The sequence below is a fragment of the Apteryx rowi genome, unplaced genomic scaffold (genome assembly GCF_003343035.1).
Source record: "Apteryx rowi isolate R43461 unplaced genomic scaffold, aptRow1 scaffold_271, whole genome shotgun sequence".
Classification (NCBI taxonomy): domain Eukaryota; kingdom Metazoa; phylum Chordata; class Aves; order Apterygiformes; family Apterygidae; genus Apteryx; species Apteryx rowi.
In genome coordinates, this window is record NW_020449097.1 from 469,998 (window position 1) to 758,355 (window position 288,358).

General features: G+C 39.7%; 1 protein-coding gene across 1 annotated transcript; it reads left to right on the forward strand.

Annotated features, from left to right (window-relative positions):
• The first annotated feature begins 9,397 nt into the window (after nt 1–9,397).
• Nucleotides 9,398–230,028, forward strand: CNTNAP5 (contactin associated protein like 5). Its single transcript, XM_026068493.1, has 24 exons — nt 9,398–9,458; nt 12,196–12,306; nt 18,892–19,085; nt 72,085–72,232; nt 79,776–79,979; nt 82,341–82,525; nt 85,848–85,991; nt 97,399–97,663; nt 100,352–100,501; nt 101,601–101,772; nt 120,030–120,136; nt 135,221–135,340; nt 148,603–148,803; nt 178,029–178,185; nt 187,185–187,312; nt 187,496–187,666; nt 189,761–189,979; nt 196,736–196,975; nt 198,615–198,839; nt 213,756–213,886; nt 215,140–215,224; nt 223,429–223,647; nt 228,734–228,805; nt 229,756–230,028. The coding sequence occupies exons 1-24, from the start codon at nt 9,398–9,400 to the stop codon at nt 229,950–229,952; spliced, it is 3,906 nt and encodes a 1,301-aa protein (XP_025924278.1). The 3' UTR covers nt 229,953–230,028.
• The last annotated feature ends 58,330 nt before the right edge of the window (nt 230,029–288,358 follow it).

Here is a 288,358-nt window from a genome sequence, read left to right on the forward strand (position 1 = left end):
AAGGAGAACAGTGTTGATAGAGGGCAAACTTCTGTTCCTTATTGAGGGGAAAAATGGCTTCTTTAGACAAAATAAATGGTGTGGCCTTTAAGAGAGAGAGAGAGTTGACTTTACCAGAGTCTTGCTAGCTTTTAAACTGATGCTTTAATCAGCATTTTAAATGGAAATTGCCATCTAGCTGAGTTGGCCCTTTTTATTTTTTGACTAGCTTAAATTTTCATTGTGGGGTTGTTTGGGTTTTTTTGTTTTTTTGTTGTTTTTTTTTAAATGAAGAATACCAGGTTTATTTAATTCCATGTGAAAGAAATACTGAATTGTAAAGCTTAGCATATTTTACTTTTTAACTGTCATCCATGTTTGTGAGGTTGTTRCAGAACAAAAATCTCAAAACCCTAAAGCGAATAGTCCTGCTATTCTCTGGTTATGTCCTTTATCCTTCCTTGTCTTATGTGCTGTGCCTGTGTAGGTTGAGAGTTTTGTCTCCCACTCTCCGTTGTTCCTGTATTCTGCATTAAATCCAGGAGAGCTCCTGGTAGTCGGTCATATCTGTCCTCTAAAGCATCTTCAGGATTGATTGATGAGGATACTGTTTGTACATGCAAGTAAAATTCAGTTTGTGGCACTCGCTGTGGGTCATGAGTGGTGCTGGGCTTTCACCCTCAGTCCTTGGTGTTGCCTCTGAACCCTGGAGCAGCTGCGTGGCCCTTGCCCCRGCTTGCTACAAGAGCGAGAAAAACCCCTTCCTCGGTGTTACTGTCCTAACCCCTGAGGGCAGGAAATACTATTTACAAAAAGCTGATCTCAACAGGGCCCAAATCATGAGTGTGTGTGACTGAACTGGTGATTAAACACAACTTTGCCATTTGAGCGTCTGGACTGCAAAATCATCCTTCCTAACAGCTCTAGGATTGTATTTGAGGGTGATTGATAGGGCATGACTGGGAAGGCTGATGCTGCCGTTGCCCTCGTGATGGGCCCTCCTCCTTTGCTCAGTAGGGACTCCTTCATCCGCGTGTTTCTTAAGAGGCTATGGCATACTTGCTTAATGTCAGTGGGTGATGGAGGARGTTTCTCGGGGGTCAGGTAATAACTTCCATTTAAAAGAAAATTCAGTGACGGTTGCTGAAGCGTGCCTAAGTCATGGGCCAGATCTCTAGTGATGTGAAGGCTGAGGAACGTGTTCGTTACAAGTCTTGGATCTGGTTTAGAGCATGGGATTTGAGCCCAGCATAGCATAAGATTGTAGCRAAGTTGTGTATCTTGAGGGTCTTCCAGTACTGATCTGCTAAATAATCATAGTTGTTTAGAGACTAAAATGAAAATCTGTGTGTAAACTCTTTTGCTTATTTGACAACATGTTCAATTTAATGGACCTATGGTTTTTTTCCTCCTGCGGCACTAAAACTGCCACTGTGACTGATGAAAAGAGAACATGCAGCCCTAAGAAATGCCTGGCAGACAATTTTCATCTTTTAACTGACATCAAAGCTGCATTCACCTTGCTTAAGAACGGGAATTCTTAACTTTTTTCAATCCAGTTCCTTATCTAAACTGTTAACTTGCATTGAAGAGTCTTAAAAATGGATATTTGGGGGCTAAATAAGATGCTTTTGTTGGTGGTTATTGAGACGTGAAATGATTACTTATCACCCCTTGAAATGACATTACGTTTAAATGCAATGGTACATGGGCACTTACCACTACCTTCATCTCCATTAATCCTTGCTCACAGCCTGCAAATGGAATATTCTCTCAGCCTTATGGGATGTACTGAAATTCTCAGAGTTATAATTGCTTTTCAATATGCCATCTTGCATGCTACTCAATTTGAAGAGGTTCCCTTCCAAACAGAAAATACTTAGTGAATTCCATAGTGTGTATTTTTTTCTCTCTTTCTAATCAGGTTTCTCCCTGAGTTCATTGCAGATTCAAAGGAAAAATAAAAATTGAACTCATTTGACCATGACTGATTTGAAAATTCAGGGGACAACTTCTAGGTTATTGATGGCTTTTAAATTGTTGTGCAGTGTACGTGGCTGTGCCTGTGAAACTCATCAGTGTTCCATGTCTTTGTAGTTGCTTCTGTTGTTTGCTCAGAGATAAGGGTTGTAAATTTAGATGTGCATGCAATAACCTTATCAGACAAAGGTGTAGCATTGTCTGAAAGTCTTTGCAATGTCTGCCTGAATAAATGAGTCCTTTTCCGTAGCGATCCATAGGAAAAACAGAGCAGCAGAATCCCACCTGAGAATGAAAAAGCTGAGCCCTGGTCCAGTTTCTTATACGATGGAGGTTGCCTGATGTTGTTGCCCCTCTGGGTATTTGGGTTTGAGAGAGGGAAAATGGGGATAGGCATCTCGCTGAGGCAGATCCTTTTGGGCCCTGCTCCGAGGTAGGGGGAAACYGCGGCACTGCACAGAAGTGTGGGAACCATAGCACTGTGTCAGGGAAGCCTAAGGAGACAAGAACTAATGAGTAATAGTTCTTCCTTAACTTTCCTTCTTAAATTCATCCCTGAACAAAAGGAAATCAAAATGAAACCTACCCTGGGAACTGGATCCCCCATTAGAATTTAAGCTGTTTTTTGCATAAGGTACCCTTACTGAGATTATGTGAGTCAGCAAAAGCAGTAGAAGGTAGCGGGAGTCACTTTAGGAGGTGAGCTATGTGGTCACAGGTTTGACGGTGATAAGCAGTTGGTRTTGAGATGCTCCACTGAAGTTTGCAGCAGTGCTGCTGTGAACATGCTGAATTTGAAGGTCAGTGAAGGTGTGGGGAATAGCATAGATGTTAGTCCATGTGAAAAATTCATACGTTTTGGAGAAATAGAACTGTATTTTTGTCTCATTGGGCTAGATATCAGGAGGTAAAAAGCTGATATAGCTCTCTCTCAGATTTCTGAAGCGATTCTATTTTCAAGTCTGGTTGAGAAACAGATTTTTTTTCCTGATAGTGTTAGTTTCCTGAGATGGTCAAAATAAAACACCAAACAAAGTGTTTGTGTTTCCCAAATTGTTTTCTCACATTTCTTTCAGCATACAAACCTACTTGCTGCTATTTTTCTGCAGAAAGCTTTTCCCTTTCTTTTTTTTTGCCAAGAAATTTTATTCTCATTGGAAAAGGTATTTGCATTCCCATTTTAAAAACTTGTATTTRTACAACTTGGAAAAACTGCTCCAGCAGTGAATTGCTGAACAGTCTTTACATTGAAATATATCAGCAGAAAATCTGCCTTTTCTCTTCTGCGTTTTAATTTTAGGTTGGTGAATGCCTATACTAACTCAGTGCAATTGTCTTTGAATGCTTGTGTGTTTTTCCTCTAATAATGAGGCTGACAGCCTTGCTGATGAGTCAAGGTACATCAACATTTTTGTTACTTTATTTTATATTTTATTGTATTTTAGGACAAATATTCTTTTTTTGGTATTATTGATTTAATGCGTGAAGTCCCTGGCTCTTTTTTCACTGATGAGGTTGAAGCACAGCTCTGGGGGACAGGGTATACTTGTAGTGAAGTCTGCTTTTGGAAGAAATGTGGTGCTTTATAACTCCAACTTTATGTTTTCGTGTGTGGGTGCTGCCAAAACTTCTAAAACTCTAGAAGATAGTCTTGATCTTTTGAATGTATCAACTATTTTCTTTGAAATGCACCACTAATCTGCCTTACGTGAGCCAGGGTGTAAAGGATGCTTGTGGTGATGTGTGGCCATGGCAAAGCATCTCTGTTTTCTTCGACTGTATTTTTCTATAACATCAGAAAAACTGCCATGTGCTGACCAAGTCACTTGCCTGTGTTTTCCTGTAGAGAAAAGCAATTTCTGGATATATCGCCCTGCCACAGATTGAAGGGATTTATTCTGTCTGTCCACTAGACCATGTCACATGTCAAAAGGGCAAACTTGTGATATAAAAGCTGTTCCATCTGCTGGGTCAGCTTTGTAGTTTCTGATCTCAGATCAGAGATCAGAGCATTCTTAAATTAGCAGGATTGCCCAAATGCTGATAGAAAAGATAAATAGGCCCAAGACACATTCTGTGAGTAGAAAGTAGTAAAAACCCCTGGCAACCGCTGTTACACCTGCCAAGACTAAATCACAGCTTTGGACAATGATATTCATTTGCAGGTTTGTTCACTGGAATATAAATGTTGACAGGCTGAGTTTGCGCTTTTCTGATRTGGTCCTTTTTTCTTTTCCATATAGAAATAACTATGATTTCAGTAATTGCTGAGATCTCAGTCTATCCACTTATTCAGTGGGTTTTCATGATGGATTTGCCATTTGTTCTTCTTGCCATTGCAGATGATGCCTGTCCTGAAAAGTCTATGATCTAATGAAAAGGATAGTGGATGGAATAAAGTGCATAGTACCTTCATTTTGCAGATGCAGATGTTGTGATTCATCCTAAACTGCATGGATTATGACAGAGCTGGAATCAGAGAACACTTGTTCCTTAAGCATCAGACCATTTTCCTTTAATTTTTAGTTAATTAGCTTTTTCGGATGTTCTGACCTTCTTTAAACCAAGTATGTTAGTTGGAGATGCATTGACACTTGTTTGAAATCCACTTTTTGGCTTYATAAACCCAAGTATTGTGTGATCGCTCTGTTCCTCAACTTGCCTCCTACTTCATTATGTGAGCAGAAGTTAGACAGCAGACATGCTTGTTTTAGTAAAAAACAATTATTTAATTGAAGGTTTTTGAGAGCCCCTTGCATCATTCAGAAACAGACTTTGACCACTTTTTGCAAGACAAGGTTGCTAGTACAAAATGTATCATAAAAGGATGCTCTGTAAATGCACTGATTGAGTAATACTTTTATGTCAAGGTTTACAGGCATATGAAAGAACACTTATGTAATTTACAGTCATTTGGAAAGAGTTCGTGATTAGCTAAACTATTGATGTTTCCTTGCAGTATAGCAAGGAAAGAAAAAGAAATATTGTTGTGTTGTTAAGTACTTTCTCTTAGTGTCTTCATGCCATGCTTATCAGCTAACAGATGGAGTGCACAGCTGTGCATGCCAGTATAGCCAGTCTCTGGGAAAGGAAAAAAAGAAGGAATTTTCCTTTACAGAAAAGATTGTTCTTTTTCTATTCACCTCCCCAGAATCACTTACTAAGATGATCGTGATAGGAGAACATAGCAGAATGTGCTAGGTCTGGTGAGATGCTTTGTGTAGGACTCTTGATTTACGGGTATCATCTCTGTCTCTTCTAAATCTGTATCCCTAATCTGTGTTTCTGCAGTGCCTGTTTCTTTGGGGGTAGGGGAGTATTTCTTAAGTACACATACACCTGGTTGGGCTGTAAAGGTGGAAGGTTAATTTCTGCAGGAATATCCAAATATTTATTTCCCTTCTTTACAAAGATGAATTGTAGCTAGAAGGAAGAAGAAAAATAGATGAAGCGGAAGGCATCAGTTGTCACTCTTGAGCACTGTTAGAGGCATTGTACGAAATGCATGCTTTATGTCTGTAAAACAAAGTATGCYATTAAGTGGGTAATGCTAAGAGGAATTTTATCTACCCTATAAATACAAGTGAATCTTTTCAACTTCAAATCCCAGTACAGAGACAATTTACTGTTGCAATCAAAATGATGCACACAATTTAACTTCAGCACCATCTGTAACTCTGGTGGTATTTTAATAATAAATAAAATTATATCTTGACAACAAAAGTCCCACTTAAATAAAATACCTTTAAGTTCCAAGCAAGGCCTCCAAGAGGAAGCTGCAATGCCTCTGATTTACTCTGAAATCTCCTTTATGTTTACTTTAAAATAAATACATCAAAACTTAAATAGCAAGCTGTGGACAAAAGGTCTGCATGATTCTGCTAGTTATTGAGAGTTGGGTTTTGTCCTGCACTTAACTCATTAAATTAGCTTTGAACCTCAGGGGTTCTGGTGCGGGGAAGAGTTTGCCCAGCTGGTCAGAAGTGCTCTTGCCCTCATTGCACATCGTATGCCCGATTCAGCAGAGAGGCACCAGCCCGTGTGCTGGCAGGGAAGCACCCATGGGAGGCACCTTCTTTCCCTCTGAAAAGTCTACCAAGAAGTAGTAATGCAAGCTTCATGGTCAAAGGCTTTCTGCATATTGCCTCAATGAAGATAGGGCACTACTAAAAGCACCCCAAACCCAAGGTATGGGAAATCTGTGGAGTCCAGGGATTGGGGGGATCTTTTCACTAATTGTGTCCTATTGATCAAAGTTTTCGTTCAGGAAATGTTGGTGACCTTTCTGGATGGCTTTTACAAGTGGAAATCAATGTGTGTTTTCCTGTTGACTCTTCAAGAGGACAAGGGAAAAAACAGCAGCAGCAGAGCCGTGTGAACGCTTGTCAGTCATGGCTGGTAATGACCCTGTCTGTGATCCAGGGCTTGATCTCCTTCAGAACAGAGGATGACAGAAGCATTAGTGTGACCATGGTGGTGTGTGTTGTGTGTGGGGGTTTTTTTTGTTTTGTGGCTTTCTGAATACCTTCAGCATCCACTAGCCAGAATTCTTCTAAATTCACTGGTTGTCACAGTCAAATATAATTTCAAACTTGAAGAAAGTTTTATTAACTGGGTCATGCCATGCCTACCAACACTTAATGTAAAATGCGTACCRGAAGAATTAGTAAACTTGGGCTGAATCTCCACTTTCTGCACAAAATCAATTTTGGTAATATATTAGCTGCATTTCGGAAGCCTGCTGTGCTTCAGAAACATTTGAAATCCTGTCTCTCTAGGACTGGGATACATTTTTCTCAATTATTTTTTCATAATTGTCACAGGTGTTGAAGACTTTCACAAAATATAAAGTTTAATTAGATGTTTGGGCACAAGGCCTTTTCTGAGGTTTACTCTTATACAGAATATCTGCTTTGCTAATGCTATCTGGCACGTTTCAATGAAGCCAGAGTATGTTGGTGTCTAAATCTCACTTGAATGCTTTTGAAATCTGAACTGAAAATGTTTACATTTGTGCTTAAAAAGAAAAGGTTGGGCCAAAATTAAAAAAAAAAAATGCTTAGTATTTCTTTGCTTTTATTTTGGCAATTAAAACTACAAGAAAGCAATCAAAAACAATAAACCAAACAACTTCGTAGTAGTTCAGAGGGCTTCTTATTTGTTTTGTTGCTAATTTTTTATCATTTTCTAAAAATTAAAAATGAAGAAAAATCAGAAACTGAGAATAAATATTTTTATTAATTTCAGAAGCAAGATGGCTTTGTCATTTGTCATGCAAGTCATCTGTATTGTTGCGTGCTTTGGCTGAAGAGGATAGTTTATAGGTACARTTAGGTTCTCTTTTTTCATTTTGTATCTTTTTGCTAATTATCTGGTCAGCAAGAAAACATAGGAGAAAACAACTGGAAAGTAAATACTTTAAGTGTCCATATGTGTTCAATGATTCTGTGGCATGGAATTGTTTCTTTATTAAAATCAGCATTTTTGATAGAAATATAATGCAGTTAAAGAAACAGGTTTTATTATTCTGATGGACAAACTACTAAGGAAAAAGGAGTAGGGTGCAGAAAATAGAAATCTGGGAGCAGCTGCAGTAAACTGAAGAAGGTCTGTTTCTGTCACACTGAATGAGGGAAATGTGGCTGGATTTGTATGCTGWGAATCAGCAGACATTGCCTTTGCTTTTGCTTTACCATGGGTCTCTTTTGTAACCTTGCACAAACAGAAGATGCTTCCTTTTTGGGTGGGTGTGAACAGGAAAGAGGTGTAACGTGATAATATCCTTTCTTAAAGAATTTTGAAATCTTGAGAGGTGTATGGGTGATGTTTTTCCTTTTTTTTTTCTTTCTCTTTTTTTGGCTTCTCATGGAAGCTAGGCCTATGTGGTAATCCTCACTCTATGTGCACCTCCTACCTCTTTGAACTGCATGGACAATTTCAGCTAGGTTTGACAAGGAGATAACGATCTCACATCTGTATGTTTGTAATCAAAACAGCTGGTCAGTTAGGGAAGACAGACTGCAGAAGTGTCCTTATCAGGGCTGTCACCAGCCTGTTATTTACTGGGGCTTGATTTGTTGCAGAAATGACTGAATGTGACTGTTTTTAAATACCCAAGGGCAAGGCAGTTCTCATGCGTGTAGTATCTCTGACAAGGAATGCATGAGAGCTGCTGTGCAAAAGACCTGGAGTGCTGAGCATGTGCAAGCCAAGCCGACTCTGATGTGTCCTAAGCACTTTGGCTTTATTGTACTTTGAAATTTCACTTGGCATATAAAGACTCTGGCATGTCCTGCACTGTAGATCTGTGCATGTAGAGCAATCGGTGCAATCTCTGATGCTATGAGGTTAGTTTTGACTGGTGGAAGGGCAGAAGAATGACCTTGTATCTTGTTGGAGAATCTGCTCATGAAATGACTTCATTTGGAGACTATTCCTTCTTGTACTCTAAAGTTAATCAATCATTGCTCTTATCTGTAGGAAAGCCAGGCTGTATTTGTGCTGGCACACTCGGAACTCTTTGCTGTCCTAAATCCTGAAGCCTTAAGGTTACGTGTTTTTATAGTTAGGTATGAACTCAAGGAAGGACTCATGGCAGTAGTGTTTTGTTTAGAGGAAAACCAAATAAGGATCCCAGAATTTGGTTTGAAAATGGTGTTGTAATGCTGTAGCTGCAGAGATCCAGGTGACTCTATCTGGAAACTGAAGCAAAGGGAATGGAAATGTGGATGGTGGGTAGAAAGACTTAATTGTCATTTCCTGGAATGGACCCTCCACAGACCATGTGGAGCACCTCAAATGCATTGCTCTGAAATGTTTTACACTAGTTGCTGTACTGGGAAACTTGGTATCCCATAGGTACCCAATGATACCATCAGGTAATGAAGAACCTACAGAGCTTATAACATGGACAAGYAGTGGATCAGCAGACTGAAGTGCTGTGTTCTCTCATGGTCTAAGAGCAATCACAGTGAACTGAAGAGAACCAGCAGTCTAGACGTTATCTGAACTGAAATCTCTACGTTCAGTTGTATTCAACCTCTGTTTTCAACTGATGAATAGTCCTTATGACAATGATTTGAATATCCACAGTTAGAGAAAACTAGCTCATCTGTGATGAGTAATATAATCTTGATATTTATAAATGCCATTTTTAAATGTAAATGGAATTTATTTGATGTCAGGCATAGTATCATCAGAGTTGTTTCAAATCAGACTATCCTTTTCCAGCTGAAGTTGTTCTTGTAGAGATTCCTCCATCTCTGAAGTTATATGAAGGATACCAGCAAATTCTTGGCAATTTAATCTGTCAACATGACACATGATATCTTCCCAGCATATCTTGCTTAAAATCTGCTTGACATTTTTAACTAATAAAAGCAAGGCTCTCCATGTTGTCTCTCATTAGCGTTTAGACTGTGCTCTAAGGTGGGTATTCATGACTCCTGCCTCAGATACCCAAGTGCAGAAGGCTCTGAAGAAGGAGACCCTCATAGAGGGTGACTGCGAATAGAGGAATAGGCTGTCTCCTGGAGGAGCGTCTCACTGTTGGACCTTCTTAACTTTGGGCAGTTAGGTGGTGTAGAAAACCCTTCCTTCTATTCCTTTTGAAAGGGTTGAGCTGGTGTCATTACTACCTTAGCATAGATCTGTCACTAAGACCGTGAACTTCTTTATGAGAGGTTCCCAACCACTTGATTAGGTTTTATAAGATGCAGAAGTGCCCTAATGTACTTACAAGTTGAGATCTTTGTTTAAACCACCTCTCAGGTCACAAATAAGAGCAAATTTAATAGATGCATTTTAATTTGCAGATTTTTAAGTCCAGGCAGGACAATTATGATCTGACCACTTCTGTACCAAAGGGTGCAGCACTCTACAAATATTTCCATGTTACAGTCAGCAGTTCTCTTTGAGTTGTAAAGGCTATCAGTGATAGAGAATCTGCTCAGGGCCTTAGTAAGCTGTTGGCTAATTATCCTCACTGTCAAAACATCAGTGGCCTACTTGTCCTTAAGCTAATTCATGGATTTTTTTTTTTAGGCCTTTTTACTGATGGTAACCTAAGAGAGGAAGAGGACTTCATATTTAAGTTTGCTTTTTGAGATTCATCAGTCAATACACTGATATGAATTACACTGGTCACGCTGATTTTCATATAGAACTGTTTTTTAACCGAACACCAGTTGAGCTACATGAAATACTTTTAGAACTCTGAATACACTAAATGCATTTTTTTCCCTCTTATCAATTGCAGCTTCTTCAAAAACAGTACCAGATTTGTTTAATTAGATGTTTCTCAGAGAAATGAGCTAGATGGAATCTCTTATGCTGCCTTTCTTTAACTCTTCACTTGTCGAATCCCTTGTCAGCCCTTACACTGTTGCAGAGTGTTGGAGTTGCAGACATCAGCTTATTCATTTTTACCAGTGGTGTAATGCTAGCTTTATTGCTATTTTTTTTTTTGAACAGAATATTCTTTTTTCAAACCCACATAACCATATATAAATGCAGAACTGAGTTAAGTACCTAAACAGCTTCTATCTGTTGTTTGCATAAACTATGCAAACAATAGATAGACCTACTTTTGTTCAAGACTTCTTTCCAATTTTGGGAAACTGTCCATTTTAAATAAGTATTTACATATTGTATATTATATGTTTGTGTTTTATATATTATTTATATATGTGTGTATTTAAATGACCAAGCAAACATATTTGCACATGAAGAGAGAGATCTAAGTCTGCGTTAGTAATTCAAACAGCATGTTAGGCAGCATCTGGCTCTGTGCGGGTGCTAAGGCAAAATTTCTTACTTTCATCTGTGTAGGGATGCTAAAGGAGTGGTCCCTAAACAGGGGGGGGAGTCAGAGACTGCCTGTTCTCTTGGATAGAGGGCAACTGATGTACTGGAAGGGTTTCCCACTTGTCCCTCTGTCCAGTGCGTGTGAGGGTGCTGCAGGTAGCAAGTAGTGTTGCTGTCCTGTTGATCAGACAACCAATAAACTAGTTTCCTTTTTTTATGATAAGGGAAGATTTAAATTGTAAAAGTCTCTTGAATAGTCCACAGAGTTGCTGCAGAAAAAGATGAGTAATATTTTAATGCAGTCCAGCTCTTTATGGGAAAGGCATCACCCAGTTTTGGATCAGTCTAAATTTGCCACCATAACTGTGAAATCATTTCTGCTTTCATTCCTTGACTTTTGTAACCCTGAAGTATCATTAGCGAACTTCTTTTTTTCCCCCTTGCAAACTGTCTTTCTTTCCCCCTTGCAAATTGTATATTTACTCTGGGAATGCGAGAACGCTGTGGTGTCTGAGATCTTGCTAACCTGCAGGACTTTTCCAGTAATTAGATCCATGTTTCCTCCATGGGAGATTCAATTAAAAATGCGTGTGTTTTTTTTTTAATTCCCTACTGAAAGCCTGTGCTATATTTTTGGATGTGTATGTGACAGCATTGTAATGAGCAAACTTACTTTGCCTAATTTCATTCTCATGAAAGCATTATGGGCTCAAAAATTCAACTTGAGCGTTAGCCTAACTTAATTGAAACTGTCCTCAGATGAAGATGTGGTAAAGTAAGAAGGGAAAAATGTAGCAGACAACTCATTTGAGCTAATGAAACTTGCTTGTAATTATATGTGTGTATGAGTTTGAGGAAGAAAAGCAGGCAGGGTCCATGGTTTGTACTTACAGCATAGGAGTCTTGTGAAGTATGGGGCACGCTTTCATGTGTTGCTGCACAAGGCCAGGTATCATGTCCCTATGGTTCACTTCTATATGGAAGTAAGTTGTCACTTCAGCTCCTCAATTATGTGTCTGCTTTGTGGAGAAACTTTTCCAAACACAGCATCTGAGGTGTTACCTAAAGTCTGCCAGGGCACTACCACATTCTTCCAGTGGCTTTTGCAACAAGAGTTGTTTAACGAGAGGATATGACAGGAAATTGCACACTCTGACAGAGAACTGAATTCTTAAGCTTTTTAAGTATTCAGTGTCCTAAAAACAGTTTCTGTTCAGTTGCTGTCCCACCAGGCTGTCATTCTGGGGGGTAAATTGTGGAGTTGCACACGACAGTGGCGCAGTTTGTTCTGAGGGATGTCAAGCGCAAGTGTGCTCTTTCTCCAGTCTCGGCCCACTTCACAGAATYGTGCAACACCCCGAGATAGACACAGTTGACCTACCTGTTGCTTGTCTGATGACCTCTATTTTTCTTTTGTTTTTTTGTTTTTAGATAATTGTGATGCTGCACTGGTATCTACCTTGCCTTCAACAGCCCTTACCAGTTCCTCTGAGCTCTTCAGTACTCACAGTCCCAGCTTTGCAAAGCTCAACAGACGAGAGGGTAAGATTGCTGTATGAAATGCCTAAAATAGTCTTTTTTTAATCACAGTTCTAAAAAAATAAGTTATGCTGTTTGTATTCAGTGTATTCAGGGCTAAGTCAAGTAGAGCCCTTCATTTATGCTTCTGTGAGAGCTCTGTTTAGGAGCAGCTCCCTCATTTATTGTAGAAAACTTCTATTGTGTTTGGAACTCTCCCCTTCTTTTGTAGGGATACTGTGAAGGAAGTTCAGATAGCCTTTTGGCTTTTAGATAGAGCTCCCATAGTCTTTAGAGATTGAAGGTCATTCAACTTGAGATTCTATTCTAAAATGTAGATGYCTGTTAAAGCTAGTAGGAATTAAGTAGAAAAGTTCCAGTGGAATTCAATGATTACATAACTCTGCAGAAAAAAGTAAGAATGAAAACTTTGTAGACCTTTGCAAGGGAGGAATTTTTGAGGTCTGAATGATGAGTTCACACAAGGTGAAATTGTTAGGCTGAAAATTCATACTAGAAAAGAGGAATTGGCAGTATCGAGAATATAATTTGGCCATTTATTGCAAATTGGGATTGTTGGCTCATCTTATCCCTAAGTTACAGCCTCAAAGGTCAAAGAGCATTGTTATGGCATTAGACATGATTATTAGAAATACTAGAAAGTGTACTACTAGAAAAGAGATTTTAATTGAAAATAAATGAGACACCCCTATTTGATAAATCTACAGAATGACTGTAAAGGGCTCTATGTTGCACTGCCGTAAGTTGCTGTGTCGTTAGAGAAGTGTTAGATGGGAGTTACTATCTCATATTTAGACTTCTGAACCAAAGTTCCTCAATAAGTTAAAAAGTGACTTTGTAGTTGCTCAACATACAGAAAATTAAAAAACAAACAAACAAAGAACCAAAAAACATGATCTTTGGGTTTGCCATGCCTTCATCTCCATCATCTCCACCTACCAGCCAGGATAGYGAGTAGAAGTGCTTACATGATTTTGAGAATGGCTAAAATCACTGATTATATCTGCAGAAAAGAGGAAGAGTTCCTAAGTCAGTATTATTCCAAGTCCAGTTGTGGGTATGCTGTGTTTTAAAGTTGGATTAACAATATCTAAAATACATGAACTTAACAATGATTGTAAATTAAGGACAGAAAATAAAATAGCTCTTACTTAGCTGTGCTAAAATAATTCACCCAAGTAGTGGGGTATAATGTCTGAAGAGCGAGAATACATACAGTATAATATCAGTGAGCTCCATCCTCTCTGTTGGTACAAATCCTGGGATCAGGAAGACAGGGAACRTGAAACTGAAGTAGTTTCAAGTGTATAAACAACTTCTATTTTATGTTTTGAAGGCCTAAGTGATAACTGATGGGCTAGGCCTGAGAAAAGGACCTAGAAGTTAAATTCTACCCTTGCCTAGTTCTTTTGTTACACAGACTTTTATAGAAATGCACATATATAGCGCCAGCTGAATTGATAAGAATACTTCATTTTGGGTTTGAGGAGCATTGGTAGAAGGTGGGTGAAGAAACTTTGACTGGTACCTGAATGCATATAGTGGCCATCTTTAAAAGAAATAGCATTTACTAACATGTTATGCTTTTTGCACTATGCTATGGTTTTCAAAGTGTTTTCATTGGCTTAGCTTCATTTGTAATTAATAACACAGTGCTGCAAGGAATATTGCCTCAAGGTAAATAGCTAGATAAATGTTTGCTAGCATAAATAAGAATGAAACAGGTGAAGATGAATTTATAAAATACAACAGATCTACATCAGTAGAAAGTTTTTATTCATCAGGTTGATTCAGTAATGGATAGCAATAACTAAAAGGCTGTTTTTAAAAAGGCCTACAGCGCTGAAATGTACTGTTTAAAAAAACAAAAACAATAACCTTAAGTAAAGCTTTGTGAGACCTGTTGGAAGTGCTCAATTAAAATGCTGATAAACCTGTACTGGAAGTAGTAAAACAGTATAATTCTGATAGATATGATTCTGTTGTATGGAATATATTACTTATCCGTGAGAGGGATTAATCAACTTTTTTGTTTGTAGTAAATAGATGAAAAAGAATAAGAAAATTGCTACAATATGACTGTATCAACTGAGATTTTCAGTTCCCTATTAGCTCTCAGCCTGAGCAGTCAGTATAGGTAATTGAGTATGGAATATAAATAAATAAATATATATATATATATATAWAAAAAATAAAATGTCATATGGAATTTGTTTTATGGCCAGGAAGTGTTTGATCTGGGCATTAATGTGAAACTGTACAGCAGGGAAGCACTTAGTTTCAGCAGGAAGTCCAAGAGTTTGCAGCACAATATAAAGCCAGTTGAGCTGTTTGTAAGGCACTGTAGAGTGGAAACAAGCATTTTCTTTGCTTCATATTAATAAATTACAAGTAAGTATGGGCATCCTGAGCAGCCCTGTGCAACATCAAGGAGCACAGATTCCATAACGCTGGGCTGAAGTGCAATTTTCATAACAATTATGGCAAAATGTATGAACGGTTTGAAAAAGGGGGGGAAAAGAGTAGTAGATCATATTTCCTTGATTTATTTTGGGTCTCCAACTGGGAAACCATATGATCTTCATTCTCATATTTATAGCATTATAGTTTGTTGCCATGGAGAATATGAGCTCATGCATCAGCTTCCTGGGCCACTGCTTCTCCAGTAGGATGTTTTCTCCCTACCATGTTGAACCTCTCTCCAAATGATCCGCAGAAAATTTAAGATGTGGGAGCTGTGAGAAAGGATGGTGTAGCCTTTTGGGGATGCACAGGATCCTACTGATGGGAATCTGGTGGGTAGAGCAGGGAAATAACATGCCCCTCAGACATGTTGTTGTAAAGCGCCAAGCATGTGTTGAAGTTTGATCATTCTTTTTCTCCTGTTTTCTTGTGGGAGAGGCAATTTGGTGTCCTCATAAACACTTTATAACTGTTCAGGTCACCAACTTGAATGCCCATATACAGTGGGTGTAATCAATGCCACTTTGTTTTGTAATTATGCTGCACTATTCATAAATGATGTACAGTCCTTTTTTGATGTCTGTGCCAAGCTTTGGGCAAACTTTCCCTAGGATGAGCATTAGCAGTGGGTGGAGAAGCAAATGGCTATAAAGCAATTGCTACACTCCGGATATACTTTTTTGCTAGTGATTTTAATATGTTTTGGTGAGGTGTGACACTACAAGGAACAACATGTACAAAAGAAATGTGCCTGCATAGATCGGTATCCCTTCTGCCACTTGCTTTGTACAACAGATAAATATGGAGACAAAGAATATTTATCTATTTTGGCAGTCACAGCAGCACTCTGTGTAGATTTGGGATACCCACAAAAGTTGTCTGCTTATTCTTTTACTGGCAGATGTGAGAGGTCCAATGGGAAACGTTTTAGTTTTACCCTGAGTCAAGCCGCCAATGCAACTGTGCTGGTGCAGTGATGTTTTAACTGCTGTTCTTACAAGTCAGTAGAATTACTGTCCATCTACAGTAACGATAAAGGCAGGAGGTTTGGGAGAGAGGAATAGGGTGGGTTTGGGTTTTTTTTGTTTGTTTGTTTTTTCTCTTCTCCTCCTCCAGGGAAGGTGTATGAGGCAGCTGCTGTTATGCAAAGATGAGGGCTGTAACAGATAACATCTGTGTCTTTTGCAAGATGGACTTYTGGACTGCAAGAGCCAAGCAAACCTGCACAGACAGTCCTAAGAGCAAGTGTCKTTGCTGTGTTATGCAGCGCTTAAATCTAAAGAATAGCATTTCCTACAGACAAATGTGCTCATGTGAAGTGATAGGCAGTTCAGAGGTGGTATGTAGCCTGTGATTTGAGCACTTTAGCTCACTGCAGTTCTCCCAGATTTCCATTCAGAGTGTATCATTCTTTTGACTTACCTCCTAAAATATAAACCTGCTGTGTAGTCCTCAGGCTCGAAAGCAACAATGCATTCCCCCCGGCAATACTTTAACGACAAGCATGTGACCTTGCTGCCTCTCCTTAGAAGGGAGAGGGCATAAACTACAGAGGATAGATGCTAGTTAGGATGTTTAATAAATTGCTGGAAATATTCGTGGTGATGAGCTTGGCTTGGAATAAAGTCATGTTTTCTTTTTTCATGGGCAACTCATCAAATAAATGACTTGTTATGAGTGATTTTCCGTCTAGTTGTTACTGTTTATGTTGCAGAAAGACTGATTGAAGAGGCAATGAAGGAAAGAGGAAAATATGTACCCTTCTCTTAGTATTCACTAAAAACATCTAGTATAAGCTCTTTAGGGTGGTGAAGGAAACAACTTTGTGCCACAAACCTGCCAGCACTTCAGAAATTAATTTCYATTCTATATCTTACCTGTTCTTGGAATAAAACTGTAAACAAAGCGGCTCGTATTGTGTTTCAGACTGTTTCAGGTATTAGATATTACAATACAATGGAGAGTTTCCTTTGGCTCCTGTGGATGTTAGTCACAGTTCCTTGCAGGAGATAAGATACAGCTTGGTATCTTTGAACACAGGTATACGTTTTGTATCTTAAAAGCCAGGCATAAATAGTCTCTGTTTGACTTTTTTTTTTTTTTTAAAGTGTTGTTAGGGTTTGTAGCAGGAAATACTACAGTCTTCTCTATATTCATCTATACATCTGTGGTGAGTTAGAAATGAAGTAGTCAAATATGAAATGAGTGATGAAATTCTTAATATTCTGGTTAGGTGTTGCATGTCATGCTTGTAGAGGAAAGTATTCTATTTAAGGCAAGTAAAATAATCACCATGGCAATAAAGACTATTCTGTTGAGATCAAAAAAGGTAAAATAAAGCATGACACTAACAAGTATACATTGGTTTGGTTACAAAAAATGTCCCCTGAGAGTTCCCATAGAGAAGTCAGTCATCCAGAGGAGTGAGGACAATACTGAATTCTAGCTATGGAATAAATAGACTTTTATTTCAGGAACTGAGACTAAATCTTATCTTAATGAAATGTAAATAATAGTAAAAAAAAAAAAAAARTAAAAAAAAATTAGATAAATGGTTAAAAAACAAAACAAAACTAACGCTTGTTCTTAAACAAAGGAATTTCAGTTGTGAGTTGGAAAATCCTGTGTGGACCAAGAAAACTAAGAAAGCTTTTTAAAGGGCAAAGTTATTGAAATTTGAGTTCTTTGATATCAGCCACATTTATTGATCTTTTGACTCAGTTCAATGCAATAAACTATTCATGGAGCAGCTTTGAGACAGATCAATTAATAAGATAAAAATATTAAGTTAAATTCAGCTATTTATAACCAAAAGTTATTGACGCATTTTCTTTGGAAATACATATTTAGATTCCTTCTCATAGTTCACATGAGGAATTGTTAATGCTTTATTCTCAACTCTGTATTTCCCCTTTTCCTCCTAACGTAATTGTATTCACTGCAATTGCATGGAAGTGCTTTTTTAAACTTCACTGTTGATGACAAAACAAACAAGATGGGTTGCAGAAGCACTGACAGCTGTAAAATTTGCTGCTTTGGATAGTTTGTTAATGGCTTCTATGTTCTTCATATCTGCATTATTTGCTTATTTGTAAAGCTTAGGTGAATGCTGAATGTATGTAGAGAATAAATGTGTGCAAGTAGAAACAAGGTAAAAGAAAATAAATATAGTTTATAATTTATAAGTGTAAGAGTAAACAAGGGAACATAAGACTATATTCCAGTCTGGAAGGATTTGATTTTATAACCATAAGATCATGATTATTGTAGTGATTTGTTAGGATTCAAGCAGTAGTTGCAGTTCCATGTTTCATTGGCTTGACATTATCGTGGGCCTGCTTAGCCACTAGAAGAATTCAAGGGATAGTAGATGTTTTTACTTTTTTAGGACAAACATGAGTTATAAAATATCAGCTTCCATGATTTACTTCTAAAGTCTCCATTCCAGAATGGAGAAGTTAATCATGGAGGTTGGTAATTTGTAACTCGTATTTGTCCTGATAAAGATTTTTTCTTCTTTTATTTACGATAAAATGCATGCTCACTTAGCAAGCATCTTGTGTAAGGAAGGAGGTTATTTTCCGATGTGAAGGCAGTCCTTTTAGTTGTTTGATAAAATAATCTCTATCTTTGACCTATTATTTCAAGTGCCTTTGAACCTCTAATTAAACACTTCTATCAAATACTTTATAGGGCACAAATCACGATAGCTAAGATTTTTTCATATCTTTCAAAACATAGCAAAAAAGAAGTCAAAGCAAATTTGAAGTTAGAAATCGGCATTTGCAGATTTGCACAAGCGTATAAGGAAGGAATAGGTATGATTTTTGCTGCTAATGGTGTCATCCTCACTGACACTTGTTTAGCTAACAAGGACTAGGTTTTCTTGAAACTTCTTAGAAATTCAAAATTCCTTATGAATTGTATGTTAAGTAAGAAAGCGTAGAAGCAGCACACCAGGTAGTGTATTTTAATATGCTAATACAAAACCAGGAATGAGTAGCTTTACTTTCAGAAAGTAAAGACTTCTCTGTGATAACCTGAAATAAAATGATGGTTCTTTCTAGGATATCACTTTTTGTGTTGTCTGTGTTCTCTACATTGTCTTTTTCTAATCTCTCTTAGGAGCTGGTGGCTGGTCTCCACTTGACTCAAATGAGCAGCAGTGGCTCCAGATTGATCTAGGAGACAGAGTTGAGATTGTTGCGGTTGCTACCCAAGGAAGGTACGGGAGCTCAGACTGGGTAACCAGCTACGTGCTGATGTTCAGCGACACCGGCCGCAACTGGAAACAGTACAGACAAGAAGACATCATCTGGGTAGGTCTGAACCTTTCTCCTGATCTATTATTTTAAGTCAAACAGGTGAGTTGTAGATATGTTTGCCCTGGATTGTTCTGGTTCAGGCTCAATGTGGTATTTGGAGAAATGGATTCAAGTTCAGATCAGGTGAAGGCAGCAGTGGTGAGAGAGCAGGCCTGAGTTACTCCACAGGGTGTTTTGATCTAAACTACTTCTGTCACCAATTGTCTGTGTAATACAGTTTCAGACCCTCAGGACTACATTGTTTTTTAGACTATACAGATGTTCAAGGCACTCGAAATGATCTTCTTTGCCTGGTAGGCTTTGATTCAGGAACAGCAGGGCAAGTGGGACTAATCATGTACATACTTCTTTTGGGAAATAAAGAAATTAACCCTGTCCCTTATGTGCACTTGCTGACCAGAACAGCTGAGCTCATGCTGGGGCAGACGGGTGGTAAATTGCTCCTCAGCTGGAGAAAGCTGGAGCTGCAGCATGACTTCTGAGATGATTTAGCTGATGCACCAGAAGTGCTCAAGGCTTTTCCTAAAACTTTAATGCAGCCTTGAAGCTTGCTGTGTCGCAAGTTCCATATATGGCCATGTCAGGTGCTGTTTGTAGGACTGTGAGCAGTAGCAATTCCGCTTCAAATGTGGATGGAGAAGCTCAAAATTATTCCTCTCATATGAATGATCTTAATGAATTGTTGCATCCTCGCTGTGCTGTTCTCGGGTTCTGGCCATCAATAGCCTTGGTAGTGTGACAGTATGTGTTGGTGAATAAAACGTACTTGTGATGAAAATCAAATGAAACATTTAAGGGTGATCAGGTAGACTTCTGTTTTCATCTTAATTTTTTCCCTGGTTAACATCTTGGTTAACTGCTGTGTCAGAAAGCAGATTTTGCTTCCAGAACTTAATGATTATGAATGAGGAGAGTTGTGGTTGCAGAAAGAGAGGAGAGGGGCTGTTTAATTTTTTCCTGAGCATGTTCTACGCAGTGGGAACGCATGTATTGGATGGTTTTAAAATCTATTGTGTTCCCACTGTCTTTGTTTTAATGTGGATTTGCTTTAGGGAAAAGCTGTTTAAGCTGTCGTTCCTTTAGAAAGGCAACTTTGGCCCAAAGATGGTCATAAAGTTAAGTGTGGCTCTGCTTCACCTGTCACTTATAAAGTTATATTAGGCTGGCTTCATTTCAGATACTTATATGCTTTTTTTATATTGAAAACAGTAGAATTTTATTCTGAACTGCTTGTAGTAATTATTTAATCTGGGTCTGGACTTCTACTCCTGGGATACTGAAATCCAGAATTCAGGTATTTTTACACACTCATTTTCATTAAAGGCTGCTTTACCTGATAATATTATGTGCCTTGTTAAGATTTTATATTAGGATAAATTAACTTTTGATTACATGTCTAATGTTTCCATCTGTCTCTTTTTTGGAAACCTTTGACCTTTTATTTTTTGTAAGGTTTACTTCTTAAAGGGAAACTTGAAAAGACAACAAGTAGAATTTATCATAGCAGATTTTCATGGCCTAAGGATCCAATTTAGTGAGTTTCTGATCTGGCACCAAATATTGCACACAACAATAGGAATATGTCCAGCGGGCATTTGAAAGTGTATCAGGATTTATAAAAAGCATGAACTCTTGCTTTGCTAAATGATCATGTAAGGTGATTCAAGAAAAAAAACCTGACACAAGCTCTAAAGCTTCAATAGATCTGGAGATTTTCCTTCTGGAGAGGTATCACTCTAATCTACAGAGGATATTGGTTTTATATATAATTTAGGAAAAATKAAATAGAAAAGGTAACACGGGGGGAAGGATTTGGATATTCTCCCCCAGCACATTAGTTTCTATAAATTACATTTACGATATGAACCAATAATATAAGTTCAGTCCAGTAGAAGCACTTGCTCCACATCCCCATGCAAGGGGCTTGAAGAGCCTGTTAGGAAGCATCACCAAACTTCACTATCGGAATAACTCTTCTACAAAATCTGATGGTGAAAATCCAAAGTGGACTGATGTGATATTTCATTAGACTTTACAGTCAGCTCAAACTGGCAAGTCTCGTTAACACCTAAGAGCTTGTATGCTTGCCTGTGGAATTAATGTAGCTCAAAAGATACTTCTGTAAAAATTTTATTCTAACTAAAGAGAAAGTTCTTTTTTTTGTGGCACTTTTAAGTTTGTTTCACTAGATGAAAATAGAACTTGAGGAAAGCCAAGGAAGCTTTCAGAACTGTTTATAGAATTATAATCTCAAATTTTGAGGTGTTTCCAYTTTATTGGTGGTAATCTTTTCCTAGGCTTTGTTTTAACCAAGAAAAAAATACACTAGCCTTATTTCAAAGATTTTTCTATACAAGGTGGACATCTGGATGAAGTGAGAGCAAGCACCATGGTGTGCTTGTCCTAAACATCTGGCTGATTCAATAGCTATAAGAAGTTCTGTGTCGCGCACATCTCAGAAGAGACCTGTAGCCCTTTACTTAAGGGAGGGAAGCAGAGTGGATCATTTTACAAAGGTACCAAGCAGCTCTTTGGGGTAGCCTACACTGAGGAGTCCCAAGATGGACAGTATCAGCAATGGGGAACTGTCTTGCATACTTTTTGGGGGGGAGGGGGAGGGGAGAGGGGTACTAATATAGTTTGTCTGTAAAAGCAGGATTCAAGGTAGGGAGTCTATGGCAAATTACCATGTTATGAGAAGCCTCTCAGTCACAGCGAGGGAATTGAGGGGGGTTAAAATGACAGGTTATTGTGAATTTTGAACATTTCAGAAATCTCAACAGGTTGGGTGGGAAATGCTTTTTCCCCCCAGCTTTAACTTTGAAACTTTTTCCTTTGTCCTTAAGACAGGGACTTAATGCTGTCTTAGTCCCTCAGGACTTAGAGCTTTTTAAGATTTCCATTTTAAACTTTTGTATTTAGCTAAAAATGCTAGAAATTTACCTACTTTATTGCTTTTTGTCTCAGAAAGCTGAGCTGCTCCTAACTTAAGAAGTGGGCAACATTGTGACTCAACTTCCATGGGGCTCTGAAATCGAAATAATTATTGCCTGGAGTTCCTTATGTGGTCTGCTGTATCAATATAAAATACTGTGATGCATTGGGCCTATTAGGTCCTCTGATACAGCTCCCACTTCAGTAAAACTAGCTAGAAGTTTGTGCTTTGAATGGATATTACTGCTTGTCTTGCACAAACTGCTCATTGGTGACAACTGATTGTTCATTCATGGCTGCTGAAAGGCGAGATTATGTATCAGTAGAAGGGAGCTAGGTATTCTGGTGAATTATTTTCTTGTTTTCGGAAGGCGATATAACTATGTGGTGAACCATCTGAAAAAATGATTGTACACTGAACTGGTGAAAAGAAGGGTGTAAAAAGCACCCTGTGTTTCAAAGCAAGCATTTGATTTCAGTTAGAGGTTTCACTTTGGTTTTTCTTTGTTTTCCTTCCTTGGAATGAAAACAGAATCTTAAAATTTCTTCTCCACTATGTGTGTTAAAATAAAACTGTCAGAAACTACCTGACCCAAGTTAGATTGAACTGCAATTTCTGTCAGTTTATCTGCATGCTCCAGAGACAAAGCTGTTGGGTATTCCCGGGTGTCTACACTGAAGTACTGGAGGAGGACGAAAAGGGTTACTGGCACAGCCTTTCCCCATTGCATGTCTTGGGCCACTGGCCACGCTTGGTGGAGATAGCAGGAAGGCCATAGAGCCCCTTGATAGTCCCTAGGTAAATCTGCCTCTGGATGAAACTCTTTCTAATTATGCAGCAGGCACAAATGTCTGATACTCCATATTGCAAGCAGAGTTCCTGAGGAGTTGTTTCCAACTGTCTGGTGTAGGTTTTGTCCATACAAATGTCATGTGTGCCCTTCAACACATCTGAGACCTGGGTATGTGAATTGTTCATTGGGCTGCCAATAAAACAGATGTTTGCACACCAGTATGTGACCATCTCACTAGTAAAAATCCCCTTCTTTACAGAGATTACGAGGCTTATTATCCTCCTCTCAGGGCACGCAACAGCTCCCATCAACTTCACCGTTAATGACAGTGCTGCATAGACAGATCGCAAGGAGAATCAGAAAACCTCTTACGTTTTCACTCAGCCCATGTTTATGATGTTAGTAAATTCTGCAGCTGGAGTTGAAGACAAGGCAGATTAGCCATTTAAAACCAATTTTCCAACCCCATTTGTATTTAAATAATCTTGTTACAAAAGGACTCTGTGGTTCAGAGCAAACTAGGCTTATAATTATATTTTCAATGTGGATAAATCAGCTGTGTGTGGACACACTAGCTATTGATTGGGAGACATAAAGCATAAATCTTATTGCTTGTAACAAGTAAATGATTTTTCAGTTTTTTTTAAGCGATGAATAATTCAGAATTTACTTTACCTGCATACGCAACACAGTTTGAGTCAGTCCAAATTGTGTATATTACTGGGACAGAAGAGTGGGCTGTGATACAATGCTACTTCATTTTAGATAGCAATTTTTATGCCATCTATATTGAAAAATACTTTACAAAGCTGAAAAACACAATTATGCAGGAAGACACAAAGGAAAGGGGAGGGAGCAGGCATAAATGTATCTAGGAAAAAGAAAAGAGATGTTCTTTAGTCAAAGTTTTGAAAGAAGATGAAGTTCGGAAATGGAGATAAAGGGAGCCTATTCTGAGAGTGGCGGAGAACATTCTTGTAGTAGAATAATGAAACTCTGTGGCAAGGCAATAAAAGGGAAAAACGGTATAGATAGCAAGGAGATGCTTCATATTCTGTGCAAATACTTGCATTCAGCAGAACTGTGAAGTTGGTGAAACTACTTATACATCCACTGTTAAGTGCATATGGAAGGGAGGAGACATCCAGAGTTGGAGGGGGAACTGAGCCCTCGCCCCAAGGTCGCAAGATAGGGAGAGCACCTCCGCTGTTGGACCCCATGGTCATGGTTCATGAATCATACAACACAGAGCTTCACCCAGAGAGAAGTGCCACAGTGTCTGTCCCACTTCTTGTAGGTGGTGTGTGAGGCTGGAGAGTTGACGGGAGGCTGAGGGCATATTAGGAATTTGACATTCTCAGGGGAGCAGAAAAGATGGGGTTGAACAGAGGTGATAAAGATCCCTTGCAGCCTCTTTCCCCAGGAAGACCCTTGCTTGCATGTAAGCTTTTGCTGAACCAGAGGCTTTGCTAATGGAGTCTAGAGGAGGGACACTCTTAATTGGTTTATAAATCTGCTCGAGTGCAGTAAACTTTCCCATTTCTGCTCTAGCTAGATAATGATTGTGGGATTGTTTTGGTGAGTTAATTATCATGAACATGATTAGAATGTTAATCTTCTTGTCAGATTTATCGTTGTCCAATTTATTCTAAAGCATTGTATAGTTCCAACTCCTAATGTCCTTCAAGCAAGGCCAGAGCAAAATGCTTCCTAAAGTGGAGAAGTTCTGCATTGTTTGGTTGGATTAGCAATTAAATTTCTGCTTGCCTTGTAATAATGCTTCCCACTGTACAAGTATTCAGATATATTTAACTTGCTCTGTACACAGTAATTATTGCCAAGGAAATAGGTGTTAAACAGTATGTATCTATGGATTATTGTCTTTTTCTTTGCTCTAGCTGAAATAARAAAGGGAGGAATTCTAGTCCAATTGCTACTTTTAGGTAGAAATGAGGGAAGCAATCCAGTCTTGTTGTGGAAAGCTTTCCAGAGGTTTCCATCACTGYTCCTGCAAGACCTATGCTATTACAGCTTTTGAAGATGGAACCATTAGCCTCTTGTTGTATTTAGAACTGTTCTGATTTAAGACTCTCTTATTCTGAGATGTTGCTTGCATGTTACTAATCTGCTTCTGATTCTGGTTTAGCTTACTGGGCTGGCTGCAAACCTGTGCAGAGCCTCTTGATTATGTTCTCAGGAAATCTGTCTTCTTGATACTGCCAGGGCAGTTATCCCTTTGGGAAGATGATTCAAAGTGCCAGTGTATATATATATATATATATATATATTTTTTTTTTTTTGTGAAGTGCACTCTGTATGGATTCATGCCTGACTAAAATGGATATACATAGATTGCAAATTACACTTCAGTATAGCGATACCTGAATTAGCCTTAAACCAACTGAATTTTGCATGAATTCTGTGACCTTACAGTGTGCCTTTATRGTTGGTTAACTGTAAAGTGATATCAAGGTTGAGTCTACAGAATTTAGTGCTGACATTAACATCATACCCATCAATAATGTCTTCAGTAATTCTCTGTGCTTGATCTCTGGTAGCAGGTTACTCTGACCAAGGAAACTCTAAGAAATGTGTGTATTTGCAGTCAGGGCTATCCTCACTGACCTCCCAGTCCTATTCCTTTGCAAGTTGTCTGAAATTCAYCTATACTCTGTAACCCTCCAGCCCAAGAGGTTTGTTAAATGTCCCACAATTTTTTTCATTCCCACTTCCTAGAGCTTTTGTACAAGCTTTTCTCTCTACTGCTTCATGTTATCCATAGGGACCATGGTGTGAGAATCAGTAGTGCTGGCTATAATGGATTGGAGTGAGAAGAGTAGTTTGCGTRGTTCTGTCTGAAACTGCTGTTGAAGGTTGACCCTAAAACATATGTACCTTCCAACAATCTCCTGCACGTTTGTCGTGGCTACAAAGCTGCTGTTTTCCCTTCCAGGTTTCTTTTAAGAGAATATGTGTTAGTGGAAGCACGCTATGATAAATAGTAACTAGTGGATGTTTTCTTTCAGATGGGGGATTTTAGCCAGCAACTCCTTTGTATTGGTAGATCAACCTTCATCATTCTTGTTTGCATATTGTGTTCTATGGTATGTGAACCTAAAAATAGGTGTCTTTACAAATTATAAATAAATATGGAACAAGCAGTACTTCAATCCATTTAGTTTCACCTCTAGTGAGCAAATGACCATTTGCAAATGGACTAAAATGAGAAAGCAGCGTAGAGCAACGAACAAATGGTAAAGCTGTTTTGCTAAAGGAAAATGCATCATTAATTTGTTCRTAGCAAACAATTTACAAAGATTAGCCAAATAAAAATGTCCCCAGGATAAGCACTAAAGCTGATCCACCCACAGCTGAAAACTATTCCAAAACAATAATAGTTGGATTGACTGCAGTGCTGTGGAGAGAAGTTACCTGATGCCTTGAATTGCTTCCGCAGCCAGCCTGCATTTATAGATACGCAACCAAGAAAGAATACAAGAATACAGAATACAATATGCAAATTTTTTTCTTCTACAATTTTCCCAATGAAGCCTGTGTTAATTTCCATAGTCCTTCTGGGTCATATTGATCAGGATAGAGTGACTTCTGGGGCTGGTAATGAGGTCTGGAGTCTTTAGCCTTAAAAAGGCTGTTTAAATCCAGATGGAATTGTTTGAACATGAAAAACTATATAATGTGCTGTGAGCATCCTGCTAGCAGCCTGATCAGCTGCTCAGTGTACAAGGAGAAACACTTGACATCCTCAGGAGTTGCTTGCCAGGCTTCTTAGCGGGAAGCGGAGGGGAGCTTTCAGGGCCTTCACTCTGAGTACCTTTCTGTGTGATGGGAAGACTCCAGAAAAGAGCACGGTTAGTCAGCGCTGCCTGTACTTTCAGAGCTCAGCTCTTAATGAGGTTCCCCGCAATTGCTTGGTAGACTTCAGGAGTGGTGAGAATGGCACTAGTCTCCTTGATGTCAAATTCTTTTATGAACTCTTGGCTAACAACCTGAACTAGAAAATAACACTGGTTGTCCTCCTGCTGAGATGTGACATTTCTGCTGATTCTCTTTTAGATTAGTTTAACCCAAATGAATAACTAGCTTATCAGCTCTTCTGGGTTGACTTGGACTGTTCAGATCTATAATAACTGATGTAAGAAACTATCTATTTTACTCTGAGCCCTTTCTAAACGTTGGATAATTCCTGCAGTGAGAAGTGGCCAGGGAAGTGGAAACCTGTAGCCTGTGGCTAGTGGAAATGGCATGTAAGAGGAGGAGGCAAGGTATAAACAAGTCATTGCAAATCACTCTAGGAATGGGATTTTAATCAGATATTAAACACTGATAGGGTGTTGGCTAGGCAAAGGAAGGTGATATTATACAGACACCATGTTTAGTGATAAGACATGCTAATGAACTGGTGAGCAGGTTGGAAAGTGGTTTTGGAGGAGAAAGGAGAGAATTACCATGACACCTGAAAGGGAGAAGAGACAGAGATGTAGAAAGCTGTAATTAATGACCAGTGTTAACTGTGATGCACTAGCAGATGTGGAGGAAGTTGGAGTTGCTCAAAGAACAAGTTATAAACAGTTGCTTCACAAGGAAGACAAATTTCTCAGTAGCTTTAGTACTTAAGATGGAAATAAAGATTTGCTTCATTACATCTTCAGTCAATATCAACAGAAACCAAGTATCTGTTATCTCTGCTCATCCACTTCTTGTCTCTTCGGTTAGCAGATTTGTATCCCACTTCTGAGTAACACTTGTTATTCGCGACTTAATGTTCTCAATGTTTCCAGCTACTAGAAGCCCATCAGCACTAAAAGGGCCTTTACAAAGCACTTCTGAGATACTTTCCTTAAAATCTGCTATGTTCACAGAAACTTTTCCTTTTCTTCCATGTAAAAATTGAAACTTTGTACAGTGGCAATGAGAGGATGGGGGTTAGAGAGGCAGGTATCGGCCTCTCTGGTTCAGACAGAGGACTCTGTATTAAAACCTTATTTTTCTTGGCTTGTTTGTCAAAATTTGTATTCTGTAAGTCTCTTGGGTTATATGGACATTCAGCTGCATTTCTCCTTTAAGGCATGGTTGAGAGCCTGTTGCTGTTGGGAATCCTTCCTCTTCGGGGATCCCAGAGCCATAAGGATAAAGAAATATATCAGCTAAAAGTCTACCCCATAATACTCCATGGATGAACAGAGGGACCAATTACTTTTTCACTTTTTTTTTTTAAAACTGATGTATTCTGGGTGTTTTGTGTGGATTATACAAATTTTTAGAATTTTTAGGCTTCTGTTCTGCCTATTAATGTGTGACTCTTTTTGAGGAGATTAAACATAAAAAAAAAAAAAATCCAGGCAACCACCCAATTAGAATTGTTTGACAAATGATATTTTATTGCCTTTGGGGTAACCCAGAAATTCTGAAGAGGAAACATCTTGTTTGCAGTGTTGGAAATACACTCATTGTAGATTTTTTTTTTTCTTCTTACTAGTTTTCAGCATAATATGGATTTATTATTCAAAGAATTAAGGAGAGAGGATTTCTTTACCTGTGGAAAGAGCTTTATTATTTGTTTTCTTTATCTTTAGGAAGCAAGTTTTATCAGATTTTTTTCCAAATATCAGTGCCTGTACTTGAATATTCCAAGTTTGGAAAAACTGTTTCTCTAGTGCCTAATATAGGCATAAAGTACAGATAAGATACATATTTAATATTTTATTAGATATGTTGCCTAATTTAAAAAAAAAGAATCAGTAAGATTACTGATATCTTAAAAATGAATGCAAGTAGTATTCTTAGTATGAAGGACCTGTTTTAATACTCTCCCTTTACAAATATGTGTTTTACGTTCTTTCAGTGACTTCCAAGTTTGCACTAGAATTTTTAAAAAAGAAATATATTCCAGTCATCTTGAAGGTCATAATACTGACTTTGTTTTTAATTCTCAAAGTTGTTTCTCTGGGGTGGGGGTGAATAGAAAGTAAGTCCTTAAAAGATCCCTGAAGTACATTTAAAAAAAAAAAAGAAGAAGAAGGTATTAGCAGAATAAATACAACTGTCCTTGTTTCTTTGAAATGTAACTTAACTGCAAAGCTTTTAATATGCATCTGGCACTTTGGGAGAGCTACGCATACCAGTCTTGCAGGATTTGGCTTATGTTAGGAGAGTCAGCAATCAAAGACAAAATAGTGTGAGCAAACCAAGACAGAGTGTAAATCCTTAAGTAGTATTACTTGAAGAACTTTCATCAGGGAATAAATATTCATGGGAGGGGGCGGAAATACAGTCCTAGAAACATTATAAAAGGTTCCATATATATACGTTTACAACTTGGATGGGAGATGAGACTCGGCTCAGGAATAAAATCTAGTCCCTGCTGTGCTCAGGGAACACTTAATGTGAGTCACTTATTTTTATTTTAAATATGCAGACTCCCACACCAGTGATGAGAATGGACAAGTCTTCCCCAGAGCAGATTCTTGTTTTCCTGAGATGAGGTTTGGTAGGCTTTGGAGAATTTATGTGGAAAGACTGGCCGCCTCAGACTATTTCATGTTTAGGTTCAGTTCTCAAAAATAATGATTTCATTTACAACAGCTTCCATTTGGAAATTAGAGCTATCAGTTTAAAATATGCCTCATGCTTGCCTCCGGAGAGTCTGTGCCTTGATACAAAATCAAGCAAGCATCCAAACTTGGGTCAGATATTTTAAAAAGCTGCTCCAAAAGAACTTTACATCTTCAACTTGGGAATTTTTTTGAAGACTAAAGCAATTCTGGCAATGCCTAGCAATTCTGTATAATCTCCTTCAATAAATCCCCACAATCCAAGAGGTGTAGGTACCTTCTGATGGCACTGGGATGATGGCTGATTTTGGCTGATGCTTTCAAATCTTTTCTTTGGATAATACTGGGGGAAGAATAGCAGTGTCTTGAGATGGCAGGGATTTATAGTGGCATCAAAATAAAAATGCAGTCTAGCTTCTGGATTCAGTTTTTCTAATTCCCCTTTATTCTCTCATTGTCATCAGGAGACTTATTAAATGTCTAGTTTGAGGGTCCTCCATTCTCCATGTCGGACCCAAGCCAGTATTTTTGTGGCAGTCTTTGGGCACGGATGAGCACTTTGTTCTGTACTTTGTTCTTCAGAGCCGGTTCGTGGCTGTTCAGTGCTCTCCATCGAGTCCWTCCATCTGAAAGCATTTGGATTCCAGTCATAGCACATGTGTGCCCAGTGAATGATCATTTTCTGCTAAAAAGAGAGAAACAAAGAAATGCTATAGCAATAATGCCTGCTGAAAAGCCTTCTGTAGTCTATTACCCAGTAAGGAAATACAGATAGCATTTAGTCAGGAGAGTCAGTACTAAGATTCATCCTTTCTGAAGATGCTGGGTCTCTACTCTTAGTCACGTCTCCTTGTAAAGTACTATTTTCTTTAAATGATGACCATGAAAAATCTCTCTCATTGCTTAAGAAAAAGTCTTATTCCATTTCCCGTTAATATTTGCTGTGTCTTCAAAACAGAAGCATCCAGAAAACTGGGAAACTGGGTTTTAAGATTTTTGTAGTGGGAAAATTGGTCTCAAATTTTAAAGCTACTTGCAGTATCATTGTCTTTGAAAGCAACTTTCTGGTATTGGCACTTTGACAGGAAGTGTGGATCCAAGTTCCTATGGAGGCAGACAAATTCCTCAAATGGTGTTAGTGAAACTTGAGGCTCCTGAGAGCAAAGAACCTCTACAACAGCTACTTTGGCATCTGTTCCCTTCCACCAATATTAAACATGAATAGACTGAAAGGATGTTGGACAGGGAGAGGTTGATGTTGATGCTAGCATCACAGTCAGCCTTTGCCTTGGCATTGTCTCACTTGGCCCTGAAACGAGTGCATCATTACACGTTATTAACTCGCCTGGTGCTGAAGCCTGGATTGCTGATTTACATGACTCGTGTGCCTTCCATACTGCTGATGAAGTGATTCTCATTTCTGGTACCTGCATACTTGAGTGAATTATCTCAGTGACTTGGGGAATTTAGGAATAGCCATGGAATCGGTCACCATTAGACACTGCCTGCATCAAATGCTTGAAACAGTTTCTGCTTAAAAAAAAAAAAAAATCCCAATCTCGGTTAACAAGGAACATGGAGTGATGGGAGGAGGCATTTACATAAAGAACCTGTGGTCTGTGGTCTCCTGGTTGTGTCAGACTTTCCTTTTCCATAATTCTCCGTGCCTTGAAAGAAAGGAAGAGCAAAGTTTGGATGATCTCTTTAGTTCCTGCAAAGCTTTACAATATTACTTTTCAGATCTGCTGTTTATAATTGCCACCTTCAAAAGGTTTCCCTTTTGCCGTATCCAGCCTCATGCTGCTTTCAGATATTGCGTTCTAGCATCAGCTGGGTCTTCAGGGAAAAGATTTGCTCTCCAGAGGAGAGGGAACTATTCAGTATTCTCCCTGCGAAGCAATTTCTAGATTTCTGAAGAACAGGCTCCCCCCCACCCTGAGAAATTTCCACCTCATGGCTTTTAAGTTGTTTTGCAATGGAGTTGTTGTTCAAGCATTTGTCATTGTGTTCATTACATGTCTTTACAATAGGCAGTTTTACTTGCTATTAATTTGTGTCTCAGGATGCATAAACACAGGCTTTTATGCGCATTCAATATGTGGTCCTTTATAAGCACTCTCTAAACTTTCTAATTTCAGCTTGTTTCTTGTTACAAGATAATAAGCGCACAAACAAAACCAGAAAGGATTTATTTGGAAGGAGATTTGGGTTTATTGTACTAATAAATGTAGCCCCTCACTGGTTTTATTTTTGCTGGAAGGCAAATCCAAAACTTGCATATTTKGGGTGTTGAGAACAGTATTATGTATATGCAGAGTCGGATCCTTTCCCAAGTTTTTGTCCTTTTTGTCCTTTATGTCAATGCAGTCAGCCAAAGTGGGTAGCTGATTTCTGTAGAGAGCATGTTGTGTTAACAAATGATACCCACCAAACTGTAATGAGGTTCAACCAGCCACAGCAAAAGCTATCCCAGTTAAGAAAATTTCAGTGGCTGTGATTTGTATAGCAGTCATGTAGTCCAATGATTGACACGTTTACAAGTAGCAACTTCTTGTTGACAGTAAACCTCAAGATTAGGTACTATAGTAAGGAGAAAGCATTCAGATGTGCTCTCCCAACCTGCTATCTACAGAAATTGTGAGCTCCACTCTGTGGGAGTTACATACAGGAAGAAAGAGAAAAAGATTACTTACCCTTAGGGAAACTGAATTCTTTGAAATGTGATGGTTGTGGAGGTCATGTGTCTGGTATCTTCTGGGCATGCTGGAAATACTCTGAATTCCCTTATAGAAGGAGGGAATTTCATTGCCAGCCTGAATGCAAAAGATGTCTTCAGAACTTTTCTTACTCATGCTGTTCCCCCCTCACCTTTTTCCTTCCTTTTTCTCTCTCTTTTTACTTTAATAATTTAATTGCTTTAATAACTCATCTATACTGTCTTCTGCTATTCTTGTATTTCCTGATGGCAGGTTTAGAAGTACTATATTACGTATCAATGTCATTATAAGGGTAATTTACCTATCAGTTATGGTTTCAGCATGTCTGAAAGCTTGAAGGGATACTGCTCTTAGGTTATGATCAGTCAAGTCTGGAAGTTGTCTTCATGGTCCCAAATGCTACTATTTTGAATAAAGAATCTTTGCAGAATCTGGCTCTCCCATGAGATCCACAGAAGTACCCAGAGAACCAGTTCAGTATGATCTCACTGCCTTTTCTGATAGGCAGAAGCTACTGCTGTGAAGGGGGTTTTAAGCAGGGAGAAGACCCCCATAATTCATAGAATTGAACAAGAAATCAATGTAGAAGGTTATTTATGGTTAGATCTTTATTCAAAGAATGCAGGGTGAACAAAGTTTTATAAATTTGTAAGATATCAATTGCCCAGTTTATAAGATACAGACACTCTTCAAAACATCGGGGACGATGACACACTGAAGTGTAGGTGAGTTAGGTGTCATTTCACCATGAGTGACTGAACATAGCTCTTTCTGTGGACCCTGAGAATTAGCTTCAACGTTATAGTTGTCCCCTCCCCTTCCTCATCAAACCCAGACATGATGATAACGAATTGACTGAGTGTGGTAAAGATACTTCCTAAGAAATACGGGCAGTTTCATGTCCTACTGTCAGTGAAGGAGATTAACTATGAAAAGCATGAAGAAGAACAAAAAAATGAGCAGTTTTTGACAGAAAGAAAAGAAGCTCTCTGAAGCTACACCAAGCAGCTGTAATATGGGCTAACTTTTCTACTGATAACAGCTCTCCTGGTATGGACGTTTAAACTAATGATAGTTGAAACTCTCCTCTAAGCAGAACTTCCTCCTGAAATACCCAGAGAAAATGCACAGTAGAGATTCTGTCGAAGTATAGAGATAATGGTATTTTGGAAATGTTAGACTGCTTTTGTTTTGGTCATTTCTCCAAATGTAAAGATACATTGTAATGAAAAGGATAGGAAAGATTAAAGCTAAGATAGCCTTTAGATTCATATAACATTCAGATTAATTTCTTTATGGAAATTCTCAAGTGGAAAGAATATGAAAATAGTTCTCGAGCTTTGTAAGGTTATCAATATTTTAATATTGCCTGTTACCTCTACTTACAGGAAGTAGTAACCAACTTCAAAAGATGCTTTTTTGAAATCTGTGAGCTTATTCGTTTACAAGTAACTACTTAAATGAATAAGAATTTTAGCCTGTGATCTGGCAAATGTGAGCACTTGTGCATTTATATTTGCAGAATGAGCCATGAAGCATAATTTAGAAATGAGGAAATCTGAAATGTTGATTCCAAATAAGCCTATAATAGAATTTCCAGTAGTGTCAAGATTTCATCCCATTCCTGTAATTAGGTACTGAAAATAACATATTTTAGAGTAGGGACTATACAATTATATACTTGCTGAACTTAGAAGTTAATCACTTTAGTTTTCTCACTTACAATGAAGTTTGTTTTTCCTTTCTTTCTGGAAAACTGTTTCTCTGCCTACCAAACTCAACTCTGACTATCTGTCTTAGTGTTTTGCTCTTGTCTACATTTTGTGGCTGGCCAGACTCACTGCAAGCAACTGCATATCTGCTGTCTAATTAAAAAGAGCTTCAGTGGCACATTCCCATGAAGTAAGGCCTTAACTTCCACTGAACTTTGTTTCTTCTTTTCATTCTTTTAAGCTGAAGGTCAAGTTTTAGTGCTTAGCCTTAGTATTTAAAGGCTTACAGTGGTATCTAAGTTTATAATCCATGGATGTTTCAGTTATAGTTTTGTAAAATGTGTACTATTTCAGCCTATGAAATATGTGCATGTGATAAAGCATCTATCACTGTAAAGGTTAACAGAAATAGTGATCTGCAAAGAATAATCTTATGAAATTAAAGATGTACAGATGTTTTAAGAGTTATCAGCAAACATGCATGGCAGTTGTGTGTGTATATATACTTGTACATAAATACATACCTACCTATAGGACAGTGGAGAAGCAAGCCTGAGACAGAAGGAGAGCAGAATTTCAGGTGGCATTAGTCCAGCCATGTCTGGGAAAATRCGACAATGATGATTTATAATTACTGTGATGAAAATAACGATGATTCTGTTGCCATATTTTTTTACCACAGCCTCAGGAATATAAGTAATTATGTGATGATCAGTTGATTCTGCATATTCACGAATTTAGCTATTTATCATAAATGGTTTAGTCCCTTGGACTCAGTCCAGGCTCTTATTTCATATGGTTGGTTACAAAAGAGGAAGTGGAAGGAAGCAAATTTTTTCCTAGCTACATGTATCCAAACAAAGTCAGTTCTACATTAACGTAATCCTTATTATTAATTGCAATCTTTATTTTTCCAGATTAAAAAAAAAACAACACCTTGTGCAGAAGACGCCTACACTTTCCTCCTTTAGGTACCCACTGGAAGGGTCTCTAATGATAAGCTTCTGCATATGCCACACTTCAGAGCCCTCCTGCCCACCCACCCCCCCATTTTATCTGCACAAAAGCTGGATTTTTAGTGGTCAAATTAGACTGAATTCAGGAGGTCCAGCTTGTGTGTTTGGTTCCATCTCCACCAAAGCCTTCCCCTGGTGGTCCCTATCCCAATATTGTTGTTCCAGCAAAATTCTCACTGATTTTTAGGGCCTCCAAAGCCCTTGCTATTTATAAACCCACTTTATCTCAGACTGCATTTTTCATAGCCTTGTAGCTGCCTTGTAGCTTCTTCCCTACTCCTTCCCCTTTCCCCAACTGAAAACTATTGGGTTTGAGTTGTGTAAAGAAAGAGGCACGCTTAAGGTCTACTGGTGGTTGTCCTGGTATATAGCTAAATTCTTGTGTATTGCTACACAATTCAACATTAAGGTGTGCATTGGTTTTGTTTTCTATAACACTACTGAACAAAGTAGCTAGAATGTTAAATAGATAGAAAACATTGTGTTCAAAATTAGCAATGACAATTTTACTGCAAGTCCCAAGGCACCTTCAAGGCCTTAGTTTTTCCTCTTTTCCTTTTTGTTTCTCATTCCATAATGAAAGGTGATTAAAACATCTATCAGTTTGACACCTTGGACTTGGATTACATTTGTCTATGGTAGCTCTTCCGAGACAGGAAAAGGTGCAAATCAGTGGGTCACTACGCACAGGTGCGAATTTAAACAAGTTCTTCATACTGACACCCTGAATCCTTTAGCTTGGCCTCCTGCAATCTGGCATGACTTTACATACACATAGCTGTTTTCTGTATATGCTTTCCCTGTTGATGGTGGGGCAAGCTGCTTATCAAATGTTGGATATTCTGTCTATGGTGTGACCCTCACACATTCAGGCACAAAATTCAATGTGACATCAAATGGGCCCTGCGGATTTCTTTGGGTAGCAACAGGCACAGGAATAAGCAAAACATTGCAGTGTCACTGATGAAGTAGCAGTGCTGTCAGGCCTAGATGTCTAAAAGCCCTAGTCCAAAGACAGTGAGCCATGGCCTGTCTTTCATTAATTTGTTGTAAATCCTCTAATTAGGGACATTTCTTTATCCCATGTTAATCATTACCTTCCTGGCCTAATTACACCTACCAGCTTTCAAGTGTATGGTTATATAAATGAGTTCATTGTATTTCACATTTGGCAGATAGGCTGAAGTTTCTCTGTGTTATAGTTGGCTGAAAGCCTAAATCCCAGTGTTTGTATCCCTCAAATCTCACAGGTTTTCATCTCTAGGCAGCTGTATAGTTCTGGCTATCTTGGGCCATCCTTCTAGGCTTTGGCATGCCTTGAGCCTCCTTCAGAGATCAGAGCACACCCCTGCACCACTGCCATGCAGCTGTGTCACTTTTAAAGTAGTCTCAACCAACATCAAATGCCTCGTGTCCTGAGATTTTCCTGCAGCAAGGTGAGCAGCTACGTTCTACAGCTCTTGTGCTCTGTTCTTGTGGCTCCATGAGCCTTGCATCCTTATTTTCAGATTGAAGTAGCCCTCTTAGGAGTATTGGAGAACAGCAAGAGAGATGACTGCTCCATGATTAGTGTTCTTGCAGATGAGATAGCAAACCTCAGCCCACCTGAGGATAGTGCTGAACCCAGGTCCTTCACTTCCAAATGAAGAGAGGTGTCTCRTTTCCAAGGTAACCTGCTTCTTGTTATGTTATGGTCTTTTCTCCTGGCTGCTTAATTTTGTAACGATACCAAGTGCAATGATAGCTCTGGTACCTTTAGTATGCCCAGGGTTAGGCAGCAAAATATCTGACTGCTTAGACTCATGGGCCTGGACATCCAGAGAAGCAGATGTGTAGGAAACTGGGGAACCTCTAGGTCAAATGGTCAAAGATTTTAGAAATCTCTGTTAAGCAGGAGAGGTTTAGAATCACAGTTTTGAACTTCAAAGGCTTAAATCTGCTTAAGTCCTTTAACAAGTCTTTATATGAGTCTGGCTTTATGACTATATAAATCTGGGGACAGTGGTAGAAGGGACTCACTGTCTCTCTGTTCCRCTGTGAATGAATTGTAATGAAATGGCAGTAGGCTTGGGCAGATCAATATCACTGTTCTGTGCAATTTTTAAAAACTAAAGTTACAGCAGAAAAGACCGTTATTGCAGTGCTACTTAATTCATTTGGTAATAGAGTGCATTGATTGATATTGTCATAAATAACAAAACGTTTCATCTGTGCCTCCTCATTGCCCTATCACATTATGCATACAGGCTAAGAGGGGGGAAAAAAATAGCTACAGCCCTTCTAAGCCTCAGGCTAACAAGCCTTATTGATTGCACTTGTCGTGAGTAAGCTAAAGCTAAAAGATAGCAATCCATAGGATTCGTATATAACCATCCTAGGCCAGGCTCGAATCCACCATGTTTGCTGTATGGCTAATGCCTGTAGATGCTATGCTGATGTTAAGCAGCTAACATGTTTTACTGGAAACCAAGTGCGAATAGAAGTCTCATGTTCTGCCTAGTGATTGGCAAAATCAATCTTAATTAGGCTGCAGATATTCAAGGCTGCTTCTAAACCTGAGCCTTTTCTTGATCCCTTTTAATTATGTATTCAGATCAAAATGACATCCTAAGCTATTATCCTGCTTGTTAAACCCACTCAGTTGCTTGTTAAACCCACTCAGTTGCTTGTTGTCTGGGCAAATGCATCTACATCTTACTAAGCTGCATAAATGGTTTTCTCTGTCAAAATGTCCTCTCTGTGGCAAGCTGCAGCTGTAGCCCTTCAGCATTTTGGTTACCTGACCTCCTGACAAAACTTCTGAGCTGCTCTGTGTAATTTGCTTTTCTGCTTTTTGCTTTTCAGACCTTTCTGAAGTCTCATTTATCCTTTTTTCTATTGGGTTCCAAGGGTAGCTCAATGTCTAGGTGGTAGATCAGATTTTTATTTTTCTTTTGGCATGTATTAAGGGAACAAGAATATTTCTCTTTACCTCAAACATGAGCTCTTGTATCTGGCTGTGGATGGACAAAGATGCCCATTTCCTTGCACTTCGCTGGAGGAGACAGAGGGGCACATGCTGGATGTGGGAGCCTTGTCCCTTATGTTTACTAATTAGCAGAGCTGACATTCAGGAGCCAGGGAGAAGGCAAGATGTTTAACCAGTAAGTGTTTGGGGGCTAGTTCAATTTTGTATACATGACCTTTTCTTTAAAAATCTGCTGCAAATACTGATTCCTTGGGCCTCTATGGTATACTGAGGTGTACGAGATGGTAAGTGGAACTGAGCCAAACACCTGAACTAGCRTAAAATCTTCTCAACTCGCACGTGGGTGCATGTACCTGCACATCAGCTAGGTTTGTTACCTTCCCCTTCCACCTACTGTTAAAAACACTATTTCTAATCTCTTAATATTTTCTTAGAGGGGTGAGTAGAGTCCTGTGAGGCAGGACATTGTACTCTTGGGGCGGTCCATTCTTCAGAGAGCACTGCTCTTCCATCAGAGATGAAATCCCAGTGGACTAGGCTCTTGGCCCTCCAAYCTGGGGAAGAAAAGGCTACGTAGAATGGGAGCATCAATCCTAGTGGTAGGGCAGCAGTAAAATAGGAGGAATCAACTATGAAAAATACATTGGCTTTCCTTTTCCCTCCTTCCTTACAGAAAGAGCAGGTAAATGCATATGAAAACTAAGCAACATATGAAAATCAAAACTAGAAGAACTGACAAATGTTAAATGAAATGGGTGTTAGTGGAAATGAGGCCAATGAAGGCATTTGGTTTGTGGAGATCAGCATCTTTCAGTAGTTATTCAGACCAAGGAGCCTTCTTGCCTGTTTACAGACACTGCTTGGCAGACCTCTTTGTAGAGAGCTCCTTCCYGTTTCTTTCTTTTTTTCATTTCTATTTTTTTCTGTGCTCGTTCCCTTTCAGTGTGGCTGTGCTGGTTCTATTATTTAGTCCTTCTTCCAAAGTTTTTCTGGATGTAATTTCCATACGTACTATTTATTGTGGGGGTTTTATTAACTTTTACAGCACTCTTTTTGTTGGCATTGAGCTACTAAACATAATGTACTGCAGGCAAAAAAATATTGAATGGTACCTCTGATAAGTAGCAAAGGGAATCCTTTGGTGCCAGTCCTGTAGTTAAAACAAACAAACAAAAAAMCCCCCCACACATTATGAACTCAGATTTCCAGAAATAAAACAAGAAAAAAATCTTAACTGCATCAAGCATTGTTCTCTGAAAGTCACTGTATTCTAATTTTGCCAGAGGACATAGTAATGTATTGAGTCCTTTGACATCAGGATACAACTGAAAATTGTGATCCGCTGCTGCTTTTATAAAGCTGTATGTAAAGCTTTTGTTGTTTCTATTATATTGGACCTTAGGATTTGGTTCTGTGATCCCCTAAATAAGAAAAACTCCTGCTGATTCCAGGGTTTATTCAGTTCTTATGCTCTGTAATTTTCTACTAATACTTGAGGTTCTTGTGGACTTGCTTTGCAGAGAGCAAAACTTTGGAGAAATCTTTGGAAATACATGCAGAATAATGCTTTTCACATACTTACACAGMTTAGTTAAGTCAGAAATTTCTTTCTTCAAGCTGTAATAGCTTTGGTTTTTGGTTGCTCCGGTATCTTTTCAGACCTCAGGCGTTGTCTTTACCGCTATGAGCTAGTGCTAATGTTGTCCAATTTTTAAGCTGTCCTCATCAACAAAAACGATTGCACAGGAGCAACGCATACCTTGAGTCTTCTTTGGAAAAGTCCTGGCAAGAGTCCTGATTAAAGTATTAAAAGTAGGTGCAAAGAGGGAGGACCTGGAGGAAGAATGAAGTTGTTCTCTGGACAATTGTCAATTGTCTGTTGAGACTACAGGCCCCCAAAGATCTTATTGTCCCAGGATCCTCCATCCTCCGGTGCCTTATAGTCCTCTTCCTCATCCTTAAGCCTGCTCTGAACTTYCCAGTTATTAAGGTGGTCTGTGCTGAGTCTCTGCATTTAATATTTGGTTTTCATGAGACCTAAAGCAACTCTCAGTATCAGGAAACAGGTGATTTGATCCTGTTGCCATTTAACTGAGTGGCTTAAATACACCCCTTAATTTTTATTTGCAAACTTTTTCTGCAGAAAGATAGGATGTCTTATCTTTCAGAAGTAGGGAAAGAGCACTGGAAAAATTAGAAATGCTTGGAGGCTGTGTGCCTCAGTTATCCCTGTATTTTTGCAGACAGCTGTTCCCTGGCTGTGATCTCTTAATGACCTTCATTTGAAAGACATTCTTTAAAAACAAGCATGTGCATGCATATTAATAAACCATTTAAAAATTTATTGTATCTTTCTGTTAATTTTTAAATTGCTTCATTTTGATCAGACACACATTGGTCAGCTTTATTGGCTTTTTATTAAAATATATAATACAGTTGCTTAGTAAGGTTTATGTTTTTGGGTTGCAAACCTTGCAAACAAGCCTTTTATTTTCTATTTAAAAATTAAGGGGGGGGGATTCATTGAACTGAAAATGTTAGGATTATCTAATTGGCAGGATACTAAGTTACAGGCTGATTCTTCAGTTCCTTACTATGTTGATGAATATACCTTATCCACTTTTAACATGTAGCCCTGCAGTACTATGTGTAAATTACAAATCTAGAATTCCAAATAATTCCTCAGTACTCACTTGAAGAAATAAACACTCTGAGCTTTACTGTTAAGACAAATATTTCTACCTTTTATTTTCTTTGTGATCCTTTATATTTTTTAAGTTGTTCTGGAATGCATTAAACTGAGGTTTTTTTCTTTTTCTTATTATTACTTGTTTTTTGCTTTCTCAATGAAATTGTGACCTCTTGTCCTGGAATGCATTAAACAGAGCTTTTTCTTGTTTTTTTTTTTTAATTATTATTTGTTTTTTACTTTCTGGGCAAAATCATGACCTTCAACTTTACTGCATCACTGCTGGCAAGTCACTAACTTCCAAATGAATATTYTTCTGTGTAAGTGATTACTGCAGCATGACTTCACAAGGTTTGCTTGAATTTTAGCCCAGATGCATATAGGTCTCGATTTATAATGCATTTTTGCCAGGTGTCCAAGAGGGATGTTTCTTCTTCCTGAGGCTATCAGACATCCTCGGAAGTAACATGCACATTAGCTGTAAAGTTGTTCTCAGTTTTCATGATCCGAGTGGCCTGGAAGCATTGAGAAATGGATAATGATGCTTGGGATAGAGGCTGAATCTGACCTTTTAGTACCCATGACAAACCAGAGGGTAAACAAATCCCTTCAGAAAGGAATTAGCATTGGATCCACTCCCCCCCCCCCCCCCGAAATCTGCTAAAGGTAACTACTCTTCTGGACTGTTAGTGCTAGTGTTTCCAGGCTCAGAAAAGTTTCTGACTCTTGGCAGAACAAATCTCTCACCCACTGTCAGTAGAAACTTCTTTCTGCTAAGATCTTTCCTTCCTGCTTTCTCTAGAGTACATTCATGAAAGTCATGTTTTGAAATGATAACCTGTTTGGGGCATTGAGTATTTATTCAAGCAAATTAGCAACTCTATCTTTGATATGTGCTTTTGCGTCATTTAAGCCAGTGTACCATTATTCTTTCTACAAGTATCCTCTTCTGCTTCCAGGCATACTGACTTTGTCTGCAGTATGAGCTATTTTTGCAGCAACACATACTTTTGTTTAAATGGATGTGTAAGAGTATCAATGTAAAGCTCAGTACTCAGTTATCGGTATTACCAAGTAATGGATGGGCCAGAACAAGACACCCTCCTAGAACCATTAGAAGCAAAGGGAACACTCTCTCTGGTTGGAAATTGGATAAGTTGGAGCACAATTAGATAAATGATCAGACTTACCTAAAGTCTTCCAGAAAGCTGAAGGAAAATCCAAGGAAATAAAAAAATAAATAAATAAATAAATAAATTTCTTAATGGAGTATCAGGTAACACACCATGTCTAGCCACACTTTAACTGGATATGTGTAGGCTAATTCTGTAGTCTGTTTGCTTTCTTTGAAAGAAATGCAAGAATTTGTTCAGGCAGGGTATGGAAACCCCATCACTTGTCCTTAAGAACAAATTAGACATCATGAAAAAAACAAGTGTATTTGATTCTTTTCTGAGGGGGAGATGGACTGAGTGGTTTCCTGAAGCTGTGCTCCAAATGYAGGATTTGAAGGCTGTGCACCCTGTCCTTGGCTAGCCTGAACATCAGCCCAAGCCATCTCCTCCTCTTCTCCCCTGTCTCTTCTGGCTTGCTGATTTCCACTGGAAATCTGGGTGCATCGTCTGGGAGGCCAGGACAGCGAGGCTGCTGTGAAGCTCATCTGCTCTGCAGTCAAGGCACACCTTGTGTCTTTGCATTTCCAGACTGATAGGGATTTCAGTAAAAAGACTATTAGCAGTCATGACTGGTAACTTCAAACATGCCCTTTCCTTATTGTGGTCTGATGTGTGTGTGGCAAGCTATAAAGTCATGCATAACATTTATGATAGTGAAATACACCATTGACATATACTACAAGATTTTGATTTGCTTGGGGAACCAACTCTGACTCTTCAGCATTTTATGTAAATAGGATGATTTGTTTTCTCCCACAGACAATAAAAATAAGAATGCAGTTAATGTTCTGGGTAAACTGTTCATATACAAAAAAATCCACAATTTATTTTTCCTAAGGAACGTAATTAAAGACAAAACAATGAGAAGATGCAAGAAGATGGTCTCATGACTGTTGTTTTCTCTTCCTATTACTACCTTCAGTTAAAAGCTGCACAGGACAAGCTATAATAGTAATCTTTTATATTTCTGAGGGATGTGTCTAATTACCACATGTACAAGTGCTGAGCAATATGACTGTATTGGCAATGCATGTGATATCAGAAGAAACAAGCTATTACAACAGGTGGTCTGYTTAAGCACAGTTTGAGTGTGGATCTCTTTTACTGATACTTTTCCTCTTTTGATAACTAGTTCTTAAAAATGTACAGCTTCAGTTCGCATCTTTCCTCTTTTCCAAAACTCTCCTTTCAGCAGAATGTTTTGTTTCATTGTGATGAATTCAGAGATTCACATCGCTTGACATATTGAATAAATATGAATGTAAAGTTTCAATCCATTTGAAATATGTCCTTGGTCAGGGTAATGGCATCTTCTTCAGAGAAACTGTAGACGGGTACTCCCTTATTAAAACTAGAGCAGGCTAATTTCTGGTGTTGGCAGCACATTACGCTAAGCAGTTGGATGGTGTGATGGCCTTCTCTGCTTTAATTCCTGTTATCCATATTTCAGTTTATCGTGGTGATTCTGTTCTTTCACCATGTTGCAGAGAGGTCTCAAATCTATGTAGGAAAATCTCCTGAACATGTGAAAGTAGCTTGGATATCACCAGGTCAGCAAAATTGACTGTCTCACCCTGTGCTATGCGTGTAAAGAGCTCCCTATGGATTTCAGTGGCGGTGGTTTTTTTTCTCTATTCAGCCCTTATGTATAGTTCAGGACTGCGGTGTTAAATTTGTTAATAATGAATAATAAATTCACGCAGTGAAATAGGGAGCATTTACTTGTGCATATAGCAAACTCTCACAAATCTATTAATATTCACACCCTATCTATTAATATTTGCATCTATTAATATTTACGCAACTATGAGCAAATATAAATATCAAGGCTACGAAGTCAAGCAGGAAGTTAGGAAATATCAGAACTGGTTGTCTGAACAGTCCAATCTGGTTCCTGTCTTTATATGCACTTTGATTTAGGACTTAAAGGTGAGATCATATATCTTTTCCCATGGGGAATGCCCAAGGGGGAGGAATAGGCAGAAGTTTACTAACTCATGTGAAGTGTGAGATGACTGTAATAAGGGGATCTTGCAGAACTCCTCTAATAACCTTTATCTTTATTGCATAGATGGAATGAAAGGTCAAGATCTGTTTGAATAGTATCTTCCTGTGACAGACTTGGTGTTCAYTCCATGCTTTATATACATAATGGGTCCTTAGAGATCGCAAGGAAAGCAAACAGGCCTCATCAATTTCTCTAATGATCCCTCTGAAAGAAGAAAAAAAATTTTTTTGGTTTGTATTTTTAGCTCACTTTAACAACACCTCTATTACCAGGCTGTCAGGGACCTCATACCTAGAATTTATGTTGGCTTTCATAAAGAAAAATTAGATGCTATCTCAAGGACAGGCTCTACTTTTAATGTCATTAAAACTAAATGAGTTATTGTTGATATTCACCGAGGAACAGCAAATAGAATTAGGTGGAGAAAAATCTTAGCGATAAGAAGATGCGGTGGCTTAAACTGTCGACTGTGGAGAAGAGGTAATTTATAAGCAATGCTTTTTTAATGTATATGAAACCTGTACTTTATGCTGTGGTGGCTGTTTCTGTTAATCCTAGGGGAGGGATGGAGGTTATGGAGAAGTGTGGATTTTAGTTATAATGCTCTGCATCTCTCCAGGAGCGCCAGTTGCTGGGCTGGGCTGTTCAGCCAGGAGGGACTGGAGCCCCAGGGCACCCTCAGCACCTCGAAATGGGAGAGGGGCTGGCCCTCAGGGCTCAGCGTGCCCTTTCCATATCAGAGTGCTTGGAGGGAAGCAGAGCTCAAGGAAAAAGGGAAGAATTTAAATCTAGTAGTGAAAGATGGCTTTCATCAACCCAGGACTAGATGACACCTCTTTTTGGGGGTCTGTGTCCTCGCACTTCTTTGGAAGTGGCTGGRCTCAACTGAATGCTTTCTAAGCCTTACAAAGAAAATCTTTGTTCTTTAATAGGATAAAGAARCAGAACTGGGACAGACGTGTTTCCTACCCTAGAGGATTCCCCAAATTGCACACTCTACATTTAACTTTACTTGCTTTAAACCATCTAATTCTGTAAAACAGAGCAAAGTGAGACTGAGGATTCCCCTGGCTTGTCCAGGCTCATGGGAGAAGCACAATGCTGTGTAGAAAGAGCRAGGCTTACAAAAATCTGGGAAATGGCTGTTTTGTATGCTAACCCCACCTAAAAATCTGTAAATCTGTGGTATAGATTGGTAAATATGTGGTACAGAGGTCACCCAATTTTGTTTCTTGAATGACTGAGAACTCTTTAGCTGTTAACTCCAAAACTGGAGTGAAGCTGAATAGGGAGATCCCATACCATGTTCTAAGGGCTCAAAGCAGCTGGGAAATAAAACGAGATACAGAATTTCTTGGTAGGCGTGWAATGATTGTGTTTCATTTTACATCTGCAGTATGAAGACTGAGAAAGTCTTTTAAAAAAGATCAAAAGCAGATGTATTTATACATAATGTCTTAATGTGTCAATGTTTTGCTGGGACATTGTAGTGAACTGCTAGAAATGAAGAAGAAATGTTAAAAGAACACTATTAAGCTGTGAAGTTAAAAACCTGAAAGATAGAAAATGTTGCTGCAAACCTTATTAGGCCCCCTAATGTGCATGCAGGAGGATGGGCTTTAATTACCTGGTCACAACCTATTTTTTGCACAGCAACCCCCCCACTCCTTTCAGCACAGAAACTGGATGRTTTTTAATTAATGAGCAACCATTCAATATTTCATTTTCTCCTCAATATGTCTTAAGGTTTATTCACTGTATGCTCTTCAAACCTAGCCCCGAAACATAATTATTAATTTCTTGATGAAAAATGAAGAAGTACGCTTTACAAGAAAATCTATTTCACAAATATTTGTTTATTTTCATGCCATCCATGGGGGGATGATGGGTTACTATGATTTTTCAGACAGTGAATTGTGTCATCAAGAGAAAGCATATAGAAATTTGGAAGCTCAGTTTAAGACAACTAAATCAGTTTTTCAGAACTTTGAAGAAAATTTTCAGTTGACTTCAGTGACCTATACTAACCTGTGAGGCTAATGACCACAACATTTTTAAAAATATATATTTTTCTCATTCTGGCATAGGCTGAAAGCAAGACTTTGACCTGTTTAGAGAAGCAGGTGAGAGCAAGAAAATGCTGTGTGTCAGAGAGCTGTAACCTCCGTAGCCATGTCATTAAGGCACCAAACCACTCTCTTTGAGATGCTAGAGAGCCATGTTTGAACTGGTGCTGTGAATCAGAAAGACCAGCCCTGGTGGTAGTGAGAGATAGCTATCAAAATAAACACATCTTCTCTGTTCCCAGGAAGGGATGCTTGTTTTGCATTTAAAAATCACTGGGTGATATACAAGAATACTCTTGGAAGCTGGAGCCTGAACCTTTTGCCAATGAGGGGAGAGCGTCATACTCTTTCCTTCTTTTTGGCCTTTTGGATCTGAATGTTTTTTTCTGCAACAAGGAAGTCTTACCCAAATAACTTGTAGCACAGTAGTGTAAGTAGTTGCCTGAGAGGCAAGAGAAGTGACTCTCTCTGAGAACATTGAACCACTATCTTCCACTTCCAGATAACAGGATTAATGTTTAAAGAAAGGGAATGGAGGCACCAGCATTAAATGAAGTGAGCCAGTTACCTGTCCTCAAAGACAGAATTGAAAAAAAGGGGTTTGAGACAGTCGTGTTTCCACCTAAATGCCTATRTAGCAGGTGTGAATGAGGGACAATAAGGACTTGAACCTGAAATTCCCAAAGTGCAGTTGAATGGCCTAAAAYAGCAGTTATTCTGACTTGCTCTCCTACTGGACTATGGGAATTCTTCCTATGAATTAGCATTTTCTCATGAAATGTGAACAATATGTAGTATTTTAGAACAAAGCTCTTCATGTTCTTTTATCTATAGTTTGTCTTCATAAAACATCTTATAACTGGCAGTTCTTTCTGTCTCTGTGGTGCAGTGTATTCTCCCAGGCCCAATGAATGAAATCATTTTTTTGATTTCTCTCCTCTTCCTCATTTACTGCTTACACCACAGGTTCTGCATATAATAAGGATGATATCCCTTTTCTAAGGAACAGCAATTAATACTAAAACTCGCTAGGAATGTCCTCYACTGCTGATTGAAACCAGGGTCCTGCAGAAAAAATAAATGACCATGTAATAGAGAAGAGGGGAGGAATCCACAGTAATTTTCATTGCATTGAATGCTGACATTTCCTAATTTTTTGAGTGCTTGCTTGGCACACTTAAGGTATTTAACAAAGTTATTTAACAAAGGACGGTGGGTGGATGGATGTGTGTGTGCGTGCAAGTATGTAGATAACTATATGGCCATTTTTTTTTACAAAAGAGGTGGAATAAACAATTCAATTCTTACAGGGCTCAAAACTGGGGACAGAGACTTACTTATATCTGCTGCTCAGATATCTGCCACAAGCAGGAGCACCTTTTTAGCCCCTATGGAACCATTGGTAGAAGAGCCTGAAAAAGTTTATCAGAGGTTTTTCAGAAATATTCACTGATAGCAGAAGCAGGGTAATAATTTTGAATTGAAAATGGTTGCAGTGAAATGACATTGTTTCTTCTGGTCAGCTCTATGAACTCAGCAATATGAGCTGTATAAACCATTCGAATAAACCGCCTTATTTCTGTAGCCAAGGTCTGGGAGAACAGATCGAAAGGGACACATGTTCCTCAGACATGGTCTCTCTTCACCTCTCTGGGATGTCTACTTACAAAAGTAAATTCCCCTCTTTGGGGAAGAAGGGGTTAGGCTGTGATGAAGGATTTAGCATGCTAATTGCTAGCAATTCTCCCTTCAATCAAAAGCACACAGAATGGCTACAAGGGAGAACACGATCTCTGGATTACACTCCAGTCCTCTGAAATGTGGCACTCCAACCTGTGTCATTGCTTCCAATTTACAGCCAGGTAAGCCAGGTAATCAGTGGGTTTGTCTTGCCAAAGAAATAAGTTACTCCAAATTTGAACAAGCATATGCCATTTGAACAAGGCATGTTTGTTATATTTAACCCTACCAAAAGATGATTGAAGTCTTGCTTTAAAATATGTAACTATTTTGTGCCTTTTGGGTGATACTGTGAAGTCCGAGCCTGTTCATTTAATGCAGAACCAATAAAGGGGAACGTGGTCCAGAGTTTATTTTTGGTGTTGCATTCCCAGATTTCAGAGAACTGCTAGCCCATGATCTGTGGCGATAGTGATCAGACTACTGCACTGGATGGGGGTTGCCTGAGATGAGGTTCACACTGGTGTCAGTAGGGTTCCTGGCCTTAAGAGGTGTTTTATGGAAGCAACTGAGCGTATCTGAGGAGAAGCCATGCCCAGGACACACGGGTGCCTTGGGGCAGTCCCTGTGTGTCTCTGCGCRTCTGAGAAGTACCAGCAGCCAAAGCTCTATAGGCATCAGCGTTTCGGCTCTGAGGTGATGGCATTAGACCTCGCTGACTGTCCTGATGCGCGTTTTCCTCCACAGAGCCTTCCCCTGCAGCAGGGTTTTCTAGTGGAAACTTGAAATATTTATTCTTTTCTGCTCTGCTTAATTCCTCTAGCTCCTAATGTGACAGTAAATAACATAATCTTGCTGCAGCATCATGGGAGCATTGATGCTGATTCACTTCAGTTATAGCTGAGAGATTCTCCCTAAAGTATCCTCCATAAAAAGATTATGTGACAACCAAACAGATCCTAAAAGTAAAGATTTTCTTTACTAATTAAAAACAAACAAACCAAAAAACCAAACTTCTTTTGGCAAATCAAAAGCTAAGCAGCCCATTAACTTCAGTTTACCAGCTCTTTATATCTCTTAAAGTTTATCTGTGCAACTTTTCTACCTATACTTTTCTCCATTATTTAGCTGTTACTGTTTTTGTATACCTTATAAACAATATGTGCATTTAATTATGGAATATTTGTATAATTCTTACCATTTTTCAGTGATCTCGAGTTTCTTGACATCTACAGTTATTGGCGGTTGCTTGTTGGAGTGTGGATAATGGTATTCTAGTGAGAGAGAGATTATATATTTTTACATTATTATTACTTTATAGCATTTTTACAGTAGTATATAAAGAGTTCTCAGCTGAGATCAGAGCTGTGCTTTGCCATGCACCACAAACATCCATCAAGAGAGATGGTTTCTGCTTAAGAGAAGTTGTAAGTAGGTAACCAAGACTGTCAAGGTATTATTGCCCATATTTGACAAGTGTGGAGCTGAGAACCAGGCATTGYCTGGATTTAGTGGTGAGAAAATACTGTTGTACTCATTTGGATTCTGGTGTGCGGTGTTGCTTGGACCAGGGACCTGACTATGGAGCATAGCATAAATTTCTTATGGTTTATGCAGTTAAGTTTCTTTGCGATGGAAGGAAGGCAAGATGATTCTGGGATAAGGTCAAGGTATTCACGTGGGCCAAGGTGCTTGGTAAACGCACTTCAGAAGTCACCAGAAAGACTGTGAGCAGACTGTCTGCTAAACTCCAGATCTGTGATTTTTTTTCTCTTAGCATTTAACCTGCTAACTGCCTGTAATGACCAGTTCTGAAATATTTCAATCTCTCTGTGCATTGCATCTTAACTGTCAAGTGCTAAAATCAATCGTATATAGAATCTATTATAAAATGTGTTTTCTCACTCTCAGTTGAAATCGTGTTTTTTTTTATTTTAGGAATAAAAAGGAGAGAATAAATGCAAATGTTATTTGATAGAAATAAAAAAAAGTTATTCCTCCCTCTTTCCATATGCTCATCAGTTCGTCGTTTTGTGCTTTTGGGGGTAGACACAGCCAYGCAGCTGAATATTGTTATGTCAGCAAACACTGAAGATTCCTCACTTTGGTATTATAATCGCTTGAACTTGGCTACAGGTGCAATAACCAAGCATGTAATTTTGCCGCATTCATTTGGAAGGACACTACACAGGAACGCTGAATTAGCCCTCCTCCTGTGCTACCCGTGATGAGCTGGAGTTGAGTGAATATGGTGTCAGAATGAGTAGTAGCTCAACAGCATTTAAGAGAGAGAATTTCTCTGGGCACCTCATGACTGGGTACAGCACAGGTTGGGCTGTTAGGGGACACCATTTGTGGGAGGAAATATGAGTTCCAAACTCTTTGTAATAACGCTATATCTAATTCATGTTTTCATATTCACTGCTGGGCTATTATGCAGACTTGACAAGCCATTATGGACAAAACAGCGTTATTTTGAGATACACTGAGCACTGAAACATGAGAAATTGAGAATCCAAATTTCAAAATGTGGATACTGGGATCATAAATGGGAAGTTTGTGGAATAGGCAAAACGAGCAYCTAGCAATCTCAGAAATTTTGATTACATGTTGTAGCCTGAAAGAAGCCTTCTACTTTAGTGCTCAGTTTAGATGTCTAGAAGTGTCATATTAGTATAATTTAGCTAGTTTCTCATACATTATTTCAAAGAAAAATGGAGGATAAGGCAATTGTGAAATACTCATGTTAGCTGTCTGCCCTTCTGCACACGGTAGAGTTTAAGCTGTACAGTTTTTTAAATGCTTGCTGTCCATCTCATCTGCCTATCTGTGTGTGCTTTAATTCATCCAATTCACCACAGTATCAAAAGTCAATCTTAGCTGAAAGTGTTGCTGCWTTTCTAAAAATAGAACCCGAGACTATCTTTATTAGCTGCCATGTGAATTATTAGTTTTAACAGGAAGCTACTTAGCTACAATACCTTTTCTTAGATTGTATGCCACTCTAACCATCAAGTCCAACAAAAAGATAATGATTGTGACTGAAGAAATGCAATTCTGAATTATGAAGTAGAAAGTACAAGAATCTGTGAGTGAAACCAATTTTTAGTTTGCTGTCTTTACATGTATACAAAACACATTGAGAAACATGATTACAATGTACAGCRTCTTCCATCTGCAGCAGTGCCAAACCAAACTTCACGTGTGAATTAAAATATCTCCCTGTGAAATGAGCAGAATTTCAGTGATGCAACAATGTATTGCTGAGAACCACTTTAACGGTATTCTTTAATCATGTTCTGGGAAGGTGATATTATATACATATTCACCAGTTCCAGCATGACTTTGCGAATGTTGTTGTCCAGGGTAACATAAACCTTGAGAGATGAGCTGGTGTTGTATACTGATAGGAGCGTTTTGGCCACTACTTCTTGCTGAGCAGAGACTCTGGCTCCTTCTCCTCCTGTCTTGCCTTGCAAATTTAGGTGGGTTGCGACAGCTTCTGGCAGTGAACAGGCTGAAGGCCAGTGACTGACAGGGTCCTTCATGAGGGGTTGAGTAGGGAACAGTGAGGCAGTGTGATGGAGACCAGTTAGTGGTATAGTAGATGCATAAACAGCCTTGCTAATGGATACTGCAGGCAGCTGTGAGATGTTTTTCCAGCAACCTGTGAGGGGTGCAACTGGTGTGGTGAAAGTGCTTAATTTCTTTTTCCCAAGAATGTGATAATGGTAGAGCTGGACATCAATAGAGCGCCTTATGGGCAGATTTTTCAGTGACCTGAAATAGCATTGTGAWTAATCAAGAAGGTGGATTTTTACTTCTCAGTATAGGTTAGCTACATTTTCACAGCTAGTTATTTTTGGGGTTCAATCCCCCTCCCAGTAATTGAAGCTTTTGGAATATCTTTGTATTTCTCTTCTGAGAATCAGCATTGGTAACTTAAATTGTTTCATGTGGGTCATGTTCCAGGCTCTGTTAGATCCATATTGCTACAAGCAAGCATTCAGAAGGCTATTCATGAGGCTGAGATCAGGGGGGAAACTGCAGATCCTTTACAACGTTACCCTACCTTTCCTATTGAGCAGAATACAGTGCAGTTTGTCATACAAGCAGCGGTTGTCCCTCCGGGAGCTCTTGAGATAGATGAGAGACTGCTATTCTCCTTACATATCTAGGCAATGCAGCAAACCATAGTGAGGAATTAAAAAGATAGTTACAATAGCCTAAAAAGGACAATAAGCTCATAGTTCTGAGTTGACATTAATTATGTTTTGATGGGGTTATAGTGGGGCAGGTTCTGACAGTAGCACTTTTTAAGAAACAAGATACAGTCATAAGAGTATTTCTGTCTGGAAGTGGTCATGATATCCACTGACTGATTTAGGTTTTATATTAATGTTCATGCTATGTATATTTTCTTCTGCTTAAAATCAAAGAACATCAATATCAATTTCTGGCATTGTGTTACTTCAAATCCCAAGGTGTTGGTGGCTCTCTAGGCTACACACAGAGGATGCATCTACCCTGAATACATTAAGATGTATTTCAGTATTCCCCTTCTGGTTTCAGTGGTTCTGTGAGTTGCAAAAATCCTATAATTATTTGAAACTACCCTCATTGGTACCTTCAGCTAAAATAGGTTGGGTATGTTGTTCTGGAAGCTATTGCTGCTAATGATGCACTAAGTGGCAGGCAAACGTAAACAGCAAATGCAGGACTCCCAGAAGTGGAGACTAAAGAAGGATTTATTCTTTTTTCCCCTAAACAGTTCCTCTTACTGTAACCCCCTATTCAAATTCTAAGTTAATTGAAGTTTGCTGACACCTCCACTGGTATGCTAGTATATACGGAGATACGCTACCTGTTAGGTTTTGCTGGAGTTGGGAACMGAGGCAGACTGCAGTCATCGCTTTGCTGCCTTACAGTCCCTGCTTTTGGAGGTGAGGGAGTTGTGCAGAGACATTATCTAGACTTTCTCAGCATTCAAAATGCTTAGTTTTGAATTCTAAATCCCTGTTCCCTCCTGTTAAGGAGGCATTTAAAGATATATCCCGATTTTGATTTTTATTTAAATAACTAGGTTTTGATTTGGGAAAAAATAATTGATTTTTACATCCCGCTACGTACTTCCGTCATGACCTTGRGCAAGTTTCTTTGTGGCTCAGTGACCCATGAGGACATGGGGATGAGGACTGTCTGCAGACAGGGTTTGCCTTGTCCGTGTGGACTGTGAGCATTTCGTGGGGAAGGATTATTCCTCGAAATTCCTGGCAGAACTCAATCTGGCTTTTGGCTGGGATTTCTGTATTCTAGCAAAAATACTTACTGGTGTGCTGTCATGTGATCTGGGATAAATGGTTGAATAGCTAGGATCTTGGTATTCTTTTTCCAAAATCAACRTTTCCTTGTTTTATTTTTGCTTCTTGTTTAATTTGTTTCCTTCATCCAATATTTAAAACTAACAAGCACAAGCAAACACGGGAAAAACTTGAAAGGCTAAAAATCAAACAAATGAAAAAACCTTCCAGTTTATTATAATTCAATTAAATACACGCTTCCCGTGGTGCATTGAGGAAAGATATTATTATAGACACAAATCATTTCTAGTGTTGTATTATTAACTGCTTCTGGGACCAGATGATTTTTCTTCCAGATTAGAGGAAGGAAGGAGAGATAGGATGTAATGTCAATTATCCTAATTGTTAAGGGCCCTTCAATGCTAGGGCTTACTTAAGTCCCCAGAATGGGGATGCAAGGAAGTGCAGATTTGCTTCTACTACTATAGACTGCAGTCTTCGGGGCTGGGGTGTATCCCAAACAACCTGGAATTTGCAGATTTAAAATTGCAGATCATTGCACCAAAGAGGCACAGGGCGCCCCAGGAAGCAGAGGGCAGTCTTGACAACATAACATGCCAAAGGTTGCTCCTGCAATAAGAAGTTCAAACGTTCAAGAATTTTTCAGGATTCAGCTGATAGCACAGGCTGAGGGATTTTATTAAGATGACTTTGCTAGGGCGGAGAAAACTCTGTAGGTATTACCTGAAAGTCACTTTGCTTTGCTGGTTCAAATATCTGTAGATTTCATTGAATTGCTTTATAAAATTGTTATGGTAGGAAAATAAAAATAAAAAATGCAGGGGGCAGGGTTAGGTGGTTCAAAGCAGTGTGGAATTGTCGGGTTCAGGCAGGAGGAAGAGGTGTACGTGCACTATAGGCACTATGTCTGCTGCTAAGAGTATTTAGTACTGCCTTTCTCGAGATCAGAAACGATGTGTCATATTTCTTGGAGAAAAAAGCGATGGGAAACTAGTTGTTCCGTACATATCCTTTGAATTCAGAAGTCTTCTTTCCTCAAGTATTCTTTCCTAGTTATTCGTTCTAGCTGTTTTAAATGCCTAGACTTCAGGGTTTCTACATTTTTGGTAAGAGTTTAAAATGCCCTGGAGACCTCACTTGTTATAGCTGTGCATGCATCTGCCTATTAAAAACAGACAATCTCTATTTAATTGGATGGTGGAAAGTTAGAGATATCTCACATCACTCTGGCAAAAATCAAGATTTTATGTCACAATAGTGCTATCTAGGCTTGTTTATACCTCTCAATCCATTGCAGGAGTCCAAGTGGTGCTATGAAAACTAATAACAAGCRAACAGCAGGTCATGCTGCAGCCTCTTCCAGTTTCTCGGGCAGGCATGGAGGACCCTTTGCTTACACAAAAGCTGGATCAGCTTGTGTTATTAGGGTCAAAGTTGTAGAAATGAAGACAACAGAGTGTCAGAAGAAAAATACAAGTGGACATAATGGACTTGTATCAGTTAGAAGACTGAGTTCCAGTTTTAAAGACTCTCATTATCTTGTCTTTTGTCTTTGACTGTTTCACCTCTAAATTCCTCTGGTTTATATGGGCATAAATTATATTTATTTTCTGTAGGTGTAGTGGGGTTTAATTCTTAAATCACCCTTATTTCCTTTTCTAGTATAATCCAGGGTGCCATGGATGTCAACAGGAAGTTAAGATGAACTAGGAAAGCTGCATCTGTAAATTGCTTGGAAGAGATGAGGGAGAAGTCTTCAAAAATGATGCACATTGTTATTTTATGGAAGGGAAGGAAAGGAAAAATAAGTCCTGAGAAGCCCCTCAGGTGGGCTGGTAGGTTACAGATAATGGAGAGATTTGAAGTGTGCCTCTGAAAGATGATTTTGTTTTATCTTTTTTTGGGTACACCATAAAACTTGGTTTTAGATTAGCTAGACAAGTTAAATAAGAAAAAAGTAACCCCTTGGAAATGTACTTCCTCATCAGAAATTCAAGCTCTATCTTCAAATTCTATATGCATATGTGTGTCTACACATCTGTATAAGATATATATTTCCATCCTTATAGAACTCTCCAGGTATACACATCCATATATATGTATGTTATATTTGACAGCTAAGGATTGCTCAACAGAAGATTGACACCTTCTATAAGGTGTTCTGCAAAACTAAAACATCCCATTTCTGAGCTTTAAAAAAAGGGTTTTGCTTGAAGTAACAGATATCTGGTTTATTTGATTGAAGGCAGTCAGGTTTATTGCTTCTCTTTTTCTTTTTCTTTTTCTTTTTCTTTTTCTTTTTCTTTTTCTTTTTCTTTTTCTTTTTCTTTTTCTTTTTCTTTTTCTTTTTCTTTTTCTTTTTCTTTTTCTTTTTCTTTTCTTTTTTTCCCCTCCAGGTTCAGTTTAGAATTTTGGATAGTCCTAGCAGGAAATCTGGATAGTTTGCAACATTTCTGGTGAATCTTTGATTGGAGATGATGACGGTTTTGTCAAAATTCAAGAAAAGAAATACTAAAACAAAGCTAAAAGACATTACTGTGTCTCCTTTAAAGATACCTCTAACTCAGCTGGCAAAACCTGGTTTTTCTCTATGTCAGCAGTCTCTCCCTCTCTCTCTTTCTTTTTCTTTTTTTTTTTAAGGCAGGTTGTAAGAGAAGTAGTGTAACAAAGGTCACAAAACTCATACGAGAGCAATTAAGACTTAATGAATGGGATTTATAGGGCACAGATCAGGTTAGTCTGGAAGGGGTTTATAAYATTTGGCCAGGAGAATCCATAGTCCTCCTTGCTCAGTTTCATTTTCTTTTTGGCACAGCAGAGCTCATGGGAAGGTTTTCCCTTGCTCTGTGCTCTCATTTGAATTGTCTACATTTGGGTACCTATCAGCTCAGGTTTTGTCCTAAGCACTAGGCTGGGAACTCGCCACRTGCAACATCTGATAATGCTTGGAGTCTTTACTCAGCGTGATCTGAGCATGGTTTGGGCGGTTTCTGGTAAGGAAGTGTTAGACTTGGTGATGGTTGACCCATTKCTGTTGAAATCTAATGCTGGCATGAGTGTGGTCTTATAAATAAATCCTTTTTTTTTTTTTTCCTGTGTACCTTTAAGGAGAAATGAAAGAAGAGTTCATCTGTTTAAAATGTACAGCATTGTTTTTTCCTTAGTAAATATAGATAGCTCTCATTAACATTGAAGAATGCCTCAGTTGCACAATGAAAGAGAGTGAAATTGGGAAGAACATGGGCCATAAGTTGTCAGGCCTGGAGACCAGCATCTTCCCGTGGTGCCCATCCATCCCATCTGTGCCGTGTTGGTCCTGGAAAAACAGCCTTTGGGCTGCAAACCCTGRGGGACAAGAAAGTCAGCATCTGAACAGCAAACCCCCGAGAGCTGCCCAGGGTCGTGCTTTCCTGTGGCTCTTGCGAAGCCCTTTGGCTTGGAGGCAGAGAGGAAAATAAATAAGCAATCGTCATTGCAGGAATGCAGCTGAGCACTTTTTGCCCTGTCTGTGCCAGGGCAGAAAGATGAAATAAATTAGATGCCTGCAAGAAAGGGGAGGCTGCTTTGTAGGTTGGTGGGACTTGGGAGCATCTGTCTAGTGAAGGGCAAATGCAGGCAAACAAGGTTTATCTGCTTGTAAATTGGGGAAAATATATAGGTTGTCCATAAGCTCCTGCCTGGAAAACTGAAAAGGTGAGATTACTGGTCTTGTATTTACCATTCAATTTCTGCTTGGGGAAGCATTAAAAAAAAAAAGTCTTAAAAACTAATCAAACCAGAAGATTTCTTTGCAAGAGCCTTATGAAAATAATTAAGTAATATTTTTCTGCTCAATTATTTAGTACCTTCATTCTTCTGAATGAATTCCTGGCAGAAATACTCATCTGAAATAATGAACATATTCAGGGAAATTAGGACATCGTTAAGAGATGCTGTTTTGTTCAGTAGTGTATATATATACATATAGCTACAATACTGCATAAGCATGATACAGTTTGCAGAGATGATCAGCTAAAAAGGCATGAAAGGAAACTGGTGGGCTTACAGTGCAAAGTCTGTATTTGATTTTCAAATATCTTTGTAGTTATAGTTCTAGGTTCTGACTAGTCAGTTTATGGAGAAATTTTCCCATTGAAAAACTATCTGTGTCAGTATGAATTTTTTGTTTGAAAGAAAGGAACATTTCCAGTGACATATTTCAAAGGCAAACTTTGAAATCAAATTAAATTGTTATTGTTTTTCAGAATTATTCTATTCATTACAGTTGCGGGAATGCAATCTAATGAATAAATATTGCAGAAATAAGATTAATTTTTTCATTGGCATTCAGAATTTCCTATGAAATTTCACCAGCTCCAAATAAGAAATTTTCTTAATTTATTTTACTGAGGGAAAAGGAGTAGATGTACTTCAACTCTTAGGCGTGTCAGTAAACTCCCTGAAACACTGAATAAATGTGAATCTCTGTATCTGAGAGCTTACATGTTTTATTAGTTTTGCTTTTCTGTGTGTGTGTTGGGGGGGGGTCCCCCTTTTGAGGGTTGGTGAGGAGATGAGCAAAAGTTGGCTGTAGATTTGATGTTTAGTATAGATAGACCTGAACAGCTGACTAGAAAAGACCATGTCCAGAAATCCCAAGCAAAACAAGCGCTGCCAAGTCCACAAGCCATCTGAAACCGATACTCGTTGTTTAGTTTCCATGTGCTATTAAACATGAGTAATTGTTCCCCTACCTCCTCCTATGTCTGCCGTTCAGAGTTTTATGGCCCTCTCTTGTACTCAGCTTCAGACATCACTTCTTCAGGCTTGAAGAATCCTGGTCTGTTTAACCTCTCCTCATTCCAGAGGTGGTTTATACCATTGACCAACCTTGTTGCTGTTCTCCCCTCTGCCCCCCCAATTTTAATGCATATTTTGTGAGATGGAGAGACAAAAGCCTTGTGGTATTCAAGCACAGAGTTGCTTAATATGGCATATTGATGCTTTCTGGTTTTCGTTCTCTGCTTCTTTTCTAATAATTTTTAATAATCTCTTTGGGTTTTGGGCCATTTTTGAGTCCAGAACTGATGTTTGCATGCAACAATTTACAGTGGTTTTGAACTTTCTGATAGCAGCTGTTTTAGAATCTATTTTTGGGTGTGTACAGTTAAAATGATCTTTTTCGGTGTGCTGTCGTACCTGACATTGGTCATCACTGTATTCATTTCTGTTTTACTGCCTCAGCATTTGGTATCTTAAGATCCTTCTGCAGCTTTTCATAGTCAGTCTTTATTTATACTACCCACCTAATTTCCTGTCATCATGAAATTGTATCAGTTCTCTACATTCCCTTTTTTCTTGACTTCATTTATGAAGTCAAGGAATAGCATAGATCACAGACTAGATCCCCCTAGAGTCCACTGGCAATTTTCCTTCTAACCTTTCTTTCCTATTCTTTAAATTACTAATCCATGAAGGCACATTCCCTTTTTTTCATATGGCAGCTTAGTTTGTTTGCTTTTTCTCGTAAGTCTTTGCATGATTTTTGTCAAAAACTTGTTGAAGCGCATGCATTATATCAATTAGATCATTCTTATCAATGCACAAATTGATTCCTTCAAGACTTCTRATAAATTTGTAAGCCTGGCTTTGCTCTGAAAAAAAAAAAAAGGAGCCTTTAGTTGTTATATAATGATCTGCCTGTTTACTTATTCTAATTTTTAATATGATTTCTACTGATTTATAGGTTTATTTGTATTTGGATTCCCACACCTGTCTTATAGCCCTTTGAAAAAGTGGTGCTGCATTTGCCGCCACCTTTTTCTCTGGTAATGAGGCCAATTTAAGTGATAGGATAGGCAGCACAGCTATCAGTTGAACAATTTATAGTGGATTTCCTCATGGAAGGATATTAGTAGGGCATAGTGATTTGTTTCTGTTCATTTTATATGTTCATTCAGTATTTCAATTAAAAATAATTTTTCTGACCCATTCCCCTGAAAGAAAGAGTTTAGTGTGGGAATTACCCTAAGCTATACCCTAGTGAGCTCTGATGTAAGGACTTCATTTAACTTCTCTGCTATGGCCTTGTCTTCTTCAAACCTATCTTGCAAACTTTTTCTCATCTGAGGTATATTAGTTTTTGTGCCTTTTATCAAATTAGTTTTCATTTCTTAAGTCCTACATTATTGTGGTATTCCATATTAAATGYGGAGAGCTGCCCTTGATTTTTTTTTCATCATTTAGTTGTAACTCCCTTCCTTAGAAGGATGTCTTTCTACTTCCATTCACTTCTTTTACTCTTTTGTTTAACTTGGCTGTGCTTTAATTCTTTCTCTTTAAAGTCTTTAACCCTTCTCTTCAAGTCTTTTTCACAGTAAATGACATGTATGTATTTTGAATGTCTAATATGATGACCTTCTATAATCTCCATGGTGCTTAAAATAATTTTCCTTTGATTTGTGATTGTAATTTCTGTTTAATATGCCCTAATTTTTATGTATTTCCCCTTTTTAAGCTCTGCTTTAATGTGTGTGTAGCTCTGCTGTTGAGTATGCTGAATTTGAATATARTGTGGTCCTTGTTGCAGGGTAGCTGTTTAGGAGCAATATTTTCATCCTGTGTGCTGCTGAAGTCTAAAGCAAGCATTGTTTCTGCTTTTTCGAGTACCTTGGCTACGCAGTCCAGAAACACGTATTTCTGTTTTCTGAAATTCAGAGTTTGAATCACTGTGACAGTTACAGTCTCCATTCAAAGACAGAGGTCTCTGTGTTCTCCCTTTATGGATCTTCTTTACCACTGTAGCTACCATTGCGTGAAATGATAATATAACCCGGTCATGTGGGATTCCAATTCCTAGAGAGTTTAGGGTAATCAATAGTTGCTGATCATAGCTTATTGTCCGTGTTTGGGTCTAACCTCTCTGTAAAGCACAGCAGCTCTCTTTAACCAGAGGTTCCCGCTCTGTCCTCCTTACGTCATTTGTACCTGGGAACTGCGGGGCCTCCTCCTGAGTATCTTCTTTCCACTAAGCTCCTGGGGTATCTGCTAGGCTGTGTCTTCAAATAAATTAGGCTTTCATCCAGATTAGTTCAGATTTCTGGCATTAGCATGTGTGCTTTTTACTTAAGCCTAGAGACCTGTATTTACGTGTTACGCTGAATTGGGACTTAACTTCTTGAGACTGCGCTTCACTGTTTTCTGTTTGAATTTTGTCTGTTTCTGTCCTGTTGTGTAATCAAGGATAAGGAATTTTTATGAAGCCAGTCCTCAATAAGTCATGCAAACACCAAGATAAAGATCTGTGAGTCTGCAGAATCACTGCATATTCTTTTAGTCATAACCTGTTGATTTAGTGATGCTGTAAACAACTGTCTCCTTCATGCTATGTTTTCTCGGCATGGATACCAGTTGATTTCAAGTGTTCATGAATGCTGTAATGCTGAAACCTGAGGAGTCAAATGTGCATAAGACCATAGTATTGAGGAAGATGCACTCAAGGGCATAGCCATATAGTTTATTGTTAGCAGTTAAATTTGTATTTTTGAACACCCCTCTCCTGCCTGGCAGAAGATGATCTTTGCTGAAGACTGAACGATGAGCATAATTGTAGCACAGCTTTTCTTTATTATGCAGACCTCACAGTATGCAGAAGTTTTTAAAAGAAATCCCATAATTGGTAAATTCTACTCTCTGTGGGTTGCGTTATTTAAAAAACTTATTTATTTCTCCCCATGTTAGATGCTTTCCAACGTGTATCTACATAAACTTTTTTCGGAAAAAACTCTTAAAGACAATGTCATTATCTTAATATTTTCAGAAAAATGTTACAGTGTTTTTATTTCTTGTTCTAAAGGTAGCCTGTTTCATGGGTCCCTTCTCTCACCTAAAATCAGATTAAGAGAAATAAGAGCCCTCTGTGCTAGGCTTCACTCCTCAGGAGGGCTTTTTAAGGAGTTATTTTATTTATCATCTGCCCCCCCCCCCCACTGCTTTGATATATTTAAATGGAAAGTATTGGTACCTGTGGAGAGGCTCCTCCTAAGTTTCCAGGTTTTAACTATTTGCCTGGCTATGACTTAGAGAGAAAACTGTATGGAAGTGAAAGGAAACAGTACAACTTACAAGAAGTATGGTAATAGAGTGCTCTGGGAAATAAAACTATCCGGTTAGTGTAAAGAGAACTTATATTGGAATTATTGACATAGTATTTTAAAATATATTTATACCTTTTCATTCACTTATGTCATAGCTCTGATAAGATTTCTTTAGAAGTATCCATTCAGGTAAATCTTGGACCGTGGGTCTGTAAAGAAAGGGCATAATTTTCTTAATATTGTTACTTTTCTAAAGCTGCGTGGGAGCCTCCTGAATATGGTGCCATGGTGCGCAAGGTTTAGGAATATTGCACACCTTGTTCTTTGCTGCTCCTTACAGAAATGGAGCTGTTAGGGAGAGGACAACAGCCAGCTGAAAAGCTGGCAATCTTTTTGTGCAAAGCAGTATCTCATGCCTAGGTTTTGGAGGATGCAAAGACTAAGTCTCTCTAAGATGATGCTCCCTGGTAAGGGCACAGGAATGCAGCTCCTATTGTAGGTCTTAGCGACAGTCCAGCCCAATTTACATATTTACAGATACCTCTGTTCAGAGCACTTCATGACCTTCAGATCCTACTGCTGAAGATTTTTTGGTGTAACTGGCACAGGGAGTAAAATGTGCAATTGCAACATTATGGAGAAACATGCATTTGGAAGATGCTGGCATACATATTCCCACAGAAGTGCTGCAAAAGCTCATCTTACTCTATTTCAGGAGGAAGAGAAGCAATATCTTTAAGTTGCTTAGCATCCTGGAGAGTGATTTGCTGTGGTTGAATGACAGACCCTGATGTGAAAGTAGAATGGTGAGACCCAAGTGTGGGACTCTGCAAATATTACAGTAATGGTTTTGTAGGAGGAAGCTGTGTCAATTAGATCTAACCATCTTGCGGTAAGAGCAGTCTGTATAGCTCACCGGACYGGAACTAGAGCTGATGGACGCCAGCATGGTTCCACTGATGTGAAGGGTGCTTTAATGATTTATACCAATTTAGGATGTAACTTGCAGTGTATTGACAGCAGAACTTGCAGTTTAGTTAAGCTTGTTTTAAAAAAAAAAAAAATCTAGAGAAATACATATGCAAAAACATGTATCTTTTTCAAATTTGTAATTACACAGCAGTTTGTAACCAAAGCATGATAAACCTTGGAAACAAATGCTGCCCTTCCTTATTATTCGTAGCCACTTATTTATGTAGTTTATGATAATAGCATTCCAGAGAGAAGATCTTGAATAAGATGAACAACACAATGAGATCAGTCTACACTGCCCTTTTGAGAGGTTAACGGTTGTTATCTTGGCTGGAAGGTGAACTTTCTCCTATTCAAACAAACAGAAAACCAGAAGGCGTTTGTATAGCTAAGGAGATGTGTGTTCATCTGCATTCTAAAGCAGTGGAGAAAATTAAGCCTACGTATTAATCCTTTTCCACAGGTTATTATTTTACTGATCCAAATGAAAATGCCATCAAATTATATAGGAGGAAATAATGTAAGATAATAAAGCACAATATTCATCTGAGGTCACTGTTGCATGGAATAACTAACACCTCTCTGGTGTCATCTTGCTGGATCATCTGGCAAATTATAACCAGAGAGTTACCTAGCGTACAGGGCTAGCTATTTAAACTCACTTTGATGAAGCTAAATACAGGGAAGGTTCCCAGAGTTCCCCAACATTGCTAGAAATGAACACATTCACTGCATTGTTAATCCTACTAATTTAATACGAAGCATGAAGGTCTCCATGAGATTTATGCAAAAGAACAGCTGAAATCTATGATTAATGTTGGTAGTGGAAAGAGCAGTTTCAGTCTATTGACTAAGGTTAATCTAGTCCAGGTACTGGGGAAATATTTATCCTTTGCTGTGATACAGCTCAAAATACTATCTTATATGTAGGATTGCTTTTAAGATAAAGTGCAGGAGGCTGAGCAGAAACAGGAATTAGCTGCTGACTTTTAGCTTAGACTTGTAATTTATGGTTTTAATTTTGCTGCTACTCACTCCCATTATTATTAATTTATGTAGTAGTGATAATAATAATAACAGCAATAACAGCCATAATATTTTATACAATCCTTCACCTGCTAATGCTCCAAAGACTGAGCTGATTCTAATAGCTAAAGATGAGGATCAGTTCTGAACCACTGAAATGCAACTGCATGTGAGATGAAACATCACATTTGTTTGCAAACAGTGGCTCACTAGGGTAAGGAAATTGCACTTGGTCCATTGCTGGAAAGAAGGACAGCCTGCCCAGCTGCAGGTTGGATAAAAAACTTGGCCTACATCTATATGAGTAAGCTGGAACCATTTCAGTAGGCAGGAACCATTTCCTAGTCCTGAGGCTGTGGCATAACTCAAATATTATCCATTTGGTAAATCCTGTTTTTTCTTCAAAAGAGGTCATCATGTCCATTGGGAATGGTCTCTGGCATGTATGCTACCCCAAATCTTGCCAAGGTATAATCTGGGAGACTCTAGAAACAGATTAACACCAACCAAAACCATGCCATGTAACATGCTGGTAGTTAAAGAGTATGGATGATGATAGACTAATGCCTTAATATTCCTGTCTCTATTTTATTTACTGAGATAGGTTACAAAGGCCTTTTAATGAGAAAGTGTCTCTGTTTCCTTCTTCCATTCTGGTGATTATAGTGTTTCTTTGTTTTTCCTGACTAGCTCTTGTTTGCAAAATATTTTACCATTGGAATCCAAAAGATCCTCTATTCTGTATCCAAATTGCTACTTGGAGTGAATTGATAAGAAGAGACAGCTCAGCTACCACCAATTAGAGACAGTAATTATGAAGAATAAATAAATTCAAAAGCCCTATGCTGCAATCATCTATGGGTTAGATGTTTTCAATGGCATTTTGCTTTAGTATGGTGCCTCTGCTCTGTTTCTGATGTAAGTGGTAAAATTTGCAACATCTCGGAAAGAGAGAGGATATTTGAGGGCTCAGTGAAGACCAGTAGCAGGCACTCTGCTTATTTTTATACCTGTCTCCAAATCTTTTGGTGCCGGAATCACTGGAGATTCCACTCTCTCAGACTGGGATCTCTCAGCAGTTGATAAAACTATTTGGTGAATGAAATAAATATATTTAGCCCCTTGTAAGTTTTAAACTTATTCTAGTATCAAAATAAGATAACTAATTCAAACTATTTGAAAATCAGGCTGTCCATTCCAGCAGAAAATTCCAACTTTTTGGTATGTGGTGTTGACCAGAATGGGAAAAGATACTCAAATTTATGGGGGGGGAGCAGAATAAGAAAAGAAAAGGCACAGAATTAAAAAGTTGTTTTGCARTATTTTGTTTCACTGTTTTTGGTCTAAATGGAAATGTCTCATTAATCTTGAAAAGACTCAAGAAGCTTCATGTTTTTAATGGCATCAGCATGAAACTGATATTTTTTCTGGATTGAAACGGACCTGTCTAAAACAAAATATTGCATAAATTTTCCTAGTGGATATTCTTGAAAGATGAAACATTTTTCTTTGCAGAATATTTTGCCATTCTGAAATCTACATTTTCTATTGGAAAATCTGTGAGTAGTTCTGCTAACTGTTAGCACAAGGATAACAAGCAGCATCCTTAATATAAATGTGTTTTTTGTTGGGCAATCATCTATTTGAGGCTAATGATATTGTTTAACAGTATTTGTTCCTGTGTTTGGAAAGCAACTAACCAGAGAGAAGGGTACATATTCAGTGTAATGGGGCAGATCAGAGGCAAATAACCTGCCCATTTGAGCAGATTATTCAAGTAAATGATGAGATAGGTTGGTGCATGCTACATTATTGTCTTCTCTCCCCTGGACTACTCTGCAGTCTGGGCTACATGCAGAAGTAGGTCCCATGTTTGGTATCGCATACTGCAACTGTTCATTTTAATTCTTATTGTACAAGGAAATTAAACGGCCTTTTTGTAGACTACCAACATTTTTTTTTTCCATTTGGGAGYGGAGAAATGGGGAGGAAAGCTGTCATTTCTTCAGCTGTTTTGTTATGGGATGATAATTTCGACAGGTCACTCTTTCAAGTCTTTTTTTTCCTCCCTAATAGCAGCGCAGACACAGTGTCAGGGGATATTGCATTTTGAGGGACTTTGTCAAGGATAGGCATTTCTAGGAGGAAAATGTAGCTACTATGGGGGGGGGGGGRGGCGCGGAGGAGAACAAATGCAGAAAGGAGGTTTCTCTTTCTGAAGAAACAAGGGGCTTTAGACTAACTAGAGTCAGTGTTCAACCTGGACAGGAAAACGTGAGTCTGGAAACAGGCACCTTGGCTCAGAAGATCCTTAACCAAAAATGACTGGTTTGTTATGAAGACCTTGGTGCATAAATAGGAAAGGCAGGTGCGAAGCAGGARGAGACACTTGGAGGTGAGCGAGGTGCGAAGAGGACATGTGCAGCCCACCCAGCTCCCACTGCAGTGTTCTAGCTGTTGGGGCAGGCTGGGACCAATCTGAAACCTGCTGAAATCAATGGAAGAGGCTCCCACTGACTCCAAAGCAGGTCAATTTGTGCTTCATATTTGGAGTTTGGTTGGGCTGGGTCGTGTTTCTGAAAGAAGCAAACACAGTTCTTGAGAACGAGAAGCAAGAAAACACAATGCATAGGTTTGTTGTCCACATGACAAGTGACGCTGAATGGTAGGTGAGAACGAAGATCTAACCTGCAGATCTTTAAGGATTCGAGGAGTCCTTCCTTTCATCCTTCCCTTCTCCCTGTGGTTTGGCCTCTTGTAATAGCAAAAGGATTTTTTAAGGCCACACAATGAAGAGGGCACTAGGGCCTCCCTAGGACCAGGTCCTGCCATGAACCCCTTGCTGTCAAGAGCTGCTTTTAACCCAACTCCCAAATAAGGTGAAGGTTTTAGTTTTAGTAGCTTCCAGTCTGGACACAGGGAGATTAAGTTGACAGCAAAGCCATTTTATTACTTTTCTTCATGACAAGATATTAACAGTTTTGGCATGATGTGTTGGGCTTCTTCCATTACATAAGTTCAAGCAAAACAACATTTTTCACTGTCAACATACACAGTATGTAGAAAAGGTGAAATCTAAAAAGAACATTGAGACTTTGAAGTTGGATTTTTTTTACCTTCACATTTTTCTCTCTCTCTTTTTTTTTTTTTTTTTTTTTTACAAGGAAGACATCTGTATGTACGCCCTTAAATTTGAAGGCTTGGCCAGGGTGAAGCAGGGAGTTTCCAGTCTTGCTAAATCTGACAGTTGCCTTTGTTTTGCAGCAGAAACTAAATAGATCTTTTTATTTTCATTGTTAGAAAAAGTCATATTAGCTATCACAAACCTGTCCAGACTCAGGGTGTTGCTAGTGGGCACTGATGCAGTGCAGTTGTTGCATGGAAATACTGTAGCATCGCATAAAATCAGAGGCTGCCGAGGTTCCATATGATGCGTTCGTGGCTATGCTGTGCCCTCCTTGCCACGGTACCGTTCAGTCTTTTTCTACACATATAGATAGAGGTAAGGGAACCTTACCATACCTTGATTTCAGTCACTGACTTCCCCAGTTGTGGGACCTGTGTTTAGTACCCAAACTCAATTTAGCTCCACTGAATTACATCCTAGCTAATATAAACTTCAGCAGAACTGAAATTCTGTTGCTTAACAGCTATCCCTGACTCGTAGCTTATTTGAAGCTAGAAAATCTGAAAAGCCGGGCCATGTTTTCTCCTTCCTGTTTTAGATTTTATTGTTGTGGGAAATTCATATTTTTCTTAAAGAATATGTGCATCCAAATATTTGAGGAGATCCTGGGAGGTGCACGAAAGGAAGCGTGTTCTGTGTCTCAGTGCTAATGCCTTCTAGTCCATGATCTTTCTCATCTTAGCAAGAGAGTTTAAAAGGGAGAATGACATTGTTTTACTCTACTTATTGCAGTTTGGGGATTTATGACAGGCTTAGCTGCTTTTTATCTCACTTTGGTTCCTTCACTAAGCTGCTACATAGCTTGAATTAAGTGTGCTCCTGTCATTTCTTTGGGCACTAGAGGAAGCATACTGCAATGCCATGGGTGAGATTTGGAGGTGGAATGCTCTTTCTGTGCTTGTATTTCCTTCAGTAAAGGTTGAAATGTTGTAAATTGCAAACATCTGTGTTATGTGCCCCCTGCACATTCATAATCTGATTTTTTTTTTTTTTTTCCCCTCCTCGGCTCAGTTCATCAGCGTGGCAGAAATGAGAGCATTGAATACATCCTAAAATATCCCCCTTAAAAGGTAGTTAACCTCAGGTCCTCCTGCTCGTCGTTCAGGGCTGATTGTGCCTGTGCTGCTGCTTGCATACACACTTTGAACCCATCCCATTACCTGCCTAATAAAGTGGGAGAGCAAAATGTGTTCAGCAGAGTCATTATGGGAATGAGCTTCTGCAGCCTGGTAAATAAGTTGCCATTTGCTGTCCAGGGTGTGTGTGCAGGGGGAGACGGAGGTGAACAACTGAATCAGATGCTACCTTTTGAATTGATTAGGCTTTGATGAGCAGACACTTTTCTTGCATCAGATTCCCACTTGTCTGTCTAAACCTAGAGACCATCCTATGACGGTCTGGCCAAAGGGCAGTATAAGGTTTAATAAACCAGATCTTTGGCTGATATGATCTGGCACAGATCTGAATTACTGTATACCAGAGAAACAAATGTGTCTTTGCAGGGTTGCTAAACAACTGTTGTATTTCACTGCAGTTGTTTGACATGTTCCTAAACTGCCCTTAAACAGCTTCTGGGATCCTTTAAACAGCTTTTGGGATCCTTCTGAATGGAAGAGTTAGGCAAACAGGCCATTCATTTAATTGCTGTTTCGGACTGGAATTTTCCTGAGGGAGTTATGTACCCAAATCCCACGTATTGCCAGTAGTTTTGAGATTTGGACACTTTTTGAAAATTTTATCTCATATTTGTTGTTGCTAATGCAGTACTAAACTGGAATTCTGTTTTATTCTAGTTCAGTATAACCCTGGAAACAGATGGGTTGAGTATTGGGAAAAGTGTCGTATATGCTTGCCTTGTTTTTACTCTTCCCTGAGAGTCTGCTTACAGCAACTGCTAAAGATACAGCACTGGACTAGCTGGACCCTCACGCTGAACCTGTACAGCTGCTCTTATGTCACCTCTTTGTGAAGGTGGGAGCTGCCTTTGCTGAGGTCTGCTGAGTTTGAGAGTGAACCTGTACTTTGGGGATGAAGAAGAACTCAAAATAGTACTGTGGTGCCATAGCCTGTGTCTCAGCTGGGCACCACCCAGCCAGGCGTCATGAAACAAGTTTGGTTTGAGACTCAGACCTGTGTGTGGCAAGCTGGTAACCTTACAGCCACTAACGACAGGTAAAAGGTTACATTTGGCTTCATGAATCTGATGGCAATATTTGGCTCTAATGGAGCTTTTTGGTTTATAAGCCCCATATAATACCAGAAGCAGAATTTCCCACGTAAATCATCAGTCTGCTCTGTTTGCAGAACTTCTAAAAAAAAATCCAAAGCTTTTCAGTGTTATGCTTCCCACCACAGCAACTATGTTGCACGGGAAATTGCATGCGGGTGCTTTGTTTTCTTTGCTAGTTTGTCATTTTGTTCCTGTGAATTAATCCCCATCCACAACAAGTTATAATAGAAGTCATTTCTCAAGAGGAAGTGTTTCTGCCATTCCCACTGATAAGTTTACTGTTAATCAATATTTGAACCTCCAGGGCTAAGTAATTTGGTACTGCATCCTTGTTGCATCTTCTTTAATGGATGGATTATTTCTGTCAGCTGTGGATCAAAGTTTTCAAGTGACCATCTGTGGCAATTGGTCTACAGCCCACAGGTGGTCCATAAAACATCAGAAGGTGATCTGTATAGCAGTGGGAATTGAAAGCAAAATTCAAAGCAATCCTAAAGGCATACACAGTGCTCCCCTGCAGTTAACAAGCAATGATGTGCAATGATGTGCCTGCTGCAGGCAAAGTCRTCTTCTAGACGCAGGTCTACAGGTAGGGCACAGGTTGTGGATTTTTTTCCTAAAAGTTTCAGTTCCTCTTTGCTAATTAGAGAAGCTTGCTAAGTTCTGCTGTAAAGGACACATTGGATTTACAAGGGGTTTATTTTTACCGACGTGACTGTTTCAATATGAGAAGGACATTTACGTAGTTGCACATCAGGTTGGGAGTCGGATGATTTGGAATCTGGATTTTGGTAATTCTGGCTCTTCCCTGAGGTGTCATGATGGAAATGTTATAGCGTGGATGCCTGAGGGTGGACRCCTGGATCTGCTCACACACAGCAGGGGTACAATTGTTTCTGTTTTACCTGGCAAAAACAGAAAACTTCTGTGACTGCACAAGTAGTCCCCGGAGCTTGTTGTACACACCATCTGCTTGGAGGCAGAGGGCTGCCTCTGGCGGGGTGAACCGTGGCGGCTCCCCCAGGTGCTGTGCCTGGGCACGTGGTTTGCACACGCTTTGCAAAAATATCTTTGCAGGTTTGCCCTGTGAGAAAGGTGTCAAGACTGCCTGTAGCAACAGTTACAGAGGCTCTTGGGCTGTCTCTACAGTTTCACAGCGCCCACAAGGGCCTGCGGATGGCTGCATGCTGCTGTGTGCCTGTGTGTGTGCTGCTTCCTACCTGCTTCCAAGTGGAAACGTGGGGGCTGTTCAGCACATGACCACATTCACAAATCGCCTGGTTCCCATTGCCTGGTAATTGCAAAGAGATCATTTCTGTAGGTGCTGTGCTTTCCACATGGTCTTTTTTCCAGTGTGTTTCCTTTTTTTGCATAAAATAAAAAATGATTACTCTGTGGCCCGTGATGCAACATGCAGTATTGACAGACCTGTATATTAAAGGATTATAAGAAAAAATACAGAGCCTGAGACTCTTTCTTCATATCACTATACTGTGGTGTATTTTTTCTTTTGTCTCTTAATTTTCACCTTTTATTTGCATTCTAGTTGTTGCATTTTCAGCCTTTCTTCACAGTTGTGCAGACTGGAAACTTTTTGTTTGTCCTCTCACCCCCCCCCCTTTTTTTTTCCTGTGAAAGCCGATATTGTTAGGTAGTCACAGGACTCTAGAAGATGGACTTTGGCTCTAAGGAAACAAACAAAATTCCCCTTCATCTGCCTTTCTATGCAGGAGTTTCTTAATAAAAATGTGAGAGCTGCCACTGCTCTGAATGAGACTTACTCTCTGCTGACAGTTTCATTACCGAGCTGAAGATCATTTCATTTAGAACATAAGGAGAAAAACCTCTGAAATGCTCTCTGCTGGAATTTGAATTCAAATCCCACCTGGAAAGCACGATGAGTGAGCCCAGGACATCTTGAAGTGCTACTTGTGGCACTCCTCAAAACGTATCTGATGGGCAAGGCTGCTGAGCTGCTCTCTTTGGTTGTCTTTGAATTAAGATGAGCAAGTATCTCCATACAGAGGCTTTTAATTACATAATATAGCTGAATTTGAGAGAGGTGAGTCAACCATCAGAAAATCCTTGTGGAAAACAGGATCTTCTGCATAAAAAGTCCAGAACAAGAAGACAGATGCAGGATAAGAATAGCTTTGGGAACAATTTGGTTTCTGGAGCAGAATTATAGACTCATTTCAGTCTGATAAGCTTCTAATGGGAGGGGGAAAAAAAAGAAAAAAGAACAAAAAAACACCAAAAACTTCCAGATCGCATGTTTTGTAGATGTCTTCCTCATTTCACTGAGGTGGCTGGGGCTGTGAAAGACTGAGTTACTGTTTGTCTCCAGGGGTCTGTGGGTATCAGCAATGAAAAACACTTGCTAAGCATGTTTTAGGAATCTGGATATGTGTTTTCTTTTGTGCTCGTGACTGTTGAGAGCATGAGGCTTATTGCATATGAGAGAATTTTTCCAGGTTGAAATTTTTAAGGTGAAATGGACAAAACTTGGTAAGGTTTTAAAGTATTGTGCCAAAAAATATGTTCCTGTGCTAATCAAGGACATTGATTATAGATGTTTAAGCATACTTTTTATTCAATACGAGTCTAATGAAACAATAGCACACTGGGGTTAGTAAAACAAGAGCACACTGAACTCAAAGCTCTACACAATTTTTAACACTTTGAAAAAGGTTTACTGGCATTTGAGTAAAAATTCAAACAGCTGTTAATTAGACCTTTCTTCAGGGTAGGGATGAACCTCCCAATCTCTTTACCTTAGCCTTCTGCCGTCAGAAATGGATTTCAGATCTGCTTTATTAGGATTATACCCGTTTGTGCTTGCAGTTGCATTCTGTAGTTGAATGGTACCAGCATTTGAACTGCAGAAGCATATAAATCACTTTTTGGGATGCAATTTTATACTTGGAAGGAGAAAGACCTCTTTTACAAATATAGCCTTTCTGTGAGTTTTTTTTGTCAGTTCTATCTTTAGTTTTCATTTTTACAAAACTGTTAGCTTCAAATTTAAATCCCTGCTGAGTTACTCAAATGTTTTGAAGATGACAGGAAGGCTGTGATATTTCTAGCCTAATTTTACAGAGTCAGGATATAAAGATGAATTGGAAAAGCTTCAGGTAGCATCACAGACCTTGGATGTTTCTCTTTGTTAGGCTTCATCTTTGAAATCCTGCAGTCATTCTTCATGTGTTAGAGAATTTCCTTTTGTTGAGTGGTAATTCAGAGTAGGGCCATAAATTTTGGCTTGCAGTTGCAGGCAATTAATCAAATAGGCAAAAAAAAAAAGTTAAAAAATTATTATTGTTTGCAAATCTTGGTTGCATACACAGTCAAAATGCTGACTCTCATATGTACTGATTCAAGTTTTCATCTCGTCCTGTCTTGCTGAGTTCTCTGTGGTGTGTATATGTATATGTATACATTCTGTTTTGTCTTCCCAAGCTTTGGCTCAGCCTCTAGTACTCTGAATGCACCAAAGCCCTGACTGGCCTCAGCCCTCATCTGCCTGGATGCTAAGGGCCAATGGARTATTGTGGGGCACAGGAATATCCTGAGCTTGGAGATATTATGCAGCATCTTCTGTAACATCTCCTACTACAACATGTTGTTGCAATTCCCTGAATACTTCCCCCATTTGCAAGCTCGTTTCCCTCCTTGCTCACCCTGCCCTGTTCCTGAGACACTCGGCACTTAAAAGAAAACTTGACAATAAGTATAAATAATTTTAAGTAATTTGAGGCTGAGAATCAGACAGAGGGGTGACAGTTCATGTCATTCAGTCTGAGTACCGCACTCACAGCTCAGCATCTCATGCAGGCTCTTTTCCCTTTCAGGTGTTCACAGGGAACAGCAATGCTGACGGCGTGGTTCACCACAAGTTCCTGCACTCGGTGAAAGCCCGCTTCGTGCGCTTTGTCCCGCTGAAGTGGTCTCTCAACGGACGGATAGGACTGAGAGTTGAGGTCTTCGGCTGCTCCTTTAGTAAGTGGCAAAGTCTTAACCCGTGTTTTGCCAAAGAGCTTTTATTGGCACTGTCAGTACTGTGGGAGTGATCCAACGCAGTATGAGTTAAAATGAAACATGAAATATATAGCCATCATTTATTTTTCGGTTGCTGTATTTGTCTCTCTGCACTGGGATGTGCTGGSCCGTCTAGCTCAGCTGGTGAAGCTTTCTCAGCTCTGCGTCCACTGCAGAACTGACCTGGTGCTTTTTCTACAGGCAAGGCAGTCACCGTGAAACCTCCTCCCACCTCCTTTCCTCCCCACCTCAGTGCAGGAGATAGAGCTATCTGGGATTTTTGCATAGGACTTTATTTAAGAATTGCACTACCTTTTACTTTAGGGTAGTTTAGTAATTGTTTATTTTTAATTTTAGGGCTAATTAACTAGTTGTTAAAGTGCTACAGGTTGTGCAGCCAGTGTTTCTATTCTGGCAGATGGCTTTAGAGCTCTGGAGAGCGGAGTACTGGTCTGCTGCTTTAATTGTTTTTGCCATGGGTGTTTTCTTCAGCTCTCTTCCTCCTCACACATGGTAAGGATCCTTTGAGGTGCTGTCTGCAGCTCTGTGTCACCGTGGGTCTTGGAGCAGTCTATAAACACTGTTACCTGAGGACGTTTTGGCCACAGATTATCTTACTATAACACTGCAGATGCATGACGTATCACCACAGAAGCATACAAATGTAAAGAAAAAGGACCAATGTTGCTCCCAGGCACAAAATGAAAGCAAGCCCAAAAATGAGGAAACACTAGTCCAGTATCTATTTCTCAAATGTTTGTGGATTTATTTCTGAAGTGATCAAAGTTGACTTTGTAGTGCTCAGAGACCCTGCTGGAGATGGATAAGATTTTACTTGGGAGAGTTCATGGGATTAACAGCCTTTGACCAGTAAATTCAATCTGGTGTGGCATGGGTCACCAGCATGTGACACTACTGTAATTGTACATCTCCCTGTTCAGATTAGGTTCTCATCTGTTTCTCCYAGGTACAGAAAAGGGATTGTAAAATAAGTGGAGAGGCTCCTATATGGGAGACTCCTTGAATTCATCTGAGCAGTATCTGAGAGTAAAGTGTTTTAAAACTCAATTCACATGATCACATTAAACAGAGAGAGAGCGTGCTCCAGAACTCTCAGTTGCCTCATCACCACACTCAAGTCTGAGGATTGATTCACATGTGTTCACAGGAAGATCCTTTTTATGGTCTGTAGGTAGATCTGAAGGCTCCATTCAGGTTTTTTTGGGATGCTTCTTTTCCATTTTCTTGGATGCTTCAGGTACTATGGACTATAATTCGAGTACAGACCTGCAAGAAGTCTTCCAGTCTGATCTGATAGTCACTTGGCCAAGAGACCTTTCCCAGCCCTAGCAGTGGGCCTGTAAGTTGAGACCTGTAAATCGAAACCAACTGCCCTTGATGTCATCGATCCAGAGCAGCTATCTCATCTATTTTCAAGGAGCTTTTTTCTCTTAATGACTGAACCTCTGCTATGGAAAGAAGAGTATAGTCCAAACAGACTATCAGCAATTAAGCTGGAACTTAAGGCTGAAACTCTCGTAGCTGAATGTGTTGGTGTTACTCCTTGTGAAATACTACTTGGGAATTACCTCCATGTCAAATTGTGGTTGTATCTTCTATGACATGGCAAAGACTTCAGAATCACTTGTTGGCTGAGTTTTCTTGCACTCATATCTTCTAACTCTTCATCTTTGTCCTGTACCCTGCAGTTGCAGGAAATAAAAATGGCTGTACAGAATTAAGGTATGAGATTGAAGCAAGCCAGAAAAGAAATAAAGGGATTCATAAAAGTTTTACAGAGTGTTGAAATATTCATTCAGTTTATATAAATGTGCCACTCAGATTTTTCTCTGGCAAATTGCATATGCCAAGCCAAACCTGTCTACAAGTTTTGCTTACACAGTTTCATAGTCTTGGCTATTCCTAACCCAGGCACTGAAGCACTTCAGAGTTGTATGATCATTTTTTAAATTTTGTCTTCATTGTTATACAGCAAGTGTATCCACAGCAGATCCTGAGCTGATGTAAACCTACATAACTGCATTCAGTAATGTTCAACAGCAAAGGAGCTCACCCACCACATTCAATTCTGGCACAAGAAATATATTAGCAATTTGAAGAGTTAAAAGAAATGACATAAAAATCACTAGGAGCAGCAAGCTGGGGGCAAAACGGGAAGGAAATAGAGCTAAAGGAAGAATTATGCCAAATCCTTTTTACACTGTTGGAGTGACTTAAAGGCTTCTATAGGTAAACAAGCTCAGAGCATTTGCTCTTAAGTCTATTGAAGTTGAAAGGATTTTCACTGTCATTTTAGCTTTGGATCCAGTCCTTAAGCAAAAGATAAAAAGAGAACATGAAAATGAGGAATACAGATGAACCAGATCCTGCATAAACGGGGCTGCATGTGTGACTGTCAGTTCACTTCTGCCTCCTAGCCTACTTGTGGTGGCAGGTTAAAATTCAGGTGATGCTAGACCTCTGGCTGCCCATTCTACCTTTCAGGCAAATGCTTCCCCCCCTGAAATGGGGCATCCGATCTGCTGCTGAACTATAGTGATGTGAACTGAAAACAGTTGTTTGATATTCTGGGCAGAAAACTGAGGAAGCAAAGRTTTGATTTATAGGCAAGCTGGATGACCCTTTTGTGTGAGTGGCAGCATTCACTGAGTGGTGAAGTTTGGGGACAGTGACAACTTAGGCCATCTGAATTTAATGTGCTGCTGCACATCTGTTAAGATCCCGGGACTAGTGCCAAATTGGGCAACATGCAGCTGAGCACCTCATTGGTACACTAGGGCTTGCACAATAGCATGAGGTCCCTTGGATGGTCTTTGCTCACATCTGCTCCTTTTTAACCTTGCATATCTGAGCAGAAGATGACAGCTGTATGAGAGGTTTGTGACTTCATTGCTCCTTAAGCATTTTAGTGATGGCAGAACAAGGTAAACATGATGCTCTTGTGCCAGTGCAAGGCTCTGACTCCCCGTTTTTGGAGTATGGCTGTCTTGCCCAGCACACTCTGCTGAAGAGGTCCCAGGAACATAACCTTGTTGTGGTAACTCTGCGTGAATGCAATTTTCAGTGGCAGCTATTTAGTAGGAGGCACATGGGAGGCTCAGATCTTGTAGGTCACCAAGCTCTCTGCCAGGACACTATAACAAATAAAAAATATAAAAGAATCATACGAGAGATGTGCAGTGTATGCCTAAGTGGTTAACGTAATCTGTGACTGTACTGTGCTGCTGAATGGCACTCACTGTCTTTTATTACTCCTGGTAAGTAATTTACTGTTATAAATTTGTCCCAAACAGATGTCTGTCATACAAGAAAGCTGTCTTCTTAAAGCTGTATCTCCCAATTCCTGATCTCTTTCTCCCTCCCTCCCTCTCTCTCTCTTTTTTTTTTAATTCTCTAACTGACAGCAGGTTGATATTGTTTCTCTGGAATATAAAAAACATGTTTTTACCAGCAAAGCTGTTTCAGACACATCAATGTGCTTGACCCTATTCCATATAGATCAAAGTTCCTGTCCAACAAAGCACTCCAAGGCTGTGAAATCAGCTGGAATTCACAGATGACACATACTAACTGATTGTTTACTTCCTTACACAGAAAGTATGTATTTAAATGAAAATTAATTGTATTTATTTGAAATTTCTACAAAGATATCATTTCAGTTCTGCAAACAGGTACAAAATAGGAGTGCCATGATGTAAATCTGAAAAAATATATGGTGATGTTTCCAGTTCAGGAGAGGCAATATGACGAGTTGAATGAAAACCTCCATGCAGACGTATGTGTAAATGCTCACTGGCCCTTCGTAATGAAGTCTCCAAAAGGAGCGTGACTGTAACAGAAAACTAGAATTGTAAGGGAATATGCATTCAGACAAATGGCAAACCAATTGTTTTGGATGCTGTGGGATAATGGGTATATCTTTATACTTGGGAAAAGTCTTGTTAGCTTAGCATAGGAAAAAAAAAATCTGCTGACACAATTGCTTTTATAGAATAAGATTTATGGCTGCATTGAAAATGCTGATCATATTATGTAACTGGGTAATGGCCCAAAATGCATCAGCAGGATCAGGTGTAAGTACAGTTAACAGGCTGGGAAACCATGGGGGGAACAATGATAGGGTATGAGATAGGGTATCTTCTCCTCTTGAGAGCGGAGTTCTTCATCTTTGCAGTTCAGGACTTTGATTTCTCATCTTTTGCTGTCATTGCCTGAGGGAATGTGATTTGATACTGTGTTTTTTGATGACGTTATACACAAGGGTCTTCTGCTGGATATTTTTTTCTCTTTTTTTTCTCTTCCCCCAATCCCCTCCTTTGTCATCTTATGAACGCATTACAGAGAACTACGCAGGGTCTGAGCCAGACGAACTTTGACCAGTAGTGTTGGTAACCACCTGCATCAGACAAATACCCAAACCATTGCTTACCAAGAGGTAGGGACAGATTCATAACAGGGACAAAGCTGTTTAGCAGGGCGGTCTCCTTGGAGGTGCTCACTGACGTTTGTCCCTTGGGTTGCACCTCTGTGAGGAATATGGGGAGGGAGATGAGATTGCTGAAGAGTTCCTGAAGCCAGCGGAGCGTGACCAGCTGGAGAGATGTCCCTTCCTGCCACCTGCAGRGAGTTAAAACTTCTTTCTTTGATGCAGGGGTCAGAGCAGGAGTGAAACTGCCCATCTTCTTCCCTTGTTAAATTGCAAGTGTTCCTAGAGCATATTTTCATATTTTGGAGCAACTTTGCCTAGTAACTGCTCACTGTTTCCAAAATCACTAGAAGAACCCTCTTCGAAAGAATAAACAGGTATCGTCTCTGCTTCCTGGAGCTCATAAGGAGGTATTGCAGAATAAAAACATGTTGTGTTTTAATTTCCTATTCCTACAGGTTTTCTGAGACTTCTAAAATTTATCATCTTTGATCTCTTGCTGCAAATGTATTAGGGACATACATGGACTATAAACAAACAGCAAGCAAACAAAAAATGTGGGTTTTCTGGAGCAACTGTATTACACTTAAGCTGGATCTTGCAACGTTTAATGGGAAGCCAGTGATATGTTGTCATGCAAACTGCCATTAATTACTTCTGGATATTACTGTTAGCATTTTTTTTTATATATTCCCATTTCATTTGGTGTTCTTTACTAGCCAGTGTCCTCATAACTGATAGAGTTATGCTAGAGAAGCAGAATTTTTCAGGGTTTCCTTTGCATTATTTCCTTTGCATTCTCTATAAATGTCAGTGCTAGAACTGTTATTGAAATTGCATGTTATGCCATGGGTTAGTGGGGAGCTGAGAACCAGGAGTGAAGTGTGAACTCAGAAGGTTTGAAGGTTTGGATCATTTGGGTTAAGGATCTAACAAACATGGACTGCTTTTATGAAGAGGCAGAATCAGAGCTTTCTTACAGTATCTTTATTTTGGGGAGCTGGAAAATCAACTTTAATTGCAAAAGACATTGGAGAACAAAGACTACATTAACTTTTTTATAGGCTGTCTCTTAATTCCTGCCTGTTTTAAAATGAAGCTATTTGTATGGTATACTTGCAATTTACTTTAAGCAAATTGAAGTATTTAATGTAGCTAGGTGAAATTCATAAAAACTAAGGTATGAATTAAATTCCCTTTATAGAAACTGGCAGTCAAGTCCATACAGAGAAAGCAGCAATTCTGAGGGAGGTGATTCTGAGCACCTAAATCAGAAGTTAAAAACTGTTAAAGCAGATGGTGTGAATACTTTTCTCATGATATTTCCTAAAGTAACAACTGTTCCCTATATAAATCTAAACAGCATTTTATAATTCTGACATCACAGATGAGAAATTAGACCTCATTTATTCTGGAATGAACATTTTCCAGAGCTGAATTTCTTTGTAATTTCTGTTTTATGAAAATAACTTCTTTCATTCTGATTTGAAATTGAATCAGTTTCGAAGCRTCAGTGTTTCCCATCAAATGTAAATTTTGAGCTCTCCTTGTGCTGCAAATTTATAAATCTTCCACCAAACTTCTACAATGGTCATTCTGACATCTAGAAGTTATCAATGATAGTTTCCATAGTGAAAAATCATTAACAGGTCTTTTATTTTCTAAGCTTGTAATCATTTTTAATTGCAAACCTTTCTAAAGCCAGGTCTGTTTAAAAAAAAAAAATTTTTTTTTTTTAAGAGGAACAAAGGGAAGTACTATTAAAACACAGAGGGGTAGAAGAATTCTCAAGGGAACTTAAGTGACTTAAGTCTCTAATGCAGYTGCTGACCTGGAAACCTTGGTGGTTTTGCATATGGCCTTTTCAGTTATTTTTCAAAAGAAAATGAAAAACTGATTGCTTTGGATTATAATTAAAACATGGGATGTGCAAACAAAGATGGTCTGTGTTCTTTCTTTGTCGCTATGAAGATATTCTTTTCTTTATGTATTTATCCCAGTAATTATATAGCTTAGTAAACCATTGTTCAGATTATTCTTCTTATTATGGTGCTCTTCATTTTTAATAACTTTTTAATAACAGGAAATACCAAGTGACAGATTTATCATTTATGAGCAGATATTTTATCCGTGATTTGTGCCAAATTGCATTTGGATAGAAATTGGAATTAAGTTAATATATGCCAGTCACATGTTTAACACAATGTATTAGTTAAAAGTAGCTAACACTACCTGAAATGTGCTGGTTATATATGAAGAAAAAGAAAGTTTATTAAAAATATATTTTGCATAAAATACTGCTTTGTTAAGCAACACAAATACTGCAATCTGCTGTTACCAAAAGATGTATTAATTGCAATTAGAGAATTGATAGCTTGTTTCCCATCATAGTGATCAGGTTTCAGAAGCTGCCCAAAGGGGGAAATGTGTTTCTAATAGGATATTCCCAGGTGTGTAATCAGGTTAGATGCCTAGTTCCCATGAAATCCCTTCACAAGCTTTTTGAACCGATATTTGATGGTCCCTGCCATCCTAGTCGGTTTGAATGTGGAAACATGGTTGATAAAAAATCCATCACAAACATGCAGCTAGCCCTAGGAGGTTAGATGATGCTAATTTGGATGCAGGGTGGATGCATGCAKGCTTATAGAAATGTCTCAAGAGACACTTCCGAAGCTGCAAAGAGTGGAGGGAGAACTGAACTATTCAAAGTAATGAATAATGTCCTGGGTGTGTTTAAGTCACAAATGGTGAATGTGGCGAGAGATGCTCTGGAGATCTAAATATAATGGAAGGTGCCTGGTATGTTTTAGGAAGTAGAGTGAGAAGAAAACTCTTGCTTGAGAAAGAGGAGGAAAAGTGCAGAAGAGTTAATGGTTTTGTCCTAGTGTTCTGTATTCCTCAAAGAGAGGAGGTTGCCCAGATGCCAATTGCATCTTGTGGATGTACACTTCTGAGGATACCTGGCTCCAACTGCTATTGAAAGGATGCTAAGATGTTACAGTCCCTCTCCTGATGCTGCCCCTCCTTTTCATTTTTCCATCTTCTTTCCCCCAGAATCAGATATAGCAGACTTCGATGGCAGAAGTTCCCTCCTGTACAGGTTCAATCAGAAACTTATGAGCACATTCAAAGATGTGGTTTCTTTGAAGTTCAAGAGCATGCAGGGGGATGGAGTCTTATTCCATGGAGAAGGACAGCGTGGAGACTACATTACCCTGGAACTGCAGAAAGGGAAACTCTCCTTGCACATCAACCTGGGTAAGGGCAAATAGGAATCAAATATTCCTGTAGTAAGGTTTGTGTTAATTTGCTTTTATGAAACTATTGTTTCTATTAAAATGTATTTATAATCATCAKCTGAGAACAGTAAAACCTGCTATGTACCTCAGGGAGTTCACAGCTTAAATAGTGAAGTTGGAGACTATGGCAGGGAGAGCAGAAGAGAATCGATTTGACTGACTTTTTATGCAGGACCATGATAGCTGAGGCAAGAATAGAGCTTGGCTCTCCTAACTAGAGCTGACCAAGGCTGAGTCGCTTGATGATTACTTTGAAATTTTGACCTTTGCTTGGTTACGCTTTCAAACAGCAATTGAAGAAGAAAAAAAATAAAAAAGCTGTGTTTTTTCCCCTTCCTCCTTTTTTAAGAATATTATTCTCTGGAAGTTTGGTGTGGGGTTGAAAATGTTTGTTTGTGAGTTGTCTCATTCTTTTCCTCTGTGGTCAGATCAGAGCAGACAATACAGAAATAATTAAAATTCCTGGTGAGTACACGGAAACACTTCTACACTAGCAGGAGCTATTATAGCAGGAGTGATCATACCAAGTCCCTTAGCCTTACTACAGAATTTTCATTAGCTTCATCTCTGGGTGACCCATGGTGTTTGGCCCTGCTGACTCACATTTCTTACACTGAGAGGTCTGGGTTGAGCAGAAGTTTCCATGCCAGCGTTGCTGTACCTCAGTCACRATGGGAGCTGCAGTTTACCATGTTTGGGAACTGAACTTGGTTTGAAAGCCCCGATTGTCCATCCAATGGACAATTCCATCCAATTTCAGCATGGAAAGCTGGAATAAAACCCCTCCTTCTGATAACTATGGGGATGGGGCAAGGAGGGGAGGGAATTAAGACTCAAATTTGTCACTACCACTCTTAGTCATAATAGCACTGATGGATAAAGTAATCTGAGCCATTTGTGGTTCCAAAATGGGTGACGTAACATATAGTAATAGAAGGGGTTGATCTCAGACTAGCAATTCCAGGACATTTTGGGAAATTTGTCTTGTGCAGATAAAGCAGGCAATGATGTAATATCTATTTCAGCCCGCTGTTTATGAAAAGTTAGAATTGCAAGCAATCATAAACTAGTGGGAGCAAACTGAAGGCATTAAAACAGAATTTCTAAATAATTCCTTCTGCATTTTTCCCTCGTGTTAATTGTGTTTGTTTTAAATGTCAGTAACAATTTTCCTCAGCTCTCTGGGATTTTATTTTTACATAAGCTTATTAATTGTTTAGTGTCCAGCTAATCTTTTCTTATTTATTTATTTATTTAACTAGTTAATCAAAGAGTAGGAGTGATAATGCACCATTTTTCTCATTTGCTGTTTGGAAGTTACTTGGACCAAGTAGCCATTACATCTTGAACCTCTAAGTGTGGGACACTGTTGATTTGTCCTTCTCTTCCAGAAGTTTAACTCTGGGATAAGAATATGACATTATACTTACATATATAATATTACTTCTTCCAGGGGAACTGCTTGGTGAATACACAGTCGGAGATATGAGATTAAACTCTTGGCTACTGCTGAGAGAACACAGATTTTGGCTATTTTAAATCCTGTATCTGCATGCATGTGTCATGGACAAGGGTTTTGGTGTGTGAGTTTTGGTTTTGAATGTGTTTGCAACTTGTCTGATTGTTTTGGAATGAGTCTTTTCCATTCAGCTGGGAAATAGAAAAGGACATGCACTCCCTTTAAATGAGGTGCTCTGAGTGTTCAGACATGCACCCAGCTAGAAAACAGAAGAGTGCTTGAAATCACTGGGGTTAGGGCCTAAATATTTCTGCGACTCTTGATCTAAACTGTTGGAGATCCAGGCTGGGTTTAAGAATCTTTTTGAGCTGAATAAAATACTTGTATTCATGTTGCTTCATTGCCTTGTTGTTTTCTCTGAAAATGGTCAGGTGCAATTTTCTTGTTAAAACACAAAAAGCGTGCAGTTGCACCTGAAGTGTCAGGAGTGATCTGTTGCATGAATAGAGAGCAGACTTTGGTGCAATCCAAAGGGAGCCCTTAAAACATTAGGGCTTTGAAAGCGCAGCAGGATGAAGGGCACAGGCAATGTGACAATTCCCTGGGTGCTGCAGTGTGTGGGTGCAGCATTGAGAAAATCTCCTCCTAGTTTTTGGCAAGGATTTTGCTGGGGGTGGGGAGAGAGGAGGAATATATATATATATATGGAATACATACATATGTATATGTATTTATATATACATATACATGTATATATATACATATACATATGTGAATAAGAGGCCCAAAAAACCTAAGGCAGGCTTCAGGTAAGGGCCTGGAGTTAACTCTGACATCCTCTGCTTGTCTCTGCCCCTCCAGGGGATTCCAACCTGCATTTCAGCAACAGCCACACGTCCGTCACCCTGGGCAGCCTCCTGGATGATCAGCACTGGCACTCGGTTCTCATCGAGCGCTTCAACAAGCAAGTGAACTTCACGGTGGACAAGCACACCCAGCATTTCCGAACAAAGGGGGATTCAGATCACTTGGATATTGATTATGAGGTGCGTGAAGCCTTGTAGGTTCTAACCTGGGAGATGAAGCCAACCAGTGTAAAATGGAAAACACCCACTCTGTGGGATGGGATTTTTTTTTTTTTCAGAAACAATCTATTCTTTTTTTAGTATTTCTGCTTCAGAGAACTCCTTTTGTAGTTAGCAAGCATAAACTACCTCAGTGCAACTCTGTATATGATAGTCCCAGAAAATACCCAATCTCTGGGCAAATACGTGCTGGAACACGCTTGCCTCTCCAAAGTATGTCAGGCTTTGAGCTAAACTTGATCTAAAAGGTACAGCCTTGGCTAGACCCCCTATCCTCCACCAAGTCTCCAGGGAGAAAGCTCACTCATCTGCAGTGAGAGGTGCTGTGGCATCATCTGCAGCGTGATTTTACGGAGATATCATGCACCTGACTGACATGGCCAGGGAGGTCACAGTTAGGGTTGTGCCTGTCTGGGAGCTGCCTACTTTGATCTTGGCTCTCTGCGCAGACATGGTGAGCAGGGAGAGAGCACCCTCTTCCCCTGGGGTGGGCGACCCTGAGCAGGGCTGTTCAGGCAGCGGACTCTGACCTGGGTCACTTCACATCATCCCTCCTGCCCACAAAACCTGAGCCTGGTGTGCTCCCCTGTAAAGAGGCCAAGGCATGGCACAGCGCAGTTTATATCACTCCACTAGTTCAGTGCTTATGGCCCGTAGTCAGTGAAAAATACCTTAAAATACCTTAGAAACCTTTATATCATCATATCTGTATGCAGAGCAGTTCCTCGCCTGTTCTCCCCACCGACACGCATAAGCTTGCATATTATCCATGTTTCCTTTTTATTGCGATGCGCTTGCTGACCAAGTCTTGCTAGCCTGCAAAGCACAGGGTCATGTTTGCACAGTCAGAGCCGTCACCCTGTTTGGATGTGTTGAGCTGGCGCGGTTCATTGCTCAGAGATCAAAAGTTTCCTCTCTGCACTTTGGCTTCATTTCTCTAGAAAGGATCAATTCCCAGCGCAGCCGAGGAACACAAGCAGACAGCTCGGCAGCGGCAGGCGTGCACGCGCAGGTGCCTGCTCTCTGCTATGCCGATGCTCCAGCTGAATTTCAGGGGGGCACTTCTCCCTTCTTTGCATTTCACACAGCAGCAAGGAGAAAGCGGTGCCTCTCCCCTGGCCCTGTTTAAAATTCTTCTGTACCAAATCATGAAAACATTTAATAGGGAAAGTAGGAGACAGCTCCTAGCTGTTATAGCAGTGAGATCCTAGAACAGTTTCTGAGGGAACTAGCCAAAGCTGTAACTGCTTTTAAGGTGGAGCTGAGTAAAGCCAAACAATTCAGTCAACACTTCTCCTAATTTCAAAATGTTGAGATTCCTTGTTTCTTGGTATATTCTTGATGCTGAATGGTGGTTTGTGCTACGGAAAATTCAGGCTCCAATGTAATTTACARAGTTTTTGTCCAGCTGATCCAAGGCAGGGCACATGGTGGAGATGATCTGCAGCTGGTGTAAATCAGCATGTCTCCACTGACCTCAGTGGTGCTCAGTCCTGGCCTCTGGAACTCTGTTTCATGTGATGCGTTTTCCATTTGCACTGAAATGACTCTTGTCTTTCAACCAAGCGTTAGGGCAGTGCAGTCTACTGAAAGTTTATCTCACCGCACTTTGGGAATTAAAGGCCTTGCTGAGGATAGTAAAACCGTTAGTTTGGTAATTAAAATTATTACCAATCACAAAGGAAACTGTTTTCTCAATACCGCAGTACTGTAATTGATATTGATTTTTCTTCTGATTTTGAAACCCAGTACAGAGTCCCTAAGCAGGAAACTTAAAAGAATAGAACATGAAAGGAAGAAAGTCTGGTGTTTTAAGAAAGAACTAATGATTCTCACTGGAAAAAAAAACACTGCTACCACATAAGCCCTCATGCCAATAACAAACCTGCAAATGATGTAAAGTGGAAATCTATTTTACTCTTTATTTCTGTGAAATGATCAATTAATACAGCTGAGACACAAGTTCATTAAGAACTTGTTTTCAAAGAAGTGCTTTCAAGATTATCCAGAGAGCCTTTATTTGCTTATGCACACTGGCTTGTTAGGCAGAGTGGGAGGAAAAATAACCCCTAAATTTTCCATTTTCATAACAATCATTAGGAACAGTGACCAAATAATAATGCTGACCAGCTTCCAGAAGCCTTCAGCGTGTCCCTGGTGCCCCCCAGCACTGAGTGTCGCTGCTGCAGTGAATGCAGCAGGACTGCAGGGCAGCTCTCAAAGTGCTGATAAACTATGACACCTGCACCATCCTTGCAGGTATTAAAGCACTTATGGTGCTGCTGGCTGTGATGGGAAAATGGGAAAAAACAAAACAAAAACCTGATGGTAGCACCAGTAAAACTTTGCTGAAAGGGCTGATGGAGGTAAATAGAAATGAGCTGTGTCATCTGGAAAATGAAAATAGGGTTATTGGAAGTTTCTTGTTTGTTTTTCCTCAGTAGTCTAAAGTATTTGCTCTCCAAGGATTTTGGAAGCTTTATTTGCTTAGATGCTTAAAGTCCTCTGTAAACATTTTGTCCTCATTTAAGTGATGGGTTATAATCTGCGCAGTACTGATGTATTCCGGTACTTAGACGACAGCACAGCAGAAGTTTTGTTAAAATGTGTAACCTGCTATATTTTTCCGTTACACTGTTCAGTCTCAGATACAGTATGTGAGTATTGTAACAACCAAATGACAGTGAAATTTAAGGCAAAACAGTTGCAAGGTGCCAAGGGGGTGGTTTGTGTGTGTGACACTACCCTCCACTGGTTGAAATCAGAACTGTTCAAGGCACCCTGGCTCGATGTAAGGAGGTGACCACAGCTCACAGGTAACCAGCGCTCCGTGGTCGGAAAGTTTAGTCCTTCCACTGTGCCGTGGCTCCCAGCTGCCGTGGTTTTTTCAGACTGGTGACAGTGTCCAAATCGGAGGGGGCCATGGGCTGGAGACCATCTGACGGTATGTGATGCTTTCGGTGTTCCTGGGCAGGGGGGTTGTAATAGCAGGTTGTTGAAAGGCTGTGTGTATTTTTGTGTGTCATGGCACATAAAAGCCATTTCCAAATGAGCAAGCCATCTGCAGCAGCAGCGTCTCGCAAACAGCTGTAACACTGTACTATATGGCCTGTAATTCCCCTGCTGGGGGCCTGGGCCTTGCTTCATGCGCCGAGATGATGCTGTTCACGTGGCTCTGGTTTTTGGCTAATAGTGGGGCTGGCTGCGTGGAGTGGGGCTCTGCTCCTTCCTTCCCCATCTTTTGGGGATGATAACTAAATGCTGTCTTCGTTCTTTCTAAAAGCTCAGCTTCGGAGGGATTCCAGTCCCGGGGAAACCAGGAACCTTTCAGAGGAAAAACTTCCATGGGTGCATTGAGAACCTTTATTACAATGGAGTCAATATAATTGACCTGGCAAAAAGGCGCAAACCTCAGATCTATACAGTGGTAAGAGACACTCGTGTGCTTTCATTCTTTACTGCTGTGCTGTTGGTGTTGCTGGTTACCCTGAATGAATGGAGTTCAGATTTAGATATACACATAACTGGCTTGTTACGATATTGCTGAGGCTAAAACCAGCCAAAGCTGACTGCAGTGGTGACAGCCACTGAAAGATACATGCATAAATTAATAGGTTTCTTTGACTTTCTAGGTATATTAGAATCTGTTTGGAGAAACTTTTTAATTTCTTTTCCAAGCTGAAAATGTGTTGTTCTGGTGGCATGATAGAGGTCATGGTTCTGATTGGTTTCATGGTTTCTGATTAACTTGGATAAATTCTTATTTTCTGAGCTTTTCTCCATCGTTATTCAGGAGTACTGTAGTAGCAAAATTTTATTCTGCTATTTGTGTAGGCATTTTAGCAAAGAGTAAATGTTTCTCTTACTCTCAGAAATGTTTTCCTTTGCACCAGCTCCTTATATTCAGAGTACTGGCTGTTCTGAGAATCATTGACCTGGTTCTAGTGTCTCTAAATGTGGGACAGTAGAGATGAAGCAAAAGGAATTACAATTTTCTCTCTCCTGCTGACATAAAACATGCAAGTAACTCTATGCCTAATAATGTGGAAAATTACAAATATATTTGAATGTTTCAGGACCAAAATAAAGAACACTTTATTTCACAGGAAGAAGAAACAGTACACTGCCATGTAGCATTCACAAATTTAAAAATATTCAGCCTTTCATTTAGTTTGTGCCTCACTCCTGCACCATGTTTTGATATCTGCTTTTTGGCTAATACTATGTCTTTGGAGAACATGGAGGCAAAGCTGCTTCTGGGTTTCCTGGCACCTTCTGGTTTGTAGAAAGCTGTACGAACAGACTGAAGGTAGAGCAAAGCAAGCCTCATCTCCCTTCCTCGCTTTCCCTGCTTTGGGCTGAATACACAGGGAAATGGAAAATGAAAGGTTGTGCGTGAAAAGTCCTGTACCGTATTGCTAGCAGCCAAGACTGTCTGGCTCCAGGATGCTTCACCTATCCTGGGACTGAGGGACTTTGCTTTAATAACCTCAAGTTTGATTGCTTTGACTCAGGACTCTAAGGTACAAATCTTATGAACTGTGTTAAATTACTCTTCCCCTCAGCTTACTTTCTAAGGGGAGGAAAGAGCCCTTGCCTGCTTCTTAGGTCATTAAATAGCAGGTTGTTTTGCCAGCTGGGCCAGTGTGAAGGCCTTCCTAAAGAGGAAAAGAAAAACTTTGCAATATGCTTTTTCTTTGTCAGATACCATCTGGGTGTAATGCAGCCCTGAGCAACAAAACCCCATTATCACAATATTTAATGCAGCCATTAACTGTGCTAGATCAGAGGCCTGGGAATCTTACTCCTTAGGTCAATTTAAGGTAAAAGGGATGTGCCCTTCTCCTTCGGTCTCCCTCACGGAAGTGATGGTTTTAAAGAAACAGTTCTCAAACGCTGGATGCTATACTGCATTTTGCAAGAGTTGTGAGCTGTTATGTGCTGTAGTCTGGAGTGCCACTGTGTGCACGCAAAGTACAAGGACAGGTTGCCACACTCGCAACGCCCCATAGTCTTGGATGAATGCCATTCTGTAGAAACAGCTGCTGTATATCCAACATCTTTCTATGTCCTTTCTGTCAGCCCTATTTATCTCTTCTATTTATCTACTTGCAGGTATTTCCAGCCCTCACAGGTTGATCTTCCTCTCCCTTCTTTTCTGCTTATCCACACCCCTTAACAATCTACTTATTAAAATAACTTGTCCTTGCTAGATGTAGTCCTTTGCCTGCCAGACTTCCTCTGCACTGAATACTTGTACTCCAAGTTCATTGAGGTTTTCAAGTAACATATCCCCAGGGAGATGCAAGCTTACTTGCTTTGTGCCTCTGTAGCCTGGAGTGAAAATGTGATGAAAGGAACAGCACAAAAGTAGAATTAAATATCTCAGAAACTTGGAATCTCTTCTTCCAACAACCTGTTGTGTACTTATCCTCCCTCCTCCTCAACTGAACATCACTAGAGATGGTACTGCATGGTGAATCCCCCAAATATCTTTGTCTCCTAACTAAAGGTATCTAAGGCCAAACTGGTCAGTTCTGGATTAGAAACTCATTAGCACTCAGGGAAATTAGTTTTTTGCCTCCGAAATGGAGGCAGACTTCAATACTCAACCTCTGCTTCATTCTCTGCTCCCTTCTGAATGTTGGCACAGTCAGTGAGCCAAACTTGTGAGTTTTCATACCCAGCAAGCTCTTTGTTTTATTACTGTTGACATCTTTCACGTTCGCAGAATAATGCATCCGTTTCAGAGATACAGATTTCATCTTCTGCAGAAGTTCCTCTTCCATCCAAATAATGGTCCCAAATCAGCTGCATTTAAAGTAAGAGAAAGAAACTGCAGGTTGTCAAATATAGARTATTGTACTCGGTATGGTACTCTTGGTGGTGGATGTGATTATCATTCCTCCTGTTATTTTCTATAACTCATTTGCAGTTGTCAGGCTTGCAATAAATCCCCTTGAGAAAACATTTCAAGATAATGAGGCTGCCTGTCTCTTTTGAACTGAAATTTGCCTTCAAATTTTCCTTTTTTGTATTGCTCAATATTTAACCCCTCTACATGGTATCGTATCCCTATCTATTTGGACAGGCTATCTATCTTCTCTCTGGGATTTCTTTTGTCCCTGATGGCATGTTTTTTTCCCTCTCCTAAGTCCTTGAGTGTAGCAAAATGATAGAGGATCTTTTATTTGCTCTCTTAAGTGATTACTGGTTTTGACTGCAAGAGGTTTGAGAAGTCAAATTTCTATAATTACTATTATCATGGTCCTAGGGCCGGACCCTTGGGAAACCTCTACAAGTGCTTTAAAATAATAATTTAAAGGTCTGTTCTACTACTTGCTGTGTCTAGGTTCTCCGTACAAAGGAAGCACAGATTGCCCAGTGCGAGGAATTCTGTACAGTCGCTTGCTCTTCCTAGACAAGTAGGTAGGGGCACAAAAAGACGCTAGTAGGAGCCAAGTTTAAATACATGGAAACTATGGCTGAGGGAGTAGCTAAGTGGAAAATAGTTAGAGGCTTAGAGACTGCTAGCAGGAAATATCAGGTATGTCTGTGCTGTTCCTACAGTTTTTTTCAGACATCTAATTATAGGCATTGGCAGGAGTGAGATGGACCTTAGGTCTATCCTTGGCTGTTCTTATGTGAAGGTACAGGACTGGCTTGAAGACCACCCTCACTGCAATGCCTAGCACCACGCTGTTCTGGGCAGAAGGCTGTAGGGAGCTCATAGTTTACAAGTGATACAACGGAGAGTAGATGAATTTAAGGAGCTGTAATTTCCCTGTCTCTACTAAACCCAGAAGGAGATGGATATGCCAGAGTATCCTGGCCACCAGGGTTGATGTACAGTTGGTTTCAGATTGCATTTTTAGAAACTACCACTTTAATGTGAAGACCTGTGGCCAGTGTTTAAATCTTTTTCTGCCTCGGTGATTTGTGATGTGAGAATAAGAAGTTTCCTATCTGAAGAAGGGAAATGAAAAGATCAATAAAATATGCAGTGTTTGATTTTCTCAATGCTCTGCCATATGTATTCACTGAAATGGGGGAAAACTCTACCCTCCTTTCTCTTTCATTGCCTTTGTCTAATAAGAATTGGAGTTGTATTTTTAAAGAGCGGAGCAAACAGTGCACTGATCTGAGAGGAGTGCAGGAAATTTGTAGGGCAGAAGTTGTTGAGTATCAAATATGCTCAAATTTCTGCGTCAGCCTGCCATGTTGAATCTGGGAGTGACAATTCAGCACAGCAAGAGATGTGGTGACATGTAAATGCATCACTAGTGCCTCAGGGAAATAACCAATTGCCAGCATCAAAGAGCAAGGAAAGATACCTAGTGACAGGAGAATGTAAACTAATAATTCATTCTCTTTATAGCAAATCCAAACATGCTGTTTTATTAAGCTGATATACCTTCATCTTGAGAAGAATTTGCTCGTCTACACACGTCTCGTTCTACCAAAGTGCTATTGTAAGTGTTGATATATCTGTGAATATCAGGCTAGCAAATTGTGAAGGCTTGTGCTAGAGTTTGGAGAACCATGAGTTAGATATATAAAACTAAAACTTTTTTTTTAATAAATTGAAGGGGGAGCTATTTTGTAGCTCTTTAGAGAGAGTCAATCTGGAACCTCCAAAACTATGCCCACACGGTCTTTTTTCAGAATGAAAAGTGCACCTCATATTGCAATGAGACTATAGGAGCCATAGAGAAAAAATGTTGGAACTATTTGGTGACATTTTTCACAACTTCCTATATGCCTAAGCTGAATTCATTAAAAAAAAAAATTATCCAATTATTTAATGAAAGCGTTAGTCGCACATGCACGTTAAAAAGAGAGCGACTGAATTTGCTGTTCTTTTGAAAAGGCAGTTGAACTCAGATTTCAGAAATACTTGTTTCCTGTAGAAATAGCTTTTTTGCTTTCTCCTATCTTCTGGTCTGCTCTCCAGGTCTTCAGATAAGTCTCCTTTACATCATACCCGTGGTACAGAAAAGAAAGAAAATTTGCAGAAATAGCATGCATGTTAAGGTCCTGTTTTGTTGTTGCTAAATGGTGTAATAGGATTGTTTTGAAAGAAACTAGAAACTAAGTATATGTCACCTTTACCAAGCTCTTGAAATAAGGTCCATTTGGATGATGGTTATCCCATTGATTTCAGATGACTTTGACTACACTTCTGAAGACTTCCAGTCTCTAAATATTTCGTCCGGCATCCAGCTGCAATAATAAACTCACCTTTTCTTGGTAGAAAAGTTTTTTGTGGTAGGATTTTGATAGTCATGATGACCACAAGTGAAGCAAGTCTTTCAGGAAGAGGGACCATAAATTTTATTAGAATAGTTGATATAACTCAGAAAAGCTAACGAGTATTTGAGCAAACAAGACCTTTTTGAGAGTCATCAACCTTCAGCAAATTACAGGTTAGAAACAATTGTTCACAGTTTAATTTATTACATTATCTGTGTAGTCAAATTGAGTGAATGGGGTGGTTAGTACCTGCTGAGCAGAGGAGGATGTTTCGAGGAGGGAGGTGATAAGGCTGTTAGTCCCTGTGGGAAGCAAAAGCGATGGCTAATTATTGTCATAGGAGTTAGCAGGGGATAATGGAAATGGGGAAAAATGTAATTTGCTATAAAGCCAAAGTTTAAAGGTCTTTTCTAAGGTCTTATTCCAATTGCTAAGGCCCTGGGAACTGCTTGGTATTTGTTTGACTGCCTAGCGTAAGGGAACATAAGTGCATAAGGGAACATAACTGAAAGGGGCAAGCTGACCCTGTCACAGTCAGGAGCCTGGAGTCTAGGCAATTTGTGCCAACGGTTTAGTCTGGTCTTGTGCTATGATATGCAGATGATTGGAATTTAAAAGAGGAGAATTTAATAAAGAAAACTAATTAAAAAAAGCGGATCAGAATTGCTTTCCATGCACTTTTCTATTTTAAGGTAGATGTGGCTCTGTTTTAATAAAAAAAAAAAAAAAGAAAAAAATTCTCCTTGCTGCTATGTTTTGTTCCAGGTAATAAAATCTAATAAGTTGTAGATCAGTTTACCCTGAAATGGAACAAAAATTGGGTTCAGATTGTGCTAATTCACCAGTTTCATCTAAGACATCCATCTTATTCATTCTTGGCAAGGTGAATTTGAAAGTCTGGCTTCATTCCTGCTCTTTGTTCACAGCAGGGAAAATATTAAGTGATCTATATTTTGTTTGTATTTCTTCCTGTATGCTTTCTCTCCTTGCATTATCTCTCTTCCTGGGTGAAATGATTTATGATTTTTCCGAATTAGTTATATAGTTGCTCTCATCTTTTGCTACAAACTCTTCAGTTTTGTACCATATAATGCTGCAGTAATGTGCAGTTGCTATACACATAAAGATGGTAAAATCCTTTGTTGTTTTACTGGCCAGTGACTGAGCCAGCTCAGGAGTCTGAGATGAAGAATACTCAGAAACGTTTAGCCAAGCATATAATCCCTGAGTCTGTCACAGAGATAATGCTTCAGTTTATTGAAAGCTTTCTCTTTAGTTAAGTGCTACTTTTTCTTGTAGGAACATGATCCTAATGTTAATAACTAAAGCCAACATGATAAACCATTAGCCTTTTATTGATATGTGATGCCCAGCATAAGGGGAACTCTCTATCACAAGGGTGATTTCTCTGTCATGAGAATATGTTAGTTCCAATGAAGCTTGGATCAGGGAAGCTTTGAGATTTCCATCGTGAAATTTTGATCAGCAAAAGAGAAACCCTCCTCAGTATAAGAACTTCAATGAAAGTCTGAGTCCTTCCCTTGGGATGGACTAGTCCGCCAGTCCTTGGGGAGGTCTGTGTAGTTGGTCACTCAATGGACTAGTCATAACTCAAATAACAACATGCACCTTGGTGTTCCTGCATCCCATGTGAAGATGCTTATTACCAGTGTGTCTGTATGCTGGAGCTGGTATCACATTTTGATTCGTTTTTCGTTCAGTGCATTGCAATGTCTTGACTGGGGAAGCATTTGAAATTTATGTAGGTCTCATGATGTCTATTCTGCTTGAGGTAGTTCATTTAAAAACAGGATTTGGAGGGACCTCCCCCATGCGTGAAAGCAAATGGCCCAGAGTTGAAGGATAATCTTTCATCTTGTCCTTTTCAAACTGTGTTAGACTTCACCTTTTTCCTCTGTTACTCTTTGCAGATTCTTCTGGAACGTCACTCTCTTGACATCCAGAAATAGTTCTCCAATTTCCAACCTAGACGTATTTGTTGCCTATTTATCCATTTCTGTATCTCAGCCAGTGCTGGCATCTTAGTCCCTTTACCTGCCATATGAAATCTTCCTTTCTAACTCTCCTCAGAAAACAAGATATCTTCTTTATTGGATAGTATCCATGGAACGATTAATGAGGAAACTAAGTGTCCATTTGATGCTCTAACCTGAAGGTAGCTCAGAAATACTTATCTGTTGTTCTTCCTGTTCAACCTGTGATCTTGGCCTATATCATTTTGGTAGGTTAAATGTTGAAGATGTTGGTTCAGCTGTCAATTTGAATTATTTTCCAAGCACATATTACTACTTTGATTGGTATTTCAGGAGAGCAAGGAGGATATATAAGAAATTGGTCACCAGTTGTCCCTATTGTGTTATTGTAGCAGTCTTCTCTCTTCATTTGACAGTACGTAATACTACATGAAGAAAGGCCAGGAATGATTGAAATGGTTTGTTAAAGTCATACAAGTTTTATTCAAATTCTGCAAAAGCCACTGGAAAGACTCCAGTCAGTTTTGAGTCAGACTTATGGCTCAGAGGATTGTCTTCTATGTAATCTGTTTTTATCCTCATCAACTGTGTTTTCCAATTTTTTTTAATGGGAAAGGTTCTGATTCTTTCTTAAAATGCTGTAATGTGCTGTCAGCTGTTTGTCCAATATCTTGCTTAGACAAGAACAACTTCTGCAACTGTACCCTTCGCAAAAATTTGGAGTGATTGGACTCTTGTCTTATGAGGCAGGAGTCATGGCAGCCATTGAACAAACTGTAAATGACTTCATTTAATTTACAGATTCAGAAAGTTCCTCTTGTAAGAATAGTATAACTCTTGGAAAGATTTTGCTGCTTATTAGAGGAATCATTAATCAGTCTGGAGACACTGGACTCGATGGAATTCTCAAATGCCACATGATAGCAGGAGTTTCGAGCAGCTGAATATAGCTGATCGTCTCTTTGCTTTTCTCCAGAGATTAAACTCTTCTTATCCTATTTCCTAGCCAATGAACATTTACTTTTCAGTTAAACTGGGTTCAATTATAAAATCAAGTGTCTGCCAGAAGTCTTTTTGTACCCTGGAGAGTTCCAGAACTGCTGCCAATTAAAGCAAAATGCTCCTGATCAGATGCAGGTTTAGAGGGAACTGTTTACTTTTCTGACTAGACCTGCTGAAACTATTTGTTTGAGAATAACATTCAGGGAAAAACTTAACAGTTTCTGCAGTGAGAGCCTCTCCTGCTTTAGTGAATGAAAATGTTTCAAAGTAATCTGTTATTGTGTGTTTCTTTTTAAAATTTTTGTTACTGTCTCTAGGAAGGTAGGCAGCAGTATTCTGCGCAAGGACATCAGCAACCATTGTTGGTGTGTATTAACTACATCATCTGGTTTTGCTCTGGAAAGACTCTTGAAGAAGGTGTTTCCCTCCTAAATGAGTCATTTGAAGTGATTTAAGGTCCAATGGTATCAGTTTGTTTATATAACATTTTTCCCAATTGACCTGGCCAGGTTTTAGCTCTGACTAAAATTATTTGTCATCCCCTACATAATGGAAGTCTCAACTCCTGGAGAAGGGGAACACAAATGTCATGCTAAAAAAAAAAAAAAAAAAAAAAAATCCACCTCCAGCCTGTGTACACAGAATACTGCAGCACAGTCTGTAAGTATTTCCACCTGCTTGCTCCTATGGCAGCATGTGGGATCACACCTACTCTGCACCAATTGTGTTGATGCAGAGGCTACATCCCTTAAGTCTTCCTCAGTTATGCATGAGAGGAAAAGTGTGTGTCCTTCCCACACATCCCTGACTGGTCATGGGTTTAGTCACCACTCTTTCTTGCAGCTGCTGTCCCCGCACAAGATTTCCATGCCCAGTGGCACGGATTGCCAGCTAATGTGAATGCCCGGAGAGCATTGCTGAGGCTTTTCAAGGGGTCAGAACAATCCATGGATTTAGGACAAGTTGCCAGTGTTCAAAACTTCATATGAAAAAAAGACAAGAACTTGGCCTTGTATTTAGGCCCATGCGTGTGCATCAGGGATATTTTGCTTTAAAACCTGTGCTGTTGCTGCAAACAGCTGAAAACATTTTGACAGCACTGAGTCTTGACTGGCTTATTTTTAAGGTCATCTGAGAGGTTGTGCGTTGCAAGCGGGTTTTTTTCACTTTTCATTCACCTCATTTGGCAGTGTTCAGGCAGTCTAGGCGTAGGTCGTTCTGCTTGAATGTGAAATCTGCAGAAAGCTTTGAGACAAATTCTGTCTGAATTTTGCAAATCCTCCCCCCTACAGCCTTGCATTTTGTTCCAGCCTCTCACTGCCAGTGAAGCAAAGGAAGATACCTAAGTGCAGATTCAAATAACATTTGAACTTTCCTCCAAGCTTCAGTGTTAGGTATTTGTAAGAGCTGCAAATGTCTAACCAGTTTGTGTGGAGTTACTTGAAACATTGTAAATGTCTAAAATTCAAAATGACAATGACAATTTTTCTTTGAAATTTCTAAACCTTTAAAAAGGTCTAGAGAAAGTTAATTGTATTTGTTTATATCACTGAAGTTGACTGTTTTGTGTAAATTGTCTTTTGTGAATTTGATTGAAAATGGAGGTGGAAATATTGCCCTCCCACCCCCACCTCCCCCCAAAAGTCCTGATATCTCCTATGCAGGCAAAACGCAGCATGTAATATAAACTTTTAAAAGGTTGAGAGCAAATATCTRTTCCAGTTCCCACCTGACCAATGTTCAGATAAGTTTGAATAAGCTTCAGATTATGTCTCAAAACTCATTCCAACATGATATACCCGCTGATACCTTTTGCCATTGCTAAATCTGGTATGTAGCATTCTGCACCTAACAAGGTGGGGAATACACAAATAGATATATCTATGTATCTATCAAGGAGTTGTTTCATCCAGTGATAAACTTGCTCTCTTTCTGGCACTTTATTTATTTTCCATTTTAAAATAAAGGGTAGAAAGACATTTAGAAACAGTAGGGAACAGTTCTATCAGCTGCCTTAGCTTTCAGTAAGGGATTCCCCAAGCACTGTGCAGCTTCCTACACATCCATCAAGTGCTTGCTGTTCATTATAATTATCCTATTAGAGGTACCAGCTCTGATGAGAGGCTGTACCATGGAGAAAGCCTTTTACTTCTATGGTTTTATCAGATTCCAGTCAGTATTTTACAAAGCAGCGATACTCAAAGCAAGCTGGCTGCAACACTCTCCTGGAGTGGCTTTGAAAGGTGTGTGGCTCTATAAACATGTCCCGACTTTATGCATTGTTAAGGCTTTATTATATGGCTTGAATGACCTGGTTGGATCATCCACAAGGGCTGAACAAAACAGGGGGGAGTAGGTTCATCTCCAAACTATAGTGATACAGGCTGGTATGGAGTCTGCTGGCTGTTTTGAGTCAGTGTGCTTCTCATCTTGGTAAATAATACCATTGATTTTGGGGCCGGATGAGGGAGATAGTAATCGACTATGTACGGCATTGAAATGGTATCTGATTTCACCATGGTTGCTGTTTATGCAATGTTTTAGTAATTCCGCAAAAATTCTATAGGAAACCATGAGACCTAGCACTGAGCAGGAAATCTCACAGCTCTTGTTTCATCCCAATATAAGTATTGGGTCCAAGTGACTTTTTGCTTGAATTTTCATGTGAATTTTGAAATAATCATTTTGAATTATTTGTATTATTATTATTTAGTGAACTCTTTTATTATTTGGAGTAGCATAGGGCCATGTCACCCTGGATAAAAGAAGACATGACCAATACTGCTGCTGTTAGTTATACATTGAATATCTGAAATAAACCCAGGAAACTTGCCTCAACTTTGGGCCCAGATAGTAGGTTCAAGCAGATGAGGGATACTTTACTTGTAAGCCTATAGCACTGGTATAAGTGGATAAAATCATATGGTCATTAATAGTTGCATTTAGGCTTATATTTAGGGTAAAGACGGTCTATTTGGGAGGGTTCCTGTGAATTTGAGGATACTTCCTTTTTTCACCTGCAGCTTGCCTTGTTCACCTCTGTAATCAATCAGTGCAGAGCCAATGCAGGACCTCTGTATCCCATACTGCAGCACCTGGAGGTTCAAGAGGACTTGCTGGTGCTTCAGCGGCAGTTCTTGAAGTCAGCATAGATCTAAATGAGTTTGATTTTCTTCACATAAGGCTACACTTGAGCTTGAAACTGGAGGTGCTTGGAAACACAGAGCAGAGGCACCCATGTGAAGCTGGTCTGTTTGGGCTAGCACTGACCTGCAGCTAATATAGCCCTTCTGGACCCCAGCTTGGTCCTTATATGGAACATTTGGAGCGTGTTTAAGATTCTTCTAAGAATTGAGATTTTGATATCTTTTTTATCAGTTTGGGGTGGAAGAACAAATTTGAAATCATGTATGTTTTTCCAGAAAGGACAGATACACTTCCTAATGAATTCCAAAGATGTGTGTCTGGATAACGATGCCTATTTCAGCTTTTAGGGCCGTTAGAAATCCAGCGAGCTTGTTTAACCATGGATTTTTGTGATGACTGAGAAAATAAATTATCATGTTGATTGTTTGCTTTTTGCAGGGGAACGTGACCTTTTCCTGCTCAGAACCACAAATTGTTCCTATCACCTTTGTCAGTGCCAGTAGAAGCTATTTGCTGCTACCCGGCACTCCTCAAATTGATGGACTGTCAGTCAGTTTTCAATTTCGAACGTGGAATAAAGATGGCTTGCTCCTGTCCACTGAGCTGTCTGAAAATTCAGGACCTCTGCTGGTTTACCTCCACGGTGGGAGATTGACACTACTTATTCAGAAAGTGATGGAGAAGCCAGTGGAAATCAGTGCAGGTATTTTATTTTTGCTTGTTTTCTCTCACCTGTCCTATGGGTACGGGAAGAAAAGATAACGAGGGAAGGAAGCACCCAGTCTTCCTTTGTCTTCTCAAATCGTCTCTAACTTTCCAATGGTGGAAAAACGCTTTGCATTTTGAGGGAGATCTGAACTTGGAAGTTGGCATCCTGAGATCTCTGGACTAATTCTATTGGGCAATTATCTCTGACTCTTTGTTTTTAAAGTCATGCTAAATTTTCTTCAGTCGGGTCACATGAAGACCTTCATGCTTCTTGACCTCACATTGTGCTGAAGTCAGCTGGGAGCCAGCTCAGCCACTGCTCCTTCCCCAGCACAAGTTAACACAGCCTCAAAGCTGATTTTCTTCATCTGGCTGTCGTGACTCCTGGAGTGTTGCACTGTCCCTTTATGCAGCACTCGAAAGAGACACCGAAGCCGAGCCTGCTCCCCTCACGCTACCTCGCGGGCGTACCTCATTGCAGGCAGCCTTSTAAGCCAGCTTGCAGGCTACTTCGCGCAGCTGGAGGGATGCAAAATGAGTGAAATGGAGCTACCTGTCTGCCCTAAAATTCAGGGAAAATTACTTGTAAAGGGTCACTATACATAACAGCTATGCTTTGGTTCCCACAAACAGCAAGCAGGCAATCTTGGGCTCCATGACAAAACCCGGGGCAGCGTGGCCCAGCTGCCAGCCCGGTGTGGGCCCGTATATGACATGCTGGTGTCCTGACCAGGAACGTTGTAGCCCAGGACCTCTTTAGCAGAGCACATCCCTTGCTGTGATGCAGACATGCTGGGTGGGAGACTAGCAAATTCATTTCCACTTAGGTTGAATACCTGATTTTCAAAGGTGAAAGGATAGTACGCTGATAGATCTCTGGAGTCTAAATAATAATAATAGTATTTTCTAAAATACTGTTATTTCTAAAATACTATTATTAGTGGTAGTTTAAAAATATGTGATATTAAAATATTCTCAGTACAGACTAAAAGAGGGCAGATGTGTCTACTAAAAGAAGTAGAAATAAAATCTGACAGGATTGTCAAAGCAGAGCTGTTCCATATGTGTGGTTCATTCTGCTTTATGATATAAAATGGGGCAGCCCTACATCTAGCCTTATTCATGTGGATTGCTATAGCCTCAGCTTGTTGCAACTGGATGTTGAAAACTGAGTTTCCAGCCTTTATTGCAGTGCTAATTAAATTGTTGACAAAGTTGAGACATTGTCAATATTTGGTTGGGATGTATTTGCTTTTGTGTAGTTCTGAAATCATGAACCTGAGCCCAGCCTTTGGTGCTGTCCAAAACATTCCTAAACTGCCTGCTTACACATGGAAAAATATGCAAAAATTACAAGTACCATGTTCTGCAGATGTCTGGTACTTGCAATAAAGTCATGCCAGCTCAAGAATGGCCCTATTTTTGCCCCAAATGGGACCTATTTTGTCTTGAAATTTTTTCAAACTTCAGCAACGTATTTCATTTCAAAATAGGCATGTTCTGGTTGAAAACTGGTCCATTTTTGCAGGGAAATGGGCCTCTTATTCTATGAAAATTGTGCACGCTTTAGCAGCCATTGCTGCAGAAATTGTCTCATTTTCAAATTATCATGAAATGATTTCTCATACACATAACACCCACAATTTTTGTATTTTATTTTGAACTGTTCTTACACCTCTTTGTGTCACTAAGTGCTCATTTGTTTCTTCTGAAAGCTACATTAACGAAAAAAATCCCAGTAGGGAGAGTAAGTAAATGTGAGCCTGGTCTCACTTATGCCAGCCTGAAGGTAATGTATTTCTACCTGTAATTAGGTTATTCTTGACCTGCAGTGCCATATGCCAGCTGAGAATCATGCCCACTGATTTTTGTGACTGTCAGAAGGGAGGAAGTGGAGTTTCTTTCTAGCTGTGTGGTGCCATTTCAAGAGCAGTGAGCTGCAACACAGATTTTCAGGATAAGGAAAGAGTTAGGTCATTTCCAGCTTCGCACAAGTGTGTGAAAGAGGAAAGGGCGACCAGGAGCCTAATCTCCCACTTCCCTACATAGGTTCCTGGACAGAGTGGTAATCCCAGCTCTCACAAGACCCTTTTGAAATCCAAGATATAAAGGCTTCAGCACATCCATCAGTAAGACTATGTTCTGGCTTAGTGTTGAAGGGCTTTAAGGAACACAGATCCTGCTGAAACCTATTGGCAGTTGTCAGCTTTCATAACGAGACTGAGCCATGATATGACCGTCTCACTGAATCTAACCCTCTGCAATCTCCGGCATGTGTTTAGTCCCAAAAGCTCAACAGAGATCTTCTCTGCATGCTCCTGTGAGCCATAAGCATTTTCCAAATAGGTAGAAAATAGGAATAAAACCCCACAAAATAATAATGTGCTACCATAAAGATGAAAGGCACTGCCAGCTTGCTGAGTGCCTACAGTATTAGAAACAGGGTAGATTAAAATGTGCAGATGATCTCTTTAAATACTCTCAAAAACCCTTTCCCTTTCTTGTATCTTTTTTTCTAAGTCATTTTGCTTCCAGAGGTAATGGAGTTGTTTTCAGCTGCCAGTTCTGTCCATTTTGAGGTGAGCTGCACATTTGTGGTCAGAAGTTGAGTGCAAAAGAGGTTTGTAGAACGCAGTTGTCTCCTGCACCTCTTTTTTTCACCCTTCATACTTGTTTTTCCCAGGCACAAATCTCCATGATGGGCTATGGCATTCAGTTAACATCAATGCTAGAAGACATCGCATTACCCTGACCCTGGATAATAACTCTGCCACAGCTGCCCATGCAACCACTGTCTCGAGGATCTATTCTGGGAACAGCTACTATTTCGGAGGTAGGTTATTTTGGATGCAGGACAGGTTTTCATGATGTAAATCCCCAGGGGCTGACCATTGAAGTCTCCCAGGTGCACTGTGTTTGAGGTTAAGAGCAAATGCTGTAATAACTGGTTTTTGACCACCTATTGAGTTGCACTGCATACAACACTGTGGGAAGATCCAAGGGTCATGAGCAGGTCCAAGAGAGACAGCAAAGCTGCTAACACAGCTGTAAAGGTGGACTACTGGTGGCCAGGAAGTAGCTGATTGTGGCTGGCAAAACACCCAATGCCACACAGCCATATTAGCCACAAATGTTTTTTTCTAGTTAAAAGGCTAGAGGACTGTTATTATTATTAATCCTGTGGACAATCAGTGTCCTGATCAGGCTCAGTGACTTTAGACTTCGGAGCTTAATTGACATATGGTTCAAATCTACAAAGGTATTTGGGTACTTTGCTGTCATTGAAATGAATGTAGGTTTAGCTCAATTTTGAAAATGAGAAGAATAATCTTGAAAAATATCACCTCATGCCTTTTTGAATGTAAGCATTAATTTAGGTAAAGGGACTGTCATCAACTGTCTTTTTGGCTAATATATTTCTGTGTTGTACCTACCACAGGGAGGTTCTGATCTTTGTGAATTCTCTGGATACAGTGTTAATACTAAGGATACAGTGAAGTCTTTGGATCTAGGAACTGTCCAAGCACCAAGGAAGTTCAGGCACAAACGTTCTCCTTCCTTGCAGTCCGTGGGATTTCATCCTTACAGTCTGTGCATTGCGTCAACAGCAGAATTTGACCCATAATGATTTTACAATTTGCACAGCTTTTGTTATGGGAGTCAGTTGCTATTGACTGTAGAGTTACTGAAGATGGAAAAAAAATTTTTGATTTTGCTTAGCACATGTGAAAAACTCATACTCTGGTATCTCCACTGGCTGCTTTTTTTTTTTTTTTTCCCCCACCAAAGGATTTATTACACAGAAGGCTGCATAGCACAAGGATTGAAAACACTTGGAATAATTAGACTTCAAGGTCTTGCGTCAGGAAGTCCCAACAGAAATACATGAATATTCCAATATTCTTCTCTGCCTCTTCTCTTTTTTCCCACAGGGTGCCCTGACAATTTCACCAATTCCCAATGTTTAAATCCCGTTACTGCTTTTCAAGGCTGTATGAGGCTCATCTTTATTGATAACCAGCCCAAGGACCTCATTTTAGTTCAGCAAGGTTCCCTGGGGAATTTTAGTGATTTACRCATTGATCTGTGTGGCATCAAAGACAGGTAATTATTGTCTCCTCTTTCTTTTATTTGTGGTTGGGTTTTTTTTATCCTAATGGTTTATAAATACAGGTTGCGTTAAGTGAAAATACTAATCTGCTAACATTACGGATATTAGGCATAATAGAGCTACTAATAGAAAATATTACAGCAAAAATAAAAAGACTGGAGGGGAAATAGTTTCAATTACATTGGGCTCTCTTCACGTTGACTTGTAGGAAATAGAGTATGCAAATTCAATCAAACTACAGATTGGTGAAAGGATTAAATTTTATACATAAACAACATTTGATTGCTTTGAAGTTTTAGAGGGAAATGAAAGAGAAGGAAAATTATTTGATTCATCAAAACATGTCATCCCCTTAGTATACTAGCTGCTTTTGTTTAAGTAGATCATTTACAATTTTTCTTGTTAGCCTGTACAGCACAGCACATTTATAATGAAGATACGGTACACCTCATGCAACATACTGCCTATTCAGTAGGACAAAATAATGATAAAATATCTGTGTCTACTAAAGGCAGATTTCAGTTTAAATACTGATCTGAATCCCTCCCAGGCTGAAACCTGAGAGGAAACCCAGGCTTTCTCATAAAGGGTAGAGGGGAAATAAGCAACCAATTTTTTTTAAAGCATTTCATAATTTCTCCTTTGCTTCCTATAGATTTTATTGTGTAAATATTTCTGAACTATTTCTTTAAGCACGTGTACTTTGAAGTTTGTACTTAGAATATTAGGCTCCGGTTTTGTTTTGTAAATTAAAGCTAAGTTCTGAAAAGTGAAAATGCAAGTGCTGAGAATTTCATGCTCTTCAGATGGCTAAATGAGGATAAGTTAATAAGGATGCTTTAGAAATGCTGTAGGAGCTTAAGCAGTTAAACARAATTTCCAGATTTATTGCTTAGAGACATGGGACTAAAGGCTAAATTCATTGCTAACTATAGGGAGTGGATCAGGCTGTTGGAGCTTGCAATCTTTTGAAAAGTGGGTGAAACATAATCAGTGAGAGGTTGTGCTCATCTCAGTGCATTCGTGTTTGTTAACTTGTATGGAGAAAATATTGACTCTGATCAAACCTGTTACCATGTTTAAGGATGACCAAATTTGTGGGGGTATGAACTTGGTGTAGGTTTAGGCACTTGGTGTGCCTTAAAATGGGAGATGGAAATGATAAGATAGAGTCAATTTAACAAAATGAAATAAAATATAATTTTTTCCAAGAGTTATGAGAAAGAGTTTGCAAGAGTCATCTTAAGAAATCTTTAGTATCCCAAAGATGGCAAAGATTAGTCTGTGATCATGCCCTAAATCTATTTAAGGCAAAGACCCAAACATGATAAGAAATTTGGCACTTAATTTTATACAATTGTTGCCTTCAGTGTATCAGAAAAGTAAACAAAATTTATACATGATAAAGTGAAGATTGAAGTACTGTCTTCCAGTGCAATTCTCTGGACAGCCTTAAATTTGTGTCTATTACTATGTGATCTAGATGAAGAAGGATAAGGTATGTTAAAAAAGGATTCGATTCACAATTGGCAGTGATTCTCTGCAGCTGGATTTGGTGCAGCAGTGGAGCTTCCTTGAGGGGAAGGCAGAAGCCTTCAATGCATGAAAGTACTGTGCTGAAGCTCAGAAATTCCCCTAGCCACCAAAGGGCAGGCACCTAGCTGGACCCATAGGGATTTCAGTGTTCTCGTTTTGCGGTACGCTGTGCATGCTTTCCCTGTCTGGCTGGCAACTCCAATAACAGTGCTGAAATTTTTTGCAGGGAAGAAGGAGAGGTTTTTTTGTCCAGACCACATTATACAACCACGGCATTCCTGAGAGAGGTTAAATCTACAAAATTAATTTCAGGAAGTTAAAGAAAGTTGTTCAAAGATTCACAGTGTGAAGTACTACTGTTGCAGTATTGAAATCAAGACTGATCATATGAACAACAGAATTTGGAAAAAAAAGGATGAAATTTGCATAAAATAAATTAAAAAGATACAGAGAAGAGGCTGCTATTTTGCCAATGCAATTTATCCTAAGCTAGCAGTTGAGCTGAGGAAAGGCTGAAGAAGAAAGTAGTCATGGCTTATGTTCTTCCTAGCTAGTTTTGAAGATTTAGGTTCTGCAAGTCTGTATTATGGCATAATTAGTTGCATCAAGCTATGCATGGAAAGCTAGGGAGAAAAGGAGGTTTGAATTTAGAATTTTGACAGATCTGCAGTCTGCATTGTTGTTCAGGCAGCACAGTGTAGGCTTGAGTACGTGCTGTTCTGAGACTTTTTAAGTTGGTTCATTGCACAAATTTCTGAAGCATATCCTCATTTCCAGTCCCTGCAATAAGTTCAACCAGGGCTCTGTATCCCAGCAGCTCTGGGCTATGGGGAAGCCGGGGTCTGGCTCCAGGCTTGCAATACACTGCTGCTCGTCCTGTATTTGATTATGAGAGGAGTGTTAAAATTCTGTAGGAGCATCTTCCCTGAGAAATACGCTTTCCCCTTTCTTAATCATAAGATTTATTGCTATGTGCACTGTAAGGCACGTGTTTTTGTAATTTTAATGCATGTGGGAATTGTGTATCTTAATTAACATGTAAATGGGACATTTGTCTTAGTTATTTAGGCAAAAACCTCTTTTGAGGAATGTGCCTCTATTTAGAAAGCAATTCATTTGTTACAGGCTTGTAGGCTGAGCTTGTTCAGACCTGGGCTCTGAAAACAGTAGTGGAGCATCTCTTAAACTTGAGCCAGCTCTTAAGAAGTATTAACAGGTTCATTTTGAAAGAGGGCAAGCTGGGAGTACTATTGATGCTGGGAGTACTATTGATGCTGGCAGTACTGTTTCAAGAGAAATTGGTTAAGCATATTATATGCACACACCAGTATTTCCCATGTAAAGTGATGAGCCTCCATTAATTTAAATGGTGCTATCTGAGGGACTGGCCCTTAATATCTCATCACCTCATCTCTTGTGGGTCTCGTGCTTGAACTATATGTGTGCTCAAGTGAACCTTGTGTGAATGCCCTCTGTCTCCCTCTATTTGTTACTTCAGTCCTTTGGGTAACTATTTCTCAGGGGATAAATGCCTTGTCACTAGCTGAGCTATCAGACCGACAGCACATGCATGAAAATGGGGATGTCTGTGGAAATATACCGGGTGGTTCCCCCTTTCCATTTGGTGTACATCTGTCTGGGCAGCCAGTGCCAAGTGAAGATGCCTTTGCAGACACAAGTAAACCTGCTGTAGCTGACCCTGCTTTGAGCATGGGGCATTTACCAGAAAGCTGCTGAGGTGCCCTCCAGCCTCAGCAAGTCTGTGAATGAGACCGGAGACCTTCTCCTCTGCTCCTCTGGGTGGGCAGTTCAGGATGAATCTGGGAGAGCTGGGATTAACCTAATGTGCAGAGAACTTAGGGTCTTCTGCGCTTTCAGTGGGACAGTGAGATGCTGTCTGTACAGTCTGGAGTTTATTACAGCAGGCAATATGGCAAGTTCTGTTGATGGAAAAAGGCTGATTAGTGCTGTCTCCTATCAAAAGACTGCTTGTTTCCAGCCCTCAGCTGCAGTGCTAGCATCACTCTTGTTCCTCTTGCAGCACCTCAAACCTTCTCTGACTTGCCATCCCCTTATTGGTTTGGGGAGCCAGAGCACTGAAGTAATGTGTCAGTGGTGTCTCATGTCACATGTGGAGACAAGGAGAGACGTCCCCTCTCCATTCATATCAGAGCAGTCTCTGCCCCACAAGCCTTGGAAATTAGTCCCATATCTCCTTCTTCACCTCCTTCAAGGTAAAGTTATTCCTTCAAAGTGTACCCAAGACCTTGTGGTACAGTAAAGTGCAATCTGTAGGTGGAAGTAATTTTTCTTCTAGCAATGTGTGTATAGGACTCTTTGCATTACCCCTGCTGCCTGCATGCTGTTAATCCAGCTAAGTATTTTTTCTTTTGTTCATAGTACGTAAATTTGCTGTAGCTGTCCAAAAACATAGATTGCTCAGTCTTTTCTGAGTGTGATCCAAAGTATGGTGCTTATATTGCTCCCATTGAGAAGTAATAGGTGTCATAGTAGCCTGCAATGCATTTGTCCCCACCCCGTTGAGAGGTAAAGAAACAGTGGGAATATATCCTGCTATGCCATAGAGGTCTGCTCCAGGTTTAAAAGGGAGTGGGTTTGTTTAATTTTATCCCTCTTTGTTTTTGCCTCTTCAGGGTTTCTGCAGGTGCGCAGCAGGGTGTATTTGCTTTACACTGGATTAATGAGTCAGAAAATATACTTTCTTACAACATGCTAGCATTTCCCTTCTATTGTATGGTACAGAGCAGAAAGAAATAAGGCAGAGTGGAAACTTGGAAGTGAAGGTGCCATGAAGTCCTTGAATACAGAGACATTCTGTTGAGGAGGAAAGGAGATGTCTTTGGTCTTTTGGAGCTGGCATGTGGTCTTTTGTAGCAAGATCTGTCCTACACTCTGGTAGCTCTGACCAAAAGCCATCTGGAATGGGCCCAAGCAAGTAAATGCAGACTCTATCTCCCTGAATTTACTTTAAGTTCAGAGTGATGCAGATAAAGTCCGTGGCTACAGAGACCTTGTAGGCCTCACTCCTGGCGTTTTGCACTGTAAGCATTTTTGGGAAGAGAGGTATCTTCTGGATGATACATTAAATCTAAAAGCTAGTAGGTGAAAGCCTGAACAGTAAGAAATTCTAATGAGAACAGAATGAAACTTTCTCTCTTTGGCTCTTAATCTGTTGGGAGAATGTCAGTGTCCAAGTGTCCAGAGATGAGGAAGTGGCAAGCAGGATAAGAAATGCCTTTGCTCCTCACAGATACTCTAAGTCAGAAGGGAGCTACTCCCTCCTCTTGAGCTCCACAGAGTCTCTAGCTTTTGTTGTACAGTCAGGCTCTCCAACTTTCACCTGGTGGTAGGGTGTTAGGGACTCTAGAGATGCGAGCTTCAAAGACTTCCCTGAGTACTTCTGGTTTAGAGAAAAGACCAGGATGTCTCTTTATCCTAATGGTGTTCTCTCTCATGAATTTCACTCTTCAGTATTTCACAGTGTTTGTGAAGGCTTCTCGACCCTGTGGAGCAGCCTCCTGGAAGGGACACGGTGAGGTTAGGAGTGCAGGAGCTTCTCACTCAGCAGGACATGAAATCACAGCTGCATCTAGTGCAACAGTGAGTCAAAGTGGACCCAGGGGCAGTGGGCAGAGTGGCTGGCAGACACCATAACCTGTGCCTTGAAGAGAGTGGTAACAAAAGTATTTGCTTCTCTGATGGTACTACTGATTCTCTCAGCCAATGTTTATTATGCTATCAACCTGAGGCTTCAACCTCAGATCAGTTGATCTTTTCTTGGTGCAACGTTTTATCTTGTTGGCACCCCCTAATCTAAGCAGGAACTCTGAGCATTTAGCTGTAGCATTGATACCAAAATACCAAGCTCTTAGTGTCTGCAGCCTTCACTTAGGAATCCGGGTGAACTATCAGGTCTGCAAATCTTGAAATACAAAATGAAGATGGTGAGCAAAAACTGTGGGCAAATGTGTGTGAGTGAAGAACAACAGGGGGATGAGCAAGTTTTGTAAAGTAAACACTAGCCAGGGTTGCCACTTGAAGTTTAACTATCAAAGGCTGGTTAACATTCATGCGCCTATACTCCTGTTCTCTATAAACGTATTCAGAGCCCAAATTCCTTGTTAAATGACACAAAATAGGTCTAGAAAACATCCTGTGCAAGGAAAGATTGAATATGTTTTGATTCTTTAACCTGAAAAAAGATTCCTGAGAGGGAGGCAAGTGGTCTTCAAGTAGTTAGAAGGCTGCTGGAGAGCAGGAAGGAATAATCATTTTCTATGACTAGGATGTATGGGACAGCAGCCATGGCATAGACTGCCTGAAGAGCCTGTCAGGTCTCTGTCATTGGAAGACTTTAAGAATAGGTTAGATGAGAGTCTGTCAGGAATTAGAAACACAGGTACAGCTGATCCTGCCTTGGGGTATGGGCAGGGACTAAGTGATCTCCTGTGTCCCCTTCCAGCTCTGTGCAATTCTGTTGCATTCTCTTAGGCTTCTCCTCCAGCTAGAACAGCTCCGTGTTGCTCTTGCTTTGGGGGGGTCTGAAATATCAACAAGAATAACATTACTTAAAAAAAAAAAAGTACTAAATGTCTTTCAGGAATTCAGCTCAGAATTGTATATGTTACGCACCTGTAGGAAAGCTCATTTGGAAGATGCACCTCAGACACCCTAAGAGGTGCTGAGGCAGTGGGGTAGGACCACTTAGTGCACAGGTATGTTTTTCTTAACCTGAGGCATATTCGTTAAGTTTGGAGTGTAAGGAAATGGGGAAGGAGGAGCAATATTTTCTACTCAGTTTTCACTTTCCTGATTTGCTTTTTGCTTCTAATTATTCATTATTACATTATTAATTTTTATAACTGCAGGATGAAGTTCTGTGAGTGGCAGAATTTGTTACCTTGATTTTAATTCAATTCTCTTCTTTGTGGATTCCATGATGTCTAAAATGATGGTTCTTTGATGGGCACTAACTTGATTCCCTTTTACCTGGCCTTCTATTTTGATGAGATTATGTAACTTCTTGAAACTGAGTCATCTGTCCCTCTTTCAGATGTGGTCAAAATGAGTGGGGAAATCTTCAAGTTATTAGGAAGAGGCAGGAGCTGAGGCCCAGCGTAATTATGGGAGCATCTTCCCCTTAGTAAATTAAGCTAAAAACTGTGTGTTGATCCCTTCACAACCTCTGTTTCAAATGCTAGAAGATAAGTGCAAATCAAGTCAGATGTGCTCATTGACCTCTGCCTTGGCCTGACCAACTCTTTCCACAAAGTGCCTCCTCTCTGGGTCATTCAGAGGTGGTGCTGTGTGCAGTTGTGACTATAACAGTCTGTCATTCGGGCCTCATGGCTGTTTCTAAAACTGACACTCTGTTCATGTGTGTCACAAGCTGCTCTCTGAGATTAAATAGACTAGGACTTTCCAGCCTGGAACAGAGAGAGCTGAGCGGGTTGTGCAATGAGGAGCAGTGTGAAGGAGGTGAATAATAATCAAGTATTTGCTGTTTCTCACAATTCAGATCTTGCACAGTTTCAGGTACAATATTGTAAGATGTTGCAGAGGCCAAATATAAAGGAAAAAGCCAGCAACGTGTAAAGTATACATGAAGCTGTAAACCACAGATTGCCAGAAGCTGGCAGGATGTTCAGTGAGATGCTCTTAAACTTATTTCATCAGCATCCTCGCTGTAACACTGTCAGACTAAGGAAACTGGGCTAGATGCACTACTGCGCAGAAGAGAGTCTGGAGGGAGGTGATAATCTTAGGAGCGGGAGACCCAGGTTCCTTGCTATTTTGCAAAGCATCTTTTTCCTTATGGGCAACTCTTTGTGCCTCAGTTCTTCAAAACTGAACTATGATTTGTTATAGCTGAGGTCATCTCAAAACATGATGGGATCTAACTGTGAATTTTGCTAAGTACTTCTCTGTGCATTGCATTTTCTCTGTGTGGCAATGGAAGTGTGGGGAGGGGGTCTGTATATGTGTGTGGGCAAACAGTGGAAGGCAGAGGCTGGGGGAAATTCAGGCAGCCTCTCATTTAAAAATAAATGAAATAGGCAGGAAAACAAATATGCAGATGCTGAGAACTTGGCCATGCGGTGAGAAGCTATGGGATTTCCCGTTCAGCAGTTGGCTGGAATGCCAGCTTTTGGGACTAGACATACTCGCTTCAGTCTGAAGCTGAGTTGGTTGTTTGCTGTGGTTGGCATCCAGTTCAGAGAATAGATGTAGGAATGTGGACTCGAGAGATATTGCTGCTCAAGAGTTGCTATGGATATTAGGAAAATGTGCCAGAAAGTCATTAAACCTTGGTCCAGAAACACTGTGGATTTCCAGCCCTTAATCATATGCCACAGATGCTCCCTTTGGGCTGAACAGGACTGTCTGCTTATGTGGCAGATGGACCCCTTGGAATACAGAAGCAAAGGCTGTGGTGTTGCCTGCAGCCTGAAAGCATGGGTTGATTAATCTCATCAACTCCTTGCACGCGATGGGGACAAAGTCTACTTCGCAGCATTAGTCACAGAAGAGTAAATACCAGTTCCATGAATTCTTATACTTCATGTGTGCAGAAAGAGGTAAGATCTGGCAGGGATTCCCTTACTGGCTCCTCCAAACTCTGTAAGGAAAATTGCTTCAGAGGCATTGGAGCTTGAACGATGTGTTGGGATAGCTTACATCAAACAGCTGTTGTAAGAGAAAGTCTGGCCTCCTCCTTCTCTGAGTTGTCACCTCTCATGAAAATATGGAGTTTTCTCTGTCCCCCAGAATGCTGCTAGACGAATGGTTGCCCCGCCAAGCTTTTGAGAGGAGTAGACACATCCTTCACAATAGTGGTGGTTACATTAAAGTTCTTGAAACTCCAGTCTGGCAAGTCCTCTCTCCCCCCATCACAATAGATGGGGTATTTGAGCTGTCTATCGATGGAAAAACCTCTGTTAAGGAATCTGAATTTTCATAGATTTCTGCCCTTCTGGCCGAGGCTGAAATAGTTTGAAACTGTTGATATTTTGGTAGCGGTGTCTATTTGGACTGAGGTAGGGCAAAGGCAGATGCAGAAACATGGTATTGTGCATCTATTATTATACTGTCATAGGTTTTGTAAACCACCTATGCTTGTGTATCTGAGCCTTAGTATACTTGATATTAAGAAGGCCATTCGTGTGTTGAACACATCGTTATTCATAAATGAGCTATGAGGGTAGTACAAGCCTGCTTTACTTTAGGCTCATATTGGCATGAATGCATAGATAAATACATGCATTGCTATCCCTATCTACAACTGCTAGAGTACTTCAATCTGATTGCTTCAGTTAGTGTTGATTTTGCGCTGATGAAGCTTTGACAGAGTTGTCCTATTTTTACTTGGCTGGCACTCTGCCCTTGCTATTGCAAATACTGACAGTACTTGTCAAGGACACCACTGGGAACTTCAGTTCCCTTAAGTGACCTAGGGGGGAATAAAGAGCAGATTTGCGTTAAATCCACCTTGGCAGATGGATGGATGGCATGTCTTGCTGGACATCCTGGGAATTCCAGAGATTTGCAATTTGTAATGCAAACCTGACCCGAGATATCTTCTTATGAATCCTGGCACTGTTTCATCACTTTAGCATCAGTGGGCAGACACAAACACATGCTACTATTGCCATCCTTATTAAACCAAGATTCATCTGCATATTCCAATTCTCCTAACAAATACAAATGGAGAGAGCTGCATGTGGTATACATAATAATCCCAGTGATGGGATTGGCATTAACAGCTTATCTCATTAGGGAGAAGCATACTGAGTTGTTTAACGAGTTGCTTCTCTGTGCTTCTTGAGTTATGGAGCACAAGGTGGTGAAAGGAAAGTGTCCTTAGTCCCTACCCTTTTATCCCTATGCATTTTTTCTTTGTGAAAATACTCCATAACGTTTTCCAAAGAAATTAGCTTAAAGTGTTCTTTTTTCTTGCTAAATAGAGCTGACCTTTTAAATCCTGCTTTCTACCTACTCGCTTTGTAGATGCTATTAGATTTTACTATCAGTTGTTACTTGTAAGAAATGATAATAATTTCTGACTTTCTCCTCTTTCTCTTTTAGTACTGAACTTATGTTACTTCATGTGTTGTACTGTTGAAATGGACCTTTGGGAAATTAATTACTATTGCAGGTGAAGGGTGTTAGGATAAATCCGTTGAAAGCAAAGTCTCTTTTTGCATTTCCCAAATCTCCTCTAAGATTTAATGTATGCCCTACAGCAAAAGCCATACTTTGTATGAATTTTTTCTGAAGCTGGCCATGCAAACAAGAAAATATCCTGACTAATTATTCCCAGTGAGTTTTAATTTTCTTTATTACAGTCCCAGGCTGGGATTGAAAAAGCAAGCAGTTGATATTGCGTTCACCCCCGTATAAATACCTGTGGTGCATTGCAGAAGGAATCAAARAATTAATCATTTGGCATTTGTTCTTTTCGTTCTCTTGTATTCACATCTTCAATATTTAGTGTCTTTTCTCCAGCAATGACAGTTATTTCATAGTTTGGATTATTTCCCCCTTACCTTAAAGATCCTCTTATGTTTTCCCTTCTTGGTTTTATTGCAGTAACTTAGACCTTTTTAGATCACACTCCTTGAATTTGCATGATGATCAAAACTGGGACCAGATGAAGACATAAGAAGGGATGTCATCAGTCCTGTTTTAAAACACTTCTGATTTTGAGTCAATCCAAAATAGATCTGAATATTGCTTGACTGTACCTCTTATCAGCCAAAACAAAGTGCTTGTACAGCATACCTTCAAATCCTGCAATACCTGGACCTTTCTGGAATGTATTCCATTAAAATGCTACATGAGAGACTGTTCTAGCTAGTTGGTTATAGAGATGTAGTTAGATAGTCTAGGTTATAGCTCCTCTGATCTTGTGTCACCTTGAAAAGATCACTTCAGTCCTGTGAACAGTTATTTTTGCCCTCACTTTCTGTCTTTCTCGCCTGTTTCAACTGTAGGCTATGTTGAACAAGTTTATAAATAGAACATGGCACAATGAAGCGCCAGGTCTCCTTTCAGTTTCTATTTTATGAAAAAAATTGTGGACAGGTTTTCAAAAAGTTCCCCTTTCTCATGTTTGTTTTAATACTTTCTAAAACATTGACAGCTTTGCTTTTGCGCAGCAAAAAATTACAATATGGTTAGAAATTACTATTCCCTTTTCATCGAAGCCTCCTTACAGAATGTAACTTTGTTGCCTTTCTCTTTACTAAAAAGAAAGCAAACCAGAAATACTGGAAAGTATGATATTTAAAAGGGAAGGGGAAAAAATACCCCAAATCTAAACAGTGTTATATAGCAAGGAAAGAAAAGATGTAACTTTTTCTGGAAAAAGGTAACTTAACATATTACTCATTTTTAAAGCCCAATATACAGTGGGAAAAAATAACATTAAGAAATAGAGAAATACATGGTGTTCTGTGAGAGTGAGGAACCAATTGGCCTCCCGAAACTATGTTTCTAGATCACAAATTAGACATGCTAACATGAAAGTAATTAACCATTTTCGGTAGCTTATTTTGGAGTGTGGGTCTTGGAAAACCACTAGATACCATTCCAGTGGTAGGGTGGAAGGGCAGGATGGAGAAAAACCTAGTAAGATTTAAAACAAACAAACAAAAAAAGCAACTTCAGCAATCCCTAAATCTGAGCATTAGACTTCAGTTATTTGCTTAAAATCCCTGCAGTTCTGAAGACCATCTTCCCATGTCGCTTCCAATGTTTTAACTAGCCAGATAATGCAACTAGTGACAGAGCTTCTTTCTGACTGACAATTAAGTGTAATAAAACCCTGTAGAAGAATTTCCTGTTATTGGACTGTTATGAGCTTTGTGCTGTCAGATGAGCTCCTTCTGTGGGTCATTATAAAACAAGAATATGCTTGTACAAAGCACAGTTTGTGTTTAAAAAAAAAAAAACAAATTGACGATCACACTGGAAGATGCTACCTCTGAAGAGGAGGGAGTTTTCTCTCCTTTGTCCCTCCCTAAACATGAATGAAAATGAATGTTCAGATTATTTGAAGAGAATACCATGAGTCTGTTTTGACTGCTTTGCCTTAATTTTAGGTCTTTTTTGTTTTCCCTGACTGTGTGTCACGTGTGCATCACCAGCTCCAGAAAACAGTGATTCAGGTCCGTGAATGATGTGATGGTCTATAGAAATTTTGTGTTTCGGAGCAAAATACAGACAGGCTTTTCAAACTCATCTGTCACACTCACATCACCACATCTGAATTGGAGATGCATTTTGTTTAATTTTAGTCGTGTTCTTTTCCAGATAAGTTAAGCTTATTTGTTTACTTGTGCATGAAGCGTGAAAATGGTGCTGAATCCAAATCTCATTTACCTGATGCCACTATAGAGTAACTAAGATCAGTGCTGATCTGGTCCCTTAAAATATGTTTAGTAAATGCTGTAAGAGGTAACTACAGAACTAGTTGGACCAGAATGAACTATACCTGCAATGACCAATACGTGCAGAAAACTGCTGGAGTCAGAGATACCTGACCTTTGGTTTTGCAGTAGAGTGGAGGGCCTTACACTAGCCTCTAAGGTGTTTGGGGAAGGGGTTTCCACAGAATGAGGCCCCTATGGAAAAAGAAAGAAGTTGGAAGATCCTTGCCACCAATGTCAAGTGTCATATTTTTGCTACCTAGAAATACTTTGTCAGTGAAGTTGCAGGAGTTTGAGAAGTGGGAGAGAAACTCTGTGGTGCGTCTTGTTAAAGATTATAAAATTACTATTGCCATTTCTGTGGCAAACAATGGTTAAGATAATGACTAATGTCTACTCAATTTAAATTTAAGATATGTTACACTGGTAGGAAGCATCAAATTCTGCTATCTTTTGTTGGTGCAACCACAACAGCTTAGGCAGAAGCTCTTCAGGACTTTTCAGTTAAGGGCATTCCCAGTTCTTTCTTGGTAGGGAGCTACTTTGGCGTCTCTTGAAATCTGACTGGAGTGGAGAGTTGATATTCTAGAGGGAACTAAGTAGTGGTTACCCTCATTGCTACTCCTTTGCAGTTGAACTACATGTGACATGTAACCCCCTGGTATATTAAAGGCCAACTGCAGGGATACATGTAGGATGTAATATCCTGACCTTGTTTGTTTGATTTTTGCAGATGGCTTTTCTGCTTTTGCTTTGTAAAATGATGAATTCTAAATGGAACAGCTGTCTATGCAGGATGGGTTATTTGTCTTTTCTTCCCCACACATTTATTTATATGAAATCCTTTCTGCTGATGCCAGGCCAAGCTGTCAGCACATTTACCTCTATTAAAAATGTAGGTGTTCTAACAGCAAAGCGGTCAAACCTAAAAAACAGCCTTTTAGCTAACAAGCTCTTTTCCTTTCACTCCCGCCAATCTCAGGACAGCTTCCTCCTGCTGTTCTGTCCTGTGGGCAGTTGAAATCAAGGTCAGAACTTCTAAATCTTGGTCTCAACTGTGGTATTCAAGTTCAGAGTTTGAGAATCAAGGCAGCCAACAATGGGAATAATGATATTAATAAAAAATTAAGTCATAAAAATTTTACAAATTTCAGAAAGAAGAAAAATCTGTCTTTGTGACAAATTAGTAAAATGATCAAAATTGCTTTTTTTCTCTTTAAATGTTTTTATGCCTGTGTAGTGTGATAGAATGAATGGTATCCAGCATACTCATGTTTCTCTTGTCCTTTTTGTACTCCGTAACTTTTCATAACATAATGAATCTAGGGAAGACAAGTGAATGGCTAAAAGGAAAAATATATATATGCCACAATAGTTTTTTAAAAGCTGAGGATCAGTTTCCTAAAGATGAAGGAGGAGAGAGGATCTTGGAAGTGTGGTGATGAGGAGGGACGGTGCACTAAGGAAAACCAAAGAAGACATGGAAAACATTAATTCTTTTGCAACCTATATTAATAAACAGTAAATGAAACAAGAAAAAAGAAGGGCAACATGATGCAAATGTAGAGTCTTAATACTGAGGTTTTTACCAAGTCTTCCTCCCTTCCTCCCTCTGTCTCTGGTAGTTCTCTTTTCTTCCTTTAGTTAGGAGGAAGGGACATTGTTGCAGCCATACTGATTCAATCCAAGGGTCCATCTAGCCTGCTGTTTTCTCTAGCAGTAGCCACAAATGGACATCCAGGGGTCTGGGACAAGAGTAAGAATGGGAGTTTGCTTCTGCGGTGCTTTCTTTTCTAACGCTCTCTCAACTTTCCGTTGCTTTCCCCTTGATGAATCTCTGAGGTTGTTATAATTTGTCTATTTAGTAATATTGGTGGATTTCTGGTTTCCCCTTGAACCCATTTCTTGAATCCAAAATATCCTTTGACAAGGAATTTCACTGATTTACTTCTGATCTACAGAACAGGACAAAATTCCATGCTCTTTCCATTGGCCTAGATCTATTGAGTTTATTGGAATTACACCATTTTACCAGGGCAAAGGTATAGGCTGTGACAGTAACGCCATGAGTTTTACCATACTGTACATGCCTACCGTAGGAAATCATCCATGCTAACGTTATATTTTGTTGATACACATAGAATAGCTGCACTGCTTAAACATGCAAACATACTGAAAGAAAATTTATTTAAAGCAAATGCTGACTGTATAGATACTTTTCACATATGTATTTATGTCCTGATGCTGTGTTTTAGGAACTAAGTGGTTGTTTTGAAGTCATGCAAATGGAGAGTGTTAATATTGAGGGCTCCCTCAATATGTACTCCCTCTAACTCTATCCCTCTGTCTTTCTCTCCCTGGTAGTTCTCATTTTCCCCTTTATTTAGGAAGAATAAATTGATGCAGGCAGGACGTGTTGTGCTGACTATACCAAAGTCTAAGAGGTGCTTATTGAAAGTGCTGGCTTTGTTTGCAGTCAAGTGTAACATCAGATGCATAGAACTCCCTCAGCCTTCCCACTCAAATAATTTTGTCATTGTTATTTCTTCATCATTGCTATCGAAGGACTGAATTTTGCCCTCCAGTGCATATGCAGTTTGTCCTTTGAATTCAAAGGAAGCACACGTGTTTTTAGAGGTGATTGTTTCATCTAAAGACAGTGTATGCTTTTGTGCAGGCTGTGCCTATTGCTCACTTAGATGGCTATGTGTATGTGTTTTGCAGCTTGGCTGAAGAAGGGAAAACTGTATTTGATTCATTTAGGTTTTTTATAAGATCCATTCACCAAGGGATATTGGATGAATTAGTCTAGGAGCTGGGAGACCAGAATTCCTCGTCTGTCACAAACTGTCTTAGGCAAATTATTAAATTTCAAAGTGTCCCATTTATCATACTCAGAAAAACAGGGTTGGACTGTTTGTTCATTTCAATTGCAGATGAGCCAGGGGCTGCCTGCTGCAAATTTTTGTCTATGAAACTTTCTGTGGTACCACTGTGATCTTGTCTAAAATCGCTTGGTTCTACTAGAATGCAAATATTAAAATGTATTTTAAAATATAAATATATATTTAAATCCTTCAACATGAGGATCTGGGACAATTAGCAAATGAAACAGCTAATGATTTATCCATCCCCTGATTAGTTTTAATCATAGCTATTTCTTAATTTTGACTTCTCTGGCAATTAGGATTTATTTAACTTCTAATGAAGACACAACTGCTGGGTTAGAATAGGATTATGGGTAATTATTAGAGTGCAGTTGCAAAGAAATTTRTTTCGTAAGCTTTTAGAAGGGCTAGTTTTCTGATCAAAAAACAAGATCAATGCAGTTGGTGTTAATTAAAGCAAATAGACTAAGGAATGAAAAAAGTTTAATTCTGAATTTATGAATATCATTAAAAGCTTATGTGGTTAATTCGGCTTGTGTTTTGTGCATTATTGGGGAAAGAAAAAGTGTGTTTGGAAGACAAATAGAAATGAGAAGTGACCTTCAGCTTTGTAAAGCCTTTAAAAGGAAGCTGTTTTAATGGAATAAATGTGTCTAAGCCTCTGATATGGGCCTTTGGCAAACCACAAATGACTGGCAATTAGCTTTACTGCATGGGGTTAATTAATAAGAGGCAGCTTAAAAATAGGCAGAAGGCGTATTTGTCCAGTACACTGATGATGTAAATTATGATAATAGAGTATTGATATTTTTACCTCTCCTAAAAGCTTTATAAACATCAGAATATTTGTTGTCTCCAGCAGCCCTGTGATGTGGATATAGCTACTGCTGCTGTACAGGTGACATAAATGGCAGTTTCCCACCAGGGAGCAGGGAGAAGTATTGCATACAGGCAATACACCGGGGGCCAGGGCAGGCACGGCCAAAGCGCGAATGTGAGCAAATCTGCTCTTCCTGGCAAAATTCATATGTATCGCTGCGGAGCTGTCGAAGCCTTGTGCTTCTCAGGGCAGCCTCGTGGGACGAAGCTCTTGGGGAGGTGCTGGTTCGAGGGGGCTCGTGCACGCCGCAGCACGTGGCTGGTGCGGATCCGCTGAGCCCCACGTACCCGTTGGTGCTGGTTTTGCCATCTGTAGGCTTCTCGGTCTTTCTTGAGGAGGGCTCAGCCCAAAGCCTGAACTTCTCTCTCTTCACCATTGCCAAGAACAGCTGCAACAGCGTGGGCCCACCCTGAGCTGTCACTGTACCAGCAGGGTGTTCCTCTCTGTTAGATGATTTCTCAGCTCACCATTAGAAGCCCAAATCTTTCCCCTTCTCAGACTTCCTGTCCTGTCAGGACTGGACAAAACCGGGAGTTTTGTCTGCAGCATTTGTTTTTGGTGCATGTGTGGCTTTTTTTTTTTTTCCTTGTTTTAGCTTTGTAAGTAAAAAGCCCAAGAAATGGCACCTGCTACAAATGGACCGACAAGTTGGATTTTGTCCGAGATGCACCTTCTTCCTTCCCTCACAGTGTGGCTGGTGTTCAACACCGCAGTTTTCAGGCAGGTGTTCTCCAAGGCATTGCAAAAAATTCCCTGGTGAGCAGGAAAACCAGGCGTGCATCTCTTGTGCTCTTTTCTCATTCCCTGTTTGAGCCTAATGATTAATAGATGTCCTAAAAATGATTTTTATCAGAGCAATATATCTTTTAATTGCCTTAATGGATGTTACTGTTAGCTATAAAGAACCATTTTTTCTTCCTGAATTCCTTATGTCTCAAATAATTGATTAATAATTAATAATGATTATAATAACAAGCATTAATAAAATGAATTGATATTTTATATTAATATTTTTATATACGCTATATAATTTTATGTATAATGGTATAAATAATGATCAAGTAAATCTGAGAGTCAGAACAAATCTCAAGACTCATACACAGATAGATGAGTATATCAGAAGCCTCCTTACATTTGCATGCAGCATACTGAAGATGTGAGGTTGGTCTGATACAGCTCTCTGCACATACACAGGTTTCATCAGGTTGTCGGTGTTTACTAGCTCCTAATAGCCTTGGATGCAATGAAACTAATACCCACTTAGGCTGCGGGGCTCAGGAGACTGTGGAAGACTGAGGAAGACATTGGCTGTTAGTGTCATGCAGGTTTTTGTATCCATACTTCAATAAGACACAGGCATGAAGTGTGATTAAATTGTCAGGATTCTGGAAGAAATGGACTAAAAGACACACTTAAAGGCAATTTGCCCAGTTAAATGCAAAAAAGTTTACTAAGAATGAGATGAACTGCAAGCAAATCAGGTCTTCAGCTAGTACAAATTGAGGTAATGTCAGTGACTTCACCGCTGACTAACACCAGTGAAAGATCTGGGCCACAAAAAGGATTTTGAAGCTGAATTTACCACAAAAGAGACCCTAATGAAGTGCTGGTGTGTATGAGACGAACTGATTGTCTTTGTTTTCTAACCACCCACCCATCACAATTGAACCAGTGGGTTAAACAACCTACTCATTTTTCAGAAGCCAAGCATACGGTGTGAAAGACATTATCTAATATACGGTAAGGAAGAAAAAAAAGAAAAAGAAACAATGGAACATGCTCTGTTTCCATTTAGGTGGATGTAACTCCATTACACTGCCTGGATTTACACTGGTGTAGTTCAGATCAGCATTCACCTCTTGCCCTGTAGATTTAATTTGTCTCCTACAGCTATTTTTCTATTCACTTCCCAAGCTGCATGCTGTTATGCCTCTTTTCTTCTTTTAATAATTTGCTTCACAATAATACTATGGAGGAATACCAACTAGAATGAGAAAAAGAAAGAGTGCAGAACTCAAGCGTATTTTTCCCCTCACTTTTGAGGTTTTCATGTTGTTTGTGTTACCACAGATGAAATGCCTAATGATAAGTGATCCCTGTTTAGCCAGAGTACAGTGGATTCTCCTTTGAAATAAGATCTCAATATCGTTTTCACCTTTTATTTGTCTACCCTCTGTGCTCAGAAAGTTGGTGATACCTTAATTGGTGACACTTTAATTGCTAACAAGTGGAGGAGAAGTGGAATATTTTTACTGAGAGGGATCTTTACCCACTTGCAGGATACATTCAAATATTGTTGTCTTCAGTGCTTGTGTTTGAAGTGAGTCACAGATCAGAGGAATAAGTAATTTTTTCAGGTCTATGAAGTGATTCAGCCCTATGAACTCTTTCCTGAATAGGAAAGGAAGGCAGTTTTGTAGTTTCTTGCAGAGCATTATTTTATGTTTCATTAATGATCATAATTAATTATGTTTTTTTTAACTGTCTCCTGTTAGATGTTTGCCCAACTACTGTGAACATGGAGGAAAATGTTCTCAGTCCTGGACCACCTTTTACTGTGATTGTAATGATACAGGTTACATGGGAGCTACCTGTCATAACTGTAAGTAAACCGACACGTATGGTGTTTTCTGTTACAGCTGGTTTGTCAAAATGCACATAATGCAGTGAGGAATTTTGTGAGAGGTCATCTCATATTATAGGATGTGGCATGCCCTGACGTGATTGAAAAAGCTCAGGAGTTGGGCTAGGATTAACAAAGGAGTCCATTTGCAAATATGCATGTTTCCTTAAAAATATTTTGGAGAAAACAAAAGCAGCTTTTTTTTTAAACTTGTTTTCCACATTTTTTTCTTATATATTGATTTGGAGAATCTTAGAAAAATGCATGCATGTACCTACTCATTGGAGACATGTTCGTCATTAGACATTTAGTTGAATTGAGCGAGGCTGAGCTTGTTTGCTGAAGGGTGATTTTAATCTGTGATTGAGGCTATATGTCAGTTTTGGCACCAGTAATGAATGCTGATGATACAACAAATATTTACTCTTCAGTAATATATCTGCCATTGGTAACTTGTGCCAAATATGTGTAGGTGTATACAAGACTGATGGGCCTTTTTTGTTTTAGGTTATCCAGAAGTTCCTGTTTTAAATTCTCATAAAAACAAAGTTCTTTGGAACTTCACTGAGCTATTTGGAATGCAGTTGTCTTGCTGTTTTGTAGTGTTTGGCTTGATTTTTTTTTTTTTAACTTTTGTCGTAATAATCTACATGATCTATTGAATTATTATGGGTATGTAAAAAAAAATTACAAAAGAAACATTAATTTTCCCCGAAGCTCTAACAGGTACTTAAATTTGTTGGTGAGGAAGCTTTGTGTGATGTGATAGTAAGCCATCCGAATTTGGCCAGGTCATGAGCCTATGAAAATCAGTTTGCGCATTTTCAGTAGAGTTTAAAAGTCTCAAAAACCATGTTTCTTCCGAATACTTCAGTGATTCACAACTCCTGCTGAATATGCATCATCCTCCCAGGGAGTGACTGAGCATATTGTAGTTGAGCAGTGAGCATGAGGGAAGTACCAGGAACTCAGCTGGTATCTGCAGGGCCGGAACATTACCTGTTTCTACAACATTTAAGTAAATACTTTTTTAATAAACAACCATTATGTGATTGCAGTTTAAATGCTCTTTGCTGTTATGAGTGAGCATATAGTATCTGAAACAGTGGCAGTATGTGAAACATGGCAGCTACTGAAATCCACAGCAAGGAGTATCAAGGTGATAAATAGGTAGGAAAAAAAAAATATATATATATATACACACACACATATGTGTGTGTGTGTGTATAGTATAAAACAACAGAGACACAGCACACTAGGAATGCCAATAAAAAGGGGAAGCCGAAATAGAACCTGTTCATACAGCTGAGCAAAAGGCGAAACAATTAGAAAATGAAGATAAAACTTCCTATCCTGTCACCGAAGAAAAAGACAGGAAAGGAGCAAGTGAGAGTAACAATTCCAGGAACACTACTATTACTGCCCTGGTTGTTTGATGAGCACTTACACCGCAGATAGGATGAGACTGATGAGAGATGCTTTTTTTTCCCCTTTAAGCTAAAAAGCAGAAGAGGAAAAAAAGGTACTTAGTGGTTTGAAGCTGAGAATGTTGGCAACCATACTGTAACTCCGGAGACCTTAATGGTTTGCTAATTAAAGATGAAATCATTTGTGGCGTGGGGCGTGCAGCTTACGGGAGGGACTGTTGAGAGGTCTATTCATAGATGAATGTCTTCCAAGTAGTGAGGACACCTGAACTCTACATTGTAAGTATAACGGAAGCTAAGGGATTGATGCAGAAATCCTGCTTTATTGTGCCTAGCTGGATGAAGGATGGGAAGAAAAATGCTAAGCTTATGGTTTCAAAAAGAGGGACTACTCTTTGCCCGGTGCTTTTTGTCATTCCAAAAAGTCCTTCTAGAAAAGCTCCAAATAACAGTTCTTGCAGTGCTCAAGGCCATAGCAGAATATTTACACCAGCTGACGCTTGGTTCAAGACTGGATGGCCAAGTCAGTTCGCTGGTCTCTCTAGGCTTCAGTTAAGGAAGAGGAGCTCCTTGCAGAAGTATTAGGGAGGCTAACCTCGAGGCTAACGTCTGCGCTGTCGTATTAGCTCAGGGCTGGAGGCTCCCTCCTCTGTGTCAGCTCAGCGCGGCCTGCACCTGGAGCAGACCGTGTTGTTGTCGCAGAGGACTGCTTCATGACAAGTCTTTCCCAACAGACATTTTCACAGCACTGCTCGTGCCTCCCCGCCTCTGTGAACTCGAGTCTGTGCTCTCACTTTGCTCCCGAAGCTACTGCAGGGACCCCTGCAGTTACTTAAGGTTTGCTGATGTAAAAACTCCCTAAAAGTTTCCCAGGGAGATCTATGTTAGTCTTTGCAGCGGTTCGAGCTGCACACACGTGGCATAGAGCTATTCAGCTGCTCAACTTATTTGCAACCGTATTATCAACAGCTAATTTGATTCCAACTAGATTGCGGAGCCAGCTGCACTCTAATCCAAGCAACACAGATAAACAGCAACATTAGGCTGGCAAAATGCATTTCATGTGCTTGAGATGTACGAAGAAATTATTTCAAAGCCGGTGGGCAAATGCAGGCTGTTGATAAGAAACCTACAGAACAAGAGACGCTATCGCTTTTAGCTGATAGTAGTTGACGTACAGGAGTACCTTGTAGCAGGTGAATGAAAGCCTCAGATCTGATCACAGTGTAACTCCAGAATATCCTCAGTAAACAAGCAGCTCCTCCAATCATGTAATTCAGTGCAGCTCTATCAAAGTAAAATGTGTAATTTCTTAAGGTTTGAAACATTATCTCAACAGATTTTGATTTTTACAATAACACGGAGGCTGACAGGCCTGAAATTGAACTTGTACCACTGTAGAGAGTCCATTTCTTTTATTAAACTGTCCTTCAGACCCCAAAACCCCACATCTGTGCAGCAACAGTGGAAAGACTTAGCTAGCGATCTACTCAAAGCCAAACACAGTGTGAATAGTTTCATTGTCATCTGGATTTCTTTTCCTTCTAAGCTGCATCAGTGGTGTGTTTTATATTTTTTTTATTGGGGGGGGTGTTTAAGGAATGGGCACACTACTGGTTGAACAATGTGAGAGAGGCCCATTCTTTGCCATGTTTTCAGGAGGAACTGTATCACATGTATCTACAAACCAGAACTAATTGATTTAATGTTTTATCAGCTCAGATTGGGAGAGACTACCATTTTAAGAACTGAGGTAGATTGCCCCTGCCTTACTGTCATCATCTGTCATGTGTGAGTAATGCACTTTGGTGATGCAGAAGCAATCTTATTACTTTCTTCAAGCATTCACGGACCACACTGGTTCACGCTGTGAGGAACAGGTAATAATATGGACTATTTGTACTCCAAAGAGTTTATGGTTAAGTTTATGAGGGAAGAGAACAGACAGGCTTACGCAGGTGATGGAGCACCAGAAAGCAGTGAGAAAGTCTTGATCAGCATCATAGGCAGTACTTTCAGTCTTCCAGGTACGTAATTATTGCTAGGCTTCCTTGTAGGCAAAAAGTCATAAGGTAGAGATTAGAAAGAGGAAGAAATTGAGTGCTTGCAGGCATGGAGTGACTTGGAAGAAAGCAATAATGTGCTTGTTTGAAAAATGTAAGGCTATAGCCAGAGGAGTTTGACATTTTTGACAGGGCAGATGCAGGAGTCATGACAGGTAGGCAGGATGGAAATACGCCATGAAAAGCAGAGATAAATAGTTTGCGTTTAGTGTAACRCAGAATGAGTAGACAGTGGCAGGAAAGAACAGTAAGTTGATAGAAGAGACAGCTAGGACAATTTTTGCACGAGCAGGTCAGATTGTTATAAGTGGGACAAGACTGTGTCTGTCATGACTGAAGATGGGAATAGCTGGTACTCAAGACTTTATTGGGTGAAGAGAAAAGCACATACCTCAAGATAAGTATAAAGAACCAGCTGGGTCTAGACATGGCCCCAACGTAATCTTCCCAGAGACAATTACTTTTCTGGAGAACTCATTTTGAGTAAGCAGTGGGATACATTACTTAGGCTTCTGAAAGCTCCTTCAGAAAAAACACAACCCACAATAAACACACCATTCAAAAGACTAGTTCACTTGTCTTCCTTCCCCATCCTCCTCACCATGGCTTTGTTTTTGCTCTCCCATCTTCACGCTTGCTCTCACATCTTCTCTCTTGTTTCTGCATATTGAATCCAGACGCACCTACTACACCTGTCATCCCATTGGTAACATTTCAGTCTAATAGCAGAGACTGCAGCTACATGGGGAACTAATATACTATGGCTGTAGACTGGCCTGGCAGCCAGTTCTAGGTTCTTTACCGTGACCCAAGGTTTTAGCTGTTGCCTGAAGATCGCTGTGCCAATTAAACCATCGCAGAAGGCATTGCGATCTACCTGATCCAGATGAGGGTTCACCACTGAAAAGGTAGAGGGTCATGTTCCACTAAATAACTGTTCTGTGGCAGGCATGTTTCACTCCAAAGTCTCATTTTGTTCTGCTTCTGTTCTCCTCTTTTTCTCTGAACTTAGCCGTAAATACAAAGATAACGGTGCTAAAACCCATCGGTGTTTTCTGTGTTTCAGTAACTGGGAAGAGACTGAATGTTTTCTAAACTGATTGTTTCTTTCTTGCACAGCTTGTTGCCTGATGCACAGGTCCGTTTCTCTATGTAGTACCTGCTAATCCTCCTTCATGAGCTGTCACATGTGGAATATTACCACTGCCTTCCAAGTCTTTTTATTTATTTATTTATTTCCCCTCCCATGGGGAAAAAGATTTTGAACTTACCTCCCATTGTGGCAGCTTCCAGTGCAATTCACATCTCCTTGTCAGCTAGTCACAGCATTGATTAGCAATTCTGTTTTCATTTCTGTACTATCTGTAGCTGTGAAACTCCAGCACAAATGCTCACGCCTTGCTGTCATGTGCGCGTGTGGCCGTGCAACTCAAGGGGAACTGTGGAACTCGTGCTGACTGGCCCCACGTCCCAGTTCACTCTCCTCAGTCTGGGGAGACTAGGAGTCATGAAACAACCCTGTGTGACATTAAGGCAATGGCAGGTGACTTGCATCAGCTCACCTATGAATTTTATTTTCTTCAGTTTCTCAACCTCGGATGGGAATAACGTCCAATTTATGGTAGACGGGAAGGTGTGTGATCTGTATCCTCTACTGAAATGATATGGATTCTTTCCCTTGACACTACTATTTGCTTACTGTTACCTGAGCTGATCTGGAGCTAAGACAATACTTCAAAGATATGCTCTTATTTCAAGCCTGTAAAATGCATGGTGTTGCTTTTTGTTTATCTTTTAAATGTGCTTCACACAGCTTGCATTCATATGGCTTCTTTTGGCTGTTAGGAGACTAGCTCAGCTGAAACCTTTTTATTGATAGTTACCTTCCCCATTTCTACTGTGTGGTGGGTAACCTACAGGCTGGTCCATCGGTTATTGGAACAGTCTGATACAAGCGGGAGAGGATCCTTTATGTAATCCGTGTGTGAGCTATAGGAAAATAATATTGTATTTCTGCCTTCTGTTTTTCTCTTCTAGATAGAAACACTAATGTTGGTAAACAGCTTAGGAAAAAGGCTTGGGTGGGATTCAGCTCATCTGTTTTTTGCTATTTGATACTCTGACATCTGATCTAAGATAGTGGTTTCTTTTCTATATATAATATATATTTAGCGGAGAGAGTGAGCTATTTTCAGAAGGAATAAGATAGGGTGTCCATGGTAAATTGATGAAGCACCTCTGAAACGTGTTCATTTCCTTCCCTTGTCTACTAAGGAAGACTGTCTTAACTTACACATGTAATAGAATACTGAAGCTAGATCAGGATTATAAGTGTGTATGTGTATATATATAAGAATTATAGATAACAAATATATAAAATATTTTTAATTAAAAGTTCTTAGTTTAAAACCTGTATACATCTGTCTCATGCTATTAATTCTCCTTGTACTGTGATTATCATCTGATAGTGAAAGCAATGGATTGGTGTGAAATAGCCCTGAGATACAGACTGTTATACCTTTATTGCAAAGTAACTGTTAGTAATCCCCTCTTTCCGTGAGTTATGTTACTCCTTTAGAAAACCTCATCTTTCCCTTCTGTATTTATATTATTTTTATATGTGACATTTTCAGATGGCCTTTAATCTTGGGTGTATTTTTTTGTTCTGAAGAGCACTGAACATTGATATAAAGAATGATGAGAAATATAAAAAGAAATGGTTTCATTCTTCATGTTCAAGGGATGTCAGCATGTCCCAAAGCTTTGTAAGGTGATAATTAACAGAATGTAATTTAATGCTGCATATTTGCTTTGGTATGTGATCAATCTTGCACATACAGGCATGTGTCTTATTGGCCTAGGTAATTGCTAGAGGAAATATCCATACAGTAATGGAAATGTCATACAGTTGTTGACATGACATAAACTTAACGTAACTTCAGGCTTTGAAATTGTATTTTTAATATTAATATGCTTACTGCATGTATCATTTTTGATCTGAAAAGCTTAATATAGCTTCATCCAGATCTTTAGTTGTACTGGATTTGCATCTAAAAAAGCCAGCCATGGATTTGGTAATTCTTCTGTGTTCCAAGGTAGGGAGATGTGTACACAATTTAGTGACCAGGCACATGAAGTTCAAAGAGTTTAAATCTGCTAGATATCTAACAGTGAATCTGGTCATGTAATTTGCATGGCCCAAACAGGCAATTTTCCTGTCAGAGATTCTTAGAACAGAATTTTCCATGTGTGTTTACAATTCTGAATTCTTCAACTAAGTAATACACATGTTTATTATTCATATCAAGTCTTCAGTGCTGTACTTGGTGTTCCTGCATATTTTTATTCACAACATGCTTTTGGCATATAAATTTTCATCATTTATTTTGTATTAAGTTACTGTCTTATTAATACTTTCCATTCGGTTTTTACATCCATAAATTGCACAGCTGGATTTTTCAGTGTTCCTATTTAAAAAAAAAAAAAAAAAGTCTTCCATTTGCTTGTCTTTTGTAAGTAATGCAGAAGGTATTCCGCTTTGGGACATCACTGCAGACCAGAATATGTAGGGCACTAGCTCAGTACCAATTCTCTGATGTCCCCTTTCCCTTCCGCATTGCTTTTAGCAGTTTAGGTCTCCCTGACCGCTGTCTTGCAGCCGCAAGACTTGCGTGTCACCCAGGACCAGCCCCGGGCACGGGCCGCTGTGGCTAAGTGACTGACACGGCCGTCTTCCAGCTCCGCGGGGAATCGACAGTGGAGCACGGGCTGACGTGACCTTTTGTCCCAGAGGCCGGGGGAGCCTTAGTCTGAATTGTAGGAAATTGTGTAATCCCCAAATGTAATAGAAGGATCCTGCCCGAACAGCCATTTAGATGACATTGTGGTAAAAGTCATTTTAAAGCTATCTGTGGAAATAACACATTCTTTATCAGATGAGTAAATACATATTTTAAAAAGGGAAAATAAGCCATCTGTCATCCAGGCACATCACAGCAGAGACTGCATTAGTCTGTCAACAGCAGAGCTGTTAAAATCCGGTTTTCGAGAGTACAGATTTTATTTTCTGGCATTTAACAAGACAATTGTATTATAAGGGTGAGACTGACAGTCGTTCCCAGAGTTCATTGCCTGTAGTAATCCCTCTGCTGTCGAAGCGAGAAGGCGAGCAGAAACCTCCCCTTGCGTATTGTTTTATTTGTTATTTAGAAAGATACTTGACTGAACGCTCATTACTCTGAGTCTGTAAAAGCAAATCTGTCAGGCCGAAGGTAAGCAAGCAGAGGGCGAAATAGTCGGCTCCGATGTGCCTCCCAGGAGCGCTGAGCGCTTTGGTGAGAATGCTTAATTCAGTCCGCGATGGGTTTAGCACTTATGCATATCGACTTGCCCAAGGTCAGTCTGGAGGTGGTTGCAGATCCAGAGACAGGATTGGCCTTTCTGCGCTAAATCACATTTTCACCTTAGAATATGCTAATAATAATTAGTATTCTAAGGATTATTATTACTCTTTGCATCTAAGATACAAAGGATTAGTAAGCAATCCTTTGAATCTAGAAGGAGATCTGTCAGGATGTATTTTGCTTATGATTTTTCATGAGCATGCCACTTAGGTGTGTGAAGCAACGTGCATCTCTGTGTTACATTTTACCTGGGGAGCAAACCATGTCAGTTCATCCCAATGAAATAAAGAATTACAGTTCTTTAGGTCTCTTTAATGTATTATATCTGTTATATCACCATAAAGCATTATCTCCCTTAGAGTAATTGAAAATTATAGCTGCTTTTGTCATATTATGAGAATCCGATCAAGACAGCAATAATACTGCAGGATTCATTTTGATAATTATAACTAGTGCAGCTCAAATTCTGAATTGCTATCTCTGAATATTTGTAAGGAAATGTTTGTGATCAGTTTCCAAAGTAATTAGAAATATACTAGGAAGTAAATATTGGCAATTTTAAGGTTTGCTTTTTAGATCATGTTGGCATCCATAAAATTTGACATGGACACTCCTCTGATAAACATTAAACAAATTGCTTGTGATTTGGAGTTCGTGCTTTTGGTTGTCTATATCAGTTACATACTTCTGGGTGGAGGAGAGGGGTTTACCTTGCTGTTTTTCCCAGTAAAACTGAAGCCTGGACATCACTGTAACCTTTGCAGCGCGTCCAACACCCAGCACTGTCTTAAATACAGGTAACAAGAGTTTTAATGGGTGAATGACAAGTTTGCTCAAAGAGAGGTGGCTTTAAATCTATTGATGCCATGGTTTTGTGTGTGGAAGTTGAAGTCTTTGATCAAGGAACAGTATTTTTAGCCACAATAGAATCAGAGGTGGAAAATAAATTTGAAGTGGTCTGAGAGCGCGCTTTTATAAATTAGGAGCATGGAGGGAGAGGGGACAAAGCTGTTAAGTACTAAAGAAAACTTAGGCGAGACAAAGACCTCTCTGCCAGGGAGCTCAACAATAAAACAGTAAGTGTGTGTTTAGTGAAGGATATCGTGGAAACTGCAGATGAACTGGGTACAGCAAAAGTGAGATTGGAAGCAAATATCAATATCGTAACAGGTAGTTAGAAAAGCTGAATAAAAAGATATTCTATTGGAAATAATGGAGGTTTGACCTTGTCCCGCAAACCTGTACGTACGTGCTCAATCACGTGCTGTTATAGTTGAAGATTTCAGCTATGGTAGGGATAAGATCTCTTCTAGCTTTTAGGCTGTAATTGAAAACAGTTGGGCTAACAGGTTCCAGATACTTCAGAGTTTGGCTGAACAGTGATCGAATTGCTCATATTTAAAAGCAGTTGGGCTCTCACAGCTTGTTGAATCAAGGCTGAAGTTTCAATTGCAGAGCCAAGCTAAAGAGGGACCTACAGCCCTGTCGGATTTGATTGCTAGGGGTGCAGAAAGCCTACCGTGTGCACGCTGCCTGAACCAGCAATAAGGGCTTGATGCAGGAATTAGAAAATGAAATTATGTAGCTCATTTCAAAGGTCAAAGTAGGTTATTATAATGGCATTAAAATCTCTTAATGCCTTTCTGTCACTGAAGTCTAAATCATAACAGTATGACTTGGACCTTGATTAATCAACGCATATAGTTTTTGCTAGTATGCTTTTTTTCTCATAAGTAGGAAAGATTTGTGTGTGGGCTTGAAGTAAAAAATAAGGGATGCATACTTTTGAGTTCAGAATCAGAACCACAGCTTTGATTACTGAGCTTACAAATCTTTATATCTTCCCTGGAGCTGTAAGAGAGCATTTAGATCTGGTCTGACTGGGGGAAAATTGTTTATTTTATAAATGCTGACAAAAGTTTGACAAACAATTTTTTAAGCGCCTGGGAAGATAAGAGGGGAGAACTAAAGGAAAAGATGACCATTATGTTCAGTGAATAAAACAATTCAAAATGAATGCTCAGGTGGAATATGGAGTTGTTGATTTGAAAAGCCAGTTTAATTGGAAATACAGAAGACTGAGAGAGATACCTGAAGGAGAAATGTGGGTATATGTGTTTCACAGAGGATTAAAAGGGGTCAGGAAACGGATCGTTTTGAACTCTGTCAGTATTGTGTACGTCTGAATGGCATCAGCATGGCTCATCCAAGCGGTTAGGCAAGAGCCCACACAGCTCTTAGGGAAACGAACAGCTCTTGGATTGAAGAATGGGGCTCTCAGGCTGCACTGGTTTAAGTAGCTGGGGTCTGGGAGGGCTTTAAATGTCTTTTTGAAATGCAGCAGCAGCCTTTAAAAATTTTCTTAAAGAGCACTATCTTATTTTAGCTGCAAAAATGTCAGTACAGGTTCCAGTGTTATTGGTTATAAGTGATTCTGAGAGAAAAAAAAAAAAAACAATAAAAAACATCCAATCCCTCTATGAGTAAAATAGATACTTTTGATATCCAGTTTCTCCTACTGGGACCTGTGAGTCAAGCTGTTCTTTTTTTTTGTTTTCCTGGAATAGCCACCGCTATCAGCAATAGCCCATTGGCCAAATTCGGCTCCCATGACACTTTTTTTCCTTCAGTTTTTGCCTTATGCTGCAGTTACTTTAGTGCTTTTGCCTTCTATACCTGACGGTGAGCCCTGGGCCATGCTTGCGGGGGGACGGTAGTGGTTTGGGCATGCTGCTGGCACCTCTTTCAACTGAGCCCTAGCGTAACGCAGGGGCATGAAGTGAACAGCTTCATCCCGCCCGCCTGCTGGACCACGGGGCAGCGGTGCTGTTGCTGCAGTCAAACAGCTCATTCCCAAAAGGAAACACGAAGGGGGCCGGGAGCTGCCACCCTACAAGGACCGGCTGGGCAATGGGGGGCTCCCGGCCAGGCTTTGAGTGGAGGATCTGCGGCTCTGTCCCACTTCCAGCCCTACGTGCATGGCTTAATTGACGAGTGCAATTCCTCAGACTAGAGCATCCAGCTCGTTCGCCATGTGTTTCTCAAGCCAAAGAGGGAAAGACAAACAAATCAGCCCAAAGCAATTAAAAAAAAAAAAATCAGCGAAGTGAACAGAAATGTCACAGTGATTTTCAGTGGCTGTGGCTGAGTGAAACAAATGTCATTGCAAACTGACAATTTTGTATTCAGTGGCCAATACATGTTAAAAGTGGTCCAAAAAACCGTGGGAGGGTTAGGAAAGGAAGAGTGACTTTGCTTCTTTGAAACAAATGATAATGTTTGAAAGCTTCAGTTTGGAAAAAGTGCTTGATTAAACATTTTAATGAGAAAACAAGCTTTCAGTGAGCCTATGTAGAGCATTATTTCAGGGGGTTTCGATCCCATTTTGGTGAACATTTTAAAATTTGAAAACAAACTTGAGGCAGTGAAAGTATAAATGCTCTTAAAAATGCTGCACAAAAGAGGTATTATAAAATCACCATTTCTTAAATTTAGAAATAATGCTGAAAAATTATTGACAAGTTCTGCTCTGAAGAAACTGATGAATAGCTCTCCCCCTTTATTAAAAAGGTGTAATTACTACAAACTGTTTAACAGTAAAATGTCAGCATTTGTCAACAGTTCCATAATTACAATTGTTGCTTGCTTTTTGAAAGTGAGGCCCTATTACATGCATAACTGGTTGGTGACTCTTTGATGACAACTACAATAATGATTTCCTACTGTTCCCCGAACGATTGCATCTCCATTGGAGAAGCTTAGCGCAAAATAGCACATAAATCTGAATGCAGTTTTCAAAGTTAAGACTCCGGGGTCTTACCAGTTGCAGCTGACTGTTTGGTTTTTGCTTTTGTATGACATTTATGATCATATAAAGCAGAGAATGACTACAAAGAGATTTTGTCTTTCATTCAACCATAAAGACGAACTGACGTTGTTGTAATTGGAGTAACAGAGCTTTTGTTCAGGAAATAGAACTGGGTAACTTTAGTCTGAAACAAGCAATGAACTCAGCCTGCAAAAGGGTTGAGCAGACCTTGGAGGGGATGGTGCACCTGAAATGTCTGTGGGGAGTCTGCCAGTGCCTAAAAAGCAAATAACCTTTTCTCCTTGATGCATTTTATACAGCATAAAATAGCAAAAAAGAGAACTAAGAGCCATTGCCCATCCAGTCAAGAAGTGTTCGGTATCTAATGCTTAAGATGCAGGCTTATAAGACTTTCATTGTGCAGCTACAAAGTAAACTGTCCACCAAAACGCCTTTTCTCTAAGTCATGATAGTTAGAATACGTTTTATGTACTAGAGCTTGAGGTTTATAGCCTTTTTCCACTTCTTCTGTTACTGCCTCATATTTACTGCTGGAATTCTCATATGACCAAAAGGAAAACATATCAGGATGGATTTTCTTCTTGCAGATATAACTGTAGTTTCACTGGAACTTTTGTGCATCCTTTCAGATTTATATGAGTTGAGCACCTCTGGCCTGAATTCTAGCCTTATACAGCTTGTTTTTTCCAAAGATGCAGTGACAAAGGGGCCGTTTAAGGGTGAACAGAATGTCTCTGTTTGCAACTGCCCATGTTATTAATGGCTGAATCTTCACATCTTTCCTCATTAATTTGAAGAAAGAATATCTGGGCTCCAGCCAAAGTGACAGTCAAAAAGAAGCAAAAAACTTAAGAAGAAAAAAAGTTTGAAGAATGAGTTTCTAGCTGTCCAGTCCACTGATACCGCATTAGTTTTATGTCTGTCCCTTGCACTACTTTTTGTCTGCAAAAATACTCAGCAAACAATTCAGGGAAGGCAATTGGCATAGTCCCTAATGAGACAAGATAAAGTGTCCTGTAGTGATGATGACAGCAAATTTACTAAGTGAACTGCAGTTTGAGAACTTTGTGAATTGATCCTTGATTCCTTGATTGCTTACTTAATCGCCTGTTACTGTCTCTCTCTGACCCTCCATAGCCCCCTTGCTTTTGTCAGCACTTCAGCGGCTTAGGGACTCCCTGTAGCCCCTCGGATCGTGAATACTGGAAGAACAGGTTCTGGTTTGGGGATTTTGTTTTATTTGCATTTAATTTGTACACTCGGCCAGCTGTCGAAGTGGGAATTCACAGATGATCTAGACTCTACAGTTCACTTTACATCAGGCTAATGAGTCTCAGGAAGAGGATTTCTTAATTTTGTTTACTACACAGTGGATACTAATTAAAGTACCATCTCACCAGGTGCTGAGTACCTTAAGCAGCTTCTTAACTCTGGGAAGTGTAATGCTGGGCATAGTTAGCGCTTAGAAATGTTCTGTCTGCAACAGATCTCCAGTCAGATAAGGAATGTACAAGGGAAAAACATATTTCAGCAAGTGGCACAAGTGATGGATTTGGCAGAAGTGAAGCAACCTCCAGATCTCATCCAAACTGAGTAATTTCATCAAAACAGATCCGTCTCATCATTGCCTTCAGAGCAGCAAACAAGGCTACTTCAGTTGTGCCGCTTGAGCCTTTCTGAAACGTATTTGATCAGAGAAATTTCCTTTAGGAATCGAGGGCAAAGGAGGAGCGCGAGTGCTCACAGGAGCAGGAAGGAGGAGCCGTTCCTGCTGGCACAGAGCTCGTGCTGCGTGGAGCGTGTGTAAGGAGAGGCTGGGCATTTTCTATGAGGAGATGCTCTCCCTGTGTTCAGTCTGCAAATCACCTTGAGATCTTTCCAGATGAAAGGCACTAAGAACTTTGCAGTTGAATTTACAACCTCAACCCAGCAAATATTATGCTATACCCAATGTAACTGTACTGTTCTGATGTCTGAAGAGTTGAGGGGGTTTGGAAAGAGATTTGCAGTGGCTAATGAATGGAATATTTGCAAGTTTCCCTGAGTACCTCCCTTTGCTGTATAATGATGTGTGAATGTACAAATAGTGGTTAAATATGCTTGTAAAATTAAGGGATAAGAAAAACATAGATTTGAATTAGGCAGCCAAAGTTAATGCCCAAATATACTGCAGTGGGTTGGTTCTCCTACTGGTAGCACTCAAAAGCTTACCCATTGCAAGGCACAGGCTGATCTGTTTGCTTGCATTTCCATATCTACTGTGTCTTCCAAATAACTCTGTCTCACAGAGAGAAAAAAGGAATTCTTTATCTGCTAAGTCAGTCTGTGATATTTACTGTATTTGCTAACAATTAGTTGAAAAATAATAAGCTGTTATGGATACTAAACTCATCAGTATAATTAGGTAACTGTTAAGATGGAAAAAAAAATCAATTCTCCTACAATAGGATTTAAGATCACTGTTGTTCAAGATTCACAGTCATGCATGTGACTTTCTGCTACCACATGATTGTCACTCTGGAGGAGTGTTTTCTCTTTCTACCATGTGAAGTCAGAGTTATAGTATCTTGCCTAGCAACATGACTCAAAACCAAGAAAAGGTATTGACCTGTGGAGGTTTTTTTCCAATTCTTGCTCTTGGTAGCATACTGTGCTTGCTTTATTAACCTCATAAGCATTATCCTTCTGTACAAGAATATTGTTAAGCAGAGAGGAAGAGCTGGGTGTATAAAACAGGTCTAAAGTGTAAATGTGTCACCCAGTATGGAGACCACATCTGAGCTTGAGCTTTTCTGCTAGGGGGTAATGGCTCATTTTCTTTTGGGTAACAGACATTGATAAGGGTTTATAACTCCCTATTCAACACTATCCTTCAGGGAAGGGGAGAACTGGCAAAAATGTCTTCTGTGTAGGCAAGGCTTAAGGGCATGTGCAGCTAGTAAATTAGGTATACATGTTTGTATGTATGTACCTGTCTTTGAAATATCATTGTGTATATATTTGTATGCAGCACTCCCCTAATTGAATGGTGGCATATTTAAAAGTTCATATCCATTTACTTGATTATTTATATATTTTAATCCAAAATAAGGTCAATACCCAGATCTGCAAAGCCAGCAGATAGTTAAGTTCAAGAAAGTAGATAAACACATGCCTAATTTTGAGCATGTACTCAGGGCCAACTGCAGTGGTGATCAGCAGTAAACCAAAAGCTTATGCTATGATAGTGAAAAAAGCAAGTGCTCTTATGTATCCAATGTGTCTGCCTATTCCCTCCCCATATGCGAAAGCAATGTCTCTCTCTCTCTCTCTCTCTCTCTCTCTCTCTCTCTCTTTTTAAGCTATCTACGAACAGTCGTGTGAAGCTTATCGACACCAAGGGAAGACATCAGGTTTCTTCTACATTGATTCAGATGGAAGTGGACCACTTGGACCACTCCACGTCTTTTGCAATATAACAGGTAATGATCTAACACTGTCTGTAGTGCTTTATGTTGGCTCTAACATTTTTAACGTGTCTTATCATTATACTACTAAGAGAACCTCAGAATCATGGGTCTTTCAGTAGTGGGAAAAGGCAGAGCACTGGTAGTAACTGAAGTGAGCATTCAGCTCTGAGGCAGTACCTTAAATAGGATCCAAATCAAAGAGATTCACCTTGTCCTGCTGCTGAAAGGGTAATGGTATTTACATCATGTGAAGGGCACTGCTAATGTGTTTTTCACAATACCCTAACTTTTGTGAGACATCAGTATTTTTTCCTAAAGATCTAGAAACTCAGAATTCAAATCTTCTCTCTGAACCAAATCATTTCTCCGCTGTGTTATAATTCAAGGTGTGGAATTCAGTTCAAATGCTAGAGAAGTAGATATATGACACTGGACCTGGACTGTGCATTTTGCAGACTAGTGTACAGCTTCAGCTGAAAGCAACAGGCCTATTTGTGCCTGATCTCTTGAGACAAAGGTGTGCATTGAGAAAGAGTTGATAGACATAAACCCTTAATCAGTATAAAAACAAGCAGGTTGTCTTTACACTAAAGAAAACTGGAAATTTTCATCTTAATGTGAGGTTATTGTCAGGACACTGTAGGGAAAGAGCTGTCCATGTAACCTCTCTTGACACTCAACTGGAGCTACGTGCCTCGAAACAGGGAGGTTCATGACTGCAGGAAATAGTCTTATCCATAATTAGGCTGAGAAAATCACTGCCTAATAAAGTGGGAATGATTACTGAGCTCCCTTTACTGAGCTAGCTGTAAGCTCTTCCTATCTGACTAAGCCAGAGCACGTTCGCTCATACAAGTGTGCTGCCTTTGATGTCCCGGAAGACAGGCACTTTCCATCTTCCTGGCATGGAGGAGAAGGTGTGATGCCCTTCGGAGAAGGGACACTGAAGAGTATCAGAGTGAAAGCTTGGAGAGATGACCTCTTGGCTGAGACTCTTCAAACTTACAGTTCTGTAGCTTCAAAATAAAAAGTGTTTCAAGTGAAAATCCCTGTCTGACAAATTCTCCCCTCTGATGTATGGGTCTGTTTCAGTTGGAGGACCGTCATGCAAGGGTATAAGATTATGAGCTAATCTGTATTGTGGGTTGTAAAAGATGGGAAAGCCTGCTTTTGACTTTTTAATTTGGAAATGGAAAGTAAATTTGTTAGACTGTCTCTTCTTTGATATTTTTCGCTTCCTCTGGCCAGATATTGATGAAATAGTATATTGTTACCTCTTCTAAATTGCTAATTCTGGTTGAATTAATTTGCCACATATTCCCTCCGTACTCAATCCTGAAAACAAAGGACTCAGGATATTTATATTTTTTCCTTAATCTCCTTGTACTTAAAGTGTCTCAAATTAAATTTTCATTTTGACTTAATTGGGCAATCATTATGTTAATTAAATGCACAGCAGTTAATTATTAAGTATGTTTTTTATTCAAGTGTAACAAATATTTAATAAGATGTGTCTCCTTTACTGTTGTTGAATCTCGTAAGAATTGAAATAGAGTTTCACCTTTCTGTCTGAATATCCTTCCTTGATCTCCAGTATGGGAAATGTGCTCATTTTTATTATTTATCATATAAATATGTGTGATCAAAACATTGTCAGCGCTTTTTATCTCTGCTGAAGAAGTAGGATTTTTGACAAGATGCAGAAAGCATCTGCTTTCCTCATATAAGTTTTATTTGGCAGAAATCCAAAAGGCATATACCTGATTTTCACTCTATCTGTAATGAGTTTGTTGTTGACATTCTTATTTTATTTTGGTTGCCAGGAAAGTGGAGATGGGGAAAACTGACAGGACCTCCTAGCCTAGAAAACTTTTCTTTTTCTAGATATCTCATTTGGGGTGGAGGAGGTCATTTGTCATAGACATCCCTATTATTTCCATTGTATAAAGGAGGACTGAGGTACAAAAAGAAATTACTATTTTATAGTTATTCAGGGAGTTTGAGGTACAGTTGGTTATACCTGTGTATCATCTAAATTTAGTTTGGGTGCCTTAATCACAAGAATTTCTCTTCTCTCTGTGAATGTATCTTATTATGCTTGTAATAATTGAACAATCACAGTAGTAGATTAATTGCAAAACGTTGGGAAAAATAATTCTTAACTTTACATACATAGGGATGGATTCTGAATTTGTTCTTTCAGATGAGAGTTCTGCATATTTTTCTGAAAATATCAATGCTCAAGGGAAGTCAAAAAAGGAAATTATATGTTGTTATATTAGGGAAGGAACAGAGAAAAAACAGACAGCCTATTGTGCAATGGCATAAATCCATAGCATACCTACTGTGACTGTCACATCCAGTCCTTGTCTCCTGAGGAAGGAAGGGGTAAAACTAGAAAAAGCCTGTAGGAAGGCAGCACCACTGATCAGGAGTGCAGATAGCTTCCGTGCATGGACAGACTAAACAGATTAAAGAGGAGGCTGAGGGGAGCTATCGCAGGAATGCGTGGAAATCCTAAGTGGCATAGAGAAAACAAATAGGGACTGATTCTTTTTCACAATATAGGAGCTAAGGGACAATTGAATTATCGAGCAGCAGAATTTTGTTGTTTGTTTTTTTCTTCTTGATGTAGTGCATAATTCAACTTCAAACTTATTGGCTCAGGACATCATGGAGGCCAATGCATCAACAGAGTGAAAAAGGAACTAGAAAGAAAAAAAAAAACAAACCTTGTCTGATAGGTTCAGAAGGCACTTTTAAACCTGGAGGCTTGGATGCAACACCCAGCTCAGGTAGCTGCGAACTGGAAAACAGGAGCAAGCTCCAAGGCAACATTTTGCCCTCTCTCACATTCCCAAGTACCTGCTCTTACTCTGAGGTAGAGACTGGCTCCTGAGCTAAATGAAACTTTGCCTGTACTCAGGCTGGCAGTTCTTTTTCTTTTTTTTTTTTTTTTTTTGTGCAGTTCAAGGAGAGGTAACCTCTTTATGCCCAAAACACGTACAGGCTGAAGAATTTAGATGTGGAATAGAAAATTTGGGAAATGACTCATTTAGTGCTTTTAAAAGTAGAGGTGCAATGAGCTCATGACTTCTGGGAATTGCAGTATCTTGCATCTGTGAAAGATGAATTCAAAGAAGAAATCAGCAGCAGCAATGAGCGGCATCATTGCATCTAGAGAACAGTGTTATTCCTTAATGTTCACTTGCATTTAAAGCTGTTTATAATTTTTATCTGTTTAATTGAACAGATAGAGCTCTTGTCCATAGCCAGTTATTAACCAGGCCAGTTAACAACTGCTTTCCCAAACATTAGTGTCTGGTCATAGGCATCCCATATGTGAGATGGATATGGAGAGCATCAACATTACAAGTTAATTTATTATCTCTATATTCCCAGTGACTTCTATGCAACCTGTCAACTTTAATAGCCCAGTGCTGAACTGAAATTATGAAGAAAACACAGAATTGCGAGTGTGTGTGTGTTGGGAGGGAGTTGGACAGTCATACAAAGAGGGAGAAAGAAATAAGGGAAAGGGAATTTTGAAAGGGAAAAAGACCAAAAGGGAGAGAAATATAAAGTCAGTTTTCAGTATGGCGAGAAATTTAACAGTAGTGTTTCACAGGATATCTGCTGGTATCAGAGTGGATAAACATATTTATTCATTGACAGAAGAAGTGACTGAAAAAGCAAGGTGACAAAAACTATGGATGGCATACTATTATTTAAATTGATCAAAAATAGCAAAGAGTATGTGAACTACTAGAAGGGGCCTTGCCTCAAAGGCTGTTTTTTTCTAGTAATGTTGTAATAAGTGTTTGAAAAGGGAAGTAGTAGGGAACAGTAAAGTACCTAATTAGAAAGATATCTGTGCAAAGAGAAGCTAAAAATAAACAAATCATGACCATTTAGATTAGGATGGGCCTCACTTGACAGCAGTGATGTTCAGATACTCTCATTTGCATTTTCTTACAATAGGAGTAAGGAGACAGTTCAATGACAATGAAGGACAACAAACTCAAAACTAGTAGGAAAAAAAAGACAGCACCTTATTAACATGAAGTTTTCATCACCTTACCTACCCGTTAAACACAAAGCAAAGTAATGTTCACATGGAAATTCATCAATTATAATAGACAATAAATACGCGTGTGCGTGGGGGCAGAGAAACAAGCATATGCACCCAATCCATGAGTAGATCAAGTAGGGCGATAAACTATATGAGAGATGTCATGAGGATTTGTGTGGGTCCCTGCAGGGGTTATTAATTAGTTATGTTCATTGCTGTGGGAACACAGCTGGCCTGTTTCCAGGGCCAGCCGCATGCAAGCAGCCTGAAACGGGGACCAGCTCTGTTTGCCTTATCTGGGTTCTTCCATCATCCATGGTGCTCTTGACCCGCATCTTCTTGCATTAGGTACACAGAGGATGTATCCTGTCATGTTTCAGAGCAATAAACAACATTTAGGGCTGGGAAAGAAAATTTCCTTGTAGGCTGATTGTTTGATAATTAGCCCAACTGAATTAATCTGCACTTGCCACTGAAGTGGGTGATAGCCATTTTCTGATATTGGTTGTTAATGGACCATCTGAAACTCTAGTCTGCCAGTCCTTATATTCTTGTGATGCTTATTTTTTTTTCTCTCTTCTTGCTTAGAAGTCTATTGGTCTGTCCTGAGTACTACTTAGACACTAATAATGATATTCTCTAGCTCAGTGTCTGTATGCATGTAGTCTACATCCATGTACTTGTTTTGCTTCCCTACAATGGAAAGTGTTTATAATGACCTCTCCTCACCTCCCCAGTGTAAATTTTAACCCTGCTGTCTGAAAAATTTTCTTACAATACACTAAATCATTCTGTTGCCTAACTGCATCTTTACTGATGCAGTTTTATTGTACGGAGACCCTTGGCCATCAAATCAATAATGCTTAGAAGTTGCTATGATAAGATCAATGCTTAATTTTGTCTTGACCAGGTATTTATTCATTCCTCCAAGGTTTTGGGGTGTTTGGGGGTTTTTTTGTTTGTTTGTTTTTTTACCTCCACAGATGCAGCTCAGGAAAAGATGAGCCCTTATCCCAGCTCTTGCTACTAGTCCAAAATCTGTTTTTGAAACTACCATAATGAAAAACCCTATTAATGAAACAAAACATATTTTTTCTTGTTGCAGATCATCTCTGTTTTTGCACTCTCCTGTCAAAATGCAAATATTGTGTTTAAATCACAGATATAATAAGGGATTCTAACAGGAGCAGAAGGAGATTGCCAACCAAAGTGATATTTGTAATTTCTTTATCAAATTGCCTTTAGCCTTTTTTCTTCATTCAGCTAACAATGATCAAGACTTTTATTGCTCCATAGAGTATGTATTCGATGGCATGTTAAGAGGCAGGGCTGAATTCAGGAGGATACAAGTTATATGCATAGCTTAAGTGTCTAAATACATTGTGTCTGAATAGCCCCACTTATAGTAGGATTTTTGGTCAGCTATTTGAGGAAAATATTGTAGCAACTCATCTTTACTGGCTGAGAATAGCAAGAGATGGTCTGCTACAAAGCAGAGCTGGCCAGGCTTCAATCCCCATCTGCAGCAGGGGTCCCCACTGGTATTCACAACGTAATCATCGAACTCGTGGTGTTACTCTCCCTGTTATCCATCTTTCCCTTTTTTTTCTCTTGGCAATCTCAGTTCATCAGTTTATATAACTTACTAATCTATTTTGCCATAAAAAATAATCACCTCTTTTTACTTTCTATGGCAGTTACAGTAACATAGAAGTCACCTTGTGATTTAACCCCTATTACATTTCCTGTGGACATGTCAGACTCTCACAGGGAAAGGATGGCTGACATCGGTTAGGCTAAAGCAATAGCAGAAAGGAGAAGCAGGAGGTCATGCCCTGCGCTCTAATTTTATTACCTGCGTCTATATCACTGCAGGACAAGAGCTTAGGTGGTGAAACTCCCTTCGGTTCTCAAAGTGAGCCAGATTAGATTTCATGGCTTTGAACTTCTTCAGGAAGTTTCTGGAGTGCCTGATTTTTTATGAATGTACTTTTCAGCTTACTGCCTGTAATTTTGATTGACTTTATCATTGGGGAAAAACAATGAATGGGAATCCTTTGGCAATTATTTAGCACTGCGTAGATTAAAGACACTCCATAAAGATTTGCAATTTATCCCCTCAAACACTGTAGCTCTCCTGGCACGCTCCAATTCTGACAATTTATGTATTTCTGTTTTCAATTTTCATTAAATATTCCAGAACTTTATAAAATGAAAAGCACCATTTAATGTTTGTATTATGTCAAAGGCATTGAGCTGTCAGCAGCTGCGTTGCCGCTTTCAGCAAGCTCTGCCTGGTGAAATCACTGTGCTTCTGACGAGCATTATGAGAGGAGTCATGCAGGCCGCCTTCGCTGTCACGCGTGCAAGAGGCCTCCACCAAAGCTGGAGAGTATAAAAGTGTGACAGATGTTTTCCTCTAACCTTTACCTCTAATCAAGGGTTACTGCAACTTAATCACTCTCCTCCCATGTTTGCAGTGCTCAGCAATATGCGGTAAGCTGTGGCTCTCTCAAAGTCACTCCAGCTGTCTCAGTTACCAGGGTGGGATGCAGCTGCCTTAGAGGCAGGTGCCTGGTGCCATGTCAGAAACCTTCAGCCATCCTGGCCGGCCTCCTGCCACCCCTCCAGGAGGATGGCAGGGTCCTGCGGGCTCCATTTCTTCTCTGTCAGGCTCATGCAGGGGTCTGAGCTATCGGAAGGCATTGAAAATGGCAGAAGATGCAGGCATTTAGGCTGTCACAGCTCACCAGCGTGGAGAATGTGGTTGCGAAGAAGTATCTGTTTTGCACTAGGAAGTAGTTCAGCGACAGCCTCTTCAGTTTTTGGGGAGGAGTAGTTCTCCCTGCTTGTAGATATCCTGTGTTACAGGAAATATGAGAATGGATGATATCAAGCAGGAGGCTGGCAGGGTGATGATTTGCCACCTCTGGGTTTCAGCACAGCTTTCAAGGATGAGGGTGTAAGTGGTCATAGAAAAGACATCTTGCTCGGAGCGACCAGAGCAACCTGTCCCGGCCTTTCTGCTGATGAGGACACCATGAACCTGGGGCTGATGGTGAGGAAACTTTGTGTCTGGAGCGCGGAGGGAGCCAGGAGCATAGCTCTCTCCTCCATCCCGGATCTTGGGCAGCATTGGTTGCCTCATCGCAATGGCAGCGCCTTTCTGGTAACTCCAGGAGGGGTTGGTACTGTCTGTACGTCCCTGGGGAACGTACCCCTGCAGGCACGAGCCTGTTGGGGAGGGGGCTCCACGCAGGGCTTGGTTGGGGACGGGAGCCCATGAAGAATTGTTTCCRTGGAAATGCATTGCAGCGCTCAGACGCCCGCTTGAAGTATCGACAGATGAATCAGAAACTAGAAGGAGGCTGATGAGCACAAAGAAAGCTGCAAAAACACACAGCACTGGGTCAGCCAGCAGAACAGAAAATGGGAGGTAGAAAAAAATGAAAAAAAAAAAGGGTAGGTTAAATAGCAGATGCAGAAAACATCTCCTTGGAATTAGTGAATTAAAGCTGTTTGCTTCTAAGAAATTGTCCTTTCTTCCTCTTTGAGGAGTATAACAGCAGCTGGGTTAAACTGCCGCTGCAGTTTAAAACAATACAGTGTTAAAGGGCTAGAGTCTGTCTTTTGTGTGCTTACTACTCCTGTAGTTATAGGTACAGCTTTCAGGACAATATTTGGCATTCAGTGTAGAGCATCATGAAAGAAATGCATCATATGAGCTCTCGGAGCAATTTTTCTCTCTCTCATGTAGCGTTTACCGTATGTTTGGCTTGTTGGCAATTTAATCAGTCTGAATAATCTTGTTTTGTGGCAAACCTCGTAAATCACAAAGGAGCGATGCAGTTTGTATGGGTGAAATGTGCTCCACGGAGATATTTCAAGTTGAAGAATAAAAATGAGAATTAGACAATACAGAACTCATTGAAAGCCAGTTTTCCAGCTGCTCTAATTTCCTACAATTTAATTTGTGTGCCGTCAAAAGCAACTTGGAGGCTTCCAGCAAGATGATAGAACTATGGGTGAGGCTAAACAGTCTGAAATGTGCTGAATGCATTGCAGTCCCATGCTGTAAAAACATCTCCTAGGACCAAATACAGGCAGCATAATATCCTAGTAAATTGGGACATTAAATAAAACTGCGAAGTCATAAAGCTGTAGCATTACCCTGAAATTAAAGTGTTGTCACCTTTGAATTATGAAACAATTTAACAAGCATTTAGGAAATCTGCTTCTCAAGGCTGCATTTAAGTATTCTAGGTTATACAGTGGAAGATGTGGCTATGCTCTCCCACTGGGTTTTGACTGACTTTCAGCTTGTGTGTGGTTTGAAATTCTACCAAGCTAAGAAAGTAATAAAATAATAAGGTGGAATAATAGAAGGTAAAAATAAACAGTGACCTTTGTCTGGAGAACAGCTTTTTCATTCTCATTGTAAATTCACAAGTGCAAGGAGAGCTCATTAAGTTGAGTAAACAGGGTAGAAAACATATAACATGGACAAACATAAAAAGATAATGATAACCATTTTGTTGAAATAAAGGAAACAGAGCCTTATCTACCTAGTTTAGCAGCTTCCAGATATTGGAATGACTAGGAGCTACTGACGCTCAATTTGTTTTGCACCTATGATTGCAGAATATCACCCACTAAAAATACAATGAAAACAAAAGCAAAAGGAAGAAATATTTTTTTTAGAAACATTTCACAGAGTGAAATAGGTACAGTGTTTGTAGCCCCATTTTCAAAGGCATAGGCATAATCTTTGCAGAGGCATGTCAGCACTTTTACATGTGCAAGTCAGGGAGCTAAGCTGCAGACAGCTGTTCACTGCTTTCTAACAGGACCAATCTGTGTTCATGTCCAGACTGCAGCTGCATGATCACTAYTGTAGGTCCTGGAGCACTCCTGAAATGCAAGCTCCCAGATTATTGTCGGTAGGCTTCAGAGTACACACTGACTGAGCTGTAGGATGATAATTCCTTGCCCTCATTCTGAGGCAGACAGCTCTATTTTGGGAGCAGCCTTAGCTAAAACATGTACAAGTGAATTTTTTTAAATAGTACGAGCTTGTATAGAAACTGTCCAAACAGATAGAGAAGAGTTAGAACGGCGACCTGTGCAGTCCGCTGGAAACATGTCACAGTGTGTTTTTCCTTATACTGCTGGGTGTGAGGTGGAGGATACAGTGCTTGAAGAAAGCTCAAGAGTTGGCCTAAGTGGTAAGGGTTTCAGGATGAAAGGTTAGGATTATTTTTGTGTTGTTTTCTGATCTGTGGACATAGGTGGATGTGGTCTTGGTCTTCTCTTGGAATGGTTCAAGAATTTACTGCCCTTCAGCTGTCAGTGATTTCTCCCTGAGATGCTGAGATGCGGTAGTGAGCAATGTTGGCTCCCCACCCTGTTCCAAGGCAAACTGAGGCTTAAATCATTTTCAGCCTCATCTACTGCAGGTAGGCCACAGGGGGGCCAGAAAAGCTGAAATGTGGTAACTTTTCAAGTTATTTTGACTTCATCTCAAGTCATGTTTGACTATGCCTTTTGAAAGAAGGAACGTTCTCTATTTTTATTGTAACGTATTCCTTATTTTCCTAGCAGGTTATGTGTAGCTTTGTGCATATTACGTAGTCCCTCCACATCTCAGGTACCTTGTTGTAAGATGGAAATACCTGTTCTTCCCCTGTGAAGTAGGAAGAAGCATGGATGAGATAGAAAGGCACTGAGATCGTTGAATAAATATCTCTTCCTTTTCCTTGTCTAACATTAACTAGCTCTTTTGTTGTACATCTGCAGTGTGTTGGGCTGCCTTTCCAACCTGAACACTTCCTTTCAGACTCTTTCTTTGTTTTATTGCTTAAAAAAAAATAAGAAAAGGAGTAGATGTGGTTTCTCTGTGMTCTTTCTACACTAGCTTTTTCCACAAGGAAAAGAGAGGAACATTTGAAACGGCGGTAGCTTCTGCCTACCCAGATGTATGTTTGCTTGTGGTAGTGACTGTCCTTTCACTAGGTCAGTGAGCCAAATGTATATATTTTCTGAGGAGCTTTGCTGATAGTTATCTTTACCTTAAGGTAGAACACAAAAGGAATCTCTGAAGTGACCAGCAAAACACAGATCTAACTAGTAAAAGTAATAACCATAATAGATGGGGCATGTGTAGATTAGGAAATGTTTGAAATGTAACTGTGAAATTCTTCCTTTCCACTACTACTTTTTCCTCCTCTCTGTTCTCATTTATTTGCTAAATAGTAATTATATTCAGTACAGACAGAAATTTGATTTGCTTTTCCTTTCCTCTTGCAAACTTCAGGATGGAAAATCTGCAGTTAGCTTCTCATTTCCACAAGATCCTGGGGAGAAAAGGAGGCCTTGAATGCCAAAGTTCAGGTCCTAGAGGGACATCTCAGTTAGCCTTAATGGCAGCAAGACCAATGGAAATTAATGAATGATCACGGAGAAAGATAAGAGGAAAGACCTGTCGGATTGTCTGTTCGATATGCTTGTCAATGAATGTGTGTCCCTGACAGTATGTTTGCTGATGCCTTGTCCAGCCTCATTTCAAACATTTCAATTAATTACATTTCCAACACTGCTTGGGAAGACTGTTTAATGCTATGGTACTTTTTATAAGTTTTTCCTAGATCATCCTTTGCTTTAATTTTGCACTTCTAAATTATCAATCCATGATGATTTTAGTTTTATCAGGTACCCACACAACACATTTCTTGAGAGAGAAGTACAAAGCTGGGAAAGCACAGTAGCGTTAAGCACTTTGAATCTCCAGTGTTAGGCTTATTGCACTTCCTGAGCAGTAGTATAGCTACTATTGTGAGCTACACTTTTTATTAGTTTGTCAAAAGCATATTAATAACTTTCAGTGGAGGAGYTCCTGACTGCCTGTCCAGAATCTCTAACAACTAGTCAGTTCCATTTCCTTTTGTTTTTACAGCTCATGCATAGTATTAACAACTTAATGTTTGCCTTTATAGTAGGTCTTTCAGTGAAGGCAGAGGTTTAATTTCCACCAACTCCAGTGAGAGCAAAGTTAGATCACCCTCAGCTGCTTTTGAAAAATCCACTCTGGTCATGTCAATCCCTGAGACTACAAAAGAAAAAAGGAGATGCTCTGGCTGATAAGAATCACTACCTTCAGATGTACAGGATGTGTGTTATGAAGATGTTTAATTATATTGTGTTGGACACAATATATTGTGCTGGACAGTGCAGGCTATTATTATATTGTGCGACAGTGTTGGTTGTGATTACAAGCATTGGGGCAAGTTTTACAAAGCAATAAATAAATTTGTAACATTTCTTGCAGTTTTTATCTAACTTTTATGTATCACACATTGCACCAGTGTTTCAGTTATCAAAGTCCAACTCAGCCTTAAGGATCCACAAGCAACATCCTGAATTCAATAGGAATCACAAAATTATAGATCTACAAGCCAATTGTTTCTGTCCATCATCACAGAAATGATGAGAGCATTGTGTGTGAACGTACAGCATGCTGAGCATGAACTGTCCTTACRCTTTTAGAAGTTCTAGATCTTGCCATAAATATACTGGGAAAGTAATTTTGTCTTAACTTGCAGCCAGGTCTTGGAACAGACCTCTTTAAGTGGTTAGGGTCTCCTAACTGGTTGTTACTTGCCTGTCATCTGAAAGCCTCTATAAAGAAAATCCATTAAATTATCTGAATTGCTCTGCAAAGATAGCCCTTTAGGTTTTTTATACACCTACTGGAATTCTGTCTCAATGATCTGTGTGATATTTGTAGCTCAGCAAAAATAATTTGACTACCACACATGACCACAAAGCTGTTGGGCTCGTCATGCTAGTGTATCAGGGAGTAACTATAAAGCTAGTGCTGTGCAAGAACTCAGACCGGACAGTAAAACTATCTGAATACTTAAATGCACAGTATTAAGATCAGTATAGAAAAGATCCAGTTTGGCATTATACAGGGTTTCCCTGCTGAAACATGAATAACAAGAAATCTCAGTCATCCAGATCTTGCTTCTTTCTCCATTGCTGTCCATAGGTTTCTGCAAGTGAGGCTGAAGACTTGCTCTCAAATGATTAAAATTTTCTTTCTTTTATTTTTGACTTGTCAGTATATCGTATCCTCCCTGGGCAAGCAGGGTCATTTTCTGATAAAGAGGGAATTTGCAGGATGTATCTCTTAATAACATCGTGGAGCACGTACAGGGCTCAGTCCTGTGAATGCTCATTATGGAGTCTGGCCTTTACTGTGGGTCAGCTGTACTGGTTGCCTGCTTAGTCTGTCCTTGTTATCTTGCCCTTGCTCTCGCACCAGAACCAGCCAGGAAATAGGCTCCCTGCTCGCTTAATTGCTTCTAATTGTGTTGTCGTTCTTATCGTGCCAGCCTTGACTCTGGTCATGAATTGGGTTGTTACAGACAAGTGCAGATTGCGCTTACGCCTGGGATCTGCTTCCTGTGGCCTGAGAAATCCCTTGCTCTGCCAGGAAATGTAATGAAGGAAATGAGAATGGGGTCCCCAGTATGGAAAAATATCAAAATTTGTGGTTAACTGCAGATACTGAATCATATGTTGTTCTGCACTGTCATCCAAGTAGGGCACTACTTGGCTTCTATGTAGAAAAATATGAGTGTTAAGTAAAATGAGTGATACGATTTCTAACTGGCCAATAAGAGCATATTCTCAATTTTAGCTTTCTGCCAAGAGGTCTGTTTGTGGTAAGTTTGTGTGAGCTCATCAGCTGCAGTCCATCATTACCATTTGTTACTATAACAGAGTGGGCTGTGCTCTAAGGCCAAGAGAAGTTTGCAAAAGATGAACATTATCAACCTAAGCCATATTATTAAGTCATTTCTCTTTGGGCTAGAGCCAGCTGAAATGCATCTAATTTGCTCCCAACACCTGGCAATAGAGAATGCTTAACATCTCCTGTGTTTCCTGGGAAGCTTATAGTTTATCTCTGGCTCGGCAGGCTTTGCAGCATTTGCTCTAGTTGGTTCAGGGAGAAACAGCTATGTGGACTAGACTGATCTGCAACAGTTCTTCATCACAGAGTGGCCATTTAGGAGTCCAGGGTAAAGCCAATCCTGTCTCCAATGCAGTAAAGCTTTAGATGTCGATAGTTTTTTTGTTCCCTGCATTTTGAAAGTTTTTTGCTGTTAGCTTCCTGTTCAAACTTTTTTTCATTTTACAGAAGATAAGATCTGGACTGCAGTGCAGCACAACAACACAGAGCTAACCAGAGTCCACGGAGCTGATCCAGAGAAACCGTATACCATGTTCTTTAACTACAATAGTAGCGCGGAGCAGCTTGAAGCCATGATAAACAGTGCAGAGTACTGCGAGCAGGAGGCAGCTTACCACTGCAAAAAGTCACGTCTCCTGAACACCCCGAGTAAGTGCCACAATCTCAAACCTTTCCTTGTTAACTGTTATTGATTACACAGCAGACACAGGCTGCACTGCAACTGAGGAGAAAAAAAATATACTAAAGTAGCAATACAGGATAGAGTGAAAAGTCTTTTACTTTCTTGGATACCACTGTGCTGTAGATGTCTCCTGACATGAGACAGAAAGAGCTCTGCGGTGGAGTTTCCACTGCGCAAGTTCACACGTGTAAAGGGTCTGAAAGCTTTTGCAATGGAAGGTACCATGTGGAAACCACAAAAGCTTTATTTAGCTGATATTAAATGGATGTTTTTCTTCATTTATAGTTTTTAACTGTTATTAAACATAGAAAGCACCCAGATGGCTCCAGACTTTTATGACATTTCTGGACAGGAAGGGTGTACCCTTCTCTGAGTCTTACAGTCGTAAATATGATGTTGAGGTGCTTGGTAGTACAGTTGGTTGGGCAAAGCTAATTTTCTCCTCCCGATTGAAGGAACAATTTTTTTCACTGTGATATAATGTAGTGGCACAGGAAAGCAGAGGGTCTGAATGCTTCATGTCTCTTTGTGGTGGCAAATCTCCATGCGGCCCTCTGTTAGAGCCAGAATTTTATGTTTGCTTATCCAGGGAGATGAACACTGCTAAGGGCAGGTGTCTGAATATCTGGAAAGTCTTGTCTGATTGCTTGTTATGTCTGTGTTGTCCTGGTGCTTGACTGATTCTTTGATTATTAGCAACTCTTAGATTTGTTAGTAGGTTAGAAGAAATCCTGTGGAAAGCCTTAAGGGGAGACTGGAATGGGAGTTCCTGTTCTGTTAAAATAGACTTCCAATGAGATGTATCAAAAACTTGGTGGGTTTCAGGAAGATTACTATAACACTGAATATTTATGGATCCAGTAATAAGATGCCTTACAGCCAGTTTACTTTTAAAACCTGTGAGGTTTTGGTGTTTTTTTTTTTTTTTTTTGTTAAAAGCAGAATGTACTAGCCATGAACTGTTCGTATTGCTAATCGTTTTTTAAAGAAATGTTGTTATCAGCATCTAGTGCAGAGCACAAAGGAGAAAACAAAACAGAGGCTTAACTGTTCATAAAGAGGGGGAAGTATTTCTTGTACTTTCARTGATTGCTGGCTGCTGAATTTTCGTGAGTGATTTGGTCACACACACATGTAAAGGTACATTATGAACCAACACTGAGATACATGTGATACCTGAATAAAACCAGGGACACTTCTTAAGGAGCCAAATCCATTTGTCTTAAAATAAAAATACTACTAMTAATAATAATCTTTTCCAAGTTAACAGTAGACTACAAACCATCCTGGTTYAGGGCTAAAGCCACCTACCAAGTGGCAGACTTGCTAAGAAAATTCCCAAGTGACAGCTGCTTCTCCAACTGTGCAGGCTCAAAGCAGTTATGGTGGTCCTCGGAGTGGGGCAGTGGGGACAGCAGGGTTTCGCAGCCTGGCTCCCTGTCTTGCATGGCCAGGTACTCTGTTACTGCTCATCTTAACAGTTGACCAGGCAAGAATTGTGCAACTCATAACTCTTTAATACAGCTCCAGCTGATAAATCAGAAAAATTACAGTCCAGTGCTGTGCATGTGGCTGACCCTGTCTTATTTTTTCCTCTCTCTCTGTTCCTCCCTTTGTATGGTTTTTAATTACATTGAAATTGGTCATCCTGAACTCTCTTAGTAGCCTAAGGCTGTAATTTTGGCAAGATATGGAACATACTCAAAAATAAATTGTTTCAGCTCTTGAAAGGACAAGGTTTGGGGGACAACTTGTTCTTAGCTGAGTGATAAGCATTTTTAAATAGTAGAAAGACTTCACCCCCTCCCCTCCATGCTCTTACATAGCTCTATTAATTGAGGTGAGCTGCTTCTGTATTATAGAAGATCCTAGAGGACCAGTGGTGCTGAACACTCTACAGATCTTGAAGAGTCCTACAATTTTAAGAATTTCCAATCCTAAACTTGAAGATGAACTACAAGCATGAATAACTCTAGGACATTTTGCAGGGCTCAGTGCAGAAGTTCTCATCCATGTTGTTTATACACAGATCTGATTGGAGGGAGTGTGATCTGGGAGTCAGAGCAACAGAACAAAAATCAAGACTGTTGGGTTTTGTTTCTTGATTGGTCTAGTCTTTTGGATGCCTGAAAGATTGTTTTCTSTGTTGAAAGGGTATCATAATGTTTAATTACAGTTATGAATGACTTTTGAGATCTTCGTTCAGAAGTCAGTATACAAATGCACATGTATTAGTTGATGACTATGCTGCATTCATAGGTCAGCAGGAAACATTACATCACCTATTCCAGCCTGCTGAATATCACAGCTCATTAATACCTCTGAACTGAGCCCAGTGGTAGCACATACTAAATGACAGAAAGACATTTCCCGGAAGCATTTTTTGATCTTGACAGAGATATAAAAGTTCTGCTTCCTGCAGGGGATCTAATCCAGTTCTGAGCTTCCTCCAGTTTGGGGTTTTGTTCTTATTTCTGTTTTTCTGAGGAGATGGAACATATGATTAGGATATCTCAGCTGATAGCACCAAAACCCAAAATCCTTGCTTTTAGGATCTAAACACTATCATGTTTCACAGAGAAGCAATAAAGAGATTTTTCTTTCCTTTTGCTTTTGCAACTTTGCTCTCCAGAAAAGCTGCATACTGTTACATAGCAACTTTTACTTTCAGAGCTTTCACTTGGGGGTGGGGGGGAATCATGTGCATAGGCACAGGGACAGGCATAGCTCTCTAGGCTGCCTCAGARAGAAACCAAAGGAGGCTCCTGGCTTGCAAAAAAGTTGCTCCAGTTCATATCAAGGAATTTGTCTTTCTGCTCTTTCTACTGCCTTTTGCCCTGAATACGTGGGCACATCCCCAGTGGGTATAATTCAGCGTAGTCTCCCCATTGAGTTACTTGGATTTACATCTGCAACATGTCAGACGTGCAATCTGGCAGTTGGCAAAGGAGCTTACTCATCTCCACCTCCTGCTGTCTGGAGCAGCCTTATCAGTTCWCACTATCATGCTATGGCTTAACTGCAAACATGTCTTTGAAAACTAAAATTAAATTGTCCTGAACTGCATTTTTGTACATCTCTGCCAGCACCTAGATTTTAAGGAGACTGTGAATATCAGAATAGACGTCAAAGGAATAACTGTCTTTTTCATGGTACTGGGCAAATGAAACTTATGATCAGTAATTGGAAGACTCTTGTGACTTCCCCATCTCTATTGGAGAGACACCCACATAACGAGAGCAAATATGACAGTTGGCATTAATTAGGAAAGTCATCCACACTCTTAGCAAGAGACTGAAGGGTTTACTACTGTCTCATCCTTTGAAGAACAGTCTGGACCAACAGGACCTTGTAGGAGGGTGAGAAGGAAGCTTGGAATACCTCTAAATGTGCCCTCTGTATTCTGGGAAATTGAAAAGACATTTAGGCCSCTGGGACGCTCATTTCTGTTCCTTTTGGAACATCGCAGGTAATACATAGGAGAAGAGTACGTGTACAAGGATAAGTGTATGTGTGCACACGTACATTTAATTACACTGTTAACAGACAAGATGTTTGAAGATATGAAAACACATATTAACCGACCAAACCCTCAGCCCTGACTGAATTTGCTCAGGTTTCTAGTAGCAATAGATTCACAGTGGCTCACTCAAAGGCTTAACATTGGTGAAGCTACCTCACATCCACCATATCGAGGATTTAACACAGTGACGGCTGTATCAGCAGGATAGCTTGCTTTACATTCCTCAGCTGACAGTCTGTCAAGCTCACAGTACATTTGTGTAGGCAGGGACTGAGAAAAGATCAGTCCAAGAGCAAAATCAAAGAAATAAGCTTGTCTGTTTCTTTTTCTTTATTCTTCCTTATAGTTTTCTCTTTCCAGTAGAATTCCTGCACCATGTCACTTCAAGTTTTGATTTCAAATGCCCATGCTAAACTACACACCTCTTCCCTGAACTTCTTCTAGGGCCCCCTGAGGGCCCGTGTACTGCAGGACTTGCACACGGGGCTTCCACCTCCTCCTCTCACCTCTCCTGCCCAGTGAGAGCCCTTTCTCAGTGCAGAGCTGTGCCATGCACTTTCTCCAGCTCAGTGACTCATATACCAGACATTTGACCTTGTCAGTGACTCACTGTATTTGTGTTTTGCACCTCCGTTACCAGGCTGGGGGAGAAGACATAGTGCTACCTGGCAGCAGGGCACGTGGCCTAATTTCTCTGAATTTAGACTGCAGTTTAGGCTTAATTCTTGCTGCTGAAGACAGTTCAGTGGTGTTTTCTCTCTGAACTATAGTGTTGCTAGAGCTTTTTATCCATGTTGCCTCCTTCCATATGAGACCTCTAGTGATGTAAGAGCATAAGATGCTAAGAAATGTTCTGCTGGGTCAGACCACTGGTCCCTCTTGCCTAGGGTCCTGCCACCAATAGTGGCAACTGGAGAGTTGCAGTTTAGGGAGAGCATATGAGTCTTAGTGCCTTAAGCACATCCCTCAGCACATTCCCAGCATCCAGAATTGCTCTTTAGGGATGTTAGAGTTTGTGCCGTTACCTGTTCCTTTTAGTTTTGGTACTGCAGGATGTTTATCCACTTATTCACTGTTTTTATAATCCTTTTAGTTGCCCTTCTCTGAACCTTCTCTGGTTCCACTATTTTTTTCTTGCGATATAGAGACTGGAAGTGACTCACAGTGTTTCAGATGCGATTGCACCAAGGTTTTATGTAGTGGGCATACCACTTTCTGGAGCAGTATAAATCTTTGAGGAGAAAGGAGTGTGAGTTCTGGGTTCCGATGAAGTTTTTTACATAGATGCCCTATGAGGTGATAGAAAATGACCTATAACAAGCAGTCATTTACCATTGGATCTTTGCTCACTATTATTCTACTCCTTACAAATATAATTTCCACTTTAGCATTCCAGGTATTTTAAATTGTTATTGCATTACCCAGAGACATTTGTTATTGTACAATATAATGTGGAACAGGGCAGTCTGTCCTCAAAGAGTGGCTCACTTTAAGGACAATAGTGGATGGGTGACAGGTGTAGATTGTATGGTGTAATTATTCCTGGGTAATTAGGATCTTCTCCTTGAGGATGATTGACCAGCCATCTGCAATTCCACCATCTCATCTTGTCTCTCCCCTCCCTGAAGTGGTAGTGCTAAGAGCTTCTCTCAAGCACTGTTTTAGATAATCTGTGCTATTTTTAGAGACTTTTGAATGGAGTTCACTGTAATAATGTAACACAGAAATTTGTCAGTCCCGTGTATGTAGGRAGAGATTTAGAGGCCATTTTAAAAAATCTAGACAAAGTCTAAGGAGCAATTCTGGAATTGCACTTCTATTTTTTTATGGGAGACCTTTTGGTGTTTAGATAGAGAACAAATCTGTCCGTCCAAATTGAATAACTGCAGTGTGTTTTACTGACATGGAAATTACCTCTTCTAATACACAGGAAGCTTGCACCAAGGATATTAATGAAGACACGTAGGACAGGTAAATGAAGTGTAAACCTAGATGTTAGATTTTTAGCTTGGAGTCTGGAAGACCTGAGTTTTAATACGTGCTCTGTCACTTTTTCTGTGTCAGTCTAGGCAAGTTATTTGGGCTTAGATCTCAGAGAGACTTAATTTCATTGATTTAAATGTGAGTTGCATAGATTTTGAAAATGTGAATATTATCTCTGTCATAGGCCAAACGAGAAGGGGTAAGGAGTGCTCCACTTTCTCTTGGAGTACTGTGAGAATTTATGCCTTAAAGTTTGCAATGGGTAGCAAGATTTAGCTACCTTAGGTAAGTGTTTTTCTTTAAAATTAATGAGAATGTTTACAGAGAAGTGTGTTCAGAGTCTTACTGCATATACTGGCTCGTCAATCTTGCAGCTTCCCCTTATTGTGATCTATCAGTTGTGCAAAGATACCTCTGCCATTCTTGCATCTTTTCCTTTTTTCTTTCAAGGGGTAGTGGCCTAGGAAAGCTTTCCAGCAGTCAGATGGAAGTGGAGTGGATACATGTAATCCCTGGTCAGTGTAAAATTTCTTCTCCACAATCAGAGAGCTATGTGACTTGTTGAAGGCATGCTTAGAGTCATTGTGAGCTGTTATTGGCAATGCTGTAAGGAGATCAATGCTGTGAACTGGTACTGGAAGACATATGTTTGCTTAACCTCTGTAATCTGTTAAGTTGGGTCTTTTCTTCCCAAAGAACCTCTGATTTGGAATAAAGTCGATGGTACCCTTCACTCAACCTGTGAAACCAATGCAATGACATAAGTGCTTATAACACAGCAATGAAGAAATCTTGCGTTCAGGGGAATTTTGCTGTCAAGATAAGAGTTTGGAATTGGATAGTTGTATGAAATACACAAGTATGTCAGAACCAAATGTGTCCTAATGACACCTCTGACCCGAGAGACCCAATCATGTAACTAACTATTCATACGCAAAATGTGAAGGAAGAAATATGCAATTTTTTCAGCGTATCCCAGCTAGCATTCCCTAATCATGAGCAGTGACAGTCTTTTTTAATTTGCAGTTCTAAGCATAATGTTAGCAATGAATAAATAATGACAATTAGAAACAAACAGCTAATCTATTGCTCCTTAAAGTAATGGGTCATTAGCTATGACAGCAACCTGTCCACCATTCAAGAGAGCAGTACTGTTGCCTGAGCAAAAAAGTGTACCTTCTCCCTCATTAGAGCCCCAGCAGGGAGTGTGTTCTCATCATGCTCCCATTTGTCTGCATCATTCAGCTGTCCTACTTTGAGCATCGTGGGCTCCATTAGAGCCAAACTGTCTTACTGACATTAAACCAATTTTCCCTTCAAATTTGGCCCTGTGCGTGAAGTGACATTTTTCCGTTCTGGAGTATGGAAGATATAAATCACAGCAGTGTAAGTGTTCTCTCAGCTGTCCTCATCTACCGTGATGCCATGCGAGTAAAGTAATGGTAATTTGCATTTCTGTCTACACTTTCTTTGAGGATAGCAAAGCATTTTGGGTTGTYGTCTCTCAGTTCTGTGCAGGTTTTTGGTTCATTTGAACTCCCATTCTTGATCTGGGAAAAAAAGTTTGTGCAAAGCAAGGCTCTTATTGCAAATCAGATGGGGTGGAGCAAATGAATGGGGCAGAGCTCATATGTTTTGATCTTCCTTTAATTGCTCTGACCTCTCCAGGAAGACAGAGATGGTATGAAGGTGTACAAGGAATGAACAATAGAATAATTTAATTATATAGTGTAATTATGAAAAAAAAATGTAAGCACACAGAAAAGAGAGTCAAATTTTTACTCCGGTTAGATTGGATTAGAACCAGATTCATTGCCCCTAAATCTTAAGTCCAGGAATTTTACCCCTGGTGTGAAGATGGCCCGTGGGAAATTTATTTTCTCTTTTTGAAAGTTTGAAGGCAGGGATGGGAGAAATAAAACAATGAGGGTAGGCTGAAGGTTGTATTTTCAGATTACTTTGTGCATGGTGTTCAAACAGCATTGGAAAAAAGAGCCTTCCCTAAGAGTATTTACTTCAATGTTTTGCTTATGCGAATCATCTGACACAAAGGGAATCATAAACATAGCTCTTCTAAATGTCTCTTTCTCTCTTTCATAAAAAAATGTTTGAGAGTAACCAAGTATGCTTGGAAAAAATATCTCTAGATCTTTAAGGGGGAAAAAGTTGTGTATCTCCTCCCCCTCTCCCTCACCCTAGAAACATCTAAAAGCAACAGAGAATTTACTTCCCCCCGACTGATTAAGAGGAGGGTCGGATCTGACTGAGACTTGACAAGTAGCTAAAAAGTTGTGGTGACCTAAAAGAAAACAAGTCTTTTAAACCTTTCCTTGGAGAGGCTTTTGTAATACCTGCTGGGCCAGGAAGACTGAGAACAAAAATGAAAAAGCTTTCGAGCTTGAACTTGTTCCAAACCCCTTTGATAGGAGGAGGGCTCAGACATTAATGAGACTGGTTTAGCCGAGGGCTGTTCCAGCCTGAGCTATCTGGGACTCAAAGAGTCCTTCTTCCTTTGCTATCAAGAGCAGAACTCAGAAGTCCCAGAATAAAACCAAGAAGTCTGGGGCTTTTCTCTCGTTTCCTCAAATTTGTAGGTTATTCCCTTGCCCCCTTCCTTTTCCTTTTTTCCTTCCCCTTTTTGCATTAATATTTACAAAGTTTAGCCAATTAATCTTGCAGTCCTCTAAAGGTAGTTTTCTTACCTCCATTTAACTGAGAGAAAAATGGAGGCATGAGGCTGTTCTTACCGATTTCCTGAAATCACTATAGGCAATTAGATCTCTTCAGGTCAGTTTTGAAAGTACCACCTTAAAACCCATGGCCAAGTTTGTCCAGCCATAAAAAAAGAACCATAAAAAGAAGCGGTTTCTTCACAGATCTGCATCTCTGAAATCTTGCAGGCTAAGCGTGAGTTTTATATAACTGGTTCTTGTACCTGGCTCTTGTGCTGCTAGTGGTAGAACAAACGCATTGTCCTTTAGAGGTACATTCTTTTTTTTTYCTTTTTTTCTTTTTTTTTTCCCTCCAGTGAACCAATTAATACACTCAGTTCCTGAAAACCAGTAGGTCCGAAGTGGTGATTCAGCAAGCAGGGCTTGATCAGTGGAATAATTATGGGCCTGTCACACTACAAGGGATGTGTTTGGCATATTCAGACAGGAAAGGGGGGAGAAGCTGTGATTCTGCATAGTAGCCTAGGCATAGTATCACCAGTCTCAAGCATCCAAATTTCTTCCTCTTCATCTCCCTAGGCAGTGTTGGTATTTTGCTTTGCTGCAGCAATTGATTCTAAAGGGAGAGGTGTGAGTTCGAGCCTAATTTCTTTATCACTCAGATGACATGCAGATGGCCCTGTCTTGTACACAGATATTTTGAGGAAAGATAAGCTCCTCTGAGAATATGTACAGTGCACTCAGAAAGGGCTAGCTTAGCCATGGTGGCTTGAATCTAAGTATGGGTCTGAACATAGCCAGATGCAGCAGCCAGGGTTTCAACATGATCTGGCATGCAGAGTGTTTTCCCAAGGTCCCCAGTGATGCTCATTCAATGCTAGAACTAATCCCACCATTGGCAATATTACTGTTTTTAGCCATGCTAGTTAGACAGAGCCCACCACAATTACTCCTCCTGTTGCCCTTTGTAAAGGGCAAGAGGGGAGTCCATGTAATTGTGAAAGAGCACCCATGTTTTTGGAGAGGGCCCCTGTTAGAGCTGGTGGGAACAGGCCTGCAGTTGTAGAATGAGATTCATGTAATCTTACTGTAGCTGTCTTAAGGTTATTTGTTCAGCCCAGACTAGATGTCCGGGTTCTTCCAAGCAGAGAGATAAGCAGCTGAAGGCAATGCTTCCAATTCACTTTAGATACCTGTCTCTGTTGGAGCTGATCAAACATTGTATGTTCTCGTGCTTCTGCTTCATGGGCTGCATTCTCTCCGACCAAGCAGCCTCAGCTATTTATTCTGTGCTGCTTTCTTTTTTGGTGGTTTAGAACATTGTTTCTTGGYTTATTTTTGCTAAAACATCGTTCAATGAGGAATAAATTCAGCTTTTTTCCCAATGGTTTTGTGCTTTGGAGTTGAGCTCCTACATGGATTCTCTGATATCTGGTAAGGACTGAATCTGCACTGCAAACTTTTCATCAGCTTGGGTACTAGGAGGATCTTTCTGTTTTCTACTTTGGAGGTTCATTAAACTTGTAGGATCAAATTTCTCTGTCAAATGTACTTGAAATTGGCCAGTGGTCCGTAAGATACTCTGAAGGAATGCATGAACAAATGTTCATGTAGCATGATCCCCTGTGTCTCCTTTCTGTAGAAAACCAGGTTAGGGTTCGTATCTAAAGCCCACTAGAATCAATAGGGATTAGAGAGTGCTGTATTGACCTGCTCTTTCCAAGGGTCTAGTACTAGGAGGAAATCTTAATTTGGGCTAAAACAAGATGCAGATGTGCACATTTTCTCACTGTACCAGATATATAAATGTCTGTCTCCTCAACATAGAAACAAAAACATAAACAAAATGTTAATACTAACCTTAATTGAACTCCATCAGTACCAATCAGGCTTCCATAGGTCTGTGCATGCTTCCCACTAGCTGCAGCTGTGCTAGATTTTTTTCAAATGGTTTCCTGTCTGCTTCATGTGCTGCCTGTTTCTTTATCCAGGATACTTAATTCCATATTGCCCTTTCTCTATATCTTTGGTTTGCCTAAAAAGTTTAAAATGACATACCTAATTTACAGCATCTAATGATTCCAGTATGTTAACATTAATAGTGCATGAAAAGTGCTCCCAGTAGCTTAGTCTGCGATCAGTAGCCATTTTCTATTCTTCTTTTTGTTAAGGCTGTGTCATTTAATGAAACCAAAATGTTGTCAGTGGCACTTGTTGATAGAAAAGAGAAGATGATAATGGTTCCTGGCTGTCCTTTTTCTCAATTTTCTATTACTGAGCCTAATTCAGGCCTGACAGGTTTGTTTTACTGATGAATCCGAGCCAATGGTCAGACGTTTTCAAAAATTGAGAGATCTGAAAAGTAGTTCTGAAGAAAACATAACATCAATTACATGATAGGTTTATCTTAAACGTGAACTTTTAGCTGCCAATTCAAATGGTCAGTATGATCCATAAAATTGTCTATTGATACAGGTACAGCATACTGTCGTCTTGAGAAAATACGTGTTTGCATATTGCTCTGTGTGTGTGTGTGCGCGTGGAGATAGGCTACAAAGAGAGAAAAGGCTGCCAGATCCAAAGCTGTGTCTGCTTTCTAGGTCACTTCCTTCCCAGTGGACACTTACATTCCGGATTCGGGCAAAGCAATTCAGTGTTGCATTTTGTTTACTGCCTCTGTGAGACAGGCTAGGGACACCAGTCAATCTGCAGAACATTAGAAATACCTACTTAATAGAGGCAGAATTTTATTGAGTGAATAATTCCATCCTATTACTGCTGAAGTAATCACCTTATCTACAACTGATGCCTCCAGAGGGAGGTATGTTCTTTCCGAAACACCACCCTGGACAATTCATTTTACTTCTGTACAGAGCTCCAGAATCTGCCTGACCATATTGTACTACAGGTTGTCATGTTTTCAAAGGATGAAATTTATGTTCCATGAAATATGCCATTGCCAAAATTAATAGGTAAATGAACAAAGTGAAACAGACCATTAGACCCATTATAATATTGTAGTCATTGGATTGTGGCACAAAAGCAAAAGCTAATGGATAAACATAACCATAATACAGTGATAGGAGCTATCAATATATAGTACACAACTGTGGTTACACAAAGGAAGGCAGTTGACCGTTATGAAATATGATTTAGCAGACAGCCCTATTGCAGGTAATCTTTCTTAAAACAGTGCTTTCCTTGGCTAGTTTATTTTAGCTGAAGGAAAATGATAAATGACAGCTATTTTTTTCCTGTCCTACTGGAATTTCATTTCAACTTCACTTTGATAATTTTCATAATCTTTTTTTTTATGTTAACCTGGACAGTAACACTGAGATTTTTTGTGTTTGCAAAAATGTTCCTGAGACATGAACAGATTGTTCCTGAATATTCATGCAAACAGGAATTCAGCCAAAGGTCTTCAGTGTAAATATTCACTCTACCACCTTGAAATCTTTTTGACGCCCTTGTCTTTATTTCTGCTCTAAAACAATGCTTCATAATTTTAAGTGAGTACACAATACCTAATCAAGATAAACAGTTCATAGGCTGAACTGTGTTTGTATAACATGATTAAAAAAGCTCTGAAAATAGTTAACATAATCATAAGATTCTGCTAATGGGCAGTTCAAGAGAAGCTACAATATTGGATGATTCAACTGAAAGAAATACAAAGCTCAAAGATATGCAGGATCAGCTCCATTGGATTCAGTATACTTATACTCATTTATATCAACAAAATTGTGGATTAACTCCTTATTTATTGCATCTTTTGTGAAATTCCTCTTTAGTATAAAACAAATGACAAACTATAGTAACATTGTAAAAATACTCTTCCATAAAGGAGAATGATGAGTAAGTTTGTCCAAAGCTTGTTAATGCAGTATTACCAATCAGAGTCTAAACACTTCAGCACTGATTGATTGAAAAAGCCGATGCTGTGTTCCTATAATGGAATAGACAGGAATATCCTGCACAATTTAAGTAGAGCGGATGGAGAAGCATCTTTAGCCCTTGTTGCTGGAGTGGCGCAATATAAATTAGCACACCATCTCTGGCCATCTCTTGCAGACAGAAAAAAAAAAAAAGATGCAGGAGCATCTTCAAATCACTGTGCCACTCACGAATTTACCCATGCAGGAGGACTTTATCAGTGACTGACTAAAATAGATTCAGAGCTGCTTTATTCTGCTAAAGTGGTTCAAAGTAGCTGGAGCACAGGAGAGAGTTGGGTGCTCAACTGTTTAACTTTCTCTCTCAGTAGGTTTTCAGTCCATGCACATGCGAAAAAATCAAGTTACTATGGTCTTCACTGAGCAACATCTTTTGAAGGAATATGTAATAGGGTATTGAGTCTTAGCAGTCAGTTTTGCGTTCAATGAGAAGACTGAAATGACAAATAGCTAGCTTGGGCAGCAGCCAGCATTACTAATTGCACCCTGGATGGCAGGCCTGTCAAGGGTTTCTCTACACAGCAGAGTGAAGTAGTGTAGAAATATCTGAGCTAGTTCAGATCACAGAATCAATATAGGTGTTTTAGCATGCCTTTCAACAGCGCATACTTGTTTTCACTGAACAATACATGAGTTTGCATAGCTACTGTTACCTGGTACATTACTTGGATTTGAGTTTTGACATGACACAGGATTTTACTGCATAGACACACTTTTATTTTTTTCACTCACAAAAATAAGGCATAGCTAATCAAGGTTGCAGCTACAGAGGCAGATCTTGAAATTTCAGTCCTCTCAATGCTGCTTCCATCAATCAAGAGAATGCCATCTTACTGTTCTTCCATGCTACTTAATGTGAGACATTGCTATGATGAGTGTAACCTATGGCAAAACAGTGAAAACTTGAATGCGCTAAATGCTGAATTAGGTGACTGGTTGAGTGATAATATATTGCCTAACCTAATGAAAAGACATTACTTTTAAATAATGGACCACTTCATAGATTTAATTATCCCAAGGCAAGATAGTAGGTGCCTCATGCAGACAAGGTCAATTACCTTATCCACAAGAGCCTGTCTGAAGTGTATTATGAATAATTCACAGACATAGAACTTAGCTTTGAAAAAGTGTCCCAGCTATAATGCGGTGAAAGCATTCAGTTTCTTAATGTATTTAAGATAACACCTAAAGGACAATTATGGCTGCTTAACTGTAAAACTAGTTAAATGACAAGAAACAACAATTGTATGGTCAAATCCACGTTAATACATTATGCAGAAGAAAGTATAAACATTGTGGCCTATTCTTATCAGATCACAATAAACTGATTTCAAACCACATCTTGGTAGTTTTCACACCTGAATGCTGAATGAAATTTAGTCAAAGATTGGTACATTTTATTAGACTCTCTCAATGGAGAAAAAAAGGTGGTTGCTGTACTAGCGTTGTTTATTTTGTTTGGTCAGAGATTAGTTCTTTGTTCTTTTTGGTGTGAAAACTAAGGTACAGAGAGATTGAGTAATTTGCATCATTTTGGACAGTCTCTGAGCAACCTAAAGGTGGAACCAGAACGTCTGCTTTTGTATACTGTGCCTTACTCAGAAGACCGGTCTTCTACTATATGCACTAAATCATGCTGTTTCAAAGATAATATTGCTCTAGTCTAGGACTAGCATTAGAGCTAAAATAACGATACTAGCTATGGTAACAGAATACATACTCACTTGACATGTGGTGACCTTAGGTGTGAATTAGAAATGCAATAAACCTGAAAGTCTGGAGAATAACATGCTCTCTCAGCATATTTTGATTCCACAGGCAAAACAATAACCTTAGCTTTCTCACTTTGACTTTGCAATAAGTGGTAACGGCCAAGGGAAATCCCTTGGGGGCTGCAGTTTTCTAAGATGCCTGGCAAGAAGATGGCTAATTCATCAGGTACCTCAGTTTAAGTGTCTAAATGTAATAGTGACATTTCATGGCCTTTGAGTTTACCTGCTTTATTTGCTTGAAAGGGAAAGTTCAGCAGAATTTTAGAGGGTGCTATAGAATTTCGTATCTAATGAAGCATACAGCTGGCCTAATCCTGTTTCCATTCAAGTCAATGTCAAGAATCCCATTTAGTTCAGCAGGAGCAGGCCTGGGATCCTTGGCACTTTCTAAAAGGCAGTTTGAATAAAGGAGAATAAAAATTTGACACAATGTCAGTTTATGTAGCAAGCTGCTAAAATATGTGATAAAGTATAAAGCAACCACAAAGAGACAGGGAAGAACACTTCCATTAAAACAAATATACTGAAAAAGAGAAAACGTGGGAGTTGTGGATTTTGATATTCTGAAACATCCAGCTTTTCTTCCAGGACCAGTTCTCCAAAAAAAGTTAAAGAATTTCCTTTCCTCCCCATTCATGCAGTTGTCCTCCACCCCAGTAACTTCTGGGAAGACTTGATAAAGACTAATCTGAGCCTAAGAGACTTACTAGCTGATGTACTTATTTGCATGCTTGAATGTGAACAGATGTTTACATGGTAGTGTTAAGTAGGCCAGCTGTTTGAGAGTCATCTATGTATTTTATTTAAGAGTAAAGCTGTATACTTAAAACCTCTAGTCACAACATAGAAAAGAAACCCAAATTCAGACAAATACTTTTCTTCCTGTATTTGGGGGTTGTGTCCTCTACACACATTAGCCATTCCATCAGTTTTCTGCATGTCTGAATGTACAGCATAATACAACTGCATCTTACCTGAATCTCTGGGCATCTGCACTTTATCTTCATCAGTTGTAGGTGAGAGGAAAAAAATAAGCAGCACAACCTCAACATCACCAAATGCAGCATTTGTTTGAGGATGGGTGGGGGGGAGCAATACTGAGAAAAGTAAAATAGTTGACACTTTGCTTTACAAGAGGTTGCATATTGCCGATTGTTCCTACAGTCTGTTCTATAATGAAGCATACATCAGGGTAATGTTTGCCTTTGCATTTGTTGTGCTCTTCAGATGCGAGAAAAAGCATAATCTTTAGGAGTGTATTGTAGTCATGAATGTGTAACATATTTCTTAATTTCTAACTGCAAATCTGAATGGAAAAGCTTCCTTTATGGAGGTATACACGCGTATACAGGCATATGTATAGAAGGAAGAGGTTAGAGGGAGGGGCTCCTATATATTTTTAAAAGTAGTTTGTCCCTCAAGGATTGCCATTGTGTTTGTTCTGGGACTGGCACTAAAATATGGCTCCTGGGTCTGATCTTACTTGTTTCTTGATGACTTTGTTTCCTCTGACCCCTGGCTATGTGGGGCTTTGTGTGTTGAAAAAAAAAGCAAGCAAAGGCTGCAGAAGGTTAAAAGAAATGATTGAGCCTCATTACTTTCTGCATAGCTGTTGGATAACTCTGAAGCCATGTGTTAATGTATATCTTGCCAAAATCCTATGCAGCTCTTAGAAAGGTTGTATTATTCCCACCCAAACATCACTACGTAAGGGAGATGTCTACATCTCTTGAAACCAGGAGTAGACAGGATTTGCAGTAGGTTGTACTTGTCTTCCAAAGGTACATTCAGTTAAGGAGTCTTACTGTTGGAAGGAAAGATGGTGATGTACATGATCATCGTGTGGGATTTTGTTTCACAGCCCTGATCCAGCCCCCAAGAAAAGTTTACCTTTCATCTGCTGTGGTTAAAGTCCTATGGTAGAAAGTTATATTATGCTTAAAGATCTGGTTTCTTATTTCATTGAGCTCACAGGTTGGCTGAATGGCTCTGAAGATGGCTCTTTCTCTCACCAGTAAATACGGACATAGTCTTCTCAGCTGAATGCTGAAAATTAGACGGAATGAATACACAATTAAATATTGTGAAAATGAGGACTCTGACCTTGTTGACTGTGTATGACTGTTCATGGGAAGAAAGTGAAAAAAATATTTGATATGCTCATTGCAACCTATGTGATCCTCACAAGTGAAGTGGTAGCTGGAGTTCCCTCAAGAATCAATGTGYCTGCTCCAGCCCTGACAAGAAAGTGTGGCCAGATCATCTTCTGGCCAGATCATCTTCTGCTAGATTGGGATAAAATGCCCTGGCCTTCTACTGAGAGCGGGAAGTGCTGTCTGTGAAAACTATTYAGCCTTGTGGATGACACTTTGAAATCGGTTATATGTTACTGCATTTCCCAAGGCAGCTGAAATACACAGCCCCTCTCCGAAGTGTGCGTGTGTGGCAGAGAAGTCTCCATTCTGTTCAGTTCAGCTTCATGATTTGGGAAAAAGGAGAAAAGAGGAAGGAGAGCAGGAACGATGGGGGGTTCTCACTCCCTGCCGTCACTGGCGGATAGTGCAACCCTCAGTCTGTCCCTGCCGCTCATGTGCTCCTCTGCCTGGGTAAGAGTGGAGCAACTTGATCCCCTCATGTGTGTGTTACGAAAAACAAGATTTGTGGCCTCTTGTGGTTGTGCAGATGTCACTATTCTGCAGCTTCTGCCTGTTCTAGTCTTCACTACAGTGGTTGAGCTACAACTGAGTTCTTCCTTCTGCTCCAGGAGCAGAAAACTGTCTCTTGAGCTGAATAATAATCTCTGTTAGTGACAGTAAAGCTATGGAGTGTAGCAGAGCAGTTCATATTCTGTCCAGTATGGTCAGTGCATGAAAGTATATGCACCCATGTATATATCCTTCTGTTTGCTGCAGTTTTTAGAGAGATGTACAGGAATCTGAGACCAATTAAATAGCAAAAACTAAAAAGAAGATATATTTGAAAGATGTAAGCTCATTGTTAACAGGGTGGAGAAAAAATAGCTGCAAATTGATTAAGCTGCTTCACAGAGAAGACAGATTGTTGTCATATTGACCTTTAAAGCCAGTCAGGATATATCAATAGGAGCATCTTCTGAGTACAGTATTCTATGAATTTTTTCATTTATATTCTCTTGTTTTTCTCCTTACATGCTGGCTTGGAGCCAGTTCATTTCATGGTCTTGCCTATACGTATGTTCTGCTACAGCTGCATTTTTCCAAACTGCCCAATTTCACAGCATTCCAGCTTTCCTCAGGATGACAAATGACGCCCCTGCTGCTCTGACCAACAGAAGTGTAATTGCAGCCTGAGAAGGGGACAGCTGAACCAATGCCACGCTAGAGTTTGGGTATATCCTTAAGCCTGCATTTGTTTATTGTGGTCGAGTTTCTGATTTCACCACTTAAGGCATTAGCTGCTGACATTAACTGTAACATTGAGGAAAGCAGAATTGCTCAGCAGTTGTAAGCAGTGTCAAATCAGTTATTTATTTACCATTGCTCTGTGATGTGTTGTAACATGTCAGACTATAAAGAAGTTTAATGAGTTGCAGTAATGCTTCTAGCCTCTCGGAGATACTGGGATGAAACTTGATGAGGATTTTTGATAAAGCGCTCACAGCTGTTTTTGTGACTTTCTCCTGTTGCTGTGCTGGGCATCTAGACAAGTGCTTTTATGATCACTGTAGGTACAACTGAGTGGCATCTTTTGCTAATCAACATGTTTGGGGAGCAAAAAGTAAACAATCCTGTTTAACTGGCCCTGTGAGATTTCAATTCAGTAGGAATGTGACAGAGAAGTAGGAGAGGCTGAGAGCATGGGTTTTTTTACTCTACTTGTCCAGGCTTCCTTGTTGGCCCCTGAAGTCCATTGCTCAATAGTGGAAGGCAGGCTGGACGTAGGGATATTTGGCTGTGACACTGCATAGCTGGCTGCTAGAGGACTGTCAGGGAAAAGAGAGGTGTCCCAAAGCAGCTTCTGCTTCTCTGTTGTGACAAGAACACCTTCTTCCTTTGTGCCCAGCCAAGCCTCAGTGTCATTTTGAGTATTTCTCAAGCCAGTTTTATTATTATCATCTTCACTTTCATGAACTATTCTGGAGAATTTCCATCTGTCTTCTGGAAACACTTCTACTGAAGCTCTACCATCGGGCCACCTCATTGACACCTGTGAATGACTTCCAACAGGAGCATAACAAGGAAGAGAGGTCAAAAGAACCTTTTGTCTCCATGCAGGCTCTTTTCATATTACTTCTGAACATAAATAACTCCTTTTTCAAGCCTTAGTTCCTGGTGCAGCTACATTATGCCAAGATAGCACTGACTCTTTTAGTACCTTTCTCTTATAGCACTGGCAGGGCAGAACCAGACAGAATTGGCTTGGGATGGTGTCAGGGATTTCTCACTGTCCTCACTTTTCCAAGGGGTGAGAGTCTTCTTGAGCAGCTGTGGGAAAGCTGTGCCTCCATGGTTTAGATTGTGTTTCAAAGCTCTCTCTGGTCACTTGCCTTGACTATCCCCCACTAGCATGGGCAGGACATTTCCATTCATAACATTACTTTCTGTGCATATTTGAATAATTAAAAATAGTTAAATCATCCCCAGGAACATGCTGGTCAGAGCAGGACCAAGCAGAGGGGGCAACACCAGAACTCAAAGCAGTGTCTGCCAAGGGCCTCTGAAATTTGGCATCCTTTTGTTAATTCTTGCTGCGATGTAGGTTAAATCTGTTGACCTTCAAAGCATGTAGCAAATCCTGTCTCTTTCCTAGCTTTTGAGATGGAAAGTGTAGGCTCATGATTAGTATAAGACTGGTAAATACACCTGGATTATTCACTGTACTCTTTTTAGGGTGTTGGTTTCATTTTGTTTTGTTTACAACACTTGCCTTTTAGAGTACAGCAAACATATTGCAAGCTGTGCACAGGGGCTTTTTCAGCTGTTTAATATAAATCTAAATAAACAGCTATTTTTTTAGCTCTGATTTTTATATAAAGCTGTATGGGGAACAATACCACATTTCCCTCCTACCAGAGATGCTTATTTGCCCAAATTGATATTACAGGAGGCGTTAGATGTTCACATCTCATTTTCCAAAGGATTCTTTTCAAAACAGAAGCATCATGCCRATAATATCTGTGAGTGCTATCATCACTTTTAAGAAAATGCCCTCATTTATTTAATTAGGGATTACAGCTTCAAAGTGGTTAACAGTAATAACAATGTTATTACCTCTTCTAATTTATGTTCTATTAATTAGAAATGTTTTTCCATTTTTATTCCAGTTCAGAAATCCAGCATATTTGTTGATGATATTTTCTGATTTCTTCAAGATCAATCTAAGCCATGAAAGTCAGTAGTTATCAGCCACTTACAGTAATCAGTTTGTGGCTACACTCCAAAAAGAGACTCTGTGGAAATGACATTGTCTCAATGACTTTCTGATCAGATTCACTCTGTGTAAATAGATGTTATTCTCTAACTGTCAGGTTTGTGGGATCAACCTGGGAACTGATGGACAAGGTGTGTTCTTGTTGTTTTATGAATCAATATCACTAGTAAGGATGCTCTATGCCCAAGTCTAGTTTCTATTATTCCTATAGGCTGTCATCACAAGTGCAATGGGAATAAAATTAACCTGCTTTTTGTGGGAGTGATCAAATCAGAAGACAGTCCATTTCAGTCACTAGTGACTGTCTTGGTGCAACGTTAGCAGGAGGAAAAAAATAATAAGGATACTTTTGTCATTATTAATGTTGGAAATTAGAACTGCATATACAGGAAACAGTTCTGTTGAGTAAGGTAATTCCATTTTTACTCAGCCACTTTCCAAAATAAATGGAGGGAGAACTATTATTAGTGTATGTAGTTTCTCCCAAAGAACTGAGTGAAGATTGTTCTCTGCAGCATGTTTTTCTGTAACTTATCCGGTCTACTATTAAATGTCCCAAATGTCACTATTTAATCTATTTTCTTTTTCTAGTCTGTCAAATTACTCTTTGCTGTGGGCGTGATCCAGCAAACCTTCCACAGATTCCTGCAAGCACTGAATTAAATCTTGTATTAATTCCCCTCCGCTTCACTCCAATTAACTTGTGTCCAGAAACTTGGCAGCCTGTTCCGAGTTACACTCTGGCTTGCTGACTGTCATTAGGCCAAGCTGTAGATCTGGGGTTTTGTGGACTTTCTGGGTGGAGGCCTCAGGCTGATAGGCAAATGCCAGTGCATGAGACTGGGAGCTGTGCAAATCTGGGGGCTTTGCGGTACAGCCACCACATTAATTGCACTGGATGCAAAGTGCTGCCAGAAGAGTCACTGCTGCTCTCTATATGTTCCCTATCCTGAGAGCTTGAGCTGTCACTGTGTTTGTTTCAAGAAAAAATAGATCAAATATATAATTATTTTCTCCTATTTTTCCCTCTAAGAACAGATCCTTCAGGCCTTTATTTCAGTCTCTGCATACCTGCAAGTGGTACTTTTGTCTGTCCCAAGGACAGCCATAGAGTTTATCTAAGGAATCCTTATAACTCAAATAGCTTGATCCTCAGCTAGCACAAATCAGCATAGCTACCCTGATTTCGCTGGAGCTACATCCATTTATACCTGTTGCTGTATTTTTTTTTTAATCCCTAGAAAATCATTCTCTAGCAATAGTGAATAAATGAGCTGTAATGCACTTCCTCCTGACAGTCTTTCCTGGGATAGTTGCTTGTAATGTAGTTTTTACAATTCTGTAAAAATTGTTTTCTTACCTCAGCCTTCCCATCAATAATAGCTGAATATTAAGTTTTGTTGTAATGAAATGATAGGTTTACAGTTTTTTGGACTGTTTGTAGTCTTTGACTCTTCAAATATGCTCCTCTCCTCCCACTCCTGCAATGTATTTCAGGGCTCTGAAATTGCTTTCCTCTGTGATAACTTAGATAGTTTTTAAGAGCAAAAACTACTGTGATCAACTCCTCTCCTCTTCTCTCACCTTCCAGTAGTTTATAAGGTGCATTAGTTCAGTAGTCTCTCCTTACTGTGTAGCCCTTTCATCTCCATTAAGAAATCTTTGGAAAAAAAAAAAAAGAAAGAAAGAAAGAAAAGCTCTCATGAAGAGCATGTAATCTATCTAAACTCACAAACTCACTCATCGCTTCTGTGTTTCTTCCCAATTCGTGTGATACATAGTGATCTAAAACCAGGCGACCTCAAGCTGTGAGCTCATCAGCTAATGAGGGTAAAACTTCAGCAGGAGATTTAGGGACTAGCCTGCATTAGTAGCTGCAGTCTTCAGGCCCTGGAGTCATCAAGGAGCATTGTTCTGCTGCAGATATGTAGAACGCCAAGTCTTAATTATATGTGATCCCTCAATACCCCATGGCATTCTCACAAGAACTGGAATGTCATGGTCCAGTTTTAGCTTGTGTGATTTTTTTATTAATACATTAACTCAGCACAAGCTACTATTTACCCTTATTTTTGTGATTATGGAGAAGAACTGTTTAAGAATGAAGAACCATTGTCCTGGGCATTTTATTGATACACCAGAGGTGACGTTCTTATGSTTGAAATAGAAAAGATAGTCCTGGTACAAGAGACTGAGAATAAAGACACAGGACCTGAATGAGCAGTGTGAGGGCAAAAAATGATGGCATCATGTTATGTCCATTATTCTTACTGGCTGCACCTATGACATAGGGGAAAAAAATCCAAACTTCTCCTGCTGAACAGGACCTGCTCCTCTGGTGGCCCAGGCAAGGTCCTGCTGGAGCCTGCTGTGGCTTATTTGTGGTCATTATTCGCTTCCCATTGACTCCAGGCTRCTAACAGGGATGATGTGAGAGCAGATCTCATCCCAACACAGAGTGAGGATGTGGCAAGATGTGCACTGATGTCATGGGCCTATCCATTAAGACAATGCAAGGTTTGCTGATGTGAATTTACTTGGAGGAAACAGGCTAAAGGGAGAAAATGGGACAGGAAAAGGGGAATGAGGAAGAGAAAGAGAAGCAAGGGAAACAGGTCTGAAGTGAAGCTGAGCTGAAATGTGGGAGATAAAGGAAACRATGTAAAATGCTTTGTTTCAACAGGGTGGGGATCTCCAGCCCAGCTTCAGCAAAACTGAGGATTCAAAGCTGATGTTTTCGCCGCTTTTGCATATGTCCCTATGAGCCGAAATCTTCTCTGCATTTTTGTTTTTAGGTTGGTTTTTCTTCCTAACCTGCACGCCTTCAGCTGTTTCCATAGTTCCTCTTGCTGGCTGGAGTTCCACTTGGATCTTTCAAATATCTTGTCACTTGGCCAAAAATTTATTGAGAAAACAGCCCAGCCTGAGCTGGCAGAGGAAAATGCAAGTATTCACAATATTTTCAGTCATCTTTGGCCTTCAACAGAGGTGTTCACCAGGCATAAGATTCTAGTCTGCATGTAGATGCAATCTTCTTCAGCATATAAATGTCTTTGGGTCTGAATTCTTTACCGCCATTCCCAAGTTTGTCCCTTAAAGTGATGATGATGCTTTTGCTTTTACTGAAGTGCTGAAAGATTAGAATGGCACATCTCTGTCATTGCATCTCATCCATTCTGCTCATCATCAGCCTTCTATTATGTTTGGAAGAAGCAAAGGTCTCACGTTTATTTACCTTCTTTCTGGCCATTCTAGTCAGAGGTTATGATATATTAACAGCTCCAGGAAGAGCAGAGAATGCTGTGTTAACAGCTACTCTAGAGGGAGATGTAGATTCCCTGCTTGAGAGAGAGAGATGCAGACAAGTGCTTCTGCACTTTTTTTTTTGTTTTCTTTTTTAAGCAATTTCTTCAACCTGGGACTCTGTATGGCAGCACCTTGGCACCAAAGCTGAATACTGAGAAAGAAAATGTCAGCAAACTRCAGCCTTATTTTTTTTCCTTATCTTAACAACATATAACAAAATAACTTTAAAACTAGGTACAGACTCTGTGACTATTGTATTAAATAACATTTGTCTGGGGAGTAGTTCCTGGAATTAGTAGAAATACTTCTGTATAAGATACTTGCTCTAAAGAAGGATTACAGAATTTGACCAGAAATTGAAATCAAATTCAGTGGGAATCTTAAATACATTGGCTAGCAGTGTTGCTGTTCAGTACAGAATGGAGTTCGTCTTGCTGCAGTGTTTGAGCACTTGCAGTTTCCAATGCAGTTGTATTTGTCATCTCTGAAAATTAGGACATTGGTATGTGGGTGTGGTTTAAAGAAAGAAAAAGGACAATAAGACCTAACTGCACAATTGCTACAATTCTCTTCTCTAGGCTGAAGAGTCCCAGCTCTCTCAGCCTTTCCTCACAGGGGAGACACTCCAGTCCCTTAATCATCTTTGTAGCCCTCTGCTGGACTCACTCCAGTAGCTCAATGTCTCTCTTGTATTGGGGAGCCCAGAACTGGACACAGTACTCCAGGTGTGGCCTCAGCAGGGCTGAGTAGAGGGRGAGGATCACCTCCCTCGCCCTGCTGGCAACACTCTTCCTGATGCAGCCCAGGATGCCATTGGCCTTCTTGGCCAAGAGGGCACATTGCTGGCTCATGGTCAACCTGTTGTCCGCTAGGACCTCCAGGTCCTTCTCCGCAGAGCTGCTCCCTATTAGTAAATTTTCCCAAGACAAACCAATCTAGAGGAAAATTAGAGTTTCATCTGTGAAGTGCTGAAATTGTAGCACCCCAGAGGAAGAATGCTGCTTGCCTCTGGCTGGGGAAGAGCCAAGGGAGTGCCTGCCGGAACTGGTGCCAGCCATAGAGGAACACTCTTAAATCTCAGCACCTACTTCAAAGAAGGGGAAGCACATACTGGTTAATGCAGCAATGCCTCAATTTGCACTGTTTTGTGTTATTAATTTATTCTCCCTGAGGTGTGAACTACTGTTTAAACCAAAACAGATTCTGAGTCTTCATTAACACCATAAAACTCTTAACTGAACAAATAACTTCTAAGAATATTTTTGTATCAAAATTTTATATTAGCCATTGAATATGGAATATTCCCCTGATTTTCTCATAATTTTGACCAAAATTGCTACAAATATTTTTCTTTCATTGACCAAAAGCATCTGTTTTTCTTGCTGAGAAGGCCCAGGAGGATAGGAGGAGGACTGGAGAAAGAACTAGTAGTTGGTTAGACTGCAGTTTAATTTCTAAAAGTTCTCATAAAAAAGGAGAAATGTCATGATGGAAAAAAACACAAGCATGGAGAAGAGAATCATGGTAAACACTTAAAATATATATATATATTTTTTTGAATCACAATTTCTCCCTTGTTTTCTCTCTTTTACCCCTTTCTCCAATTTTTCAAGAGCCTTTTACTAATGGATTATCTGAAAGCAAAATTTGTCCTCGGGATTGGCCTCTGGATTCAGGACTCAGGTTGACAGGATCACGTATAATAAAAAATGTAAATATGCATATAAAATACCATCTACTAACTGTCATTATTTTCCTGTTTCACTTAACATTCAAGATATCAGGTGAGCCATTTGCAGGATTTGATACTGTTGATATCAAATGTGGGTTAGTACAGATATTTTAAGTTTTTGTCTCTGAGCAGCAGTGAAGAATGGGCTTTGATTGCTTTATCCGATTCTACAATCAATATTTTTCCAGTTTTCATTGTCTCTTGATAAGCATATCTTTCTATTTAAGAGAAAATAGCATAGATTTAAATTAATCTGCCTTTTTATCAGTAAGATACATATTTGTATGTGTATTTGTATATACATGTATAAAGATACAACAAATTCAATTCTCTGCTTAGCTCAGTTTGAAGAAAAAGATGAACATAACTGCCAAGAGAGTGTTGTTTTAATACAGTATGGTTTCAGTTTTTCAACAGAGAGGTGCAAATAAATTGACTTTTTATCGTGGTGGAAGAGACCTTTAATTGACTTGTTTCAGTAACTCAGGTACCCCAGAAGCCTTGTCTGTGTTGGGAGGGTATACAATTACTGGAGACAGAGTTTAGGTTTGTACAGCGGAGGAGTTTAACATGGGATTCAGTTTATCTTGTTATATTTCTATCATTAGATTTTGTTTGTAGCAATAACAAGAGCCACCCGGCAAACGATGCAGACAAATCTTGACAAATATTCTAAATAAAATATTGTTAAAATGCATGGCTTTGGTTTAGCTCCTGCTGTAGGACCATTAGAAGCTAATACCAAGACTTCCTGCCTATATAAAGGTAAGCTGACTCCATGGAAGTCACTCTGGTTTTATACACACAGTAATTTATTTGCAAATGCTTATGGAATATGCTGCTTCTCCACCCCACCCTGCTCTCTCCAGCTTCTGAGTGCCTATACAAATATTGTATATTCTTGTAATCTGGTAGAGGGGCGCTGGATACATGTACAGCCATTTCTGCAACCAGAAGTGCCAGATGTTCCTTGTACGTGAATGTGGTCTCAAGACCCATCCCCTTCTGAGGATCATTGGAGGCAACTTCCATGTGTCCCACTCCTACTCATTTTGTAGCCTTCAGCCCCTATGCTCATGAACTGTAGAGTCTGTTCCAGTTTTGCTTCTGCTAAAACAGATTTTATAGAGAGAACTAACAATGCATAGTTGTGTTAAGTGCATTGGTAGAGCAGATACCAGAGGTCAGCTCAAGAATTGACATCCAAAAGGAGCTCATTCTGAATGCCTTGCAGGATGGAGGAAAACTGAGTTCCTGTCCATCCGTTTCAGTGTTGTACACCCCCTGGGTTTTCAAAGTCTCATTCAGGCATTCAGTTTTTTGCTCAGTAGCTGTTGAATAGTCTAGTAGACCACAGAGGACCAGACTGTAGAGACAAGTAGAAGAACGGTCAAGGTGGTTGACTGAAGATAAGACTTCTTATTCTTCCCTTTGAGCCAGACCCATGCCAGCCTTGCTTTCCACAGCATGTGCCTGGCACCATGAACAGGCAGGGAGTACTTGGTTTGATACAAAATACTATCTCCCTACTCAATTCCTCTGTTCAATATTGTATCAAATTATGGTGAAAACAGTGATGTAAATATGACAGCTATCTATAGAGGCTCCAGGACAGTATCATCACAGAAAGGATTATTGTGCTCTGTGGCAAGTGTAAAACGCCTTTTTGAGGATTTTGTCATCAAAACTTAAACCTTCCAAAGACAGCTTGAGCAATATGGGGAGAAATACCTYGGTAGAAATTGTTCTCTGCTTCTTTAACTAGTGGATTCCCTCAGTTGGGGCTTGTTTTCTTTGTTTGGGGATTTTTTTCCCCCACGTTTTTTCCTTCAGAACCATAGTATCATGTACAGAAACAACCATAATAAATTCATTATAGGTGAATTTTCTGTCAGTTCTAACTAGACAAAAATGCATGGAAAATAGTACTTTAATTTGTGCGGTAGGCTTTCGACTTTCATTTTTGACTGAATAATGTGTTACAAGGTACAATGTAAATACAGAATGAAGAATTAGCAGCACTTTTTATCAAATGGATTTTTAGCTTGGAAATTTTAAATTTTAAAGTGGAATTCTACTGATCTATGTAACCAGTAGTTTCTGTGACTGTGTTTACACCATGATCAACATCTTTGATTGTAGTCTGTGGCTTCACCACAGAAAGGAAATTTGTCCATTTTGGGGTGGAGGAAGATTGTTAATACTATATAGTGATTAGAGAAGTGAAGATATTGCAACAAATCTACAGGCATTGAAGAAAGATCTTAATCAACACCTAATCTCAATAAGAGGCATCCTTCAGCTCTGTAGCAGTATCACAGTACAGACTTTACTAACAGGATTCAGGGGTGGATTTACTGACGTTTCTATGAAATATTCCATTACTTCAGTATTATATACATATGATATACAATATGCATTCCAGTAATTCCTCAGCATTTAAAAAAATTACCTAAGTCCCTTAGATTTAAATACATTGCTGAATAGCTCTGAGATTCCAAAAGGCTGAAAACTAAGCACAGGGTAAAGGGTTTTGAAGTATCAGGGCATAATTTTCCCTAATACTACAATTGATTTCAAAGGTACTAGTTATAGAAAAAGAATTTACTCATCTTGAGAAGAGGTGGCAGAATTATGCCTAATAAATAGAAAATTTGAAAAGATATTAGTTTTTATAGTCTATTCCTTCGACAATCCAAGATTGCTCCTTATAATGTTGAATGCTCTATTTTTTAGCACTGTGTTTAGTTTCATTTTAAATGACTCAAATGGTGGTGCTTTCACTGCTTCCCTAGTCTATATCATAAATCTGTATGTGTATGTGTTTGCTTGGTATTGCTCTATAAAACAGATACAACAGAATCTGAAAAAGACATTATAAAATTGCTCTTTCTTAATTCCTGTGAATGATCATTTATTTCACTGTTATGCTTAAGTATAATGATTTCTGCCAAAAGAAGCTAAAATGTAGGTTGAATTGATTAATGAATACCATTATTTGCTGATAGCCTGGAGGATTTATCTTTATCTAAATATTTTTTTCCAGAATGAGCACTTTTAAATTAGATTAAGTACTTCTATGTAATGTCTATTTCAACTGCTAGACAAATCACCCTTTTATTCAACATGCATTACTATTCTAAGCTTTATCAAGTAATTTCCCAGGAATGCGGTATAGACCTGTTTCATTGGCCAAAGTAATCAACTTCTGCAACAACATCAGCTTAAAAAGGAAAGAATAAAAACATAAGTGAAATGTGTTGACAATAATATGAGATCGAAAGTGAGCGTGCACGTTTTCAGAAGATGAATCCTTAGATGTTCTTGAATTGTGTTTTTCTAATGAGTACCACTGAGCATTGGTCAAAATCCTTATGTCTTAATTGTTGGTATCATGAAAATGGAGTTACGTTTCCTATTTTCATTTTCATTTTTTCATGAGTTTACAGTTCAGCAACTTAAGCTTGGAAGGAAAACAAATATGAATTCATTTTGTCAAGTGAATCTAACACTCATTTTAATTAGTCCCTTGCACTCTACAGTTAACCTTGATTGCATTTCATATTTTAGACTTTCTGGTTTTGTATAATGAGGAATACTCCCTACTAATAATGTTAGTAAAACAGAAGAATAAATTGATACATTTTTCCACAATTGTAGTTCAGTTTATTTTTCTAAGCTCCTGTGATCAAAGTCTTGATATGTCAATTTTGCTAAATTTTGCCGTCTACCTGTATGTGAAACTGATTACATTTCTTGATTTAGGGATTAAGAAGTCAATAAAGAAATTATCTGAGCTGGAAGACAAAGTCAATCTTAAAACGTTAATCCGTGGATTTCATTATATTTGAATCTGCTTACTACATCTGACTATTAATATTTAATATTTGATGTATAACAGCTTATGAAATTTAAACAAAAACTATCTTGGTTTATATACATAGATCTTAGAGTTGCTGTAGGTAGAAAATAAATTCACAGAGAGAAATTAATTCCTAAACAGGGAATCTTTTTCCCACTTATCTCCTGCCTGAGCCCTTAATCTAGGACTTTTTAGTGTTTTATGGAGCTCTGCCTTTGCAGATTTATCCCTGGAGAGCATATTAAAATCCTTAGTCCTGCTCCCTTAGAAACTGATACAAATTTTTTTGTTATTTTCAACTGGAGCTGGATTAAGCCCATAGCAGAAGACAAATCTGTGTGTTTTTTCTGAAGATTGTTGATCTGTATATATGATTCAAAGGTAAAAATCCTGATCTAAGAGCTGGAATTTACTTCATACTGGGGAATCTATGCAAGAAATCCTTGGCCAATACCGGATGGCTCAAGAGAGCTGTGCAGTGTGATTCAGGGCATGAGAATAGTTTTCAGGCTCCTTCAGTGATCAGATCTTTGCTCTCGTGTCACACACACAGAGGACAAAAGGGTGTTGGAATCACACCTCAAAAGTCTTTGCAGCTGAAATACTCCAAGATTCTCATGGGTGATGGGAATATGAGCTCTTAGGGAGGAAAAATCTTCTCAGACTAAAAGGTATATCTATTTTTTGCTCAGGTTTCCAGTTTACCAGAACACACAAAAAAATACAGGGAAAAAAAAAACAAAAACAAAAGTACCTTACTGCTATATAGCTATGGCTTTCTCAACATGTGTTCCATAAAGTGGAATTCAGTCAAAGTTTATGGTTTGTTACTTCTTCTGTAGTTTGCATCTTTTCCTTCAATACTGTTTAACATGTCCCCTTCTATTCTCCTTTTCGTTCCCAGGAGAATCCAATTTGCTCATAAAGTTCTCTCTCTTTCTTTCCTTTTTTTCCCCCCTCTTTCCCTTTCATCCAGATGGAATACCATTTGCTTGGTGGGTTGGCCGTGCCAATGAAAAGCATCTTTACTGGGGAGGATCTCTTCCGGGCATTCAACAGTGTGCGTGTGGACTGGAAGAAAGTTGTCTGGATATGAGATATTTTTGCAACTGTGACGCAGATAAAGAAGAATGGTAATAATTTTAACACGTGTATGGTAGTTTCTGTGTGAGAGCTGGGAGTACATAGTAGAGCAATAAGTCTTTCGCTTATTTACAGCTGGGGCAACTTGAATGGTTTGAGTTTCATCAAATGAGAGTGAAAATCAACCTAGAATTTGGACTTCTGATTTGATCTCAAATTTCTTATCTGAACCAAAGTTCTCTCTCTGAAACAGGCCGCAGGATGGGTTGTCTTCAAACACCTTTTTGCTGTTGAGTGCTAAATTCAGCATTTTTATTTGTTTGAAAATTTGACCTTTAGTTGGAGAACTGCATGAATAAAAGCTATGGGAGGTTGGTGCTGTGGGTATATCTGAGAGGAGAAACTTCAGGCATAGATGGTAGAATTCGAGTACAGGCAGCTAAGACCAAGAAATCTGTACTATCAAAAGGGCTTGTATTTTTCTTATGAACAGTGTACCTGTACGTGCCTGAATTTTCTTTTGTATTGGGTCCCAAGCTTTTTTTGAGTCAATGGACAGACTTCCTTTGACTTCAGTAGGGTCTGAATCAGTCTTCATGGAAAGTTTTAGACATGTGTCATGGACATTCAAAGCCTTGCTCAGTTTCAGAGTTTTGACTGTTCCCTGATGCAGCAGGAGTTGCCACACACCACCCCACAACTCCTTCGTCCGTTCTTGGCACCCTTCAGAGACCCTCTGGCAGCTTAGAGCTAGTTATTGTACTTTTAAATTAATTCCTTGCTTGGGTTGGAGAGGGCAGAAATGCCAGACAATATTGTTGAAAGTACAATTTTAAACGCTGTGAAAATACATGTGAAAACTTTGCTTCGCCCTCTCTCCCTGCTAGATCATTGACTGATAGGAGCTGCTGTTCTTTCTCTAAAAAAAAAAAATTTTTAACATAGAGTTCTTTAGAAATTAAGAATAATGAAAGTGGATAAGAAATATAATGGCTGTAATAGGCCACTGTGTTTGAAATAGTGTCTGAACTGTGAAACCTTCACTTAAAAGAGAGTGAGTAAGGGGCCATAAGGATTCTTGAATCAAAAAGATTTATCCCAAGATTTTCAGGAATGACTTGTCACTTCAAGTGTTGTGCTTTTTTGGATGCTCAATCTGTGGCACTTGGAGAAGGGCCTCCTTCGCAGACGGTGTGGTGTGTTTCCATGGACCCTTTGCGTCCCTGGGGTCGCTATTCTGTTTCGAAAACTATAACTATAATGGTGTTCCTTTGAGAAGCTCTTTATGTAAATGTTTTTTATGAATGTGATTTGTACAGAAAAGCCTTGCTGTGCCTGTTAATCTACCTTTTCTTTAATGTCTGGTTATCAGGAGCACTTTGGTGAGGTATGCACATACGCACCAAAGGAGTCTACTTTTACTGGGTGCCTGGCTCAGTTAATTGTCCACGTTTTGCTTAGTTCAGTAAGCCGCCGCTCAAGCTGAGCGGGACTTGTGATGCTGACAGACCATTTTGGTGATGGTCTGAGACTGCAGGACAGTGCGGCACAAGATCAGACAAACTAGTGCAAGGTGAAAACTAAATGTAGTTCTATAAGGTTTCAGCTGGATTTCCTAAGGAAATGAGACCTAAGCAAGTTGGGCTATGTGTGTATTTATCTCCATTACCCACCCCCACCTCCCCAACCATTTCGAATATATTTCAGAAATATTTAACGGAGAAGTAGAAATCTCAGAAGTATTAGAAATTGCGCATTCTATGAAAATTTTTGCCAGGTTGAGGAAAAAAAGCCAATTAAAACCTGCAAGAAGGAAGTTAAGGAAGAATAAGCTTACAATTTTATTAGATTTTAGAAAAACCACATGGGAGAGAGATGTTGAAAATCTAGCTTCATTAGCTTGGCTGCTCACAGAGCTGCTTGTTTCTCCTAATTTCATGATGATAACAGGATACAGATAAAAGTTTCCTCAGCTAAACTGCCTATTGTTTGTTGGTTTGGGGGTCCTTTTTTTTTTTTTTTTTTTTAATCCACTAAGTCTGGACTTCTGTTCAGTGGCATTCTAAATTGTAGGTTGCCTGTTTAAAAGCTGAAAAAGCCCTGACTTCTGCAAAGGGTTTCTAAACATAAGAAATTTTGTGCCTCTTGAAGATTGCTTTTGTGCTGCTCTGCTAGAATACTGACCCCCTGATATAAAATGAGCATTTGGATCTGAAACCTGCTGAGATCTGAACTGTGAATCTAACCTGTTATATATTTTAGAGGAAGGAGCAAGACAGTAGTAGATGCATTTATTTGCCTTCGCATGAAATAAAATGGGTGCTGCAGAGTGGAAAACCAGAAAATCATTTTCGTTCCTCTTAGATAAATCAGACTACTCAGGGGTAGAAACTCGCCAGCATGGCTGGAGCATCTTTCTGAAGAGGAGAAAGGCTGAGGATTTTCCTTTGATTTTGTTTTCCTAGACTAGGTCTTCAGTGAAGAAGAACCTACTAATTTCTCTGAGCAGAGAGGAGAGAAAAAAAAAAAAAGAAAACCAGAAAACAGAAACTGAGAGAAAACAGTAAAGAAAAAAAGTCCTGAGCCAGGTGTTTGGCAGAACACAATATGCACTTCCAGGCATGCAGACTTTTAAATGATAGCTAAGCAGACACCTGAGCAAGCTGCTAACTCTGGTTTCCTTCTTGACCTGATGCTAAGTTAGTCCCTCTGGAGTTATGCTAGCCAGACGAACAGGAGTATAATTATGTGTGCGCTATATGGGGAAGGCTTGTATTGTTTTCCTTTTCTTTTTACTAAATCACTCTAGTGAAAAGTATCTTTTTCCATCCAGCTCCTCACTCCTTTCTTCACCTCACTTCTGTACTCTGTGATATGATGACAGGTAATTCTAATACAGTAGAACAACTTCATGATATTTGCTGGAGTGTGGGAGAAGACATCTGCTGAGGAAACAGAGGCACAAATCAGCATGTTCCTGTCATAATGTTCTAACCTTGACCTAAAAAATGGGTCTGGAAAGGTGTTAAACATGATTTGACTGTAGTCTATTCATACCTCTAAAAAAGAGAAATTCTTGACTATTGAAAGCTCTTTTATCTAGTGGGTGGGAAAAATCAGTGAGCTTCGGTGGCTGGAAGCTGAAGCTAAATTTAGTCCAAAAAATATTTCTTTCTCTGTCTTCCCCTTCCCCAACAGTGAGAATATTTAACTGTTGGAACAAATTATGTAGAGACAACACGGATTTGCCATAGCTTCCAGGGCTTACCTTGAAAGTAATTGTCTTTCTAGAAGATTTGAACTATTTCAAAAAGAAGGTGTACTCTTGACGTAGGCATTATTGGGGACAGGTGTTAAACTGATGTAAAGAATAAAGCGTTTCTGAAATGCAGGCAGGGTTGTGTTATTTTCTGTTCACTCCAGCGATGCTTTGGATCCTTAAATAACTCTCCCAACTTGTTTTTCGTCTCAAGCAAAATTCTCCCACCTTGGCAATGAACATCTCACCAAGCCTTTTGTTTAAATGGGAGGAACCTCTTTCATGCCATGGTAGTATGTGACTATCCTGATGTCCATTTGCTACTTTGGTCTCTCAGTGTCTAAAATCCATTTTCCGCTTCACATGCAACCTCTTGATTGAAGCCAGTCATCAAACAAAACTTACTTCTTACTGACTCTATTCTCTGTAGACCCTTGTAAATTTGGGAAACTTTAAAGCTTTTGGTTCTGTATAGGAAGAATGGCATCTTTGGATGCCATTTTGTATAGGAATCTCAGTCTTCTCAGGAGATTATGGTGGGGAGTGTTAATTCTGACCAATATTTGACTGGCCATCTTTCTATTTCTGTCATCTTATTATTCAGATTATACAAACATCCTCTTCTATCTTCCAGAACAGCCTTCTTCACTGGGGCACTGAGCCTTCAAACCTTCTCATTTGCAAATTAACATGCATTCACCTCTTTACTGTACCTTTGGGGTATTGCAGGCAGCAAGGAAACTGCAGGACATGAGGGGAAAAAAAAAAACAAAAAACCCCCCAGATATTACTATTGTTGTCAGGCCCACTTTGGCTCCCCCAGATCTGTACTGAATACACCCACCTTTGTTTGTTTGAGGAGCAAAGCACTGCAGAAGTGAATGGAGCCCTCTCCAGCCGAGCTGTATTTGTGTTAAATTGCCTGTACCAGAGCCGGGGTGTCAAAAGCAGAAGGACTGAGGAGAGCAGAGCCAACAAACCCAACAGCTGGTGAGCCTAGGTTTGACGGGGTTTGCCTGCCCCCGTCCTGCACTGAACCACTGTCCCCAAAGCAGGACAGGCTAATCTGCACTGCAGTGCATGTGAGCTGCTAAATAAATCCTGCTGGAGGTGACCTGGCCTGCCCAAACCTGTCCTGGAGATCTGCCTTCATGACTGCATTTGTCAACAAACTAGATAAGCTGCCTGCCGAGAGCTGGCTGTAGCAGCCCCCCGAGGTGGCACAAAGCAGTTCATTACCAAACTCTCTTTCTCTGCACCTCTCTCCTAATTTCAGCAGCAAAATAAATCCACTGCATCTTGCTTTCACCTGTTAAATATGTCCCCTTCTGCTGCTGTTTTTTCTTTATCGTGACTGTATGTTATTGTACTCAGTAAAGCATTTTTGGATGCAGCTGGTAGGAGAGAGAGTAATTAAAATGTATTCCTTTGGATTATTAATGATCTGTCCTGCACAAGGCTCAAAACTTTATCTGATGGAAGCCTTTTTTAATGGCCAATTCCTCATGCTGTTCATTGACATCTGCTGATGATAGTATTCTTTTCCCCAAATGCACTGTATTCATAAAAATCTGTACTGAATATCTGAGCTAGTGAGGCTCAGACCCCACCAGAGTTTTCATTAATATACAAAAAGAAAGCATACCAATAGGGGACCATATGAGAAGAAATTATATTTAATGGCACCACAGCTCTACCATCTGTTAGAAAAATTGTGGAAACAACTACCTAGAGGTTACCAGTTTGTGATGGTTTATGCTGTTGGGTTACCATAGAGTGAGGGGTGTTTGTTTTTTTTATCTATCCTTTTATTAGTACACAGGAAAAAAAGGAGTCCCATAATGTTGTCATCAAAATAGGTATTCATCACTCACAGGTAAGACTACCTGTGCTACATTTTAAGCTATCCAGATGCTGCACTATCACTTTTAGCATGTCTGTACTTGTGATGAAACTGGGTTTTTTTTCCATATATAGAGAATAGATTTGAGGTGTAACATTTCTCATAGCTTATTGAGGGAGTCCTTTGGGTAGATACAGACATGAGTTTTCAGTCGTGGATGCACAGATGACATCCAACTGTATACCCATAGCTAAAAATAATTCAGTGATTTAAGGGGGATTTTTGGATTTTTTGTTTTGTTTTTCCTAGTAGGAAATACAAATTGATACTACTTGTAATGTGAAGAGCTCAGAGTAAGAGCCATTCATTGAGGGTGCTTTCCACATTGAAAAATATTCAAAATCTTCATCTGAAGCTGTTCTGAAATCGGGTAGAAAGAAGGTCTACTTCCTGATTTTATTAATTTATTTGCATCGTTTTCTGTACGTAAACAACTCCTTTCAAGAATGGGAAAGCTGCTTTATTTTGTGTGAAATCAGGACCTAGCTCACATTTCTGACCAAAAAGCATTGCCTCCCAGAACCCTCCTGCAGGCAGACGCCCCCCGTAGTCCTCAGTGCTTCTGAGAAGTAGGCTGTAACATTTTACAGCAGGCACAGAGAGTGGAAGTGCAGAGGGCTGTGCGAAACCTGCTAAGAGAAATCAAGCAATGTTTTTGGCTAAGCTGAGAAGCAGCTGTGGAAAACCAAATGCAATCTGTTTTTAAGTGTATGTTAAATGTTAGATTAAAACACATATATGTAAAAGCTAGCTCTGGAAACAAATACAAAAATAATGACTCTAACAAGGCTATATTTTTCTTTAAAAGATATAAAATCACTTATGCACTCATCACAGCACAGATGCTCTCTATCAGAAAATATCACTTTTTCTTTGAAAAGTATAATAGATTAAAAGTGATCCCCCAAACCTTTTTCAGCCAAATTTCCAAATATTTTGCCCAAACCCTGGAATACTTGTATTTTGTAATGGCACAGTAGTGCCTCCAGAAAATTATTGTTCGGGTATATGATGCTCTCTTGCTCTGCTCTTAGGCAGTTTTCCCACAATTCAGTTGCTGCCGTGATGCAGCAGAGAAAGAAGAGAGAAATCCTGGTGCTTAGTAAGAAATGGAGTCTGAAATAGTTCAACTTAAGATCAGGAAAGCAAAACACTCAAGCTTTATCTCCCACGAGGCACAGCATGGTGTCTCTAAATCTCTTTTTTGCTTTGCTTAGCTGAAACATCTTAGGTGCTGATTTTTCACCAAAAACTTGATTTCCCACCATGATGATAATGCTAAACTGTGAAAATATGTAAGTTGTTCCCCATCATTAACACTTTCTCTGGAGGGCAGAATGTTTCTAATAGGCTTTAGTTCAAAGTGTCTGTTTCTATGAGAATATGTATCTGTACATACTTCTTCTCTTTCCATGTGTGAGAGAATAAAATATATTTAATGTGCTTTTGGAGCTTCAAGAGGAACTTGATTGAGTTTTCAAGGCATTAACATAAAAGTGATGATTTTCATTAGTTCTAGAATATCTATCTTTCTCACAGTTGAGCTATGCTACTAAAGTTCTCCGTGACACTGGCATATAACTAGTAAAAACTCAAAGTCATAAAGTTCGATATAAAAGACCTCTGTACAATATAACAGAATATCTAATAAGCAATGCAGTTTTCAGAGATGTGCAATAGATTTCTTAAAAATGTCACCATTTCATTTCTTGTAGATATCTTCAGTGGTAACTGTGGGAAGATACTGGTTTTTATTTTAATACTGATCGTAACTGGTCAAAAGTTTGCACTATTTTTCAATGAAAATATTTTTAGGAAACCTCCCTAAATGTTTTTTGTGAAAAATCTTTTTAAATAGCTAAATGTCAACTTAGTTATGCATGTGTATATTGCATATTTTTATGTCCTCCTTCTTTGCATCTTTATGCCTTGCTTTCATTCTTCCTGCCTACTTTTCTCTCTCCCACCTACAGAACCACCTTATTTAACTTCTTATTTTCCTAAGAAATACACAAATGGACCTTTTGGTACAACCATTTTACAATCTGTTGAGAACATTTATATTAACTTTCAAAGGTTGATACAATAAGTTATATGAGTACCCTGCTGGGACACTGCATGAAGAGATTTGGGGACCATGCACTTTTGACCCATACATAGTACTTTTCCTTCTGAGTCCATATTGAAGTCATCACTCTGCCTGGTGTCTGGGAATTTCATCTTTCTGCACTTTATCTGTCATTATCTGTATGTCAGACATCCGCCAAAGCAAGAACAAAATGTTAGGGTTGCAGAGGGTACGTTTSCTTTTCACCTTGGAATTACTAGACGCTTAGCTGTGCTACATGTAATTAGAAATGATGAAACATAAGTGAAATGAATGCAGGCTATATCAAAAAGATCAGAATACCCTTTCTAATTTTGGTAAGGTATTAATCAGAGTAGAGGACTCATTCAGCTAAGCAAACATCCAAGGTTGTGTATCGGAACGACACAGCTGTGTTGTTCATATTATTTCTTTGAGGAAATAGTGCGTCCCTTTCTGCAGCTGGAACTGTAATGAGAGGACCTTTTGTAGAAGGTAAAATTATGAGAAGCCTGTAAGTAGCCTGGGGTCCTGCCTGGGATGTCAGGTGCCAGTGGTCTCACTCAAAAAGGAAGGCAAGAATACCCGGTATGCAAATTGCTTGGCCGTGTAGAGGTGGGGCTGCTTTCCCCAAAAATTACTGAGATTCATCTCTCTGGTGGGTGTTCTGCAGGACTGATATGTCCACATTCATAGCAGACCTCAACCCTGAGCAAAAGAGCTGGGAGAAGAAAAACTCATTGCTGTGGAGGGAGGTGCCTACATTAGACATGTAGTAGTGCTCGCCTTGCTCTATGATCAATGGTCAGAGAAACAGCTCCTGAGGGCGGTTCAGCCCTGGCAAGGTCAGAGTTAAATGCCTGGAGAGCTCGGTTAAATTCCTGAAGCAGGGTGGGATGACTCCAGAACTGTATGCGCTGCCAGGGACAAAGCCACCAAATCATCTCAGGGACCAGAGGGCTGCCATGAAATGCCATGCTGCGTTTTGAGGACAACACTTTCCCTAGGACTCTCAGAGTAAAAAGAAAATAATGATCATCCAGGAACCTTTCCATCCTACTCCTTTTTAGCAGATGTGCAAGTTAGTCACAGAATAAGCCCAGCTGATACAGAGACTGTAGATCGACAATGAGGTAAATCAGGCTGTAGTACTTCGGTTGCTTGGCCAAAAATCTTGCAGGCACATGATGTAAATGGCTGATTCAGTGCAAACTCGCTCTGCCAATTCAACGTTCTTCAAAAACGCGCACAGTCAGTTGTGCACTAGCTATCTTGAAGCCGGATCCTGTACTGTCTGGCTGCTCCACGCTAACCGTATGCAGGATCAGGTGTCGTGTGTCCTCCTGCTGCTGGGATAAAACACAAAGCCAGCATAAATGCCATACCTGTCTCTGGCTAACTTAACAGCAAGGTAGAAGTGGGCTTATATCTGATCCACATCAAATTCATTCTGCTGAGGAAATTTAATAGAGCCCATTTTACAGTAATGCCCATCAGAGAGATGCTCTGCTTCACCATCGTTTTGCATAGCTGAAACACAGTTACAGACCATGCCAGACAGTATTGTATATCAAAATGCAGTGTCTTCAAGGGTCAGTGTTATGCACGAGCATAGATCACATATACATGTGTGCATATGTGTATCTTAAGCAGTAGGAACTAGTCACAAGTCTTCTAGGTAATTTTGTAAAGGCCGTTCGTCTTTAACTGCGCATCTTTCAACTGCTGCTTCACATGAGGAAAGCTGAGGATTTTGTCTGTAGTTTATCTGTCTCTTTTTTGTTTGTTTATTATAATCCAGGACAAATGATTCCGGCCTCCTTGCTTTCAAAGACCATTTGCCTGTAACTCAGATAGTGATCACTGACACAAACAGATCAAATTCTGAGGCTGCTTGGAAAATCGGCCCTTTGCGTTGCTATGGAGACAGTGAGTACTAGCTCTTCTCAATTTCCATAGGTACAGAACATCTCCTCTCTTTGGTTTGTTTGTTTGGGGGGTTTTTTAAGGGTTTTATTTTTATTCTTTTTGCTAAAAGGTGCCTTTCCCTGAGCAGCTCACAGCTGCTGTCCTGTGCCCATTAACTATAGAGAAGGGGGTTGTCGTTTGCAGGGCAGTTCTGGAACGCCGCGTCCTTCAACACCGAGGCCTCCTACCTCCACTTCCCCACCTTCCACGCCGAGTTCAGCACAGACATCTCCTTCTTCTTTAAAACCACCGCCCTGGCTGGCGTCTTCTTGGAAAACCTGGGGATTAAAGACTTCATACGGGTTGAAATAAGCTGTAAGTTTTCCCACTGAGTATATTTTCTGTATGCCCAATTTGACAGGAGCAGGGAAGCAGGAAGGATGTTTTTTCTTCTGTCTTGGGACTGTCAGAGGAAGAAGAAATAAATTGGAGATGTAGGCACTCATTGGACTGGACGCAGATGATTTAGGCTTAACTCCCTCTCCTTTCAGAGTTTCCTTTTATAGCCTTGGTCATTACACTTAGTCTTGCTATGACTCAGTTTGTCTTTCATGAAGAAAGCGATGACTTTATTTACCTTTTTGTCCCTTAATTTTTTCCCATTTTTTCTCTTTAAAGAAGGAGCAGTAGATGTGCCTGTGAACTGTAATTTTAATTGAGAGATGTAAAATTTAATACAAATCATTCAGTTGATTACTTTTATTGTTGTATCAGTGACATATCCAGTGTTGTAGAGGAATTCAGTGTCTATGGTACAACTGTGAGGCTAGGATGAGCTAGGAGGCTGATGTAAGAGGAGTCAGTCACAATTGTAATGGGCCTTGAATACTTTAAAATTGAGTTAGGGGTTGCAATGTAATTGTAACTCACTGTATAAAAAAGAGGAGTAGGGAGCTTAGTAGATTTAGCTTCACCCCTGTTCTGATGACTTTGAATATTTACAAGTGACAAAAGGGTATTGTGGCATTGAAGTGAAATATGACTCCTATATTCCAAATTTTGTCAAGCTTAGGAAAAACAAACTGAGTGCTATGCATTTTATAATATGCCTATAATAACCCCAACATAAAAATTTAATAAAATAGGGCCTCAAGGCCCTTCGATTCATTAAACCAATGGTAAATGTCATGGTGCATTATCACAAGGTAATGAGGTATGATTTACTGTTAATTGCACATCAAAGTCCAATTTGGTTGCACTTAAGTGTACTGCATTTCATTTTCAGGGCCATAGAAATAAAAATGGTAGTTTGATATCAAATATGACAAATACTGCAAACCACTAAGATGACTGTTTAGTAAATGCTTTCATATCTGTCCTAAACACACACACAGAAAAAATTTAAAACTTTATTTAAAAGTTTGAGGAAAGTCTTTTCTTTTAAACTTTAGGCTTCTCATTAGAAGTTTTGTGTTGTGTTTCTTGCTGCCAGATGTAATTTGCAGCCTAAAGGGCTTKTATCAAGGAAGTTCTGCAGACCAGCTGCTTAGAAAGGAAATGGCCTTTCAGCAGATGCAGGGGCTTGGAAAGGATCTTTGTCTATCCCTATGGAGCATTTCCTATCTTAACTGTATAAGAAGCAGCTTCTAAAACCAGACTTGTCCAATTTGTTGGGCTTGAAAGACCAGGTTGTTATGAATTTTCAATCCACTACCTTCTGGTTGGTGTGTGGTCTGCAGACCTGATCCTTGCTCTTTCTGGTTGTATTCAGCATTTTAGGGAGAAAAAAACAATCAGGAATGAGAATGTTAGAGTTATGGCCCCTTTTAGGCTTTCAGCAGAGCAAGATGGACTACTTTATATGATTGTTGCTTTCCAATTATAACATTGTCTCTAGGAGCCTTGCTATCTGTGGGCACGTGTGACATGTGCCCCTGTAATTTGGGATCATCARTGAACTAGTCTTTCTCATCTTTTTTTTCTTGCTTGCTGGGTCAGGCTTATTCATGCAAAGAAATGCTTGGAGGTTTCTCTCCTACTGCATACAGCCAAGTTCTGTGGTCGCTAAGTACGTGCATTTTGAAAGATTTTGTCAGAAAGAGCTCCTTCATCCTTTCCACCATCTTAGCATTATTTATCCAAAGCTTTAGCTACCACTGTGTGACTTTAGTACAGTTTTTGGCACTTTTACTTCCAAAAGAGAATAAACTACCATTTCTAGGGCACAGTAATTGTTATAGCAAAAAAGATGGGTACCCACAGCCAAACATAATCACAGCAGAGATCAGTGAGGCTGCAGGCTTAGATTTACATATAAGCTGCTGTGTAGGAGATGGGAGGTAAATGATGCTGTACTATTTGCTGGCATAAAAGTTAATGGACCCTATATTTATGTAAGATTTCTTGATGTCAAAACCACTCTTTAATTCAGACCTTCATTTCCTCTTCACATCTATGTATCTATTCCAGCCCCCAAGGAGATCACCTTTTCTGTAGATGTTGGAAATGGTCCCATGGAAGCCACAGTGCAGTCTGCCACACCCCTGAATGACAACCAGTGGCACTATGTCCGAGCAGAGAGGAACCTCAAGCAAACCTCTCTTCAAGTGGACAGCCTCCCCAAGAAGGTCTTGGAGGCACCTGCAGAGGGCCACTTCCGTTTGCAGCTCAACAGCCAATTATTTGTAGGTAGGGAGCATTTAAGGGTTTCTGTGGATACCTGCAATATTTGTATGTCCAAACCTGGTAATGGGATTGTTTTGCCACTGAGCTTGGGTATGGTAACCTCTTCTGCCTCCTTTCTTACACCCCTGGCATAGGCAGTGTAAAGCAGACCCATACTACTGCCTCTATACTCAAAGCATTAGCTATACTTTGTACATTAGATGATATTTTTAGGCTTTAAAATTGCTTCAAATATATTTAGTGCCAAAGAATTCTGTTCGGTAATTCCTCTTGTTCAGCTGTGTAATTTGCTGTAGTGGATGTGATCTCTCTTGTTCAGATGCATTGTAAAAGGCACGAATTCTTCATGCAAGTTTCTGGGGTAAGACCTTCTGATTACAATATGTGCTAAAAACCTGTTCCTCCAAACACTCCTGCCAARACCTTCATTGGGCCCTAGAGTGCATGCGTGAGAGAACTATGAACACAGTCAAAGCAAATACAGCTATTTTAACTGAAGGTGATCTGTAAAAGAAAAACCCTCTGTTTATGTATAGTTTACTTCCCTATCTCCAATGAAAATGAAACAGAGACTGGTACCAGTTAGTACCTGATGATAGTTTCAGGGACTACAGAGGGTCTTTTGCCTTTTCTATACCTGAACACTCCCTTTCTGAGTAATTCCTTCTGCCATGGAGCAGACTGTAACCTGCTTATTATTCAGGGCCATAAATAGCTAATTACTGATCCTTTCCTTAAAATGGATTCTCTTAGCTGAAATTCTATAGCAAACCTCAGTCTGTCAATACCACACTTTATTAAAGTTTACCTATGTATCCAGACCCTTTAATTTAAGAAGATTTTGAGATGTTTATTTGACATCTTGTTAAGTTATATATGTGGTAATTACTGGTCTTTGAATGGAAGGAGTGAATCTGTTGTTAAAGTGATACAGCTTCATCAGTGGCCRTGAGTCCTTGCCTCATAGCGGTTGATTCATACCTGAAATAATCTCTCATAGACTCAGTCTGAGAAAAATTCACCAAAGAACTCAGAAAGAYGAGTTTAAGACTGTCACAGCGTGAGGTTTCTGTTTTGTGGAGTGAGGAAGGATGTGTTCCTCAAATGCCAGGATGCTCTGAAGAGCTGTTCTGTGAGCAGGGGGACCTGGAGGCAGTCGGTTGGGTGGCCACAGACATCTCAGGGACATGGGAAGACATAGGACATAGTTACTTTCTCTCAGCTGAGGAGTGAACACTTCTCACTGTGCGGTAGTATGGTTGCATTCAGTTGTCCATCCACACTTTTACTGAACCTCAACAAAAAGAACAGAAAACATGCTTTTAGGAGTGTTCTTTGACCTTTAGCCATTACAGAAATACATATTGAAGGCCTACGTTTTCCAGTGTTTCCAGATTTTCTTCAGTGTTTCTAAGAGTAACTAGAAGGGATGGAAACCTGAACAGCCTCCTCATTCTGACCCTATTTGTCCCCAGGTGCTCCAGGGAAAGATGGCAGAAGTCCAACCATACACAGATGTGGCATAATTTGATTCCACTGAAGGTCTCATTCCAATCTCTAATAGGAAGCAACTGATTTAATACCTGAACCATATGGAGTGAATTTTATCCTATCTGGAAAAAAAAAATGTGTAAAAAACATTTTAACATTGTAAAAGGGAAAGAAGCAGCAGCCCATAATAGTATTTCCTCCCTCCGTAATCCACGACATACTTGTTTCTATAGTTGCAGCATTGTGCACACTGATGATTAAAGGGTTGCCACAATTAGTATACATATTCTTAATTAATAATCTATATAACTGACATGATTTGCTGTTTTAAAAATGTTCCTAATATCTTTTAATTTAATCTCCCTATTTTGTTCCATTTAAACATGGAACTTTGTTTTCATGGTGGAAGTGGCTAGTCATCAAGATCTAACTGGTTTTTTTTGTTGTTGATTCTTCTCCAGAATCAATTCAAATATTTTGTAAACATCATAAATAAGGCTCAATGACAACATTTAATTTAGTTTATTTATATTCTGGAAGGATTTATTGATCCTTTGGGATGAAGGAACTATATTAGTATCACATAGCATTCTGATGATGATTGAATGGAGATTCARTGTAGCTTTCAAACCGTGATCTTTTTCCTGTAGCCTGAGAGATGTCAACATATGCATAGAATATGTGAGTCCGTTTTGTCTCGGTTCCTTTTGGGGGGTTATACATAGTAGATCACACACATAAAATGGATTTGGACAACTATAAAATTTGGCTAAAGAGGACTGTTGGCTTATAATATTTGTCCAGATTTTTCCTTGACTGTATGTGATAGAAGGATTTGGCTCTCAAGTTTTTATGCTGTTTGTTTTAAAGCTGGTCTGTCAAACAGACTTTACCTTCTGTGACTTATATCAAAGGAAGCTGAACAGAAGCCTTCTCCATAAATGTTAACAAAACAGATATAGGCAGCCTTGGAACTGTGCTTCATTTACTTCTGAACTGGTGATACTGATATCTAAGTTAATCAACCTTTAAATACTTTGCAAGGAGGGGAGTTAAGAAGGACTATCTTTCTTTGGAAGTTTATTTTGAGATTGACTGACTTCAGTATTTTAGGAGATTCTGGCTTTTACTGAAGATTTTCCAGTGACTAAGCACAGAGGATTTCTCTCTTGCGTGTGTCGGTTCTTTTATGTCCAGTAAGGGACAAGTTCACACTGCAGTTTCCCTGAGCAGAGGCCTCAGTGCTGTTTCTTTCTCATTTGCCCAGCTATCTGTTTTCATGAAATTGGGAGAACATAATATCTTCTCTGTTAAATTTGGGCAAGGAGTTTAAAAACGTCGGGATTCAGAGATAAAAAAGAACCACGTATTGAGGTAAATACTCTTGTCCATAAGAAACGAAACCAAAAAACACCAAACCACAGCAACTGTCCAGTCCTTTTAGATGGAGGAAAAGTTGATTGTGACCTAATGCAAGATGGTGAAAGATGTGAACTTCATTTACCTCAGGGGATAACAACTGATATATAATGACAGTGAGTTCAGTGGTCATGGTCATGGTTGGTCATTCTAGCAGAGAAATCCAGGTGTTCGGAGCCAAAGGGCAGAACTTGGGGAATATCACCATGACTTATATTGTCCCTGTGCTAATTTTGAGTTTTTCACATTCTTGAACTTTGGCCTATCTGGGATATTTGCAGGGTAAAATTCAATTCTCAACTTGCTCTATGTACTTAGGTATAACTATGAGTGCATTTTAGTATTTCTAAGCTGCATTTCTATGGTATAACTCTGATAGTTAGTCATGTCTTACTGGGCTTGAACTGACATTATGTTACTTGGAAGCACAGTACTATCTGTTAGAAAGCTTCCCTTGATCACTTATGGGCCTTGAGAAGCATAAAGCAGCCGTAATTCATTATTTGCACAGTAATGCACCTACAGTACTCTCATTCTGGAGCTGGTACCACATCACAGGTAGGGAAGTTCATACTTGTTTTACATTACCTGGGAAGATGCACTCAGGTGGTGATTTCTGTTTACCTTGAGGCCTCTTTTATGCATCAGTATGGTATAAAAAGGAACTGGTAAAGCTAATGTCTGTCCGTATGCTCATGCTACTAATAGTAATCACAGAAATACTAGAGTTAAGGTGTAATTTCTTTCCTTATTGCCTGTTCTCCATTCAGTTCTGCCCTGMCACCTTTCATTGCCCTGTTGTGTGTTTGATTCAATGGTCTTGGCAGCTCTTGCACTTGCTGACGTGACATCTGCCCGGCACTTTTGTCCTCAGGGGATGTTCTACTTAGGGGAGCAGAACCTCAGCATCTGCTTTGACCGGGCCTGCCAGCATGCCGCATGACACGTGTAAGAGATCATTACTGCAGGATGTTCCCAGGATTCCACTGCAGCGATGATTTCTTATATATGCCATGCAAAATAAATYGTAGAAAATGGGTCCTTTCCTGTTGGATCCACCTGCTGATAAAACCAAAGGGAGGGGAGTCGAAATGGAAGTGTTCCTGTCCTCTCCTTTCATTTCCCTCTCATCCATAGCAACACAATGTGAAAGATTCAAATTTGCAATTCTTGTTTTATTCCTTCACTTCCTATAAATGCAACCTAATAACATGTTAAGAGCCATCCGGCCTGACTGTATTCAATTACAGTTCCTCTCTGTTAAGGAAATGGTCTTTTCAGTTATGCGTAGTCAGTAAGAGACAAAAGTGTAGATTAAATAATGTTTGTATGATTAGCTGGTGTATTTAATGTGTAATTGACTTACAAGGCACATATGTATTTATCTAGGTAGTACCAGAAAGAGTCTTTCTATGGCTAYGCTTATAAAATTTAGAATAAAGACAGAAAGTCTGCTTAAGGCCAACATTGGCACACACAGACTATGCAGCAGGCTTCTGAGATAGCTTTCTGTGTGTGTGAAGAGAAAGGGAAAAATGAATTTTTCATTGTCAGTAGATTGGAGATTGCTCAAAATCAAAAGAGCTGGAATTTTAAAGCATCCTAAAAGAATTAGAAACCCATTTCTGCCTTTCTTTCAATGAGTCTTGAGTATCTAAATGATTTAGTCTGCTTTATAATCCTCAGTCACAGCATGGATGTCCCTATACCTGGCTATATTTCTTATATTAATTTAAAGAAATTACAGTAGAAAGAACAAACTCAAAACAAACTTTATAAGCCAGATAATATCAACTTCACCAAGCTCTGCACAAAAATAGGCAAATGTAGCATCACTTACTCTGGAGGGAGAGGCAAAAATCATTCAGGAATACGTTCAGGAATGTATTTGAAGATAGGTCTAGCCAGTTGAAGAAAACTGCTAGAATACCCAAATAATAAATGGATTTGATGAGTAAATGCTGTGTGGATCTAGGATCAGGTAGATGGTCTCCAATAAGCTCTATACTTGCCAAATGTTAGAAGAGGAAAAGAATCATAAATGGATTTTACATATGATTTCTCACTTTTTGGCTTTCAGATGTGCTTTAGAGATCAGTGAGAATATGGGCAGTTCAATAAACATGACATCTGTGGTATAGTTAGAAATAGTTTGTATTCATTCCTTAACTGCTACAGCTGGGATTTGTATGTTTGCAGAGAGAAGAGTCAAGGAGACTGTCTTTTATCCTTGCAATATTTGTGGTTACTTCCTATGCAAAAGAAAACATAGTTACCAGCAATTTTAAAGGGGGAATCATATTTGGGCATTAGGCATTGCTGAAAATGCCTGTATGGTATGTATCATTTTAGAACAAAATCTACAAAGAAAAGGATCATTTCTGCACAGTGCAGTAAACACAAATGTCCCAGTTCTTCTGTTCTGATGCCTTTTAAAATAAGTAAGCTAACATTTGTACATCAGAAAAGAGAACTTGGCTGAAGAAGTGTTTGAAAATATTTTTTTCTGTGAGAAAGGCACCATAAAATTAGCATAAAATAAACTTCCTTCTAGGCTTACACATACTATCTAGAGTTAAATTATTCTCATTTAAATCCAAGACCCATGTATTTCTCCTGTTGACATGCAAGAAAGAAAAATATAAGTCAGAATAGTATAGCAAGGCAATAAGGTTTTGGCGAGATTGCTTTTCAGCCTGGTGTTCCATTCTCTTAGCATGCGGCAACATGGTTTTAATTAAACAATATATGACAGAACAGATGCTGTTCTCCAAGGAATTCTTCAAAAGACATAGTTTCTTAGTTGATGCATTTTGACATAGGACCAACTTCTATGGAAGAATAGTTTGGAAACATAACTTCTTTCCTACTCTTATGCAGGAGATGCATCACCAGTAAAGCTAACATTTCAGAGCCTACAAAAACACTGAGCCAGAATTAGATTTCTCAGCAGGAAAGTTGCAGTAACTTCAAAAGCAAAACACTGGCAACTGCCAAACAAAGCCTTCAGTAACGGAAGTATTGATATTTTTACAAAGTAGTCTTATCATCATCATTAATTATTATCATTGTCAGAGACCACCTCTTATGGGATTGGTGTCTTTATTATAAACAGGGATCACTGTTAGCAATTTCAGTGGGCAGATAATAAACTAATTAGCCTATAGAGCCTGAACTGCCCTCTTGCCTAGATCCTTACAGCTCTGATCTTCACAAAGAAGTGCAGTTATGTTTAACAATTCAAATAAATGACACAGTTGTGACCCAAACTCACACTTCCTGCCTGCAACAGCCATTCACATGCAACATCATGTTGGTCAGTCATGCATAAATTCTGCTTCCAAAGTAATTTCCCCTCAGCCAGAAGGCCTGATGCTGAACATGATTCATCCTTGTTGTCTGGAGTAGTCAGCATGGGTAGCTCACCTGTTGTTGGGATTAGGGTGTTATTTATAGTCTGTACTATGGCAACAAATAGAAAAGAAATTTTAGGTTTAGGTTTCTCATGTATTAAGTGATATGCAGACTTGTGATAAAGAAGCTAATCTTTTCCCAAATGAATCTGCAGTCTAAATGCCAGATAGGGCAGTTGATAAGGCTGAAAAGAGAAGAATGGTAAGAAGAAAGTGTCACATACACCTTTTTATTCCTTTCATAATGATAAATAGAGACCTTTAGTTTCCAGGGCTGTCCATCTGTCATCTTTTGCCACTGTATGCATTGATATAKAATAGATAATATTTTTTAAACTTCATGGGTTCCTATTTGTACCTCTGGATTGTCTTTCAGCGCTTTGATTACTTTACAGACTCATCAATGAATGCATGACCTTTGCCCTCTCTTTCTCAGGAGGAACAGCTTCCAGACAAAAGGGATTTTTGGGATGCATCCGATCTCTGCATTTAAATGGGCAAAAACTTGACCTTGAAGAGAGAGCTAAAATGACCCCTGGTGTTAAACCTGGATGTCCAGGACATTGCAGCAGTTATGGTAACCTGTGCCATAACGGAGGAAAATGTGTGGAGAAGTATAATGGTTATTCTTGTGACTGTACCAACTCAGCCTATGAAGGACCTTTCTGCAAGGAAGGTAGGCAGCATGCTTTGATCCTAAGCCCTTAGTGATTTCACCCACGTCAGCTTGGTGTACTCCATATTAGAAGAATTTGTTCCAATATAAGCTTTCCCTTGAACACCACTAAGGGTTTACCTTAAGTGGGCTATAATCTCTCATCTTGTTGACTTCAGTGATAGCTTCAGAAATTATAAACAGGACTGGTTGTACTACCTGTTATTAAAGTTACCAACTATATCCCAGTGTGATTTCTATTTTCAGTTACATATAACTTGGCCCAAACATTATCCACTGGGGCTGAAATTTCCCATTGAGGTTGTCTGCTCATGTCTGAATGTTTGGTGTGCTTGCTTTTAAATCTCATCCAGCTTGCTCCACCTAAACAAAATCTTGAGAACTTCTCTTTGCGGAGTTTTGGAACAATGGTTGACAAAGAGGCATAGTCTTTTTATGCTTGTTGCCATCCCTGTGACAACGCTGAACTTGGCCACCCTAAGAGATGTTAAAAGTAAGCATGCATCATTCAGGAGAAAATTGATTTGAACAGTTTGGACTATGATGAGTGTGTTCTCACTGAACCTATTTGCTGACTCTAAGGAGATATATGCATTTGACCGGAGTAAGGAGCAGGACAAATAGAGAGCATCCAGTTTAGATAACATGCTCTTTGAGAGAGGAAGAAACTACAGAAGCTCTGCTGAATAATAGCTAGGTGCAACGTGAGCATTTTAATTTCCATGGCTGCCCCTCACCTTGCACATGCTCCAGGTTTAAGTGGGCTGCATCATCTGCTGGTGTAAATCGGCCTAGTTGTACTGCAGTCCATGGAACTATGCCCACTTACATGAGCTGAAGATTTGGCACCTATGTCACGAGAAGCATGTTGAATCACTGCATAGTATCCTGTTAGGAGATGACCCTGCTGCTATACAGATGGAGCTGCTTTATTGGAGACAATACTTGCAATCAACTTACAGCAGAAGACATCACCATGATGAATTTACTGTGCCTCATATGAGTAAAAACTGCTGTTGTCACTTGCATGTATTTTCTGGCCAGACTGTATTGTGCGTGTATTGAAAACGCAAGTCTGAGCTGTTGGGATCCAAGCATGCACAGATAGAAGTTTCTCTTCCTTTGGAGTTACCTTTCTCCCTCAGTAGCTGTCTTTTGGTAACTGCATTGCTTTAATAACAGCTTTCTTTAAAGAGAAGATGGGARAGAACAAATTTATTGTTGTCTTTAGTGTGGTGGGTAAGATGGAGAATATACCCATACATATTGACTATCGGTAGATGGTAGGCAGGACATTTATTTGGCTGATGAACATTTTGGCCTGTCCCATCGTGTTCATGGAAAGCCTGCGTATTCCTAAGCAGGCTTGTGGAGCTCTGATGCTAGCRCTGAAAGAGTTTAAGTTAGGGGCCTATCTCCATACACCATGCTTCTCTGTGTCAGACATATTGACTGTAAGGAAGGCTGCTCTGCTTGTCCAAACTAAGAGACAGTGATGCCAAGTGGGTTGGGAACGTTTTGCAGTGTGCTGCTGTCTGAGATGTGCTCTTCTGAGGCAATGAGTTCATGTCCATGCCTGCCTGAAAGATCTGAAAATGCAGTATCTGATTTTTTTCCCTTGGTTTATATATGCTTTCAGAGGTTTCTGCATTATTTGAAGCTGGCACTTCCATTACCTATCTTTTCCAAGAACCTTATCCTGTCACAAAAAATGCAAGTACTTCAAGCTCTGCCATTTATGCGGATGCTGTCATGTCCAAGGAAAACATTGCATTTAGCTTCCTCACAGCACATACTCCAAGTCTTCTGCTGTACGTCAACACCTACTTTCATGAATATTTGGCTGTGATTCTCTCCAAGAACGGTAAGTGCTCTTGATTTGCTACCAAAGGGAGACAAGTGTGACTATGTTAAGTTTTTTGTGATAGAATTCAGCACTAATTCAAGTTTGGTTCTGTGTCTGCAACTTTATTAGCTTCATGGTATTCAGTTCATGCAAATGGCCATCACTTTTGTTTATATCCCTTTATTTGGCATTCAGTGCTACGCTTGCCTATTCAGTCTTTGAATAATCATGTTGTTGGGGCTTAAAATGGTCCTTGACTTTCATTTGGCARGACTATACAATAGCAATTCCTTGCTATTTATTCCATTCTGAAATCCATTAGACCTCCAGGATAAGGAAATGAGAAATTCCGTGAATGTACAAGAGCATTTGGTGCAGGAATATATTATCAATTTATCTTTTGCATCCTCTCTTGGCATGTGTGTTGATCTTCGGTGTGTTCTTTCACACGTATATGGCCAGTACTACTGAATATTAGAGCCAGAAAATATCAAGTGTTCTAGCTTCACTGACCGAAACATAAGGTGTAAATCCATTTGCTATTTAAAGGTAAATGGGGTGGGTGCTTTCTGAAGCTATGCTGAGATCTTAGGGGCACGGATCCTATGTATTGTCAATAAGACTTCAGCTCCTGAGTCTTGCAGTGCTTTTAGAAATCTCACTCTAGATAAACATCATTGTAGACAAATGATGATGTTTGAATTATTCAAGAGCTGTCAGGCACTGGAGCCCTGGAAGTGATGAGTAAGCATGTGGGTGAGTCACTAGCCCGTGTGGCAGAACAATAGGAAGTTAATGCTATGTGGTTAAATACGTGCATTTGACTGAGTGACCCAGACCACTCTGAAGTATTGCAAATTCCAAAATAGCTCAGGTCTCAAGTACCAGCAAACAAAACTAAAGAAGAAAGTTTTTATTCTTTGTATGGGCTCTCCAGCAGCTTATCTCCTGGTTATGGCATATGGTTGGCTTTTGGGTTGGCATGGAACTAGCATCTGTGCCCCTGGCTGCAGGAGGGGCAGCTGAGGCCGGTCTGGGCCTACTGCCCCTATGCAAAGTCTCTTTGTCAGGGGAGCAGTGTGGTTCCTGAGGGACCCCTCTCCTCTCTTCTCCTGCAGGCTAGTTCCAGAGCTCCSTATCCACTTTGCTCTCTGAGGCAGGTGACACGTGTTTATGATTTTGACATATGAGACATATGAATATTCCAGTATGGAGCTCACCGGGTCAGAACAGTTAGTCACTCCTGAGGTGAAACCTTAGAGTCTGCTTCTCAGTCAGACTGAGGTCTCTTTATGTCACTCAGGCAATAGAAAAATAGCCTTAAAGTGAATGAAAATGTAATATCCATTTAAATCACCTTTACTGCTGCCAGAGTAGTGTAAAATGACCTTAGAAACATGAGTCAATTGCCTTTTATTGATGAAATACAACCATCAACAAGCTATAATTGGAAGGTCTCAGTTCTGGAAGGGGGATCTTTAACAGTGGTTGGGGAAGGGGTCAGGATCAGGATGCCGGGGAGCTCTCATAGCACCTCAGCTGAAACGCGGTTTTTAAGATTAGCCAAACATTTTGGCAGCTGCACCATCTGCAGAGCTCCTCTTTGGCTCAGTTGGAATTAGAGACCTTCGGAAAATTAGGTGGAGCAGCTCTCAGCACGCTCAGAATCAGGAGGCAAATTGCAATGGTGCTGCGGTGCTTTTCTCATCCCTGTACCTCTGTTTATCCATTTGTAAAATGTAGATGACATTAATTTAAAGGGTTGCTGAGATATCAGGCTCCAAAACCCTGGACTATAGAATGTAGCGCTGTGTGAAAATAATTGTTAAGGTAACTAACTGACCTTGGTTAACTCCTGGATGTCCCTTCCAGAGTTGCTCTGTGAATGCTTTTGTGTCATTCTTTGAAGAGTCTTTTTAGTCATGTATATCCTCTGCCTTTTGTCCCTCATTTAATCATTTTTAAATCTCATATCCTCTTATTTTTTAGTCTTGTTGGAATTGAAGTTATTCCAATGAAAATAATGTTTAGACATGTTACTCTTTCTTCCTCCAAGAGGTTTATGCTTGCCATAAAGTTACTGGACTATGAAAATAATGTTCTTTGTAGTATTAAAAGTGAGCAGGATTCCTTTTCCATTACTGGCTCTTTTTCAAGGATATTTGCTGAGGCTGGCAGCGTATGATAGAACCTAGACAGGTCCCTGCTGGATAACTGATTCGTTAAATAAAGGTTAGGGTCCTGGTAAAATGGGAATGGGCATTCTCACTTGAGAGTTGAGCAATGATATTCTTCACCGTAATCCCAAGACCCTTTACACTTGTTAAGAAATAATATTGGAACAATCTATGCATACTTTAATACTTCACAACTCAGCCCAACTTTTGTAAGTATTTTCAAGGAACTACTCACTGACATTGTTATTTCCCTTTTCTATTATGCAGAAAATAACTAGGCAAATTCTTATTTAATAAAAGTGACAATGAAAAGAATGCTCTTGGTAATTCAGACTTTCCATATTAAATGTTTAATATGAAAGAAGTGAAAGTGTTTGAAAGGCTTGTTCGTATTTAGACTATATTGAAAGGGGCTTATACGGAGATGAACATGATTAGGCAGCTATGGTCTAATCCAGACAAGCATGAAATATTCCCTGCAAAATTGATTGGTTTCAGTAAAATTAATAAATAACCATGCTTAACCCTAAGGCACTTTCATGCAGTCAGTCTGTAAAGGAGGTCATGTCATTAAAAGATACAGGACGTATTGTCTGAGACACTAGAATTATGGTAAAATGACTCATTTAGAGTTACCCAACAGGTCCATGTCAGATCTGGGAACAGAATTAAAATGTCTTCATACCCACTCACAGCTTTATCCATTCATCATGTTGCTGCCCACACAGAGTGCCCTCCTAGTGCTGGGGCACTTGGAGACCACATGCCTCATGAAGAAGGGGAGATGTAACAGATGTTGGGTACCGCCATGTRTCAGTGTAGAAGCTACCATTCTGCATCTGTACAAGTGGCCTCCTTCTCTCATACTGCATGTTCTGTAGTGCCTAGCAGCTGATGTTCCTAGAAACAGCTCCCACCCAAAAAACTAAGCTGTATCACAAGGTTGTTCTTAATTCTGGTCAATTAGCTCTTGTACTGGCAGCTTATGGATAAGTTTTCAAAAGTTCCTGGCTTTAAAGATGAGTTAGGGATTCTTTGTGCCATTAGTTACTAATTAAGTTTCTAAGTCACACCAGTGCATTTCAAAATTGTATGCAATAACTTAGCATTGTCCTCTCTTCCCCCATCTTATATATTGTATCCATGTAATTTTTAAATACATTGCTTTTCTTCATGTCCTTGGCCTTATCAGCTTAGTGTTAGCTAGAGTAATTTAAAAGATCACTTTTTCTAACATGTTTTCAGGGAATACATGCCCTCAAGCATCTGCATCTTGTAACACTGATACATTAATCAAATGGTGAAAAATCTAGTTTGATGCCATTAATTAGTATGAAGAAAGGCATTCACACATCACAGAATTGTTCCTTCTTATGAGTATCAGGTCACTTGCTTCGTGATCTTTTCCCCTTGAGGGATGATCAGGTCATTAGATTATATTGTACCTACGGACAGAGCTGCAGTGCAGCAGACAGTCACTATGGATGTACACCTAAGCTTGTTGCTGCAGTGGTCAGTGAAAGGCTGGTTATCTGATAAGTCTGCATGAAGCGGTACCAGTGATGTGCTAGTATTGCCATCAGTGGTGAACTCCCAAGGGACTGGTCTCTGTGCTGCCTGGAGATCAGCTCTGCTGGGGAACTGGGACTTGTTTAGGGGAGAAGAGCCTGCTTCCCAGCTCACGGCCCCACTGATCCCACATCTGAAAGAATAACAGTACTGTAGTCATTGGCAGTACATTTTTAGTATTAGTGCGGTAGAGGTTTCAAATTATATTGCCCATTACTAAGCTACAGAAAATGGGTAAACAGCTCTAGCCTATTTTTGTGTGTCAGTCCACATGATAAGTCATTCATACCATGGGAAGCTACTGCCAAGAAAACAGAAATATTTTTTTTCTTTCCCAGGCTAGCTTTTTTGCTGTGCATTTTTGGTAGTTTACATGATTTCACAAAATAACCAGTAACTCAGTATTATAATCCACTTGCCTTGATCTCTAAAGAGAGTAATTGATGGGGGGGAACAAACTTTATGAGACAGAAACTGTTAGTGCCTCTCCTTTCTTGTTCTTCCTTCCCCCCTACAATAATCAAATGTGATATGAATACAAAGAAGTATATTGTCTAGAAAATATTTCCACAAGCCTTTGATTCTCAGTGTCGCTGGCTTTCTCTGTGGACACCGTGTGATTCCTAATCTAGAAAAACAACAGATAGCCAGCATCAAAGAAGAGATAGAATCTTGAGCTATCCTAGAGTGACTGAAAATTTATCTGAATTTATTATCTGATCTCATGAGGAACTAAACAATTTGAGCCTTTTTTTCTTTGTCCAGTACTTATTGCCATCAGTGAGCTCTGTTCTCAATTTCTTTGGGAGAGCAAGACTCTGAAATTGCGTAGGAAAGATTAAAGATGGGGAAAAAAAGCACAGTCAAAAACAAAAGTACAAATGAAAACAGCTTGAGTGATTCTTCTGCCAGGTGTTTGATATTCAGAATATAGTAACCAGAACTAGATCTGTCCCACTGCCCTGTCCTGTAAAGTCTTGAAATCAGCTGGTGTTTGAAATAAGTGGGTAAAGAAGCCAAAAGCTGTAATAGATGTGGGGTAAATTAACGCTCTGGAGAAAAAAAAAAAAAAAAGAGAGAGATGAAAACAGCAATGAGAAGCTGCTGATTTTTTCCTTATTTATAAATGAGTAATCTACTGTAATCTCCTCCTGTCTCTAAGTCAGAAGCAGCCTTTCTGTTGAAAGCATGTAAGTTCTCCTTGTTGTTCTTACCTTGCGGTTGCATCTCCAACAACTTTTCTCAGCAAAAACAAAACTTTTAGTGTTCAGATGTAAAGAAAGGCAAAAACTAATAAACCCTTCAGGGAAATGAATCTTTTGGTTCTGTTCATGCTGTACACTCTGGGGTTTGATGGGGCAAAGCTAAAATTGTTAGGGAAAGTGTCATTCACTGAAACATTGTGGGGCTTTGGTGGTGATTTTTAAATTTTCACTGGTTCTCAGGGCTTTATGGCCTTGTGGGCTTTAGATATGGGATGTGAAATATCTCTCACACGAAGTGGGTACCACAGGACATAACTAACTTCAGCAGAAAGAGTCCCTAGTATATAATACTGCTAGAGCAATGTCTTGTCTTCTGACAACACCTTCTGGTTTAGAGGGTTTCAATGCCCACTGAACAGCCCTCACAGTTCATGTGACTGTGAAGTGGAAAATGGTGCCGAGGTTCAGGTACAGTCAATTTTAGCAGATCAGGAGCAGGAAAGCGAGTCTTGTTGGTAAGTGTGGAAGATAGTTTTGTTGAGGAGACCAGTTCTCAAGCAACAGTCCACGAGTGACTGAGAATTGTTCCTGGTCTAGCTCTGCTTCACATTCATTAGATGCCTTCAAATGCCATGTACATGTGCCATATCTTCTAAGTATCATTTCAAGCAATAGCTGTAGTTGGCCCTGAAATCTTACTTGCTGGGGTAGGGGGCAGTGAGGGTTTGGTGAGGAATGGTGAATGTAAAAGAAAGTGTCCCCAGACCTGAATGTCACTAAATGGGAGCCTGTCTATGGTATCATGAGTAGGAGGTGTCAGGATGGCAGGAGATCTCCCAGCCAATTTTTCTATGTAAATAGAAGAAACTCTGTGTTTAGAAACACTTCTGATCCCTTGGATGTTTCTCTGCTGAAAGCATGCTTCACAGAAAATGGAAATGCAGATGAGTTTTCTGCTTAAATCCAGCACTAATAAGTCTTTGAGGCAATAGGTAGACTTGGCATCCTTTTTTTTTTTTTTTTTTTTTTNAAGGAGAAGCAGCCACAACATTCAGCCAAGGACTCTGGCAGATTTCTTTATCTGCTCTCCAAGAAGAGAGAACTGAGAGATCTGTTTCATTAGCTCAATTCCTGGAAATATTTATACTCACCAAGATTATTTTGGATTACTTAAGGGCCAAAAGATGCTTGGGAGACCCACAAGGGAAAAACAAGGGAACTGTAATTGGATTATGTGGAGCAGGAAAGGCTGAGCATGCAGTTCATAATGATCTGTGTTCTGCGTACATGCAGGCTGACTTTGAACTTACTAGTATCTGGCAGAAACCCCCAGACCAATGTCTGCAAATAAACAGCTAGGAAGAAAGCATACATTCCCTTTTGCTTGGAGGAGGTGTTTATCTCCTGGAAGACCTAAGCACCTAGCTCGCATCTGACAAGTGAAAAGTCATTTTTTCTGTTGGGTTTCAAAAAGCTGTCCTCAAAGGAGTCAGGGAGAAAGCTGGAGGAGACTAATCACAAGCTTTTATTTTTAAATGGAAACTGCAGATGCATATATGCTCTTTAGCAATTTTGAAATGAGGGTCTTTTCAGAACCCATTTTTTCCCAAAGCTTTGGCCATGGGGATTGCTTATAGCTGATTCTCAGTTATTCGTAAGTTGTGAATTAGCTGTGCTGTGGATGTAGAGTGTTGTGAACAGGCAGAACTGTTAGCTCAGGTGCCCCTCAGTAGCAGTGTAGTGCTTTTCACACAACACGGAGCCCAAGTTAACAAGCCTGATGAGAACCAACCTGGGTCCAAGCAAACCTGCTTCTGTGTCTTGTTTGTTGTATCCCTACTAGCGTGCTAATTTTCCCCCTAACAAATCCATTATGCTGGCTGTTCCACTGGATAATTAAAAGGTGACTTTGCCCTTCTTTCCTGATCAAGATGGAAAGATTTTCAGGATGTTTATGGATAAATTAAGAATTGCAGAAGTATGCATTTGAAGGTAAAGTACTGCAAGGAAATATGTATAAGCATGTATTTTGCTCCAGAAAAGTCATCGCAATGATACCATTGTATGGCTCCTGTACTAGGATTATTGTTAAATAAATGTTTCATTCTTCCTCTTTTTTTTTTTTTCATTGTAAGGCTTAAAAACACAGGAATCAGTTCTTTGTATGACAATGGCTTGTGGCTTGTTATGAAACTCAAATATTTCCCTTGAGAGTTTGCAATAATCAGGAGAATGATGCAGGTGAGAGAGTCCAACTTCTTCAGTCACAGAGGATGGCAAAACCTATGAAATATTAGGCAATGTTTAGATGAACCTATTGATCCAGAGGAACAGAGTATTTCCCAGTTATTCATGACCAGCAGGGCACTATCTGTAGAACTTAACGCAAAAAAGGACCATTAACCTCAGAAAGTCATGAATCCACGCACAAAGTTCTGCACTCTCTTTATTATGAGCTAAGAATAAAATGGAGGTTTGAGAAAAGAGGTATATGATTATTTTTTTCTAGTTTTATTTAAAAGCTTCTTTCTCACTGTCCTGGTCTAGAGACATCATATAGTGCACAAATTGATTGTTTCGTTTTTTTCTAGTCTGCTCAGATCATCATCTTGCATGTTCTCGTTGTTCAGACATTATGGTTATTTGCTAGGCCAGCATGAGACAAGTCCTTGCTTGAACAGGTATCTGTACTGCCAAAACTGAAACAAGAATGGTTGAAAAATATTAAGAGCCACATGGAAACTGCAGGCTGGGATCTCAGTGAGGGCAGGTTGGCAGGAGTTCCTTGGCATATTTCAGCAGAGGATCTCAGTCTTTTCTCCCTGTGAGCTATTTGCACAGAGTTAGTGATAATGCATAATTTGCAAAGCCAGGGTGAACTTGTGGAATATAATTCATAGGATGATACGTTATCTTTCATTCACTGGGCGAAGAATAAAGGCTCTTCCTGACAGCTTGACTGCTACACTAGCCTTAAATGAAAACTCCAGTGTAAGATCAAAGCCTGGCAAGGAGTTTTTTCTACGTACAAAGAGAATAAACCATAGGGCCTACTGAATGTCTGTTCACGAGAAGACTAATGGCATCCAGTGTGTGTTTAAAGACAGGAGCAGAGATCTGAACATCAGATCCAATAGTATCATATAGATAGTTTGTGTTAATGAAAGGCCTTAAAGTAATTTTTAAAAATACCAAAGAATGTGTAGAAATGGTACAGGTTAAAAATTACCAGAATCAGTCTCACTACTGGAAAGCAGATAATTTCAGGAAGTTTTAACTGAATCTGTTGCCCTCAACTCTTCTCTTCATCTTTACACTGAGTTACCTCTGGGGAAAAAAAGTAATTAATACAGCATCAGCGTGTGAAGAAAACAGCAGCCAGTTCCCCCACCACAAAGAAGTATCTAGGAATAGAGTGATAATGATAGTACTGACTAATAATATATTATTGTCTCACATGCGTGGGATAGCCCCGTTCCCATTTTAGGCTCAGCCACACTAGTATGGATATGACTTGTTTCATTTAGAGGAATGCACCCTTCAAAATCACTAGCATAACCTCTGTGTTACTCACTATTTGCCACTCACTGTTTGCATTGTGAGCTCTATGAATATGGTCTTCTGAGTCATCTTTTAGATTTTTAATGTTTTCTAGCTTTGGAGCAAGAAGCATCTGCCAATTCCTTTTTAATTGCTAGTCAGCCAGTGTTAAGCCAACTGGCTGCTGGTGGATGTGAGACATCTACCAAGGTTAMACACATCTGTCAGTCACGTAAGGGAACTAACTACTGTTGCTGTTGTTTAAGTGACATTCTCAATCTGGCTCCAGGTGCCTAGTGGCATTACAAAGAAAATTGAGGTCGTGGGCCTCCAGATAGGCTCCTTTTGATAGTGTTTTGTTTTGTTTTAAGTTGAAGAAATGCACTGTGAAAATGTGTTATTATATAGGCAGGCCTGAATATRATCCCTAAGTCCCGATTGCTTCAAGCTTTGAGTAGAAGGCATTCAAATAAGCACTTTTTTCTTTATTGCCATAAGAGATTACAAAAAGTTGGGAGTTTGCTGTTTTTTTCTTTTTTACCGCATAAAACAATGTCATCTGAACAAACCCAATAGCTGAGCAATCATATCGGCAAACATACTCAGCAGTTTTTCCTCTTCATTTTCTCTGAGCAAAACAAATAGCAAGAGTCACCTCCTAAAAATGTGCAAGTACTTTCTTAGTTAAAAGCCACTGGACGCTTAAGAGAGAGGGCCTGTTATTTTGAATCACCAGCTGCACTTCCACTGAACAGTAAACTTACTGAGTAAATGTCCCTGAGGAAAAACTGCTAATTAAGGAGCAGGTTTCTTAGCCAGCTGTTCCAAACCAAGAAAGAGGTAGTTCATTTTTAAATATCTAGGCTGTAAAGAGGGAGTACTGTTGCACTGAAGCTGTGCAAGGTGCCAGAGAGGTAATTTGTGGTAGAGATGACTGAAAACTGCCATCCACTGCCCCGCGATCGGGAATGAGCAAACAACATTTCCACCTTACAAGTTGCAAATGGCTTTCTGAGCAAGATATTTCAGATTTTTTTCATAATAGCAATATCAGTAGTTTCACTGATATTCCCCACTTGCTTAATTGGTGCCTTCCTTAATTATTTTCTCTTTTAGCAATAGCTCAGGTGAGTGCTGTGGTTCACATCTTATAATCTGCCAAGGGCACCTGCCCGTTTGAGACAGCTGCGTTAGAGGATCAGTCAGTCCTCAACTCCGGTGTTTCTGGGAGCTTCTGGGGCAATGGGATGTGCAGGGGTAGTCTGAGGTCCTTAGCCTAAAGAAATGTTTGGTTGTTTCACACATACGCTCACTCATTTCTCCCAGATCAGAGTTGTCAGCTGCCCTGATCTGAATGATTTTTCCTGATGTTATGCAACTGTGGTAAAAGTTGTACTTTTTACATGTGCCACCCACACGTGCTCCCTGAACTGCCTCAGCTTCTCTGAGGGGTGCAAGATGTCTTGCCAGCTGTTCCAGCTAGTTTAAGTCATTAAAAAGTGTTACTGAAGTTGTTATAGATGTTGGGTTCAATTTGGGCTCATTTAAAACAAGTTTCTATAAGTAAAGGTCCTGCAGAGAAGCCTCAGACTCCAAGGGCATGTCATTCCCTTCCTTGCTGTTTGATTCTTCAAGACAAAATAATGTAGGACCTATAGTCCTGGTGACACATGTGACAAGAACCTTGCTTATGATTGACTGATTAATAGACCAAATTCCTGGGATCCATTTTTTGCTTCCTGCAGAGCTGCTTTAGCCTTTCTRTCAAATACCCAGCACTGGGTGAGATCTTTCAAGCAGGGAAGTCTTTTCCTGAGCCAGAAAACTCGCTGTAATGTTTTCCTGTGTTCTCTTTTTCAGCCGATGATTTAGAAATTACTGTTTGATTTTCAAAACAAGCTTTTGCGGTCCAAGTCTAATGTAAAGTYAATGGGCATAGGCCACAAAGCCACAAGGTGTTTCTGACATTCCCCTTGATGCAGGCAAGAGAAAAATGACTCTCCTGTGAATACGTTCAATCAGAAAAGGATCTGGACATGTAATGTGTGATATCGTGGCCAGCATATTTCTTCACACTGCAGTTTGGGAATATTTTTTTCTTCAGAGCAAGCGCCTTGAAATCTCTAAACAGCATAATGTCCCTATTATCACTAGATTCAAGAGCTGCTACTACATCTTTCTTGTCCTCAGTAAAAAAAGTGGAAGCAGTTTGAAAGCACCAGGCTGTTCCTGTAGCTGCTTGGAGGTTGGTTATGCTCACACTGATCATTAGTGTACTGCTAGGATGTACTAACCCTGGCCTCCATTGCTGGTAAAAGTATATCCTGGGAGTGTTTTGTTTCAGAAACATCATCCTTTACCTAAGCATCAACATGGGATGTCATAAATACAGCCCTTCTGTCTCCATTTCCCAGAACTTCCCTCAGCACAAGGGAAAACCCCGGGAATTCTGTTAAAATGGCTCTATAGCTGTTTTATATCAGCAGAGAGATGCTATTCAGCCCTACAGTCATGGGTTGTATTACTTCAGGTTACAGATTAAAGACTACAGTGCTTGTTGCAAGCCTGCTTTGATGGTGGTGGAAGTCTCGTTGGGGCAGCGTTGAACTCCATGAGGGCTCATCTCCTCCAGAAGTGGAGGGAAGAGGTTGCACTGCGTGCTGTCACACTGCAGCAAAACTGTGCCTCCTACCCAGCTCAGGCTGTTTTCAGAGCTAGCACAGTGTGTCTCTGTGCAGTGGCACAGTCTGCCGGGTGTACACCTATAGAATCTGAGGGATAACTACAATATTAAGCGTGAATCTACTCTTACCTAGCACTGCTTGGGTAATATCCCCAGAAAAATTTCTCAGCCCAAGGCTAGGAACATGATACCTCCTTCTCTACTTGCTTCCCTCTCTCATAGACTTAATAGAAATTGCCTCCAGCCATTGCATGTATATTAGAGAAGGAAGAAACCACAACAGGCAGTGCATTGCTTGAGCATTATGGCACTCCAGGTGTGTGTGCTCAGACATGGGGAGCTGAAAAGAGGATGACAGGCATGACTGCAACAAGACTGCCAGCAATTACGCTGCTTATGATTAGTGTGAATCCCTACTGTGAGGCAGAAATGATGCAAAAATTAGAGTAGAACTGGTTTATGCACGGATTTTTATTTGCAGTTAGTGACACTGGGATGATGTGATGGAGAAAGTCGGCAAACTAGATGATCAAAATTCAGAGGCCAAAAAAACCCTCTCAATAATAGTTTTAATTAATAATCCATTTATTTTCCCTATCAAGTGTTTCCATGTAGCAAAACGGCTATGTAATCTGTCAGACAAAGAAATGATTCTGTAACCAACAGGAAAAGGTTTGATACTGAATGCAAGCCAGAATCAGCTCTCAACTACACTGGTGTAAATTCCAAAGTAAATCTGGAGAGATGATCTCATGTACTTCTGATTTGTATTAATGCAAATTTGATCCCAGGCAAAATGCCAACTTGAATTCAGTGGTTCTTAAGAGCAGCTGTCCAAAAAAAGTTGTCATTGGAATTCAAAAGGAATTTGATAAAATAAGATGCTACTGACTGATGCATTTAATGATTTAAAGTAAGATTGTATCAGTATAGCAAGTAAGATCAGTTCTTAATGGATGTCAGGAACCTCCTCCATCRTCTCCAAAGAAATAGAACAGATAATTTTCTGTTTTAAATTGGTTGTCCTCTGATGAAGTCAATAGGTATATCCCCATTTGCAGCTGCTGAGAGCCTGGATAGATTACATCTCTTGTTGGATCTCTTTGAACACAGATGTGCTGGTTACTGTGTTGATGACTYGGATATAGTAGTGCCGTTCGTATTTTATACACTGATGTGCTCATAGCGTCCCAAAAGGTAGACAGGTATTTTCACATATGAACTAAGCGACTAATATGAGGTCAGAGGCCAAATCTAGGCCCTGTTTCGTTGTTCACGCTAGTCCCCTTTCAAATGCTCTGCTTCAGACGTGTGAGACTAATACACCAGGCAGCCTGTAAAATACTTCTGCTGGGACATGGTTTTCAGTTTGGACCAAACTGTCCCATCATTTCTCACAGTGAGTCTCCACTTCTTCTGTGTGGCCATCTAGACTGTTGTGTGCAGGGTCAGGTAACCTTTCCTTCCCTTTTTTTTTTTTTTTTTTTTTTTTTTTTTTTTTTTTTTGACTCTCTTGCTGTCCTAATGAGCAACTTTGAAGATGTCCCGTAACTTCTTGGGCTTCTTTTCTCACCTTACATCTTTCTAGAGTAAAGTGACATCTGTTCCTTGTTGATGAATGTTTCATTCAGTACCAGAAAATAGGATTGTGCTTCAAATTTGGACCGTTAAGTGGGATGTTAATGATGATGCACTGTAGCTCCTTGTCCTGGCCATGTAATGAAGGGAGCTTTGCGCTGTGATTCAGGGTGGCTGAATCAGGACCTGTAATATCATACTGAATAATTTAGAAGTTTTTACTGACCTTGTTCTATTCACAAATTACCCTCTAACATCCGTGATTATGTGTGAGAAAAAAATGCCTTTTAACTCTTTTTCTTTTCTTTTCACTTTAAAACCTCACCTGATCCAGTAGACCTCTCAGTCAGCTAAAAAGTCTTCATCCTAGTAGCTCATTCTCATTTTCCCTCTTATCTTTGGAAGCCTTGTCTCTATTCTGCAAAGCTTAGAGAGAGACAGTGTTCTTCTGAGATATATCGAATGTTGCAAAAAGCACAGCTGTTAAGAGTCTGAGCTGCAAACACCGTGCAAGGAAAGAGGAGGATGGATGACCTTGCTTGGACTTTGGTCCAATCTGAAAGGACTGCTGGCATCACTGTGAGCTGCATAGGATGGCAAAATTCCCTCTCTGCAGCAAGTTTATGCATAGCTTTAGAATCAGTTGTAAAGTGAATTTACAGTAGCTTGTAGGACAGCAGAGTTGACTTTATTGAGACTGAAAGGAATAGGTGCGTCTACACTACGTAGTGAAGTCGAACCTCTTTGTGTCTCCTCTCACTAACTCTAGACCTAAAAGCAGGCTTGCAGAGTGAATATTGCAGAGCACAGGAGCTAAATAGCCCTGCTCATTCACCTCGCTAAAAAGCAAGACTGCATCTGGGGTCAGAGATGTCTCTGGATAACATTGCAGTGCAGCATGCAGGTGCRGCAGCTCCCTCTGATTTACCTGGGGGTTCCCTGATACGGTGCTGCACTGCGACATGTAGACAAGTGTTATCTCTGCAAGCATTGAAACTAGTCCGAGAACTAAAACTGTGTGAAAACATCCCTTAATGACAATCATTCAGTCTGCTCCTATCACAAGTAATGTTTGCCTGTAACCATCTGCAAAATCTAGTGATGCTTGGACTGTTTTGAACTTGCTCTAGCAAAAGCGCTGAAATGGAAGGAGATAGGAGTTTTTTATGATAATTTTCAGAACATGGGCTAAATGAAGGACCCTCTGCTTAGAGGTTGTGTTGCTGTCAGCATTCATTTTCTCTTTAGAGACTGTAACAAAGTAGCCCTGGGGAAGCTTTTTAACTCTTATAGTGCCACTGCTATTCCAGGTTGTTTGGTTACTGCTGTGTAAAAAGAGCCCCAAAATTCACAGAATTTTTCTCTCCCTGCTCCTTAATTCCCAGAAAAGTAAACTTGAATGGATTTTATATTTCCTGTAGTCATTTGTGGAGGGATTCAAATTAATATTGAATTCCTCAATTTCTTATGGATTTTGATTTGTTACAGTACTTTCATTTATCAGAAGCACTAAGAAGCCACAATGCTTTTTTTTGCTACAAAGACTGAAAGAGATGTTTGGTATTTGTTTTTATATGAATTATACGATCTTTGGAAATAGGTTAAAAAAATGGGGTCGAAGTAATTTTTTCTGACATCATTTAAAGTGTTTTTTGTGTTTCATGTAAATCCTAATGAATCTGGGCCTTTAAATGTTTGAAATGAAAAGATGTAATTCATACAGTTTTCACTGTCGTTGCATTKCCCGTTATGTCTTGATGAAAACAAATCATAAAATCCAGTAATATTACTTTAACAGAACAGAGCAAGACCTGCATGCCCTCTGGTGGAAGTGATCCTTCACAGTCTAATATAGATCAGCTCTTGTGGCAGTGCTAAATGTCTGATCTGTGGACAGACAAACTCCCCTTTGGTATACTTAGTTACTCAGTTACGTTATATTTCTCCACAGTGGAGTTTGTTAGCTAGTAGGAGGGAAAACTCTTCCAGTGTATTCTTTTTTTTCATACTTTTCATTAAAGTTTGAACTCTTTCATTTCTCTTCARCATTTTTCTTGACTTTTTAACCTTGTTACTCCATTATAATAAAAACAAAATGAGACTTTTATGTTGTTTAARCATTTTGAGCAGTATCTTATTATGGACACAGGTTTTATAGGTAGAACTGTGCTCTGCTTTTAAGGAAGTTTACAGGTCCGATACAAGCTGAGTAAGGATGGGCTCCTTATTTTCACCATTGACTCTGGAAACTTTGCCAACCGAGAGCTGCACCACGTGAAGATTAACAGAGAAGGCAGGGAGCTCGTCATTCAGGTATCACATCTACATGTTGTGGCTTATTTTCAGGACTGGGTTCCCTTATGCATGTTCAGTGTTAAATAATACTTCATGCCACAAACAGACCCACTAGCTTAAATGCCTGCTCCCCAGTAGGAGGCAAAGGTTTCATATTGATCTGATGAAACCAAAGCTGGTTGAACAGCAGAGCAGCTGTGTGGGTTAGACCAAAACTCCCTCTAGACCAGAGTTTGTCCCAGCATCAGAGTGCCCAGAAGATGGGTTTTCTGTAGAGTGACCCTTATTTTGTCTCTGACAATCTGTGAATTAGGCAGTATCATTTCTTCTGAGATGTATGCCCCAAGGAAGGATGTGACCCACACCTTACATCTCCTCACAGCAGAGGAAAGACTGAGGGGACACAGTGTGCCGGTGTCCTGTGCGTGACCRTTGACCGTGCCCTGCCCCTTTGACTGAGGCAAGTCTGGCCTTCGGTGCACCGAAAGAGCTGTGACAGTCTTTCAGTGGGAGATGAGAAGCCCTCCTCTGCCCTATTCCCCTGCATCACCTGTTTTTCCAAGGCAGCAAGAAGAGTACCATCTTACTGCTCCTTCTGCTTTCCTTACCAGGCTAATTATAGTGGTTCAAATTACAAAACAAATTTGCTAGATCTGGGTGGCAGTCATTTAATAGAGAAGGGCGGCAGCATCTAAAGAGAAGCCATATATGAATGAAGGAATAGAAGGAGAAAGAAACACAAGGGTCGCCATGGTTTTTCTTTCCTCTGCCATTTCCAGTTCTGGGTGGTAAAATGATACACAGTTAACACAGTGACTACATAGGCCTGATTATCTAGGAAGGAGGCTTATGCTAATAGTCAGGGTTTACCTCAAGTACCAGTCTTCTATTGTCATGCTGCACTGTGGTTTTCTTCTGTGCAGAACTAATTCTCCACAATACATTTCTGGAGAGGCCTCCTTTGATTGTATTCTGAAGTGAATAGATGTGGATTTTGTGAAGCAGGGGGATTTCGGTGTCAAACATTTTAAGCTTTTCTGCAGGGGAAGTTTCTTTAAAGCCCATTATATGACTATTCTGGTGCACCTTTCAGCTTCTCATGCAAAAATCAAAGCACATTCACTTTGCTATCTTTAGAAACTGAATCACGCTTGGGGGCAGGATTAAYTTGTTTGCAGCTGAGAGCATTCCCACAAGTTTGCAGGATAGAGAAAGCTTTAGGAGGTGTCTACATGCTGTTGTAATGAACTAATTTTATTGACCTCTTCCAGGTTGATCAAGTTCTCAAACTTAAGCACAACTTTTCTGAGATTGATTTTAAGGCCATCAAATCACTCACCTTGGGCAAGGTCACAGGTATGTTCTACTAAAAATATTCCTGATCCATCAGTTGTTATACTGCTGCAGTTACCTGTACCCAGGTAACCCAGCTGTGTGCTGGGTTTTTAAAGAAATTGGATTTTTGTTTGGCTGGTTTTAGCTGTAAGGGTTGGCCTGAACATTCCAGTACTGCTATTTATATAGCTCATCAATGTAAAAATTTGGCAACTTTACTTGTTTGCACTGATAACAATATTAACTTCTCCCATTGCTCATTCTACTAAGGTGATTCACACTCCCTATGTGGCTGCACAGAGTGGTAGCTTGGCCTAATGACATCATTTTGCTGACCATAGCTTGCTGTGGTCATGTGGCTGGTCGGCTCTGTTTCCTAATGATAAGGAAAAGAGAGTTGTGAGCCTTCATCCTCTCTACCCTTTTTGCACTCTCTGTCCTTTTCCATTTGAATTCTGCAAGGAATATTTGTGTTACGTATAGCACTGAGGCCACCATGCTGTGTGCATGGACCTTCTTCATCTTTGCCCTTTCACACTACACAGCCGCTACAAAGCTAGGAAAACTTTGCCAGAAATTCAAAAAGTAGAACACTCCTACTTTGTTGTCAAGTATGTCATATTGCTTTATATAAATTTCTCATTCATTCCCAGTAAGATTCTAATTGCTTCCTTGGTTATGGACATTTTAGTCCTTTGTTAGAATTGGACCTCCATATCAAGCCTGCCATCTGTTTCATTATTGCAATTTATATGCTTTATGAATAGTGCCCAAAATCTGCAGAATCGGTAGCTAGACAGAAACAATAGACATCCACTAGTGTGTCTCCTTGTAAATTATAATTGTATGTAATGACATCAGTGCATTCTGCATCATGTCTTGCTAAACAGATTAAGGACAGGAACTGATTTTCCCCTTAATTATAGCTAATGTTCAGAATGTAGCAGTTTTCCAAGCCTTTGAGGACAGATTTGGGGACTTGACACTTTTCAGACCAGGTCACAGCTAAGCTAATATCTCATTTTGCTAAAGGTCAGTTGTAGTGCTGAAAGCCTGGAAGAGCATTACTCATCATGACCTCTACCTCAAGTTCCAGCTATAGATACTAAATCAATAAACGAGAGCTTTTCCAAAAAACAAGATGGAACATAGCACAGTGACTTTCAAGCATGTAGCCAGCAAGTTGACATAGTGCAGCTTGAAGAGAAACTAGATTTAGTCACAAAAATAGGATTAGTTTTGCAAGTACAAGATTCTTGCAAAGCCAGAACATCCAAATTCGTCTCCAGAGGTATGATATTCAGTACCACTGAACAGCACAGACTTGTCTCTAGATGGCTTTCAATGGACACATCCTGCATTTCCCTTTACTGAACTTCATGAGGTTCCTGTCAGCCAGTTTCTCCAGCCTGTTGAGGTCCCTCTGAACGGTGGCACAATCATCTGGTGTATCAGCCACTCCTAGTTTTGTATCATCTGCAAACTGAGGTTGCACTCTGCCCTACCACTGGCCAAAAAAATAAAAAATAAGTAAATAAAAAATTCTACTGCTACAAAGTCAGCATGTTGCCTCATTGTATCAAGATTAGGGCTTGACATTGTCATTTTAGGTACACAGAATTTTTTAAAATATGTCCTTTCATCATTTTTACTATTATATGGGTAAAATAAAAATGTTAACCATATCTTCTTTTAATGATGGYTCACCAACAGATGAATACTGGTGACCCAAACCAATATCCTTCAATTTCTTCCTTGTCATTGTTCATCAACCTCTTCCCCTCACTAAAAGGATTGACTTTCAGAGGAATGTGATGCTTGGAAGTAGATCTAGACTTTTTATAGCGTTTGTTTTGGATTCCAGTGGGATTTAGTTACCTAAAAGCGTTCATTAAGAACCTGTGAATGTCATACTGGAATAGAACCATACAGAAAACCTGTCTTACACGTCTTCATATCTGTGCTGCCCTCTTCTGAAAATCTGTCTTTCTTCCTCCTTCCCTGTCACAGCACTGTTCATTTGCCTGCTCCAACAGTCTGATCCTGGCTGCTTAACCAGATATATCTCCTTCTCTTCTTTCTTCACTCCACCATTCATTTCCCACTAGCTGAGAAATCTCTGAGAGCTTCCAGCAGGAGATCGTAAAAGATTAAAACCTCTTCCTTGTCAGATTTTCTTATGATAACCATGTTAGCACAGCTGTAACTCTTGAAAAGTGCAGTTTTATGCAATGACAGGTTTTTAAATTACCRTGTGGTTTCTTTCCATTACCCTTCCTTTAGTCAAAAGCTGCTTACACGCTTACATTTTTTTTCTGCTTTTGAAATCTGCTGTATTTTTCAATGGTTTCACTACACCCAGCTTTGAATTCCTGGAAAAAGCCCTCCTTTTAAGCCAGAGGGACTCACCTGGAATTCAAAACAGGGCCACTCACTCTGCCACAGCCTGCTTGAATGACCTTGGGCAAGCCATTTATGTGCAGATTTTAAGGTAAGTGGGCATTTTATTCCCAATGAAACCAATCTGAGCTTTAGTATCTCTGTTCTCTATCAGTAAAGCATGGATAATAGAACATCCCTACATCAGAGGGGTGCTAGGAGGAGAAGAGCATTAAAGACTGTGAGCAGTTCAGATCCCTTGGTAATGGGGGCCATATAACTGCCTTTGAAAGATCGATCTAAATATAAGTGTGGCTTTGAAGACAAGGGAATAAAAAGAAGCAGCATTCAAGTAGCCCACAGACATGTATTGAATTTGTCCTTACAGTATCCCATAGTTATAGAGAAATACTGTTATCCCATGGATTGTTGCCATTTTGGTTTCACCCCTACAACACCAAGGCACAAAAGGACCTATCCAAAGCTCATCAGTATCAATGGGAATCTTTCCATGAACTTTAATGGATATTGGGTTCAGGTTCCAAGTTGGTCATACAGTTTATGGGAAAGCCTTACTGAAATCTCAACCAAAGTCCCAGTTCATTTGCTTTAAGTATTTTCTTGCAGAGATCATACTGCTGTGTTTAACCACATGATCTCTATTGGCAATCTGACCTAATGGTGAAGTTGGCTCTACTTTGAGCAAGGGATTGCACTACATGACCTCCAGAGGTGTCTTTCAACTTAAATTATTCTGTAATTCTCTGAACTCAGATACAGATTTACCCAGGGCACATTTGCATATGTTTAGGTCTTGTCTAGAAAAGGCTGCTATCTCAATAGAAAATATCATTTGTTTGTTATGGTTTTGACTTTATGATTCACAAGYGTCTGAATAATAGTTCTTTTCTACCTCCTAATGTGTATTGTGTTGAAAGGAAGAAGGAAAGAATGAATGAAAGGATCTGAAAGAAGCTCTAGTTCGGTGTTGGAGTTCTTTATTTCCAGTCTAAACTAGTAATATCAGCTTAGAAGTGCCTAAGACATGAGCATGTTTGCAACAGCTTTTAGTGACTATTTTTTGCTCACACTTTGAAAAGTTCTCGTTGTGCCCCAACATGTCTACCAATATGGTAGAGTACACCTCTATTTTTAGGAAATAGTTTTTCAACTTTCTCTGCTGAGTTGTGCATAAGTTGGTTTACAACAATGGCTGCAAGAGATATAGGCTGGACTAAATATCTACTTCATAGAAGGACCTTACCAGGAGAAAGATCTCATGGATGTGTTACAGATCTAAAATGATCTTTCTTCCTAGTAGCCTAATAAAGCATTTGGGAAAATGGAAATAGCTACTCAGGATAGAAGAGGAGAAAAGTTTGGAACCAAGATGGCAGCAGYTAAAGATAAACTGAGAAGAATTTGGCAATATCAGGCACTTCAAGAAATTCAGAGTCTGAAGCAATAATGCCATCAGTAATACCAGTCTTTTTAAAAAAGAAACCAAATCCATTAGACTTTTCCCCCAGCAATATCACTTACCTTATGATCATAATGACGTGTTTGAATTTCTGTTTTCTTGAATATAATATTCTCTAAATAAGTATCCAGGGTCTTCTGCTTCTCTCTAGAAGTTGCGTCTCTAGTTTGAATTCTTACCACTTGAATTGATTTAAGGAAAGCATGTATTTTTTGTACATCTTCCCTCCATTTTCTTGAGTGTTTTCTTTTTACTGTAGATAGTGTTTTGAGCCCATGTAAAATCACATAGGGCTGGCTGTGCTGTGACAGATTAGGATTCAGATGTCAAAATTCTGACAACTAATGCATTTCACATTGCCATCCGGAGCAGTGCTTCGTTTTCAATGACAAACGATCTTGAAGAAAACATACAAAAAGCATATCTGAAATTATCTCGGCTAAGCATAATGGAACAAAAATTCTCCAATATTCCACAGGGCACAAAACACTTCATTGCCATGAAGCAAACCTGGAGTGCTCTGCTCACTCCTGTGATACACAAGAAAACTTGAGAGAAAAAGTGCCTTTACTTTGCCCTTGCTATCCCTTGGAGTTTCAGAAGTGTCTCAGAGGTGCACTGAATGCTTGGAGCCTTGTCTCCAGCTGTAGTTCATCTTTTCCTCTAGAAAAGGCCAAACTGGGAAGGAAAGACTGGTGGCACCCAACAGTTTTACTTAGGAAAAAATCATTGTATTTTTCAGTCTGCCACCTTCATGGCAGATTCACACCAAGAACCGAAACTGTCCCAGAGATGCCTTTTTGTGGGCTAGAGTCTAATCCAAGATATGCTTTTTGCCCTTTATAAATTGATGATTAATATCAGTAATGCTCATTGAGATTGTTGAAGGACACAGCAGTATATTTTTCTAGGTAACCACAGAGTACCTGCTAATCAACTATATTTTTTTGAGACAGATGCAGTGCGGAGACTACAAGATTATCTTTAACTTCTAGGTCACTGAATCAAATCTAATGACAATGGCCGAGAAGTAATCTTGCCAATGCTGTTCACCGCCTTGGCCAAATGAGGTGATAGATATAGTTTAACTCCCACAAAAATCATCTTTCTATTAGTCAGGCTTTAAAAGAGGACAACTGGTGCTTCAGCATACAGAGTAAATTACTTAGGGCACAGACATTAAATACTAATGTTATGTCTGCTCTCACTGAAGTTAATAGCAAAATTCCCATAAAGAAATGATATGGGCCTCCTTGGGTGTTAGTAAGCACATAAGTAAACTTGCAGCTCTGGTTTAAACTTCTCAGTGGCATGAAATTAACTTTTAGAAAGAAAGAGCAAAAAACACTGGATAAAGTTCACGGTCCCATTTTCCATAATGTTATCTTCAGAAAGAAGGCCTTTTGAGCCAGTTTCCCTGCACATGCATAATATTTTGATTTCTCTTTGATTCTAGTTCTCTCTCATATTTATGTTGTCCTTTACTATGTTTTAATTTGCTTATACATTGCTGAGCAGCTTAATGCTCTGTCCTGGAGAAATCCAGCGGAATTTCATTTATGATGAAAATTATTCCCCTTCACTAAGCTATTAACATTTAAAATTACTTTATATATTTAAAATTTTATTCCAAGTATGTTGTAAATGACAGCAGTGGACAAAGAAACAGCCATAGAACAGAAAGTTTTTCTTTTTTCTGGAGAGCAGAAATGAATCAACCGATAAATGATGTTGATATGGTCAGAAAATTTTCAGAAGTATAACTGTTAGACCTAATCCTCATTTTCAAGGAAGGCCACTGCAAGTATGTAAAAACCAGATAACAAGAGAGCAAGAACAATGCAAAATGTAGCAAGCTGTGAGACTGCAGACAGTTTTCAGGGAATAGGTGGAGGGCTCAGCAAGAAGACAGACCACCTTATGCACAAATCAGCAGAGAAAGCTGAAGAGTTATTTCCTGAAAATATGGGTAAACTGAAGTTGTGGGGAATGAGCAGCTAAATTACTCAAAAGCTGAAAAAGACTGCCTTCTCACCCCCCGTGCAGGAATCATCCAAAGTGACTCAGTCTCCAGGACTGAGAATAGAAGTGCAATGCTAAAATGTCGGAAGACCAGACCAAACCATCAGCAGCAATTGGGTTTAATTTTCCAAGGTGCTGAAGTGCATGGAAAGATTCACAAAGTTGCAAGGTCAGAGGAAGGCTGTTCTGACATCTCATATGACTTTGGTACAACACAGGCCTTGGAACTTCACCGAGTTATTACTCTAACTGAGCACAATGTCACGTAGTGAAAAGACATTTTATCATGATTTAAAGACTTCAAGTGGCAGAGTGGTCTACAACCTTTAATAAGCCTTTCACACAGGTAGTCATGCCATAACCACAGATTTACATTATCCTCTCAAGAATTCAGAGGGCAGCACAAGTCGTTCGCACCCAAGTTGCACAGGACTGTCCTTGAGTTCAGTGAAAGCTCCGCTTTGAAAGTTATAAGTCATGCACCCAAAGGCATATAGTAAGAAACTAAAGAAAACTATAGCTGTGCCCACAGAATTTTTACCATCAGACTCTGGAGTTGTTTTCCATTTGTTCTTTGATTTTTTTTTCTTTTTTTCAAATTTCAAAGCCTTTCAACAATGAATCTTCTAGTTCTCATTTGTGCAAAGCTTACTTTGACAGAAGTCTACTGAAATTGGCCCTTAATTTGACTTAAAAAAACCCTCCAAAAGTACTGTATTTTAGGCTTTCCAAGCTGCTGTACCATGAAAAGTGAATTCTTTATTTCTTAGGTTTTACCTTTTGCACATTGGGGCAGAACAGAGCAATTTAGATTGCCTGGTGCGTAAAGGATACAACAAATCCACCTTTTGTGTCAGAGCTAAGAAAACAGGAAAGACTGAGAGTTGGGAATATTTACAAAGGGTTTTGTAAATTGAACAAACATGCCAAATACTGTAAATTGGTCTTTCTAGTTTTAGACGAGCTTTCCTGCAGAAACTTGGAGATGATTCCTCATCTGTTTTGTAATACCCCCCTCCCAAAATCTTATGAACAAGCTTGACTGCAGTGCTAGCCATACAGTCTGCACACACTTTGAGAAGAGCTATTGTGAACCTCYTTAAGGCTACGTTTTTTTCACTGTCTCCCTTCCCATCTCTCCTTTTGGTTGCCCACAGCCCAGAGGTTGTCCCTGGGACAGTTCTGGTAGTGACACCCTCTGCAGACTAAACTTCTTTCCTGTAAAAGACCCCTGGGAGTGAGAGCTCGTGCTACACCTTGCATTGCTGAGAAACAAACTCTCCTGTGTTAGGTTTCCATAAAGGCATTCAAACATAATTATTAAACTTTTCTTGGCTAAATCCCTCTGACTGCATCATGTAACAGTCACACATCCTGGCTGCCAAAGTTAATATGTGATTTGGGCTAATTTTGAGATTTCTCAGTATTTTATTCTACATAAAAGAGGTTATTTTCAATGCTTTTTTTTTTTTCATTGGCAGGTGATTTTTGGATAACTATTGATAGCATATGTGTGTACATTTTTTTTTTCTTGTTTTATTTGACTGATCTTGATATAAGGCTCATCATGTTGCAGACCTCTGAGCAGTGTGAATTTCAATTTCTGGAAAGTAACTAAAATGAGAGCTTGGAGAAAAGAGAAGATGGCTTCACTGTCCTTCACTGACTTTCCCAAACAACCTTTGATCTTAAAACATTCAGAGCTAAATAAAAACCGCATGCCTTTGAATTGGCTTTCTCTTTCTGAAGTTTAAATGAATACAGACAGACACATGAATTAATTGTGCTATATCATCTGCAGCTGGAAAAGAGCATGGAGATACTGGGTTTAGTTTTGATTTAGATAAAATAAGCTGCAGTTTTGCATTTTCTTTTTTATTAGCTGAATAGGGCTAGTGCAGTGACAGCCTGGCTCGTAATTAGGAGGATTCCTAGGGAATGTTGTTAACAGATGCAATAAAATTAAACGTCATCATCCCCAGGATCCTGTGATATCCAGTGTTACTATTTTTMCTGGKTTTTTTTATTATTTTTTATTCTGGTGATTAGCACCTACGACGTGTTAAATATTGTCCATGCAGTAGAGAAAATGGGTAAGGAAAGAAACTCAGTGCAGACTTTTATATGTCCAAGCCAACTTGATTCAACATAAGTAGTATTGTAGGGGAAGGACTGGGGATAGGAGCCTTGTGGGTCAGGCTGAGGAGGACTTGTAGGACTGAGGGAGAACTCTCGCAGTTTGGAGAAGAGAAGTAAATGGGTAGGCAAGGCAAAAAGGGATTAATTTTTTTATGTGCCTTCCTAAAACAGACAATTCTTAGAGTGTTTTCCTGTTGTGCTGCAGACAGTTCGTCACTGGACCCCGAAGTCTCAAAGGCAAATGCCTATGGCTTCACTGGCTGCCTGTCCTCTGTTCAGTACAATCACATTGCTCCTCTGAAAGCTGCCTTACGCCATCCCAGCATTGCACCTGTGACTGTCAAAGGCTCCTTGACCGAGTCAAGCTGTGTGTCCATAGTGGAAGCTGATGTGAACACTGCAACCACGATATATTCCTCATCAGGTATGTTCTGCCAAGAGGGGAATGGGGAATTTAAAGAACACTGGAATTAGGTTTCCTTCCTTTTTGCTGTGGCGCAATTGTGATAATATAGACATTGAACTGTGAAGCTGCCTTTTCTCTCAGTATTAGGAGTGTTAAGGATGGACATTAAGACTAGCCAAGAACCCTTTAAAAGGCATTGTACTAAAGCAGGTACTAAGACCAAGAGCTATAACAGTGTGGTGATTATAAGAAAGAAGTCCCAAAGCTGTAGTGGAAACTGAAGTATGGGTATGCACATGATTTGCCATTCCTATCCACTCTGGACAGCTCCAGTGCTGTTGCTTGAAGGAAGACGTGTTACCATGATTTCTTATCCCGTGGTGATCAGCAATAGCAATCATACAACAASAAGTTGAATCTTCCCCATCCCTCGCTGAAAGGAACACGAACCCCTTGTATAAACCCCTGGGCACATGTGCATGACTTCCACTGAATGCTTGTACTTTTATTCTCCCAGGCTAGAGGGAAGGAGCATTACTTGAGTGGTACTAGTAAGATGATTCCAACAAGTTTGTTTATCTCTTGCAATCCTGAAACTGCCCTCTGGGAATCTTAAGTATTTTGCATATGTCTRTTTGTATGCAGAGAAGGAAACTCAGAGCAGCTGGGAGTGTTGTCACCAGAAATGGGGACAATCAAGTTGCTGCTTTAGTCACAAGTGGATGTGGCAGAATTCCTAATGACAAGAAAGGGGTACACATTATGAATTATTTTTTGGCCCTTGAATTATGAAGCCACTTTCTCTTCTCTGATAACTAAAAGCTCTGCGTTGTATCTTAGTATGATTCTTTTGACATTTTACTTGCATCAAATCCCAATTTCCTGCAGCTTCTGCCTATGATATTCAACAGAAAACAAATTATGCTATTAGCATTCTGCATAGGGAAAAAGGCTGCTGATTACTCTGTGGAGTACGGCTGCTGGTATATGCATGCTTCTCCCCACCCCCTACCCACTTCTCTCCACCCTGAGTTTTCTGAGTTATCTGCTCCGATGGACTGAAGAAATGTGGCTTGTAAATAGCGAATGGGTGATAATACTGAAAATGTGAACTCCTCGCCTCTTGATCTGTCATGTTGATGACCTAATTTTTCTAAAGGGTTTAGAAAGAAGTAAAACCTGAGCCTCAAAACTGTAGGATTCCGCAACACAGTGTGGAGTATAGCAGCTTCGGACTTAAGTGTTTAAAGCTTATAATCAAGCGTCAAGGTTAAACACTGCCACATCAGAAACGTACTATTATTATAAAAGCTCCTCCCTGTCTTTGCCTCTCTGTGCTTTAAGATATGATTTGCTSTCCATATGATAAATTAACTGACACTATGGCCTGACTATTCACACTGGATTTGGTTTAAGCCTGAATAAGATCTTTAGAACAAATTAGTTATGAAGATTTTATGTACTAAGAGCACTGGGTGGTAGATTCTTGCAAAAAAAAAATCCAATTTGTATCAAATTCTGCTTTGTATAGATGTACTTGAGAATTACATTTATGTATGGGAAGGACACATTTTAAGAAATAAAAATAAGACAGTTAAAGATTAACTTTCAAATTTACTGCTCATATTTCAATTCATCAGTTCCCAGTTTCTCTTATTGAGTGTCTCAGAARAAAAAGAGAACTTCAAAGTTGACTGTACATGTCCGTGTCAATTTTCTAATGTACAGATACAACAAAAAAGCCCTTGAGGAAATCTCACTTTAAATGTGTGAAAAAAAGCTTCCTGTATTTATAACTTCAAAACAATTGAAGCTTTTTCCTTCAGACAGGAATGTTTGTTGTCTTCAAGAAAGTTTCCTAGCAAACTGATATTGAATAAAATCCATTCACTCACAACTCAGTTATCTGTATGCACTCTTTCTGATTAGAAAATACAAAATGAAAGGTGTCTTACTGTGATTTTGATATTTCACAAAGATCTGTAAATCACTTTCTTCCTTGCTGAGACAAACATGTAGAGGTTTGGCACGTTGATGGCATAAAGATTTTGAATTTTTACAATACTGTTTTTTAGTATATTAAAACATTGGAAATGCCACAGCAGATTCAGATGTGTGAATGGTGGAATTTTGAGAACTAAATCCTGAGCTCTCTATCTTGACCTGAGCTGAAGATCAGGTCCTTATGCATTTAAATTAAGAATGTCAAAGACTTTCATAAGTCAGAAACTACAGAAAAATGTTTAGCTTCTGAAAGGCAGTTTAAACAGTACAAGTCCCTATTTCACTGAGGTGTCCTTTTGTGCTAGTTGTACTAGACCTGATATCTACMAACAAGGAAGAATGTCAGGCAACCATGAGACAGAGGAGTTCAGGATCCTGAGGAAGGAGCAAGACAAAAAGCAGGATCACAACCCTTGACTTCAGGAGAACAGACTTCAGCTTGTTAAGTGCTGCTTCGAAGAATCCCATGGGAGACAATCCTGGAGAGAAGAGGGATCCAGGAGAGCTGGCTGATTTTCAAGGATCATTTCCTCCAAATTTGAGAATGATCCATCCCAATAAGCAGAAAATCAAGCAAAGGTGGCAGGAGGCCTGCATGGGTGAACAAGGATCTGCTGACAAACCTCAGACATAAAAAGGAAGCATACAAAGAGTGGTAGCAGGGTCAGGTGACCCATCAGGAATACAGAGACACTGTCTGAGCATGTGGGGATGTGACTAGGGTAAATATGGGTCCACTGCTGAGTGGGGTAGGGGACCTGGTGACAAAGGACACAGAAAAGACTGAGGTACTGAATGCCTTCTTTGCCTAAGTCTTCAGTGGTAAGATTGGCCTTCAGGAATCACAAGCTCATGAGACCAGAGGGGAAGTCTGGAGCAAGAAAGGCTTAACCCTAGGTGGAAGAGAATCAGGTTAGAGAAAATTTAAATAAACTGGACATACACAAGTTCATGGGACCTGAGGGAATGCACTCATAAGTGCTGAGGGAGTTGGCTGATGTTGCAATGCCACCAGTCATCTTTGAAAGGTCATGGCACTTGGGAGAGGTTTCTGAGGACTGGAAGAAAGCAAATGTCACTCTTATCCTCAAGGAGGGCAAGAAGGAAGATGCAGGGAACTACAGGCTGGTCAGCCTCACATCGTTCTCTGAGAAGGTCATGGAGCAAATAATCCTAGAAACTGTTTCCAAACATATGAAGGGCAAGAAAGTGATTGGGAATGAACAGCATGAGTTTATGAAATCATGCCTGACCAACATGATAGCCTTCTACAATGAAATGACTATCTCAGTGGATGAGGAGAAAGCAGYGGATATTGATTTTCTTGACTTTGCCAAGGCTTTTAACATGGTTTCCTTTAACATCCACATAGACAAATTGGTGAAATACAGGCTAGATAAATGGACAGTGAGGTGTACTGAAAACTGGCTGAACTGCCAGGCTCAGGTGGTTGTGATCAGTGACATGAAGTCTAGCTAGAGGACAGTCGCTGGTGGTATACCCCAAGGGCTAATACTGATACTGTTTAGCATCATCATTAATGACCTGGACGATGGGACAGAGTCCATCCTCAGCAAGTTTGCAGGTGATACAAGACTGAGAGGAGTGTCCAAATCTAACATTGGCAATTGCCAGTCATGTTGATAGTCAGTGTACTGGAGATGTTCTGTTGGCTTCAGAAGTCCCTTTCGTGCATGTAGTTCAGTCAATGAACCACAGATATGGTGAACCCTAATTCTTTAGAGATTCTTTAGATGGGTTTGATGAGAAATCCTTTCACCCTTAAAACTAGCAGTAGAGTTTCATCTTTTAAAAGGTGAAAGGTTCTTGAGACTGATTACTTCTGCACTTTGGGATTGGTATCAGTGGAGCAGGTATTCTCTAGATGTAGAGAATATAGGAAAAGTGCCCCCATTAGGAACCTAAACAACCCAAAGACACTGTCCTTACAGATAAAATCTCACACCTCCTGATACATAAATAACAAATTTTTGCTAGTTTGAGTAAAAAATACCCTTCTTGGCAACGAGGTATCAAAATGTGCCTGATTCAGCTACTAATGAAAGGATGTTCAATTACAATAAACCTTGAAACATTTTGCATTTCTCAGTCGGGCTTCCACCTCTCTTGCATTTGGGAAGATCAGTTTGGCAAAGCAATAACACTGTGTAGCTGAGGCGGTCATCTCTAACTCCCAAATACATCTGCTGTAGGATAGCCTGGAGGCTCGTAAAGCGGAGAAACACAGATAGAAATCTTGTCAAAGGAGAGGGTGAACTGAGAGAAAAAAAAATACTATGAAGGTGCAGAAAAGCTGGATTTAGCTAGCAGTAGAAAACATACTGGTTTCTGAAACATACTGGACCAAAGAAGATACACTGCCGTAACTCCAATGATTTCATCAAGGGCTTGACCTCTCAGGTTTGGATCCAAGTTTGAAACTCCCAGCCTGTATACTGCTTCACCCAGTGTTTTAGCAGTATTCATTTATAGAAAGGGTGGAAGTATCCTCTAACTCTGAGTAGCTTTTAAAATACGAATTAATTTCTGACCCCTCTCTGTTTTGAACCCAATTTGACCACCACAGTTTTGCAGTGGAAAGAAAAACATCTCTTCTAAGAAGCAGTCTCAAGCAGAGACTGCTTCTTTTTATGGGATTGACTTGTATATCTGTATCTACAAATGTAGGTCATGCCTGTGTCTGTCTGGCCTTTCTCTCCTTTTGCTTCTTTCTGATATTGTTTCTTAGATATCAAAAAATTGCTAGGACTGAGAAAAGCTCCCAATAGGCTATTTGGTTCAAATGTCTCTATGATTCCTCTACAGATATATGAGAAGACACTTCCAGATGTTAGAGTAATGTGAGCTTTTCCATTTCCTTTTAAATGTACCCTTAACAGATTTTGCTCCCAAAGATGTAGAAGACTGAGCTACAAACACACTTTATTTTTCAGAGGGTTTTCTGGTCCAATTCTGCAATCCCTCCAATCACATCTTTTGAAAACAGATTAGAATTCATGAGGGTAAGACAACACTTCTGCCTAAGCCGCAATACAGTTGATCAAAGAAAATAAGTCCTGTTTTGTTTAACCAACTGCAGATCCTTTTGGGAAGACAGATGAAAGGGAGCCTCTCACCAATGCAGTCAGAAGCGATTCAGCTGTGATTGGAGGTAACTGTTTTTAAAGATTACAATTGAAACATAATTCTGTCAAGGCAGCCATCTAGGATACTTTATATCTGGGCCCCATAAAATCCTTTTTTAACTTTTTTTTCTTGTGTGTGTGATCTAATGTAGGTCTGGTATTTGCTGGATTTATTAGCATCATATCCTTATAAAGCTACCTAGATAGATAGGCACCTGCATTATGGACTAAGCCAATACTGGTGGCACATGGTGTTGGGTACTGTCCAAAAAAGGCATTATGGATATTGAAGAACCTAAAAGTTTTCTAAAAATACAAATAAAGTCTGAGACTGAGCTAAGCTGCAGTTGTTTTGCACACCATTCTGATAAGAGAAGTAGTATTCATATGTTCTTTATTTCTTGAGCTCTCTATTTGCAGGTTGGTACAGTGGAATTCACTAGATTACATGGAAGCACTTACTAGAGAAAGTTGTCCTTAAACCTTCATGTGTGGGTTTCATTTTTCTTTTTATCTCTGTCCATTTTACAGGATGTCCTGTAGGGAGCTGCTTTTGATAGTATCTAGAAGCTATAAACCAAAGTATACAAAGCTCATTCAAGGTTTCTAGAGATAACAAGGAAGAAAATGCAACAGAGCAGGAGGTTGTGCGAGCATAAAGATGTAGTTTTTAAAAGCTAATCACACTCACCCAACCTTACTTCCAGTGAAGGCAGAATTTGACTTGAATTAGAAGGTCAATTACATCAATGCTCACTGCTTTTTTAAGTCTCATCTGAAGTAACAATATAGAAATAGACACCATCAGGGAGGGCATAATGGAGGCAGCTAACGATGTACAGACTAAGAGGAATTGATGTATCGTAGCCACTAAGTGTTGTCCCCTGCTAATGTATTTCTGAGGTAATTGGTTTTTTAAATATATATATATATTTTTTACCCTTTCTATCTTTCCTTTTTTGCTCGTCTTCTTCAGGTGTAATAGCAGTTGTGATATTTATCATCTTTTGCATCATTGCCATCATGAGCAGATTCCTCTATCAGCACAAACAGGCACATCGAAGTAGTCAGACAAAGGAGAAGGAATACCCAGAAAACCTCGAGAGCTCCTTTAAAGCTGACATTGATTTGCAGAACACAGTGAGCGAATGCAAACGGGAATATTTCATTTGATGGACAATGCAATTTCTTCTTACTCTTTCTCCCCTACCATTCCTTCTTTACTTCCTTTCCTTCCTTTTATTCCCCTTCCTTTTTTATTTTCTTTTTTTAAAACCATTCATTTTTTGCTAACTTTTTTTTTTCATTTGGAGAAAGACCGCCCTGCACAGGAAACACTGACAACAGTCACGGTGCCTCATTCTCTGCACAAAAACCTGTCACAGTTTACTTCTGCAGCTCAAGAGACCTGTTATCCCACCCTACACAAAATAAGATCCACATACACACCTGGTTTCTTCTGTAAGTTCCTGGATGTTTCGAGTCCCTACTCCCCCCCRCCCCGGAGTATTTAATTCATCACTTTTACATTAGAGCTGGACTGTGTAAAATAGAGATAGAATAGCTGAATACATAGCTCTACAGATGCTGGGACAGGGTAGAGGGAAAGAATGAGACCAAAACACCTGGCTTATTTTACAGGCTCATTTACACCAATCATAAAGAACAAGCCAAATTCTCAAATGATATGAATTGATATAAATCCATTGATTTCAATGGCATAACATTAATTTATACCAATTGAGAAGCTGGTATGAGGTAAGGAAAAATAAAATAGTCATTTTCATTAAGATCCTTCCCCCACCCTCCTGTCCTTTTACTGTAACTTTTAGGCTTACAATATTTTTCCAACAGGATATGTATCAACAACAAAATGTCATTCCTGTGCACCTCTTTCACTTCCATCTCATAAGGCTGGCTATGTAGACCCAACATACTCTAGCGTAACTCTAGCTGAAGCATGGAAAATAGTAGCTTGAATCTCCAAGGGTTTTAGGAAGTTGCTAGGACTTAGGTGCTCTATATTTGTCTGAAATGTTAGAAATACAGCATATACCCATTCATGTCATATGGAGGATTATCATGCACTGAGGTTAAGCACTTTTGCCACTGTGACAATGAAAAAAAATATATACGCAAGAAAAAGAAAAATAGTTTCATCTTAAACAAAAAAAGAAAGAAAAAACCCAACTGCTCAAAAAAACCTGCATAAAAGATGGAGTGGTATTTCCTGTTTGTAGAAATTGGAATATCCAAAGCTAAATATAGAGAGGTCTAATGTGACATGTAAAAATGGTTAACATTTAATCAACCAAGAACATTAAGGAAACCCATTAAAAACACACACATACACACACTCTCTCTCTCTCTCTCCGCTTTTAATTAATCTTCTCTCCTGTTTTTCCAAGTCTTCTCTCCTTTCCTGTTTGGGAGCCAATACTAAAGACCTGAATCCTGCCCATTTTACTTGCGCTGCATGGTTGCAGAGTGAGGCTGAAAAATCTTCCTTTCATTCACACACAGTTGTAAGACAAGGAATTAGTAAGACCCTCAAGAGTGAGGTTTATCACACCCCACCTGTATTTGTATGACATACTCCCTTCACAGGGCTGCTGAAGAGTACTTAGAGTTTGCTGTCAGGCTTGCAGGTTTCTTTTTGGAGTTGAATCGTATAATCCAACAGCTAAGAAAAAAAAAGGTTTCCTATTGTTTGCAGTACCCTTTGGATGAGAATTAATGCAAGAGAATTAATTGTACAGCTGAATCTTTTTTTGCCACCTACACCATTCTGGAGTCATCCTGGGGTCTGCACATGCTGATTCTTTTCACTTAGATTAAAATCAAAGAATCACAGTATGAGGCAATAATCAACAGCCCACTATCGGTGAGAATACACATGCAGCAGGTACTGATTTTCCAGGACATGCATTAATCGCAAAGGTGTGTAGCTGGTTATTTTTTGATGGGAAGAGGGGATAGACAAGGAAGAATAAACAAATGACAGTTTGGAAATGGTGATTCTTTAACACTTCTGTTGGCAGACAGATGAGAGAAGTAGAGTCTGGTGAAGCCTATAAAGCAATCTGGAAATTATATCACTCTTAGTATGAGGAGGAATATATACCAGTGAGGCCAGCCCAATATCCATCAGCCTAATCAAGCCATGGCCCTTCTGCCACATTCCCACTCTTTGCATGATGTATGATTATCTGAGTGTTTCTGCATGATGAGATGTGTAACGATGGGCTCATTAGCTGCATTCCTTTTACATTGCTTTGTCTTTTGCAGTGAGATCCTGGCATAGGAATTCTCTTCTCTCCCTCCTTCCTTATCTCAGATAAAGCTGCCTTGTTTTGCATGATGGGGAGGGGAGGAATAAGTAAGCACATGGGCTCCTTCCTTTGCCCGTGTTTGAGTCATTTTGCTCGAAACGCCTTCCGTATGAGGCAGCCTTGAAGCCCTAATATACTTAATCAGCCTGAAGAAAAATGGAATAGGAAGGAGGTGAAAACCCACATTTTATACAGCTATGTTTTTCTTCCCCCAGTATTGTCATGTATTATTCTCTGGCCAAACTGTCAGATACAAATCATCCTTCTACTTTGCTACATGTTAATTTCTCAGAATAAAGTACTGGGAAATGCAACTATAAAGCCAAAAGCAGCTCCAATAATGGAGTTGCTGGAAAAGGGAGATCAAGCAATGAAGCAGAGTCCTCTCGTGTCCAGGGACTGAATTGCTTTCTGCCATCCTAGGACCTGAGTGTGCAAGATGCTGAGCTTTCTGTGGGAGGATCAGGTTGTCATCACCTAATGTAGATATCAGAGTGTTGCTGCAGACATTTCAGATACATCTCTGTGGAAATGTGATGTTGAGACATAGTTGAGCACACTCATTCATGCAGAGGTGATGTTGTTTCCCAGGTAACTAGCTTTCAGTCTCTGATCTGATCTAGACTTTTAGATGGTCCTAGGTCTAACGTATCCAAAAAGTTTTAGAATATTTGAAGCTCTAATGGAAGTAGCCACTGGTTAAGATGATTTGAAAGTCAGGCCAAGGAGCTGATGGTCCACATCAGGAAGAAAGCACAGCTCAAGGTATTCCTGGGGCTCTGCATCCTGCATCCATCAACATTTTCTCTCAAAATCCTCATGACAGGGTTAAACTGCCCATTCCCATGCAAACTGGTAAAGCAAAAGCAGTGAAGAAGGATCAGCACTCAGTGGCTCAGTCCTGGGCTAGAGAGAAAGTGTAAGTAGCATGTAACATAGCCCTGACCTGCCAAAACAGTGTAAGTTGTTTTATTTATTTATTTTTCTTTATATTCACTAAACATAGTCCAGGCTGGTAAAACTTCTTGAAAATTCAGCTATCTTGGTGCACACCTGTAAAAAGAAAAAACTGCACATACATAAATGCATGCATTAGTATACAGAAACACATGCATCTATACCTATGGATATAATGAGATGTGACTAAATATAAGCTACATAGTTGGTCAAATGGACACATTTATATGGACATGCCATTTAAAATCCTATCTTCTAAGTCAGGATGTTATATTCTTCTAATTAAAAAGGAGCAAAAAGCAGCAAATAAGCTGCCTAGGAAGCAGAATACAATGGATTAACTACATGAAGCAAATCCTAATACTAGCTCCTTTTTTTTTCTTTTTTTTTGTTTACAATGTTTTCTTTAGTAAAGGCATTATCTGGTTTACTTTGGTACCAGTTAAAGGTAATTAAAAATAGATTTTTAAAAAAAGAGAAGAGATGCAATTTTGCAAAAATCTTCCAATGTTAATATTCCTTTCATTTTCCACAATTTAAATTAGACCTATTTTTCCAGCTATTGCAAACCACTTATAATATTTTTATTAAAATTGCTCTTTAAATGGGGGTGGGAGGTGTTCTCTGCTTTCTTTTTCTTTTAGCTATCATTTTAGAAAACATTTTTCAGTAAACATGGGGAATAATAATTTTAATATATACAAATGTCTCGGGATTTTTTAAATGGAAAACCTGAGTGTATCAAAGAATTGTTTGGAGGCTTTTTCTTTTCCTTCTCCCACAAAAGTTTCATTAAAAAAAGGAGGCTGGTAGAAAGATGCCAAGTCTTTCCTTCTCCTGGTGATATGGTATGAATCCTCTGAATGTTATTATTGCTAGGCAGGGATTTGTATCCAATTATTCATCCAATTTGTATCCAATTATTATCAACTTTTTAGTCACTTAGATATGGATTTAGGCACTGCAAATTCCCATTATCCAAAAAAGGATTAGCCAGTAAAGGGCACACTTATATTTAGTCGTGCGAAGTTTGAGTTGGGTGCCTGGAAGGACAGAGTATCTCGATGTCTGGCTTCTATAGAAAACAAATGAAGACTGCCCGTCAGAAACCTAAATCCTACTGACCTTCAAGGAGAGGCTGCCACATGACTAAGGTCTGGGCTTTCAAAGGAATTAAGTCTCCTGAGGATATGAGTCAATGCTGAAGTGRCTAAACAAGATGAGCACTTGTTTCAAATTAGTCACAATTGGAGTTTGGCTTCTGCGTTGCTGTGGAATGCTTCAGGATCCTACGAGGCACCTAAATACCYTTGAGAACGGAGTCCCACATCTCTCTTGAAAATAAGACATTGATCCTAAGTCACCTATATAACTTACAGTATTTCAGCTGCCCTTATTTACTTACTGGCGTAAAGGCAGTGTGAGTGTTTTGAGTAAATTTTTAACATGTACACTTTTTTCTTTCTTTTCTTGTTCTTGCTGTGGTACAGTACTTACAATGTGTCCACAATGAATACAAAGCCAAACAAAAGGCAGGTTCTTAACTCACGTTGGCTAAACCAGGATTCTCATTTAGGCGAAAGTAAATGTGAAAACAAGCCATGTAGAGTCTTACTTTATAAGATTGTTTTCAATCTTGAGATTCCCCTGTCATTTTACTTACTACTAGCTGAAATTCAAACATGAGATGTTTTGTCTCTGCTTTACTTTAACCTGGTCTAGCCAGAATTAACTGTAAAGATGCATCTTTCTCTCCATTGATCATAGAGACAGGGTAGACACCTAGCGATGGATCAACTACTTAGAGCAGAGTCTGCCTAAATGGAAGCAGATCACACTACTCAGGCAGCTCCAGCAGGCACATCTGCACAGGGCTTACGGGAGATCTGTTCCTTTATGAGGTGCCGGCTGGGATCGGGGCAGGAAACGTTTCTGCATCTAACATTACTATAGGTGTCTCTGCTTAGGAAATTTGTGTCTACTTTTAGGTGAATACATGAAAATGAGGTGACCAGTCACCCAGCTGAGTCAGTGGACATCTAGAAGGTAATTTGTGGAGCTTAGAGAGGAGAGATATTCATCTATTTTAGAGTGAGATGAATCATTTTCCAGGAGCCATTCATTGGCTGTTGTGGGAGTTTTGACAAATAGTGGACAGGTATATGTAGATTTCATAATCTAAAACTAAATTGAACCCATAAGACACCTTTCCACCTCTAGGTGTCTGGTGCCATTTGAGATGAATCTCTGCAGGTCCCATAAGGATGCCAGTCTCCTGCCTGTCATGTCTCATATCTGCTAGCTCCAAGCAGATATGTCTGATACCTGTCAGCATTTCAAATTACAGTAAATGCCTGTCCAGAACTTCTAACTTCTAAATGAGATGAATCCTTGAAAAATCTCATCTTCAGAACAAAATCAGCCTTCCCTTGCATCAGTGTAAACAGATGGTGAATCAGCTGAAGTGAGTCCTTCACCCTGGATTAAGAGAGACTAACAGGAGGCAGGATTTGACCCCTCCACCATCTCATGCCATTGTTGTTTGTTGTCTTCACCTACACAAAGCTTACACCGAAGAAGACCAGTTTCGAGTATTGTTCTGTACTACCAGCTTTTCACAGACACAAAAGATCTTTTTTGTTTTTTTGTCAGAAAACAACACTTGTAAAAGACTTGAGCAAAAGCTGAGACCTTGTGAGGCTCTCTAAAACAAGTGCTTTTTCAAAGCTTTCATGCAGTTTTTCAGTACCTTCTTATCAAGCGAGCAAAGCAATACAGTTACTTTCCTGCCAAACCATGGGCCTTATCCAGCTTCTTCTGAGGTTGGTGGGAGGTCTCTTGGTTAACTGCTGTTAGAGTTGCGCCATGCCCTTTGGATTTTTGGAGGTTTTCTTGACAAGTTAATATCCCAGCCATACAGCTTCAAAGCATGATCTGCTTCTTTCAGTTCTGAACTTTGCTGTGCTTCCTTTTTTAATTAAAAGTTTTCCACATCCCCTTTCGGTGTGGGCGGCCCCCTCCTCTGTGCTCCTTTTGTACAAGAAACTTTTAAACACACTCTTCTTTTGGGTCTGAAATAGCATTTTTCTTTGTTGTTTATTTTGAGCCATGCCTATAGCAGTTTGGATATTTCTRTGTATTGGTACTTATTTTTGTGATCTTTTGCACTAAGTTACTCTGCCGAAAACAAAAACTGGGGGAAAAAAGCACACTTTCTAGTGAACTATTGTAATTTGTAAGCTCGTCATTTGTTGTTGTTATGTACTGAGTCTACAAGCCAAGCTAAAGGAGGATTAAGGCAACAATTGGTGTTGACATTGTCACTCATACCTAGTTCACCTCTATTTTCTTTTTCTTTCCTTTTTTCTTTAGCATGTGGGGATATTGAATTGGTGGTAGGAGACAGAAGAATTTGTGGCATGATTCTTACTAAGGTTATGTTTTTTCTCCTGGCAGTCACAGAAACCAGAAATTTGAAGAAATTACATGATTCTCGAAATAGCCTCTTGTTCAGTCAGAAGGGAAACTGCACTCCACTGTGGAGATGTCTCCTAGGRATGGAGACCTGTAGGGGAGAGTGGGGACATGAACTCTCCAAATTACAATTCTGATGAGGCAGTGCAGTGCAGGAGGGAAATGCACTCAGTAAGGTTATGGTTTAGCTGTTGGAAACCATGCATGGTAACCTTCACATGGATATAAGGGTTTGGAATCTTTTTCCACTATTCTATTTTGCCATGAAACTGATTAATAATTAGCCTGCAAAAATTAAGCATCAGTTCTCCTGATGACCCGCAAAGTATCAGAGATGTGCTTCAAACGTGGAAGAGGATTTCAAATATCTGGCTGATATTAATCAGAATCTCTCCAGTGAAATAACTGGTTACCTCAAAGAAGAATTTGGGACTATATCCCTCAAAACAATCTTACCATTTAATCAAGTGTTGCGTACAACAGGTGATCCAAAGAATGGCATTTGCTTAGAGATTCTCCTCCCGCTATTCTCGCACTTACTTAAGGTGCTTGTGGCAGCCTTTCTCTAGTTCTACTGCTATTTGCATCCCAAAGCCATTTGCTTCTTGGTGTGCCAGTCATAACTCTCTTTCTGGAGTTCAGTCACACAACCCTAAAGAGAGTCCATCTGATATAACTTCTGCATGGGAAATTATTTACTCACTTTTGCATGCCAAGGCCCTTTACACTTTCTTCTTGCATCATTTAGGCAAATTCTTTTCTGACGTGCTTTGTCATTGCTGCCAATGCTGAGCATATCTATCATTTAAGAAAAAACTTACCACTTGTGAGGTAAAGCTTAGATACAGCCAGTCACAACCTCACATCCAGCTCACAAAACAGGAGTATGCAGACACCTAAGCCMACTCCATGAACCTTCAGACAGAGGGTAGAAGAGCAAGCAGGTATGTTTATTCAGGCATCCAGCCTTAAAAATTTCTGCTCTRTGAGTTTTGCAAATGAAATCTTTAATATAGTCTGTTTTTACATGATAGCAAGAGGCTAAACATCGTAATACATGACCTGCTTTGAAACCCACTTTGTGAAACAAGCAGAGCCAGCTTCAGGCCTGGCTGTAATCCTGTTGAGGTCAATGTAGATACATCACAGATGAATTTAGCCTCAGACTGCCCTAGGCAAGGGCAGTGATGATCTTCTGCAAACTGAGCCTGACATATATGAATTCAAGTCAGGACCTTATATTCGTCATCCCCTACTGCTGTCAACAAGAGTTGCATTCACTGCAATTATATGTGTCTTCTAGCAAAACTGTGGATAAAATTCAGGATAAGGCAATGAACTTCAGCTCCATGTAAGTCTGTTACATGGCTTAAATCACCTTCAGGACTTCTTGGAAATATGTGTAGGGGGAAGGGTGGTCTGTTACCAACCAACCTGGGAGCCTACTCACTGACTTTAAGAGGATTTTATGAGATTTTAATGTAATCTAACTCTGGGTGGACTGTGGTGAAATGTATCCTATTTGAAAAATGAAGGTACTGTAATGGGAAGAAAAAAATAAAAGAGCAGCCATACAAGCTGAAAACTGAGATTAATACTTAAAAAAAAATTGGCCCTTTCCAGAAAAGTACCCTTCATCATTCATTTTACTTTGTTCTACTCAAATTATATTAAGTAAATCTCTCAGAACACTTCATTTCAATAGCAAAACAAACAAAATACTTTTTTTTTCCTTGTAATAGTCCATCCAAGGGTAATACAAGAGTCTCTCAGTTACAGTAAAAAGCAAAATGGAGATTTAGATTATTCCCCTTTCACTGTCTGGTTTTCTAAAGGGAATTCCACAGGACGTTGCCTCAGTCCAAGTCAGTTTTGTAGACAATGTAACATGTCTTAATACACTGTATGGGGATTGGGAAAAAAAATTAGCCTTAGCTTCTTTTGTTTTCTATGGTTACTGTTGTACAGAAGAAAGACTTAAACTGTAAATAATGTATATTTAATAAAAAGAGACTTTTGTATGATTTTGTGTGGAAGACAAATGCCTCCTGTTGTGTTTTTATTTTATTTTATAGCTAAATGGACATTACAAATGGTAATTACAGAAAAACTAATTTTCAGGCTTTTACATGTTAACCCTTAGCCAACAGATCTCACTGGATGTTAATAAAAACTGAAGTGCCCATAACCTGTATTTATTGATTTCAGCAATTGTTAAAAGTGCTGTTAAAGGAGGTCTGATCATCGTCCCACATCGCTGACATTACCGATTAATGCTGGTTTGCAGCACCTACTCCGGAGTGCGTAAGGGCACGGATGTCTCCTGGTTAAAAGTCACATCTGGAGATGTGCTTTAGTTCTGACTACAAAACATGCCCAGTGATAGCTTTCCGGGCACACACACACGCAACCTCTCCCCTGTGTGTAAGCGCAGAGGTGTGCCTCGCTGTGTCCGCCTGTTTGATCTCACACAACAGCCACAACTTCTGGCGTTCACAGGGTTTTGCACTTGCACGCTGTCGTCATCGCACACATCTCTAGGGTGGTAAGTCGGAGCTGGCTCGATCTCAGTGCTTCTGCCTTGGCATTAGTCTTTCAGTCTCACTGCTTTGGGTATTTTTTCCCCCCATGGGAATTAAGCACATAAATCTCTTAGGCTCCCTTGAAAATCCCAGCTTTTGACACTGTCAACCAAAAACCAGTAAACACTGATTTAGAAAATAGTAAATTCTAATTAAGTAGCATGCGGAGCATTTTTTTTCAAGAGGTTCACATGCCGGGATTTGGCTCCATCCCCATCCTAAATTTTCAATGCTTCTGCATGCTTTGAATCAGCCAAAGCCTTTTATGTTAGCAGATGAGCTGTGGGTCTCATTACCTTAGGATTTTCTACAAGAGAAAATTTCTTCCCCTCCATTGCAGGACCAGCTGGCATCCAGAAAAGAGGGTTTCTTCTCTGGTTTTATTAATAACTGCTTGCGATCCTGTGTGGAGCTGTGCTCTCTGGCAGGAAAGATGTGCAGTATGTCCCAATCCACACCTTGCCGTGCAACACGAGGTGGCAAAGCCTTCCTACCAACAGCTACTCCTCATGTCCCCTTGCTCCTGGTGGGGGTGGAAGGAGTGTTAAGTATCACTTATGCTGAGTTGACTTAGCAGAAGCTTAATGTTGAGTCCCTCGCCAAGCTATTTTTTCTTGGTAAGGAAGAGCAATGCCCAAATAAATTTTCTCACCTTCTTTCTTCATGGCTAGTACAGCGGGTGCAGTAACCTCAGGAAAGTCTGCAAGGGCAGTACCTACTACAATTTTAGTTACAATCCAGCCCTTGGAAATTAGCTTTGCATGGTTTATAGGCTGGAAAAGTTACCATGACTTCTTTTCTGTTTTTGTTTGGGGGTTTTTTTGAGTGTATTTTTTTTCTTTAACTCCTTAGATAGCTCCTTTAGTCCCCCCGCCCCTTTTTTTGAATTTATTATGCTTCTCTCCTTATTCCTGAATGCTCAAGTGATGAGTTGAAGACAGTAATCAGGGCTGCATTATATAGTTACACTAGTGTAATAGAAATACATATAGCTAGTTGATGGGCTGGCAACACACCATTAATTGCAGTTTACGCATAGTCCGTCATGTCTGGAAGAGGAGCCAAGATGTCATGGTGGTCAGCAGACAAAGTTATCGCCAAGTATCCCTCTTCCTCAATATCAGCTGAATAACATGCACATGAATAGCAAGTGTTTTATGTTGAAGCCTTGTTGCTTTAACCAGAGGCCCACTGGCAAATGTATACAGGCAAATACCATTAAGAGAACACTGCTGTGAAAGAAATGCACATGAGCCCTTCTGCAGCTAGCTGTGGTATTGTTTGCTTTTTCTCCCAGCGTGAGTACTAGTCTGCTGCAGTCAGTGCCTATTTTTCTATACCTGTTATCCTAGCAAGAAATCATAAAAAGCAACCATACAAGGTCATGTTGTTCCTCCAGCCTCTCATGCTGGTGATGTCTGTATTTAACTCTTCTTAGCCTAAGACCATTGTTTTTTTTTGTTCTGTTTTTTTTTTTTGGGGGGGGGGGGTTCTTTCTTTCTCAAAGCCTGAGCTAAATAACCTTTGTCTCAATTTAAGCCTATTGCATCTTGTCCTATTCCCAAGGGGAAAAACAACTCGCTCCCTTCCTTTCGTGCAGCAGCCTTTCTTCTGCGTTTACCAGCTATCTTGTCCCTCCAGCTCCCCCACACTCCTCAGTCATCCCCTTTTTCAGACAAACAGTCCCCAGTTCATTTTCATCTTTTCTGGTTCTCGTGTTTTTTTGTACTATATACAATCCCCCAAAGCAGCCTGAGAAGAGCATTATCTGTTGGGGTACCGGAATTCACTGTAGCGTAACTAAACTACAGGGTTTGGGGTTTTTTTCCCCCAAATTTCTTTTCCTCAGACCTGCTCCCTGGACCCTTCTTCAGTCTCCTTCCTAGCAAGGTGTCACTAGAGCAGCACAGTGACAGGGCTGAGCCATGTCGCAAAGCAGAATCACCAATTGGGCACCAATAGTGTGATTTAGCGTCTACCGCAAGCAGCCCACACATGATAAGTATTACTGTGGCAAGAAATATCACACCATGTGATGGATTACAGTGCCTTTGCCTCATTAGGAGGCACAAAGGGGCGGTTATTTGGCCATAAGACCAATTCTGATTTCATTCTCACTGTGCAAGTTGTTGGGCAATAGGAAATGAGGACCTGACAGGTCTGGCAGAAGAGCTCTGCTTTACCCTTCACTTAATAAGTAGAATGTGTCTAAGTACAAGGTAGCTGCTGTGTCACTGCAATAGCTAAGCTACAGCTTTGTAGAAAAAAAAAACTTTAATGCAGAAGGGAAGAGGATATTTTGTGTGTTTCATGCTTCACTGTAAAATAAAATGTAATAAACAGGACAGAGCAGGGAATGAACAGGATCTGATGGGGAGAACATGCATTTAAAAAGGGTGATCAGTGTATGATGGGCAACAAGCTTCTATATAACAAATGAAGGATTCAGCATTAAATAGTTCAGCTTCAATAACCTAAGCTAACAGTCTGCTAGCAAGCTTATATGATTAAAAAGTGAGGCATTTTTCCTCAATGAAGAATTGAGCAAATATTAGGCTTAGAGTAAAACAAGCAACAAGACAGCAAGTGAACAGTACAACAGACTTTACTTCCATATGGACATCAGTGCTGGCCAGTGGTCCTAGGCACTGATGCCTAAAATATCATAGTTCCCCTGATGAGACAACTGCTGGAGGTGGAGGGACAGAAAGGTTTTTCTTATTGACAGCTGGAGAATTTGCTATTTTTTAATGAGTAATTTTGGATTCCACTCTAAGTCTTGCTTAGGACCTTCTATTCATTAAGGTCATCCCTCTCCTGGATTTGCTAGAGAAGTGAGAAAATCAGGAGCATTCTCTCTATTGATTTCTCTCAGTCATAATAAGCCATGGTGAATAGCCACACTGAGCAGGGGCAGGACCATGGGACATTTCTGCCTCAGGATGCATCTGAACCTGGACATGCACATGCCCACCTCTGTGGATGTGATATGCCTCAGCTTTAGGCAAAATACTAAATAAGTCCCATGACTAAGGCCTTCAATGTACGTCACATAATTACCTGTGTACACCAGGTGTAATGAAGGACGAGGCTGTGCCTTTTGTGCCGGCCCTCTGCTTATGAATCAGAGAGGAGCTGCTTCACCCAGGCACTGGCTGTGCTTCTTACCACTACTGCTGGTGCCCAGGCAGGAGAGGCACCTTCCAGCCCATACGGTTAAGTGGAAAGCTCCCCTTACTTGTTCGCCCTGTCCTCCTTGGAGGCTGCAGACTAATGTGAGCATGGAGAGATACCTGCTGCCCACTGGGAGAAGACCATATAAAAAGCAGTAGAGAAAAGGTGAAGTTCTGGCTCTGTCTTTCCCATCACCACTGCCAAATGCCCAGTAAATATTACAGTAAGAAGGTTATTGCAGAGGGAAAGAGACTTCTTTTTTTCTTTTTCAGAGCAAACCACAAGGACCCTTACAATCTGACCAAAAGCTTTTTCAACATCATTGAATTAAAGAAGCTCAGCAGCCAGAAGTGAGAAAGCCTATTAAAGGGCCTCATCTCCCTGTGAGGGCAGGAGAAAGTCCTGGCATCTGAAAACAGCATATCAATTTGAGGAACTACTGTGAGACACAAGGACAGAATCAGGCACTCCTAGAGCAAAACAGTGTGATATATGCCATATGCAATCCCCCTCTGGGGTAGGCTTTTCACTTCTCACTGAATGAAAAGCACTCAGATCCCTAAGTCCATGGAAAAAGATTTCTTCCTTCACAGCTGGAGAACCTGGGTTTGCTGAGGCAGAAGAAGCAATGCAATGTTTCTCGCCTCTCTTCCTGTGAGGAAACCACTCTTATGATGGGAATAATGCTGGTAATAACTGAATGTATTATGATCCGCTGAAACAGGCAGGAGAGAAAAAAAACATTAATTGGCCAATTAATAAATGCCATGTTAAAAAAAAAAGATGTTGCCCTGAACATCCATTATCTTTCCGGTGCCTGTAGTGAACCTAGCACAGTTGCTGTCCACTGGGGAGGCTACATGGTGATGCAGTACAAATAAGTAATAAAAGACAATAATTAGTAACAACATCTCTGTCGGATATAAGAGATCACTACTAAAAAGAAAGGCTGATCATCTTTGAGGGAAATGTTGAACGCCTTAAAGAAAGGAAGAGTCAAACTGCAAATTCATTGCAAAACTGTCTATGATCAGGTTTTTTTAGTGCTTTGTGAATCTTTCTCATTAATTGAGCAGCTCCATGAGAAGGACTGTGGAAATGCTCTTCAAAGAAAAGCAGCAGCAGCAGCTCTCAGAAAATGTGTCAAGTATGATCTACAAAGCATGTTCCTGCTGCCATCAGAGCCAGTGTGTCCGGTGGTAGGACAGTCCCTGGCAGACATGGATGGCTGTGTCTGAAAGGCAGCCAGGCCAGAGGCGAGCTGGCTGTCCCCGAGTTCAGGCATGCTGTGATTTTGGAGCAGCCATGGGTAGCCCCAGCTATGTGGGTGCTGCCGTTGCACCCCAATAACGGCTGACTTGGGGAGTGGGGGAGCTCCTATAGAAACAGGCTATTTCTCAGCACGGAATATGGGCAATATTCACAGATCTATGTGGATATACCAAGGAAGTGGTTTCCAGATCTAAAGCCATATTCAAAGTGGGTTTTCTGAGTAAGGACTATGTTCCAGGCCCAGTCTATCAATGTATTAATCTGACCTAACCAACGGGGGGGAGAGGTTGCTATCCTGGTAGGGAGTTAATTAGATTTAAATTTGTATTGGATTTGACAGGGCTCTCATATGATGCTAAAATATTGTTAGAAGACTGATCATTGACTGAATATTTTTGAGGCTTTGTGCATTTGGGGCCAAATAGCCATGATATTCTCTGATCTATTGACATTTGCCATCTTGTACCAAAAACCTGTTGATGTTAGCTTGCGTAAGACTAGACCTTCTGTTATCAAATGTCTATTGGGTCCTTTCTTAGAGTCTAGTATTAGAAAAAAATCTCTAGAGAAAGGCTAGTCTATGAATGGCTAGCTTGCAGGCTGCCAAAATGCAAAGAAATAACAGGATTGCCCTTGACTCCAAACATAAACGAAAACTATGTCACAGATGCTAGGGAAAGGGTTCCAGAACCAGAACTAAAGAGAAATGTTCAGCCTTAGGGATTTAGATCAGACCCACTTCCAGCAACATTCCGAGTTTAAATTTAAAGCTCTCATACCATACTAATCTAATCGGTTCAGGTATCATTGGTGGGCAGGGATTGTACGAGTGTCATTTGCTCCTCTAAGCCTTGGGGTGCACAGCATGTCCAAAGAGTCTGACGCTGAATATGCAAAAACATTAGCATCATTACCAGCATTAACTTCGCAGGTTCAACAACATTATGCATAATCAAAAAACAATTGGCTTTCACAGCTAGAAGACTTTATTATACACATATTTAGTAAGTGCAGGTGCTCTCTCATGCTCTCTGTTACCTTCTCACTAGCAGTATCAGTATGCCTGATAGCCAGGAGTCAAAATACATGCTTGCAGCATTTATAGGGTGTAACTATAAAGACACTGCTGGGACTAGAAAGTTCTTCAATTCAGAAGGTAACAGAGAGAGCACCTTCACTCACTAAGAAAAAGAAAAGCCAGGGAAATACGTAGTTTAAGGGATACATTTAAACAGATGACTTTCTAAGGTTAGACAAGGTCCTTATCTAGTTGACAAGTTTAAGACATGAATGTGAGGTTAATATCTATCCTGACTGTTTGACGAGGATGGGATTCAGCTTGTTGACTGAGACACCTAATTTAGGGATTCAGTTCACTTTCTTAAAATAAGGGTCTAGTGCCATTTTCAATACCCAAGGCAAACACATACGGTTGGCAGACATGACAGAGGACTTATGGGCGACCTGTCTTCTGGAACAGTAGCTGGAGACCAGGTAGTGTATCCAAAAACGTCTAAAATGGAATCAGATGCTGATATTTAGGCAACCAGATTTCACCCTGAGCTCACATGTTGACACATAAATGTAACTAAATGTCTTATTCTTCAAGCTGAATCCCAATGCAATTTCAAGCTTTGCACAAAGTGGAAGGAGCAAAAGCCAAATAAGGAAAAACTGTATTTATGGAAACATTTAAGTTAATAGCACCACCCCTGTCAGGATGCTGGCTAACATATATGTGACAGAAAAACATGAAATTCCTTAAAATTGACTTCCTGTAGGAAATTCCGTAACTAGCCAGTCAGTGCATCAGGCTGCACTAGGAATGCAGTCAGGAATCCAAAATCTACAATAGTAACAACAAATCAGGGCAAAACTCGATTTCTGTGGGCACGACTGTACCAAAGAAAAAAAAAGTGAGACAAATGCTATGTGAAGATATCAGCTTCGTGCAACCTCAAAGCACCGTAAAAACGTCAGTAGCAAGCGCAGCCAAGCACACACACATACACCCACACTCCACAAAAAGAAGCATACGCCTTACGAACTTAAATACTCTTCTGTATCAGTAACACACCTTTGCACACTACTTCAAAAACACCAGCTCCTGCACCACACACAGCTTTGTGTTGCAAGTGCCTATTTTCTATCAAGCCTGTACATTTTCACATGCGCTTGCACACACACACACACACACTCCAGTGAAATCCTCAGTCTGCCTTGGCCAGCCGCCGTGCTGGATAACCCCCTGACTTCTTGAACAGCATGAAGTCTGAGCCAAGTTTGCTATTATATTCTTAGCAGCAAAGGCTGTGAAAAGAGGAAAACAGGGTTGCTGTTAAACATCTGTACCTTATGGGAAAAAAACAAATTTCAAGAGAGTACTGCCAGCAGGCAGATTTCTCAGAGGTACAGTGATAAAGGAGCAGTTCAGATTTAAAGAAGCATTGAACTAAAAATAATCAGGATAGTAAAAAAAATTGAACAGCTGTTTTTCATAGCTAATGTTCACCATATACAGGCTGGAGTTACCGACATTCAGGTGAAACAGTAAAGCTGACTGCTTTCCAAAGGACTTACATCAGGGCTTTCAGGACACACTGACATTTCTGTTCAAAACTGCGCCCGCCTTCCTTCCCACTCTACCCCACTGCTACGCAGGGGCTTTTAAGCAATTCCTCAGTACCTGAGTCAAAGGTCGCTAGAAATCAGTAGGATTTTTTCCAAAGACTTCAACAGCTCAGAACTATCTTCTCAGTCAGACATTCCCATCTACATTGTTCCAGGGGCTTTCCTATTATTAGCCAGAATCATCAAATAGCCCAGCTCGTCTTTGAGTAGCTTCACTTTATACAGCTTAAATCCACTGAAGTGCTTCAAAACTGCCTTGCTGGAGAGCATGTATTTATATTTTTATTTTATCTCTATAAATAAACCCCTTCTGCTAGTCAGGTGTCTTAACTTTCTCCACCCAACTAAAAGATCATCCCGCTAGTTTGCACTGCAGAACAAGCTATTCAGAATAAACCAATTGCACCATAATAAATTCCTTCCTAGTTCAGGGCGATTATGCCTGTAAAGAATTACCCGCTTACCCTTCACCTAATAGTGTCCTTATAGTACAGTTAACTAATGCTATATGTGGGCCAAACTCACTAGTAACTATTAAGGACGAGATCACCTTGAGAACTCTGCTTTTATATCATTATAAATCTGATGTAATTTTCTGCTACTCAGAAAGGAATCAAGCCCCACATTTCCACTGATTAAAGCTGAGTTGTGCTTTGCAGCCTTCTGACTAAGTTCTGGCTGAAATAAAACAACATGAAATAATAGATGATTTTTTTACCTCCTGCATTTACTTATCCCTTGGGGCCTGGGAGAAATCTGTTATTTTTTGTTTGTTTTTCTTAACTCCCCAAAGCATTAATTAACTGCTTATATTTTTCTCCAAATAATAGATAGTGATGCCATTTGGTAATCCAGCTAGGGCGTTTATCCCAGATGTAGCATCCTTCGTTCTCAATACGCAGCTTCCTCAGGATTACAGTTACTGCATTACCTTCCAAACCATTACCACAGTGTCTCAGCACGAATTTCCCCAGATGATTTCTTAGATTACCCACAGATCTGATTTCTGAAGCATTAGCACTTTTACAGATTTGATTTAGTCTTCTGGTTTTGCTGATGGTAGCCAGGTGGTCGCTGAAGGCTGAGAACTGTCTCTTCTTGTAACACTGATATATTCTCGCCCTCATCCTCCAGAGATACCTACATCAGCACTGGTATCAGTCCAGTTCTGTCTGTTTGCTAACTTCTGAAGTCCTTATTCATTTTTTTTTCCCTTGAACTGTTTAACCTGCACTTAAGGGTTGACTAGACCTAAATAAGCACACACACACTCTCTCTCCATCTGCCCTGTTCACCTACTTGCAAGGAGAAGGATCTAAACCTTACAAATCTAAACTAAATCTTATAAAATATTTTAAAAGACTTATGCTATGCAGGAGATTAAATTGGATGATTTAATATCTCTTCTGGTTTTAAATTACATGAATTCAGGAAGAGGTGACGCTGTAGCATCACCCCGGAAATCTGTTCCACTAATTGGCTTACCGTGCGACTCGGGCAAAATATTTAGTACTTGCTCCAACACAAGCTGAAGGTAGTGGGAATGTTCCCCCAGTTTCAAGGAATGGAAAACCGTGGCCTTAACCTCTAAGAGTCTCTGTGTGAGCTCAATTCATGGAAAGATTCTCGCTCATTTAATTGCCTTTGAACCAATCCTCTAAGGCACTGCAAAACGGAAATCCAGATTTGGGTCACCTAGACTGGCTGCAAGATTTCATGGATTAGTGTTTCTGAAGTGGCCTGAGCGCTTAAAGGGGAAAGGCCTATAGAAAACAAATGCAAATCTGGGCAATAATAAGAATTTCTGAGGCAGTTTTAATTGAAAAAAAAATTGATTTAGTTGCATAAAACCAATTTGCAAGAATGTGAAGATTTAGTCAATATTTTCAAAAGGAAATTGCTCAAAAATCTTCTACACAGCCCGAAACGTGTTATTTTAATAAGGGTGCTCAGGTGTATTATATTACAGGGCAAAAGAGTACAGGTGAACTTGTTTGCAACTCTGTGAAAGCAAACAAAAAAAGGTTTGACCTTCTCAAAAACCCTGTGCATTTTCTTTATGATAAATTACCAAAAGTATTATTCAGATACTTATTTGGGATAAAAAGATACTTTGGAATCTCAGGTTTTCTGTGGCAAACAAATATGTAGTTTTACCCATTACTATGGAAAAGTGCTAGAAGATTTTTGCTCTTATATTAAGGCATGCTAACTGCCTCCATTTACAGTTCTGATGTCTCTTGTGGTAAAGTTGTTAGGAAAATGGAAATATCTATGGAAATGGGCCACATCCATGGAAAATTGCATAAATTCCACACACATAAACATATACATAAACATACTGATATTTGTCTCTTTTTTGTTTTTTGATCACAATATGTATCTCCTGCCCAGCCTTTGCCATATAAAGGAATAATAGGTTATGAAACATTTAGCTTATTAGCCTTCTGGGTTTTGTTGTTGTTGTTGTTGTTGTTTTTCTCTTTCTTCTTCCATCTTTACTTAGAAAGCCTTTAGAAAACATTTTCTTGATATAAACAAGCTCTTCTTTTTACTGACACCCCACCACCCCTTTTCAATCCAGTAGTTGCTTTCATAATACTTAGTTTCAAAATGCTCTTTTACAGGGAGCCTGATCTGCTACTGGAGCATGAAAGTCCCTCCCTGACTTCACTGGCATCTGGAGTCAGTCTTTACACAGCAGGTCCCAAAGGAATTTTGCAAAATTCTTCACAGGCACTAGAAATTTAAGGCAACAGTGGAACTGGTTAGAAAATGATGGGAAGAATGGCATTTCAGACAATAAAGTAGATGATTAAACTTTAAAGTAAAGTAAATATTTTCCTGGAATCCCTCTCACGCGCCTTTTTTTTCTTCCCGATTATCTCTGAAAGCTGCTGCGACGTATTGTTGGTAGCATCACCCTCAGCTCGTGCACGGGGAATCTGAGCTGCTTCAGTAAGGCCTTCCGGTAGGTTTGCAGCAAAACCAGGCCAGTGGCTCCAGGAGCCCCAAATCAGAATCGCTTCTTCCAGCACACAGCTAGCTAGAATCACTGCTATAAAGCCACGTCTAAATGACTGCTTGGTACCCTGCAGTGCAGAAACGGAGCAAAAAAATATAAGTAAACTAACTAAAAAGCCCTTTGGCTTTACTGTACCTGTGGGAGGGCTTTGAAGAAATTAGGAGGACTAGGTCAACGGGGGCTGCAGTCTTTTTGCCACCCAAGCCTTGAAAAGGCGCAGTTAGTTAGCGGGAGCATCGTGGCTGCCTGCGGCAGGAGCCACCCAGCAGCCTCAGTGCGTCGCCCAAGCCGTATTGCTGCCGGACCCCTGCGAGCTCTTCGAACGGCAGCGTGACGCACGCAGGGGAGGTAGGGCTGCCGYGGCATTGATTCCCACCAACGCCGATAGTCCTAGTTCAATGCTCTTTCGTAGCTGCTGTTCTTTGAAGACCATCTCCTGCCCGTGTTGCCTTTTCTGGGCAGCATTTGCCTGCAGCGGCTGATGGTGTGGCCTAACTGGAAGGGGAGGAAACACCAGTGCGATGAGGGGAAGGTTCAGGTGAGGTCCTGCAAACCGGGTGAATCTTCCCTGAAGGTTTCTGAGTCCCAAAGACAAACATTGCCAGTCTTTCAAGAGTCATAAAAGCATCTGTGCCTTGGGAAGGGAATGATGAAGAGTCAAATCTTTCCAGAGTGTATTAGGGAAACAGCTCATGCCTTTGTCTCTGTTATAAGAAATTACAGGGGGGGGGGGGGGTCATCCCGTTGCAGCGGCTTTGCTTTAAGGCAGCTACTGTCTCAGCAGTTTTCCTTGGCCCACTGGTGAAAGGAAAAAAGGATCTTTCCTCCAGCTGAGGGGAGACCTACTGCTTTCTGCTGCGTCGCGGGAAGGACACAACACGGCAAAGCCGGGACTGGCAGCGTCGCGGYGCCGCTGGGCTGGGCTGGGCTGCCGGGGCCGCGGGCTCCAGCGGACGCACACGGGCCGCGCGCTGCGCACTTGCCTGCTGCGCGCGTGCCTGCCCATCTCGCGACGCAGGAGAAGGCAGACGGCATGCAAGTGAAAGCAGGCTCCCCAGACAGGACAGCTGTGCGTTCGCCCACCTCTGTGCAAGGGACCTTCAACTTAAAACAGGAGCGAGTTTTAGGAGGCGATCTACTGACAAAATACCATCACAGCGCACAACAAGAACAGGAGCTATTTTGCTACAAAAATCAGTGCTGCATATTCTTAAGCGCCATCTACTGGTATTTTATCTGGGAACTAGTTATGTGTGTACAAATATCCCTTATTTTGTAGTAAATCCTAAAATTCTAATAGGTGGGGGCAAAAGTGTGAGAGTTCTCTAGTTATGGACAACCCTATTCAAAACAGGAGAATAGGAAGCGGGAGAGAAGTGATGCCTTGTTCTAATGCTATTTTAGTACAGAGAGTGCATATAGGAAAAGCATTTCATCTGCATTAATTTTAATCTTGTTTCCTAAAGAAATCAGACATATGTAAAGTTCAGACTGTGTGCCTGTCACTTTGTCTTTCCCACTCCATCCCCAGCTTCCGAAGTCACTGGATAGTATCAGTGGCATTTGGCAATCAAGATGAGTTTTTAACAGTTTTGCATTCCTAAAAGTTTCAGGAAAATATGCAGTCAGGTACAAGACAGGAAGAGAGAGATTTTAGTTGCCTTCCTTGCTCCGTCTCCTTTTCCCTGAGGAAAGGCTGCTGCTAGAACCATCTCCAGAAGAAGCTTCAATCAGATTTTTCGCTAGACACCAGAGAATTCAGTCAAAACATCCAAACATAGGAAACTGGACTGCCTTTGTTCTTCTGCTTGTGAAACTGCTTGCTTAGATTTCTTCACCAAAGTAAGCAAAAGTCTTGAAATGCTACTAAGATATTCAAYGAATCAAGACCTCCTAGATCATATAGCTGAACCACCAGGCCCTACAAGATTGTTTCCTACAAAAGCTGTGTAAATGCTGGATTTTTCTGAACACAAACAGTGCAGTAAAACACTTTTTTTGGTTGAATCTGACATTCTCTATCATTTTAGTCAGCAACACAAATTAAAAGAATATATATTTTTTGTTCAGTTTTACTCAAAACTCTTCCTTTTGATTTTTTTCCCTTTCCTTTCTTAACAAGCTCCTGCCCTCACCCCTTTTTTAAGTCAGTCTTGAAATAAAACCTTTATTTTTCTTTTCTATCAAAACTTTGTTGAATTTCAAGCAAATTTGCTAAGATTTTAGGTAGCTAAAACAAAAAGACAAGTACTTACTAGGAATGGAATTTCTTAAAGATATTTTAAAGGTACCTTTGGATATTTTCAATTCTGAAAAAGTTCTTTGAAGATATCATCCCAGCTCTCTCACCTGGGGACTCTGAAGTAGCTCAGGACTTCTACTAAAGTRTTCAGAGCCTCCCTGGCAGGTTCTCAGGAGTCATTATGATAATGCGTTCCTTATTTCCAAAGACTGACTGCTTCCTGTCCGAAGAGAAATCATTTTACATGATATTAGTGATTTATGCAGAACATGTTAGAGATGTTGCCCATCATTACCTGCTCACGATGTCCCTTAGTGGGTGGGCAACATTTGATATGTGATTCATACACCCACACTTCCCATGCATTGATAAGAAGGTTGGTTTCCTCAGAGAATTGCGACCATTACATATTTTCATCTCCCCTCAGTAATAACAGACCTGGAAAGTACTTTAAAACAGAAAAGCATAACCCCCTGCCCAGCAGTCAAAATATCTGCAGGCATTGTCTGTGGAACATGGTTTGAAGCACATCTTTGTATACTCTCACACAGCAAGCCAAATTCTTATCAAAGGGATGGGATGATTTTCAAATCATGTTAAAGAAATAGGAACTTGGAATAAACTTTAACTTTGGTAGTGACTGTCACTGGGTTATTTGTTACAAGCTCCAAAATTTGGTGGGATTTCTGTATAAATCTTCCCCACTCAAGAAGTCAAATATCTGTGAAATGGTCTGTAGGGATCTCAAAACATAATTTTGTACCAGTAATGGTCCTGACCTATAACAAAATGATGTCATTCCCTATGAATGAAAAGAATAAATTACCATGTGGGAAAAAAATGTCCTGAATGACAAGATGCAGGAACCAATCTCCCCAGGAAGGGGATAAACTTAAGCGTGAGTCACTGCAAAAGGATCTGCAATAGACTTCTACAGCACCATGCCTAAAGCAAAGCTCCCATTTGGTTTGTCAATTGTAAGAAATTTCAGCTAGTGGTAAGAAAAAAATCTACTGATGTGGCCTTTTAACTCTTTCCCCTTAAAATTAATGATAATGCTTTTTTTTAACCAAGAGCTCTGTAGTAAAAAGGAGGGCTGGCCTGCAACTAACTTTCCACTTTAGGATTCAAGATAGGCTGGATCATTGCCCAGTCTTATCAGAGGTGTTGCATCTTACTGCAAACAAATTAGACTTTCTGGCTTTTGGTCTGGCCTTTATAGTGTTCACTGGCTGTCCTATCTAGTTATGCTTTTTGGGGCAGAAGATCTGTTTTACRTTGTGCAGAGACAGTGCCAAGTATAGAGGTCCTAATCTTACATTGCAATTCAGTACAATAAACTACTATTCCAAAGGAACTCCCGGAATATTGTTGTATGACTCAAACTGCCTGCCCTCTATTCCCTAGACCCCAAACAAAATCATTTGTCAGAGCATCTCATTTTTTCCCCATACATTAGCACTAATGAAAATGACCTTTTAATATTGAAAAATCTACATCTTTGTTCAGTTGCACTTCCCCTTCGTATTGGAGGTTATTGAGATGCGTATAACAGAGAGAGATGAAGGTAAATTTGCTTCTCCAGTTTACTGGCTAATCCCCAAATCCAGGGCATTAAAAGATGGAAAGAGAAATTTCAAATGCAATCATTCCACTGATAACTCAGTGTATACTTTTATTATTATTATTATTATTATTATTATTATTATTGTTCCTCCCCATGGAAATGTAGTACACAGATATTGTTATGACCAGTGTAGAATGGCACCAGCACATCCATGCACCGAAGGCCAGATAAGATTAAAATAGCCAGTGCAATAGGGAAGTTTCTGATCCTGAATCCCAAGACAGCCAGAAAGAAATTATTCAGCCTGAGACCTCATACTTCAGCTTACCTAAAAATACCAGGAATAAGCCAGGAACTTTGCAAGTCATCAGTGACTCATATACTTTCTCAGCTGATCAGGAGGGCAAGTGTCAGCTAGAATAATCAATACACAGAATCCCTAGCAGAAATTGTACCAGGAAGTGGTCAGATACGCTTACAGAATGATCAACACCTGAGGTAAATGTCTCCTGATTCCTCTGAGATGGGGGAGTCTGTCTTCAATACAGGTAGTTTACTTCTTTTATGCAAAGGTTTTCAAGCAAGCTTGTCCCTTCTGTCTAAAACCAGCCAGACTCATTCTCACGTTGGTTCTTAAATACACTCACAGAGGATGCCAGCATCGGATGCCTTCTACAAAGGCCTAATTTAACACTGAACACTTTGTACATGATGGCTGCAGTCATTTCTAATTACGCCCACTACTTAACAAGTTTGCATCTTTGATATTGTTAGGCCTGGTTTGGCTTTATTTTACTCATTCCTACTTGCCATTTTCACCTATATCTCTACCCAGATTTGTTTGTCTCATCCCCAGCCACCCTCATATTTCCCTTTATCACCAAATTTAGGAGAATTGGAATGACATTTATTACCTATCTCCTGCCAATGCAAACTTCTTATGCTGGCTTACAAAAATACTAGCTACCTCACTGCAGAACACAAATTCCCTAGGATACTTCAGGCCCAGCATTTGTATGGCTGAACCCAATTTATGAAAATTTTCCTAATTCATGGGCTATTAGGTCTAGTAGAGCCTGTCTGAAACAATAAGGCAAGTTTTCTTCCTTGCCTCTCCCCCTCCTTTTTTTTCTTTTTATCATCCTTTGGAAAATATCTATCTTCAGATGAAATACATTCATAAACTGAAATAACTTGACCTGGAAATATTGCTGCCTTGCTGCAGTTTGTGCATTCAAGCTCTTATTTGTCTTAAAAGATCATGTTTCCTAGTTGGAATATGTCTGCCAGGATGAATTGTGGTTCTTCTCAGGGTGAGGAGGCACACTAGACACTATGGGGGTCCCTAGCACCGATCCTTTATGGGCGAGATAATATGACATCTCAGCCAATACGGAAGAGCAGAAGTCAGCGATTTAAGGCCAGCATGCAGAAGCAGTTGACACTTTGGGCATTCACAGAACTCTTTGGATATGCTATATCATACCATGGCATGGAGCATGGGTTCAGGAGTTAAACATTACTTGTTTTCTGGTCTATACATTCTGCACCCATATTGATGGCCCAGTCATGGCCATGTCTCATGCATGATGCATCTATACCATCTTTAAAGCAGCAGCAGTATTCTGCATATTGCAGTAACTCCTTGCTGCATACAACACTGAGCTCTCCCCAAAAGCCTTGGCTTCTTGGGCCGCTTGGCATCAGTCCCCTGACATTTACAACAGGCCAGGTGAGCCAGAGCACAAGGGGTTATGACTAGCCACACTGTGGGTTGGGCATGCTTGGCCCTCACGCTAGGGCTTTCTCTCCAGGGTGTTTCGGAGCTCTCAGCCACTGCACCATACAGTTTTAACATAGTTCACCAATCCTTTATCAAAGGAAATCCTACCTTATGTTTACATAGCATGCTAGCCATTCCATAAAAGCAACTGTGGAATAGCTGATGGCTGTAAATTCTTGCCCCAGCATGTGATGCTTTGTTCATGTCCCCACACACATTTTATATCTTGCCAGGCCCAGCCCCTGTGTTAGGCAACAAAGTCCCCCTTTACATTTCTCAGCAATGCTAGACTGATGTTCCTGCTCATTAACCCCCATAAGCCTTAATGAGCTTAACTTTTATTTGGCCGTATTCATTTAATACATAGACTATCACCAGTTTTCAAAACAGTCTGGATATTTGTTATTTTTCTAATTAGCAGCAGCTAATTAAAAAGCCAGTTGCTGGATAAAAAAAGCAAAGTGATTGTGGAAGTGCGTACATGGGACTGCTGAACTGTACCAAGTTAGTGAAAATGGAAAAAATTGCAATGGCCTTGTAAGAACGCAGTACTTTTAAAAACTGTGCAAATAAATATACCTATGTGTGTATATGTATACTTACACCAGCTAACATAACTCAGCCACTTTCATTAAAAGTGCAGGGGGAGGATACCAGCTTTGCTGTACGACGTACCCATCGCCTTCATCCCAGGCGCTCATGTGTGTTATAAACACAACCAATACCTGGGGGTCATTTCATCCACCACTGAGATGAACGCAGCCGCCTCTGAGGTAGAAGAGAGCAATTAGTCTATATAGCACATCATTGCAAATATTTGAAGGAGCAAGAAAACAACAACAAAGAGTGAAGTATCCAAATGAAAATACAGGAAGACGGGACAAATAGGTGACCTATAATGGGAGCAGGACTAGTGACCTGATCTAGTCATCTGCATGGATGAGACATGAGACTAAGATCTGTGTCTGGACAGCATTCGATGACATTTACTGGGTCCCGCAGGTGCCAGTAGACAGATACTGAAAGGTTTCTTCATATTTTAACCACTGACCTTTATTAGGGTGTTGACCATAGCTCAGTCCTATTGCCTCTTGTATGCAACAATTTCAATCCCAGCTGAATACTTTCAGATTTGGGGTACATCAGATCAGATTTACTGCTCTCACTGTATTGCCAAGGTTAACTTTCAGTTAGCAATGAAAATTACCTTGTCTCTATTAGAATTTGAATGTTATTTTTCTTAATTGCTATAAATGCCTTTGTGGTTAACAGAATATATCCAGATTCTCAAAATTATTTAAAAGTCTAATGCCAGTTCAGGCTTCTAATCCTCATTGATTTCACTGGGAATTAGAGAGCAAAATACCTTTAGAAACTGGGCTTTATTTCTTGTCAAAAAATTAACATATACTCTAAAGAATGATTATAAATTATTCGACATGAGATATTCCAAAGTCAATAGGTTTGGCATGCATTCTGTTTTATAAGTAGTTGCCTTTCTCTTATTTCAGTACCTTGACAATTTTTAAAGCAGGGCATTTTCTGAAGATTGTATCTGAATTTTTTTAGCCAGCTTCAGAGTTCGTAATGTCACACATATACAAACACACACACACACATATTTATACATATATTTATACACACATACTGTTGACAACATTTTATATTTTAAGAGAATTTTAAAAAGCATGTGTCCAGTTCAATTCACCAGGTCTACAGCACTCATATTTAGTTGAGTAATTCTTTACCTGGTGTTTAATTCCAGTAAACATTATGTTATTAACTCCAGATCCCCTACAGCATTCTTGCAGGTCAGAGTAGCTCAGATCATGCTGAATGCATCCAAAATTAAACCTGTTGACTCGAAGCACGAAACCAAAACATCAAAATTCAACATGACCACAAAGAAAATATATCCTCTATAACTGCCAAACTAAGCAAAAAAAAAAACGGTGGGGTGGGGTGTTCTCTTCAGAAAATTTCATTTTTCTGGCAAGTGTATGTTGTGTATGTTTCTGGTAGAAAAGGGGTGGGGGGAAAGAAGAGCATAAAACTCAAAGTCTGACATACATTGGTAATGAGCAACAATCTGACTGAGGTCTTTTAGTGCATGTTACAAAATAGTGTTTCTATTACAGAGCTCCTCCAGTTTTAAAAGCAAATAAGATGACACATCTACTTCTGAGTCACAGGAAAATAAACCTCCTGTGTGAAATGTGAGTGGAAAAATTGCCTGTAGTGTGAAAATTCAGGTAAAGGTCAGGTAAATAGATTCCCAAAGGGGGAGTCACAGTCCCATGTTGCTGAACTCAAAGGTGGACCATGTTAAGCATTTAGGGTATTGTGTTATTCCTTTCTGTGGTCAAATTAGCAGGTTTTCTGCTGAATGCTCCTTCACTTTTTCTGAAGCCCAGAAATTCAGGGGAATACAAGTGACTTGTCAAAGACAACCCATAGAAAGTGTGTGTTGAAATTCAGGCATCTTGACTTTCAGGTGCAGAGATGGCTTGCACTGCCCTTCCTCTTTCTCCCAGAGGATGTCCATGCACACCCCAGGTTGTCTCCAGGTCAAAGACCATTGGGTTCAGTTCAGTAGCAGGTTACAAAGCCAGGGCATTGCACAGTTTGTCTGCAATCCACCAAACTGAACCCACAGCATGCAGAGTGAAATTGTGTTTAAACGCCATCTCCAGCTGGTGAGCCCCTTCTTACTGGTAGGGGCACAGGTGAACGAGGAGCCTTTGCAGCTCGTCAAAGTCCTCATTCTCTCCATTCAGGGGTGAGATCTCTGCTGTGCACAATCTGAAGCCCTGAACAGAGGTGTTGTGAATCAGCCCATCTCCTCACCTCAATCACAAGCCTTTCAGGGTGGTATCTTTTATGTCAAGGCTGAGTACTAAATGACAACCCTCTTTAGGAAAACTAGCAATTTGGTGATCTTGGCTCTTATTTAAGAATGAGAAAACCCTCATTCTCCAGAGTAGTTGTCACTCAGCATTCATTACAGAAATCTGCTAGAGATATGTTTCACAAAGTTTTTTTTTTTCCCTGCTGAGGGGACCTTAGGGCACTAAGGCTGATGAAAATGAAGTAGAAGAAATAATTGTTACAAGTATGTGCAGAACAGTAGAAGACCATTATGTTGGTTAAAACATGAAACTTGTGTTTTTTGGAAAAAAAAAAGTACATGTTTCATAACTTATTAGAAGGCTTGAAATGGATTTACTTTCCATTAAGAAAGCCTGTATATTTTTAATAAAATTTTTATCTGAACTACTGCAGCTTTCCATTTACTAAAACACAATTTTGATAAATATTTAGTATTTCAAAACACAAAATTAATGTAGCTTTTCAGTATTTATATGCTATCTCTCACTCTTTCAAAAACATGTTTTTCAACCAGAAGCCTCTATTTTTTTCATTGAATAATGCACATTTCATTCTAGCAAAGAGCAGTGCCCGTCTGTTCCTTCCTTCCTTATAAGAAATAAACTAGAGTGACAATGCTTGACTTCATTTGAGACCAGTTCATCAGATGCATTACTGAACTATTGCTTTAACCATGGTTGTCTTTTTAGTATTGTAGCTAAACTTTTACTTACTTGTTAAGTGTATTTGTTCTCAAAGCCATGTTAAATACAAGACTTTTGCACCCACAGAACTGCTTACATGGAATAAAAGCAGCCAGATAAAAAATGTAGAGCTCCAAATCCTTTCCTAGGTGGAGCCTGGACTCACTAGGAAACCTGCTGTAAACTCTTAGTGCCTGGGGTTTGTCTTTTGGATGTGCCCCTAACAGTCCCAACCAGAAAAGTGGGGTGGCCCACATGAATCCAGGCAGGATCGACAGTCAAGATCACAGATTCCTGACTGGCGGGGTCAACACCATTGCTTTTCACTGCTCTGAAATTGCTGTCTCAGCTGCTAAGCTTTTCTGGACAAAGTGCAATGAGTTCCCTGTTGGTGATGCCAAAACCAGTGGGTGTCAAAGAGAACGTAACAGCAACCAGGGGGATTTAGGGGCTGAAGTCCCAGCCAGTGAGGTGATAGCAGCATGACATACACAGAGGAAAGGAGAAGGGGCCAACAAGGTTGAGAAAAAGTTGGGAACTACTGCCCTTGGTGTCAACCTCTAGCTATTAGAGACCTCATCCAATAAGACATCCAGATTTAATACCAACTTAGGTAAATAGGTTTAAAGTTGCCATCCTTCACCAGCGGGAATCTGTCAGCTATTTCAATAGGTTGTTCCCACCCCCCCCTTGTCTCAGTGGGCAGCAAAGAACTGGATAAGAAGGAAACAGCAGCAAAACTAGGGCATGATATTGGATAGCCTAGTTACTAGCTAATTTACTCTTATCTGGGAGTTGAGGAGCTCTGGGTACTGGTATCCCAGACTGATTTTGACTAATACAAAAATAATACTTAAGACCATGTTAACAAGGGATATACATACTTCTATTGCTTCCCTGAGTTACCCGGGCATCCGAATGTTGGAGTTGCTTTGATATCCCCTAGTGGAAGACAGCAACTAAATATATTAAAGAACACAGTTTCCATTCAGCTGCAAAGATAACTACTGACCTATCTAAAGTTGCAGATTATAGCATTTGATTGCCTGACTTTTCTAAGGAGAACACATTTTCCCATTCTGAGCCATAGTTCATATGAACTCTATTGCCTACCGATTAATTTATGGATATGGAGCTTTCAAGTGTTTAATTGGAAATATCTTCTCCTCTGCTGTCACTATATTACATCGATACAGGAGCTTCATACCAAATGCTTTCCATGAAAACAATTTCTAAATCAAATTATTTTTAATGTTGTGAGGTTTTTGCACATGAATAAGTACCTCAATTGAGATGTATAAAACCAATTAGACCCCTATTTATCTCTGCTTAGCAACTTGGTTCCGCTAATTTCTTTGGTCACTGTGTTTCACTTCAGAACTCGCTCTGTTCATGCATTCTGATGATTGAATTACTCAACATTTATTTTAGAATGCATTTATTTAGTGGTGCCCTTTCCAAACAGCTTCTTTTTTATCCGATCCTGAAAGCCCTGCAATATTTTTGCATGAAGTTCAGAGACGGCCATAAAGGAGATGTATTACTTACCTTCTAAATGCTTTCATAACTCAGAAATTTTGGACAATAAACATGCAGTAACTGTTGGGAAGAGGGAAATTTCTTAATTGTTTCCCATTGCCATAGCAAAACTCATATTCTGTGAAACATTAATTACTAGCACAAACACACTTGGTTATTTGGCTTTTTAAAAATTTTTTTATTTTCTCCTGTCTCAGAAGAATCATGCTGGCAACTTACAAAATTTATTTCATCTCTCTAACATACTCTCTCTTAAGCTTCAGTATTCTGTTATATCATCCAGACACATCCTGTAATGTGTCAGAAAAACAAAGAGCATATTTTTCATTAGGTAGCCATTTTTTATATGACACACAAATCCAAAGAAGGAACTTTTCCTTTCATTGCTGCAACAGTTTGGTTAAATGCATTAATGATGTTTCTAAGAGGTTTAAAAGCCTAGAAGAGTACAAAATCATAGCGCTGGCAGGGTACTGAAAAGTAGTCTAGTCTTAAGGCTCAAATATAACTACATAGTAACTAGCAGATGTTTGTCGAGTGTGTTCATACAGATTTTCAGCAATGTAAACTAGTCTCTGTTCTATATGATTCATGAGCCTAATTGCTAGAATTTTTCCTAATGTCTAATCTATGTAGCTACACGTTGAGCCTACCACTTCTTGAGCTAGCTATAGAGGAATGCAGGCAATGGATTATTTCTTTTTTGCAGCTGTTTTTAATGTATATGTATATATGTATACAGACACACACACATAGACACACACATACTCATATATATGTCTATATTTCTTTTTGGCATATCTATGTGTGTATAAATATATATGTATAAATACGTGTATATATGCATAAACTTTTATTTACTCACTTTCTTTTCTCTTCCCTTCCCAGCCCTCTTTGTTGGTCAATGTTATTCATTATCATTTGAACTGTGAACGTTCAGCAACACGGTAGTAGTTCTTACGTATGTTGGTAATTTTATATGAGTTATAATTCAGCTGAGGAGAATTCAACACATGTATGCATCATGGAGTCACGCATTGCTTATTTAGGACAAAGATGCCCCATTGGACATCTAATGTGTTACCTTAATCTTACAGGTCAGTTGTTCTTAGCTTCTTACCTCAGCCTGAATATTACTTTCTGCCAGCGAGCAGGTTGCAAAAATACCTCATCCTGTTGATCTCATGGTACAGCGGGCATGATGATGGGGCATGAAGAGGATAAAAATGTCAGAAGGGACATTAATCTCATCTTAATTTTCAGGTCTGTGTTTTCCAGATGTCCTAAAGAACATTAATATTTTGATACCACATTGTGAATCATCATTACCGAATTACAGAACATGTGTCCTATCCACAGTTTGTACAAAAAAGAGGTTTTCTTCTTCCCAGCAAAGCTGTAAGTGGAATATATAGACCAAGTCAGTGACACTGAGCTTGCAGAAAAGGCTCAGGTACAGGACAGGCACACACCGCTGGTGCACGCTGTGGCTGCCTCTCTGCCCATGGCCCCAGGTTTATGTCAAAAGACAATGACCTGCTCACACAGCCGGAAACCTCAGGGGTGCACCCTGCCCTACAGGCACAGAAACTATATTCTTACGCTGACATTTGAGAATGCATCTCAAAACTTCTTATTAGGCTATATCAGGTCTCAAGAGATTTGTTTTTTTCTCTGGTCATTCTGTGAGCTGGAGCTACTTTTTTCTTAATAGATGAAACTCTCTTCACTTTTCTCTCCTTTTCTTTCTCTCTCTTAACAGACTGTACTATCTTCTAATATTAATAYGTCTTGGTTATATAGAACTTAAGAATAACTTCTATCAAAATTAACAGAAAATGACTTGCTTTCTGTAGTTCTGTTCCTTTGCCAATTTGTTTTTGTAAGCATTCTACAGTATTCTATTCCAGAAAGATTTTCAATCATGCTTTTGGGTAACAAAGAAATATGGACCAAGATCTGTGGAAATTCCCGCAAGAGGATATTCTGCCTGTTTCCCACTCCCAAACTGGATGGTGAGGTACCAGTTATGAAACTGAGCCATTTTTGGAAATGTGGGCACACAATGGCTCATAGACTCTACGCCAGAACTCCTTAGAAATGCCACGTAGGAAACAAATATCCCCCACTGTTACACACAGACTGAAATGTCAAATCGTGTCAAAGCAAACATCCTGGAATTATTGTATGGTTAAGCTTGTGCTTTCTCCTGGCAAACTCTCCTTAGCCATTCATAAAAAAGGAAAACAAATACTGTTTTTGGAAATTATTAGAAAAGAAGAGAATAGTAAAGCCAAGGACAGCTCAGCTGACTGTTTATTTCTACCTAATGGGCTCTTCTAGCAAAGTGTTAGTTATTGTAAATTGAGATAAAGCTGCATTCTGCTGTCCCTGAGGGTTGAATTTTCAAAAGCGTTTACCATGAGCCTACCTTTGTCCCCCTGGAGTCTGCACCTATTTTATTTTGTCTTACATTTAAATAATAAGCTATATCTGGTGTCAGAAGAGCATTATTTCTGTTTGTATAGCATGTAGTACAATAGGGTCCAGCTCTATTCTTAGGATTACTGTGTGTACAGCGGTAGGGTTTTCCATTTGTCAATTCACTTCTGACCTAATAACTCCAAAGGTTGGGGACCACTGTGCTACTTAATATATTAATAATAATGATTAAAAGAACAATAATAATCATATACTGTTTGAGATTGCAAGGTCTTTGGCAAGGACCTGTTCCTTAGTAGGTGCATGTAGGAGAGCAAAAAGGATTCCAAGTTATGACAAAAGCACTGCTTACTCCTGTAGCAAAAATAACGCTTCGAGGGACATCTGGATCTAAAATAGCTGTAAATTAAAACCAACCGCCCTTTCTATGGACTTCCAGATGTCACCTTTTAAAGGGAGAAGAACCACCTGTGTGCGGCTAATGATACTAGATTAATTAGAAATGAACCACAGCAGTACAGCTACATTTGAAGCCAGAATCATATATTACTACAGTATTTTTTGTTGTGGTTCTGTAATGAGGGAAAGTTTATCTTGGAGCCATGCAGAGAACAGTGAATTTACTATAACTGCCACAGACAAGTGGGCATGAAAAATGATCAGTTCCTAAAAGCTTTTAAAGCAGCTATGTTTGTCCTTCTTGACTTTATGAAGGCCATAAGTCTCTCTGGTATGATCTAAGAAATGCTATAACAAAGTTCACTTAAATGCAGCTGTGTCCTGAATCTGTGCTCAGAGAGACAAAATTCCTTTACAGAAATAGCCACTCAACTTTTATCTCCAGGAGCCAATATTCTGCAGCAGACTTCTTCAGAGATGCTGCCAACTCCAGACCACAGTCCAGTGACAGGATGATATACAGGACTTTTCCTGCCAGGAAAGCACTGTCCAAAACTAACATCATCTTCATTTACTATTTGCTTGGCTTAGAAATCTCTTTACCATGGCTTCACTAGATGTGCATAGTATGTGCGCGCACACACACACACACACACACACACACACACGTATATACACATATACAAATATACATGCATATTTATACAGGTAGGATCTAAATAAATAATGTGTAGGTATGTATAAATGTAATACATATGTATGTATATCTACATGCATATATGTGCATATATGTGTGTATATATATTCACACATGTGCATATGTGAATACATACATACGTGTGTATATATATGTGTACATATAAGTATGTGTATATACATGTATATACGTATATTAGTGTATATGTGTATATATATGTGTGCATGTGTGTGTGTGTATACACATGCATATACATATATATACATACACACACGCAGCATGCATGTATACATTTAAGCAAGGTCCCCAAGCAAGGGACCATGCAAGTTTGTCCAACTCCCAGCACAAAGGAATGACAGAAGGGACAAGTGGAGCAACAAAGTGATCCACACAAGTCTTCCATCACTTCCCTGGAAAAACCAAGAACACTTTTTGCTTCTCGTGTATTTCATACCAATGGTGGTTGGACATTTCACACTAAAAAACAAAAGTGCACAGGCTTGTAAGAATGGCTCAACTGTGGACATAAGGCCTTTAGGATTAAGTTGGAGAGATTGAATCATGTGGGGGATGTATGACAGAAAGAAAGGAAGGTATGGGATTATGTGAAAAGCTGCCAAACGGGTTGATAAGATTAGAAGCACTGGCGGAGGGGAGGAAAAAGGGGACACGTTTGACTACAGAGTATCCTTTGAGGCAGTTTTGAAAATAATGCCCCAAATGACCAAGGAAAGGTAAATTGCTGCCATCTTGTGTAAAGAATCAGATCCAAAGACAATAGATGTCAACAGACACCTTTTCATTAATGTTAATGGGTGTCAAATGGGATCCAGAAACTTTAAACAGTGTATTTATAATGTTGTTGGTCCCCTGGAATAAAGAACTATTTACTCAGTCATGAATAATTATATGAGCTTGACCTTTCAAAATAATACAAAAACCAGTTCTTTTTATCACCCACCACATTTATGCTAGTACTTAAGCGAAGTTGTGGAGCTGGGCGTTACATTATATAGTCCCCAACTAAAGTTTGACAATTAACCTTTCAAAGGAGCTCTGTAAGAAGAAGCCCCAGAGAAATGTAATGTGAACAATTTATTATGATTTCCTTTATCTATCTGGATAGTTTGGGATGCAGAAATCCAGGTTAACTCATTGATGCCAAAGCAGCAACTGCCACATTTTGGTTTTGCTTTAAAGGTACAGTGGTTCTTTATCATCACACACTTGCTGCAAGAAGGCATGGATTCATAATAATATTTCATCTTTAGAATGTGATATGAAACAAATTATCAGCATGCTATCTCTAAAAAGATATATTTCCATTTTAGACTTAGGGAAACTAGAATAGTGAGGATACTGTCCCTGTTCAAGGAACCAGAATTTCTGGCTTTTCTATATCTCAAGCATACTTAGAAATCTGAATTGAGCCTGGGACTTCTGGGTATAAGGCTTTATATAAAATAATTTGTTCACTGATAATGAAGATAAACCTTAAGGTTTTCCTAAATTCCTGTGTGTGATTATCCCCTATTCTATATAAACTCACAATTTCCCCATCACAGCTCACCAGCCCAAATGTAGAAACTCTGTTCTCCTTCCAGTTTCATATCTGAGGGAGACTTCACACCCTGCACTTGCATCAGCTGATCTTTTTCTGCAAAGTTCTTTGTATTTGTTGATGAATGGAGGCATCAAGTAGAGGAAATCTGCTGGAAGCAATTCCAGGTTTCATCCACCTCCCCCTCCTCCCTCTTCACTTCCTGTAAGTGATAACAGGTATTATGGTGTGGTGAACCAAGGGTATGCCCCAGCATGCAGTTCAATGAGCAGCTGAGATGGGGCAACAGGTTTCCATAGCTGGAAGTCATACCCAGACCTCTGTATTTCATTTCCATCTATGTTGGCTGAAACAATTCAAATCAATAACTCAGCAAAAAAAAAAAAAAAAACATTCATTTTTCTCCCAGGTTGCTTTTCTGCCAGGTTAGTGAGTTTAATCAGATGAACAAACTGTTCCATGATCACAAGTACTGGCACAAAGCAAAGAGGAGGAGGAGACAGCCAAGAAAATAGAGAGAGAAGCTGCTAGGTGGGCTCAGTCATAGAACAGGTGAATTCTCCAATACCTTCACCTTTCAGTCCATGCTCAAGAACTAAGTTGCACAATTGCAGTGGTTACTGTGGGGTTAAAAAATCTAAGAAGAAAAGGCAAGATCTGTAGATCAGGTTGGAAAACCACCTCAAATCAAACCAAAAGGTCCATAGAAATAATTCCATTCTTTTTCCTCCTCCTACTACTATCTTTTCTCTTTCTTTGTTTCTTTTTTTTATATATATTTTTAATTCACACTCTATATCAAAGGCATAAAGTCTCAGCTGGAACCCGAAACCAAATCTAAAACACAATAACAGTCACAGTTAGCTCAGGGGAAGTGTGAGAAACAAGAACAAAATCACACTTTCTGACAAGTATGGATTCACAAATCGATGGAGACAGGAAAGAAAGCAGCACCAGTCTCACTTTGGAAATCTGTGCTGCGGTTTGACAACAGGGGGGCTGGCTCATCATTTAGCCATTCCTCCAGCTGCAGTAAGCTCTGAAGGACCACAAAAACACTAGATATGTGAAATGCTACTGCAGCTTAATTTGAAAAAAAGAACAAACGAAAAATAACAACCTTCTAGTTGCAAATCCAATATAAAGGAATCCCCAGCAGCTCTCACTAAGGAAGCACCGGACAGGTATTCACACGGTCTTCCCCAGTGCTTACACTCTTACAAAAGCAACAACTCATAAAATTGCTTTGGAGGGTGCACCAGCACAGAGGGACAGCTGAGCTCTGAAAAAAGACTGAAAAAAAGTATAAAGTTCAACCGCTGGCTACCAGATACCATGTCTGAGCATGTTTGCAATGAAGGTCACCATCTATTTCCTTTATCCCAGCAAGTCCCTAGTTTTAAGGGCACAAAGATCAGAGTTAGCCTTTGTTAGGAGACCTTTTTGCCTAAAGTCGTTCTAAAATCACAGTCCTGAAGTCTGTTGGTAAAAATCTCCTTTTACCACTGAATGCAACAAGAGCTTTGCCAAGGTCTCCCATGGGGCCATGGTCTCAGCCTGTATACATGAAGAAAAGGGAGCAGATTAGCCCCACTTCTGCTTCAGAAGAACAAGATAAGTAATATTTACAGATGTGAATAAACTTCATGCTTACTGTGTGACTATCCTCAGCTGTAAGGTAAGCAGTGCAAATCGGGCTGTGGGAAGACTTACCTCCACAGAGAGAAGAGAAATATGTTTTTTTGTGGCTTCTTAATAAATTTCTAATATTGGTGAATGAAAGGAAGTCATGCTAATGGCAGCACAGCTGCCATTCTGTAAATGCGGGCCTGCCCATCAGTAGAGTAAAACCAAGATGCTTCAATGTACTTTGAGAATAAGATAAAAATATAATTTAATATCATTTGCAATTATAGTGGTAGAAGCCTTTTAGGAAAGCATAAAGAATAAATTTAAGATTGCAGGGACTCTTTTATGTTACTGTCATAATTTCTGAGTCAAAGAGAGAGTCTGAGAATTCAGAGAGACATGGCCTCAAATCTCATTGAATTTCAAGAGGTATTTGGGTGCCCCACACTCACCAACTCTTCTGAAAAGTATAAACCAATAAGAATGGAAGAGTCAATTCATTTAAACTCAAAATTTTCTATCCATACAAACATCTTGATTTTATCATTGGCAAAGTATCTGAAATCTGATGACTGTATGCAACTGAGGCAAACATCAAATTTAAGTAAGTGCTAGGAAATATTTCTGCATGAGACAGAATTCTGTTCTGAACTATGAAGTGGTACTTAGAAGAGAATTGTAAATATGTCTTAACTTTATCTTTCTATCTTTGACATACTCAAATGCTAATATAAAGATATAAGTAGCCTGGGCACTTCTTTTCTCTAAAGACAAGAGCAATAAACTTAATGATCTCTACAAAGTACTCCCAATACCTCAAAGAGATAAAGAAATCTACAGTTACAACAACAACAATATTAAAGAAACAAAAAAGATTCTACTTCTCTCTCTTGGGGCCAGAGGAGTCAGGCAATAAATGACAATTTACTTCTGAAAAAGAAGTCTTATGAAAAGGTTGATAACTAAACGTGTGACTAATTTATATCTGCCACAACCCAAGGGGTGTTCTCTGTTGCATAGTCGTATACAAACATACAGATGTATTGAGTATTGCTCAAACCGTAGGAGATTAAAAAAAAAGAAAAAGAAAGAAGTAAAATAACTAGTCTCCTTCTAGGTAACTCTCCCTTTCCCACCACTGAGAAAAACAAAAACCAGTGCTGCAAATCAAGTTTTGGAGCTCTCTGCAATCAAATCTGAAGTAGTTGCTTGCAGGCAAAAGAGCCCATTGCGTGACCTTGCCAAGAATTATCTTGGTTTGGGACTGAAGTGAAACACTGACACAAGAAAAACGTACACTGGTTTGCTTTAAAGCTCACATAGCAGTTTACAGCAGCAGAAGACCAAATGCTTACAATTCAAGGCACCATCTCTGTGCTTGATGAGATGAAAATTTCATGTTGGGTAAGTGCTTAAGTGAGACAATTTGGTTTTATTTCTGCTTTATAGAGCATCCAGCAAGAGATGGCTGATGCCCTCAGTGCAAGCTGCCACATAAACCAAAAATCAGCATATTAGGAAAATTTACCTGGACACTTGAGCTAGTTCCTCTAATTAGAATAGGAAATCCTGCCAGAATGGTTGTGAAGGTAACCACTGTGGAGATATGAGTAGATCAGGTTGTAATTGCGTAATTTGTTGAAATTATACCACTTTACACCAGTTAAGAATCTCTCTTTTCTTGCTGTAGAGACAACTTCACTTTTCTTTTTTTTCCCTTGGGTAATTTGATACACACCTAAAGATGCAGCTCTACTGACTGAGAAGGGGAGATTTCCTGACTTCCAGCAGAGACACCTGAAACCAAGTATTAGCATTCTGTTTCAGTAAGAAGATATTTGCCTTAAAATATCTCCATGAAGTAAACATAGGGGAGACTGTTACTCTCACACTTGTTTTAGTTGATTAGAAAAGCTCTTCCATCTCTTAGACATATTTTAAATGCTTTTAGCATTAACAAATGGTTGGGGTAGACACTTTGGAGAAAGCCTGTCACCTGCTCTTTGCCACACTTTCTGCTTCAATGATAAATATAAATTAGCATCCAATCGCACACAAGCCTATATTAACAATTTTGACATTTCAAATACTGTGGCTCATTTTTCCTACATGAATCCACCATCTGAGTGTGAAAAGAAAATTATTTCTTCTCTCCTTCACCTTGCTCTGGCTCACATACATTATATAATGTATTGCCGGAATCTGGCTAATTTGAAAGGATACATTAGGATAAACTCCCGAATGGCCTGGAGACCAGACATCCTACATGCTGAGCTATTGGCAGTATTCACAGTCAAACCCTCTGGCTATCTAGGTTTTTAGCAGCTCTTTTAGCATCCCACAGTTATTCATTCATTTTTCCTCACAAAGTTCCCTGAGAGGTAAGTCATGTTCCTCAGTTAAAAAAGGAAATTACTAAGCTATTCAGTAAGATTACTTTTGAAAAGGGATCGTCATTCTCTTGAAACAAATTAGGCCTGTTAAACTCTGTCCTCCTACTCAGAGGGAGTTCTAGACCTTTGTCCCCCTGAAGATCAGTAACCATTATCCGATTTCTATTATAAAGGTAGCCATAGCCAGTTTATGCCCATTTGTTAAAATATTAACATTGCCTGGTTTTCCACTGCCTTTGTGTCTCCTGGGTCGTCACCTTGTCTTTGGCCAAGCTAAATAAACTAAGCACAATTGGTCTCTATGAGAACTAGCCATTCCCTTTTCCTGAGCTCCCCAGCGTCAGGGAATCAAGTGCCTACATCTACACTGCCTTTGGTCGCGAAATTTGAGTTTGCAGAGCTAGTGCGTGGAGCCCATGCTGCCTGTTGGGACGGCACCCGCCTAGTGGCTGGTCACCTCACGGCCCAACGGGGAGACCCAGCGGTGCGAGTAACAGTGGAATAGACATCAGGGAGAGGTAGAGCACCTGAGTTTCCATAGCAGAGGAACTGAATAACCTGCCTGAGTTATTAGGGGAAACCTGTAGCAATATAATCCAACGTCCTTTCTACAAGACTAGGCTTTAACCACAGAAGTTAAGTTCTACGGTTTTTAACCCTCAAATTAGACTAGATATGTTAATTGTTTGTAACCGAACTTCGAGCTCCTTTTTTGCATGAAGCTGTGACTCATGGTTTTCTCTGTATGTTAAAACCAACTAAAAACCCATGTTGTGCCCAGCATTACAGAAGGAAATCAAAACCAGGTGAGATATAGCACGGTCAAAAAAGACCCTACTAGATGTAGATTTGCAGTCCCACTTTCAGTTTTTTGATACATGCAAAATAAATATACAGATGACAGTGCTCTTGGCTTATACCTGACAGGAGTGAAATGAAATTTAGTACAGTCTCACTCAGATCTCAACCCTACAGAAGATATGTGCGTGACCTCGAGTATGTCACCTACGTCCCACCATTCAGAAGGATCCAAGTACTGAAATCCCAAGGAAGCCAGGAAGAATTGGGCACCTAAGTCTCTCTCAGGATCTGGGACTAATTAACATGTTTTAATTTTCCATGTGTTAGAATAAGGTAAGTTGATTTTTCTCCTACCGTTTTCCATTGCTTTCTTATCTTTTCATATCCTGATGTCTCTAGAACAGGGACCTTCTCCTCCTGTACATGCATGGAGTCTGACATGAGGGGCAAACTGGATCTTGGTTAGCCAAAGTTTGTGGATATTGCTTGGACAAAACCATAATCAGTAATGTTTTTCTGAGGAACATGGGACAGGATTGCAATGCCTTACCTGCAATGGACTCTGACGATATGCTCAGATTCAAAACAGCTTGCATCTTTCTCTGCACTAATGGATAGTTAAGAAACCAGGCTGCAGAGAATTAATAAAGGATAGTTATTTCCTAAGACACACAAAGTTCCTATGATTATCTGTCTGTCATTTATCTGATTGTCCTCTTTGGTAGCATTTGATTCTACTGGCTATTTTCAAGCAAATTTGTCACAATCTTGAAGGCACAAAGTTTCTACATGTTTCATGATCTGGTAAATAAGAGACACCCCAAAATAATTCTATCATTTTTCTAAAACTATTTTAGTTATACCATTAATATTGCTTGAATCTCAAACACAGATCATGTTCCTCTTCCTCGTTAAGAAACGCCATTATGTTAGACACTCTACAAATACATAAATCTCAGCCCCGGGCACGTTGCAATGCAAATGAAACCAATCATCGCACCTTCATGATACACAAATGTCTCAATTTATTCTATTTTTAGTTAGAGCCAGAACTTACAGATCCTGCTGGACGAGAACAAACTGAGTGAAAGAAACATAAAAATTCTATGAAGAGGTTTGGAAAAAAATAACATTATTAAATTCAGGGACTTTGAAACAAAACCAAAATAAGCTAAGTGAAAAAAAACATTTATCCAAGCCAGTCCAATCTTGCAAGAAAGGAAAGCTCCAAAAGGCATTAATTCCTCTTCTGTGTTATTATCCCCAAAATACATTGCTTCAATTTGGACATATAAAAAGTTCTTCAACAAGCTTGGAGAGTAACATGTTGACAAAGAAATATATGTTATTAGTCTGAGCTGCTAGGTCACCCGCAGGACAGTGATAGAAAACAACCTGGCTAATTTATCCAAAAAATAAGCAAGCGGTTCAGACTGTAGGCAGAGTAGGAAGGGAAAAAAGAATCACTAATGTAATGAAGAAGGACAGAAAATGAATATCAGGTTGAGAAGAAACACGTTTGTGGAATAGGTGTGTCAAGAGAGATAGCTGCATAGTTCGTCTAAATGACAATATGAATGTTCTCTCCAGGCTGTTTCTTTCTCTGTCTTGTATATTTATTTTTTTCTGTTGTTCTTGCTTACAGCAACTTGCTGGAAGGAAAACAGTGTGAACCAATGATTACTATCTCACTAGTCTTTTAAGACTTCAGACTTCTCCCTCTCTCCAGAGGCAATGGAGAAAGAAAAAATAATCATTTTAGTGAATGCGGTAGCATGGTTTAAAAAAAAATGTAACACAGGGATGAATGTCTGTGGTTTTCTTTCAATCCTTGTTAATAGGTGGTTTAAAAGGTGAAAGGTATTATCTATGGGGCTGCAGAAAGCCAAGTTATGTGCTTGAGATATTCTCAGTTGATTACTGTTTTTGCTATTTCCTCAATGACCTGCCAACTGTCTAAGGAATCTTATACATCTCATTTCAGCCTTATCAGCCTGGACTCTGATGCTTTTTTAGTGAGAGCTGTGACAACAGGGAGTGAAACTGAGGGGAAAAAGTACGGGAAATCTTTCAGTGCTTTCATTCAAGGGAAAAGGAGGCAGAAACATGGAAACACTGAGGATTAGTCTGTGGGGTGGTAAAGCCTGTCAGGACTGGAAGGAGCCTAGATAGTGTGCCAGGAGAGGAAGGTTGTGCCTCAACACTAAGATATCTTGACACTGCTCTAGTCTTAGCAGTTTTAGAAGTCAGTCCCCAGAGCAGTGCTTCAAAAGTTTTAAATACGCAGATCTACAATGATTTCCATGAATCATGAGCTGAGTACATGGTTCAAAGGGCTCTCATTTCTAGAATCAGTCATAAGAAAATGTAGGTTGGAAGACCTCGGGAAGTCTCTGGTCCAACCTCCTACACCAAGCAAGGTTATCTTCAAAATTACGTTGGTTACAAGTGGCTCAGGCTGCATGTTTAGTTCAGGTAGAACAATTGCATGCCACAGAGTGCCAGGGTTAGGAAACACTGTGATGTGACTTGGGATCTGCATTGCACGCAGCAATGCCTGGATCCAGCATGAACTGGTGCTGACAGTTACCATCTGTTCTTCAAAAAAAACCCCAAGTGAATCTTTGTAAGCTTCTGATTCTTCTTGGCAAAGCTGATCAAATTGGGATGTTTTGAACGAAAACTCTTTCCTACTCTGCCACTGTCAGAGCTAAGTGTAAGGAGGGCACAAGCAAAAAGACTAGGATGGGGATGCAGAAAAATAGCAGTCCAGGATTTATTAGGAAACTCTTACTCTGAAAGTCAATCAGACAAGAGGTCCCTTCAGGGGCAGAGTGATAGTAGGCAGTTGAACCTAGAAGAGGTTCAGTAGCGATCCAACACGCTGCAAAATGGGATTTCTTGATGGGCAATAGTACAAAACAGTCCTGCATATTTTCAGCCACATCTTGGAACCTGAAAACAAAATTATTTTCAATAAAATTTTCCTTTGGGTTGCATAGCACTCTCCATTAATAAAGAACTGAAGATTCAGCTTATAAAACAAGAGACATGGGGATCTTCAAAAAATGCTGAATGCTGACTGAACACTCTTACCACTTAAACAGAAAGAGTAGATTTACTGCTTTTGAAAATCTCATCCCCAAAGCCAACCAGAGTGTTTAATCTACCCCTCAAGTCCAATATAAGTTCATGTCCGGATGGATATATTGTACTGTCCAATTTTAAATGACTCAAGGCATAAAATTCAATATTACTCTATAGTCTTATCAACTTTCTTCTTAGAAACGTTTTCCTCACCTTCAGCTCACTTCTAACTATCGTCCCCTTACTTCTAATTCTTTTCTGGTGTCTGGGAACAAGAAACATTTGAAAACCCTCAAAAGACTTTCCTGCTAAGTATTAAGTACTGTTGCAAAAACAAGCTATCCACTTTGCTGAAAAAATAGAGACAAAACCAAACAATTTCAGTTCAATATGACACAATAAAAGAGGCAAAGCAGAGAGAGAGAGAGTGACGATGTAAAATTTGTGCATATTTGGAAGTTCCATTTCTTTATACCCTCTCTGATTAGTTAGAAGAAGCTCATTGAAACCTTCCCCAATAACTTTTTTAAGATGGCAAGAAGTTTTACAAATATTTCTTCCTGATTCTAAACCATTGTTCCTAGATTTGCTCTTTCTTGTGCTGTTTCTTTTCCACTCTCTCTCTTTTTTTTTTTTTGGTCCTCACCAAAGAAGACAAAAACACAAGAGTGTTTTTGAGTGGGTTTAAAATGTCTGCATTACATGCCTGCTGGGAAGTAGTAACCTTACGCTGAAAAGATTACATTTACAGCTTGGAAGCAAAAGAAAAACAGCCCAATGTGACAGGCTGGCTTTGGCATATTAGGGAGGGGAAAAATGGAGAAGTCTTAAAAATTGCAACTGCGTTCTCGCCAGCTACCACCCACCAGCCTCAAGCTTCAACGGTGACGACTGCGTGACTGCAGCAGCAGCAGCAGCCGCATGCCACAAGCCTCTGCCCGCAGCCCAGGCAGAAATCGTAAAGCCACTGCACCTTGCAAAGTGTGCGAGTCTTCACCCCACAGGTTGTTCCCATGTGTGCTGATGCCTCCTCAAGGTGAGACTGGACACGGACAGACCAACAAGACAAGTATGTCAGTAGCCACATATGTAGGATGTGCCAGTTTGGGTCAGATTTCTAGTGACAGTGACAACAGAATTTACCTCCAAAGCTGGGCAGGGGACACCAAGGGAAGATTTACCAGGCCAGCTAAGAGTTTGTGGCTCCCCTTGATTTCCCATTAGTGACAACCATGGCAGTACAAGCTCTGTGGCACGTACTCCACGAGCTGTTACACCACTGAAGACAGCCTGGACTGGGGAACAAGGAAGACGACTAAGCTCAAATTACCTTAAGAAAAGAAGAGATGATGCTTTGGTCCTAGGCGCATGGGTCCTGCAGCACAATACGCCTTCCTTCCTTGTATTTCCAAGCATATATTACAACTGGAAAAGGTTCAGAGAAGAGCAACAAAGCTTATCAAAGGTATGGAAGATCTTCTAGATGAGGAGAGACCATGGAAACAGGAGGAACGTCAAGAGCGTGGACAGGAGCTGATTGTTCATGTCTCTACCAATACAAGAATTAGGGTACATTCAGGAAGCTGCTGGGTGCCAAGTTCAAAAAAAACAAAAGGAAGGGGTTGTCCCCACAGTGTGTAGGAGACCTGTGGACCCATTTCTAAAGGATGCTGTAGATATGCTGTAAATATGCTCTAGATAGATGCTAATAGTTTATATACATTCAATAATAGACCAGTTAAGTTCATAACAGAGAATCCTCTGATGATTATTAAGTATAGAGAAACGACATGTTCTGATAAAATCCCTGCACTTAAAACAGCTGGTATTTTGGAAAGTGCTGGGGGAACGTGCCATATATGCTTGTACCATTCTCAATCTGCCCTAGACATTTGCTTGTGACCCTGTTAGAGACTGAGCTATAAAGATTCCTTTTTTAAAATCTGACCCCCAGCATCTTTTCTTGCATTTGAGGAGTGTGGGCATAACCAAGGTAGCTTCATTGCCCTGGGATTCACCTTCCCTGTGAAAAAGATGCTTGCGGGGCAGGAGCGACGAGCACATGCCACTGCACCGCGACGAGCGCCGGGGATGTCCGACAACCGCCCCGATCAAATCCCCTTCCTGCATCCCGGCGAGCTCAGCTCAGGGCCAGCCCAGTGAGGCTTCCTCATCACTGGCAAAGTGAGTTCAGATATTTCATGCTGTCATGTTTCTGGCTGGCATGTGATCTCTCCGCTCCCTTTCAAATGACTTTTTAAAACATTGTTTTGCAGCCCTCGCTTCAGCCTGGCAAGAGGTAGCACCAGGGCCGGATCGAGGGGCTGCGAGTGGATTGGGAAGCCAGGCGCTGATTGAGATTTACGCAGAAGGCTTTTTCCGTCTGTTTTTCAGGTTGTTGACAGCAAACAGTATCTGCCCTAATTCTGTGCCTAATTTGATTTTCAAGCTGTTAGAAGCCTGGCACAGGCATAGCAGGTTTTGTCAGTGCTGGGGGATTTTTCCATCTGAGAGACTAAATTAACTCTGTCTTTCCTTCTGCATTTTCCTGAACAATATTTAAAAATGTGAAGAAAAAGAGAAAAATAAGCCCGAAGGTCTGAATATGCAGAGGAAGAACAGCAATTAGGTCCTTCAATGCCTCACTGCCTGTCTCCTGGTATTAGCAATCCTTAGAGTGAGAGACAAACTGAGATACCTGAAAAAAACGAGACACATCTTGGGTTGCTTTTTTGGCTGAATTCTTCATTCTCTGAAGCTCCTGAAGAATTCATCTGGAACGGCAAGCACTAAATCATCATTCATAATAAGCCATTGCTTAGAGAAAAAGAAATAAATATATAAACCCAGGAGCGTGCAGTTCTGCTCCTGCTGAGAAGCAAATGCCAAAATCCAAAGTGCTATAGTTAGCTACACTTCAATAACATAAAAAAGTGATGAACTCCCAGGTATTACTCAAAGAGATATACTGTACCTTTGGATCACTGAGTAAACTGAAGATATTTCACAAGTGATGTCAGGCATACTGCACAGGAGGGCAAGCTCCATAGGAAATTCGGGCCTTTGCTGCACATTTCTGAACATCTCAGTCAGCGCCGCGCTCTGCTTGGAGCTTTCTAAGCACCAAGCACTGTTAAGAAAGATGCACTAGCGACCACTACGCAAACATCACCTAATTGGTGTGGTTAAGGACAAAAAATAACAAAAGCACGTCAGCTGTTATAACAGTAGTCTGTAACAGATTGCAGAGAGTTATGGCAATAATCTGTAATAGATTACTAGCAGCATCTTTAACAAGGCCTTGAAGGAAGGGGGGAAAAATGTCACAGTGTCGTGAGACTGAAGAGACCTGGATTTGGATCCAAATGCTTCCACAGAACTCTGCCTGACGGTGGCCAGGAGGCCTTGTCACTATTTGGCTTGCTCTAGGGCCCAGCAGAGACCCAGGCTTATTGCCAGGCGGCACAAGCGCTGCCAGTTTGCTCTAATGTGCCCATCCATCAGCTTTGCACCTGAGGGCCAGGCTCATTCCCTGGAGAGGATGTTTTTACCAGCACGGATACATCCTTACATCTGTGTCCAATCTGCTCCCAGCTGAGATGACAGACCTATGACCACGTCCATGCTCTCCATGTGCCCCACACCGTGCCCACCACCAAGGAGACCAACATGGGTTTGGGGTCAGGGTCAGCCCCATGTTGGCTCCTGTGGACAAAAATGCTATGGATCATCCAAGTGTGTGAACAAGAAATGTGAGGTGGAAGGGGAGCAGAACGGTCAAAACAAGGGACTAGAAAGCACAAATACTTCTTCTGTCATTCTGTAAACTTGCTTCACTGCTCTGTGACTCAGTTTACCAGCTCTGAAAAGGATATGAGAGTTGTTTCCATTCACCTAAAGCACTTGTAAATCACCTTGAGGAGTTTTAAAATAGCAATGGCAGTAGTTCAAAGCCTAAACTTTCACAGTCCTGTTGCTGCATTCCTATTGTTCACGAGGAGCTGAATTTCCTAGCAGGTCTTGGATTTTCTGAGACTCCTCCCCTGAACAACTTTTGGCCCATGTTTTTGTGATGGGGTCTTGTTTCCTGTGCCCTCAAAGCCTGAACATATGGCGTGATGCTAAGCAAGGCTGAAGATTAAGTGGTGGAGTCTTTGTTTGACATGTAGGGACACTAATTGCTAAAGAGAACAAGCTTCTAAATAGCCTTGACATTTCACTGAATGCACACCTGCAGATGCTGTGTTTTGCTTCCCTTGTTAAGTTTCCAGGAATTGCCTAGAGGAGGAGGGGAAGATGAGGCCTTTTCTCAGGTTTCTGACCTTCAGAGAAAAATGGAAAGAGACAGGTCAGGTCCCCACACACTTGGATAAAGGAGATGATACATGAAGCCTTCTGCTGCAGAGAGAGCACACACTGGGTGTCCTCAGTATACCAGAAAGGAGGGGTCGAGAGACAATCTCTGTGGCATATACCTTTTTAGCAGGCAGCCTAATAAACTGCACATTCAAGGAATTTAAAGCATCTGTGATTTTACCTACAGTAAACTTTATTTTCTCCCTCCTCCATTCATTTCTGAGCCTCCTTTGGAAAAAGAAAAGAACCTGGGTATTTGTGACTAGTTTTGTAAAGTGTGAGATTCTGTTGAACTAAACAGTCAATTAGTAGTTTAAACCATAGGAAAATCAGCAAATTTTTTAATATAGCCCTGAGCCAGGAGTGCCTTTACTGAAGAGATGGGTGAAGAGACAGGAGTGTGATGGATACTCACGCTCCCTCCCTTTTCTCTCAGCTGTTGTGACAAGCAGCAGAGCAGAGGGTGCAAGGTCGTCCGGTCTTGTCTCCAGACGGCTGCTGGCCTCAGCCATTTCCCTGTCCAGCCAACGGGAATCATTCCACTAATTGCCCCAAGGGGTAAATCAGACTGACCAGGCTGTGAGTAGAACAAAATACTCTGTTAGACATCATTGTGTAAAGACAGAAGACCAAAATATAGAATTTCCTACATGGGGAGACAAGAAAGTTTCACTTCATTCAAACTTGCAGCCTGTATTCTTAATGTATTTAATGCAAAAGGCAGTTTCTTAGGACATCACATGGGGAAGGATCTAGCACACATGACTCTGTTCCACTACAATGAGTTCGATGGCTCTGTAATGCATACAAAGTGCCTGGGAAGCATAGTGATTACTTGGGAAAATAATCAATTATTAATACAAATAACAACATAAACTCATTTGCATTCAGACATGTCAGGAAAAAAGCAATGCATACTTCTGAAAGTGGAAGGTGGCCATGTTAGTGCAAGCAGGATGAGCAACATACTGCGATTATCTGCACTGAACCAGTAGGATAGAACGAGACAGGAATCACCTTCCTCACCCTCCCCACTGTTACAAGCCAAGCAGAAAAAAAATCACATGATGGTTAACATAGAAATCGGCTTTCTAAAGAAAAGACTGATTTTTTCCCTCCATTTAATTGGTTTTGCTTTCACTTTCTTTTCTACTTCCTTTCCTTGAATGAACTGTCACAGGCAGCGGAACAGGTACTTTAATATCAAAATTAACCTGAAACCTAAGTTTAATCACACATGCCAAGATTTTCAGAAAAGAGAGTGTAAAGCTGTGTAGCATATTTTGGAACTTGCAAGGAAGAAATGTCTTGAATATGAGGGTCTGGAAGCTTTTCATGAAAACCTTTTATTTTTTGTCATTTTCTTTTATACAAATGTGAGCTTCAGATATTCTTTAGATCAGTTTTCCTCACTGTGCTATGCCTGTTTTCATGTCCCACAAATCAGCTTAACGGCAGAATAGCGCTGTGATTTCAGCCTTAGTCGCAAGGAGATGCTGTGTGTAGCGGGGTACTTAGGTGACCAGTGCTGCTACAGCTTGCCCTGCCCTCCCAAGAGTTCATTTGTGTCCACAGTCAGTGAATGGGAAGGCCCCTTTGTCCTATAAATGTGCCATAAAGCACAGCCCGCTGCAGACACAGCACAAAAATGCTGCCCAGGCTTCTGAGCCCCATTTCAATGCATTCTTTAATTCCACACTACTGAGACCTTGAGCATTTACGTGCAAGACAGAGTCAAGGGAGAGGCAGCTCAGCTGAGCTGCCAGCTTTCGAAAAGCATTTGAGGACTGAGTTGATAAAATAAAAATAAAAAATAAAAGCAAACCTGCTGATAAAAGTGTAACTCAGAGATTTTTATAGCAGCTAGGAAAAAGCATTGCAGAGTACTGATTGCAAAGTGATAGACAGGGTTTTCCATTTCACACATTGTCATTCTAATCTTGCAGTCCCAGGTCCACAATGTCAGGAAAGCTCCTTCATACAAAGAAAGATTAAAAAAAAAAGGAGCAAAAGAAGAGAAATAACTACACAACCCAGGTTTTGAAACATGGAGATGGGAGGGGGTGTTTGTTTAAGTGCTGAGCAATTTGCAGCACAGACAGAATTTCCATTCACAAACTGAACTCTGGCATTCCTGAAGATGAAGACAAAAAGGCAAGATAAAAGCAGAAAGACTGCTTCGGCATAGCTTGATGAAAAGTTCCATTTGCAGGTATAATTGACACAGATTTAATCCCACGAGTACAAATGCCAAGAAACTCATAGGACTGCCAAACAATCAGAGAATCTTCTTATGACTGCATCTAATCCTCTGAGATAGCTGCCTATATCTTGTGAAGAGTTGGAGACCTACAGTGAAGAGGATGATGATGTAATGAAGACCTCTATAGCTCTACTCTTTGGTGCCTTTATAGGAGCACACAGAATGGGAAAAATTTAAATTTTGATCTATTCACACAGGCACTAGAGCATCCAACAGAGCTGAAATCCTCCAAAAAAGTTGCTGGGAGTCTCACCTTGAATGGAGGCCAAAGTCTATCATACGAGCAAGTGCCACAAACAGTTGTTGGTGACTGAAAAATAAAGACGTGAGGGGAGGACTGACTCTGTGACTTGCCATAGGAGGAATAGGGAAAATGTGAGCAAGGAAGGGATGTAATGCAAAGCAAAGCGCTGAGTCAGCAAAAGTAGGAAGAGCAGTTGCACTAAGTTGCACATCTGCAGCCAAGATCTATCCCATTCTTCCACCTAACTACTTGTAAGAAGTGTCAAAAATATAGAAGGACATGAGACAAACAGGTGGAGGTTAAAAGGCAAGATAGCAATGCAGATGTCAAAACCAATGAGACATGGAGGAGAGAACAAATGATAGGACAGTGGGCAGAGTGAAGGATGAATGAAGTCACTGTTTGCTTGTTTGGGTTCTGATTTATGCTTTTCAGCTCAGGCAGTAAGATGCAGCATTCATGCATATCTTATTCCCCCAAAGCACCCCAGGCTCTCTACTGTTATAGTCTTAAAAATGCGTCTTAAAAATGGTGATAATTCACAAAACACTGATGCCAGACTTAATTTCATTTCAAGACATCAGCTGAACTGGAATAGAAAATCTTCATTTTCTTAGCAAAACTTTGCACCTCATAAAGGTTTTATCTGTTGCTATGGCAAAGGCTTTACCCAAAGGAGTTACCTGTCGAACACCAAAAGAAGGGGGAATATTTCAGTTCCTTTCACATACAGATTTTCATACCCCACACATTTTAATTTAATCATATGTTCCCTTCATCCTTTAGAGAGATTCTTTTATTCTTGAATAAGCTGCAAGTCCACCTTAGCAGTATGGAAGGATCCATTCTTATCCTCTTCCCCTCTGTAAATCAAAATCTACTTTTAATTATAGAATATCAGCTATTTCTCTTTGATGGAATTCAAGTGCTTATTCCAAATTGAAAGAGCAATAGAGCAACTGCCATGGTATTTTCATATGTAGAGAGATGACCTTTTTAATATGATTTCATGGAAACAATGGAGTTACATTCATCAGGTTATACAACTTGCTGCTTCTTTTTTCAGACATTCCACTTTCAATTCACAATGACATTTGACAGGAGATGCAAAAATGTCAGTAGATCAGTTTTTTCAGCCACTTCATCTGACAAGAATTCCCCCCTCCCACCCTATTCTGTTTCTTTCTACAATGTTATGTTGTTCACTCATTTGGGCTTCCTTCAATTTGCTTATTAAATATGTAAGATCTTCATTATGCAACCAGGAGCTGAATAATGTAAGATTAACACAAAGCCCTTGTGAGAGTTTTTTTTAACATTATTAATATTAATAGTATGTGCAGCTCATATATTTTTGTACTTTGCAAACCCAAATGTCAATAGAGTGGATAAATTGTACTTTTCTTCCTTGTCTTCTTTGCCTTCTTCAAAGAAAGGATGACATTCAACTTAACTAAAAGCAAAACTTCACACACTTCCAGCAAAGTTCCCTTTTTACAGTCCAAGTTAAGTCCCATGGAGTAATGGTGATAATGGACTGTCTTGCCTGGCTATTGATGCAAGAGAAAGGGTAACCTGAGGAAATAGGTAAGAGGCATATGGATTTTATTCTTTGTGTTGACTCACGTAACCCATTAAGTCACACAGGTCTTGATCCAGTAAAGGATTTCACTAATGATCTAATGATAAATGCTGTAACATCTAACTAGCAGGAACCTGAACTTGAACTCTTGCACAGAACTCAAGGAAAATTAGGATGCTCAGAATGGGACCCAAAGCAGACAGCATGTTGAGGAGGAGCTGCTTAGACCTAATTGGTAGGCAATATAATGGAAAAGAGGTATCTTTCATCCTTCTCCTGTCAGACTCAAGTCTGAAACAATCACCTGAAGGCTGGCTTTCAATCTGCTCTTTTCAAAGATATCTGGAGGAGGAGGTATCTTGTACTTGTCCTGGACATACAGTGGCTCAGCAGATGAGAGTTCACTCAAACAATGGCTCCAATTGTCTTCTACACCTGCTGTGACACAAACCCACATCTGTCAGAGAAATTCTACAGGGAAACATGTTGACAATTATTGTGTTATCTCTGCACTTTCTCCACCTCCACTTCAGACTTCTTCTGGTGGCACTTGTCTCCTGGTCACACAGACTATAACAGAACTGCTCTATCTGTTGCTGGAAGGCAAAAACAGAGAGCAGTGAGGATTGGCTGAACTTATTGCAAACCTTCCACACCATGCTTGTGCCGTGACCCTTCTTCATAGGAGAATGTCCTAAGGACCAGACTGTCTTTATTGTCATTGTCCAAGCAACCCTCTTGCTCCTTCTGAAAGAGTTCATCTAGTCCCTTCTCCCCAGACTGTTATTGTATCACCAGATAAGATATAGAACCTATTTTTAAAGCATCTTCTAAAATCAGCATCACTTTCTCCCAAATGACTAACCTGTTAATTGACTTGCAAAATCCTTCTTCTCACTTCCTGTTTCATCACCAATTAATAGAAATATTTTTCTTTCACAAGAAGACAGCTTCAAAAAGGGGAGACGAGCCTACAGTCTGCTACCTATGTCAGGGTCTAGGGAGAGAAGAGATGTGGAACTGCATGAGACAGAGGCAGCAATAGGAAGAACATGAGTCTTTTGCTTACCTCAGATTCTGTATATAGGCAAGAACATCACCATTGCCCCCCTCCTTCTTCAACAACATCTTAAAAGAAAGCAGCATACTGTTCTAATCTCTGGAGGGGTCACTCTATTTTCACATGCTATTCTTTGAGACTGGTAATAAAATCCATGAACATTCAAATTTCTATTTAAAGTCCAGAGTCCAGCAAGAGAGGATGAAAGTTCGCTATAATCATGTTGAATGTATGGCACCAAAGCTGTAAAAGAATAAAAATATTTTGCAGTATTATAGAGCTAATCCTAAACTTGTCAGATAGGTCAGGATGCTACACAGTTCTCTTCATTCATCACTGATACCAAGTGACAGCTTGTGCAGCTTCTAAATTCAGAGATGACCATGGTGATTGCCTATTCTGACATCTTGTTTAACATGGTACAGAAAATTCTTCCAAGTTAAATGTTTTTAAGTATATATATTTTTTCTTCCCATCTTTCTCGATCTTCCTACATCTTTTCTGCTTCTGATAAACAGCAGTGCCTGGAACTGAAAGGTTTAAAATAATGAAGAATTTAAAAAAAAATAAGAATTCAAACCTGGAAAAAAATTGTGGCGTGACTGGAAACAAGACATACTAAGGTTGTAAGACAGGAGCTTGCTCCCATTATATCTTCAGCCATGTTTCAGACTGAGGACACTCTTGAAATTTTGAGGCGCTGATCCAAAGTAAAATAGATTCAAAAATTGATTTCGTTTCACCATACACTGTGAAACAGACTGTGAAAGATGTAACTGATGTTCATGACCCCAAAGGGAGACCTCCAGATATCAGGTGGCTCTGGCTTAAGCTTGGAGTCAGTAAACAATGAAAGGTTTTTTTCTTCTGTGATGACTATAAAAGCCTAACGTTTGCATATACAAGTAAATTAATCTGTGTTCTGGGAATGACTCAATGAAAATGAAATCAATCACATTTATAAGCATCTTGTGACCTTTATCCATTTCCCTGGAAGAGAAATAAAATGAAGACAATTGTACCTTAGTTTCCACAGTGTTGTCTGGGTGTTTGATAGAAATCTGACTGGGAAATGATACCGACAGCGAGATAACAAGAAAACCCATTTATCACTGTGACAGGTGCTTGGTTTTATACGAGTTTAAATTACCAGTGATGGAGTAGGGTTGTCTTTCTCTCATCTCAACCTCATAACCAATGTTTAGACTCAACTAAAGTTTCCATTTCATAGTAATCAAGTTACATGGAGTCAAATTGTTATTCATGAATTCAAGGAGGTTAAGACTTGAGATTCGTTAATGTGATGTTGTCAGCAATTGCGAGTAGGTCCATGGCCTAGAACAGTGTGGTAATTGGTAAATCTGAATGCTGGGTGGTTAATGGCTGTTTATTAGCCTCTAATACATTCTGTGTTATTTAGCCTTACAAGATTTGACACTAGATGCTTCTACGGAGTCGCAACACCCTGGCAGTTCACCTTTCTTCTACATCAGTGGACGTGTGCCAGAGCTTAACTGCACTACTGAGGAAAAGAAATACAAATCACCCCTCCTCCTTATGCCTACTGCCATGCAGTGTTGGGGTGTTGTCCTCTCCTGTTCAGAGACTTGGGGACATAAGGAATGCTACCACCCTGGAACCAGGGGCATCATTTATAGTCAAAAAGGTACCAGTCAGCATCTGCTCACTCCTCTTTATGCATGTATTGAGGTCATTCTGTGTAAGCTGAATTTCTTTTGTACCAGATCAAAATTAGTGTTTATTCCTTTCTTAGGAAAGTCAGTCAAGTGAATGGAGCTCCCCTAAGGAAAAGAACAAAACCAAAAGAAACAAAAACATGTTTATGATTAGCCTGGAACTTGTAGTTTTCTCTTTCAAAAGCAATTTCTTCTGATTTACTTTTGAAGCACAGAATTTTGCAAGGCTTGAGTGTATAGTAGAAATATCCTTTTTCACATCTCACTTTGACAGTAAAATGGATTGCTAATATGAAAGTCTGCAAGAATAAGTCATATTCACACTGTGGTACTCAGCTAAGGAGAGAGGTGTATGGTAAGGTCAGGCAGGATTCAGCTGAATCATCAGGTCTGTCTCAGGCTATCAAAGTCCTGTCAACAGTTACCACCTTGTGTAATTCCTTCCATAATGTATCATGCTCTGTGCTTATCTGTACTTACATAGGCAGGTTTCTTATCATTCAGCATAGGATACCCTAACATAGCTCTGAAATTAATAAATTTTCTTCTGATTTCCAGCCTAAATTCATTTATACATGCTTTGTTCTTCATCCACTTTGCCCTTTAACTCTATCTTGTTTCCTTCCTGGAGATTCTCTCTCCTGAGGAATTTATATGGTCTTGAGTTTATTAGGTTGAAAAAGTGAAGCTCTTTCATTCTCCTCTACAACAGGGACTCCAGTTCCCTGGTTGTCCTTTTCTGCACATATTCCAGTTTGAATTCATTCTTCTTGAACACAAGTGAGCAAAAAAATGTACAGGCAATAGAAGTAAGTACTCTATAGGCTTTATATGGGTTTGTTAATACTTTGCTGTTTCTATTGAGTATACCTTGTCTGAGACATGGTAGAACCATACTTGCTTTTTTCCATAGCTGTTACATAGTCATACTGTGTTCCACCACAACACCCAGGCTATTCTTTTCTTCTATTGCCAAATATCAACACTTTCCAATGCTTTCATCACTTCTTACATGCATAACCTTCTGTTTCCATTACTGCAGGACCTCAAGGTCACTCAGTAACTTCTGTACAGTATTCTGATCCTCCCTCTTTATTGACATCCTTTCTACCTTTGAAATTTCATCAGGGTTCAAAAGCATTGTTTGTCCTGCTAGTCACTAATGACTAGCATGACAGACAATGTAAAACAAGATGCAGGTACAAGGTTCTCAGCCACTGAGCTCCCTTCAGTCTAATACTTTTCCTTTATCACATTCCAATTTCTTATGCACTTTACATTTCTTGTACTAACTCCGTTCTTTTCCGCCTTAGCTAACCATTTCTCCTATAGTAGCATATGACAAGCTTCACTTAAGTCTAGCTCGATTAGATCAGTGGAAGGCAGACTGATAGGGAGTTTTTCCATGTTCTAATGCTATTGATATGCTTTTCACCAAAACAGTACAGAAATATTTTGAGTTAAACCTAAAACAATCAAAATCCCTTGTTTTTATGCTTTATTGCGTATTCTGGCCTCCTGTCTAGTTTCTCAAAAGGCTGCAAATACACATCATGGTTTTCATGCAAAATTCACAGCATTACAAGGCTCTGACAAAAAGAAGCAAAACCAGGCAATGCCAACTCAATTTGCCTCTCATTTAGAGTAGGGGTTGTCCAAAAAAAACTCAAGTCACAGCTCTGTGGTGCATATCCTGAGCTAATGTTAACTGAAGGTCTTTCAAGGAAACCGTATAGTGTTAAACTTGTACAAAGCTCAAAAGCCTAAGAGAAATTTAGTTTCCATATACACTATAAACCCAACTGTTCTTTATGAAGTGTATGTAACAAAGGTATTATGCATATAAATTAGCATTTCAAAAGCATGATCACATCTTGGAAATATGAAGTGAGACTGAGCCCATGAAAAGACACTGAGATCTCATTGAGAGGGGGTGGTTTTGCTCTTAAATTGCATGCCATCAAAAGAACAACAACAACAATAAAAAAAAAAACAATCCAGGCTTGATAGGTTTCATATTGTGATGCAGTGTCATGCATATTAATCACCATAATGAAACTTATCCCAAATAATTCACATGCTGCTTAAACAGCTTTGTAAAGTGATGCATTTAATTTTTTGGCAAGAACACATTGTTCAAATCTGTGACAATTAGAGCAAAAACTGTGCCTTTGTACCATTTTCTTTGGATTGATTAATGTTCTTCTATCCAAATAACAGGTTTAATAGAATCTAAAGATAGACCCCCCCAAGGAACAGCATGCAATTCCTTCTTTTTTCTCAGTAAGCAATGGACTTAGGGAAGAGTGCTAGACCAGGGCAGACAACTCCCACACATGATGGGTTGTTGAGCCCTTCCAAAATTATCACAGCACTTTCTATTCATCCACATATACTGGTGGTATAGACAATGAAAGTGACACAGTTGCTTTCATTATAAACATCATTATATGATTTGTAACATTATTAGCAGCACGAGTGCAAGTACAGAAGGCAAGCTGCTAATGTAATCAGCATAAGACAAACACTGAAAAATTCTGAATAATCTGCTATTTGCATAAAAGCAGCCTCTTATTAAAATCACAGCTGGGGCAAAGAGCTCAAAGGTAAACCCAGAAGTTTTCCAGGAGAAACCACAATAAATTGTACAAAACCTGGAACAAGGGAAGGTGTTTTTCAGAGGCATTTTCTGCAGTATGTGATCCTAATTAATAAGAGTTATTAGTATATTGTTGTCATTCACACTGCAATTGCTTCAAGTAGCCACAATCAAGCACCAACAGCCTGCTGAGGTAAACTGTTTACACAAGTATAAAATATTGTGTTTGCCCCAAATAGCTGATGATCTAATGACTGAATTCAGTGGGACAAATTCCTAAGTGGTTTACTGAATGGCAATTGATTTAAACATGTGCTTAAAGTTAGTATGTACTAAGTGGTCTTTCTCTTATTAGGCTTTTTTCTCCCTTTCCTAAGCTCTCTTTTGGGTTATAAATGCTTAAATGCTTTTGGAAATTATCTCTTCTTACTGAATTATACACAGTATCTAGAAAAACGGGTGCATGGTTGGAATCTCTAGAGACTATTATAACACAAATACCAAGGCTGCAGCCTAGATTTGTTCAGTTATGGCTCAGTTAATTTGTCTAGGCCAAACGAATCTTCTTTAAACCAAAAAGGTAGGTCTTTACTATTAACCACTTAATTCCTCTGGATCACCAGAAAGGAATGAAAACTAATTTTTTCAACAAAGGTTTTATTTTGTGCAACAGTTTGGTCTGTCCCTCTAAAGTCTAAACTTAAAAAATGGCAAATCCAAGATTAAAAAAAACACAACTTTTCTTCTCTCTCTTCCTCTTTGTCTTTCTAGACCCAATGGGGCCAAGTCCTGACCCGTTCCAAAAAGCGAGCTAAGTTTCATTGCCATCAGACACTCTTACACCAATATTTATCCTGACCCTATTCAAGTGCAAAGCATAGCACAACAACTCACTCCATGAGCTCTACCAACACTCAGTTTTCCCAAAGTCTATTTTGCACAAATTGCAATGCTTATCTTCCATTTCTGCCAGGCAAAGGAGCCACCTTAGGCCAAGATCCATCAAGGTGTTCAGGCTTTGAACCTCTGTGTGATAGACCTGGATAACTCTTGTGACTTTTGCCTTCTTGTTCCCATCCTATCATAAGCTGCTTCAACCTCCAGTTATTTACAGTACTTCCAAACTAGTGGTTTTAATCACAGTATAAACTCCAGCTCAGTCATTAAATATAAATACTTATATAGCGCAAAGTCTAAATCTAACTATGTCATCATCAGGAGTTATGTTAGGGTCTTTGAGGATGTGATAGCTATTTGTTAACTGCAGTCAGGGGTGGGTTAAGTTTAATGAGAAATCTCAGGCACTGGAGGCCTCTGTAATTTGCTGTAGCACTTGTTCCTCAGGGGAACTCATTCTGAACTAAACTTCAAAAAATTCATCATAAAAATATTACCATAAAACAGGATAAGACATGCAAATCCCTCTTCAAGAAAATAAATAAAACATCAGGTTTTATCGCTCTTCTCTAATTAACATGGCAACCTTTCTATTCCTTCCTGGAGCCTCCAGGGCAAATGATGTCAGTTGGTGACATGATGCAAACACCCTGGTGAAAAAGGGAGACAGCTGGTGTGTTCAAAGAGGGAGTTCTTTCTGAGCAGTGTAGACTCCTCTGGAG